General features: G+C 41.0%; 1 protein-coding gene across 8 annotated transcripts; it reads left to right on the top strand.

Annotated features, from left to right (window-relative positions):
• The first annotated feature begins 109665 nt into the window (after positions 1-109665).
• TLE4 (TLE family member 4, transcriptional corepressor) lies at positions 109666-258609 on the top strand. Of its 8 annotated transcripts, none has more exons than XM_055137781.1 (20): positions 109666-110542; positions 111130-111227; positions 112308-112371; positions 113518-113562; positions 146425-146487; positions 161012-161086; positions 186154-186355; positions 187578-187594; positions 235422-235541; positions 236559-236612; positions 237291-237443; positions 238698-238830; positions 239215-239408; positions 239808-239884; positions 250928-251177; positions 252640-252887; positions 254268-254415; positions 254787-254937; positions 255295-255371; positions 256926-258609. In XM_055137781.1, the coding sequence occupies exons 1-20, from the start codon at positions 110498-110500 to the stop codon at positions 257031-257033; spliced, it is 2322 nt and encodes a 773-aa protein (XP_054993756.1). In that variant the 5' UTR covers positions 109666-110497; the 3' UTR covers positions 257034-258609. The 8 variants fall into 8 exon arrangements, with proteins under 8 accessions (XP_054993756.1, XP_054993747.1, XP_054993789.1 ...); XM_055137772.1 differs by having other exon boundaries at positions 186151-186355; XM_055137798.1 differs by lacking the exon at positions 109666-110542 and adding an exon at positions 110859-110971.
• The last annotated feature ends 29749 nt before the right edge of the window (positions 258610-288358 follow it).

The following is a 288358-nucleotide window of genomic DNA, read 5'->3' as shown; positions in this document are numbered from 1 at the left end:
ATTTTATTGTTTCTATGTAGTTGTTTAGAGTCTCTTATAAGGGTTATTTATAATATCACCAGACCTGAATCTCCTCTGCCTGCAACTTAGGGTTCTGTGACTTAGAAATACTCCAGTTCTTTTGTGACTCTTTAAGGAAATAGGTAATTGGAGCTAGGATTAAGTTATTCTTAGAACAATGTACTTGGAGGAAGCCAATCCACCACAAAGTCATGGATTCATAACATGGGTCCCTCTGTGAGGTATATATAAAAGGAAAGCATTGTGAAAGCATGTAAGTTTTTATAACAACTCTGGGGGAGATGATGCTGGGGTAAGGAGCAGAGGGCATCTCCTCTTTTGGTGCACACACACTGGCCTATATTTCCTATTTCAACCAGTAGTATCATCAGAAACAATAGAAAGAAAGGGAGTGAGTATTCCCAAAATTATACACATCACTGTATGCTCATAGCACAATACCACATAGTTTTGATTAAAATAGCTTGTTGATATGGGAGAAACAGATGGACTTTCACTAGCCAAACCAGAAGAAGACAATTATTTTACACACACACACATATATATATACATATATATACATATATATGTACATATATACTGTATCACTATATCATTGTCATCCCATTACTCATCTATTTGCTCGAGCGGGCACCAGTAACATCTCCATTGTGAGACTTGTTGTTACTGTTTTTAGCACATCAAATATGCCCCAGGTAGCTTGCCAGGCTCTGCTGTGTGGGCGAGATACTCTCGGTAGCTTGCTAGGCTCTTTGAGAGGGGCAGAGGAATCAAACCCGGGTCGGCCACGTGCAAGGCAAATGGAGTACCCGCTGTGCTATTGTTCCAGCCCACGTATATATACTACCTACTAAACACATACAGCTAGGAATTTTTGTATTGCTTTGTTGGAAGGAAAGGCCAGAATAACTTGAGAATTCTGTATCTTTGGAACATTGGTTGGATACATAAGTTGGCAATGGAATTGCCTCTGTATCCCTGTGATAGTAAAATACTATAAAAATTTCTCAATCCAAGAGGGATCAAACAATTAGTGCAAAAGACATCTGGCACAAAGGAACATCACTCAAAGGAGCATGAGAGTATTTACAACCTTTTTTTTTTTTTTTTTTTTTTTTTGCTTTTTGGGTCACACCTGGCGATGCACAGGGGTTACTCCTGGCTCTGCACTCAGGAACCACCCCTGGCCGTGCTCAGGGGACCATATGGGATGCTGGGATTTGAACCCGGGTCGGCCACGTGCAAGGCAAACGCCGTACCCGCTGTGCTATTGCTCCAGCCCCAAGTATTTACAACCTTTAATGTGAGGTTATAAGTGGAATAAGCAAAGTTCTACTTTCTAAATAGATAAACTGCAGTGTTAGTCTGAGGAATGCTTTTTTTGGTTAGATTAATAAGGAAGACAGAGGTTTTTTTTTTTAATTTTACTGATTCACCATGAGATATAGTTATAAGCTTTCATGTCTGAGTTATAATCACACAATGATCAAACACCCATCCCTCCACCAGTGCACATTCCCCATTCCCCACCACCAATATCCCCAGTATACCCCCACCTTTCCCACCTGCCACTGCCTTCATGGCAGACGATATTCCCCATACTCTCTCTCTACTTTGCGGCATCATGGTTTTCAATGCAGACACTGAAAGGTTATCATGTTTGGTCCTTTATCTACTTTCGGCACACATCTCCCATCTCGACCTATTCCTCCAACCATCATTTTCTTAGTGATCCCTTCTCTATTTCAGCTGTCCTCTCCCTGGCTGTTCATGAGGCAGGCTTCCAACTATGGAGCAATCTTCCTGACCCGTCTATCTACTGTGATCTTGTGTTACGTTATTTTATACTCCACAAATGAGTGCAGTCCTTCTAATGGCACACATCTGTCCCTTTCTTTTTGACTCAATTCACATAGCATTATACTCTTCATATCTATCCACTTATATGCAAATTTCATGACTTCATCTCTCCTAACAGCTGCATAGTATTCCATTGTGTAGGTGTACCAAAGTTTCTTTAACCAATCGGAAGACAGAGTTTTGTTTGGGAAGAAAAACTCTCTATTCTGAAAACTTATTTGAGAATACACTCAATGTAACTTCACTTTCCCCTTCATCCCTGAGTTAAAATAGAAAATAAATAGACTTTATTAAAAGAACGAATATTTTAATAGCATTTATCTATCATTGAATGACTGAGGCCACTTACAATAAAACATGGAGTGGTTCATACAAGTGCTGGCCAGCTCCTAAAGGAGGAGGCCTCCATGTTATATTATTGTGGCAGTAATTCATGTTGGTAGACATTATCATAACAAAATGGGGTTTGGCTTTGCTTATGTCTTGGCCCTAAGGGATCCACTATTGGATTTCAAAATGTATTCAAAACTATAAAAATATACATTCAAAAATGAATTGATATCATTTTCATAGATTTGTGTGCTTATCGTAGGAGAGGGGTTGGTCAGTCATGGGGCCAGCAGAGACTGGGAGCAGGACTCAGCCAGTAGATGTCTCTGTTCAGCTCACAACAGTGAAGCATTCATGCCCTCCTGGGAGGCTGCCAGCCCTTTCTGGATAAGTGTAGCCTGCTTGCTAAAATGTGGATCTCTGTCCAAAATTTTTCAAAAACCTAAAAAAAAAAATCTGGCACCAGTTGTTCTTGTTCCAGTTTAGACTGTCAACTTCACAACATAGCACTTGTTTAAGTAAGGCAGTGAGGTCAAAGATGAACCAGTTTTCCTGATGGAGAGGATTGTTCCCGACACACATCCCCCCTGTGTAAAATACAACTGAGGTACAGTCATTCTTCTTCAGCAACGTCGAAACAAACACTCCCCCACTGTCTGCTCAAAGGCCATCTGCTTCTCTAGGAGGGTTTTCCCCAGAACAAATGCATGGCCCTAGAGAATAATAAATATTTTGGTTTTTTGTGAGGAAGGGTCTCTTATGCAATAGATTCAAGTATGGGATGAAATCTGTGAAACCGCTGGAAATGAAAACTGTCACTAAACAAGAAGGAAAATATATAGGTGTGGTCTCCAAAGCAGAGTGCTTGCTACTAATTCATTTTTGTTTGTTTTAATTCAGTGCTTTACAGCTCAGATAAGCAATTTTTCAGGTACCGTACCAAAACATTTGGTGGAAGATATGAGAATTTTATATTTAAAGTTGCATAATTGAGTCTAAATTACTGTGATTCTTCTAACTCAGAAGACACTGCCCAGTGGAAAAAAAATTGAACTGGGCATTTGGACTCCTGTATTCCACTTTCTATTTTTCTTTTCATTCTCATATGATTTCAAATTACTAAGGTTTGGGACACTGTCTAGTTATCTACAGCATGGAGATAACAGCAAAAACAAAGGAAGAGCAACTTTTTGGAATAAGTTGAAAATCTCTTGCTTCTGAAAATTGTTCCAAAGTACAAATAAGATAACGTTATTAATCCTCCTAATCATATTTAATTACTATTTATTCCTTTTCTCCTCCTCCTTTTCTTATTTAACTGATTAATAGGGAAGCTAAAAATATTTTAGGTGTTGAAATTATGTGCATGAGAAACCATTATTAATGTATTGTAATTCACAGAATCTCAATCAGTAAGAAAGATTTTTATAATAAAGAAAGATTTTTTCATTTGATGAGGTTTAGCTACAATAAAGTTTCAGAATTATTAATGAAGGTAAGTTTTTATTTACCATGCTCTTTAATACCTTTCTGTTTCTGTGAACATAGAATGAATGTTCAAAATCATAAGAACAACACAGATCAGGTACATATGAGCAGACCACTATTGGTATGAAAACTATTAAATTATATATTTCTAGTTATCAAACTATGAAATGCTCCTGTTCTGGACTGGAGCGATAGCACAGTGGCCTTGAATGCGGCCGACCGGGTTCAGAAGAGTCCCTCTCGGAGAGCCCGGCAAGCTACCGAGAGTATCCCACCCGCATGGCAGAGCCTGGCAAGCTGCCCGTGGCATATTTGATATGCCAAAAACAGTAACAACAAGTCTCACAATGAAAACGTTACTGGTGTCTGCTTGAGCAAATCGATGAGCAACAGGATGACAGTACAGTGCTACAGTGCAGTTATCAAACTATGATAGAAAAACTACATTCATCAAAAATAGAAGACCAGAAAGAATGTATGAATAACTTCTGTAATATCTGTGCATTCACCACTCATTAATTCCTGTTTTTACTGAAATTTCCTTGTATGCCTCATCCTTTGTTGATGGAATCATGACTTTCACATGTAGTTCCTGCCAGCCCATCACTCTAAGTTATGGGAGTGGGGTGAAGAGATAGGTCAAAGGGCTGGAATTCTCATATATATATATATATATATGACATGAGGCCCCTGTCACCTATCTCTGGCACCATATGACCCTCTGGTGCCCTGAACACAGCTGGGGTCACCCTAGATCTCCCTAGCAATGCAGCACTAGACCAAGAACTCAGCCATCTTAGTTAAGAGAGAGGAGTCCAATATAAAAATAATAGTTGGAAATGATTACTCTGGATAAGAATTGAGTGCTGAAAGTAAAGAGATGTATGATGTATCTCTTTATATATATGATAACCTTTTAGTATCTATATTGAAAACCATAATGCCCAAAAGGAGAGAGAGAGAGGGAGAGAGAGAGAGAGAGAGAGAGGGGGGGGGGGAGGGAGAGAGGGAGGGAGGGAGGAGAGGTGCCTGCCACACTGCTCTAGAGGCAGTTGGGTGGGGGGAGTTGGAAGGGAAACTGGGGACATGGTCATGGTGACATTGGTGTCGGGAAATGTACGCTGTTAAAAGAACAGGTGTTGGCACACTGTATGATTGAAACCAAATCACGCATGAACAGCATTATAATGCTCTGGTGAGTCAATAAACTAATAATAATAATGATAAAAATTTTTTTAAAAATAACAACCAGTGTGCCTACATAGCCCTTCTGAAAATCACAGGACCTTTAAGAGATTCAAAAATGAAAGGAAGTAAATTAAATCTGGGAGGAATATCTCTGAGAATCACAGGACCTTTAAGAGATTCAAAAATGAAAGGAAGTAAATTAAATCTGGGAGGAATATCTCCAGATGAACAACACCAACTCTAACTGATAATGTAGACATAAGGCAGAATTGAAAGCTCTGAGGGAACCCAATAAGAAATTTTGCATGTTCAAAGTAGGAAAGAAAATGTAGGTGAAAGAAAGCTTTAAGAATTAATTATTAAAGTAGGTAGAACTGGGTTTGTTTGGTTTTTTGGTTTTTTTTTTGCTTTTTGGGTCACACCCGGCATTGCACAGGAGTTACTTCTGGCTCTGCACTCAGGAATTACCCCTGTTGGTGCTCAGAAGACCATATGGGATGCTGGGAATTGAACCTGGGTGGGCTACATGCAAGGCAAATGCCGTACGCGCTGTACTATTGCTCCAGCCCCCAAATAGGTAGAACTCTTAATCAATTGATCAAAAGAAAACTAGCTGGACAATAAATGAAGAAAAGAATTGTCTTAGGACAATAAGGACAGAAGAAAACTAATTTATCAGGATAAAAAAAATGATCTCATTCTTCACTCTAAGTGTCCTGAATTTGTAAGATTATTCCTACCAACAAGGGATGGGGAAAGAAATGTAGTCTGTTCTTTCAAGCAGCTGTTATCTTCATGAGTAGTAGAGAAGTAGAGATTAACGCCCTAAAATCTAGTTTAACCTAATATTTTAGAAGTTTCTTTAGAATTCTTTTGTTCAATCAAAGCTTTTGAGCCATAGTTTCCCTATTCCCGGAGAGCAAAGCAGACTTCTCAATCCATCCTATAAAGCTATGAAGGAAGCTAAGAGGGCCAAGGACCATTCCAATCTTGTCTCAGCCTCATCTTTCCTTCTAAAATCAAGAGACTATATAGTACTTCCAGCCTCACTGTTTTCTGAATGTTCATGAGATTGGAGTCAAAGATGGTGGGACAGTGTGGAAGTAAAACTGACTTGCCCACCAAGGAATATAAATTGAGTGGAAAAATGGAATATTTTATCAGTTTACAGTCATAGAAATTAGAGTTTTCTGTCTGTCATTTCAGAGACTTTTAAAATTATTCATTCAACAACAATAGCAAAAAAAATCAGAGAGATACATGCATCTTCATGTTGAACATTAGTTACGGTAACCGAGATTTGAAAATAAGCCAAACTCCCATGCATAGATGATTGGATAAAGAACATGTGGTTCCTATACCTGATGGTATTTGTAAAAAGATGAAATACTGCCATTGGTAGCAATATGGATGGGTCTAGAGAGTCAAATAAAAAAATAAGACATCATAAGCTTTCACTCACATATAGTTTATCAAATAAATTGGTGAACTAAAAAAGAAAGGGAAAGCTTTTTGTGTAAAAAACCCAATAAGTGATTACCTAATGAATGATGAATGTGGAGAGAAGAATGGGTAACATAGGTTTAAAGGGGTGAATTTCAGTGAATGATAAAATTAGACTTTTAGTGATAAACTTAAGATAGAGTACATGGATGCCTATTTCAGATGTATGACTGAAACTTAATATTGTAATGCAATGTTACATCAGTAAGTTGGATTTGGCACAATCAACAGCAACAAAATCCTCATTTAGTCTACAAGTGATCAAACTCGTCTCTTGTACACACCCCCAGCTTCTCTGGGAATAACCCTGGCTATCCCTGGCACTGAGGCACAGGCCCCAGGAGGGCCACATGCTGCAGTCCAAGCATTGACTCACCCGGCCTGGTTCACCAGGTGTTGCTGGGAATTACTTCCAGACCCAATAAGTACGGCAAGGCAGCCCCCTTGCCTAAAAAAGAAGAAAAGAAAAACTGGGTGTACTCCCTGTTTGGTGATTGGTTTCTTAGCCTCTGTCCTATCAACCTGTCTATGTACAATTAGAACTGACTGCTTAGGCCAAGATCAACACTTCCCCCCCTCCATTTCCTAATCCAGAAAATCAGAAGAGGTTCTGATTTTCTATATGGTTTGGGCTGGGGCATGGTAAAGAATTTAAGGAAATATGCTACGTTTAAATGATTTCAGTCATTGGATTTTTGCTATTTATATTCCCATGTTGTGCTCAGAGAGCTTAAAATGAATAAATTTGCAGAATGTGTCAATTGGCTGTTTAGAGAACAATTTAGGATATTTATCAATTTGTTCCTTTTCTAGCAAGTATGAATATTTTCTTTTCCTTTTTTAAAAATTAATTTGTTTTTTTGCTTTTAGGTCACACCTGGTGATGCACAAAGGTTACTCCTGACTTTGCACTCAGGAATTACTCCTGGCAGTGCTCAGGAAACCATATGGGATTCTGGGAATCGAACCCAGCTCGGCCGAATGCAAGGCAAATGTCCTACCCACTGTGCTATCACTCCAGTTCATATGAATATTTTCTATACTTAGATTATGTAAACACTTAGGAAAGTAATATATTAAGGAAAAACAAGAGTGAGAAGCACCAGAAAGTAAAAATACCTGCCTCCTAGACATTTATACTGATTTCATGTGATCATTTTCTCCTAGAGATCAAGATCCTAGGCAAAGGTTAAAATCATTGCCTATTGGAGAAAATGTAATAGTCATATCAGAATTGGAACTTGCAATGGTGCCAGGAAAATATCTTATACAAGGATATATTATAAAAAGATAGAAGCATGGGGAAATAAATAAATCCCTGTAATGCCATAAATGAAGTATGGAACATTTAAGAACAATAAAATGATATGAATTATATTAATATATATTCACTAATCTTTCCAGAAACTGACACTTGAAATATTAGTAGCTACACAACTTGTGTGCCAGCAATGTGCCACTGGGTGTTCCTGAGTACCACCAGCTGTGAGCCAGACCTCTGCCCATCCCTCTCACCACCAAATTAATTGATTCAAAAACCAAAGCAGTTCTCATATGTCAGAAGAAAACTACTGTCAAATTTGACGTGACTTTATCTCAGTGTTTTAAACCTGTGCACATTTATAAACACATTAAAAAATTGATTTGAAATGAGGCTGTATAGGGTATCAATAAAGTATGAAAACATGTGAAAAATATATCTGTTAATAGTATTACTAATGCTATTGTATTTCTTGATTACACAAAGGTATGTTAATTACCTTTTATTTCAAGTGTCAGTTTCTGGAAAGATTAGTGAATATATATTAATATATTAATGCTCAGTGTTCGGTCCCAGCATTGCTCAGGGAACCATGTAGATACCAGGGATCTAAGCTGGGCTTCAAATGTGCATAGAACTGTTCCTTTAATCTGCCTCTCAAAGAAAAAAAAAAAAAAAAAAAACATGTTGTTTCTCTGCCTTCCTTTTGCCAGAACTTCTAATTACAAATGTGCATTTTTTCACAAATCACGATCACAAAATCTCATTGATCATCAATTTCTTGAGCAGTCACAGTAATCTCTCCATTCATCCTATCCCTAAGGTTTTAGAAGCCTCTCTCTACTCGGCCTTCCCAATGATGCCGCATTGGAGGCTCTTTCAGGGTCAGGGGAAAACGAGATCCAGCTTGTTACTGGCTTTGGCATATGAATACACCATGGGAAGCTTTCGAGGCAGTCCCATGTGGGCAGGAAGCTCTCAGTAGCTTGCTCGTTTCTCTCAGAGAGAGAAGTAGGTTATAAAATATCTCGAGGCCACTTTGCTTCCGGGAGCTTGCTTTTAAGTCTCTGGATGTTGGCCGTTGATGGTATTACACACACCTGGGTTCCTCTGCTGGTGCCTTCATGTGTGAGGCATGTCCGAACGTGTGGAGAGGGGCCTTGAGCATGGCTGTGGCTAGGTTCCGGTGGTCTTCAGCCGCCAGGAGCTCTGTTCGGGGCGGGGAGGGAAGCTGGAGCCCATCCCCTCAGAGGAACCCCGGGGAAGACAGCCAGTTGTGCGGGCAAGAGACTCTGTTAGGGAAAAAAAAATTAAAATATAAACAACAGAGTAAACTGTGTGTCCACAGACTTATGGTGTAAGGCAAGTACTGGTAGATAAGTTCTGCCAAGGAGACTAATGTTAAATGAGATTATGTAAACACTTAGGACAGTAATATATTAAGGAAAAACAAGAGTAAGAAGCACTAGAAAGTGAAAATACCTGCCTCCTAGACATTTATACTGATTTCATGTGATCATTTTCTCCTAGAGATCAAGATCCTAGGCAAAGGATAGAATGATTTTTAATTACTTCCTTCATCTTTAATTTCTTTTTCGAGCAAACCACCAATAACAGTGTAAGGACACAGCTGAAACCCCATGATTATCTGTTAACTAGAAAATGTTGTAAAATATGTTCTGGAAAAGAAACTAGAAAGGTTGACAAATATGCCTGCGCTAGTTATCTTTAAATATGAAAGTAGTTTAATTTGTGTGGTAACAGAAATAAATTATTCGTTAGACTTATGAGAATTAAGTGGTAAGAATATCCTGGTGCAATCTACAGCCAATTCTGACTTTTTGTGTGACCCAAGTATGTGCATGTCCAATTTACTGCTATAATATGCAACAATGATTGGTTCCAAGTTCCTTAATGAGAACATAGATTGAATTATGCAATCTAATAACTTTGGAAAGAGCTTTATCATGAAACAGAATGTGTCCAGTGGTCTTTATATACTTCAGACCTCTTATATATTATTTCTCCTGACATTTTTTCTCTAAGCTTATAAAATTTCTCCTATGTTTAACCTGTTCATATGACACTCATGAAATGTAAACCTTAGACCACACCAAGATAACAATTGTTTCCCCTATAAGGAAGATCGCCCATTCCCAAAAATCTTAAAGATAGAGCATATTTTATTTTTCTCTCATGAAATATTTCTAAGGATATGGTGTGCAACATGACTGAAGCACATTTGCAATACAACTAAGGCATACTTGAGGTACATTGGAAAGAATTTCAAGGACAAAAATTAAAAATATGCAGGGATTTGAATGATTCTGTTTGTAAAAAGCTAACCTTTCCATCACAGAACACTGACTTTATGTCTCATAGGCATACGTTTCTCTTACCTTTGAGATAATGACTTGTAGGCTGTTGCGAGGATTTTCATTCTGCAACACCGGCACTAGCAGATGAAGATCTACTCCCAGGAGAAAAATAACTACTACTCCAAAGAAGACACTGTATCACCTTCCCAGAGCCAAGTCTAAATTATAAGGACTCCACAGAACAGTTTGGTTGGAATGATAGTGTCACCAGCTATTTCTGTACATTTTTAATAAAAATTTCTCCACCTTGATCAGTCCACGCTCTTCAATTTAGAGCTGAGATTAATTTTCCAAGACACATTACAATGCAGTATGAACTCTTGAAATTATCTCATAACTGCTTGCTTTCATATTTGGCATAACTATTGTACTACCTTAGAAACAGCTTCTATTGACCTTTAGATTAAAAATATGTTGGATTATCATGATTGACACTTTTTAAATGACTCATTCTTGCCAAACACAGCATAACAACTTTCTAACACTCCCTTTCTTTACAACCGCCTCTACTTTCATTATATGAAATATGGCTGTATTCTACACCACCTCTCTTAGTCTAACATGATTTTTTTCAGAGTTCAAGAAGATTTACATTCGGAGCTAAATGTTTCAGTGATTGCTCTGTTGGGTTTCATTATATCACTGTAGTTAATCAAAGCAAGTCTGGCCTTGCTACCATGATTCACTGGATGGTTTTTTAAACTTAATCATTTACTCAGATGAATATACATATTATCACCAGGGCTGGATTTCTTTTAACAGCCTGTGTGACACGGTACTGTAATGCTTTTGTCAACTGCTGGTTCCTAAGAACACCATGGTTGCCAGGGTTTCTGTTAAGATGTCTCATTGATGGGCTTTCGATTAGATAAAAGGTAAATAGAAAGGGTCTCTGAGAGCCCCAGACAGCAAAGGAAATGAGGGGTAACTTTCTTTATCTCCCAGTTGGGCTCATTGGGAATCTTTTCATTTGTACATAATGTTTCTTTTCATTGTGTGTGTGGTCTTTGCAATCATAATTAACAAGTAATTTTTCTTCACTCTCATGCCTAATCCTATCATAAATTATTGGCTGCTGGCATCTGGGTAGGGCTTGGCACTCAATATTTTAAGTACAGCCTGAGGGAATCACTGGGTTGTTGTTTTAAAACTGAAGAAGCTAATTGTATAAGCATTAACATTTGTGAAGGAGGCCTAACAGACCTAGTTTCTGGGCAGCCATTAGGGATGCTCCCAGTTGACACCTGATTCCTCTACCAAAGACCAAATACATCTGCATTCAGAACTAGTACAGCACACCTTCATGGAAGTCAATTGCTGGCATTTTTTTTATTTACATCATTTACAAATTGTCAACAATAGGATTTCATACGTAAACTTTTCCAACACCACATCCTCCACCAGAATACCCACCTACCCCCTGCCCCCACCCCATCTTATCATTGCAGTTTCCTTTCCATTCAAAATGCTATTTCTCAATGGGAAACTTGGGGAATTTTTTAATAAAATACTGCATTATGGATAAAGGATAAGAGAAGTGAGCGGTAGCAGAGAGAACGATGAGTCTGATAAAATTATTCAGCACCTACACTCTTACATTTCCAATGTTTTTAACATTGATGGTGAATTCAGTCAAAAAAGCTTTGCAGATCTTTTACTTACTATGTGGTTACATCCAATAAGCCACCATAAAAGGAAAACGTTGCAGGTCAAACTACTGTCACTAGAAACTGCTTGTACCAAATGACCCAGTATGTGTTCAAACATCTAACCAGCTATGTCTGGTATTCAAATTATGCAGGGGATACATGCAGCATTGATGGAGCTTCTTAAATGGGATAATTTATCCCTTCCTTGACCCCGAAGGTCTTTAAAGGATCTATTACTGGATCTGCTGACACATTCTAGGTTTTTAATTCATTGTTGCCATATGCAATAAGAGTACCACTAGCCCTGGAAGTTCTGGTCTTCCCAACATTTTATCTAGCATGCCATAAGAACAGTTGATTCAATACTCAGTGTCAATGTGAATATTTCCTTGAATTAAGAATTGATAGTGCCAAAGACATAGTATATTGTGTTGGGTTCTATCCCTGGCACCCCATATGGTCCCTCTGCCAGGAGTAAGTCCTGAGCACCAGTAGAACTTATTCCTGGTTTTGGGGTGTGGCTAAAAGAAACAAAAACAAAAACAAAAAGAATTGTTTGGGGAGAGAGATAGTCCAGTGAGTTGGACTCTCAATTTGCACATGGCTGACCAGGTTTAATACCCATGGTCCTAAATGGTTCCCCAGCACTGCCTGGTGATTCCTGAGTGCAGAGCCAGGAGTAAACCCTGAGCTTTGCCGGGTGTGGCCCAAAACCTTTTTTAAAAAAACTTAATTTGAAGCTGGAGTGGTAGTATATCGAGTGGGACGTTTACCTTGCACGTGGCCAACCAGGGTTTGATTCCCAGCATCCCATATGGTCCCCCGATCACTGCCAGAAGTAATTCCTGAGTGCATGAGTCAGGAGTAACCCCTGTTCATCGCCAGGTGTGACCCAAAAAGAAAAAAAATGAATAAAAATTAAAAACTTAATTTCTTTTTTGATAACATCATATGTACCATCTTTAACATACTTTTCCTGTTTTATAGCTTCTGAGAAACTGACAAGTTGACGCCTCAGAAACCTCCCATTGATAGATCCTAATGGAAGTGTTCTCCTATATTAACAGTGAGATACAAACCATACTCTAACTTTCCAACTTGGTTCCCAAGTACAAGAACAAGATAAGCAGTAAAAAATAAATTATTTACAAAAACTATAGGCATAAAAATGAATTGAAGAAAGGAGATAATAGAACCCATTTAACAAGAAAATTCTAAAAATGCCAAGACTGAATTGACAAAATTGCTGTTTATTGATCTTCCTTTGTCAGTCCCTTTTGCTAGAATTAAACTGTAGTCCTTATATTTTTCACTAAACACGAGTATATTTTCCTCCTTTGTTGGACTAAAAATGAAGTATAATGCAAAGAGTGGTTACTCAGAAACACTTTCAACTTGCTGACTTCTACAGCTATGAAATCCTACAAAGACCCATTTAACAGTTGATTCTACCCTAAAGTTAGTTTGACACTGAAACTGTAGGAATAGGCTTCACATAGGCTTGATCATGATTAAGCCTCATTTTTACATGCAATATACCTAAATTCTAATCAGGTTATCTAACAGTAAGAATATAGATGAAAAGAACAATTGTCTTTTCATACTATTTCAAGCTATTTTGTAAGGAAGGCTATTATTAATATATCTAAGATTGGAATGGGGTCTGGAGTGATAGCAGATGGTTTATTTTACCTAGCGGGTAGGGTGTATGCGTTGCACGTGACCGACCTGGATTCGAATTTTCAGTCCCTCTCGGAGACCCCGGCAAGCTTCCAAGAGTATCTCATTTGCAGGGCAGAGCCTGGCAAGCTCAGCTCCCCATGGTGTTTTTGATATTCCAAAAACAGTAACAGCAAGTCTCACAATGGAGATGTTACTGGTGCCTGCTCCAGCAAATAGATGAGCAATGGGATGACAGTGACAGTGACAGGATTGGAATGGTAACTGTGTGTAAACAATAACAATTTAGGAGGAAAAAATTAAATTCTTTAATATAGCTCTGAAGTTTAGTGCATGCACCCAAGGAACAAGCCAAGACTGGGCCCTCCGTACCACCAGATATGGTTCTTCTCCCAAGAAAAGAAGATGTAAACATGGGCCTCAGTGTAACACAATTGTGTTGAATGAGCTGTTTCTATTCTGAAGTTTGATTTCATACTGTTGGTATGTTCTGCAGCTCTGGCTGAGTAATCGAAACTTGTTCACCAGCATACACTTTGTAAAAATGGGGGAAATAGTATTGTCCTCATTTATTTGGGCAACCATGAAAACTGTTTTTATAGAATAGGTTATTTGTTAACAAGAGAGATGGTTTTTATTCGAAAGTCCAATATTCGGGTGCCAGCATGACCCCGCTTCTCAGTTCCTGTAAGACATCTCTGTCACAGTGTTTTCATAAGATGGGATGAGGGAGAGGGACCCTCGTTACAAGAGCTCCATGCTCATGCCGCAGCACAGCATGAAGGCTCTACCTACGAACACAGCCACATCCAAAATTAGGTTTCAACATAGGAGCGTGCAAGAGACATTGTTTATAGCGAATGCATGATTAAAAATTTTCCCCAAACTTCCCAAAGATGAGAATTCTGACTTTGATATGTACACATGTTCAGAATACATGGTCTTGGAGGTCCTGGTGCATCTTCAGTACAAGGACAGGAGGACTAAAGAAATCTGTCTCAATGAGAAAGCACAATTATTGTGAGTAGTTTTGTGAGTGTGTGGCAGAATTCTGTCATTTTAAATCTCAGAAAGACTCAAATTCATTGATTTGAAAGAAGAGGAGAAAGTATATATATATATGTATATATATGTATATGTATGTATATATATTTAATGTGATTCATTATGTACCATTTTCTTTACCCTAATCCATCTGCTAAGACTTTCTTCTGTTCTGTAGAAAGAATTTGAAAATGAAATGTGGCTATAACTGGGAAGAGAGTAGCAGCATGATAGAGTTAGAACCACCTGCAATAAGAAAAATTCAAGATGGTATTTGTCAAATATTGGAAGATGTGTGCCTGCTAGCTGAGGGATAATGGAATGTTTTCAGAGACTGTTTTAAAGTTCTATGGCCAAGACCAAAAAGGGGGAAAAAGGCTGCATTTGCTTCTCATAATAGTGGTTATCATTTCTCTTGTGAAATGTTTATCTACTGGTAATCTCACTATAGCTTCCTTTGGATTGTCTTCTTGTTTTATTTTTCTCTCACTCACTAGGAAATGCAAACATCTTGGTCCTTGTCTTCTTCTATTATAAGTACCAACATATGCAAAGCTAAAACAAAACCGCAGGTATTTTAGGAAATTGGTAAGTAGAGTCAAGTGAATCCCAGTAGGAAGGCCATGATGTGCATATTTAGAAATAAATATTGATTCTTTAAGATGTGGGAGCAGTATGGATATAGAATGGAGGGAAATAGGGAGGAGGGTAATTAAATATTTCTTACATACACAGAATAAATAAAACCTCCTGCTCAACTTAGAGCTGACTGATTATATTTTATGTATGCCTCAAACTAAATTTCATATATAGAAATAAGATGATCTGCAGCCAGGATAAGTGACATTATATGTCTTACCTATATGGGCATTTAAATTTTAGTCTACTGCTTCACTTTCTATCCACATATATTAAATGATATTAATCTTACAAAATTGTATTTTTGATCTGGGTCAACGTATTTATTGTAGCTATGTACTTTCCTTTATTCCTAAGTCTAAGAGATTTTTTTATCATAAAAGTAATGAGCATATTACTAAAAATTTGCCAAGTAGTAAAAATAAATTACAAGTGAATTCTTTTTTTTTTTTTTGCTTTTTGGGTCACACTTGGTGATGCACAGGGGTTATTCCTGGCTCCTGCCAGGAATTACTCCTGGCAGTGCTCAGGGGACCATATGGGATGCTGGGAATCGAATCCGGGTCGGCCTCATGCAAGCAAACGCCCTACCCACTGTGCTATTGCTCCAACCCCAACAAGTGAATTCTTAAAACAATCTATGACAACTATTAGAAAGCTAGTGTGCCATTTGCCTTTGTTGTGTTTATTGCTGTGCATTTTTACATTATATTATAATCATTTATACATACTTATATATCATACATTTACTTAAATTTTGTATTTTTATAAATGGTCGGGTTGGAGTGATAGCTATCATGCTGGAGTGATAGCACAGCGGTAGGGCATTCGCCTTTCACAAAGCCAACCCGTGTTCGATTCCTCCGCCCCTCTCGGAGAGCCTGGCAAGCTACCGAGAGTATTGAGCCCACATGGCAGAGCCTGGCAAGCTACCTGTGGCATATTGGATGTGCCAAAAACAGCAACAAATAAGTCTCACAATAGAGAGACGTTACTGGTGCCCGCTTGAACAAATTGATGAGCAATGGGATGACAGTGACAGTGATAAATAGTCTATTTTATCAATAAAATTATATTTTAATGATTCTCAGGTCATTCTAAGCTTTCAAAAAGTAAAATTCAATGTCTACATATTATTTGTGGGTAAATTATGGTTTATTTTACCTAGCATTAAGTGCATAGAAAAACCTATGTTATTTGAAATAACCTAAGTTATTTGAAAACCAAAGCTCAGAAGTAAATAGATTTGAAACAAATAGTTGGGAAAATTGAAGACATCACTTGATAAAATACCCCAATTACATCATATACGGTAAAGTTCAAGGACAGTAAAAAGTTCCAGCACTCATTGTGCTCGTTTCTCCAGCTTAATTAAGTGTGGTACCATTCTTACCACGGGCACCATCCAACATTAACAACGACGTTTCCCAGAGCCCGCTTTGGAAGACAGCATTTCAATCACTTTCTTATTGTTAGATGGGTTGTAAGAAATATTTCAGTACGTTTAATAAATAAAATAAAAGTAGATTTTTTTTAAATCATGAAACATGTAGAATTTTAAAATTAACATTGCTGAGTGAAAATAAACAGCCTGGAAAGGCTATAATACTGTATTATGCGTCAACTATATTACACGATGGGAGAGGCAAAATTAGAGCAATATTAAAAAGATCAGTGCTTGCTGGTGGTGAATAAGGAAGGGATGAATAACATAGAACACAGAATTTTTAGGGAAGTGACAATTCCATATCATTTTTACCATAGCACTGTAGCACTGTCGTTCCTTTGTTCATCGATTTGCTTGAGCGGGCACCCGTAATGTCTCCATTGTGAGACTTGTTGTTACTGTTTTTGGCATATCGAATATGCCACGGGTAGCTTGCCAGGCTCTGCCATGTGGGTGGAAGACTCTTGGTAGCTTGCCGGGCTCTCTGAGAGGGACTGAGAAATCGAACCTAGGTGGGCCGCGTGCAAGGCAAATGCCTTACCCGCTGTGCTATCGCTCCAGCCCATTTTTACCATATCCAGAAATATTATCTGAGAATAAGTTCAGAAGTAAAATAAATAAATAAGTGAAAACATTTGTTCAGGTTTAGATCTTTGAGACATACTACCAGATTAGTATTTCACTTGCTTCACAAGTGGATGAAATATTCTTTCGGCAAATATGACATCATTTATAGAGTCGATTGTGGGAGTGGATAATTACTGCTGTTCTTGATTGGAGAATGGTCGTGAAAAACCAAACAGCATATAATCATCAATATTTTTCCACTGTAGATAAGGCACACATTGGTCTCCTAATGAGTGTAGCCTGTGAGATGTGAGAGTTACTGGTTTTATGAGCTGTCTACTTCTGACTAAGACACATTCTGACTGTAGACTTATAATATCTATCATTCATGAAGAGTTTGAAGAGTGTAGTTTTATGCGTTTCAGCTATTTAGAAGATTGTGACTTGTGATGAATGTTCCTGAATGAAGGAATGATTAAAATGCATAATTACATACCCCACAATGCCTCCTAACCAGCTAGCCTGAACCTTACCAGAAAGCACTTTGTCAAAGTCCTATGGGTGATCTAGATGTACCAGAGAACTTAAATACGGTTGACAAGGCATGATGAAGGTATTTGAAGTCACTTGTGTAAAGGATGGTGTAACAGTAGGCCTTTTACTGTAAGCTGTCCATTGGCTACCTGACCTCTTCAGCAAAACTTAGACCCCTCAGTTTCAGCTTCTTCATACACAAAATCAAGTTTTTAATGCCCTTTAGTTGTGTATCTAAAAGCTCAAATAGATACAAAAGCGCTTTGAAAAGCTAATATTGTATTGAAAATATGAGATATAATTATTACTTTTAAAAACTATATTATATCTCCCAAACAGTAAGAAAGTCTGGAAAATATATTGCTGGAGTATATAGATTAAAGAGAAAAATTAATGGAAGTTCCAGGCATTAATTTTCCTTCCAATTGCTGGCCTAGAGACAATCTCAGTGTTTTCCCTCAAAAAACAAAAGTCTCCCCCTTATGTAAGGTTTCCAGGGTCCTGAGAAGTTGCTAGAAGTAGCAAAGCTCAGAATAATTTGCTGACTTTAAAAATATGTTGTCGACAACTGGGATTATAGGGTGTCTCTTCTATCCTGTACTTTTTCCTGATACTAGTTTTATAAGGGTTTCACTGTAGGTGATCTTGCGAAATGTTTGAAACCTGATTAAAATGAAACATTAACAAAGGTAAAAAAAGAAATAAGAGCAGTGTTGTAGGCCTACCAATAAAGCAACAAAATGCAGCCATAATTATATAAAATTAGACACTTGACATTCATGAGGAATACAGACTCAGATCTTTGGATTGCCCAGATTTCAGGAATTCAGGAATACTAGAAGCATTCCTGTTCAGAGTAAAACATTTTGGAGCATATATTACTATCTAATCAACCACTACTTCAGAGTTTGATCCTGAGATCTTGCTCAGTTAGTTATTTTAGCAATGTTTGGGACACTTTTGCATGTTTCTCTGAAGAGTTTCATGAATTAAATATTATGATTTCCATATTGAGTTTCTGATGATCTTGTGTATGCTACTTAAGTCACTGCCAAATAGGCATTGTACATATTAATTTTATCAGGCTCGTGGTTATTTTTCAAGTACTCATTATATTTTATTTATTCCTCTTCCTTTTTCCCCCTTCTTCTCTATTTTCTTTTTCCCATCTTTTTTCAAGTTATTACAACCCTAAGGCCTATATGAATACCAAGCATATCAGCAAATGTGGTCAATAAGTATCATCCTATTATTTCTCTAGATCTCGTCACATCTACACCATTATAGTGGATGACCCTTATGGGGAGGACACTTTTTCAACAAAGCAGCTAATTCAGTGCATCTTTTGGTTTTTCTCACTGCACTAAAGTTACTGAACACAGTCTCTGCCCTGCTGATTCCTTCTACTGGAGGCTGCAATGGCACAACACACATTTGACCTCTTCTTTTCACTGTAGGGTGGTGATGTCAGTCAGAGACTTGTCTGAGCAATGCCTTGAAGATATTTATCATTGCAGGGGTAGAAATGAGGCTGCTGGCTTTAGTAAGACAAGATCAGGGGTGCTCTTAATCATTTGACATGCACTCTTGTCTGTGTCTGGATGTGACTGGCGATTCCAGACCACCCCTTGCTGGTTACCTAACCTTAACAGTGATGCATCCAGAGGTATCCTAGAGTTTTCCTTCATCCCCCACCCCTGGGTTTAACCTGTGAAGGAGCCAAGTACCTTATTTTCGGATGTTTGATGATTGATGATGTTTTGATTTGGGCGATAACGCCATTCTCTCTGCTTCTAGTTGCCAGAACTTAGTCTTAGTCCGTTTTTAAGTAATTACTTAACATTGTAACTTTTAGACCTGCCTTATATCTACAAAACATTTCATACAAAAAGAACAAAAACACAATGGACTGCATAAGGCTGCTGCTTACAACAAGGAATTACTTACAAGGTCAATTGTGTCCATTTATGAAAAGCCCTAGTTGAGGATTACTTAGAGTAATGTAAAACGTAGGCATAGTTGAGAATTCCTTAACTCCTTTACCTTTTTTATTTTTTTAATTATTTGTCTTCAAAAAGAAAATGCACATCTCCATGTATTTGTGCTATTTCATGAGAATGCAAGGCCTGACTCCCAGAGGGTGGACCTTTCATAGGGAAGACCTACAATTTAGGGGTGTTGAGAATCATATCAGACTCCAGACCCTCTGGCCCTCACCACTGTTTTCTCCTCTTTCTGAAGAGCATCGACCTATGTACTGACCTTCTATCATGGTTTGGCAACAGTGAAAGATAGGAATCGAGGACAGCTCCTCTTAGTCATCTGTCCCAGGAAATATATTCAAAAGTGGCTCGTTTCTGGCATGTATGGAAAATTTTTAAGTACGTGTGTGTGTGTGTGTGTGTTTGTGTGTGTGTATGTGTGTGTGTAGGAGACATGAAGCCCACATGAAAGACCCAGGTTCCAGTAGTTTTTGTTATTATCAGTCTGTGACCTTGGTCAGCCACTTACCTCTGTGTATGTCCATTTCTTCCACTGCAAACTGGAAAGGCTTTTATGCAGCATAATGCTAGTGGTGACCATTGATTGAGGGCCTACTATGTGCTTTGCAGGTTTTAAGCCATCTGTCCTCACTCTCTAGAGCATGTATAAATCTCGCCTGCTTCTAAGTTGTTTGTCAATTAAATCTTTTTGAAAGGGACATGAGAGAATACAAAAAATAATATGGCTGCTTGGAAGAGTTGCATTAAAAATTCCAAATAATACAGTCTCCAAAAAGTTAATTTTTACTTTTTTTCTTCACAGGGCAGCATTGTTTGTACTTGGCAAGCACACACACAGCCATTATCCTTGTCCTAGGGCAGCAACCAATGGATTTGGTGTGACTAAGTCATAAAATGCTTGGAGCTGAGCTCTTGGTGGCCTGCCTAACCTCTTGGCTGATTCCGATTGCCCTGCTGACACCCAAATGGATATGTGAAAAGCCTGAGCATTTTATTAATATGCAAAAGTTTCCTCCCAGGGCCACGAAAGGCCTCCATGACTCAAAGAAAATAGGTTCCTCAGCAGTAAACTGCCCTTTGGGGAAAAGGAAGAGAAATTCCAGGGTAAGAAAGGAAAAAACAAAGAAGAAATTTCAACTAGTGCTCTCGATTATAATTGAAACAAGGAGGGCAGTAAATGATAATTGCACATTTCATCTGTTCCCTGCCACAGAGTGATCTTCAAACTGGTTTCCTCAGTATGTATTTATTTTTCTTTAACTATCCTGAGATGTGCATATTATTATCTTCTGTGGACATCTTTAGTAAACAGGGAGTGTAGGCATGTTTGCATTGTTCTGGCTTGTTGCCGATGTTGACCTGATTGGATCATGCACTGCTTTGATCACTTAAAAATGAAAGCAGTTTTTACTGCAAATTGCGCTGGAATGGTTTGAAAACTAAACAAACCGAAAGGACATGTTCTATTTATTCTTTATTACTTACACATTTAAAAGAACACACAGACCTCCCTTCTCTCGCTCCCCCAAACATGAATGTGCTTCACTCTTAACCACTGACTCTTTTAATATTCTAGGCAAAATCCCAGTGTAGGTTTGAAAAGCACACTTTAATAAATAATTTCACCACACTCTCTCTGCACTCTTCTAGTAGAGGGTAGGACGTTGGGTCTCGACTTCAGAAGTTATTGGCTATGTTCACTTGGACTTAATAGCTGTATAACTAAACCCATGCAGCCTCATTTTCCTGACCTGTAAAATAGGAACACAGCTCAAAGTAAAAGCATAGACTTACTTGAAGTACATGTTATGCAAAAACAAACTTAGACTCGAAGAATTAATAATTACCAGAAGGAAAGGAGAAGGATGAGGAGTAAGTGGAGTCAAAGAGGTCAGTTGTGTGATGAGTAATAGAACTAAGCTTTTGGTAGTGAAAGAATTTATTATATACAGATGGTGATTCATAAAAATTTACAACTGATACATATGTATATACATGTACATATATTATAGAACATTGTTAACTTCAATTTTTAATTCAGTATAAAAATAAAGAAAAGAGTATTAAACATAAAAGTCAAGTGGGTATTAGGTATTCAAGGAGTTGGATACTATTTTTCTTTATAGTACTCACAGTATACAGTGGTAGTATTCATAATCAATCGTTAGTTTTGGCTAAAAATTTAGATCTTTCTGTTTTTTTATATTCTAGAAGTCATCTAAGTAAAAACTGTACTTACTATACTCACCTTTTTAAGATGAGTCCCCATTAAATTACAAATCAATGTCTCTAGTAAGAAGACATTCTAAGCTGTCATTTCTCTCATATTTGTAATTAAAATACCCTTAATAATTAAAATATACTATAATAAAAATGAATTGAGATGCAATAATGGTTTTTAAACTATTATTTGCTAATGATGTATCTGCAGCTGCACTTGCTTTTTCTCAAGTCTTTTTCAACAATCATGATAGCCTTATCTTTTCAATGCTATAGTCATGAGGTTATTAAAAGGGACCAAATACCCTAACAGCCTTATATCTTTGATTTTCTGCCATATTCTCCAAGTTAATGAGTAAGAGGGTCAAGGGAATTTATTCCTGTGCTTTAGGAAATCTACAAACAATATTAAAAGAGAAGTTGGTGGCAGATTAAGAAACTTTTAATAACCTTGTGCAAACCTTGCAGACACTCATTACTCAGCTTCAGTTAGCATGTATAGGTGATTGAAATATGCAATTTCAAAATATGCCGTGGGAGTTAGGAGAGAGCCAGGGGCTGATAGAGCAGTACTTTGGCTAAGGAGGAAAGAGGAGTTTTCAAGGCCAAAGAGCTCAACAAAGACTCAGTTCCCTCATTTTGTTATATTTTTAATTAGAATTTTAGAAACTTGAGAGAGACCTGCAGACACTCTTTTCTGAACCCCACCACGAACAACTGATTGGGTTCTATGAAGTTCACATACTTTACTTGGAAGAAAACACCATATTCTCTCTCCTTCATTTCTTCTTTTCTTTATTTGCTTTTCTGATAGGCCAACTGGTAGATTTCTAACACCTATACTGGTTCCAATCTAAGAAACAAAAACCAGATATTGTCAATTCATCTTTGAACACATATTTTTGTACCTAATGCTGCTTCTTAGAGTCAAAGGTAATTTCATGAGTACTTGAGATTATCAGCTAGGTACCATCTCTAGCCTTCTGTATACCTGGTTCTACAAACTTATTCAACTATTTAATAGTTTAACATAAGAAAATTAAAGATGTTTTCCACATCCAACAGTTGAAAAGTCTAAGGTTCTGAAAAATTGTGACTTAAGTCACACAACTTCAGAGTAGAATTTTTGAAGATTGTATTTAATTCAATCCAGCCCCAATGTTCAAAGTACAACAGTATCCTGGCATCACTTTTCTCTATATAAATAATGATAATTATAAAGACAAGTTATGCTTTGTCTTTTCAAATAAATTTTTGTTAGAATCAAATTAACATTTTTCTAAATGTCTTACAAAGACAATATAACAATAAACAAATGTGACAGTGTGGGAGAAAATGAAGGTGAGATAATTTCAGTAGAGAAAATGCTGTGACATGGATGAAAGAGAATGTGACGTACCTAAAATACAGTCAAGATCACACTGGTCAAGAGGGACTCATGTGCTAGAGCAGGGGTTAGCTTTGTTTTTTGTGGTAGAGGACCAGAGAGTAAATATTTTAGGCTTTGCAGCATACCTTTTCTGTCTCAACTATTCAGTTCTGCATAAAGGCAGCCTTGGACAATTTGAAAATGAAGGAGTCTGACTAAATTCCTACAAAATTTTACTCATGAACATTAGCATTTAAATTTCATAAGATTTAAGCTAGCATTCAAACTAGTATTCTTGCTTTGATTTTATATCAATCATTTAAAAATGTGAAAGCAACTCTACCATGCAGACTATTCGAGGCAGGGCAGTGTGTTCTGTGCAGGGCACACAGCTTCATAATACAACCCAATAAAAATCTGAAGCAGTGGTGAACTCACGTGGATAGTATTTAATGAATAACATCACTGTATCACTGTCATCCTGTTGTTTGTTGATTTACTCAGAGCGGGCACCAGTAACGTCTTTATTCCTCCTAGCCTTGAGACTTTAGCAGCCTCTCCTACTCCTTACTTTTCCAATGATTAGAGGCTCTTTCAAGGTCAGGGAAATTAGTCCTATCGTTACTGTTTTTGGCATATCAAATACGCCATGTAGCTTGCCAGGCTCTGCCCTTGCAGGCGGGATACTCTTGGTAGCTTGCCGGGCTCTCCGAGAGGTATATGTGTTTACATATATATATGTATATATATATACACACATACACATATATATACTATATATACACACATATATGTATATATATACATTACTTTATAATTTTTTGCCTACTGTCTGAACTCCATCAAATATGGGGTGTGGTTATTATAGAAAATGGGTAGGAAGTGTTTTAGAATGTGTTGCGCCATGCGGTCCGGAAAGTGGCCTGGAGCATGGTGGTTGGGTAGTGGAGGTCGGCTACCAGGGCTTGGTCCCTTGGGGCAGGGAGGGTTCTCACCCGCCACCCTCTGGGGTGCCCCAAGTGAAAACAGCCTGGCGCAGATAACATAATTTCAGAATATTCATTAGCAAAAGACCATATAATAATTTCAGAATATTCATTAGCAAAAGACCATGAACTGCTTTAGGTGGCAGGGAACCAGAAAAGCTAATTAATGTTTCCTTGGACGGTAAGAAATTTTATAATATGTTAACAATAAATATGAATAAAGAGATTCTGCTTGTTAAGAAGTTTAAAAAAGAAGTTTAACTATGTTACCAGTGACCCAAAGCCCTTTTGTTTTACAAGCTCAGAATGTTGGCTTTCCGTATATGTATTTCAATATATTCAGTCCTAAAACTGCTGTTTGGCTCCAAGCATCATGTCCTCACAATAACATCCACAGTTGAAAGGGGGGAAGATTATTTAGCACCAAACCAATAAACTCTCTCCTTCTTCTCCCACTTATTAATATCTTTTTTGCCACCCTTCAGTAGACAACTTCTTCGGCTGAGCTAGGACATATGGTCACATCTTTGAATGACAAAAAAAAAAATCATAACCAATGTGGATTGACCATATGTTGCTAGAACATGATGCCATACGCAGGGTGCCTTAAACATCATAAATTTATTTCTCTCAGTTGAGGGAATTGAGAAGACCATAATCAAAGGGCTGATCAGTTTAGTGTCCTGTACGAACCCTATCTTGATTTGCAGACAGCCATCTCTTAACTATGTCCTCACATGGTAGAAACCGAGACACAAACATACCATTTGCATCTCTTCTTATAAGATAACTAATTCCATTTCTGTGGATCCCACTTTCATAACTTAATAAACTCTCAAAGGTTTCATGTGTACATACCATCACACTGGGTATTTAAGCTTTGACACATGAACTTCGGTAGGACAAACATCCAGTCCATAGCGCTGTAGCACTGTTGTCCCATTGTTCACCGATTTGCTCGAGCGGGACAAGTAACATCTCCATTGTGAGACTTGTTGTTACTGTTTTTGGCATATTGAATACGCCATGGGTAGCTTGCCAGGCTCTGCCATGTGGGCGGAAGACTCTTGGTAGCTTGCCGGGCTCTCTGAGAGGGACTGAGGAATCGAACCCAGGTGGGCACATGCAAGGCAAACGCCCTACCTGCTGTGCCCTATCCAGTCCATAGTAATCAATTTCATAGTAATCAATTATTATACTGGTTCAAACAAAATTAAGAGTCTACTAGTCAAAAGAAAATAAAGTATGAAAATTTGGTATGCTTACATTTAAAAGTGTTTTGTGTAAAACTGAGCTAAAAAAATTGTTGAGATTGTATTTAATTTCTGTTTTCTCGTGAGAACCTCTCTCTTACCTCTTGGCATATAATATAGAAAGTATGAATAAGTGCTTATATATTTTAAATTGATCACAAAAATACTAAGTGCCAGGGAAACCAGACCTTATTCATTATGGTGCTCTCCAAGTGCAATTCACTAGGACTTAAGAATATTTGTCCAGGCCAGAGATGTATCTCAGCAGAAGAACACTTGCTGTGCATGTGTGAGGCCCTGTGTTCTATCCCAGTCATATATGTCAAACTGAAATGCTAGAAGAACTTATAGTAGAGTTAGAGAAGTATTGAAAATTAAAAATTAAAATCCAAATTATGTAGTAAGAATAAATGGAAATATCACTGTCACTGTATCACTGTCATCCCATTGTTCATCAATTTGCTTGAGCGGGCAACAATAACGTCTCCACTGTGAGACTTGTTATTGTCTTTGGCATTTCGAATACATCACGGGTAGCTTGACAGGCTCTGCTGTGCGGGTGGGATACTCTCGGTTGCTTGCCGGGCTCTCTGAGAGGGACAGAGGAATCGAACCCGGGATTGGCCATGTCCATGGCAAATGCCCTACCCACTGTCCAGGAAGTAAAGCTGGTATTATTTTCATTCTGTATTTTCCTCACGGCCAATACTGAAGCTCTCCTGGTTGTGAAGCCTGTTCCTCTTCATCTGCTCCTGGTTCTGTTGGTTTCCGTCCTGGTGGAATAAAAAAGTCTAAACCTGTTCTCTGTAGTGTAATATGTGAGTCTACAATTTTGCTGGTGTCCTCTCAGATAGGACAAAGAAAAATCTAAGTAAGTTCAAAATGAATGTTGGTGATAATAAGAAGAGAAATTGATCACATGGTCACTTCACCAGTAACCAATAGAAGCTAGAGTCTATGTATAGAATATAAGGTTTTGAATATCTGTTCTCTTGTTTATGAGAAATTGTTATGATGTGTTATAACAATGTTATAACAAAAGGAGACTTACCTAACTTGTAAATTAATGGTGCGTCTCTAAGCAAATAACTCTCCAATATGACAGATCAGCAAAGCTCTGTTACCAGCAATATAAAGATAACCATAAATGCCTTTTCTTATTTTTGAAATAATATGTGGGGTGATTCAAAGTGGTCATTAAAATGAACAAGAAAATGAATAATATATTCTTTAGTTGTCATGCTACTTAATAAAAAGGCAAATATAACAATTTGCTACAAAAGGCTGGAAGTAGAGAGTGTCACGTTAAGAAGTTAGAAGGGTGGGAGGGACACTGGGTTTACGGGTGGTGGAGAATGGGCACTGGTGAAGGGATGGGTTCCCAAACTTTGTATGAGGGAAGTATAAGCACAAAAGTGTATAAATCTGTAACTGTACCCTCACGGTGATTCTCTAATTAAAAATAAATAAATTTAAAAAATAAAAAAAAAAGAAGTTAGAAGGAGTGGCATAGATCCAGAATGATTCTCTATGTGGGATTAAAGGTTCATAGTAAGGGAGCAACAAAGGGACAAAAAGAACTGGAGAGTTGGTTCACAGAACTATGGTGGGGGAGAGGGAGTTCAGACAAAAAGGAAGAGATCTTGGGACCTTGGGAGAGGGCAGTGAGTGGTTGTTGGAATGATGCATGCATGGATCCATCATTAATAGTATTGCAAGCCTTTAATCCATTTTGATCTGACTTTTATGCATGGTATCAGGTCAATGTCTAAGCCCATTTTTTTGCATGTGGTTGTCCAGTTGTGCCAGCACCATTTGTTAAAGAGGCTTTCCTTGCTCCACTTCACATCTCTTGCTCCCTTATCAAAGATTAGATGTTCATACATTTGAGGTTGTGTGTGGGGATATTCCACCCTGTTCCATTGGTCTGTGGCTCTGCCTTTGTTCCAGTACCATGCTGTTTTAATTGTTACCGCTTTGTAGTAGAGTTTAAGGTTGGGAAGGGTGATGCCTCCCATCATCTTTTTCCCAAGAATTGTTTTAGCTATCCGTGGGCGTTTATTGTTCCATACAAATTTCAGGATTGCTTGATCCGTTTCTTTGAAGAATGACATGGGTGTCCTTATAGGGATCGCGTTGAATCTGTATAATGCTTCGGGGAGTATTGCCATTTTGACAATGTTTATTCTCCCTATCCATGAGCAGGGGATATGTTTCCATTTCCTCATGTCCTCTTTTATTTCATGGAGTAGGGTTTTATACAGCTGTTAGAAAAAATGAGGTCATGACGTTTGCATATAAGTGGATCAGCATGGAAAGTATCATGCTAAGTGAAATGAGTCAGAAAGAGAGAGACAGACATAGAAAGATTGCACTCATCTGTGGAGCATAGAATAATAGACTATAAGACTAACACCCAAGATCAGTAGAAATAAGTACCAGGAGGTTGTCCCCATGGCTTGGAGGCTGGTCTATCATTCTGGGCAACTCAGAGAAGGGAACACCAAGTAAAATGTGGTCGGAGGTCATGCGGGGGAAGGGTGATGCGTGCCGAATATAGACTAGAGACTGAAAACAATGGCCATTCAACACCTTTATTGCAAACCACAACACCTAATCAGAGAGAGAGAGAGATCAAAAGGGAATACCCTGCCATAGTGGCAGTGTGGGGTGGGGGGAGACGGGACTGGGGAGGGCGGGAGAGATGCTGGGTTTACTGGTGGTAGGGAATGGGCACTGGTGAAGGGATGGGTTCTTGAACTTTGTGTGGGGAAAACACGAGCACAAAAATGTATAAAACTGTAACTGTACCCTCACGTTGATTCACTAATTAAAAATAAATAATTTTTTAAAAAGAATCAAAAAATAAATAAATAAAATAAAATTTTCCATTTGTAAAAAAAAAATAGTATTGCAAGCCACAGCATCTCAATGAAGCAAGAAATTTTTTTGGTGTGTTTTTTATTTTTCTTTATTTTAGGTCCATATCTGGCCATGCTCAGGGGTTACTTCTGGCTCAGCATTCAGGAATTACTCCAGGCAGTACTCAGGGGACCATATGAGATGATGAGGATCAAACTCCACTTGTCCATGTGCAAGGCAAATGCCCTAGCCACCATAGTATTGCTTCATCCCTGAAAATTTAAAAGCAAAGATAGCAAGTAGTTCATATGCATGATAAGAATTATTAGTAATCTTAAGGAGCAAAGATAAGTAGCTCAATTTGCAGTTCCTTTATTGGCTTGCCATTATCTGCAACTATGTCAGTGTTGTTTATTACTATTCCTAATTCCACTGTACATAAGGACACATGCACTCAAACAGCACAGGTAGGGGCCAAGAATCACACATATTCATTTCACAAACAAATCTCTAAGGCCTGTTCCCTGCAGAACCAGAGCTTCTTTTTTGTTGTTTTTGTTTGGGGAACACACCTGGCGGTGCTCAGTGCTTGTTTCTAGCTCTGTCCTCAGAGATCACTCCTGGCAGATTGTGGGTGGAGGGACCATACAGAGCGGCAATGATCCAACCCAGGTCAGCCTTGTGCAAGGCAAGCAATCTACCCACTGAACTATCAGTCCAGCCCGAAAGAGCTAAAGTTTTCTATGCTTTACCCTGTTCGTCTCAAGGCTAAGGCCTCTTGTCCCTCCCACCTCTCACATTCTTCGTTACGTCTACCCTTCCCACTCCTTCCCACTTCCCATTACCTCAGCCAGGGATGACAAAGGGTTTTTATCTGGAGTGCCAATTCCAGCTGAACTGTACTAGTTGCTAGGGAGACTATTCAGAAAACCTGTAAGCAGTGTCTACTCTGGGCTGGAGACGTACAGACAGCTAGGTATATTGTCTTTCCTCGCCCTCATCTCGGGGCCTCTGAATAGGCGCGGCTGATCCTCTCCTATTCCTAGGGCTTGGTGCTAGAGCTGTGGAAGAACTTAAGACAAGAAGCCGAGAATGTGAGAGACCCAGGGCCCAAATAAACCAGAACATTTCTTATGTCTGCAAGAAGAAAGCAAGATCATGGCCAAAAAGTAGATACAAAGCAAGCACAGCTAGAAGGAACTGACACAGAAAAAAATGGACTTGAGAAAGCTGCAGAAAAGGGGGAGACGTGAGAGGCCACTTGAGCAGAGAAATTGCTTTCAGGCTCAACAATTCTCCCTACAAAAATCCATTCTCTAGTCCTGTGCTTTTCATGGGAACTCAAAGAAGCTAGATCTAAGGAAATATATACAAAGACATATTGATATATATTATCCGCATGTTCTCTCAGTGTGAGAACAGTCTTAACACACACAGATCAACACATACACAGACACATGGTCATATTTTTTCACCATGTTGCTGCTACTTGGATTTTCACACTTCTCAGAAACTTCATCTCGCTCTTGGATTCTTCCGTCAACGGGGGAAATGGCTGCATAGCTCTTAGCCAGAAGCTTTGACTGTTTTCTTGTCTCTGCTCTACTGGACTACAGGCTTCGTGTGAGGGATATGTGTCACAGGGAGCAGAGTAGGTGACAGATTAAAAACAGGAGCTTTAGGCAGCAGTATTGAAGGACTGGTGTAATCACTGTGGTCCACAGTTTAACAGGACTATTGCTCCAGACCAAGAGGGGAGGGGCTAGACATTTTCTTGTGTAAACCCAGAGTGCAGATAATAGTTAATTACTCCAAAGAGTAAGTGTTAAAGTCTATTTGCAAAGTTGAGTTCAACTCCTGCTGCTGAAATTATCCTACATGTTGATAATCCTGATGTATATTGCCCTCACCTAGCAATTTATCTGAGGTCATTCTAAAGGCCATGCTCCTGGAATCTCTCTTTTATTGATTCCTGAAACTCCCCAAACAGAAGTTTCAACTTTTATTCTACAATCTGGTCCCTACCAGTGAACTTTCTATTTTATATTAAATAGCAGGAGCTTGGGAAGCTGAATTGTCCATTTATACTCTGGAAATTAGAAGAAAGAAAAGTAACAGATTATAAAAGTGACAACCTGACAAAAATTGACATTTCGGTGCTTCTCATTCTCACCAGCCTAAAATTCCTTCTTTGAGTGTCTCTCAAAATGGTTCACAAATGAATCTCAGTGGTGAAGACAATAAAGACGTGTGAATGGCACTCAGGGTACCAGATCCCACATGATCTATCTCAATGACAAAATTGTTCTGTGAGCACTATGTCATATATGTGTGATTTTCAACAAAATGTGGTATAGTCCTCCATCACCTGAGGACTTCTGTTTGGAGTCTGTAAATATTTTCACTTAGTGCAACTGGGAAGGATGTGCATCGCACAAGGAGATGGGGTAGGATATCCCAGTTGTATTTGCTAGGAGCATTATGTTTGCTCAATTAAAAAGGTAGATTATAGGGGAATTGAGGCACTGAGTGACATTTTTTCTACAAAGGAGAAGTAGGCTAGTGCAACATTTCTCATGGGTCCATATGATCCCTGTGGGCCCTCTGGATATCTGAAAAGGGATTACAAGTGAAAAATCACATAAACGGGAAGCCATGGCACAAGAAAAGGGAGTCAATCAGAAGGATGGAGGAAGAGGGGCACAGAAAGGAAACACAGTTGGAAGGGAGCCACTGTCGGAAAAACGGTTAAACCCTGGATTAGGTACTAGGGTGCTACTATCCACTCTGCAATGTATGGGTCAGTCCCTACAAGAAAAGATTACCTGGCCCAAATGTCAATGGTATGGACATTGAAGAATTCTGCTTCATGACAAATTCTGCAACTTTCGCATTTCACTCAATTATAAATGTGAATTTCACATTTTTTTCTTTTCTAGTTAATTTGCTACTCAAAGAGATCTGGGGACAGTTTATTGACTTTACTGCTCTGGCCTTGCAAGCTTAGACTCTGAGTTCAGCTCACAGTGATGCTACATGCGTCAAACTCAATCCTAGCAGCTCTGCCAATAGTCTAAAACTCTGCAAATATGGCCCCCATGCAATCCATTCATTCTCTTCCTCCCTGAAGATGGCAGAGACTGGTAGCTAAGCTTTGCTAGGTTAGGCAAATGAAATACCAGGATGTTGGGTTAAACCTGAATTACAAGAAAATGCATAAATATTTTTGGTGCAAGCATATCTAGTATAAATTTTGGACAATGGGAATTTAGAAGTATGAATTTGAGATTTAATTTATTTTTCTTTTTGGGTCATACCCAGTGATTCTCAGGGGTTGCTCCTGGCTCTGCACTCAGAAATCACTCCAAGCGGTCAGGGAACTATGTGGGGTGCTGGGAATCGAACCAGGGTCGTGCAAGGCAAACGCCCTACCCGCTGTGCTATCGCTCCAGCCCCAGAGATTTAAATTTAAAATAAATAAATAAACATAAAAGTCATTTATGCAAATGACATTTATGTAAAAGACATTTACAGCAACATGGGTGGACAACATGAATTGTTTATCCTAAGCAAAAAAATAAATTAATTAATTAACCTAAGATGGGAATAAAACAAATATTATGTGGCCTTATTCTAATTAACAAAAAATGGGCTGAAATATAGCTCAGTATCAGGCACATGTTTTGCATGTATGGACCCAAATTTAATCCCTGGGCCATATAGCATCCTGTATTCCACCAAGTTTGGCCATAGCTCTACAGCGTAGCTAGGCTAAAAATGAATCACAAGAGCCTAGCATTGATCAGCCAGGCCCAGTCTGGCCGAATATTACCAGAAATGCCTCATCCCCATCCCGCAAGTCCCTCTGTACTGCTTGGAAAGACCCTTTCCAGAAAAAAGAAAGAATCATAACAAATGAACAAACAAAAGTGAAGAGACACCTAAAACTCCACAAGAGTAAGATAGTGTTTTGTGAAGGGAAGAGGATATGTATATTTGTTGTTTTTGCCTAGAAATGTGCACCGACATTGTGGAAACTCCTCGTTTATTATAATATATGATATATTATATCATATATATTATATATAACATATATAATACATTATATATATTATATCATGCTAATGTGTTTTTTTTTCTGGGAAACTTGAAGTGGGAAATCTTCCTCCTAACAAAAACCCCAAGGTCAGGATTACCACTGGGAAAAACAACTTAGGTCTTAGACTATAGATGGCAAGCAAACATACGCCTACATCCCCCCCCGCCTTTTTTTTTTTTTAGTAAATTTAGGCAGATTTATTATCATATGCATAGGACTTTGGGCTAGAGGTTTTTTGGGGATGAGTGGGGTAAGAAAGTCTCTAGGTTTTTCCTGGGATTCTTAATACTAAGGCCTGATACCTATTTGTTAATATCTAGTTACTAACCCCTAATAAAAATGTGCATCACTTTATAGTAATTCTATCAACTTTTACCAAGCCACCTGCTATACCTTTAGACTACTAAGGTAGCGTTAGAAATAACCCATTAGTTAGACTGCTAGAGTTAGTTAAGTTTCCTAAATAATTATTCCTAAAATCCGACCTGCATAAGGCCAGACAGTACATCAGGTAAGGATGTACTTTCCCTGCTCCTGGCTTGCTTGAGGTTCTGTTCCTCAGAGACGTAGTCCCCTGTGTCCTGCTGAGAGTGACCCCTGAGCACAGAGCCCAGAGTAAGCCCTAAGCACAGATGACTGTGGTCCTAAAACCAAAATAAATTTACTGTCATCCTGTTGCTCATCTCTGTTGTGAGACTTCTTGCTACTGTTTTTGGCATATAGAATATGCCATAAATAGTTTGCCAGGCTCCGCCGGGCGGGTAGGCTACTCTCAGTAGCTTGCCGGAGTTTCCGAGAGGGATGGAGGAATCGAACCCGGATTGGCAACATGCAAGGAAAACGCCCTACCCACTGTGCTATCTCTCCAGTCCAAAACCAAAATAAATTAATTAAATTAATTAATCAGACTTGCATAAAAGCAGGGTGTTGCTCCATGGTTAGAAGGCGAGGGTCCTTCCAGACTCTCACCCTCTCTCTAGCGATCTGGTCTCTGTCAGCAGGTACCAATGGTGAAGGCAATCCCACATTCAAATCCATAGTAACCAAATGGAAGAAAGAGAAAAACGATTGGTTCTCTCTTTGAAAGATAATTTCCTCTGCTTTGCCTCACCCTGGAGCAGAATTCAAGCATGAGGTCACATGCAGTTGCAAATGACCTAAAAACTGTGATTTGTATTCCAGGGAAAGTGTGCTCAGCTGAATGGGAGATTAATTTGAGGACAAACAAGATGGATAGTTAATGGGCAAGAAGCAGTCTTTGATACAAATCTCCTCTAAAATTGGTCACTAACTCCATTACCTCTTGACTTACATTCTTTATTTTAAAAAGTAACTGGGAAGGTACCACATGGTCTCCTGAGCCTTGCAAAATGTGGCCATTGGGGGCTGCCTGGCAGAATGAGACAACTCCAGCAGTAATCCATGGTGCCTTAATGAAAAAATGATTCAAATAAATAAATAAATAAATACCATCTCCTTCGCCCACCCCTCTGTGGTTTTTCCTCTTGTTTTTCTGTCCCTTAGAAACTACCAAAGTATTTTATGGATCTTTCCCAAGAAACATATGCATGAACTTTTTTTTAATCTTTCATCATAGCTATGTCTTTGAGTTCACTTTTTTCCCAAGTAGATTGCAGACGTCTTGAGGACAGACCATTTAAAATCATGTCTGAGGCCTCCCAAAGCCCTCTCAGTTGGCGCTCAACAATTATTTCACATGGGAAGAGAGCAACTCCTACCTGTGTGGAGGGAGCAACAGCCCAGCAGGACACACGAGGGAAATAGCCATGTTATCTTTAACAGTTGCGGAGATAAAGTATTGTGGAGATTATTTCATTTTCTTAAGCGGATTTGATAAAAGAAAAAAAATGAGTTTGTTTCAGGACTACCGGGAGCTTTTTAATATAACTGATGTGAGTCTCAAGATTTGGGATGAAATCCTACCCCGACCTGCTCGTGAAAGCAGCACATCTGCAAAACTCACCGTTATTGAATGACACAGTACAGAAGGCTGTTAGGAAAGGCTAATGCCTATACAGATGGTGTAATGAAGAAATGGGAGGTTTAGGCACGGGAAACTGCAGCTCCAACAGAAGGAGCTGAAAAGATATAGATAAGATTAGTGACATATGTACAGGCCCAGATACTGTGTGACAAAGTCTACCCAGCTGAATAGGCTGAAGCCAGAAGTAATAGGAAGGCCATGTTCTCCCTAATCCTCCAAGATAAGCTGTTCCATCCAGAATTATCAGCCAACAATCTTCAGGGTATCAGGCTGAAAATGAAGTTTCAGACTGCTTTGATTCCTCATCCATAAATGAGAAAGTGCCTGAAGGATCTTTATTTATTCTCGCTCCCACCGAAACACTCTTCAAAAAGTGCCAATATACTTGCAACAGATGCATAAAGCCTCCCTTCCTTTGATTGACAGAACATGATATAAAGCAACCCTCACTTGACATTTCCGTTTTATAAGTCTCCAAGCAGGGGGAGGAAAAAAAAATCTTGAAAAAAAATCCACTAGAAAATAAAGAGGATTTATGCAAACTCACATGAATGTTTTTAGAATCAAATTTAACAGTTTTATTCCTCTCCAACTCTTATTTGATATTTTGGGTTGTAGATGAATAATTTTGGCAGGAGTAATTTCAGCCATGCTTATTAATGTTTATGGCTAATTAAAACAAAGTATTTACATGTTAATGTTTGTTGATTACTGGATGTTTAAGTTGCTTAGTTATAAGTGATTGGGATATTCACTCTGGGGAGGAGATATTTAATTTGGAGCTGTGTGTACTTTAATTTAGGTTTCAAAATAAGTAACTGAATGAGAAAATGTCACCCACAACTATGCATTTCAGTTTTGAAAGGTCATTCCACAGTTCGTTTGTACATTAAAAAATTCTTGTCACATTGTTCAATAAGATATTAAAGTCAGCTATACCCCTCGACATATTTCTTACAACCGATATTGAAATGTTCTGTTGAAATAATAGCTACATTTAATGCATGCATATTTCTCAAGCAATAAGGGTCCAGATGAGACTTTAGGTAAAATACTAATTCTTTTTTGTTTCTCAAAGGTGTTTCCTTTTACATTTCATTTCTCCAAGAGTTTCTCTGAAGGTTGCCTAGAGTTGGAGTTGAGCCCACTGAGTGCAAAGCTGAGAATGCTGGAATCCCAGCCCATCAGCATTTTTCCTCACTAACATCCAACCTGCTTCCATCCAGGGCGTGAGCCCCAGTGAGATTTCAAACGGTAACCCTAGGATGCAGAGAAAACTCTTTAGTAATTAGGATATATAAGTGGAGCTTCATGGTCAACTTAGCACCCTTACAGGAAGGAGCAGACTCTCCTTCCTCACCCCACTCCCCGCGTTGACTCCCTCTGCCTTCCCATTCTTCCCTTCCCTTTTCCTCCTGAGGATGAAGCAGGAATGGGGCTGCCCAGGAGCCAGGAAATGGCTCTCATCAACTCTGTTGCCACTTTGACCTTCGAATCCCCAGTCTCAGAACTGAGAGTTATAAATGTTTGTTATTAGAGTCACATATTCTGTTATTTTTGTTATAGCAGCATGAACACTGACAGTTCCTAATAACTGTACTTTGACTGACATGGAGACACTTCCAGAGAAGCCAGAAATAAGTTATTGATTTGCCACTCCTTCCTCCTTTGCCAGGGGAAGAGGGGCGGGGGGTTGGGGAGGGGGGCAGCACAGGAAGATTGGAGAAGAGAATGCTGCAAGAGTGCTGCCATATTTCCAGATTTCAACCACTGATCCAGAAATTTAAGCACTCATTAATGACTATCAACCTTTATATAGGGAAAGAAAGTTTTGTCTGAATTTTTACAGCAAGAGGCAGGAAGATATTAGATTGAAAAAAACTCATATAGCCAAAAATATACAGTGGAAGAATTTAAACAAATTAGGTGAAAAACTTTTAAAGGAAAATACATTTTTAAATCAAACATTTACTCCACTATTCATTTATAATTCAAATGCACATCCTGGGTACAATCATTGAAATGATGAAAAATGGATGAAAAACAGAAGGATTTGGGGGATCTAGTCTATCTTGTTATAATCTGTCTGAACAATTAACTCTAACTCAAACAAAAAACAAGTTTAATTTAATTTTACATTTATGTTCAACTGTTATCAACTGTGACTCAGAAATCAATTGTTCAAATTTTAAATATTTATAAGATTGACTCCTAGAACATTCAAAACTTGACTTTCCAAAGCATCAGTAAATGTGTTCTTTGATATTATTCCTTATGCCTGTACAATGATGTCTGTATTTTATCAATTCACTTGACAATTTAAATAAATAGCATCATGACACTCAATCCCTTAGCTTTTCATTCAAATCTTACAATGTTTTAAAAGTTTATAAAGCATAGACCTTAAAGAAGGAATTCATATCGACAAGGAGTATTAAAGTCTGGTGGGTACACAGTTTTTGCTAAAAATAAATAATCCTTTCCAGTGAATATTGTGAAACAAATGTGATGTATGCTTTTATTTGATTTCATAATAATCATAAAAGATGAATATTATCACAATCCCCTCCCCCACTTTTACACAAAAGGAAACAGGCTTCTTTCTGAGCCTCGCTGAGCAAAAGTAGATAAATTGCCCAAGACTTACAACTAATGAGAAATTAAGTACAGTTCCACACTCAGTTCACGGTCAGCTCTCTTGAGATCATGCTATATTACTACTTCTGATTGACCTGATTGGTGGTGGTTCCTATACATTTCTTGAATCAGCTTGTATTGAAAATTTTAAATACATTTGAATCATATATTTTACTTGTAAAATGCCTGGATCTTTAATATAATGAAGTGAGCAGTGGGCACAGGACTGACAAGATATGCTCCTATGGTTATATTGATATGCACATGAATATCACATTGTCATTCAGTCATTTCAAAATGTATTTTTCATAGATGAGAACACATATTTTGCTAAAGTCAGATAACATATTGAAACATAATTTCAGGATAAGTACAAATATTCTTTATTATTTTGATCATCATGATTCATAGTTTTACAATTCTGTAGCTAGGTTTTCATGAACATTCCAACACCACACCTCCCAACTAGTGCGTCCATTTCCCTTCCCCACTCTTTCAGCATTCCCCCTTTATCACCCCCACCTCTTTGAAAACACACACCAAAAAAACCAAATAAATTGTCTACATTACAGAAATTACCTTTTAACTTGTAATTCTTAAATCATTTATTCTGTTGCTATCAAAGCAAAACCTGTATTTGGTTAGCATTGATAAAAGTCATGTATAAGTTCATACATACTTCATGGTCACTATTCATTTTCCAAATTTCTTACAAATGCATATCGTTCTTATTAGGGACTAGTTTAAAACAAGGAAAACCAAATCTCTTACTCTCTTACCATGTCTTGTACAAGTCAGCAATATTTAATGTCTACTAATAAAGACTACACTTTGTAAGTCAAATATAAATATATCTTTACTAGTACAGGAAATACATTCTTGGAAATGAGTAAGCTTAATACATCAACATCATCAACATTCATTTGGCAAAATACTTGGGGGAATGTAATACCTATGTGGCATTAGTTCAATTATTAATAGTGCCTAGAATAACATTTGTTCAAGAAAAGACACTCAAGAAAAATTTGTTAATTTTGTTGAATGGATTATCCTGTCTCTCCAGCAACCTTAAAATCACCATGTGCCTTTTGCATTGCTTCTTCCCTATAGAAGCCCCACCTTTATAATGTTTCTCACAAGTTTTTCAGTCTTAGGGTTTCTGCCCATTCTTTGCAAGCTAATCTTAACTTTGTTTCCCCATTTCAATTTGTTCCTTGAAAGATTCTTAGTCACCCTTACCCTCCCATCTAAAAGCCGTGCTTGGTAGCCTGACTGCTCTGCTAAGCACCCCTGTCTGACATGTTTACAAGTGTGCTTACTACTGATTATTCTTCAGCCATACATGGAGAAACAGCAGAATTAGATGCTTATAAGACTCAACAAACTGATAAATACCATTCAAACTAAGCCAAGAAATTCATGGTCTGTTACTAAACATTGACAAAGCAAGAGATTCCAGTGCTCTTTCTTACCAGCTGCAATGTCATCAGAAATGTGGATATTAATGACATTATTCAGTAATGTAATCTACATACTTAATGAAAACATTTCTGAGATGAAGATTTATTAATCTTCAGCAATTCAGTAGTATAGGGAGTCCTAAAAATATATCTTCATTCAAATTAAAAATGAACAGATTTGTGTCTTGTTTTGCTCTTTTGCTATAATGCAGCATATATACCATGAGATATAAATACGAAATACTCACTTTAATAAATTTTAAATTAAAAATGACTGAATAACACAGATATAGACAATTGTTAACAAATAAATACTCCCTCAAAATCCCTTCAGCTATTATTTCCCACATTGTCACCCACAACAAAATTCAAAAATCTTTTATCATAGGGCTAGAGCAATAGTACAGCAAGTAGGGTACTTTCCTTGCACGTGGCCAAACCTAAGTTTGATCTCCAGTACCCTATATGATCTCCTGAGAACCTGCAAAAGTAATCCCTGAGTATAGGATCATGAATAAGCCCTAATTAATGCCAGTTGTAGCCAATAAATAAAATGAAAAAAATTTATTATCTCTTATTAACAGAGACATGACAGTAAAATGATTCTCACACCTATATTCCAAAATTCCAGAAGCAATAGTATTGATCAGCTGTGAATAAATGAAGTCCTCATAATGTGGGAATATAAATTGGTTCATCTTCTTTAGAAAACAGTATGGAGAACTTTCAACCTACTACAAGTGGTCTACTATATGTTCCAGCAATTCAACTCCTAAGTGCGTACCCAAAGAACACAAAAACACTCATTTTGAAAGATCTGTTCACATCTACAGACATCAAAATTATTTACTATTGTCAAGATATGGAAAGACTACAAGTACCCCTGATAGGTGATAAAGGACCAGTATGGGGAATGTTGTCTGCCATGTTTTGTGTTTTGAAACAACTTTTCATTTCATTACGCCAAAGTGACATATTAATTGTAAATCTCTATTTGTGTGAATTTTTTTCCAGGATCCTACTCTTTTTATTTATCTATTTGCTGATCTTTACATCGGTACTAACATCAATCAAACTCCCATATTTGACTTGTGAAAATTGACAAGGCTATTCAATATTTATATGGAAATGCAAAAAGCCAAAATTACTAAGAATAATCTTGAAGAAGAGTGAGGTTGATGTTTTATATAGGTGCTTACTAAGACTAAATTAATTTTAAAGAAGTGATATAAAAATGGGCAAAGAGATAAATAAAAGAACAGAATCCAGAAAAAAATTTACATATACAGAGACATGCAATTAGCATCACACTTAAGTGTAATATAAACAAAAATTCCTAGATATCCCTATTTTTAAATAAATATTGACCCACATTTTCACCATGAAAGAGATGTGTAAAAATATGCAGAGCAAGGACACTTTTCTCATTAGAAAACTTTGGTTTAAACAATATAGGCCTGTTTGAAATTTCTGCTTTATAACAATTAGAAAATACTTAATAAAACTAACCAGTTTTTATTTCTCACATGGCAACTAGTGGAAAAAAACTCACATAAATGTGAGCCCTTTCAAGTTCTCAAGCATTTGGAGAAGTATAAAGAGTTCCTGAGACCAAATTGTTTGGAAACCACCAGTTTAGCTGGTAGAATTAATGTCAGTTAAAGAAATGTAATCAATAGATTAAGTGAAGTTTATACTGATCCTATCTAAGATGATACACATAATATGATTCCTGCTAAACCTCCAATTTTATACACAAAATTGCTTCATCTGACTGGCAACAAAAGCACTCCGTGAAACTCCAATGTTCCAAAAAGCCTAATGTTTCGCGTGTTCAAAAACAACTCTGTTAGGTATTTGGGTGAACAGAGGCAGACTTCTGTGAGGAGGACTCCACCCTAATATGGTGCCCCACACAAACAGCCTGAGTACTTTTCCATTTTAATTAGAAAATTATGCAACCTCTTGCTTACACACAAAGGGCAGGAGAAGAGGTACCATTAAAGTAAAATTAGAACAAACTCCGCAATTTAAACTTCTACAACTTCTAGAATCTTTTCTTTGAAATTTTTCCTATGGGTGTTTGCCACTAATTATTCAGCACAAGAGTTTATCACCTAGCGTATAAGATTATTAAGCCTGACTCCATAAAAATTTTAGTCACCTCCCCCCTGGACACCATGGCACACAAAATATACATGATGTGTTTAAGTCTGATTTTAACTTCCGTCGGCAAGAACAGAAAGTTACAAAACTGTCAGCCATAAGATGTGATTAGGAAAGAGGCAAAGATTTATCTCTCTTTGGAAAAGTTCTATATGCTTTACACTGTAACTGAAACCAAAAGAGAACAAGAGAAGAAAATGCCTGGCATCCACCCTATCTTCCTCAAAAGAAATAAAAATAAGAAAACAGAATAAATTAAATTAAAATTTTTCTTCTAGCTATTCTTATAATCTTATATAGTTTAATAAGCCTGAAAATATTTACGTAGAAATTGTCTAATTTTAGGATACAATGATTTGAGAATCCTAGACTGGAAATCTTTCTATCTTAATTAAATCATTCGAAAGACTTTTCCTTTTATAGTACACTCAGATTTATACAAGGTAGATCAAGGTATTTATACTGCAAAAATCTATACTCTTTACTGAAAAAAAAAATAGTTACACTGCAGGAATGTCTGCTTTTTACTGTAATGAAAGAAGACAAAGTAGGATCAATGATGTAATTCAGTAATAACACACTTGCCTTGCATATGTAAGAACTGGACATGGTTAAAAGAAAGAATAAAATAAATATGATCTTTTTAAGTAACAGCTAATTAAAATATTCTTATCTGATATTGTCTACTGATCCCTAAGACTCTTTTTCTAAAACTAAAGCCTTGGGTGTTTTTTCTAACTCCTCTACTAACTCTTTCATATGCATATACCAAAACTTAATCTGTAATTTGGGCCTTAGTAATTTAAGTATTTTCAAGTCTTTCTTGGATACCTACTACAGAAATATTCCTATTGGCAAATATTTAAAGTAATATTTGGTATTTAAATATTTTATCCTTAGGTATTTAAATATTTTAATAATTTACAAATGTTACAATATACAGTGAAAAAAAACACTATATGTTTATAACTACTTCAATAAAATTTTAAATATATTGACTATATTTGCCAGAGCTACTTTTCCAAACCAGAGAAGCAAAGATCCTAAATTTTAGGGACAGTGAAAAATGCCTGAAAGTTTAAGCATTATAACCGTTCAGTATCTGTAGTGCGAACTATAATGCAAAAAGAGAAGAGAGAGAGAGAGAGAGAGAGAGAGAGAGAGAGAGAGAGAAGAAAAGTGCCTGCCAAAGAGGCAGACTGGGGGCGGGGGGGAAGGGAAGGAAACTGGGGACATTAATGGTGAGAAATGTACACTGGTGAGGGGACAGGTGTTGGAGCATTGTATGGATGAAACCCAATCATGGGCAACTGTGTGACTGCATATCTCACAGTGATTCAATAAAAATTAAATGTAATTTTTTAAAAGTTTATCGTTAGAATAACAAAGTCCTATAAATTGTTATTACTGTTCTGATAATTCAATTTATTTGACCAAATTTGACCAGAAAAATTATATTCAGTGAATATAAGGATATGGAATTAAATTGTATTTCTTTGAAATGCATCGTTAATAGTAGTTAAAAAGATATTTTTAAATTAAAATAAAACTACTACATTAATGACTGAAATCCAGTAATGTATAGCTTTGTAAGAGTCTATCTCACAGCGATTCAATAGAAAAATTAAAAAAAAAAAACTGCTACAGCAAAACTATTCTATTTGTAAGGACTATAAAAATTTTGTACATTGAATTTTTTCAAATCTCCCGTAAAGTGATCATTTACTTAGGACTATTTCTTCATATAAAATTTTAATATTCTTAAATACTTGACGATATCACAACTGGTTTTGAAAGGTGACTGCAGAAAATATTTCCTACATGTTCTTTTTTCATATAAATTTCTATATCTCATCTTCATATCTCTGACTGTATTACTCCAAACTGAAGAAAAATAAAGGAACAGATGTGACATTCTTTTTCTTTTCAATCATATACTACTGAGTAATTATCAATTGTTAGCTGTATTTCCCAATTGTTAATAGTTGAGAACCTCAACCCCAGTTACAGGGTGATGCAAACTTACAAAGTATATTTGGAACTAAAATGTGCTAAATGTTTGCCTCCTTTTTAAAAATGTATACTGTGTTCGGGGTGGGGGGAGGGGAACCTATCATGAGGAATCATCATCATCATCATCATAATCATCATCATCATCCCGTTGATTATCTAATTTCTCCAGCGGTCTCAGTAACGTCTCCATTTGTCCTAGCCCTGAGATTTTAGAAGCCTCTCTTTACTCATCCTTCCCAAGGATGCCGCATTGGAGGCTTTTTCAGGGTCAGGGGAATGAGACACAACATTGTTCCTAGTTTTGGCATATGAATACACCTCAGAGGGAGAACTAGGGTATAAGATGTCCTGTGGCCTCGAAGCAGCCTAGCGCTTCCAGGATGTTTTTAAGTCTCTGGAAGTTGGCTGTTGGTGGGATTACACGGTGCCGGGGGCAGTCCCTGGGTGTGACCACCTAGCTACTGGAAAATGGGAAATCTGCGCGGGAGAGGTCCAGTCCCGATCCAAGCAGGCTTGGAGGTCTCAGTCCCCGGTCCCACACAACCAAGTTCCTCTGCTGGTACCTTCATGTGTGAGGCTCGTCCGAACATGTGGAGAGGGGCCTTGAGCATGGCTGTGGCTAGGCTCCGGAGGTCTTCAGCCGCGGGAGCTCTGCTCAAGGCGGAAGGGAAAATAAAAGTCATGAGGAAAATAAAAATAATTAAAGGTAAAATTTCAAGTTCTAATTTTTACTTCAGAGAAAAAAGGGAGTCGGGAAAATTTCACATTTCTAGAAGTCATGGAAAATCCCCAATTACATAGATTTCACAATCACTTACTACAATGAAATTATATATTTTGCAGCACTGTTCACAAGAGCCAAAATCTGGAAACAACCCAAGTGCCCTAGAACAGATGACTGGTTAAAGAAACTTTGGTACACCTACACAATAGAATACTATGCAGCTGTTAGGAGGGATGAAGTCATGAAATTTACTTATAAATGGATAGACATGGAGAGTATCATGCTAAGTGAAATGAGTCAGAAAGAGAGGGACAGACACAGAGGGACTGCACTCATTTGTGGAGTATAGAATAACAACACATAAGGCTCACACCCAAGGACAGTCAATACAAGGGCCAGGAGGATTGCCCCATAGCTGGAAGCTCTATGAACAGAGGGGAGAAGGCAGATGGAATAAATAGAGAAGGGATCACTAAGAAACTAATGGCTGGAGGAATCAGTTGGGATGGGAGATGTGTGCCGAAAGTAGATAATGGAGCAAACATGTTGGCCTCTCAGTGTCTGTGTTGCAAGCCATGATGCCCTGAAGTAGAGCTAGAGTATGGGGAATATTGTCTGCCATGGAGGCAGGGGGAGGGTGGGAAAGGGGGGGTGTACTGGGGATATTGATGATAGGGAATGTGCACTGGTGGAGGGATGGGTGTTTGATCATTATGTGATTGTAACCCAAACATGAAACCTTGTAGCTATATCACAGTGATTCAATAAAATTAAACAATAATAATAATAATAACAATAATAATAATATATTTTGCCTCAAATAAGTCTGTCAATCACACATGATAAATTGGATTGCAAGTTATCAGAATGAATGTAAGTGTATTTAATTGCCAGTTTTCCTGTTAATGGAAATTTACATAAATATAGATTAACTTTGAGGCCTATAGAAGCAGAAAATATTTTTCTTAGCATAAATTAGGTAAAATTTTTGACATATGATGCATTTGAAGATTTTCATTAGTATGTCAGATACTTCTTATTTTATAGTCTAGCTAATATCATTAATGAATAATACACAGAGAAAAAGCATCTAACTTCCTACTCCCCTTATTGGAGCTGAGCAAACAGTTGATACTTTTAGTTGGGATAAGGGGTGCTTGGTAAGGTTAGACTCTGAATAAAAGGCTGTCAAAAGACATTTCTTGAAAAATAGAGTTACAGTAACAACAACAACATAAAAGATAAATTTGTCCAGAAAATCTGAAGAAATGAGCACATTAGCAACAGATCCCTTCGAAATAAAACCAGAAATTAACCATTTGTCTCATACATCATTCATCAGTTCATCACCAAACTGTCTGATCAATCCAAACACCTGCAGTTTTGATGCTGTGTACCCAAAAGTTAATGGTCTTGGCAGAACTGGGAAAATACTTTAGGAGCTTTACAAACTGCTGAGACAAATCAAATACCTTTGGAGTAGAGACAGCAATGAATGATAGACAAACCAGGGAGAGGGGCAGTTATCTAGAGCACTCAAGTTCTCCAGGGATTCAGTAAGGTCCCCAGTTTAGAAGGGAAAGACTCGGTCAGTCACTAGAAATTTGGTGCAGCAACTAAATTTCTAAACCAGCAACTTATGCAGAGTTGCTTTCAGTATGAAAATTCTGCCACCAGAACCTCAGGTTACAAAACAAACTCAGAGCTCATGAGGGAGGCACAGGGAAGATTACTGCCACCCTAGCAAGGAAATTGTCTGAACTTAGAGATCAGAGTCTTCAGGGAACCACAAAACTCATTCATCTGCCCAAGTTAAAGAGCTAAAATTATTTAAAATCCCCACTGCTTCCAGCAGAGATAACTTGGCAGCTAGAGTTCGCCACCCCATCCCGTTATCCCTGTACCATCAAAACTAAGTCTCCTCTTCTGCCAGAGCCTCATAAAAATCTGGTCTGGCAAAGAAAGCAAAGTTAAGACCCACTGTTCATTTCCCCAACCACCCATCACTGGAAATCCAGGCAAGACTATCCACATGGTAAACCATCAAAAGTAGCAGATACTCAATGGGGGGTCTAGAGGAAAGACCATCAACCACAGACACTGGGTGAGCTCAGACAGAGAATGAGTCAACTTACAAGAGGAAATAAACAGTATGGAATTTTATAGTCTGGATTCTTCTTCAGTCCGTATAACAATTGAAAGAGAATACCCCAATAAACTGAACTTTCTCCACTTTCCCAGCCTGAAGTTTAGAAAAGCAAAACAGCTCTCCAAATGAAGACCCGGGGAACTTATTAGAAACAGAAAACACATACAAAAATTTTAAATCTGTTGAAAGAATGAAGGGGGGAATAAATTACACAAATAATCATAATTACATGAATACAGAGCGTCTAGCAGAAAACAAATTTAAAATAACTATAGTGAAAAAAATATGAGGGTCTGGAAAGATAGTAGAGTTAGTGGGTAAACTGTCAATTCCACAGAAGAAAGGATAGCAAAAAATTAGAAATAAACTTCCAATAATGACTCATACAGGAGAGGAAAGTGAAATGGGACTAAAGGCAAATTATGACACTCTTTGAGAATGATCAAATAACAGGGAAATAGAAAATAAATAAGGATAATAGATGTACTGGTATATAAGAAGAGAAAAGAGAAGAAAGTACCTATTAAACCAATAATAACTGAGAACTTCCAATCTAACCAGAAAAAAAAGAAGCAAATAAAGAAAATTTCTAAATGCAAAAAGACATATAACAGGGGCATTAGTCAATTATCAAAAGTTAAATGCTCACCTACTACAGTTACCTGCAACAAAAATGAACTCTGTCTAATGCCAGGCACAAAAGTCAGACAAAAGTAGATTAAAGATCTCAATATCAATTAAAGATCTGACTCCATAAAGTACATTTAATAAAATGTAGGGAAAACCCTCCATGACATTGGAGCTAAAGGTATCATTAAGGATGAAACACCACTGACCATGCAAGTGGAAACAAACATAAACAAATGGGACTACATTAAGTTAAACTTCTGCACCTCGGAAGAAAGTGACCAAAATACAGAGAGAGCCCACAGAATGGGACAAATTATTTACCTAATACCCATCATATAAGGATATATCCAGGATATATAAGACATTAGTAGAACCTTACAAGGGAAAAACCTCCAATCCCATCAAAAAATGGGGAGAAGAAATGAGCAGAAGATTCCTTAAAAAAGAAATACAAGTGGCCAAAACACACATAAAAAGATGCTGTAGATCACCACTCATCAGGGAGATGCAAATCAAAACAACAATGAGATATCATTTCACACAACAGGGACTGGCACACATCAAAAACAAGAACAACCAGTGCAGGCACAGATGTGGGAAGAAACTCTCATTGTTGGTGATAATGCAAACTGGTCAATATTGTTTTGGAAAACAATATGGGCATTCCTCAAAAAACTAGAAACTGAGCTTCTATATGACCCAGCAACACCACTTCTGGGAATATATCCCAAGGGTGCCAACAAGCACAGTACAAATTACATCCGCACCTGTATGTCCATTTCAGCACTGTTCACAATATCCAGAATCTGAAAACAACCCAAGTACCCAAGAACAGACTACTGGTTAAAAAAACTTTGGTACATCTGCACAATGGAATACTATGTGTAGGATAACATAGCCTCAGGTAGTTTAGGTTTATTGGGTTACTCCCATCACAGTGCTCCCATTCTTCTGTGTTTATTTGTAACTTCTTTCTTTGTGTTCTTTTGACTTGTAAATATTGTTTTTTCTCTTCTCCTTGGGTCCTTTGCATAGTTTATTCAGTCAAGTCCTTTTGTATGGGTACAAGAAGACTGGTAGCAAATGCTATGCTCTACATGATATTTTCCTCCTGGAAATCTGTTCTCTCCACCTAAACCTCCTTACTTCCTAGACCCCCAAAAGCAGGGTCCCGACAAGGGACAGGAAGGACCCAGGGTAAGCAGTGAGTTATGTGCTACCATGGCATCGAGGTGGGTCTGGCCAAAGTGCCTAATGCTTAACTATAAGTTAAGAGCTTGGTCATGGACAAATGCTGTCATGATCCAGGAAGTAATAACTAGATTCGGACCCTGCTAGGGTTAGGAATGATTAATCTGGCCCGAGTGCTGCAGTCTGAGTCTGTGGCAAGATGCTGCCAGGAGAGCTGCCTTGCAAACCTCAATGTATCTCTTACTGTGTCCATACAAAAATAACTAGTATTAAGATATTGATGGAGTTCTTGAATTGAGGAAGAGAAAAACACCTTAAGAGGTATTTTGCCTGCAGGCGGTCAAGAAGGACTTTGGAATACCTCCAGGTGGGTTTCCTGTGAGCCTAGTGAGCCCTCAGGAAGGGCTTTCTTATGTTGATTTTGCTATCAGACTGGGTGTGTGGCCCAGAGGGCAAGGTGGAGAGAGACAAACAGGGGAAGAGACTAGAGAAGAGCAGAATCCAGTGAGGAGCTGAATCCAGAGAGAGTGCAGAATCCAGAGAGAGAGAGCACAAGAGAGGAGAATCCAGAGAGCAGGAATGGAGGAATGAGGAGCTAGGAAGGAAGAGTGCAAGAGATGAGAGAGACGAAAGATTGAATAAATGGTAACTAATCAGCAACCAGCTTGGTCCTCATTCCTTCACCTGCCCAACGCCATCGACCTTCCCGGGGTGGGGGAAGCAGTGTGAGATTACTGAAGCAGGCGGCAGGAGACATGGAGCACCGCTGCAGCCTGCCCCCTTTTTTGTGTTTACACACTAAGCAGCTCTTAGGAAAGATGAGGTCATGAAAATTGCTTATAAGTGTATGGTCATGGAGAGTATCACGCTAAGTGAAATGAGTCAGAAAGAGAGGGACAGAGAATGACAGCACTCATTTGTGGAATATAAAATAACATGAGACTGACATCCAAGGACAGTAGAGACAAGTGCCAGGAATATCGCTCCAGGGTTGGAAGTCTGCCTCGGTGAACTGGGGGAGAACACAACTGAGACAGAGAAGGGATCACTAAGTCAATGATGGGGAATTGCTTGGGATGGGAGGTGTGTGCTGAAAGTAGATAAAGGACCAAACATGATAGCCTCTCAGTATCTATATTGCAAACCATGATGCCCCAAATAAGAGAGAGAATAAATAAGAAATTGTCTGCCATAGAGTCAGGGGGAGGAGATGGATGGGTGTTGGAGTGTGGCACTGGCCCCCAGTCTACTTTTGTATTCACACAGATGAGTGAGGGGAATTGGTGATACTGGAGATATTGATGGTGGAAAATGTGCACTGGTGAAAGGATGGGTGTTCATTAATTGTATGACTAAATCTTAAACATGAAAGCTTTTTAACTATCTCACGGTGATTCAAATTTAAAAAAAAAAAAGATCACCTCACTTAACTGTGAACTACTGTATGAGAAAAATTGTTGTAGTAGACTACAGGATAATTAGATTATACTCAACACCAGTGTTTAGCGAGAAGACAGACAGAGAAGGGGGAAGAAGAGAATGAGAAGTAATGGGTCAACGTTACTACAGGCATCAGGGCTTCAGTAAAACTAATGATATGAGTGAGGGATATAGCTGTATACCCAAGACACAGATTCAACAGAACTTAAAATTGTTAGCAATTTGGGGGTGAAAGAATAAACAAGAAACAAGAAACGGAAAATGAGATTTAGTGGCAACCACTGAAACTTCTCAATGTGCCTGTCAAACTGACAGGCCGATTTGGAGTAGCAGCTGGAAGGGGGAGGGAATCCGGGAACACTGGTGGAGGGAAGTTGACATTAGTAGAAGGATTCGTGTTTGAATTATTGTATGTCTAAAATGCAACTATTAGTAACTTTGTAAATCATGGTTCTTTAATAAAAATTTTAAAAATAAATTTTAAAAGTCAAATAATCAAACCATATCAAAAGTTAATAATAACAAGTTAATAACACAGTTACCAAAGATATAGTACAAAGGTAAAGGAGCATGCCTTGAAATACACAAAATACCTAGAAATACATAAAAAATAAGCACCCAAAATAAGAAACAAACAAAAAATATAAGACAAAATGGCATTAAGGCCCCTATATCATTAAGTACTTAAATGTGAATGGCTTAAACTTACCAACAAAAGGCATAGAGTACATATATGATGGAAAAAGTTCAGGATCTATCTATATTATTCATTCAAGAAATGGATCAGATAATAAGACAAGCATAGATTTATAGAAAAGCAGTTAAATTCAATAACAGAGAGACAAAAATTTTTCTACTGAAGAAAGAAACTATGGTATATAAATTCAATGGAATACTGTTCAGCAATTAGAAAAGATGAAGTTGTATCTTTTGAGGCAACTTAAATGAAACTTAAAGTGATTATGCCATGTTAAATAAGAGAGCAAATGAAAACAGTTATCAAATGGTTTCACTTGGGTGGGATATAAATATTCAGAGCAAAAATAATGGTAAAACATGACAGAAATAACTCAGATTCCATAATAATGTGGTGATTACCAGAGGAAAAGATGATTGGGTCTGGAGGGAATGAACAGAGAAAACATTTTTGTATCATCATGGAACTAGGACTTTGAGGTGTGTGTGTGTGTGTGTGTGTGTGTGTGTGTGTGTAGTGAGACAGAGAAAGGAGAAATTTAAGACTTATAGTATTGTAAATAAGTGACAAATCAATTTAATTGAGGGGAGAAGGGGGTTGAAGCCATACCCAGCAGTGCGCTGACTCCTGACTGCATCAAGGGTCAGTCCTGGTAAGGCTTGGGAAGCCATAAGTGCAGGGGATTCATTACAGGTTAGCCATGTGAAATGCCAGAGCCCTCCCTACTGTACTAGATCTCTGGCTTCCAATTTTATTAATTTTTTAAAGAAAATAAGGAATAGAGGATATGGTGCCGTTAGCAGGTCAACCTGTACCTGTGGGGTTAGTGTGTCAGCAGCTTATGGTGTCTTCAGACTTCCAGACACCCTAAAATTGCTTTTGTGCCTTTGGCCAGACCCCATCAACTTGCAGCCAAGTTTACCAACAAATTAAACAGCCAAAAGTTAGGTATGTGGGAGACACACCCACAAACCACCTCTGGCTCAGCTATATAAGCTCATTTATTGGCCTTATTTCAGAGACCCATAAATCTCAAAAGAGACCAAAAGACGCAGTTAGGACCTGTAGCTCAGAGGTAGGTGAGAACCATGACTGAGAGCTCCAGGCTCATTTGGATCAGAAATGGGCTTCCTCCCCGCAGGTCGCCAGTTTTCCAGTAGTTCGGCAGTCACACCCACAAACTGCCTCCCATGCCACGTGATCTCATCAACAACCAAGACCTAGGGACTATAAACTAAAACTCCTGAAAGAGAGTGCCGAAGAATGTCCTAACCCTGAGCCAGGCTGTCTTCACCAGGGTGTCCCAGAGGAGGGCAGGTGAGAGCCCTCTCTGCCACAAGGGACTAGCTCTGGCAGACAAAAACCTCCACAACCCAACTGCTGCTATGTTCAAGGCCAGTCCCCATGTGCTCAGGCCAAGCCTCACACATGAGTAAACATATTCCTGGACCGTGTAGCCACAAAAGCCATATCATGACCAAAATCTAGAAAGAACCCACAGAATGGGAAAGAATATTTACCCAATACCCTCTGATAAGGGATTAATATCCAGGATATACAAGAAACTAGTCGAATTGTACAAGAAGAAAACCTCCAACACCATCAAAAATGGGGAGAAGAAATGAACAAAAGTCTCCTCAAAAAAGAAATACAAATGGCCAAAAGGCACATGAAAAAATGCTCCACATCGCTAGTCATCAGGGAGATGCAAATCAAAATAATAATGAAATATTTCACACCGCAGAGACTGGCACACATTCAAAAGAACAATTGCAACTAGTGCTTGTATGGATGTAGGGGAAAAGAGACACTCTTTCACTGTTGGTGAGAATGCCAGCAGAAAGGTCCAGCCTTTCTGGAAAACAATATGGACAGTCCTTCAAGAACTAGAAATTGAGCTTCCATATGACCTCACAGTATCACTTGTGGGAATATATCCCGAGGATGCCAAAAAGAACAGTAGAAATGACATCTGTACCTATGTACTCATTGCAGCACTGTTCACAATAGCCAAAATCTGGAAACAACCCAAGTGCCCTAAAACAGATGACTGGTTAAAGAAACTTTGGTACATCTACACAATGGAATACTATGCAGATGTTAGGAGAGATGAAATCACGAAATTTGCTTATAAATGGATAGACATGGAGAGTATCATGCTAAGTGAAATGAGTCAGAAAGAGAAGGACAAACACAGAGGGACTGCACTCATTTGTGGAGTATAGAATAACAACACATGAGGCTCACACTCAAAAACAGTCGATACAAGGGCCAGGGGGATTGCCCCATAGCTGGAAGACTGCTTCATGAATGGAGGAAGTGAAGGCAGATGGAATAGAGAAAGGATCACTAAGAAACTAATGGCTGGAGGAATCAGTTGGGATGGGAGATGTGTGCCGAAAGTAGATAATGACCAAACATGTTGGCCTCTCAGTGTCTGTGTTGCAAGCCATGATGCCCCCGAAGTAGAGAGAGAGTATGGGGAATATTGTCTGCTATGGAGGCAGGGGGAGGGTGGAAGGGGTGGGGGTGTACCGGGGATATTGGTGGTAGGGAATGTGCACTGGTGGAGGGATGGGTGTTTGATCATTGTGTGATTGTAACCCAAAGTGATTGTAACCGAAACATGAAAGCTTGTAACTATCTCACAGTGATTCAATAAAATTTTTTTAAAAAGGAGAGCCATATCATAAAACACTCCCTACCCATTCTCCATAATTACCACACCACATTTGATGGGTTCAGATAGTAGGCAACAAATCATAGAGGGAAATATATATATGCATATATGCATATTTTCAGATATATACACCAAAGTTCACATCACCCAAACTTTAACAACATGTTAGTGATTTCCTATAGAATGTCTTAATGGCTCCTGACAAAATAGTGCAATCTTTAGACTGTTTCCTATATGAAAACTTTTTTGTAAGCATGTTCGGCGGTTCCTCATAGCAGACAATGTGAAATATATCATTTTAGTTTTGTTTTGTGACAGGTTTTGGGATAGAAACATCCTGAATTTGGTGGTGGGAAGGTGTAATGGTGGCAGGATTGGTGTTTGAATATTGAATGTAATCAAACATTGTGAACTAACATAAAATTTAAAAATTTTTTCAAAATGTAATGTGGAGTTCATGCCCAATTCAATCAGCTTAATCAATGGCTGAATAAATAGCAGTACTCCTACATTATTAAAAAAAATAGGAAAGATAGAAAATAAGGAATGAGAAGATGATAAAATTGACCCTGTATTAGAGTGGGAGACTAACACCCAAGAGCAGTAGAGATAAAGACCAGGAGGTCTGCCCCACAGCTTGGAAACTGGCCTCACATGCTGGGGGGAAAGGCAGCTCAGATAGAGAAGAACACCAAGTAGAGGATGTTGGGACGACCCATTCGGGTTGGAAGATGCAAACTAAAAGTAGACTATAGACCAAATATGAAGGCCACTCAATACCTCTATTGCAAACTACAACACCCAAAAGGAGAGAGAACAAAAGGGAATGCCCTGCAGGGTGGGGTGGTAGGGGATGGGGTGGGGGTGGTGAAAGGGATACTGGGATCATTAGTGGAGGTGAATGGGCACTGGTGGAGAGATGGGTAAACAATCACTGTGTGAGTGAAATGCAAACACAAAAGTTCATAAGTTTGTAACTATACATCATAATGATTCTCTAATAGAAATTTTTTAAAAAATTGACACTGTATTACTGAACTGGAATTCAAAATATCAGTGTAGAACTATAATTTTTAATGGACACAATGGGAATAGATAAAATTATGTACATAAATGAGCATGGATAGAAGTTTTAATATGAATTGATCCCTACTTCTGTGTGTGAAAGAGCCTAGAAATAATCACATGATCACAGCAACAAACATCCAGGTTACTTAACCTTGATTTCTATGTAATATTGCCAACAAAATGAAACCAGATTTTATATAAATGACAGAATCAAGGGCAGGGAGATAACAAAATGAGTATCTTGTGCAAGGTTAAAAAAAAAAAAAGAACATGGTTGAAAAGTACTGGGATGATAGCTCAAACAGAAGAATACACACATGTGTGGGGCCCACAGTTCTGTCCTGGTATCACATGGCTCCCAGACACAGCTTGGTGCAGGCCTGGAGGTCTGAGCACAACTGGTATAGCCTGTATTTTAAAAGTTTAAAAGTATAGAGAAGTTAAACGAACATAGGAAACAGTCTGAAGAGGATTAATTTAGCAAAGCCTTAATCTGACCAAAATATACATAACAGCAACACTTATAATAATAATAATAGATCATGATTCATCAAATAAAGTTTGATCAGTGCTAGATGACACTTAACAGTGAATGGAAGTGCTGATTATGGTAGAGAGATGAAAATCTATAAAAAAGGAAAAATTCTACTTTGTAGTAGAAGATCATGAATGTGAAATAAATAATATAATTTACAAAAATCACCGCTTTCCAACTATTATGAAAATGATGGATTCAGGACCGGAGAGATGGTACAGCACGTAAAGTGCTTGCCTTGTATAAAGCCGACCTGGGTTCTAGCTTTTCCCTGGCATTTTATGTGGTCCCCAGATTCCTGAGAGGAGAGGCAGGAGTAAATCCTGAGCATTTCCAGGTGTGGCCAAAAAAAAAAAGAAGGAAAGAAAAAGAATGGATTCAAACAAGATTATCAAAAGATGCTAAAACTAGTGGATAAATGTTTGATGAGGAACAGTCTTCACAGAGCCTCCAGCTTTTTCCACAAATTGTTTAACTGCTCATAACAACTACTACTTAATTAACAGATACAAGACATATCAAGTAACCTTACAAAGAAGAAATCTGAAAAACATTATCTAAAGAAAGTGATAAGAGTTAGCAACACCAAAAATGAGTCATACATACATTATGTAGCCCTGGAAATGATATACTGAGAATACATGACTCTTTTAAGATATGTTCACTGAAATTGCTTAAATCAAAAGAAAACATCAGAGAAGCCAAAAGAGAGGGTCCATTTACAAATAATTGACTTCAGTCTTCAAACATAAGGTAACGAAAAACAAGGAGACTGAATCAGTTCCAAACCGCAGAAGACTGAGGGCATACAACAACAAAAGACAGTATGTGATGTAGGGTTGGATTATGTAATTAATCAAGAATATGTTAGGGCAACTGGTGAATCCAAATGCATCTGTGAGTGATAATTTGCCAGTGTTAATTTCTTATTTTATATTTTTGTAGCATGCTTAGAGGGGCCTCAGGAGCATTCCTGAGACATACTGGCAAACTGGCCTGACTTTTCAGCACTCAGACAGGCCACTGTTCATGGACCTGCAACCAGCCCTGTTCACTGTCTTGCAACCAGCCCTATTTACAGAACCATGAGGTGCAGGAGCAAACTTAGGACTTGCCTACCCAATCATGCGATATCCACTTCAATACCTGATTTGGCTATAAAGGCTTGGCTATAATTATGCAAGCATGTATCCTCATTTTTTAGGAATATAAAAATAAATGCATGTTATGCCTGAAACTTATTTAGTTTTGATTTGTGTCTGTTTAGGGGCCACAACACGTGTGCTCAGGAGTTACTCCTGGTTCTCTGCTCAGGACTTACCCCTGGCGGTGCTCAGTGGGACCATATGTGGTGTCAGGGTCATCTGCATGCAAGTCTCCATATTATCTCTTTGGCCCCTGAAACTTACTGTTAAGTGTTTCAGAAAAAATATATCACAATGTGCACATATATATTAGTCATGTGTATCTATGTGGAGCTGGAGCAATAGCACAGTGGATAGGGCATTTGCCTTGCACGCGGCTGACCTGGGTTTGATTCCTCCGCCCTTCTCAGAGAGCCCGGCAAGCTACCGAGAGTATCTCACCTGCATGGCAGAGCCTGGCAAGCTACCCATTGCATATTCGATATGCCAAAACCAGTACCAATAAATCTCACATGGAGATTTTACTGGTGCCCACTTGAGCAAATCGATGAGCAATGGAATGACAGTGATACAGTGTATCTACGTGTATGGCTATAACAAAAAGAGAAAGCAGACAGAATGGTAAAACGCATGTATTGAAATGTCATTTCTTGGAGCTTGAATGAAAGGTATATTGGAAGAACTTATACTGCTTTGTATAAGTTGCATATTTTCTGCTTTAAATAACTTCAAAACAGAAAGTTGTGGGGCTAAAGACATAGTTCAGGAGTATGGTGCTTGCTTTGCATTCAGCCAATCCCAGTTTGATCCCTGGAACCACAGATGATACCCTGAGAACCCAGAGGGATTCTTGAACACAGAGCCAGGAGTAACCCTAAGCATAGCTGGGATATCCTCCGAAAAAAAAAAAAAAGAGTAAGAAAAACAAGGAAAAAACTTAGTTTCTAACTCCTCAATAAACATGTTTGAAACTATAATTTAAAAAAGGCAATACAAACAACAAACTCAAATGAACAATAATATGTAAAGCCTACAAAAATATTTCAGTAATATTAAGCTACCAGGATATAATAAGTATAAATAACTGCTTTACCCAATTGCAGGAGATGGATTTAAAATTTTGAGTTCCAAATTTATGTCTATTTTTTCCATTTAAATTTATTGATTTCTAGTTTTTCAGAGAGTCATTTTAGCAGATTACATCCTTTGCCAATATTTCTCAGTGAACTAACCTTCCAAACATTTCTATACTTTATTAATGTTTTCAATGTGACTGTATATCATCTCTCTCCCCTCTAGGAAAACAGAGGTTAAAAAAATGTGTAGATAATTTTTTCCTAGATGATGCCTAACATCTTCCTTTAGGAACTGTGCCTAATAATTCTCTTTTCCCCCTTAGTTTTGAGTTAAAGAACGAAGACTTAGCGGGCAGAAAAGAGGAATATCATCAGTGGTTTTTCTTTTCTGAATAGCAGTTTTTAATACAGCTGATTTTAGGTTTTCTCTGTTTTTTTCTAACTCTAGTCATTTAGTTTCGTTGTGAAAGTTTAAGACTATCTCCTAGGGGCTAGGAAAATAGTAATACAGCAGGGTAAGCACTTGCCTTGAAGTACCTGACTCGGGTTAGACCCGTGAACTTGTGCCTGCAGGGAGAGACCCTGTCAGGGTATCCTGGAGTAAGCTCTGAGCACTGCCAGGTGTGACTCAAAAACAAAAACAAAAGCCAAATAAAAACTACTTCTAGGTATGCTTTTTCTTTAAAAGGGAAATATTATGTCTCAATTTATGAGTTATAAACTAAATAAGCAACACTTTTTTCTATTTTCAATTGTCCGTGTTAGAAATAAAGAAACTCATTTCCAGAGAGACCAGGAATGTAGCTGGAGCTCACACAATCAATGACAGGTATAGTCAGGAGTTATTACCAGTTGATATTGTCATTGCCTTGGATTTGTTTCTCTATATCCCATAAATGAGCGAGAGCATCCCGTATTTGTCCTTCTGCCTCTGTCCTTCACTCAGCAAACTACCCTCCAGTTCCATCCATAGCACTGTAGCACTGTCATCCTGTTGTTCATCGATTTGCTTGAGCGGGCACCAGTAACGCCTCCATTGTGAAACTAGTTGTTACTGTGTTTGGCATATCGAATAAGTCACGGGTAGCTTGCCAGGCTCTGCCGTGCAGGCAGGATACTCTTGGTAGCTTGCCAGGCTCTCCAAGAGGGACGGAGGAATCAAACCCAGGTTGGCCGTACACATGGCGAACGCTCTACCCGCTGCACTATCGCTCCAGTCCCTTCACACACTACCTGCCAGAATGCAAGGCTCCATCAATGGAAAACCAGCAGGACCGTTCTCTTATACAAAAAAAGAGACATCCACAACATCGGCAACTATCGCCCGATCTGTCTACCTGCTGTGCTATCGCTCCATGTTGTTGCAAATTGAATAACTTTATTTTCTTCTGGCTGCACCACACTCTATTGTAGCATATATCACAATGTCTTTATCCATTCATTAATTGCTGGACTTTATTAATGAACAAATGGTAGGGAGGGAGGAGGAACGGTGAACCAGAGGGACATAGGGATGAGTGAAAGGTCATGGATACTTAAGTGGCGGTGGTGGGCAATAACTTTGTACATCAATACTATAAACTCAAACATTATTGCAACCCTATTACCTGAACCATAAGTTTAAATAAATAAATTTTAGAAATATACAGCCAGTCTCCAAATATAAGTTTGTATGTCTCTTTAATTCTAACCTGTTGAATTAGAAGTTACTCTCTGTCTTTTATGGTTCTCTCTTCCAACACACACCTACTATAGTTCCTCAATTTTCAAAGACCCTAAGAGCAAAAGGGAGAATGTTAGTCCTCCCATTGCTGTGAGTTCAGATATGTGTGTGTGTTTGTGTACACGTATGTATATGTATGTGAGAGAAAGACATAGATGGAAAAATTTGTTAGTTTAGATAGTATGAGCAACAAATTCGTGAACAGGGTCTACGCTAACAGACTCAGGACACATGTCTCCCTCTCCACAGGAAGATAGTGACTGAATTGCAAAACTGGAAGAAATGCATACAAATGAAGGTTCAAATAACTGTGCTGAATGACCCTCTCCAATCCGCACTACAACTAAAGAGAGGGAAACCGGAGAGGACAGATTCTTCCTGGTAGAAAGTGGGGAAGTCGTATCCCCCCTCATGTTCCAGGCATCAGTGTGTGGTATCAGCAGTTGGCATCAGCACTCAAGTAGCATCAAAGTTGCCTTCACTCAGACAATAAGCAGAAAAGGCTAAGCAACCAAGGAGTGCAAATGAAGACAGATGATCTGCTTCTAAATTTTAGAAACGTATAGCCAGTCTCCAAATCCAAGTTAGATATGTCTCTTTCACGCTAACCTGTTGAATTAGAAGTTATTCCCCCTTTTGCCTGGTTCCCTCTGCCAATGCTCAACTACTATAGTTCCTCAATTTGTATAGACTTTAAGAGCAAAATAGAGAATTTTACCTTCCACTGTTGTAAGTTCAGTACGTTTCATGCAAGGAAACCTTTGTTGGAGATATCAGTTGAGACAAAGAAAAGTTTTTTTTTTTAATTTTTTTTTAATTTTTTTTTTATTTTATTTTTTTTAATTTATTTATTTTTAATTAGAGAATCACCGTGAGGGTACAGTTACAGATTTATACACTTTTGTGCTTATACTTCCCTCATACAAAGTTTGGGAACCCATCCCTTCACCAGTGCCCATTCTCCACCACCCGTAAACCCAGTGTCCCTCCCACCCTCCCCAATCCCATCTCCCCCCCACCCCACCCTGCCACTGTGGCAAGGCATTCCCTTCTGTTTTCTCTCTCTAATTAGCTGTTGTGGTTTGCAATAAAGGTGTTGAGTGGCCGCTGTGCTCAGTCTCTAGCCCTCATTCAGCCCGCAACTCCCTTCCCCCACATGGCCTTCGACTACAATGTAGTTGGTGATCGCTTCTCTGAGTTGACCTTTCCCCGGAACGTGAGGCCAGCCTCGAAGCCATGGAGTCAACCTCCTGGTACTTATTTCTACAGTTCTTGGGTGTTAGTCTCCCACTCTGTTATTCTATATACCATAGATGAGTGCAATCTTTCTATGAGACAAAGAAAAGTTAAAGTGCTCAAAGACATTTGGATTAATACAGATATTGAATATATTGCTTGATTATTTTGTTTTCTATTTTTGAATGCATAAGGCCGCTACTTTTATTCCATGCATTTCTTTAGTAAAATATGATCCTGTAACAAATTATGATTCTGTGGATATTCCTTCTAAGCATCAAAAGATATAAGCTAATGATTTGTTTTGTTTCATTCTGCAATCCCCAAATATAGGTAAGAGCTTGTTTAGGTACTTAAATTAATCTGATTTACAACTATTATTTTATTCATTCACTCACTCAGCAAATATTTTTGCAACATTTACTCTGCACCCAAACTGTTGATATACACTGTGAGTAAAGTTTATAGTATCAGAAGAAGAAGGTTATTGGTACAACATATAGGACAGTTATTTGAGATATGAGAAAATGTGCTGTGAGGAAAAGATAAAATAGCTCAGAGAAAGAGATGAAGAGTAGCAGTCAAAGGGAAGGAAAGATGGATGCAGTATTAAGTAGCATGAGCAGCTTAAAGTGTAGTAACGGGAACAAAGCAAAACTGTATAGTTTTATCAACTCTTCTGCTGCATCCAATTGTGTTATCAATAACCCATTCTAAAGTTATCCAGATGAGAATTTCCAATTGAAACAATTTAATCAGAGTGGTTAAACTATGAAATTTAATAATTTGACTGCATACAATAATGCAATTGAATTTGTAGAATTATACAGTTTTGGAAATGAAAAGATTCTAACACTATCATGCTACAGGTAAGAAAATCAGACCCAGCAATGTAAAGATTTACCCAAAATTACTCATGCAAAAATGGGATAAAGAGCACCAAAATATAGCTATATTGAAAAAGTCAATTTGGGAGACAAAATTTTTATATTTTCCATAAGTTTGTCCCTTTATTTTCTGTTGATTTTTGTTCTTCATTTTTACACCGTTCCTAATGCACATTACTCTACCTGACCCTATCCCACATCTATGTAGTGTGTATGTGTGTGTGTGTGTGTGTGTGTGTGTGCAATGTGCATACAAATCTTTTAGGTATTTCTTTGTGGAAATAGAGTAAATGTTAATATATTTCACTTATTTTGAACACAAAAAACAATATTCGACATAACTGTATTTTCATTTATTTTTGTTGTCTTTTTTTTTAAGGGATGCCTTGCCTATTCCCTTAAATTCTCCAGTTCCTATCTTGCAGCAATTGATAAAATACGAGCAGTGATCTTTTCCTAGCAGAGATTGGGACTATGGAACATAGTTCTTTAATCAAAGTTTCAGATAGAAAGATTGCAGCTTGACTAAAGATAGCAGAAACCTAAGTTACAGAGACCAGAACAAATAGGTATTTTACTCTTTTATATCAAGAGCCCCTAAGGTAGGTTGTTGCTGGCATTGAGTCAGAAGCTCAATGATGAACAAGTTTCTGGATCTTGTTTTTTCATGCTGCCATCCTTGAAAATCAGCTTTTATCCTCCTGCTGTCGCCCTGAAATTGTAAAAGACAATTGTCCCTTTAGGCATTATCTAAAATGTGGGAGTAAAAGGGATCAAAGGCTCTTTTGCAAGCAGCTTTATATCATGACTCAGGAAGAAAAGGCCCCCTTGCTAGTCCTCTCATTATATCCCATTGTCTAGAACTAAGATACGTGCCCACTGTTAAACCAATCAAGGCCAAGGGAAATAAAATTACCAACCAGGTCTAGAAGTCTAGGGAAGGAGTCAATTCTCCCAAAGATTCCAGGATCTTTGCCCTTTCCCTAAACAAAACAAGAGGGGAAGTATGGGGGTGGTATCAGAAATTATTATTAGGTGGGCTATTGCCATAATTTGATAGACATTAGAAAGAGTAATGGACTGTATAAATAATGAAAGTGTATGCTGTGATACTTGAATGAGTTCTACTAGCAGTTGAGAGTATACTACTCTATATTACTCCTTCTCAAAATCCACCTGTTGTATTTTTTGTGTGTCTTTGCTTTAAACTACTCTTTCAATGGAGAGGGAGGAGGGTACACTGTTGATGAGTGTGATGTTGGAATTCTGTGCATGAGAAACCATTGTTAATAGCATTGTGAACCACAGGATTTCAATCAATAAAAAGATTCAAATAAAATACAAAATAAAATATTGTTTCAAAGATGTAGACTTTTATAGCTAATTATATAAGAACAAGAAAAGGAAATAAAGCCTTTAAAGATCTGAAATATCACATGTGAAGAGAGGGAGGAAAAACAGGTTTCTATAACCAGCTAGACTGAAGTTATGTCAAATTACAAAATCGATGCTCCATTAAGGTTATTCCAAACTACACAATAAATATAGATGTAATTAAATATAAATATATTCTAGCTCTGTCTTCATTAAGATTTGCTAATTACATTGAGATAGACAATAATTTTAAACAAAATAAATCTGGCAGATAACATCTTACTCAAGGGATCAAAATCAACAAGCCACATAAAGAGATAGATTGAAAACACATGTGCCCCATGCAAACATGTAATGTGAAGACCATCATGCCAAGTACATATAACCTATATCTAATTATGAAGAAACACCAGGCAAGCCCAAACAAGGACTACTGCACAAGGTAGCCTGACATCAAAGTGTCAAAGTCATAAAAGTTCAGAAAAGACAGAGGAACTATCCTGGTGTCATCATGGAGACTAAAGCTCAGTTAAGGAGAATTAATGCACAGCTTTAGTCTGGTTCTTTTCACTCTGGAGCACGTTTTAGGATTAATTAACAATACAGAAGAATAATCTGAAAATTGGATAGCAGAAACATACCATCTGTTGATAGTTTTCATATTTTTATGTTTGTATTGCCCAATGTCCTTCTGTTACTTCCAGTCCTCCTCATCATTCCTTCACCCTTTCTTGGAATTCTTGTTTCTGTAATCCAGGAACAAGGGTCTGTTGTCATTTGATACTCCCATTCTCTTGTCTTGTTATTCCATATACCACAGACACATGAGAACATCCGATTTGTCCTTCTGACTCTGACTTAAGGAAGTGTAATTTATTTTAAATGGAATGGCAGAATACTTCTAAGAGGAAATCATGTCCTGAGATATATAACCGCCTTTGATACTCATCAGTGTTGGCCTTGCCCATAAATCTAACTTTCCCAATGCTTGCATTATTTTTCCTCAACACATTCAGAGCAGGGGATTTCAAATGGAATTACCATGTTCTACTAGAGACAACCTAACAAACAAGCTGTACTCTGAGCATTTCTTTTTCTCGAAAAGCACATACATGTTGTTGCTGTTGTTGTTTCTCCTTTTCCCTCCACAGCTGCTTTAAGAAGTTATGCAGATGTGTCGTTGGCCAGACCCCAAGAACTTGGGATCAAGTTTACCAAGAAATTAAACAGCCAAAAGTTAGGTATGTGGGAGTCACACCCACAAACCACCTCCGGCTCAGCTATACAAGCTCATTTACTGGCCTTATTTCAGAGACATATAGATAAATTCTGAAAGAGGTAAAAAGCCACAGTTGATCTCGGACCTGCACATGGCTAAACAGACTGGGGTGAATCAGAGGGAGTGGGTTGGCCTGGTGCCCGCCCAAGCAGAGCCTTCAGTAGCCGCTTGTTTCCACAATCCAAAATCGCCTCCATATTCCTGGCCAGACTCTACCATCTCAGAACGGACCTCACCAAGATATAATCTGCTCAAAATTCTGGTATGCAGGTTTTGTGACTGAAATCTTTAGGCTTTCTCAGAGTTGGGGTGAACTACCTCCCCCCCACTTCCCAATACACATGGAAGCACTGGTAGTCACCCCCATGAACCAACTCCAGCGCCACCTTGTAAGCTTTACTGCCTGCCTTGCTTCAGAGACCCCTAAATAAATCTCGAAAGAGATGAAAAGCTACAGAAAAGCTTGGACCCATGAATGGCTAGACAGACTGGGATAAATTGGAGGAGTGCGGGTTGGCCTGTGCCTGCCCAAGCAGAGCCCCTGGCAGCCACTTGCTTCCACAATCAAAATCGCTGCCATACCAACAGTCTGACTCCGCTGTCTCAGGATGGACCTCACCAAGATATAATCTACTGAAAATTTTGTAATGTAGATCTTAGAGCACCAACAGACTTGGCCCAGGGACACAGCAGGGAGTCCTGGAAGATACCACAGCACTGGAGGTCTCTCTGTGTCCCATACCAAGCGAATTTCTCAGGGGCACCCCAGGTGGAACAGGTGCAGTCTCCTTGCCTGTTCCAGATGGAATCCCGGTGACCAAGTGCTTCCACAGCAAAGCCCAGGTATTCGGGTTCCAGGACCCAAATCTCCAGGCCACATCGTGGCAGAGGACCTGGGCTGTCCCTCCCCAGGTCCCTGCCCACCCAGAAGACTGTCTATCATGCCCACAATTTACCTCCAGGTGCCATCTTAGCACACCAGCAGCCTGTCCCAGAGAGTCCAATTGAATCCCAAAATGAATTAGTGCCATACGAGATGTCTCTGGAACCCAACCACTAACAATCTAGAAATTTATATATATATATATATATAATCATGGCCATGTAAACTCTCATGATATTCAAAATGAGCAATGGAAAATAAATTATCTAGTGTCTGCCCTTGTCATGTAGGCTTGAATGGTGGTGGGATTTTTTGAGCAAAACATAACGCCCCAAATTAGAGAGTGAGTATTGGGAAAATTGTCTGCCATAGAGGCAGGGCGAGGACTGGGATGTGGGTGGTGGAAAATCTGCACTGGTCAAGGGATGGGTGTTCCATCATTTTATGGCTGAATTTCAAACATAAAAGCTTTGTAACTCTATCTCACGTTGATACAATTAAAAAAATAGAATGTGGAGTTCATGCCCAATTTAATCAGCTTAATCAATGGCTGAACAAATAGCAGTACTCCTACATTATTAAAAAAAAGAAGAAGAAGAAAAAATTATACAGAACAGAATAGTTCACAGCTATTTACCATTCATCAGATCCTAAGGCCCACAGTTCTAAGTGGAAGGAAGATGTACAAAGGAACAAGTTGTGGGCCGGAGCGATAGCACGGCGGGTTGGGCATTTGCCTTGCATGCGGCTGACCCGGGTTCAATCCCCGGCATCCCATATGGTCCCCCAAGCACCGCCAGGAGTAATTCCTGAGTGCAGAGCCTGAGCATCGCTGGGTGTGACTCAAAATAGAAAAAAAAAAAGGAATAAGTTGTTCTGCTAAGCATTTTTCTTCTTCAAAATTCATTTCAATCCCTTGAGTTATACTTCCTCTCTCTTTTACCCTCACCCCCAAATAATATCCAGATGTATGGACTCTTGCTCATAGACCATTTCCTCTATTAGAGGTACAAAATCACATATGTGATATCCAGAAGTCTGAAATTTACCTGTATACATCTTGTTTTTGGTATTTTGCCCAGTTGCTTCACCCCCCTTATGCTTGCATTGTTTCTCCTCAGCACATTTACAGCTAGGGGCTTCAAAGGAAATTACCACAGTCCACTATGGACTTCCTGTCCAAACTCTATTTCTGACTTTGGATTCATTTTAAGTAATGTCACTTGCTTGTCATCTAGTATAGAGTAGAAAACAAAACAAAACAAAAAAGACAAGGGAGCAAGGGAGATTGTTCAATAGGTCTCACATGCACCTAACAGGTGCAGAGTCTGTAGTTCACTCCCCAGCCCATCATGTCCCCACCCTATGCACCTCCTGGCATAGCCTTGGCAGTCCCCAACACTGCTGCACCAGAGTATCACTGCATCTCCAGGTCAAGGGCTGAAAAACTCATCAGGCAATTCCTGCTGAACTGAGCATTGCCAGAAATTTTCCAGGCCCCTCTGGGAGATGGTCCCCAAACCATAGAACATCGGAAAAAGCTTTTATTTCACATACTCCTGCACTTTGGAATTAATCATACTTTATACAGATTGTAAAGTATGTTAAAAGCCAATATTCTTTTAAACTGACTGGGACAGGAGTGATAGTGCAGTAGGTAGGGCGCTTGCCTTGCACCAGCCAACATGGATTCCGTCCATAGCATCCCATAGGATCCTTCAAGCACACCTGGGTATGACCACAAAACCAAAAGAAAATAAATAAATGAATGAACTTCCTAACCTAATTTTTCATTGTTTGTTTTTCCAGTAAGCTACTGATACCAAGAATATCCTGCCCGCACAGCAGAGTCTGGCAAGCTCCCCATGGGGTATTCAACATGCAAAAAATAGTAACAAGTCTCACAATGGAGACATTTCTGGTGCCCGCTCCAGCAAATTGATGAACATCGGGACAACAGTGCTACAGTGCTTTTCTTTTTAATAAAATGCACAATTACTTTATGTTCCACTAGGAAATTTTGAAAATGCTACAATTAATTTTAAAATGGGAAACACAGGATACATGCTGATTTTAGAGAAGTTTAATGTGTGTCTGTGGTCAGCTTAGAATGAGTATCATATGACAGCACTTACCAACAGAAAAAATATATGTTATAGGAGGCAGTCTAACAGTAAAGGAGAAATTAACCCCAAAAATGTGGAGAAGGGGGAGTGCAGTTAGGACAGAGAAAAGACCATTCTGACAGTGATAGCTGGAGATCACTGGACAGGAACTGGGTGCTGAAAGGAGGTAAAGTGATATACATGATACCCTTTCAGTATTGCAGTCTCAGTGCTGGAAACTGGGGATACAAGGTGGGAAATGCACACTGGTGAAGCTACGGGCGTTGAAACATTGTATGATTGAACCACAGTCGTGAAAAACTGTGTAGCTGTGTATGTCACAGTGATTTAACTTAAAAAAATGTTTTTAAGTGGAGAAGATCAGAGCAGCATTTAAAACATTAAAAAACCTGGGACTAAGGGAGCAGGAGAAACAAAATGCGAAATGCAATCCTCAATCTTTGCACAACTTGGATCAAAAAAGCATAGACAATTTGCATGCATTTGAAAGTAAACAAAACACATAAGATTATTTCCAGGGAAATACGTATCAATGTCAAATAATTTGTCCAAGAACTGAAACCTGTTGCCTGGACTATAATAATTATGTGATAGCAGATACAAAAGTCTAAGTTGGGTCATTGGCAGTAGGCAACATGGGGTACACCTGTGCTCAGCACGAGGGCACTCTGCCTCTATATTGGCAGTGAATTAACTCAAAAAGAACAAGGTCGGGTGGTTTACTGAGACCTGAAAATATGTAAATCTAATGATGAATGCCTGTTGGGAACTTTAAACCCATTTAATTTTCCCAATAATCCTGGTGATATGCAGAAAGGAAGGAAAAATGCAGTTGTGTAAGCAGGCTGCCCCCCCCACCCCCCACATCTTACCAACTGACCAGCACTGTAAACTGAATCCAAGTCCCAGAAGGAAGGAACCAGGTAGCCAAGGATGAAGAGATTTCCTAGTTACCAGATGAAACTCTGAGATGAGAAGCATTCCTGTATTCCAGACGCAATAAGCTGATCCCATCAAACTTTACTGATGATTACACAGGAGGGTGAGTAAGGCAATGAAGAGAAATTAAGCACTTAAATCAGAGAGAATTTTGAAGAATCTTGAATTTTAAGAATTAAGTGCCATCACTTTGACTTACATGTGGTAAGTTCTCAGCAAATATTAGCAATTGTCAAATTTTGAGAAAATAGTTTTCGAACTATAAAATGCAATATAAATATTTTTGTAAACACCGTCATATTGAGATACTGATTCTGAGACTTCCAATCTAGACTTCTTTGCAACATGCCACATTATGTATATTTCATGCACTATTGCTTAAAATAGAACCTCTGTTCAATAAATCTTATTATGCATGAGTATATATTCATAAACAATAGCTTATATTGTAATAGTATATATTAATAGTATATATGTATATATACAATTACAATATGTTATTGTAATAGTATATTCATAAACATAAGCTTGGGGTGCTGTGTGTCTTTCAGATATTTCCATAGTACATACCACAATGTAACAGAAAAACTTGAAATTTTTCTTTTAAAGAGGAAAGCTTCAGCAATTTCTCTTGTACTTTATGCTGTCATCTGACTACATTATATTTCTAATGCTTAATTTGCACTGAGTACATTATGGACCTCTCTAGGGAACACAAATAATTTTTTTAAGTAAACATAAAGCGCTTTGATAAATCAAAACATGTGAATGAGATTTCTGTTTAAAATGCTCCAGTTTGTTTTGAGATGAAAATAAAGCTTTGTCTTTAATATAATAAAAATTAACTCAATGGAACATGAAATAATAATTTATTTGTTATAGAAGTAATTTATGTCTTATTTTTAAATATTAGTTGTTACTAATATAGCACAGCGGTTAGGGCATTTGCCTAGCACACGGCCCACCCGGGTTTGATTCCTCTGTCCCTCTCAGAGAGCCTGGCAAGCTACCGAGACTATCCCACCTGCAAGGCAGAGCCTGGCAAGCTATCTGTGGCATATTCAATATGCGAAAAACAGTAACAACAAGTCTCACAATGGAGACGTTACTGGTGCCCGCTTGAGCAAATCAATGAACAGTGGGAAGACAGTGCTACAATATGACAGCGCTATGTAAGATTAAAAAAAATCTTGCTAAAACCTAATTATAAAGAAATTTAAAAGCTACAAAATCAGTGCTGAGTTAAACTGAAAATAGGAAATGTAAATTGTTTTTAATCAATATATAAACACAAAGCAAAAATAAAGGACTGAAGAGAAGCTGATAGGACACTTGCACTGCACGCAGCCAACCTGGGTTCATTTCCCAGCATCCCATATGGTTTCAGTAGTCTGACAATACTAATTTCTGTGTAGAGCCAGGAATAATCCCTAGCACTGCTGGGTGTGCCTCCCCTCAATAAACACAAACATCATCCCAAAACCATCAAAAACAACCAAAATGTCTCTTATGTTGTATTCTAAGTATCATGGAATATCACCATATTGGGCTGGAGCAATATCACAGCCGTAGGGCGTTGGCCTTTCATGTGGCCAACCCGTGTTTTATACCCTCTCAGAGAGCCCGGCAAGCTACCGAGAGTATCTAGCCCGCACGGCAGAGCCTGGCAAGCTACCCGTGGTGTATTGGATATGCCTAAGACAGTAAAAATAAGTCTCACAATGAGAGACATTACTAGTGCCCGCTCAAGCAAATCGATGAGCAACGGGATGACATTGCTACAGTGCTAATAGCACTGTGAAAGTAAGACCTTGCCTGGATCATTAACAGCTTTGTTCTCAGTAGCTTAGAAAGTGCCTCAGTGTTTGTTAAAAGAATGAGTAATTCACAAAGATGTTGTTGATTTTAGAAATTCTAATAATCAAATGTTTTAATATAAAAACAGATTATTGGGAACTGATAATTTAAAAATACAAAAGGAATTAGGAAGTTACAAGTTTGGCACAGGGCCAGGTATGCTCAATACAGATCTGAACGTATCAATTTAGCAAGCTAGCCAGCTGTATTGAACAATTCAAATAGCAAAGTCATTTAACTTCACTGAGCTTCTGTTTCTTCACCTCTAAGACTAGGGAGATGGTAAAATACATAATTCTAAGAGCTTCCAAGTCTGAAATCCTATGATTGTAAACACACACACACACACACACACACACACACACGCGGCATTTACGTAGATGTTTATTTATTTTGAGCTGAAGACAGAACATAGACAACTGTGAAAAAATGGCAATGTAGAGTCATCCAAGATTCTTTCCTCCCTGCTTCCTTGGTAGGGAAATGCATAACCTCGCTCTTCTTTGGTGAAGTGGTCATGAAACCAAATCCTAGTCTTGGGATGTTTGGGAATCATGTGTACCACATTCAGACTTGGTTTAGAAACTTTCTTCTCTCAACTCCTCCCAACATCTCTTTCCTGCTCTCCAAAATGGCGACACTCCCTGTCCCTAGAATAAACCTAGAAGACATGTAGTGAACATGGGCAGGTAGAATATCTCTTTCCTCTTCACAAATCATGAATCACGAAATCCCATTGATCATCGATTTCTTGAGCGGGCTCAGTAACCTCTCCATTCGTCCTATCCCTGAGATTTTAGAAGCATCTCTCCACTCGGCCTTCCCAACAATGCCGAATTGGAGGCTCTTTCAGGGTCAGGGAAATGAGATCCAGCTTGTTACTGGTTTTAGCATATGAATACGTCATGGGAAATTTGCAAGGCTGTCCCATGTGGGCAGGAAACTTTCAGGAGCTTGCTAGTTTCTCCCAGAGGGAGAAGTAGGTTATAGAAGTAGGTTATAGAAGCAGCCTCGCGCTTCTGGGAGCTTGCTTTTAAGTCTCTGGATGTTGGCCATTGATGGGATTACACACACCTAGGTTCCTCTGCCAGTACCTTCATGCGTGAGGCTTGTTCGAACGTGTGGAGAGGGGCCTCAAGCATGGCTATGGCTAGGTTCCGGTGGTCTTCTGCCACTGGGAGCTCTGCTCAGGGGGAGAGGGAAGCTGAAGCCCAATCCCTTCGAGGGGCCCCAGGGAAGACAGCCAGGCGTGCGGGCAAGAGACTCTCTGCCCTCTTTCCTCTTCACCCCAGGAAAATGTTGGGAAGTAATTTTCCATGGGTTTATCATATGTTCACATGTCCTGGAAGCCAAGACCTTGGCTAATATTTCAGCCTGTTTTCAAGGATGGTGGCATAAGGCACTGGAGAGAGAGTACAGTGGCTATGGCATTTGTGTTGCATGTGGCTGACCCAGACTCGGTCACCAGCACCCTATATGATGCCCTCATCCTCTCCAAGAGTCAATCCTGAGTGCAGAGCCAGGAGTAAGCTCTGAGCACTGGTGGGTGTGGCCCCCAAACCAAAACCAAAGCAAACAAAAATGAATGGTGGTATAATAGCTTTGAAAAAGCAGGTTTCTGTAGTGTACTCTAGTGCATATATAATCTTTGTATGGAACAAAAAGCAACTTTGTTCATAAAAAAAAAAAAATTAAGGCTCCCTAACTTCATGGATCCTTGGATTTGATTCAAACCCATTTTTTTTCCCCCAGTGTTCTACCCCCATGAGACAAGAAGGAAATGGAAGAATGATACAAACAAAATTCTTACTGCTTGCTGTGGCATGAGTAATGAAGGCTTTCTAGTCTCTCTAGATATTTCTAGTCTTCTGCCAATTCTCATGAACTGAATTAATGATTAGGGTAAGTCATGGGCTAGTAAGTAGGTTAAGATCTCAGGGATTGACAGTTTTTTATATCTACCCACCCCAGAAAATTTCTGGATTCTAGTGGAACAGGGTTCTTACATTTGGGGTCAATTTTTTATAAATGCAATCAACTACAGTAGTTGTTACATTCCTATTGGAAAAATTCATATTAATTTTTTAAAAATTACCTTATCTTTGCTAAATATTATGATGGAAATAAGTATATAAGTCTGCTAGATGAGGGGACTGAAGATAAATTATTTCAAAATGTTTCAGAGTACATGGTAATCCTGTACGAAATCTAGTATAAACTATGCCCTGTATTTAAATGTTTACAATATGCTCACAGTTTAAATCTTACTCCCTCTTATTCCTTAACTTATTCCCTCTCGAGAGAATCACAGTGTGCAGAAGTTTTTAAAAACCCAAGAAATCGTGTCATAAAGAAAATTATTTAAGTTGTTTAACCAGCAGTCTTTTCTAAATTGTTTCAGCATAACCTATATTGACATTCTATTAAATGAATGTCCATAGAGTACACAGGAGGGAATGCAGGCCAAGATAATTTCTAAAATCTCTTTATGCATCTATGATTCAAATGTCTGAAAATAAAAACACTTGTTGGACAAGTGTGGGTATACCTAGTACTTCGTAAATTTTAATGTACACCTCCTGAGATTCATGTTAAAATATAGATTAGAATTCAGAAATAGGACCTGATGTTCTACATTTCTAATAACTTTCTAGGTGCTGGCAGTACAACTGGAAGTGCAACAGCATTGAAAAATCTTGGAGCAACAAACAGACCATAGAAAAATTAGCGGGTAGGGTGTTTGCCTAGTGCACGAGGCTAATCCAGGTTCCATTCCTCTGCCCCTCTTAGAGAGCCTCGCAAGCTCAGAGTATCCCACCCACACAGCAGAGCCTGGTAAGCTACCCATGGTGTATTCAATATGCCAAAACAGTAACAACAAGACACAATGGAGACGTTAGTGGTGCCTGCTTGAGTAAATTGATGAGCAAAGGGATGAAAGTGAAACAGTGCTACAGTGATACTTAAGATGATTATTTTAAGATTATTTTTGGTTTTGTTTTCTTTCTTTTTTTTTATTTTTGGATCACTTCTGGCAGGCTCAGAGGACCGTATGGGTGCCGGCGATTGACCCAAGTCAGTCATGAGCAAGATAAGCACCTAACCAGTTGTACTATCACTCTGGCCCCTTGTTGTTTTCTTAGTGAATTGTTAGATAGAATATATTACTGCTTTGCTGCTGTTGTTGTTTTTTAAAGAAAAATGGTCTGAAATGTGAATCCTCATATTAGACAATTTGGAGGTGATTTCATAATTTCTCAGTATTGCTTAAGCAAATTTATAGACCTGTTTCTTTTAAAAATATCAGTGTGAGAGCAGGAGAGGTAGTACAGAAAGTAGGGTGTTTGCCTTGCACCAGGCCAACCCAGGCTCAATCCCTGGTACTTAATATAGTCCCCAGAGCATTGCCAGGAGTGATCTCTGAGTTCAGAGTCAGGAATAAGCCCTGAACACCACCAAAAGGCATAGCCACAAAACCAAATATATGTATATACAGATATGTGTGTAGATATATGTGTATAGAGAGATATATGAACATACATATATGTACATGTATGTGTATCTATATCTATATCATTGATTTATATCATTGGGGATTTTACATTATTGTGCAGTTTATTCTTAGTTTAAAAATTGAACACAGGGTCATAATTTCAATAGATATTGATAACTAGTTTGTGATTTAACATTGAATCCAGCCGAAGGAATTAATGTGACCAGATTGTTACCTATAAGTATTTTACTAAAGATGACCAAATGCATTTTTCTCCAGAAAAGAAAATTTCATTCATTTCTTTTTTCTCTTAACTCAAATTTGAACTTCCTCAGTCTGTTTCAAAAATCACTTTTCCCATTCTGTAGTAGAATCTTTTCAACAAAATATAAATGCGTGTGAGATCAGGTAGAAAGGTTATAAGAAGATGAGCTTACAGGAGCATGAAAACACTATCAGTGAAGTTACTCCCAACAATGAAATGAGAGAAAGTCTGGCATGTGCTAATTAAGGAATTTGATATGTGTGAATTTGTTTCCAATTATGCAATCTGAGTCTAATAATGAATTCTTTGAACCTATTTCCAAAGTAACATATTTGGTTCTATAACAAATTTTCATACCAGTCTCTAAATAAAAATAATTTGCCACCTTCATGATAGAGAGAAGGAAAATGTCAAAAAAAGTTCAGTGCATGTTCTCAATGGAAAAATAATTTGCAAAAAGCATTTAAAATTGTAAGAATCTGTGGGAAATTTTTGATGCTACATGATGTGAAATTAGAACAAAAGAATATATGTTTTTTTTAAAAAAATGTATATCTTTCCTCTAAGTAGACAATAGAAAAATGAAAGTAGCTTAGTAGGTAGAATGATAAAATCATGAGTGAATTTTTTTTCTTAGGGATTTGTTGTTATTATGTGTCTATATACTATTATTTAAATAAATATATTAAGATAGATTTAGCTGGTGGATCTGTGGAAACATTAGAGGTTATATTAGTATAACTTAGAAAAGTATATTCTCTTAATATTTTAATATGTAGAGTGTAAGAAGTATTGATTTTTTTCTGTCAACATGGTATATAATGTTAAGCACTGTAGGATAGAAAATAAACCCAGCAGAAGTCAGATGACAGAACCAAAGTGACGAGTTGAGAATGTAATAGACCAGTTACCAAAATGTTGTCCAGATTTAGGGAAACCAACAAAGCTTAGTCAGTTCCTAGGGCATAGCTAGCAATATCCATTTATGACCATTAGGCCTGAAGAAATAAAAGTGGAGCTGTCACTGGATCCAGGTGGAGTAGCTGAGTAAGAGAGAAGAGAACGACAGTGAATCAGAGAGCCCAAGAAAAAGAAAGCTACCTCAGTCTTGTGTTCTTCCTGCCCTCTTATCTCCTGCAGATAAAACCTAATCATTGATCCCTAGTAAGGACAAAGGGCAAAGGAGCTGGTTGATATAGGGACTTTTTCCCAGATCCAGAGCAGGGTGGAAAGCTCTTCTAAAAGAGTTAGTGGATGAGCAGTAGAACAAACGGCTCAACAGCAAAACAGGAACAGAATCTGTACATTTACACACAGGTTCACGTGAGGGGTCATGCTAAGCACTTCATGCTAATGCTAATGAAGAAAAAATGTGGCTAAAGATGCTTTCGAAAACTTGGAGTATTGCATAAACATATTTACTTCTTATATGCAAGAGTACCCATGCTGTGTTTACTTGGCTGAAATAAAATGTTCCAAGGTATACTGCACTCTTCTTTGCATTAAGAGCAAAAGCTAATGGATCTTCAGATAAGAACAATCTCATTCAAACCTTTGTTCAAAAATCTCTCCTAATAACTTTGTTGTGGTTGATTACATATGTATTATTTAAAATTAATAAAGCACCCTCATTCACTCATTGAGATTCTCTTGACTTCTAAATTTCTCCAAAAAGATTTCTTTTTTTGCTCTAAGTATAGATAAATGGTGAAATGAAAACTCATTTATCAAAATTGTCATATTAAATGGCAAAGAAATTATGGATTGGGCATCATTATTGCCTCTATTTTAACAATGTACAGATGAAGAACTGAGGCCAATGGGAGTTTTCAAGTCATATACCAAAAACAAATGATTGAGTTTTGGAAACAAACTCCAAATTGTAAACAATCTATTGCTTCTATCTCTTAAAACAATGCAGTATGTACCTATATAAATATTAGAAAGATGACTGCTATTCTTTAAAACTTTTGCTTGAAATGTACCAAATAAAATTCTAAGATTAAAATCAATTAATTAAAATTAAAAACTGTCAAAGACGGAAATAAAACAAGTGGAAGGTGGCAGGGGAAAGATTAAATGAGGGTCAAATATCAGATGAGAAAGGCTTAAAATGATCATAATCTTCTTGCTGGCTCCTGTCTTTGTTCTGTCTCTCTCTCTCTCTCTCCAGGCTGAATGTTTGTCCTACCCTTTCCTTTGCAAATAATTTCTAAGAATACTTGGGAGCTAAGTTTCATCATTTTGTTCAAGTTGCATTTATATCATACATACAAAGCTTTAACAGAATTGTCTTATCAGAGGCCTTAAACTTATTCCATGTCAGGCTTGCTCAATGAAATCTGAGAAATGTGATAGAATCATGTAATGTAGATATAACATTAAAAATTGGGGGTTAATTTGCTTTGTTTTGGTTTTGAGTTATGCCTGAATGTGCTCAGGGCTTACCCCTGGCTATGCATTCAGGGATCACTCCTGGCAGGGCTGAGGGACCATATGGAATTCTGGGTTAAACTTCAGTTGACTGTGTGAAAAGCAAGTACCCTACTTACTATACTATCTTTCCAGTGTTCAAGACATTAAAATATACATCAGTAAATAAGTCTTATTTTACTTTTGAATATCTAGGAGTAAATAGATAATTAAAAGTTATTGAGACTTAATAGTTCTCCATCTCTGGACTGCTTATCCCATTTTTCTATTAATCAGATTATAGTCCAGAAAATACATAAAAATATAATCCTTCAGTAACTTAATCTAATGCTAGCAGTTTTGGCAAGGTTGGTAATTAAATTATTTAAGTAAAATGACATACAGAGATTAACAGTATGTTGATTTAACTATAAGGGATTCAACTATACATGATATAACTAATATCAGAAGACAGAAAAGTTACCATAGATTTTCTAAAGCGTAGGCCTGTCCCATAACTTAAACAACATTTAACAGAAAAGATAGGAAATAATTTATCAGCTCCAAACTAATCTGATAGTCCTTGTGGTTACAAGTCAGTTGGCAATAATGTAGATGCCTGGATTAATGTCTCTTGGGGATAATAACCCTTTGGTTTTGTCATGTGCTAGAAGAGATTTTATACTGGCCAAACCTGGACTTTTGTAATAGCTTGTTAGTGATCATTCGTTAATTTGTTTTTTTAGCCTCTCTTGCCTCTCTTCCCTCTTCTCTCCCCTCTGTCTCTCTCTCTGTCTCTCTCTCTGTTTCTCTCTCTGTCTCTGTCTGTCTCTGTCGTCTGCTGTCTGTCTATCTGTCTGTCTTTCTCTCTTTCTCTCCTGCTCTTCATACAGATTTAAATTTTTTAACTTTCTTTTAAGAAAGTACCCAATCCTAAAACTCAGTTGATGAATCATGTGGTTCGATGTGACTTGTGTTCCCTTACCCATTTTAAGAGGTTGAGAGTCCTCATGAATCAATCTTCCTTGTCATCAAAATTCTAGTCCTTTTGAGCACCCTGATTGGTCTAGAGATGAGTATAAACCCAAATTAAACCAATCTTATAATGCTGAAAGTACACACACACACATCTCTCCCATCCACACCCACCTCCGGGCAGGGGGGAGATTTTCTGCTAAGACAGCTACCATAAACAAATATATAGCTTTAGCTCTATAAGAACCAATATGAAGTTCAAGAATGAGGCATGTGAATGTAGAGCCTAGAAAACTGAGCAACTGGTACCTGAAATCAGTTTTGGAATCCCAGATTAAAATATTTGAAGATATGAATGCATCTTTTAACTGTACTGATATTTATCCTTTCGTTTGCTTAAAAGTGTTTCAGTTAGGTTTTATGCAAACGAGTGCTCTCAATAATGTCTTCAAACTTCATTTTGTATAACTACCATTTCTCAAAAAAAAAAAATCTAGTTATTGACCTTTTTTTGATATAGCACTCACCTGCCAAAGAACATTTAATGACATACTTAGCCTGACCCGAGCAATCTTGCCACTGCCTTAAGTTTACTGGGTTGGACGTATGGCTTAACAACTTGAAGCCAATTGAGAGAGATAACAAACAGGATTTGGTAAGAAGAGGTCAGGGGTCTGCGGCCTGCTTGGGAGATGACAGTCATGGTGTCTGGTAATAGTGTCCTGTAGTCACTTCTGAAATCAGAAGTAAAATAAATATAGAATATTGGCACATGAAACATTTCAGTGACATCATTCTGGGAAATCTGGGTCCTCAAAGAGAATAGCAATGACATCAAAGAATCTAGCTCAAGGGCTAGGTGAGGCTTTTCTCCATCCCTTCATTCTGTCCAGTTGCAAGGAGGCAACTAGTGTGTAGATAAGCTGCCAGAACTCAGGATAACAACTGTACTAAGTAAGCTTCAGTCAGCAGACATCACTAACATGTGCAAGAAACCTGTTGACATTCACTTAAGGTGCCAGATAGGCCTGAGTACACTGTATAAGCCTTGTAGTAGCTTTAGAAGGAGGAAAGAAAGGCAGAGAAACAGTGAGGCCATTCCTGGCCCAGCCCCCTTTCCAGCCCTGCACTCGGGATATACATATTGACTCACAGCCCAACCTGGACTTGGACTTAAGCCCTCGATTCACTGTCAGGTAGTGTTAGGACCTCAGACAAGTGTTTAATTTGTCTTTGCTTCAGTCATCTCATCCTAAGTTCTGCTCTCAGCAAGTAATCGTGGAGATTAAATATGTGTAAGATACTTAGCACAGAGTAAATACTCAGCTAATGCTCTCTCTCATTATATCTCTACAGCGCAGGAAAACTGTACACACGACTGCACGGTACACACTACAAAACGGCACTTCTTCTTTTACATAATCCATTTTCTCCCCCTTTTCCCACTGACATTCTACCCTAGCCATTAAAATTTAATTCAAAAGTCAATGCTTTCATCAAGGTTTCCTTCCAACTAGATGGAATTTTCCCTTCAGCTTTAGTTTTTTATAACCGATAGAAACCACATATAGGGCAGTAGCTCTTAATCCTGGCTGCATATTAGAACCACTTGGAAATCTATTAGAAATATTGATGCCTGGGCCCCTATGCCAGAAATTCTGATTTAATTGGTTTGGGGTGAGGCTCAAGCATCAATATGTTAAAAAGCTCCCTAGGTGATTCCTAATGTGCAGCCAAGATTTAGAACTCCTGATGGTTGAATAAGTCTGTTCTTAAATAATGTTTTTCAGTGAACTCGAGCTAAGATATTAATGGCTTAAAATTTTAATAGGCTAACCTTTAGAATACTTGTACTTTTATTAAAAACCAATATAAGACTATGCCCAAGAATGCAAAGGTAAATAAGATATTTTTTGTCAAATGTCTACTCTAAAGGAAGAAATAAAAATTTAACTAGGGAAATACATGGATCTATAAGCACAAATATGCTTTATGAATATCATCCTAGAAATAAATCTAATGTACGTTGGGGTGCAATGGAGAAAAATCACACTAACAAGAAGAAAGAAGGAAGGAAAGAAGGAAGGAAGGAAGGAAGGAAGGAAGGAAGGAAGGAAGGAAGGAAGGAAGGAAGGAAGGAAGGAAGGAAGGAAGGAAGGAAGGAAGGAAGGAAGGAAGGAAGGAAGGGAGGAAGGGAGGGAGGGAGGGAGGGAGGAAGGAAGGAAGGAAGGAAGGAAGGATGAAGGAAGGAAGGAAGGAAGGAAGGAAGGAAGGAAGGAAGGAAGGAAGGAAGGAAGGAAGGAAGGAAGGAAGGAAGGAAGGAAGGAAGGAAGGAAGGAGGGAGGGAGGGAGGGAGGGAGGGAGGGAGGGAGGGAGGAAGGAAGGAAGGAAGGAAGGAAGGAAGGAAGGAAGGAAGGAAGGAAGGAAGGAAGGAAGGAAGGAAGGAAGGAAGGAAGGAAGGAAGGAAGGAGGGAGGGAGGGAGGGAGGGAGGGAAGGGAGGGAGGAAGGAAGGAAGGAAGGAAGGAAGGAAGGAAGGAAGGAAGGAAGGAAGGAAGGAAGGAAGGAAGGAAGGAAGGAAGGAAGGAAGGAAGGGAGGGAGGGAGGAAGGAAGGAAGGAAGGAAGGAAGGAAGGAAGGAAGGAAGGAAGGAAGGAAGGAAGGAAGGAAGGAAGGAAGGAAGGAAGGAAGGAAGGAAGGAAGGAGAAAAAGGGAGAGAGAAAAGTGCAAGTGAAGGAGGGAGGGTAAAAGGGAGACAGACAGAAAAATACAGAAAAAATTAAAAAGTAGCTTTTAAATTGGGTGACCTTGCAAACAGTTCTGTAGGATTAGGCAAGAAAGGAAAGACCCACTCTTCCCCACTCTTCCAGGCTGCTTCTGGAGGTGTCAGAGTTTACAGCTTCTTCGAATTCATATTATTCATTCATCTTCCTAATCCGTAGAATTAATTGCTAATGGAGAAAATCTAACTCTATCTGCCTACATATTGTCTTGAGAGAATGAGGGCCCATTTGGAGGCAAAAGCTCTCTCCAAAATAATATATTTACTAGAGTACTTTGGATACAATAGAGCAATCTCTAACTTTAGTCATCGCTTTTCACTTGTAGAGGACCCAGAGGTTGGAGCCATCAGGATTGCCTTGGTACATTTGTTGCACAGGGAGTTAAACTCAGAACCTCATGTTATTCTGGCACTGTCTAAATCATGGAGCTGGCTTCCTACCCCTGTCTTGCTGGAGACCTCTAATAGCATGGTTGTCAGTATCACCTCAGCATGTGCAGGAGGCACCAGGATTTGAATAGACAACCTTACATGGAGGGAAAGCTATATATGCCACCAAGTTCTAGTCCAGACTTCTTGGGTCATCTTGGGGCTCCTTGGGGTCTCTGCTCTACCACCAAGGAACACATTTTGAGCAGAATGAATTATAACCTTGTCCTTTCCAGACAGCACAGCGGTTGGGTGTCCGCCTTTCACACGGCACACCCGAGTTCGATTCCTCTGCCCCTCTCGGAGAGCCCGGCAAGCTACCGAGAGTATCGAGCCCAAGCGGCAGAGCCTGGCAAGCTACCCGTGCGTATTGGATATGCCAAAAACAGTAACAATAAGTCTCTCAATGAGAGATGTTACTGGTGCCCGCTCGAATAAATCGATGAGCAACGGGATGGCAGTGACAGTCCTTTCCAGAACTAGCATAAAGGTACTATTAGAGCGTTCCACTCTTTAGTCTAGGTTTGGTGAGGTGCCCATCTCTGTCCAAACTGACTGTGGGAAAACAGAAGATGTCAGTTTCTTCTTAGTTTGTGGTTAAAATAAATCTTTTTTGTGTCCTTCCTTCCTTCCTTCCTTCCTTCCTTCCTTCCTTCCTTCCTTCCTTCCTTCCTGTATTTCTTTCTTTCCTTTTTTTTCCCCTAAACTTTTAGGCTGTATCTGGTGGTGCTCAGAACTTACTCCTGGCTCTGTACTCAGGGATTACTCCTGGAAGTGCTCATGGGATCACATATGCAGAAAAGAATCAAACTTGGGTCAGCACAAGGCAAAGACCCTGCTCTATTTCTCCCTGGGCCAAAATAAACATTTCTTAAAAACGAAAAGTAAGCACTGCCTATAAAAGAATATAAGATATATGGGCCAATCTTAGAGCTAAACCTCAGCTACTACCTCTTGACTAGCTAGCTTTTTCATGCCTTTATCCTCCAATACAAATTATTTTGCAAAAGCCTCTCAGGTCGATTTAGTGCAAAAACAGCTTCAGTTCCCACTTTGCCATTAATTTACATCCTTTGCAATAGGACATTGCATTGACTTCAATCAAGAGGCAGGTCTATTGTCTTACTTTTGACTCTGTCCTGGCCTATGACTTGGCTCTAGTGATGAGTATTGGAGTGATGGCCCTGAGCCTGAGCTTGAAAAGGCCTGTGTGCATTTGCTCTTTCTCTTAGACCCCTGCCACCAATGGTGGAACATGCCCAGGCGAGTCTGATTGAGGGTGAAAGACACTGGAGACAGAGCCATATTATTTGAGGTGAAACCATTTCAGGCCAGGCAGCCCCCAGCCAACCCACCAGCTGAGCTGTAGCAGATGAGCAAGGCTAGCCAAGATCACTCAAGCCTACCCAAGACTGAAAAACTGCCCAACCAAACCTCCAAATCATGAGCTAAATAAATCATTGTTGTTTTAGATCACTGGATGTTGTGGTTGCATGTTAGCAGAATTTTTGTGGAAACAGATAACCAACAGTCACTAGCTTACAAGTGTGATAACTGCACATATAAAAACAGACATATTACATTCAAATAGCTAAATATCCAGCATCACGGTAACCTGTTCCTGCCCATTAGGCACAAATGTGTCTTTTTTGGCACTAATATTTAGGGCAACGAAAATTAGGATAATGCCCAAATTGCCTGGGCAAATGCCATTTAGCAGTGAGCCTTGTTATTTATCTTTGCCCAGCATGATTTGACTTTAAGAATTGACTCAGGTAGGGCAGGAGCAACAATACAATGGGCAGGGTGCTTGCCTTACACACAACGAACTCAGGTTTAATCCCTGACACCCCATATGATCCCCTGAGCCCACCAGCAATGATTCTGAGTGTAGAGCCAGGAGTAACTCCTAAAACCAGTGGGAGTCCCCCAAACCCCCAGTGCCCAAGGGAATTGATAAAGGAATTGACTCCGTGTGTGTGTGTGTGTGTGTGTGTGTGTGTGTGTGGTGTGTGTGTGTTCTTGAAAATAAAGTGATTTTAGCACCTTCCACCTACATCCTCATCCACAATAATAGAAGGTCCTGGACCAGAAAGATAGTAGAGGGGTTCAAGTGCCTTGTAAGCAGTGGGGCCTGTTTCTATCCTTGACACCCCATATGATCCTTGAACAATACCAGGAGTGATCCCTGAACACAGGGAGTTAGGAATAAGCCCTGTGCATTGCCAGGCATGATCCAGAAATAAATGAACAAAACATATATACAACCACAAAGCCCTCCTGATCAGAGATAAAAAGATAAATTATTTTAGTAGAACTCACTGACATTTTTATGCTCAATCATTTTTCTGGCAGTACATTGAGTTCTTTAATTCAATCTGGTAATTTAGGTTCTGCCAACTGGGTGATTTTCCACCTCCATTTTCTTCAATAGCAAATCTGAAAAAGGGACAGAGGATTAGGGAAACCTGAACACCTCTACCATCCAGATGACGTACTGTTAGTGCAGACGCCTAACCTAGAAGTCTAGGGGTTTCCTTGGAGCTAAAGCAATCACTGGCTCCCAGAAATCTGTGATTTTTCTGGCAACCACATAAGTGCCCAGTCATCCAATGCCGGAATTATGGTCCAGTTTGATATCAAACTAAACTGCACTGTCATTCTTTTCTCCTATTCTTTATCTAATGGGTATTACAGAATTATATTTCAATCTCTGTTCTATGGTTAGCTAGAGTGGGTGAAGAAAGGAGATAAAACGAAGTCTTCTGAACCCCTGCTAATGTTGGGAAAGTGGCCTGGGAAATCAGACTTCCTAATTCCTTCTTGTTTTCCCAGTGCGAACAATAAAGATAAGAACTTTCGCAATTTTTTCCAGTGCACTATAAGTACTGCTGACTCTAACGATGAAAGGACTTCAATTAACAAGGCTATCTCTCTCCTACTAGTCTGTCTTTATCATAAGATATGCAAAGCATATCTTTTTTTCCCCTGTAGCAGCATACTGAATTTCCTGAAAGTCTATGCTTCATTCTTGACTATCATGCTATATTTTTTTTTACCATATCCTCCATAAGATGAGCCTTGGTTTAAATACATTTTGAGTTTCTAGAAAATGTAGGCTCCAATTTAATCAATAGCTTCAGATCTGCTCAACAATCCAGGACTTGAACCGCATGCTCTTCCCAGAATGTTAACAACCTGGGTGAACAAAAGAAACTAATAACTACTACAACCCCTTCTCAAGTTCTGTTACTCCAGCACAGCCAAGTCTGGAGGATTCACAGAGACAGCCTTCAGTGTTATTTTAGGAAGACTGGATTCTATGAGAAAGAATTCCTGGTTAGTCAAGTCTCTTAAGGTAAAGAGCTACAAGACATATGCCGAGAATGCATTCTTGTTCTACCCCAATCAAATATAAAGGCAGGGTCTATCATATGGCTTTGCCTTTCCTAGAATCCGAGAATTAGATAAATCATTTGCGATAATTTTTTAGAAGCATCTAGTGTGGAAAAAAATACCCACCCCTACTTAGTTATGGTTTTGCACTTTTTTAGTATTTTTTATTATTGAGGTAGCATAGTTACCATAGTGTCAATGGTTGTGTTTTTAGAATGGAAAGATATTGCACCCCCAACACTTTCAAAGAAATGCCCAAGACCTTCCACCTCTGTCCTCATGTCACTTCTAGTCTGCATCTCCCACTCCACTCCACTCCCCAAGCATACATCTGACAAAGATATATGTAAAGCAACTTACTCTCCATATGGTAATTTCAAGTCCAATGCCACAGTCCAAGTGTTGTTTTTTTTTTTTCTCCATCATGTACCATTCAATCTCTTGAATTGTTTCTTTATGTCCCACCTGTGGGTGAGATCATCAATCATTTTTCCTTCTCCTGATTTATTTTGCCTAACAAGGTACCCTCTGGTTCTATCCAAGTTAGAACAAAAAGTGATATTTTATCTTTTATCACTGCTAAGTAATATTCTATAGCATCTAAATACCATAATTTTTAATCCACTCATCTGTCAGAAATTTGGATTGCTTCCAGAATTTAATCATAGTAAGTAGTAACTAGCACTTTAATGAACATAGGTTTGCATATTTTTTTAATTAATGTTTATTATTCTTGGGATCAATGCCAAAGAGTGGAAATGTTGATTCACATGGGAGTTATTTTTAATTTTTTGAGAAGTTTAGTGTTTTCTGTAGTGCCTGAACCAAATGGTACTTGCACCAAAAATAACCGTTGTTTTTTTTTTTTCCACCATATCCCCACCGGCACTGGTTGTTTGCAGTCTCTTGTATGTAAACCATTCTCACTTGTGTGAGGTCCTATCTCATTATTATCTTGATGTGTGTTTCCTTGACAATAAGCTGTGTTGAACATTTTTACAGATGCCTGTTACCCATGTATGCATTCTTTGAGGAAGTGTCTGTTCAGCTTCTCCTCTCCCCCGACCACCACTACTTTTTTTATACTCTGTTTTATTCTTCTTGAGTTTTATCAGTGCTTTACGTATCTCTTTGTCAGATGTCTGCTATGCAAATATTCTCTCCCACTCAGTAGAATATCTTTTTATTTCACCACGGTTTATTTCACAGTGCATAAAGTTCTTAGTGTAGTTCCATTTGTTTATGTTTGCTTTTTTTTTTTTTTTTGCCAATGGACTTGGCTCATTGAAGGCATCTTAGAAGTTTGGGATCCTGGATAGTTCTGCCTGTTTTCTTCAAAATAGTTTATGGATTCTTATTGAGCCCCTAAATCCACTTTGAATTAATTTTGGTGTATGGTGTGAGATGAGGATCCAATTTGTTTCATTTTGAACAAAACCAGCAGTGCTTAGGTCTATACCTGGCACATCTCAGGGTACCATATGGTATTAGGAATAAACCTTGACCTTGTGCATAGAAAGTATCCACGTCAATCCACTGAACTATTTCTCTGGTCCCAAAATTAATTTTTCTATGTTTTACTCAACACCATTTGTTTAAATAAGACTTCCTTTTTTCACTGAATGCACCCAGTGGTTTTTATCATAAATTAACTGTCCATATAGCTGAGGGTTTTCTTCTGGGCTCCAATTCTGTATCATAGACGTGAGAGTCTGATTTAATTCCAATGCAACTTTATTTCTATTACTATGGCTTTATAATATAATTTGAAGTCAGGAAATGCAGTAGCTCCAATTTTCTTTTTTCTCAGAAGAGTTTTGGCTATTTGGGGACCTTTATAGATTCATAAAAATCTTAGTAGTATTTGTTGCACATCCCAGAAGAATGTCATTGGAATTTTTACAAGAATTCCATTTGATCTCTTTAATGTTTTGGGGCAGGATAATCATTTTAAGAATATTGATTCTCCCAGTCTATTAACATGGAATATTTTTTCCATTTCTTGTGTCTTTTATTTGTTTTCATAATGATTTTGGTTTTTAGTAACTGAGTCTTTCACTACCTTTGTTAAGTTGATTTCCAGTCCTTGACGTTTTTGGACATAATTGTAAATATTTTATTTTCTTTTTTCTCTTTAATTTAGCTCATTGATGGCACATAAAAATGTTACCTTTTTTTATTGGTGTTCATTTTATAGCTTGCTAATATAATGTATTTGGTCTATAATTTCTAACAGTGTTTTGGTAAAGTCTTTAGGGTAATATATATTATATGTTATATATAATCACATCATCTGCAAACAGTGAATTTGAATGGCTTTTCCAATTTGAATTCATTTAGTGTTTTTAACTTGCCTAATTACTGTGGGTAGGAATTCCGATACTATATTGAATAATAGTGACGAAGAGTGTACAAACTTGCCTCGTGTCTGACCTTAAAGGAATGTCCTACTTTTGGTTTTGTTTTGCTATTGAATATGTCTGCTGTGAGTTCGTTGCATGTGGACTTTACTATATTGAAGTTGGTTCCTTCTATCCTTCTTTTTTTGGGAGCTTTTTTTTTATCATGAACAAATGTTGAATCTTGTGAAAAGCTTTCTTTATATCTTTTGATTTGATTTCTGAGTTTTATCTTCCTTTTGTTGATATGTTGTATCACATTAACTTATTTGTGTAAATTAAGCCATCCTTCTGAGTACTTCCGTTGTATCTATCTTAATTTTTATCCTTTAGTTTCTGATCCAATTTATTAGAGTTTTTTCTTTTCTTTCCCTGGGAATTTAGCTCAGGGTTCGTCAATCTTGTTTATTCACTTGAGAAAAAAGTACTTGGTTTCATTGACCCTTTGTATTTCTTTCTTAATCTCTATGTCACTGATTTCTGCTCTAATTCATACAGTTCTTTCCTCTACTTATTTTAGATTTCATTTGTTTTCATAGCTGTCTTTTTAAACAAAATGTCAGATAATAGCTACATACCTTATATTCTATAAAAATAATCTCAGTGAAGGCCAGAGAAATAGAACAGGGGTTAAGGTATTTGCATTACACACAGCCACATTAGATTTGATCTTCAGAATCACATATGGTCACTAAGCATTACTAGTAGCGATGATCCCTGAACACAGAGCCAGGAGTAAAACATGAGCACAGCTGGGTATGCCACCAAAAGGAAAAATTAAAATAAATTCAGCCTTCAGTAATATGATGCCTTCTTGGCCAATATTTCAGGCCTATGAAAATTATATGTACTTCAAAACCTGTATATACTGTACTAGTTATTTTTACTGCTTTAGACTTTGAATACAGCAATAAATTACATACGTTCTTTTTGTTTCACATGCCTTTTTTCCTTTCTTTTTTTCTATTTAGTGATTCTTCTTCCCAGATTACTGAAAATTTCTTTAGGAATTTCCTCCAGCACTTTGATTATACTCTTTGCAAGAGGCTAATTCTAGTACTCCTATCCACATATTTAGAAACATTGCACAAGGTGTGGACTTCAGATACAGTTAGCTTAATTCTAAAAGTGCTAGTATACAAGCATGTGAGAAAATGTCATACAATTTCCTTGTTGCCTTACGATACTGGTTCTCAAATATTGGTAGAAGTAGGTAGTAGTAAAAGAGACGTGGTCACAGTTATACTGAGGTGTGGCCACGACTGTGGGTAACCTTGGTTAAGCCTACTCTCTGCCTTTGTCTTCCAGTCCATTTTCCAAGTTATACATTCCAGTATTCCAATAATACTCTAAACATCCAGTAGCCCCTATGAATCCCTTCCTAGACTTTTTATCATATATTTTATTCCAGTAATTTCTTTATTTTTAAATGTTATTTTATTTTAATTAAATAGTTCACAACCGTTCATTAATTTTATGTTCAAACAGCAATCCTTCCACCATTACACCTTCCCACCACTATATTCCGAATGTTTCCACCCCGAATCCCAAACCCTACCCACAAAGCAGAAACAAAATAATTTATTTTGTATTGCTTATTATGAATAATCTGCTAAAAATGATCCAAAAATCTTCCTTAGAGGAAAGTGGAGCCATTAAGCCCTTCTATAAGAGATTATTAATGTTCTTAAAGATTGAGCCTTGTGCATACATACATATGTGTGTGTGTTTTCCTCTTGAGATTGGTTACCTTCTACTTTAACCCCCATCAAATGTGGTATGCCTCTTATTTATGGTATATCACTGGTGTAAAGAGTGTGCAGCCGAGCATGCTCCAGGAATTCTAAAATTTAAAATACTGTTATACAGCAGATTCACTCATGGGTGAGGCTCATTCAAGCCTGCGGAGAATGGCTGTAAGCACGGTGGCAAATGAGCTCTGGACATTTGTCTGCTGCCGGGGCTCTGTTGGGGTGGGAAGGGGTTGTCCCGGATGGGACAGCCTAGCATGGGGTCTGGAGACATCTCTTTGGCGTATCTTTCTATGTTGTTCTCTTCTGAGAACTTTACTTCTGGATCATGGCCGTTAATGAGATTATATGGTGCCAAAGACAGTACGTGAGCATGCAGTCATGTTACTGGAGCCACAGGGAGATGGAAGGAGACTACATGTTCCACATACATAGATTTTGCTGTAGATTCACTCATGGGTGAGGCTTATCTTAGCCTGTGGAGAGCGGCCATGAGTCTGGTGGCAATAAAGTTCTGGAGGTTTTGGGCCACCACGGCACTGTTGGGTCAGGGTGTGGAACTCACCAGCACTCACTCTGGGTTGCCCCGGATTCGATAGCCTTATTCCAGTAATCTGTATTACAAACAAGAGACCTGGGGATGCAAACCCTGAGACTCTGTTTTGTACATTGAATGTGCAAGGGAGCAGGTGCTCAATAAACAAATGTTGAATAAATGCAAGTATAGAATTCAACTGGCCTCTGGCTCTGGCCTCTGTACCCTAATTAGCTGCATGATAATCCCAAGGCAGTTCCAGACAGCATGTCTGAATTCAGTACAGGAAAAGTCATGCTTACTAATTTTGTTCTCTTTAATGAAAGCAAGAAACAAATCTTTCCCAGAAACTGCTGCCTTTTTCACCACCCTCATGGAAATTTGAAAATTATGTATCTGATCTGGGCTGGGTCCATTTTGCCCTAGATAGAAACTTTGTCAGAAAGAAATGGATAAAACTAAGGAAAAAAACTGAGTAGCCAACTAAGAAAAAATCTGACATAAAAAAAAAGCGAGAATGTGATAAAAGAGATGATAATAGGCCTGAGCCACAGTGCAACCCATAGGGAATTTGCTTTGCACACTTCCAACCCAGGTTGCATACCCAAGACCATACATGGACCCCCAAGCCTGTCAGGAGTGATCCCTGAGTGCAGGACAGGAGTGAGCACCACCCCTCTCCCCTGCCCCACCAGGAAAAAAAAAAAAACCAACAAACAGAGCAAAAACCAAATAGGAATCTTGGTTACTAAATAAATCACTGTCGCTGTCACTGTCATCCCGTTGCTCATCGATTTGCTCAAGCGGGCACCAGTAACGTCTCAAGTCTCACTGAAGAAATAGAAACCTTTTTTTTCCGGCCCTGAAACCAAAACCTTCTTTTATTTTATTTATTTGACTTAGGGGCTACACTAACTATGCCTAGGGATCACTTAGGCTCAGTGGACCATACATGGTGCCAGGGGTTGAAACTGGGTTGACCTCAAACAAGACAAGCCCCCTGCCACCCGTACTATCTCTCAGTCCAAAGCAGAAATTATAATTTCTTAATAAACATGTCTCTGAGTGCCAACGGTCTTCTCCTTTACCCCAGGCTAAGCAAAATTGTCCCTGCCAAGGACCTATTAAGTCTGAAGGTCACTACTCTGACTGGACAACGTAACTTCACTTTTCAGTGAAACCAGAAAGACAAGAACTTCTGAATGCCTGTAAGTTTCTATCTGTAGGAAAAGGTGACCCTAAACTACCCAAAGTATAAAACTCAAGGCCATGCATGTTGTCTGGATGCAGCTATTCTGAGGTAGTGTGTTTAATCCTTTGTGATGGCCTTGCCAGGAATCCGGCAGACTCCGAACCCCATCCTGGCCGGACCCTTCATGATGCATAGTCCCAGGCAATCTGAACAAGCCCAGTGAAGAAAGCTCTGTGCCACTCTGACCTCCACCCAATCTCCCTACTCTGAAGAAAAGAACTAAACAATCCTGTACTGTGCCCTGGGGACCCCCAACACTAGCTAATTGGTTTTTTACAAGCCTAAGATAATTCAGACATTTTAATATTGATGTTCATTTCTGGGCAGCTATAAACAGTAAAGAAGGAAAGAGCAAGTTTAACTGCTTCCTCTCATTTAGCTGCACTGTGATAATGGTTTCTAGTCAATAAGTCCAGCTTTCTAAAGCGGCTGCTCCCTTGAATTAAAGAGGGTACTCAATGTTCTCTCTTTCCATGCAATGTTCTAATCCACTCATCTGATATCCCAGTATCTAGCACTTCTCCTTTTATTTTAGGATAGGGGGATGTTTGGAGGTATCAAATCCTGGGTGGGGAGAATGATAAAACAGACTATATTCAGCACCAATGAAGCATTTTCCAATACCCAAAGTGTCACTGCTAAGGATGGAAAGAGTTTGATATCTAAACCGAGATTCAAATTGGGAAGCCGTGGTGCTCTTACTTGTCTTTCTGGAAGGAAGGGAACACATCTGAGGACTTACGAATCCAGAGGTAGGCAAGGGAGATAGGAGCCGACATTTGATTCCTGGCATCACATGTGCACTGCCATGTGGGACCCAATAAAGTAAAACATACCAAGAATCTAGGCAGACAATTCCCCCCACACACACTCTCTCTCTTTCTCTACTTTGGGGCATTATGGTTTGCAACATATGTATCAGCAATGAAGATACTGAGAGGCTACCATATTTGGTCCTTTATCTACTTTCAGCACACATCTCCCATCCTGAACCACCCCTCCAAACACCATTGACTTAGCGATCCCGTCTCTATCCCAGCTGCCTTCTCCCCCAGCTCATGAGCAGGCTTCCAACTATGGAGCAATGTACCTGTCTGTCATAGAGGGAGAGGGATGGTTGGGATGGGGGAGCGGGGATACTGGGGACATTGGTAGTGGAAAATGTGCACTGGTGGAGGGATGGGTGTTCAATCATTTTATGACTGAAACTCAAACATGAAAGCTTTGTAACTGTATCTCATGGGTGACCCAATAAAAACAAACAAAAAAAGAATCTAGGGGAAAATAACTCAACTTACACATGGAAGAAGAAACCATGACACTATTTTTGTCCCTTGTCCAATCCTCATATCTCCTCCAATGAAACTGTTCTGTTATTGTTTTGTCAAACTCCCCCCAAACCACTACTCCCTTGTCTCTGACATCTGGTCCTTCTTTGCTTGTGCTATTTTGTGCTATTATATATTTTTTCTTGCAAATCATCCAGATGACAGTAGTGTTTCATTGCTGATACTTTTGTTTTCACCTGGATTTGATTATCATAATTAAAGGTTCATAATCTGGGGCTGGAGCAATAACACAACAGGTAGGGCATTTGCCTTGCACATGGCCGATTCCTAGCATACCATATGGTCCCCTGAGCACCACCAGGGGTAATTCCTGAATGCAGAGCCAGGAGTAACCCCTGTGCAGAGCCAGGTGTGACCCAAAAAGCAAAAAAAAAAAAAAAAAAAAGGTTCATAATCTACCCAGACTGGAGCGATAGCACAGCAGGTAGCAGGTAGGGCATTTGCCTTGCACGCAGCCGGCCCGGGTTCCATTCCTCCGCCCGTCTTGGAGAGCCCGGCAAGCTACCAAGAGTATCCTGCCCGCATAGCAGAGCCTGACAAGCTACTTGTGACATATTCGATATGCGAAAAATAGTAACAACAAGTCTCACTATGGAGAAGTTACTGGTGCCCACTCGAGCAAATCAATGAACAATGGGACAACAGTGCTACAGTGCGGTGGTACATAATCTACTCATGAAATGAGACTTCTTTCTTAACCAGTATCAAGACATATTAAGGTATAGAAAGTTAATAACTTGAATATCATTTCCTTCATCATCAATAAAATTATAATATAGATCATAGAATCATAATTTTTTGTCTATACATAATTAAAAGATATTTTTCTCTCACAGTACATATAATGGTTGCCATATGATACATTTATGTATGTTCCTTAGATTGAGAATTCTGGAGAGCAGTGACTTCATTATCTTGAGGCCTGGAATCTCAAATTCATTTATATTACAAAGCAGATGTTGACAGAAAATTATTTATTTCATTTTTCTGTTAATGGATCTTCTGTATACTTTACTAAGCAACTGTAGCACTGTAGCACTGTCAGCCTGTTGTTCATCGATTTGCTCCAGCAGGCACCAGTAACGTCTCCACTGTGAGACTTGTTACTGTTTTTGGCAAATCGAATACACCATGGATAGCTTACCAGGCTCTGCGTGCAGGCAGGATACTCTTGGTAGCTTGCCCGGCTCTCTGAGAGGGACGAAGAAATTGAGCCCGGTTGGCCCCATGCAAGGCAAATGCCCTATTCACTGTGCTATCATTCCAGTCCCTAACTAAGCAATAATAAAAAAATTAAAACCTAAATTTACTTTATCAACACAGTTAACTTTAGCCTTTTCATTTATTTTTATGCATTCTCGACCTAAATGCTGTCTACTTTGGAAGAAAGGAGTCTGTCTTTTAGCTTTCAATTTTCTCTTATTGTTTTCCCTAAGGTGGTTTCTGGTGCATGAGAGGAATTGAGGTTTCTGCATCTTGTGGGAGAGCAGCATGATTGATCAGCAAACTCTACACTGAGTCCTGGGGAACCACAGAAGATTAGTGATGTTCCGTCCAGAATGTTCTTCTAGGAACTGATCACAGGTACTTGGGTTACTGTGACTGATGATTCATTTTCTTTGTCTTTGCTGGCCCTGAAGAGCCCCTCTCTGGATTTTGGCTGAACCATATGCCTGGAAATCCTCAATTGCCATCCCTGGCATAGTAACCATTTTCCTTCCAGAGAACCTTTCAGACACTGTCTTAACCTAGTGACCCTCCTTAGATATTTTGAGTTTTATTCATGCCACGGAGAAACAGCAATTGAAGGGCTCCTTTTCATTTTTCCCATTTGGTCTATTTTTACAACAAGCCTATACTTCAGGGAGCATAGGTTTTGAATGCCTCTGGCAGAATGGAGAGAAGTTCATTTAAGAAAACATAATCAGGGCCACAGTCAGAGATGAGTGGTAGAACAAATCCCTCCCATGTTGAAGGTCCTACCCCACTACCACGTGGCCTCTCCATGCACAGCACGAAGTTATGACCTCTCATGCCCGCAACACTGGGGAAGGTTCTCGCAACAATAGGGACAAATACATGCACACATATACATACATGCACACACACAACATACAGCAAGAAAAATAGAGCACATTAAAGTGCCTTGTTTCATTCGATCGCCTTCCCCCAGCCTCCACCCTGCTTTGGATCATCCATGGTAGTTCTCAGGGGCTGCTCTTGGCTCTGTGTTCAGGGATCACTTTGGGTGGTGGTACTTGGGGGACCATCTTCAGTGCCAGGGATAGAATCGGGGTGGCAAGAACAGAAGACTGGTTAAAGAAACTTTGGTACATCTACACAATGGAATACTATGCAGCTATTAGGAAAGATGAAGCCATGAAATTTGCATATAAGTGGATCAACACAGAAAGTATCATGTTAAGTGAAATGAGTCAGAAAGAGAGGGACAAACATAAAAAGATTGCACTCACTTGTGGAATATAAAGTTACAGAATAGGAGACTTCCCAAGAACACCAAGATGTGTACCAGGAGGATTGCTCCACAGCTTGGAAGCCAGCCTCACATGCTGGGGGAAAAGGCAGCTCAGATAAAGAAGCGACCACCAATTAAAGGGCATTTGGAGGGCCCACTCAGGATAGGAAAATTGAGCTGAAAGTAGACTATAGACTGAACATGATGGCCACTCAATACCTATAATGCAAACCACAACACCCAAAAGGAGAGAGAGCAAAAAGAGAATGCCCTGCCACAGAGGCAGGGTGGAGTGGGGGGATGAGGTGAGGGTGGTGGAGGGATAGATACTGGGATCATTAGTGGTGGAGAATGGGTACTGGTAGAGGGATGAGTACTCAATCATTGTATGACTGAGACATAAGCACAAAAGTTTGTAAATCTGTCACTATACCTCATGGTGATTCATTTAAAATTTTTTTTTAATTTTTAAAAAAGAATCAGGGTTGGCCACAAGCAAGGTAAGCACCTTAACCTCTGCACTATGTCTTAAATCCTCTTTTTAAGCTTTGTTTCCCCCCAAATACAACATTAAACTACAAGCAAAACTGACATACAATAAATTATATCAAAGAAATAAAAAGTGAAAAATATACTCATTTTCATGGCCTCTTTTTTTGTGAGAATCTGTGAAAGTAGAATTTATACCACTGACTGTGCTGGCAATTCCCATCCTCTCAACACACAATTAGAGTTTTCTGTGGACCCCTTGTGGATGTTGACTGAGTAGTTGATCTCTTTGCCATTTTCTTATTAATAATATCTCTCCCACCAAAAAGTAACCCTGGATCTGTATACATATTTGTGTTTCTTTATATTGCAATATTTGGATAAGAAGAGAATATCAGCTTCTTTTTGCTACTTGATATTGGTATCTCACTGGCAGAAGAGAGATTACACACGAAAATTGTTACTATTATCTTGTATGAATGTGGCTTTTCATTTTACTATCATTTTGAAGAGGGCCAAAAATTCCAATGGCAGGATTTACAATGTCTGGGCTTTGTGTAGCTACTGAAGCTCTTTCTTCCTGGGACACTTTTATTTATTGAATTATTTTTGGTTGTTCAAAATAATTTTTTATTTAATTAGAGGACTATGACTTACAAAGTTATTGGTGTTTTAGTTTTAGCATGTAATATTTCAACACCAATCCCCCCACCAGTGTCAACCTCTTTCCACTAGACATCCCCTCAGTTCCCTACCCCACTCCTGCCTACCACCTTGACATACACAGTACAGAGTTCAGTGGTTGCAGCTTATATCTCACTTTTCTGTGTTGTTGAGTCTATGCTTGATTTTCTTGGGGGTGTGGGGGGGTTGCTATCCCAGTGATGCTCAGGGCTTCCTCCTTGCTCTATGCTCACAATCCTGGCAAGGCTCATAGTGAGTGCCAGAAATTAAACATGGTCAGCTGCATGCAAGGCAAGCACCCTACTTGCTGTACTATTGTGGTCCCTTTCTGAGATTCTTTTCACAGAAGCTTTGAAGGCTGGAAGATAGTGCAGTCAGTAAGGCACCTGCATTGCACATGGCAGACAAGAGTTTGATCCCCAGAACCAGATGTGAACCCTAGACACCACCAGTAGTGAACTCTAAAAACAGACAGGGGTAAGCCCTGTACACAGATTTGTGTGGTTCTAAAACTGAAAATAAAAGGGGAAAGAGGGGCAGAAGCTTTAATGAAAAGCCTGGTGAGGTCATAGGAATGGCCTTTCTGGCCAAACTTATCTGGCTAAATGGAGAATAGTATAAGGATCTTTAAGGGTATTTACCTGGCTGGATTGTCCCAAGATGTTGCTGCCAAAATCAAAAGAATGTGACAGGTCAAAAGCTAGAAGATTTGGCAGGTCAACCATTGAAAATACGACAAGCATACAAAAATCATCATAATGTCACTACATTAACTTGTTTGTTTGTTTGTTTGGGGGCCACATTTGGCAGTGCTCAGGGTTTGTTCCTAACTCTGCAGTCAGGAATCACTCCTGGCAGGCTTAGGGAATCATATGGGATCAGGGGTAGAACCCAGGTTGGCCACATGCAAGGAACACAGCCTAGCCACTGCAGGATCACTCTGGCCCTAGGACTGCATTAACTTTTAACTTGTAAAACTAAAAAGAACAAAAAAACATATGAATGGCACAGACTTTTCCCTTCATATCTTTCTTCACAAAGCCTCATAGATTATTTCTCATTTTTTGATTGCAATATTTTAATCACGTAACTTTCATTTAAAAACATTACCTTGGGGAAAATATAAAGAAAATCACATATTTTTAAAGATATCTTTAAGATATGGTCATTGTCATATTTGGGGCAAAATTGTGTGTGTGACTAAATTTCTGTAGTACACTTGGCTTTAAAATGAAAGACATCAAGAGTGTGAATTTCTGGGTCAGAGCGATAGCACAGCGGGTAGGGCGTTTGCCTTGCATGCGGCCGACCCGGGTTTGATCCCCGGCATCCCATATGGTCCCCCAAGCACCGCCAGGAGTAATTCCTGAGTGCAAAGCCAGGAGTAACCCCTGAGCATCGCTGGGTGTGACCCAAAAAGAAAAAAAAAGAGTGTGAATTGCTGAAATTCATGTTAGAAATGTTTTTGGGGAAGACTGATGGTTCGTTAAACTGATCAGTTTAACAAGTTGAGCTTTAGGATCTTATAATTAGTGAAATTTTTAGTTATAAGATGTTCACATATATTGGAGAGATTGCTGGAGATGGAACTCTGGGTCTTTTAATTTTTTTAATTTTTATTTCTCTTTTTGTTTTTGGACCACACCTGGTGATGTTCGGGGCTTACTCCTGGCTCTGAGCTCAGGGATCACTCCTGGCAGGGATCAGGGGATCATATGTTGTGCTGGGATGTGATAACTCAGGCAGGCCACATATAAGGCAAGAGACTTAACTGCTGTACTACCTATCTGGACCAGGGACTTAAACAAAAAAATAGTACTTAACTGCTAATGATTTCCCCTAGCTGGATATGGTCCAGTATTTCCCCATCAGCTTTCCCTCTGTTTTGCAACAGCCCTATGTCTTGCTCTGACTGGTGTTTCCCACTAGCGGGTTAATGGGATGCAGCACACGAAAACGGCCAGTGAATCTGTTTGTTACAGTCTACTTACTAAAGCTATGGCTACAATACTCCAGTGCTGAAGTCAGTGAAAAGGCACCATCCAAACACAATCCAAGGAAAATGCAAGCTGATACAGCACAAAGATGCTTTGTTTAAGAATGGCAGAAATTTCCAGCAACTATCTGGAAAAGAAAAAAATAAGCAGGATGGGAGGGAATGTAATCAAATAACAAAACAAACCCCGACTAAAAGAGAATCTTTATAAACCAGCACAAGGACACTTTGTTTTTAAGTACACACAATGAATTTTAAAGATCTTTGTTCAGAAGGAAATAAAGTATTATGAAGGACTGACATATTTGATGGATGGATGGTTTCTGAAAAACCACATTATCAATGACTTTTTTCCTTGTTTGGCTCCATTCCAGTAATTTTTATTTGCACAAGCCACATGCTCACATACTCTTGATTGCAGGAAGTGACTGGTTGCTGTTAAAAGCTACTATTTCACTGATGGACTTATCTTGTCCTCTCCCCTCCCCTTTCAGATGGGAGTCTGATATGAAAGGCACAGCTTCAGTTGTTATAAACAGAGTCAGGGATTGTTTGATAGACCCACCCGTGTTTTGCTTTCAGCCTCCTGTGGAACAATCCAGACCATGTATTCCACAGTGATACAGAAAAACAAACACTTGAATTCAACTCATTCCTGTCTTTGATATGAAACTTTGATTTTCTAACATTTATAGCTCTCCCAATTCTAAATTTGATAGTAAAAACAACTAGGAATAGAATATTCCTTCTTATTTTTAAAAATGAGACCATCTTAACTGAAGATTGCTAATAAGAATGAATCTTTATGAAGCAGTCAATTTGAAAAGTATCAAGGACCCTTCAACAACACAGTGTTTTGTTTTTGCTTTACATATTTTTCATCTAGTTAAATCAAGTACATTAGAAGATTACTCATTGGTTTAAACATAAGAAAGTAGCTAATGTAACAATGTTAATTAAAAAGAAAAGTTTTTCTCTGACTCAAAATATTTAGAAGTAGTTATCAGTAAATAGGAAATAATGCATTCAGCTGTTAATGCCAACTGTATGTGTGCATGGTGTGTGTGTGTGTGTGTGTGTGTGTGTGTGTGTGTGTGTGTGTGTACATCCCTAGGGCATAACAACTTCCTTGTAATTGGATGTTTTGTTTGCTAGCATGCCAGAAATTTTAAACATTTCTAAATTCCTAGGGTAGTGTATAATGATGAAGTTTTGATGTTGACTTAAGTATGTTTCCTAGATCTAGAATTGAAATACTAACTTCAGCAATTATTTTTTAAGAATTAAAAACTAAAAAGGCGGGCTTAAAAATAGTCATTTAATTATTAAAATAAATTTATGAAAAACAATATCTAAATGAGTAGAGGCTGAGTTTTGTCAATGGATGAAATATAAACTTAACAATAATAATTAGTTGACATGCTTTTCATGGCAAAATTCTTCCAAAGAAGATTCCACAGCATACAGATACAGAAAAATGTATCAGTAGTTATTACTCCCTGAAAACACAAAGAACAAGATACATATTTCATATCAAAAGTATATCTTTCTGTGCCTTTTTCCTTTCTAACTTAGAAAAGGATAGTTTGAAAATAGCAACATAACAAAACCAAAGTCCCACAGAAACAGTCCTGTGTTTGAATCTTCACTGTTACTCCTGAGAGTGAATAGTTAAGTTTGCTTAACAGTGAATAGTTAAGTTTGCTAAATCAGAAAATTTCAGATAGCACAGCGGGTAGGGCTTTTTCCTTGCACTCGGCTGACCTGGGTTTGATTCCCAGAATCCCATATGGTCCTCTGAGCACTGTCAGGGGGACTCCTGAGTGCAGAGCCAGGAGTAACCCCTGTGCATTGCCAGGTGTGACCCAAAAAGAAAAAAAATATCAGGCTTTGCTGCACCATAAATCTTGATTCTCAGACTGTTAAAAAATGTACACATCCAGTTTTATCACTATTTAAATTTCCAGTTGAATTAACTAGTTTGCCTTTATTTGGCAATTCTTCCTCCCTAAGCTATGACTTTGTATCTATTTGGTTTTAATAATTAGTAAAGTTCTAGTTGTGCATGCAGTAGCTTTACAGATAATAAAAATTTAATTAAACTTACTTTGATGCAACTTTGGTTATAAATTTTCCTAAGCATTGCATAAATAATTCAAAGATGTATGTGACTAACATACCTCATTCAACAAAAAACAAGTTTCAATAGCTAAATGTTAAATATGGCTATTTGTATTAGGCTATTTGTAGCCATTCTGTTTTAGAACTGAGAGAAAATGCACAGGTGGCATGCCTTTCACCAAGGCAGTTTTATTATGCAATGCTTTTATAGTTTAGGGTATATTTCTGAATCTGACTAATTTTTACAACATAATTTATGTATATGATTCCTGGAGCAAGTTGTTAGAGAATATCGATCACTGCCTGGCAAACTAAATGTTATAAGAATATTTGTCAATATAATTTGCTAAAAATATTTGACAATTCTTTATTTTTAATGTCTCACTTAAAACATACATGACAATTTGCCACAATTAATCATTTTTGTTGATTATGTCTCTTACAATTTTTTCAAAGAATATAAAATCTTTCAATGCTTTAAAAACAAGCTGTTCTCTTTCCAGAAAACAAAAATAAGAAATTTAGTGAACCTGTAGAAGAAAAATAATCCAAACCACTTTTTAAATCCTTGATGAACATCATTCTTGGAGATTATAAGATTATTTCCAGAAAGGCTATTCTTTCAAAAGCCTGGATTTCTTTTTGAATTCTCTCTGGATACATTATTAGAGGTGCCTCAGTTTGGATTACAAACAGAGAGTAGCAAATGAATAAATTATTTCTGCATTTCTCTCATTCAATATAAACAGTGTTGAATCAGAGTTATAAACATGCTACCTAAGAACAATTCTGCTGGGGAAAAGTATCTGTCATGCTTGGATAATTTTCCTTTACCTATGAAATAAGAGGTGAGGGGGACTAATTGCCAGACTCAATAATTGGGCAGCATCAACCGCTGAGAAGTGCAGGAGATGAGCAAGGGCCAAGGATGTTAATATTCTACTTGCATTTGTTTGCTCTTCTGAGCTACTAACTCCCTCTGTCACCCAAACCTTCAGTAAAAGTGTTCATCATACACAGCTTATGTCAAGGGTACTTCAGAAGAGTAAAAGATGACCTAAAGGTAGTCTGGTGTAGAAAAGGGACAAATAAAGTAGAGAACAAGCTTTCCTCAGAAACAAGAGATCACAAACAGAGATGATTCGGAGAAACAGAGACACTCTTCAGATTCCCTAAAGCCAGTGAGAAGAATGTTGAGTTTCTCACTATAAATGTGGGTGGTGAATCAACCCTGTTGATAAAAACTATATTATTGGGGAATCCTGCAGGCTGGAGAAGACATCCACTTAGTTGGCATGGATTATAGTGATAGTAACTTCCTCTTTATATTTTAACTATCCAAGATTTAGCACAGCGGGTAGGGCATTTGCCTTGCACGCAGCCGAACCTGGCTCGATTCCTTGGTTCCTCTCGGAGAGCCTAGCAAGCTACTGAGAGTTATTTTGCTCACACAGCAGAGCCTGGCAAGTTATCTATGGCATATTCAATATGCCAAAAACAGTAACAACAAGTCTCACAATGGAGACATTACTGGTGCCTGCTCGAGCAAATCAATGAGCAATGGGATGATAGTGATACAGTGACAGTGATCCAAGATAAAAGATATTCAGAGTATCATTACTACTATTGTTGCTGCTATATAAGCTTTGATCATAGAGCCAATGTTTTCCTCTATTTATAAACACACATGAATTTGGTCAGTCACTTTTCCCTGAGTTAGTTTTCACATTTCTAAGTGGGTCACAATATCTGCGCTCCCTGCTAACTGGGTTTTGCAAGGATGGAAGAAGCACGTGGAAGAACTTTGTAAAGCATGAAGTATTATAATTAACTTAATAATAAAAGGCAGCTCTAGTGGAATGGGAAAAAGTGGAGTCTGAAAGCTCATCTTGGTTTCCCAATTTGTTTGCCCACTAATTATACAAATTTCAAGGCAGCACTGATTTCTCCGAATATCAGCTTCCTACTCTGTAAAATGAGGATTGTAAGTCCCATTCTTCAATTTCTTGGTGGATTTACATATTACCAGGCATAATAATATGTTATAGTACTATGCAAACATTTGTGGTCCACACAGAAATAAGATTTCAGCTTGTCTCTCTCATGGACTTATTTAATAAATATCTACAACAAAAGTATTCCAATCTTGTACTATATAAAAGCAAGCGGTGGAGGGAGGTGTTTCAATGAATGAAAATTTCCCAGTAAACCATATGTTTTCTAAAAGTAGTAATGCACAGGATTGGACTGGATCGATAACACAGTGGGTAAGGTGTTTGCCTTGCACCCTAGGAATTTCCGGGTTTAATTCCTCCATCCCTCTCAGAGAGCCCGGCAAGCTACCGAGAGCATCCCGCCCACATGGCAGAAACTGGCATGTTATTTGTGGCATATTCGATATGCCAAACAACATACGACTTGTTAAGACAGTAACAACATGTCTCACAATGGAGACGTTACTGGTGCCCGCTCGAGCAAATCGATGAACAATGGGACGGTAGTGCTACAGTAATGCACTGGACCAGATATTACACTGTGAATGATGGCTCATTCACATTATTTTATCAAGATTTCTATTAGAGGAAGTCACATGATTCACAGGAATCATTCCAGGCTGTGTAACATTGAGCACAAAGCCTGAATTGAATGATAAACGTGGAAGCCTACATATTAGCACAATGCTTATAGACCCTGCAATTCTGATCATTTTAGAATATAGTTAATCAGTTTTCAGGAAAGGGCTGAAAACTGCATTCATTTCCTTTCAGAAGTCTACATCTTCAGAAGTATTAAAAAAAGATAAACAAAAAGTGACCAAGCTCGGAGCTGGAGCGTTAGCATAGCAGGTAGTGCATTTGTCTTGCAAGCGGCCGACCTGGGATTGATTCCCAGCATCCCATATGGTTTCCTGAGCACTGCCAGGAGTAATTCCTGAGTACAGAGCCAGGAGTAACCCCTGTGCATTGCCGGGTGTGATCCAAAAAGCAAAAAAAGAAAAAAAAAGTGACCAAGCTCAACAGATGACCCTGAGTAAAAGCCATTTTATATGACAAGTAATTAATGCCCCAAGTTATAAAACAAAGCTTTTTTTTTTTGGCCGGGGGCGTCATACCCAGTGCACAGATGCTCAGAGTTTACTCCGGCTCTGTGCTCTGGGGTCACTCCTAGAGGTGCCGGGTGTACCACATGTGATGGAGACTGAACCAGGTCAACGTCATGCAGCCAAGCACTGTACCTACTGTGCTATCGCTCAGGCCCCTAAAATAAGACCTTTTGTTGGTCTTGTTTTTTCTGCTACATCTGGTGATGCTCAGGGGCTATGTCCAGTTCAGTGCTCAGGAGTCATTCTTCATGGAACTTGGTGGACTATGCAGTGCTGTTGGTCAAAGCTGGATCTCCGTCCTGCAGAGCATGTGCTTCAGACCTTTGAGCTAATTCTCTGGCTTTCCAACTCCAAGCATGTCTTTAATGGGAAATATCTGCATTTCATGGAGAGGGCATTTAGAGAGCTTCCCCCTGGGTTCACATCAAAATGGGTAAAGGCATTAATGCTGATCCTCTAGATCAATTTCAAGTTTTCTTCCTATTTGTAATTGAAGTAACATTGGTTTACAACACTGTGTCTATCATAGGGGTCCAGATTCACACCCTTTCAAATGTCTGTTCCGAGGCTGGAGGGATAGCCCAGCGGGTAGGGCATTTGCCTTGCACGTGGCCAACCCAGGTTCGATCCCCAGCATCCCATGCAGTCCCCTGAGCAGTGCCAGGAGTAATTCCTGAGTGCAGAGGCAGGAGTAACCCCTGTGCATCACCAGGTGTGACCCAAAAAGCAAAAAAAAAGAAAAATCAAATGTCTGTTCCCACACTACACCCACTGCCAAGTTCCAGGAATCTCCCAACAAAATCCATTGGTTGACCCCCACCCCACCCCCACATTGCTTCTACCCTCCTATTCTGATACCCTCCATCCACGAATTACTTCCTCCTTACAAAACAGTGTGGTTCAAGTTTTACTTTCCTACACCTACCCTGTTTCTACACCACCAATTCCAGAAGTTTTTCTTCTTGAATATCTTCTCCCCTAGGATGTTGTGAAAGTTAGCAAGAGAGAGCAGTGGGAAGCATGACGGGAGCAGCAGATAACTGGGAACCCCGCAGTGAACGGAAAGTGAAAGGACTAGGATGTAAGCTCTGATCCTCTCCTCTCACCAGAGGTGTTTCAGATGCTGGCTTGAAGGCTGAGGGGTGGATGAAGAACCAGGTGCACTCCCTGTAGCACTGGGGATCCTTGGCGACAGGAAGCTCGTGCTCAGCTACAAGAAGCTTTTGGCCAGCTGCAGCACGTTCATTGCCCTGATTCACCCTTCACCCCCATCTTAGCAATGAAATGTCTGCTTGAAAAGGAGTGAAAACCATGCAGGTAATTTGGATAATGCTTCATCCACACACATTAATTAAGTCCTGACTTGTAGAACTCAAGTTTTATATAGGTATGAAATAAAGAGGTAGGAGACAGGAGTTCTGGGCTATGCTTCAGAACTTAAAAGCCCTATGTCCTTGGGCAAGTTACTTTTTTCCTGAGCCTTAGTCATTTAACCCTTAAAGTGGGTTTATAATATCTTGTCAACTTAAAGGCAGGAGAAGGGAACACCAAAATCTCTTCCCTTTTTTTTTTTTTAAAAAAGAATTAAATCACTGTCAGATATAAGTAAGGTTGTTCAAGATTTGGTTTCGTTCATACAATGTTCCAGCACCCATCTCTTTACCTGTGTACATTTCCCACCACCAATGTCCTGGGTTTCTATCTCCCTAGCCCTAGTCTGCCTCTATAGCAGGCACTTTTCTCCTCTCTCTTTCTCTCTCTTTCTCTCTCTCTCTCTCACTCTCTCTCTCTCATGCTCGCTCCCTTTGGGGGTATTATGGTTTGCAATACAAGTACTAGAAGGTTATCATGCATATCACGCGTATCCCTTTACCTCCTTTCAGCACTCAGTTCTCGTCCAGCCTGATCATTTTCAACTACCATTGTTATAGTGGACCCTTCTCTGTCCTAACTGCTCTTCCCCCACCACTATACAAAAATCTCTTAAAGGTGCCCCTTCTAGACTCAAGGATGATACATTTTCTCAAGAGTATTCTTTTTATTTGTTTATTTTTCTTTTGGTTTTTTGGGCCACACCTGACTGTGCTCAGGGCTTACTCTTGGCTCTATATTTTAAGATCATTTGTGGTGGTGTTCTGGTTATCACATGTGGTATCAGGAATTGAAACCTTGTCAGCCTCGTGCAAGGCAAGCACCTTACTCACTGAACTCTCTCTCTGACCCCAAGAGGGTAATTTTTAATAGTATTTCTTAAAGATGGTTTGGTTTTCTAGTTTGGAGAGAAATTCACAGCTTCTGTCAAATATTCAGGCAATTAATTTTTCATACTGCCTAGGAGTATTACTTCTCAGGACTATTATGAGTAGTATGACTTCTGAAGGTAGGAGAACCTATACCCATCTTTATCATCCTCACACTCTCCTTCATTCACACTCAGCCTAAAGGGGCTGGAGAGATAGCACAGCAGTCGGGCATTTGCCTTGCATGTGGTTGACCCGGGTTCGATTCCCAGCATCCCATATGGTCCCCTGAGCACCGTCAGGAGTAATTCCTGAGAGCAGAGCCAGGAGTAACCCCTGTGCATTGCCAGGTGTGACCCAAAAAGCAAAAAACAAAAATTAACATACTCAGACTAAAGTAGTATTGTCAGGATAAGCCAAAAAGGATCCCTGACCTCAACCACAGATTTCTTTCAGATAAGACACAAGCTCCCTGCCCCTGTTGTTACTGGAGCTGAATGAGGTGACCTGCTCATCTAGTCCAGAGGGTCATAAATTGTGGGTGGTCATCTTGCACAGTAACTGACTGTGGTGGGTTATGCCAAAAATCTTTAAAATTTGCTTTCAAATAAATTTCTTGATGATTTATTTTAAGTAACTGTTTGACTTTCCTTCTTGCTCTCTCTCTTTTTCCTGTTGTGCATTATGGCTTGCAATACAGGTGCTAAGAGGTCATGGTGTTTGTTCAGGGCATTCAGTATTTTTATCAGGATGTAAGGCTAGAGTATCTTTTCAATTGGTTTGCAGCTTTGGGGTATGGATGTGAATGCCGTGGCTTCCAGAAATACAGGGAGGTGGGGGGAGGTAGTCCATACAGACCCCAAGAAAGCCTGGAGATTTTAGTCACAAAACCCACATACCCAAATTTTCGGCAGATATATCTTCCTTCCAGACAGAGCCTGGCAAGATACCCGTGGTGTATTCAATATGCCAAAAACAGTAATGATAGGTCTCATTACCCTGACCCTGAAAGAGCCTCCAATTGTTGGGAAAGACGAGTAAGAAGAGGCTGCTAAAATCTCAGGGCTGGGAGGAACAGAGACATTACTGGTGCCTACTCAAGTAAATCGACGAACGGGATGACAGTGATACAGTGAACTGTTTGATTTATATACCTACTATATATGCCTATATTACTAGGCTTCTGTAAACATTTCTCAGGTGAAAGAGGAGAGATGAGTGGAAAAGGTTAAAAAGCTCCTTAGACAATCTGCCACTTTCCATGGTGTCTGAGTTCTAATCCTTGAGGGAAAGAAGCTTCTCTGTGTACCTTTTTGAAAGCTGACTTACTCAAGGGGTCAAACGATGTAGCATTTCACTAAGAAAGCTCTCTTTTCTCAGAAACCTCCTTAGTTCCTGTGCAACTTTGTCCACCCCTATTTCCAAGAAAATCACCAACCTTCTGGGGTGGCAGGGAAAGGAAACTGACACCCACTCACCTTTTATTAACCAGTGATCAAGGAATATCTCAGGAACCAAAAGGAAGGTACAGAGGGTAAGATTCTTGTCTTGTACACCACTGACCTGGATTTGATCTTTGGCATCATTTCAGTTCGTCTGAGCCTCACTGGGAGTGATCTCTGAGCACAAAGCCAGGAGTAAGTCCTGAGCACAGCCAGGTTTGACTCAAACGCTCCTCCCCCACTTGCCCAGAGGGGATATCTCAAAACAAAGATGACACGGGGATTTCCACCACTAGCTGGCAAAGACTGCCTAACCAGTCAAGCTCAGAAATGTGGCATTAATATGGATCGTCTGTAGCACTGTAGCACTGTCGTCCCGTTGTTCATCGATTTGCTCGAGTGCAGGCAGCAATAACATCTCCATTGTGAGACTTGTTGTTACTGTTTTTGGCATATTGAATACCCCACAAGGAGCTTGCCAGGCTCTGCCGTGGGGGTGGGATACTCTCGGTAGCTTGCTGGGCTTTCTGAGAGGGACGGAGGAATGGAACCTGGATCAGCCGCATGCAGGGCAAACGCCCTACCCGCTGTGCTATGGCTCCAGACCTGACTATTATCAACATAAAAATAGTCTGAGGACTGGGGCTGGAGTGATAGCACAGCAGGTAGGGCATTTACCTTGCACACGGCCGGCCGACCCAGGTTCGATTGCCAGCATCCCAAATGGTCCCAAAGCACTGCCAGGAGTAATTCCTGAGTGCAGAGCCAGGAGTAGCCCCTGAGCATCACTGGGTGTGATCCAAAAAGCAAAATTCTAAAAAAAAAAATTTAAATAAAATGAAAAAGAGAAAATTAAAAAAATTAGTCTGAGGACTAAATATTGATGGGAGGGTAGTGGCAAGTCAATAACTGAACAGTATAGTTGTTGTTCTGGACATGGGTCTTATGGGGGCTGGAGAGAAAGCATCAGGGGATGAGGTGCTTGTCTTGCTTGCAGCAGACCCCAGTTTAATTACTGACAACACATAGGGTTCCCTGAACACAGCGAGGGGTCACTCCTGGGAACAGAACCAGGATTAGCCCCTGATCATAACTTGTGCGAAACAAATAAGACCTCCCTCCCCACCAACACACCCCAGCACACAAAGAGAAATAAATTAATTCTATGTCCTTGAATTTCTAGGACTATTGCTGCTCTAATTGTACATTCAAAGTAGAACTTGGCATTTCTGAATTACCTTAGGTGGCCTTTATTCAACTTAAAATTTACTCATTGCTCATGAGTGGGGTGAGGCAGTGGCTATTTCAAGGACGAGTGTGGTGTTAAGGGCAGAGTATGCACCTCTATAATCTCTATCAGCTTCCCTAAATAAAAGAAATAGTTTTTCACATGGGAAAGGAGGCTTCTTTACCGTAGATAAAATGTGACAAAGAGTACCTTCAGACCACTTCATTTAAAAACATTTTTTTTTTGGGGGGGTGCTAAACTCAGCTGTGCACCAGGCTCTGCCGTGCGGGCGAGATACTCTCGGTAGCTTGCCAGGCTCTCCAAGAGGGCAGAGCTATTGTGCTATTTATTAAAGTGTTTTTTTTTTATCTCCCTGGATCAGATGTAGGGAAGGGACTTTGCTTATTTGGTATGTTCTATCAGTTTGAGGCAAATTTGGAGAAAAAAATTGCACAAAGTAATTTGCCCTTTATTGGGACAAAGAACACTTAAAGGATTGAAATAAATTAATCATGACAGGAAAAGGGAATAACAAGATTGATGAGTAAGAGATAAAGACAACCCAAAAAGAACACAGAAATAGCAAGTATAAGAGTCTCCTAACCCTAGAAACAAAATAAAGAGATTAAGAAAAATTCCCACCAAGATTCTCCAGTATATCTAAGGGCTGAGATCTAGACCTTGGTTGAGAGAAAATAGGTGGAATGAGTGGCCTCTGCTAGAAGTGTTTTCTAGAATTTGCCAGAAAATCACATTCTAGAATTTATTGGAAATCTGTCCTGGGGTATGAGGAAAAGTTTCAGGGAAGCTTCTCATCGGAGGTCCTTGGCTCCAAAATCCTAACTGGTTGTTCATGGAAGAAGTTGCTGGCTATAGAGTGTTACTGTCACCTGCGCTGTAGAAGCCTGACCTGAACAATTTCACTTTATACACAACTGTTTCCTACAACAAAGTCCCTCCAGTGCATGCTAGTGACAAAGCTTTAGTACCAGCCAGAAAAGGGAAGTTACTAAAGGGCCCAGACCCATTTCCGCGGGGCAGGTAAAGATGACTAGAATGCTACCACTGAGCTTCTGTGTGACAGGGAGAAGTTGACCCCCTTCTCCCCACAGCTGACTTCAAATTTGGCACACCAGCTTGTGAGATATGAGTTATGAGTGGCACACGCAGAGAACAGTGAAGACAAATGCAGTGATGAGACTCACTTTTCTATTGGGGTCCAGCTGCTTCCCCTGATAGCTTTCTGAGCTATCCCTGCATGTTATGTGATTTTCCATGTGGTCAACATGGGAGACATTCAAGTGTTTTCTTTCATTTGGGGGGGCACACCTCGCAGTGTTCAGGGGTTACTCTTGGCTCTGCACTCAGGAATCACTCCTGGTGGACTCGGGGCACCCTTTGGGAGGCCGGAGATTAAACCCAGTCAGCTACATTCTAGGCAAGTGCCTTACCCACTGTCCTATCTCTCTGGCCCCAAGTGCTTGATTTTTCAAAACTGGACTTTATAAAATAATAAAAAAAAAATCTTGATTTCTTTCATCACTTTGACACAAACCGTTGAAAGGTATTAGGAGAGAGGTGCCTGCTAGAGTAGTCTGATATTTTTTTTTTTTTTTTTTTTTTTTTTTTTGCTTTTTGGGTCACACCCAGCGATGCTCAGGGGCTACTCCTGGCTTTGCACTCAGGAATTACTCCTGGCAGTGCTGGGGGGACCATATGGGATGCCGGGGATCGAACCCGGGTCGGCCGCGTGCAAGGCAAACGCCCTACCCGCTGTGCTATCACTCCGGCCCCCTAGTCTGATATTTTTTAAGGGTGCAGAGTATCCCTTTTGTTCACTGACCCTTTCAATACATTTGAGGCTCTATTAATAGTAATCTCTTTTCTTGCCCTGCCAAATAACTGCACATAATTTCAGTAAATATGGCTCAAATGACTCAGACACTGTCTACACAACACTGCATTCACTTATTAATGCTATCAACAAATATTTACTGAGCACCAACTATGTGCCAGACAGCACTCGAGGCACCTGGAGCACAGCAGCGAATATAACCAGGTCCCTGTTCTCACTCAACTTGCTAACATTCTGGCTAGAACAGATAACATGGAACTTCCTATAGAGGCACTGTAGGTGATCTAACAAATGATTGAAAAGCTCCAGTGAGAGCAAAGGACCAACCTGAGAATAAACCGTGGTTGTTACCGGTGATCTTAGAATATTCACTGGTTTAGAAATAGCATCACTCAAATCCTCTCAATTTTGGTTTTTGGAAATGGTTCAAACTGGTGCAATCTGATGAACACGTGAGTCAGGTAAAGTAATTGAAATCTTTCTAGTATCCATGTTAGCAAAAACAATGGTGTGGGGGAGAAATAGGCCACATTGTAGTTAGATATGAAGTAACTATACTTAAAATATTAGAACTTCAACATGTGCTCATTACAAATCAATGAGCTCGTTCAGTGCCCTCTTTACGCACAAACTTCAAAAACCACTTTGCATAAGCATTTGAAGTCCCTTTAGTATCGAGTGGACCTTGACGGAAGTGCCCGTGTGTAGACCTGGAAAGAGGAGAATCAGAGATTGTCCAAGGACTCCTCCATCCCTCAGCTTTAGAGCTAAAGAAGGGTATTTGCAGAGTTGGAAACGGGTTTTGAATTCGAGCTCCAGGACTTTGTTAAAAGCAAAAACTCAAAGAACAAGAGGCTCAAGCATCCCGTAGCCTTTCTTGGCTGCAGTGCTCTGAGGGGGCCCAAGAAAAGGTGCGAGATTGAACGTTACTTTGGCTTTATTCCCCCACCAAGAAGCACGGGTTCCCACTAATACTGAGCCATCAGGGCCAGCGTCCACTTAGACGGCGCAAAGGACGCTCAGCAAGGAACGTTCAGGAGCCCCGAGTATTATTAGTTGGCAGCACTTGGCTTTTCCCGAATTCCTGCCCGCCTGGAAGGCCAGCGTCGTGCAGAAGACTGAGCCGCCTGCAGCAGGAGGACTAAAGGGCAGGCACTGCTCGCCCTGGCAGCTCGGACGCTGCCGTCACTCTCGCTCCTTCCCGAAGATGCACCCGCAGCCGCCCACTGTCTGTGGCTCAGCCCCTGGCCCCTGCACCGCCAGAGCCTGCCCGGTCCCCTCCCAGGCCCTGCAGCGCCCCCTCCCCCCAGACGCCGCCTTCTCGAGCGGTCCTCGCGGTGCCTCCACTTTGGACCACGACCTAGGAGAATTGCAGCGGTGGTCCGAGGGCGCGTGCTCTCCTTCGGAAGCAGGGATGGGAAAGTCACGAGGCTCTAAAGGGCATTTGGTTGTCAGTGTTTGGGGACGGCAACCCAGCGGGCACAGGCGCAAAGCCTGCCCCCACCGCGCCCCCACCCAAAGCGAAAAGTCAAAGTTTCTTGGGGAATCCGGGGACCCGAGTTGCCTGCCCGCCTTCGGCCTCATCCGGACACTTCAGGTTTGTCCCCCGGCTCCGAGGACAGAGCCTCAGGGCAGTTCCTTCCTCCGGGAGGCGTCGGGGGGGGGGGGGGGCGGTGGCTCCGCTAGGGACTCGGAGAGCAATCGCAAGCCCCTCGGCACAGGGCGGTCGCGAGGTCGTCCGAGCCCAAGCAAGAACAGTGGCCCAAGCCTGCGTTCACACGGAAAATTATGCCAGCTCCAGTGGCGCGTAAAATTGATGTGAAGCGAACGAAGTGGGACGGTGTGATCCGCTCCCGCGTCTCGACGGGGGTTTCGGCGCGTCACACAAGGCCGGACTTGTCTCTTTCAGGAGACGTCGGACCCTAATTAGTGCGCGTTCCTGCCGCGGCCGCGGAGCCAGGGGCCCAGGGTGTTTGGGATGGGGGGGGGGTAGGAAGGGGAGAGAACAAGGCGCGGAAGATAGGGCCCGACGCCCGTCTCGCCGTCCCCTCCACCATCTCCTTCCTCCGCCTCCACCACCGCCACCATAACCCAGTTCGGAAGATGCACCAGGGCAAGCAGTAGCGGCAGCACCCGCAGCCGCCGCCGCCGCCGCCAGCACCGCCGCCGCTGCTCCCAGGCCCACGTTACTTTGATTGACAGCTGAACAAATGTTTCCCGGGTTCGAACACTCGCGCTAAGGAACGTCAGCCAAGGCTAAGCTCCGCCTTGGGCGGGCCGTCTTCGCCCAGCCTCCCTCCACCCCATCCCGTCCGGCTCATTGGTCCGAACCGCGGACGACGCCCGGCCCCCACGTGGGTTTCTGCGCGACCGACTCCGCCCCGCTGCCTCGCCATTTGTCAGCTGGGAAATGATGGGCAGTAACTTAGAACGGCGATTAATGCTCACTCATCTCTGATTGGCTGCCGGAGACACCTACCCCGCCGAGGTAGGCGGGGCGCTGGGAGAGCGCCCCCGAGCGGTCGCGGGGCCGGCCGGTAGTTGTAGTCAATCTGGCCGATTCCTCCGCGCTGCTCGCTGGGGAGAGGACTACATCTCCCGGGATGCTTCACGGCCCCCTCGCGGCCGCTTGTGAATATGTATCAGAATGTTAATGATTAGCTGCTGCTAAATTTGGTCAAAGAAGTCACCTACACAGAGCGTGTTGTTAGAGCTGTTCTGAGCGGGTGTTTGGGCTGTTGGCTGCTTTCTTCCCCCTCTCTCACACACTTGTATATTATTTTGAGGTGGTGTTCGCAAGAGTTTGAAAGGAGAGAATTTTTTTTTAAAGCCGCAAGTGTTTCACTCTCTTTTATTTTCATAATCCCCTTCAATTTGGGGTTTCAAAAAAAAAGCCAAGAAAACAGGAAGGAAGAAAAATAAGGAAATGAGATGTGGTAAAAGAAGCTAAAAGGTGCCTTTTAAAAGATCGTTGCCGTGAAGTGAAAAAAAAAATCTCCAGAGCAAACGCACAGCCGCGCCGAGACCTTTTCCGCAGCAGAGGAGTTTGTGTTCGCTCTCGGGCGAGAAGAGAGAGATCATTCATTCGGAGGAATAACAACCAATTAAAAGAAATAAAAAAAAGTTTGCCGCGGGACGTGGAGCGAGCGAGCGGGCGGGCGGGCGGCGCCGTCGGCGGGCGCCGGGGCCCGGAGCTCGCACTTCCCCGGCCGCGGCGCCGGGCTCGGCGGGGCGGACGCCGGAGCCTTCCCGGGGCAGCCGCGCGCCGGACGATGCCCGCCGCGGAGCAGTGACGCCCGCGGGGAATGCGGAGCGGCCCGGCCGCCGGCACCCCGCCGCCACCGCCACCGCCGCCGCCGCGCGTCCCACCCGCCCGCGTCACGCGAGACCCGGCGGGGGCCGGGACCGCCCGAGCCGCCCCTCGGACCCCGCGGCCGCGCGCGCCGCCGCCGCCGCCGCCGCCTCCGGCCCGTTGCATCCGATGAGCCGCGCGCTCCTGCCCAGCGCCGCCAACTAAACCGGCTTGGATGATCCGCGACCTGAGCAAGATGTACCCGCAGACGCGACACCCGGTGAGTGCGGCGGGCGCCTGGGGGTCCCCGCGCCCGCGCCCGGCGCGCCGAGTTGGGTCCGGGCCGGAGGGGCGTGGAGCGCGGCCGCCGACGCCCCCGGGCCCCGGCCCCGGCGCGCGGGCTCCCCCGCCGGCCGGGGCGCCGGGAGGCGGCGGGCTTGGAGCCATTTTCTCATTGTTGTCGCGGAAGCCCCCGCGCGCCGCGCCGCGCCGCGGGTCGTCCCCGGCGGGCGGCTCCCGAGGCGGGGCGCGCGGGGCGGGGGCGGCGCCGGGCCGGGGCGGGCGGCGGCGGCGGCGGCGGCGCGGGCTGGGCGGGCGGGCGCGGGGCGCGGCGGGGCCGGGCCGGGGCGCGGGGCCGGGGGGCGGCCGCGCTTCCCCCGCACCCGACGCCATGGCGCGCGTGCCCCCGACGGGCCCCTTCCCATTCCGGGTGCGCAGGGCGTGGGCGCGGCCGGCGGCGCGGGGGCTGTCCCCGCGGGGGTCCCCGGGCCGCGGCCGGGGGCCGGGGGCCGGGGGCGGCGGGCGCGGGGCCGGGCCGGGCGCGGACCCCGGGCGCGGGGCTCAGCGCTGTTTTATTGTTGTTCGTAGGCGCCGCACCAGCCGGCTCAGCCCTTCAAATTCACCATCTCCGAGTCCTGCGACCGCATCAAGGAAGAGTTTCAGTTCTTGCAGGCGCAGTACCACAGGTAACCGTGCGGACCCGCGCCACGTCCCCGCAGTTTCCGCCCCCCGCAGCCTCCCGCCGCTGTCCCGGGGGTCGCGGGGCCACCCCCAAAGCCCGCCAGGCGGGCGGGCGGCCGGGCGGGACGCGCAGGGGCCGGGGCAGGTGCGGGGAAACGCGGCGTTTCCCCGATCTCGGGCTTCGTTCTGGGGCGGGGGTGGCGGCGGCACAGTCGGAACTGGGGGAGACTTGGAAAATGCTGAGGCCAAACTTTCGGTCCGGATCGATCGGGTCCCGGGAATGAGTGCTGGCGGTTCTGGGCCTCTGGACTCCTCGGACCTTCTCCAGACCTCCGGGCGGTCCCACGTCTCGCCCCGGCGGCCAGAGGCACCCGGGCTTCCCGGGCAGCGATTGCGTTACTGCCCTGCAGAAACACGCGTTCTGGCCCCGACACGGTCCTTCGGTTTTAGAATGTCTTTGAAATGTGGTTCTTTTATCAGCGCTCCTGCTGCTGCTTCTTTTCTTTCTTTTTTTTTTTAAGTGACGCGGAGCGCTTATTTCTTAAGCAAAATCCAAAACAAGTCACTGACCCGGATCCACACTTTGCCCCCTGGGTGGTGGGATTCAGCTTGCCTCTGTTTTTGGAGGGGGGGTGGGAAATAGACGTCATTGGGAGCACATGCTTGATACGTATCTCCATTTTTCTCTTATTTTTCTCTTCTTGCAACATGGAAAAAAAAGTTCCCTTGTTACATATGGGGGGACTTATTTGTGTTTTTCACAATTTGCTTATTTACTTGTTCTTATTACCTGAATATAATGAATATTTCTCGATCACCCCCCCCATTAAACTGGCCAGATAATTTTTTCCGTTTAATAAACAACTTTCCCATCTTCTTCCCCCCCCCCCCCCCACACATCTGTATTGAAAGGGCATTCCCTCCCCCCCACCCTGGTTTTAACTAATCATCCTTTTCTCTCCTGCCTCTCCTTCTGTAATGAGAGTGGTATTTAAGACAGTTGACTTGGCATTTTGTAGGTGATGATTTAGAGAAGGATGTAAATCCAGGTTTGCATACTTAGGTTTTTCTTATGTCTTGAACAGCCTGAAGCTGGAATGTGAGAAACTGGCCAGCGAGAAGACAGAGATGCAGCGGCATTATGTCATGGTAAGAAAACGGTTCTGATTGAAAGTGCTTTCTAGTTTGGGGTGCCCGAACCCAGTCATCCAGTGTGCTGGAACCTGCAGACAGATCAGTCATAGAGCCAGAGCTTTGGAGGGTGAGGGAATATGGCATTAGCAACCTGTAATTCCAGGCTCTTTGACCTTGCATTCTGGCAACTGACTGTGATTTGAAATTTCAAAAAGTTCATTTTCCTAAGCATACGAATTTTTTGTGCGTTTGCTTTTACAGATTGAAAGGAAAAAAAAAGCCTTGTCTTATTTAGTATCTTAAGTTACGTGTTTTTGTTAGTATTCTTTGTTTTATTGCTCTTCAAATAGTTTTAGTCAGTTTTTACGTATTCTGTTAAAATTGTTTTGTTTCTTTCAAATTATGACATAAGACGTCCTGTACCTTTGGAGGCCCCCCTACCCCTTTATTTTTATTTTATTAGCACATGTGTATTTTTTTGTTTTGCGCATGTGTTCAATTTCTCTTGTGTTCTATTGGCTTAAGGAGTGTTGTAGTCGCCTGTGTAACTGATTTGTTCTGTCAGAAGTTCTTTAATGTCAGTTATATTACGCAGTCAAAAAATCAGATTTGCTTTTCTCAAAAGTATTGACAGGAACATTTTTTATGTTTGTTCATAAAGACCATCCTACAGTAGCGCGTTATTTCCTGTTAAGTATTTCCTATGACTGTATGAACAGGAGCGTTACACGGAAAATGAGCAGTCAACATTGCAAGGTGCCATCACCTTTTTGAATAGTTTTTTCAGTGCATCGGCGTTTGTACAAGAAACATTTTTCCATTCACTGGTCCTTTGTGCTTAGGAATTTTTCTACGTGGACAAATATCCATTAGACTGTTTTAATATATCTCTTGTGACTTATACAACCAATTGAAGATAGTTATTACATTTGAAGTCAGTGTCCTCATTTTTTTGTGAGTTCTTTTCTCAAAGTCTGTGTCTTAAGGTGGCTTTAGTTTATTAGACTAAAGTGGAATGTTTCTTTGTACGTTAAGCATGAACTTAATGGATAGTTTGCTGTAGTTGAGGCTTTTATGTTTAAAATATTCTTGGGGGCATTTTGAACAAACCAGGAAGGTTGATTAAAGACATATAATTAATTACTCTTTCTTCCTTCACAGTATTATGAGATGTCCTATGGGTTGAATATAGAAATGCACAAGCAGGTAAGTTGGTATTTCTTTGTAACTATTTTAAATGAACAGTAACACTGTGTAACTGAGAGAGAATTTTGTGTATCATCATTTCTGCACATTATTTTGCAGAAACCTGGATTTTACAAAAATCTGTAATGGAGAGAGTGCTGTTTTATTTTCACATGTAATTCCCCATCTTTTTTGCAGGTTGTCCTAATTCTAATCATTTAAAATTGTGGTTTAATACTAAACTTTGCACACTTTGAAAAACAGGTTGTTAGGTTAGAAGATAGATCTAGTCTTTTCTTTTTAAGAGTTTATGTGTTTTGAGCATTGCAGCTGTATGAAAGAGGCTTTCTTGGAAAAGACTAAAAGTAAATTCTGAATTGTATGGAGCCTTCCTTGACTTGGTGTGAGAGCATGGAGGAAAGGTGAATTGGGAGGATCAAAATGAAATCTGTTGCGCTACAAAAGAAATTGATGTAAAATCCTCCTATGGTCTCTGTAGGCTACTTAGTTGGATATTCCCAGGAATTATAACTGTTACTACTTCCAAAAATCATATAGAGCAAATGAACTGAATAGAGGGTTTGATAAGGTAGGTTTTGCAATTAGTTCAGCCAAAAAAACAAAAAGGGAAAATGAATGAAAAGAAAATAATTATTAGTTAAAAAGTGTGTTGAGAGGTATCATACAAATAGCTTACCTCCCAATCCTGCTCTCCTAGGAGACTGAATAAAATAGGTTTGGTGTAAGCTTCCTAGTTAGAAAAATAGCATGTATATGTAAAGCATTGCCTTACAATAATTCCTCTAGGAGGCATTTATTTTTAGTGATCTCCCAGTGCCAGTGCTTCAGGTCTCAACAGCCATTTCAGAAGAGGTATGTAGATGTTTACCTGCAAGGAAGAGACAAGAGAAAACCTAATACTTTTTATTTCTTGCTGGCCTTTACACTTGATTTTATTACTTTGCAAGTTTAAAAATATGAACTAGTCACATTATGATTTGACTTTACCAATTTGAATTTCTCTTTGTGTATCAGTCACCACATACTAAGAACATACTTAGATATTAGGCCTTTAAATCATGACACAATTAAAGTAATTGGATAGATATTATTTGAAAATGGAAAGGTGTGGAAAAGTGAGTCATTGCATTGAGAACTTTTTATTTTGAATTTCATTTTATTATATCAATATTAACATTATAATAGACTTTACTGCAGGTTTAATAGCCAGATTCCTTTTTTTTGGCATTTTTGCCATTTCTGTTAGATTAGTAATGTGGACAACTCCTTCTTGAGCAAAACTCATCAGGCTAGGGTTGGACTCCTTAGTGCTACCTTACTGGAAGAAATTACAGGGGAGATAATTGTTTCTTAACTAACCTCATTTCATATTATCTTAAGTCTGAATCATGTACATTTTTTTTTGTTTGGTTTGGTTTTCACCTTACCACCCTAGGTTAATTAGTGTTCTTTCTAAAGATTGGGCCGATGATTAAGGGCCGTTTATTTTTTCTATATCTTGTTTACCCTAGCCATTCAGTTTATAGATCTTTCTATTTTCCTCTTTGAGATGCACATAACATTTGTTTGACTGTATGTATCTTGTTTTTTGAGGATGGTATGAAAGATCCTTCAGTTTTAACATTTTATACCTCTGTAATTCTGTCATCTTCTTGTCCAGCTGGCCTCAAATGCTGTCCACTTAAAATTGAGAATGGAGTACATTTTCCCTTTTTTTCTCTTGCTTTTAAATTCAATCATATCAAGAATCCTGAGGGCAGTTTATCACATTATGAAATACAGACAGCCCTGCAAACCACCTACTTATTATATTTTCTTTCTATCTCCCCTTAAGCACAGAGGCATATCTGTCTTTATTTGTTTTCCTAGGCAGACAGCCTTGGTTCCTCTTGGCCTCCCTTGCAGATGCACTCGCTGGGCACCCTTGTAATGGAAAGCAGCAATAATGCAGGGAAGTTGGCCTGCGGCATAATTGGGCCTAGTTCTCAAGATCGGGTTAGGCTTATTCACTTATTAGATTTGTGTCTCGAAGGGTTCAAGAGTAGGAGTCCCCGGAGTCCTTGGAAGTACCCTAGTAATTGGTGGCCCTGATATTTGAAACCTTTGTGTATTTTTTGGTTAATGCCCCTGTTCCTCTTGGCTGCTGCCAGCCACAGACTATTTATTTTTAGAGAAATTTTTCATTGGAACAGAAAATGATGGCTGTGATGGAGTCATGACTCTGTGACTTAGCAAATTGATAAAAGGATAAAAGCCCAGAGCAGTGACAAACAGGCGAGGGGGGAGGTGGGCTTCATGGCCCTGCCCCATTCTGTAGGATGCACATCTTCAGTTACTGTGTGTTGATTCGGGTAGAGGACGCTCAAGTGAAACCTATGGGGAATTTGTCATTCTGAAATGAAAGCTAATGTAATTAGTACCAATTAAAGTACATTTAGTAAATTGGATTTAATCTTAATTAAGCCTGCATAATGTTGCCAATTTTTAACAATTATGTTTGAGAACATAATTAATTTAAATTTTGGTAACTGAGTAAATAGCATTAGTCTGGTAGAATTAGCTGATTTTTTTTTTTAAAAGGGGAACTCAGTGACATGACATGGAATTAGAGTATAAAATATGAATCTAATTTCTGGTAACCTTAATAGGATTGATAGAGTTGAGCAGATGAAGCTCGGGTGTGAGTGGGGGGAGGGAGAACCTAGAAAAGTTAAAATGGATTGTTCTAGGCTGTAATGTGAATTAACGCTTCATCATGCTTGAAGTTCTAGCTTGGAAGTGAAGATGACAAATGCGACTTAGTTAGAAACAGCACGTTTCATTATGAGTCTTCATAATCAAATTTTTAAAAGTAGAGTATTGCCTTTTATTCCTTAAGGATTTCTCCAAGTGTGTGAGGTGTTTGTTTATTGTTCTGGAGAGGAGTTGGACCCATGGTTTAGTTGTTACGTTTCTGTTGATTGTTTCTCTCTGTTTCTCTTTACAAATGCTGTGTGGCTTTTAAATGGGTCAGTGACCCTGGGTAGAGCAAAGTGATGTGTGCAGTTGATGGCGCTGCTGAATGCTGCCTGTTCCCATCCTTCACCTGTAAATCTGAAATTAAGGAGGACCTCCTTGACTTAATCTGACAGCAGCAGTTACCAGTTTAAAAACTGAATATTGAATGCATGTTAGGAACAATGGGCATGTGAATTCACTATAGGAACTGTAAATGGACATGAACTCACCACATTTTGACATTTTGAGAATATTTGGTGACACAGTTACCGTTCATTCTGTGATCTGAAGGTCTCTTTTGCCTCTAAGAAATTACCTTGAATTTTAGAAAATGCTGGACATTAACAACTTACAACAAAAGAATGAATGCTGTGTGGTATATGTATATGTATATGCACACATAAACATGTTTATAAATGTGAATATACATATATGCACATGTGAAATAAATTTTTTGAAACAGCATGAAAATTGTTTCACTCCGAGCCATGTAAATTTTATTTTGAGACTTGGGCCACAACCGTTTGAGTGCTGCTAAAATATTAATTGAATAGAAATGAAAGGGCCTTGCCAACTGATAGGATATCATAATCATAGCCCCTCTGGTCGATGGTAAATGATGATAAATGACATTAGGAACCTTTTAGCAAACTGTAATAACTACAAGAGGGAAGCGGTATGGATTTGCATTATATCTGATACCCTCTAGTACCAAGTGGATTGCCAATACTGCTTGTTTAGCATTTTCTGAGGGCAATAGGATATTGATTTCTGACTTACAAGGAACAGCTCTATTTTCACCATTGAAAAGTATTGCAGGTTGTTAAGAAGAAATTGACTTGAAGAGGCCGACTGCTGCCCATCATGGAGCAAATAAAGCAAAACTGCCGAAGCATGGTGGAGCAGTGAGACGGGCCCTCAGCAATTTGTTGCTATTAATTTACCATGCTCGACAGCAAATCAATCGGCATCTACTTCATCTGCTGGAGAAAATGCTGTCCAGGGCAGATAAAAGGCTCGGCATGGTATAGAGAATAGACTCGATTGGCCAAAAGGAGGCTGCAGTTAATGTGTAAATAAGTGAAATCAAGGCCACTGTTGCTGAGGAAGCTGCTGTTAATTAGGTTGGTGCTTTTACTGAACTGTTTTAGAAAGCAAGTGAGGATTTGTAAAAAGTCAAAAGTCAGAAGAGATTTATTGAGGGACCATGAAGATGGCTGCAAGGGTTGGGCAGCGTGCAGGATCCCCCTTTTGACTCCTGGCACTGCAGGGTCCCTGAGTGCCACCGGGTGGGTCCCCCAAACCTCCAATTAAAATATGTCATGGAGACTGAAAGTGTTCTATCACTGGTATGACATTCTAGTCTTTAATATACTCGATATAGGTACTGTAAATTTATTTGGGGATGATACTTAACAGTGGAAGTTTATTCAGTTTAACTCATTTCTCATAAGCTTTTTTTTTTTTTTTGAACAATGTTAATTTCTTGCACATCTTCTGAGCTAGCTTGTATATGCTTAGTTGTGGGAGGGGAAGCAGGTGATGACTGAGACTAGAGAATGTCTGTCTGTCCTTAAAGAGTGACTGTTGTTTCAGAATCGAGCTGAGGTCTTGTACAATAATGAAAGTGAACGATTATCAAAGGTGGGGTGATCTAACTGAACGTACCAGATAAAGTAATAAACTTTTTGCCCACAGAACTTTGTTTTGCTTTGTAAACATCAGAAGTAATAATCTAGATGTACTGAACTGTAGGTCTTGACTGCAGTGGCATTGAACACTACTGGACTAGATAGTCCCAAAGAGAGAGTATAAGTGGAATTTTGATAACTGCAAAAATGCGCCAGGTACAGTTAGAAAGCTTGTATATGTTGGGGTTTGTGCATGTAATTCTTTTTTGGTGGGTGGAGGTGATGGGAAGACAGTGATTCTGTGCTTGGGTAATTGCACAGTGCTGGTGTTTGGGGTACCAGAGCTAGCCCGGGCTGTGGTGGAGCCAGGGATCAGTTGTGAGGCCTCCGCAGGCCATGTGTGTCAACCCTTTGAGCTATTTCTCCAGCCCCCACCCCACCCCCATATGCATTTGTGGTGTGTGTGTGTGTGTGAGAGAGAGAGAGAGAGAGAGAGAGAGAGAGAGAGAGAGAGAGAGAATTTTGTGTCATCAGTTTTTCATTAAACTTTTTAAGACCACTTTTTAAAATTTAAGGTGACTTATTCTGTAGTATTCAACAATTTGAGCTTATTGATCTCCCCCTCTTATCATCCCCCCATCCCTTCCCCTTTTAAATGTGAACATTTTGGAGTAGAGTATCGCTTTCAGTTCTTCAACAGTCTTCTTCAATTCTCATGACAATCTTAGGAATCTACTGTTTTAGGTTATTTTATCACCATGTCTAGATCTGATCCTGTTTTTTTGTTCCTTGGGTTCAAGATTTTTGATGAATGTTTTACGTGGAAGGATCATTTTCGTGTGATGGATATACCCTGGATAGAAGTTCAGGTTCCCTAGGGCCTGGACAGTAATTCATTGGGTAGGGTGCTTGCCTTGCACACAGCAGACCCGGGTTCGGTTTCTGGCATCCCATATGGTCTTGTGAGCACTGCCAGGACTAATTCTGGAGTGCTGAGTCAGAACCCTGAGCATTGCCTCGTGTGGCCCTAAAACACACACACACACACACACACACACACACACACACACACACACTCACACACACACACACACACACACGCACACTCGCACACACACACCAAAAAAAAAAAAACAAAAAACAGAAAGGTGCCGTCTCAAGCCTGTTTAGCCCCTAGGAAATGGAGGCAGTTCTTGGATTTGTCCTGACTAACTGAACTCTGGGCTCAGATTCAGAACTTGTGGGGTGTCAGGGGTTCTCTAGCTCTGCCCGGGTCAGGGCTGGGGAAGCTTTGCCTGATTTCCTCCAGGTGCTTTGGGCGGGAGTGCAAGGGTTGCTTTCCCTTGGAGTTTAGCAGAGGGGCCAGGACAGCTGCTTGCTGGTCAGGAGAGTTTGTTTCTTCTCAGCAACCTATTGCTATTTGTTTACAAACCAGCTCTTCCATTTAAGTTTTATCTTCTTGTGGCATGTGAAACTATCTGAAGACAAGAGGCTGTTTTTGTTAATCACCATCTTGTGGGTTTTTGAAGGGAGGGAAAATGTGATGTTTTGTGGCCTCTTTGTAGTTCAGAAAGAGGTTCTTAGATGCAGGAAATCACACACAACTCAGACTTCTAAATGAAAGCAAATGTTTGCTTTTACTGTTAAAAGATTTTCTTGGCTGCATTCGAATAAAGGAATATTTCCTTCTCACTCCCCCTTTATCCTTGTTTGGATATTTTAAATTTTTATTTATGTTTTGTTAGTTGGGCTCAGTTCTTTGTACCCCAGTAAGCTGCCTGGAGCTGGCTTGCTCTGGTAGTTAACACTGCATTGTGTTTTTGTAGATGCTCTTGCAGCCTAGGGGAAGACCTTTCATTTTCCTTCCTCACCATTCATGGTTCTCACCTTTATTTCTTCTTTCCTAAAATTTTACTTTTTCTTTCATTTTCTTTTTGTGCTATAGAATAAAGTAATTTGGGAATTTGGTGCTTAAAATGTAGCTTAGAAGTTATTTGTATTCATTTTTCCTTCTGTTTTGATTCTTGGGCCGCAGCCAGTGGTTTTCAGGGCTTGTTCCTGGTTCTGTTCTTCCAGGTCCCTCCAGCAGTGCCTGGGGGACCGAATGGGGTGCCTAGTTTGCTGCCTACAAGGCCCTGCCGCCTTAACCTCTGTGCTATCTCCTCAGCCCCCAAACTGGAATTTTTATTTTGGGGGACTTCGGCCATACCTGTAAGGAGTAAGGCCCTCTTACTCCTCATTCTGTGCTCAGGGCTCACTCCTGGTGGTGTTGGGGAGACCTTTTATGGTGCCTTAACATGCTCAGACTGGGGTTGGCCACATGCAAGGAAAGCAATTTGCCTGCTGCTGCGTTTTACCTTAGTCCTTATGTCCATTTTAAATAAGAACATTACCTTATAACTAGTCTGGTTTATGGCTTGGTTTCTGAGAGTGTGAGACGGATATAATTTTTCGAAGGTTTTGTCTCTTGCTCTCTCCCCACACACATGCTTGAGAAACTGGCGCTACATGATTTTTTCATGCTGGATGGCTGGAGAGAAGCAAAAGTTAGCATATTTACATGGGGACAACTGATTATTTTCAGTGGTAATGATAGTCTGTAAGGCTTAGACAATTTTGAAGTAAGTGTTGTACAGAGTTCATGTACTTATCATTATACTTCCTACTTTGAAAGGGAAATGGCTTAGAGTTCTAATCAGAAGTAAAAATTAGAGTTTTGACTTAGCCTTAGCATCAGTTATCACAGGTAGTTGCATTATATTCGTGAAGAAAGATTTAGTTGACATCAACAGAAATCTGTGTGCTCCCCATACCCCGTTATTATTGCAGCTGACCCAGAGTTTTTGCTATACTCTTGCTAGCTCTTTCTGTACCACAGAACTGCAGTTTATAACCTGTATGCCAACCAGCAGTGCGATGAAAGGGCAAGGCATGCATTTTCTTAGTGGATTGTTGAATAAGCAGAATGAAATATTGCTGGGCGCCTTTTTAGGGTTTGGATCAGCTGTGTGTGTCCTTGATCAGTTTTAAAGGTTTAGTCTTAAATACTACACAACTTAACGTGTGAGAGGAACTTGAGCCTTTGTGGAAAGAAGGGTTTGCTTTTTGCCTGATACAGGATTCATGCTCCTTCTGTCTGACTGTAGGGCACCTGGGACCTTAAAGGGGATTTGGTAAGGAACATTGTTACTGACTTTTGATTTCTTAACATGATTAATTTATATCAGCTATTATTTTAAATAGGATTATATTCTGTATATTCTGCTTCTATAGATCCATGGATTATTTTGGTTAGAGATTTTTGGAAATGTGAGGAAATACAACTGGAAAATATGGTAATTGTCAAAATTATGAGGGCCAGTACCTTGTAACAACCTTTCTTTATGGAGAGCTTAAGGCAGTTTATATGTTCTCCTTAATCTCCTTGATGGTCCTGTCGAGCAAGCAGCAAGCTTGGATCCATGTATTTATTTAAATAGCTTCTGTCCGTGGAGTACCCTGCCGTTTGCCAAGCAGTGGCATTCCGCTGGCCTCCTTGAGCAGATGACACTGGGGCTTAAGGGCTTAAGAGACAAGCCTGGAGTCACAGTAACGGAGGATCAGTGCAGACGGGGGACCTGGATTCTAGCTTGTCTGCATTTAGGACTGAGACTGCACAGGAAAGTCGCTGTGAGAGGGAAATAGTAGGTTTCTTGACTTCCCTCTCGGGACTTGCCATGATGGTTCCAAGTAGCAAATTGTGGGCTAGTTTCCCTGAAGTTCTTGGCTGCAGGAGCAAGATGTTACTGACATTCCAAGAGCTTTTACACTGTCTTCACCAGCTAGAGATGTGATCTGTACATTTGTGTGTTCTGCCTCCTCCTCCTCCCTCTCTCTTCCTCCCCCTCCTTCCTCCCTCCCCCTCCTCTCTCCCCCACCTCTCTGTCTTTCTAGTGTTTGGGCCTGTGCTAAGGAAGATAGGATCCCCAAATTTAAATGTGTTGCCCGACATCTACTTTTAAAAGAGCACTTACTAAAAGCATCTCACACTGCATTCCAGAAGTCCACACCACAAGACCCCACCGGATAGGAATTTATTTCTGCCACTCTCCTGTCTCTCATCAGACTGTAAGCTCTGTGGGCACAATATTTTTAACTGTTCTTTGCCATGTCCCTGATTCTGAAAATTGTGCCTGTCAAAGAGCAGGTAGGTGGTTCGTGAGCTATTTGATGGCTGAGGGGATACCAGCGTTAGGGCACGCTAGCCAAGATGTGTGATGTCTGTGTTTTTAATGGTGTTTAGGTGGCAAGCTAGTGAGGGCTGAGTTTCCAAGCATAGCCATATCCGTGTTACCCGCTTCTTTGTGAAAATTGAGGAAGCAAAAAAAGGAGAAGTGAAAGCAACTGAACTTTAGTATGCCTGTCAGGGGTGAGTGAGGGTGGTTGAAGCAAGGGCCCGAGAGACAGTGTGCAGGATTAAGGACTGGACTTGCTCTGATCCTGGCTCTGCATGTGCCCAGCACTGCCAGGAGTGCCCCTGAGCACTTCTGGGTGTTCCTCCCCAAGAAAAAAAGAATAAAATAAGATACATTCATTTTAGCTTGTTGAAGCAGCTGCTTCCCCCCCACCCCCCTTAATTTTTTGTGGGAGTGCCTCCAAGCGCCTCTGGCCTCAGAACACCCTTTCCCATTCTCGGCCAACAGGGCCATATGCTTCCATACTGGGATTTGGTAGTGTGGTGCCGGTTGACTCAGCTGTGCTTCGGCCACCAGGCCACCCTGGCAGTGTTTTATGGGGGGACTTTTATTGTTTTGGGGATCAAACTCAGGCCTTTTTGGGGGGGCGCACACCTGGTGGTGCTCAGCACTTAATCCTGGCCCTGGCTCAGCGAGTCACTCCTGGTGATGCTGTGGGCTGAATCTGCTGGGCCACATGCAAAGCAAACGTCCTACCTGCCGTACCAACCCTGCAGCCTTGATTCGCAGGTTCTCGTACATGCAGAACATGCATGTTGACCTTGAGCTGTCTCCCCGTTCCCTGAACCTGCCATTTAGAGATGAAAACATGAAATCTTCATGGCTGAATTTAAAATTCAGCTCGAAAGCAAGCATCCTTCTAGCACTAGTCCTCTGCATTTGAAGGACTTTCTTACTGTTAATAGGTCACTTGTATGCGGTTTGAGTCAGTGTGGGGAGATAGTGATCTTAACCATATGTGGTGTATTGACTTAACTTCCCTCCAAATCAAAAGCAAACTTCTAGTTCTCTTTAAGGGACAAGAACTTTGAAGATTCCATTTTTTAAAAAAATATTAATGGGGAAGGTATGGTGTTCAGAGTAGTAATTACAATAGTGAAATGTAAAATTTTAGAGGCTTTACTGTGGTGGGTGATATTTCATTTATTCTCTCAACCTTATTGTAGTATACTTTTAAATATGAGGAGACTGAGGCACAAAGAAATGGAATACTTTAGATCAGTGAGCAAATCAAATAGGTTTGAAGTTTGAGTCTGTTTCAGACCACTGATGAGATAGATATTTTTGCTGTATTCCAAATGCTATTTTGATGCTGGGATTCTTCATTTTCCCTGCATCTGTCCTTTTCCTTAGTCAAGTATTTTACTGAGTATGGAGATTCATATTCTAGTTCTGGTCTTGTGTGATATTGATTAGTACTTTTTAACTTTTCAGGATCACGTTTTCTCAGCTTAAACGAAGGATGCAAGTGAATGCTGAGATCTTTTACCTTTCCTGGTATAAAATGACTAAATAGTTTTGATTTGTTATTTTAGGGAATCAGTGAGCAGACATTGTGTTAATTGCTTCTTCCTCCTCTTAGATAGTTTCTCCTCCCCCTTTTTAAAGGTCCTTTTAAAACCTGTTTTTAGAAAGTCCAAATTGTCGATGAAATTAGTAGAAATGTGTATTTTATAGTACTTAATATTTTATAAGGTATATTCTTATTCATTATCTTATCTAAGCCATAATGTTAATCATTTCCTCCATTCTAAAGATGAGTAAAATGAAACTCAGATGTTACATAATAAAATCCCATAGTTATTGCATGGTTCAGATAGAATTCACTGATTTATCTTAAGGCTGCAATCAAGTATGCATATTTAGGGTTACTGTGGGGGAAAAAAAAGTTAACTGTGAAAGAAATGTTGGGGCCAGAGCGATAGTACAGTGGGTTGGAGGGTGCTTGTTTTGTACATGATTGGCTGGGTCGATCCCTGGCATCCGTGAGCCCACCAGGAGTGATCCCTGAGTGCAGAGCCAGGGGTAAACCCTGAGCACCATTGGCTGTGGCCCCCAGGTGTACAAATAAAATTAGTGCTTCATTTTAATTTTTGTTTTATTTGTTTATGGGCCACCCCCAGGTCGGTGCTGGAAAGTTGCCCGTGGCGGTGCTTATGGGACCATGTAATGCAGGAATTAAACCTGGACTTTCTGCATACAAAACTTGTGCTCCAGCCTGTTGAACTCTTGCCCCAGTACTGCTAATGCTTATTTAAAGTGATCAATTTTTATAACTTTTTCTGGAATCTATTGAATACAAATAGTCCTATTTCTGAAATTAAATTATTTCTGAATTGAACACAGATTATGTTGTGACCTAATAATTTTATGCTCAAGTATTAAGGGATATATAGTAGTTTATTACCTGTGGTGAATTAACTCCTGAGATTATTTGCCTTTCTAAAATTGCTGTGGTTGGCAGTTTCTGTGACTCAGGACACACAGGGTAGAAGCCTGTCTGTAAATGGGCTTAAGGGAGAGTTTATGCTCTTAAGCCCCTTTTAGGTCTCCAGCATCGGCGCATCAGGGATCCTTTGTTTGGACATTTCAATTTAGTTTATTGAGGAAGGGAAAATATTTAATCTTGGCCTTTCCTTTTTAAGATGATGAATCAGCACATGGTAGGGATCAGCTTTGCTAAGGTATAAACTCCGAAGGGGAAGAGTATGTTTTGTTTAATGCTGTATCCCTAGCACCCAGCATGATGCTTGGGAGACAGTAGAGAAAATGAATGCTTAGAATAAGGGCAAGGCTTCATTTCATTGCATTTCCTCTAGCACTTTTTTGGGGGAGTGTTGAGGGTAGGGGTCTGGGACACCCTTGGAGGTGCTCAGAGGGATCATATCTAGTGCCAGGGGTGGCCAAGAGACTTACCTCCTGTACTATCTGTCTTGCCCTCCTCTAGTCTTTTGAATTGAGTACCAACTCATCTGTGTAGAAGCTATATTTCCAAGCTCTTAGGAGCTGGATTTATGAAGTGCAAAAAGGCCAAGATAGGCAATTGAGCTTTCTGACAAGAGTCCCCGAGTTGGCAAGTGGGCATCTTTTAAAAGTTTAGGACAGAATTAATTTTTCAGATCATTTATTTCTGCACTATCTTTTACCTTTTAGATGGTTAAAAAATGATCAGTATTAGCAACTGGAATTCAGAATTTCACTGCTTCACACTAGAAACATAGCATTACGGGTGTATACTCACTTTTATAGAAGAAGATGTTATTAAAGAATCATTTAAATATTTTTTATTTTAGTTTCTGTAATTGACAGTATTGTCAGTAATACATTTTCATGTAAACATCTTTCTGCCACATCCTTGCCACTGGGTGGTTTTCTTCCACCAGTCTCAGAGAGCCCCTGGGCCCCTAATTTGTAAACTCAGTTCTGTAGACCAGTTCACAAATGCTTTAGGCCGTTTGTTATTCCTTACCTATGGTTCTTGATGCCCCATTTGTGAGAGATCATTCTGGGTCTGCTCCTTTCCTGAGTGATTTCACTCAGCATGGTAAGTGGAATAGGTGCTGGAAAGGCAGTGGATAAGTGTTGGAAAAGGTTATGTCAAAAACAACTATGAATAACCTTGTAAATCAGAGACTTTAATAAAATTCAAAAAAGATTTTGGTCAGTGTTTAAAAAAGCCCTGTAAACTTTTTTTTTTTAATTTGAATTTGTTTATTTTTAATTAGTGAATCACCGTGAGGGTACAGTTACAGATGTATACACTTTTGTGCTTATGCTTCCTTCATACAAAGTTCGGGACCCCATCCCTTCACCAGTGCCCATTCTCCACCACCAGTAAACCCAGCATCCCTCCCACCCTCCCCAATCCCATCTCCCCCCACCCCGCCCTGCCACTGTGGCAGGGCATTCCCTTCTGTTCTCTCTCTCTAGTTCGCTGTTGTGTTTTGTAATAAAGGTGTTGAGGGGCCACTGTGCTCCGTCTCTAACCCTCGTTCAGCCCGCAATTCCCTTCCCCCACATAAGCCCTGTAAACTTTATAACCTGGACCATGCTGAATTATTCCTTTCCTAGTTATAGCCAGGTCTGTAGAGTAAGAGCTTGTAACTACAAATAGGTAACAGCTTTCCCCTTTGTGTATCTCTGTGAGATAACAGTGATACTGATAATCAACATATAGGAGTGCCTGCTGCATACTAGATGATGCACTGAGTGCTTCAGATACTGAAAAAGTTGATTTGTTTAGTTCATAACCCTATGAGGAAGGAATCTGGCTGTTTCTACTGGGAGGAAAGGAAGGTTGGGAGAAGACATTTGACCTTGCTTTTATAACTAGTAAGTTGCAGGTTAGGTTTCTAGCCCAGGCAGTTACACTAGAGAAAGTCCAGTTCCCTCCGAGCCATTGGCAGTATCTACTTTCTCTGAGACCTGCCTGGAAAGCTTGTTTTTGAGTTTCAAAGGTAACCATTTGTGTTCTGTACACAGTGAACTTAAATGTTACAAATAGTGGTGTGTTCTTTGGGGCACATACTTGTATCAGAATTGAGCTTTTTGCCTCCGAGGCTGTGGAAGATAGGGGAATGGCAGACTGTCTTACTAAGTGGAGGCCCTTTTCTGTTCAGCTCCCCATCCTGTTATAGGAGTCTGGCGCTGAGGGTCTGCTTACTCAGCCATAGAAGTGGTGATAACTTTGGTCTTCAGATTTAATCTTTAATATACAGAATAATTTCAGTTTTGCTTTGCGAAATATTCATTTGGAGTTGATTTTCAGCTGGAGCTGCGGGGCCGTGTTTGGGATCCCTGGCTGTGGAGAATTGTGTGACTTTTCTTGTGAGCAGTGCACTGACTTAGTGAAACAGTCAATTCCTTGTATTTTTTTCTTTTTTAATTTTGGAGCCACATCACTCCTGGTGGTGCTCAGGGAACCATATGGGTTATTGGGGGTTTGAACCATGGGCCACATGCAAGGAAGGTACCTTAATCTCTGTACTATTCCTCTATTCTTTTTTGTTTTGGCCACACTTGGTGGTGCTCAGGGCTTACTCCTGGCTCAGTGCTCATTGGGCACTCTTAGCAGGGCTTGGGGGACTGTATGGGGTGCTAGGGAGCAAATCTCGGTTGCCTGTGTACAAGGCAAATGCCCTACCTGCTGTTCACTGTACCACTGCTTTGGCTCCCCTCTCGATTCATTTTTCACTGGGTCTTCTACTGATGCCAGATGATGACAGGCCTGTAGATATTTTTTCCCTGTGACTGATATTTTTACAACAGGCACAGTACCTTTTATAACCGTAGAGCATGTCCAGAGAATTAAAATCCATTGAGTGACTGACTGGGGTCAGAGTTGAATAGAAGGGCTGTGAGATAATACAGTGGATACAGTATATACCTTGCATGCAGCCGGCACCCAGCTTTCCGTTATGGCCCCCAGAACCGCACCAAGGGAAGAGTCTTGTGCACAGAGCCAGGAGTAAGCTCTGAGCACTGCTGGATGTGGCTCCGAAACAAAACAAAAAGGCTGTAATTGAAATTCTCGAGTTGATATTAGAGGACGCACAGAACCTTAAATATAAACACAATGAGTGCCTTCTCTGTGCAAGCGGAGTCTGGATATTGATCAGTCAACGGGACACCAGAGTCCCAGTGAAAGAGTCAGAAAACTTCTCTAGCCAGGGTCGTTTCTTTCCTCAAAGACATTGGACAGAGCCTGGAGATAATTCTACTTGTCACTGGTCGAGGCATTGCTGGTATCTCATGGGCAGAGGCACGCATAAGACTTGTCTGGCTTCTCAGACCGTCATTTGAGAGACCTTCTCAAACCACGCTCTTCAGGTTCTTCTCTATCTGGTGGTGGTGGTGGGTTCTTATTTTTTTTTTCTTTTTTGGGTCACAACCCAACGATGCTCAGGGGTTACTCCTGGCTTTGCAGTCAGGAATTACTCCTGGCGGTGCCTGGGGGACCATATGGGATGCCAGGGATCGAACCCGGGTCGGCCGCGTGCAAGATAAACGCCCTACCTGCCGTGCTATCGCTCCGGCCCTGGTGGGTTCTGAGTCCCAGAAGTAGACTTGAGAAAGTATTCTTTCAATAGATAACCTTTTTTGGGGGAGCTTTTTGAGCCTTCCTTTGTTGCTCAACATTCTCAGACATTTTAGGCATTGTGTGTTTGGTAACCAGTTATAGATGATAGATTGGGCCCCTAGGAGTTCCCCCGTGACTCCTCAGAGTGATCTGTCATAGTTAAGGGTACAGGTCTTCTCTCTCTCATGTAGCTGTTGGTCGAAGCACAGTGCATTTTGCGTGTCTTGTCTTACCTCAATCAAAATGGAGCCTTGTCTTTTCTAAGTAGCCTTTGAACCTAATTTTAATTTGTGCCTTCGTTTGTCTTCTTGCTTTGTGTGTGTGCGCGCGCGTGTGTGCGCACGTCCACTATGAGTGTGAGTGCTTGTTTTAAAGACTTGATTTCTTCAGGGCATAGAACAGTTTTGGAATGTGGTTTACTTCTAAGTGTGTCTACCTTGGTTAACCTAAAAAAAATTATGTAGTTTACCTGAAGTGGTCAGTAAAAGACATGGTTGCAACTCCATAGTTCCTTCAACACTTTTGGCTACGTTGGGGAAGGCAAAATGCTTGCTTTGGCTTCTTGATAGAGACATGTTATCCTACCAAGCCCAGAGTGTCCCTCTGAGGCTTTCACCTTTATGTTAGTTCGAGGGATGTGGAGATGACAGCTTTGCAGCTCTACTTTCTTGTAGGACATTTTTCCCCCTTAAGTTTATGAAGTATCAGATTTAGGAGATAAGGGTGGGGCATGTCCATTTAAGTACACAAACTTTGCCAGTGTGGCAACAGTGTTTCCAGTGGCTGCCCTAGGGAGAAGGCCTGCAGTTGAGACCTACTTTAACCTGGTCTAAGCAGGACTGATAGCATTTTCTTAGAATCTAAGCAAGATCAGGATATTTTGATCAATTTAGGGTGCCTGTAGAATATAGAGAGAGGGCTAGATATTTGTTAAATTTGATTGTGGTGTGTGATATTCATGACATTGTTCCAGGTTAGTTATAAGTCCCCAATATTTCTTTTTTGTTTTTGCTTTTGTTAATTTTTTTTGGGGGGGGTCACGTGGCATTGTTAAGGGCTTACTCCTGACTGTGCACTCAGGGATCACCCCTGGCAGTGCTCAGGGACTATATGGGATGCTGGGGATCAAACCTGGGTCAGGCATGTGCAAGGCAGGCACCTTACCCACTGTACTATCACTCTGGTCCACAAGTCCCAATTTTTCTTTGAGACTTGTTTTTTACTGCTTGGTGGCATGCTTTCATCACGTTTATTTGTTTGAGGTTCAATCTCTCCTCAACCCCCTCCATTAACTTTCTAAGTAGCCATTAACTTGGCTACTTAAAATGTATGCAGCTAGACCTATAAAGATAGAGAAGATTATAACCTAGAAAATTAATCCTAAAAAAGAATTTGTTTTTAAATTTTTATTAGTGAATCACCATGAAGTACAGTTACAGACTTACAAACTTTCGTGCTTGCGTTTCAGTCATACAATGGTTGAGTACCCATCCCTCCACCAGTGCCCATTTTCCACCACCCCTACCCCATCCCTAAAAAAAGAATTTAATTCACCGGAGGTTTATTTACCCTTCATTGAGGTAGCTGTTAGTTAAGATAGTATTTCTTCAGTCTTCTTTCACCTGTGTGTGGACTGGTGCATATTCTGCATACCATAGGTCCACGGACTGGCAGTTGTAAATAAGTGGTTTTCAGCCTTTCTGCACCTGTGGAGTGGCACATGTTCCATGTATTGGTGACCGAGGTACGCTGGAAAGAATTGGTAGTGCTGGACACTACCAATTGTTGAGAAGGCTGTGGGGGTCTTGAGTTATTCATTCAACAAAATGGATTCTTTTGTGTGAGTTCCGTGTGAATTTGACCCATGGACAGGATGCCTTAAGGGCAAGACGTGAAATCATGGTAGAACCTTGCCACTTTGGAGATAATGATGACATGAGAGAGTGATGATATTAGATTGGGGATGTAAACACGAGACATAGAACTGTGTTATGTTAGAGATACTGATACTTTTATAGCACTTGGGCCAGTGAGAATAGTATACAAAAAGCATGTGTTGATGGCACTGTTGTGACATCAGAAGAAGAAAAAGACATCTCCCTGGCTCTGGAGTGGTTGTAAATGCTGTGACAAGGAAAATAGGGACATTTTAGTGGGGCTTTTGAGGGATAGGAACAAAGGACAAAGGAGGTGGCCAAGTGCATGTCCATCATTTTCAGCTTGGTTGGTGGTAGAGGGAGGAGGTGGGTTTACATCCATTACAGAGATCTTGAGTACTACTTACAGACAGGGGTGCTTCTTAGCTACATATATTGTACAGATATTCAAGAAATGTTGGTTGAAATTCTTTGAATGGAGAGGGACATGGCTGGACATGGAATGACAAAGGGGACTTAAAATGAGCCTGCAGCAGTTTCTTTTATGAGTCTGGTAGAAAAATTCTGTGCAGATAGAATCATTGGCAGAGGAGTCTCTGGTGTGGACAGACCTTGCTCTTGATTCTGCTGCTGGAGTCGGGGCCTGAGAAGGGAAGGCGAGTGATAGAGCAGGGGGAGGAAAGGAGAGGGTGCTTGTTGGTTCTCTCTTCTGTGTGTCTGTATCGGCACCTTCCCTTTATCTCCTGCCAAATTTCTATGCTGCCAAGAACCTCAAGGATCTCTTTATAGTGTTTTGCTGTATCAGTGCCTTTCTTCTAGTGGGCATTGATTTTAGGAACTTATTGTAGGGAAGGTGTTAAACCTTCCTATCAGTGTATGGGATTGTTTCTTTTCATCATTTTGCTTGATTACTGCTATGACCTTTATTATAAAGTACCTAAAAGTGGGAGTTTGAAAACTTTGACTTTTTTCCTTTCAAAGTTTTTTAAACCTCAAAATGGGTAGAGAATCCTCTAAATTATTCATCAGCTATCAAAATTCTATACTCCAGCCATTCTTACCATTTCAGTTTTTCTGTCATTGGGATAACAACTGTGGTTAGGTTACTGATTCTGTATATGCATTTCATGTTGAGAAATTTTCTATAAAAATGCTTATCTATAATTGTCTTAAGTAATGACTATATTTTGAAAGAAGTAGTTCTATTTTTTTGGTTGTAGCTGATAAAGTGAAACACCTAAACGACAATGGATGCTATATTCAGTGTGAACTTTACGCATATGATTAGTTTTATTCTTTTCCCCCTATGATATGAGAGATCTTTTGCATTGTAAAATTTTCTCCCCTTCCTGATCCTAGTCTGAAGTTTCCATCATTGAGTGAGAACAGCAGTGATGGGAAGGAGAGCTGAGTAAACATAGAATTAAAAAGGCCATAGAGTACATTTTGGTAAACCAAAATATTGCTTGGTGGCATAAAGCCACAGATCCATTCCAAAACAAGAAATGCGGAAATGTGGTTTTGCTGTCTGTTGTGCAGTCTGTTTCAACAGTCAGAAGCATGCGTTGCTTTATGGGGTTTTTTTTTGGTCAATTCTGACCACAGATTTTAATTTCTCATTCTGCACACACCTCCTACCACACCCCCATAGATCTAGTGCTAATTTATGGGAGAATTTAATGCAGTGACATAATCGTCAACCACTATAAGAGTTAGCAGTTAGCAGTTACGGTGAACTTTCTTGTCTTGGGTACACTAAATTCAGTCTGTGCTCTGGAAACTTTCAGAATCCAAATAAAGTGATTGTCCTTACTTTTGGACTTTTCACATGAAGTTAAATTGAGATTTTGAAAAGCTGTTTGTTATTTTGTTATTGCTGCTTTTAAATTTAAAAGTATTATTTTTAAGGAAAATTGGAAAGCGAAGAAAAAAAGGCAACCTTGGCCTCCTGTTCTTACCTTCCTGCCGACCTGCAGCCCAGACCAGAGCTCTTTATTCTCTCCTCAGCAGCTGAGCTGTGGTAGAGAAGTGTTTCCCGACCTCTGCTCAAAAACTGCGGCCAGGAGCCAAAGATAGTACAGAAAATAAACAGCAGTGTTTTTAATTTCTTTGAGAAGTAAAAAAAGTATAGTAGAATGAAGACTTAACTCTTTAATTTTTTTGTTTAATTGGTAAGATTCAGCTTCTTTGTAGTTAGCATATCAAGTCAATTCTAAATGTTTGTAGGGTCTGCATTTTCTGGGGGGCCCTCCAAGCCATTGTTGACCAGTGGTGTCGATGTGACAGTGTGAAGAGCCCAGAGACCTGGGCCGCCCCGGGGGTGCTCAGGTTCTCGAACCCAGGTCAGTTGCGTGCAGGGCATGGCCGCTTGCCTCTGTGCATGTCTCAGCAACTTGGAATTCTTAATTAAAGAACTTAGTGTAGAATTTTTGTTTTTCATCTCCCACCATCTAGCAAATGGAAAAGATGTATTTCTCAAAGACTTAGATAACTAGTCTTAAATTGCAAAAGCACAGTTGTATCAGAGCAGCTCTTTACAAGAAGCCCAACTTCCTTTTTTTCCCTTTCCCTCCCCCTGCCCCCACCTTGATTGTCTTTACTTCTTATTGCCATATATAAAATTTACTGCAGCCAGGGCAAGTATCTATTTACCAAGAGGAGAGGAGCCTTTGCCAGTAGTGGAACATAAATATTGAGGATGTCTTTTCTGGGTCATAGTGCAAGAAAGTGGAGAAACAGCAAATTTCCTGGGCCTGGGCCTGTGACCTCATGCTTCTCTCCAGTCATGAGGCACTGCCCTGTGTTACGACTCTGTCAGGAAATCTGCCCTCTTCCCCCTTAGCTCTGTGCCGTTCCCCAGGGCAGTGTAAATTAATGAGGGATGCCTTTTTAATTGAGAGGCAGGAAGGGCTTGAAGCTTAAATCAATACATCACATTACAGCTGCTCAATTTGTAGCAATATCTAATCTCAGTTCTATTACAGAAGTGAACTACTTATCTTAAAGGATTTTAATCGTAAGTCTCACAAATATTTCTACTAACCAGATATGGGGCAGCTATTATTCTTGTCATTTCATGGTGCTGGAAACGGGGTTTGAAATCTTTCACAGGTTTGCTTAAAGTAATGGTTCAGCTGGTTAAGTAGTTAAGAGAGTCCAGGATTTAGAGGTTCACAGAGGTGCATCTGGTGCTGGAGAATATTCTGTCGTGTGAGTCTGGGTTCTTACCTTGCCTTTCCTAAGCTGTTCACAAAGGCCTTGAAATAGGCTGCTAACTTCCATATTTAAATGAATAATGAGATGCTGCAGTCTTACTCTGGTTTAGACTTCAGTTTGTATTTATGTTGCGTTCTTTGTGCTCCTCTCATTGTCCACATCTGGCAAAGCCACAAGTGCTCCTGGTTTCCCTTGGGCATTGTGTCTGGGTCCTTGTAGCCACCGTTACTCTCCCTCAGATCCTGTCGCGTCCGTGTGAGCTGCATGCGGGACTCCCGGCTGCTGTTGCCTCAGAAACTTGGCCTTTTCCATTCCTTTATGGAGCTTGCAGAAGCTCAGGGTACATTTCTTTTTTTTCACCCACCTTCAGAAAATCCTGCTAGTACTCCCAGTCTGGCTTTATCCCCATTCTCTTTTCTCTTTTTACCTTTTTGTGTAGGCTGTCTTGCCCATTTGATCCCCACTTTTTCATGATTCGGGGAAGCTTACAGGCTCTTAGAGTCAACATGTCCGTCCCTGAGTGACATCCTCCCCCACAAGTTTGCATGTCAGATGCTCTGTTTCTAGAGTGCCAGCACCATCCGCCCAGTTGCTCAAGCCAGAAGCCCAGAGGCAGGTAGGCAGAAGATTGTCCTTCCCTCTCAGCCAAGTCTGATTATCTGATCTCTTGGAATCTACCTCAGTTACTCTTGGGCCTATCTATGTACTTCTCTTCAGTTATCTGATCCTGCTGGATTATTTGGAGCTGCTTTATTCTTCTCTGGTGTTATCTGTAAAATGGGTAAAAAGTAATCCTCTGCGAATTGTGCTCCCACGTGAACTCTGGCACTGAGGAGGTGCTGCATGAGTGTTGGGGGCAGAGGGCTGGCCGCGATTAGAATCTGCTGCAGTGAAGATGCCTCTCCCGTGAGTAATGCAGCGATGTCCCAACTGGTTGGACCTGGTCGGAATAATCCCCAGGCCCTGGCTTTTCTGGATCTGCTGCCTCAACCCTATCTCTCACACGGGTGCAACAGGCCACTCCTTCCGGGGACTTGGGGACTTGTCTCCTCTGGCCCCTCCCTTCTGCTTTGCAGGCCAGTTCCCATTCTCCTCACCCAAGGAGATAGACTCCTCTCAGACATTTGACAGTACCCCATGTTTTGCACTTTTCTCACTGTTTCTCTCCTGTGCTAGGTTATGGGCTCTGTGAATGCTATCTCTTCCCCTACTCTCCTCAGACGCAGTGCCAGGCAGGAACTGAAAGTTATGGAATTAATATGGCATATGTATTGCTCTCCTACCAGGGGGTTTCTCTCCCCACAGGGTTTCTTTCACCCCTCCCTGGCCTTTTCAGGGCTTCTCCATTACCTTGTAGGTATCACATGGAGTTTGTGATTGTTAATTTCTATTTGGTCTTTATCCATACTGAATTATAAACACTTGAAGGGTCCAGATCAATTCAGTATTCACTGCTGTTTATACTGTAGTTTTTAGCTTACAGTTGGAGTGAATGAATGAGCTAATGTCTAAAATGTCTATTATCCTACACTTGCTGCTGTAGGAATTCGTTTGGTTCCTATTCTGAAATGATCTTTTATCCTCCATATTTCTTCCTAGGGTGATTTTTTTTTGTGTGTGTGGTTATAAAACTTCTATCCTTCTGCAGCCATTCAAATAGAATCAGTGGCAAGACGAGGGTGGTGGAGGGCAGAATGCATTGATGTGTCTTTTGACCTCCAGGAGTCTTGTTTTTATCAGAGTTTTTCTAGGAATTGTCCTTGATAGGTCTCCGCTGCCATCCAAATAAAGTTCAAGCATTTAAGATCTTTCTGAGTCTAACCCTGGTGAAACTTTTCTGACCTTATTTTCCACTCTTTTATTGCATGCATCCTGTGCTCTAGCTTAATGGTTTTCCATTCTTCTTGTACGTTAGAATCACCTGGGGAGCTTTAAAATAAAATCCTAAAGCCTGGCTTCTACCCTCCTGGAGGGTGAGTTAATTGGTCTGGGGTGAGAGTGAGACTTTTGGGCACTGGCGTTGGTGAAGGGGCCCCTCGTAATGCTAGTGAAAAATCTACCAGCTGCAAATCAGGGCTGCAGATCAATGCTCAACACGTCCCCTCGAAACATGGCTTCTTCTTAGAGCTTTGGGAAGGTTGGGTTTCCTAATCAAAAACATTTGGCTAGTACTGCATTTTATCTTTTCTTTTTTGAAGTTATTAGATAACATTGCCAAACTGGAGATTGAGACATCCCACAGGAGAGAAACGTATTAACACTTTCATCTCTCTCCAGTTCGTCTGTCTAATCAGGGAGCCCTTTAACAAACACCTGTTAATAACACGTGCAAAGCTTGGTATAGGGCCTGTCCTGTCCGGGGCAGTGCTGCTTCCCGACCTGCCAGCTTTCAAGTTGTTTCTTTGTTTTCCCCTGGTCATTTCATCTAGGCCCACCCTCTGCACCTACCTTCACCTTGCCCGTTTGTCTTCAGCACTTCAGTGTCTGAGAATCCTCTTCACATTTTTGGATGTTTGCTCTGCGTTTTGTCTCTGTGGTGTTGTGAACTCCACGGCAGCCGGGACTTTGTCTCCTTCACCAGGGTGCTCCCTTCAGCACCTAAAATAGATCTGACAAATAGTAGGTGTGCAGGTATTTGTTGAACAGACAGAAGAACTGCAACACATTCATGGTCTGAACCATTTTGTGTCATTAACATGTTCAGATATTTTTATGTGTCAGCATAGTTTAAAAGTAGCTTACAATTCATTTTAATCATAATTGGGATTAGAAATGTGTAATAATAATTTCTTATAGCTTTTCTTTTCTCAGCCAACTAAAGAATTTAAAAAGAAAGCAAACAAAAGTATATCTGGCATTTGAAATGTATTACAGGGAAATGCTACTATTTTTATGATTATGAAAACTATAGAAATCTTTGGCAGGAGACTTTATTCTTTTTAAATCTTTTAGCAAGCTTATGCACCCCCAAATCAGGGGAAACAAGAAGGACCACACCTGTTGTGTATGTCAGAGGCTTAGATGAGGGATCAGCAAGCGAGAGTGGATTTTTGTGCCAGAGATACTGTGCTTCTGACTAGTAAATAGGCAAGGAATTTGCTTCCTAACTACTTGAACCCAACTCCATGGGGAGTGCTCACTCGAGTGAAAGTACCGTGGAGGTTTGGCATAGGTGGAATTTGTGTTCCTGCCTCCAGACCTGAGAGTGAGCCTGTTACAGTAGTTCCCAAACCAGCCAGAAAGGGCTTTGATGGTGACTTTTCTTTCAGGGTTTCATCACCCCAAGCTGGATTCCAATGGTGTCAGGTTTGAACAGGATTGATAGGCTGACCTGCACATGTGATGGGTGGGAGCGTAAATAGTCCTTGACTATATCTTGAACTTTTAGGAATTATTCTTTTGGTTCCTATGAGATGAGACCTGCTACTACGTGGCTTGGACCTGCCTTGGCCTGTCGGAAAAACTGCTGGTTCTCTGGAGCTAACCGTTACAGCTTGATCATGATGTAGACACATGTATGTCTTTCATACATGGCTAATATGCAAGGTGCTGTCTGACAGGTGCCTGCAGCCTGGTGTGAGAAGTCTCAAGAAAGAATTTCAGGGATATTTTTATTATTTCTAAAAGAATCTGTAACACATTTCCTGCTGACTTTTCAGTAGAAAACTGTAAATTTTTTTAAATCAGTTATGAGTAGTTCAGAGTGAATTTATCTTTTCTTTTCTTATACACTGTAATTTACCTTTTTTTTCCTAAAGTAGAATGATACCCAAAGTGCCAGAAAAGATATGTCGCTGGAGTGAAAGTCAGATTAGCATGTAAGCAAGTCTTACTATATTTCCAAACAATTCTGGCATATTTGCACAAGATTTCAAAAGATAGTAATCACAGAAACTGAAATGCGTTTTTTTTTCTGTTTATTTAGCAAATAGTTCTGAGTGTTTTCTATGTACAGGTCATGGGACTCTAGACAGAGCTATCTCTGCCCTCAATGAGCATACGTTCTTATGTTTGTGCACGTTATTACTTGGTGGGCCTCATGCCAATGTCACTTTTGCATTTGTTCAAAAGGAAAACTTTGAGGTCTTCCTCCAGACTGAATTTGAAGATTCTTAGCACGTTAGTGTGCATGTTAAATTTTGAGAATAACCATTCTGATTCACGTCAGGAAAAAGTATGTTATAGTTTCAAACGGTTACAGTTATTTGAAGGAAAGAATGCTGTGGGCCAGATTGTGACTGAGACTGAGTCTCAAAGGCTGGTGAGTGAAAGTGTCTGAAGATGTCTCATGCCTGAAATGATGAGGAAGGCAGGAGCCGAGAGATGATCTGGGGAAGGCTGTTCCAGGCAGCGAAACACTTTCAGTCTGTGTCGTGTTCTGTTCTTCCCATTTTTCTCCTGTTTTTCCCCTTTGTGCTCTGGCTAGCAGGGGGCCCATGGATTCACTTGTCTGCTTTGTCAGGATGTAGCTGGTGATGGAAGCATTTGACAGAATGGCATAAGTGCAAACAGTTCAAGACCAAAACTTAATTTTGATAAGATTCGGCTATTTATCAAAGTGAAGAGACAATCAGGGGATTGGATGGTTGTCTTGGCAGTGAAGCCTTCCAAAGGTTGACATTTGATATGATTAGGAAGAGGAAGAGGATACCAGGAGAGGAGGTTGCACGCCAGTGGAGAGGATTAGAGAAGATAGCATGCTAGGAGACATGGCCAGAGACATTGGAAAGGGGGCCACAAAGGAAATGGATCAGCACGTTTTTATTTGGCCTGAGCTAATGAGGAAAAGAAGGACAGAATCTCTCTGTGTGTGAAAGGGACTTAGTACTTTCTTGTGAATAGGTATTCTTGATGAGAGTGTGATAAGGACCATTGATGGTTTATTATTTTTTTTGGTTTTATTTTGATTTTGAAAGTTCCTTCATCCAGCTGGTAGGGCTTTTGCCTTGTATGTGGCTGACCCGGGTTCGATTCCTCCATCCCTCTCAGAGAGCCCAGCCAGCTACCGGGAGTATCCTGCCCACACAGCAGAGCCTGGCAAGCTCCCCATGGCATATTTGATATGCCAAAAATAGTAACAAGTCTCACAGTGGAGACATTACTGGTGCCCGCTCGAGCAAAATGATGGACAACAGGACAACAGTGCTACAGTGCTACACTTAAACACATGGATCATTTTGGTAAAAAAAAAGCTTGGTTGATGCTCTTTACTTGCTGTAGGCACAAGGAATGTTTACCCCTTCTCAACAGTTTAGTATAAAAATGCTTTACTGTAAATCAGCATTCAAAGGCAACTGTACAGTCATGGAAATAGGAATAAGTAAGAAAAATAAAACCCTTGGTGGAAGGACAGTGTCTGAGGCAGAGAGACAAAGGGGAGTGATCTGAAGGGGCCAAGGGCTGTAGCTTGGCAGTAAGAGTGCATGCCTCCATTGGTAGTGCCTGGGCTTAATCTCCGGCTCCGCACTGGACAGAAGGAAAGAACAGGAGATGGTTGGCAGGACTGTGGTGACATAACCAGCAGGAGTGAAGCAGTGAACATCTCCAGAGCCTCACACTCTGGCAGCTTTATGCTCAGGGGGTTGAGGTTTTTAGATGAGCTCTACCTTGTGTGAAGTCTGAAACCATGCTCGTCAGTGAAAGTTTCTTTTTCCTCCTGTTACTGACACTGTTTCCTGCCATCTTTCCCTGCCTACTCCTCTGGTTCAAGTGGTTTGACTTTGGAGATCTGAAGTGGTTTGACTTTGGAGTAATTGGGCGTGTGCACATTCTCAGCCTTAATAATGCCTCACTTTTACCATTTGCAGTAATGTTTAAGCACAGTAATCAGTATCGAGATGTGGGCAGGATAATTTGCAAATATCTGGGATTTCCTGTAGAGAACTAAAAAATCTCATGAGGTGAGAGCTATGTGTGTGTGTGTGTTTGTTCCTTATTTATTTAAACCTCTGTAAAAATGCTTCAGCAAAATACAGTGTCACCTTTGAAGACAAATAAGATATTTAATGACATGTAGGTATACTCTAATACTCTCTGGGAACAGTGCCCTATGTATTTCTGTACTGGACCACAAATAGTAGCCCATGCTAATGAGGATGAACAAATGAGGTACTTTAGTGTATTTAGTGAGCTGAATTTATAGCCCAGTAAAATGGCATAGATACGCGTTCAAAACCCAGCCTAGAGAGGGTGGGTAGGGCTCTTGCCTTGCACAGCGCCCACCGGGCTTCAGTACCAGGCACCCTATATAGTTCCTTGAGTCTCTCCAGAAGTGAACCTTGAGCACAGAGCCAAGAGTAAGTCCTGGACACTGCTGGGTGTGGCCTAAAAAAACAGAAAAAAAAAAGTTGGAAACCCAAAGCAGAGTGACATTGCTTGAGGTATTAACATTAGTAATGGTTTACCATGATTACAAATGGATTGCTTTAGTTAGACTTCTGGAGGTGGGGATTTGTAAATGAGAACGTTGAGTATTGTACTTTCACATCATCTTTCAAGGTAATGCTAATGGGATACTTTGTAGGCAGCTTCTCAGTTTTGTTGGGGGGAGCGATGATAAGATCTTTCAAGAAATGTTAATACTTAGGTAGACACTCTTGGGTAGTTTAAATTAGTTCTTTAGGGAATAGATAGATGTCCTGTTAGATTGATTTTTACAATATTAACACTTCGATTTATTCTGTATTAGTCACCAGAAACGTTGGGTTCAGAATAAATAACTGACTTACTATGAAACTCAGGTATCTGGTTTGCCAATTTGCTAGTGATGCTGACATTATCTTTGGTCTAATTCTCAAAGTTTTATTCCTGTCTGGCTTTTATTTATTCATTTTTAATGTGCAAAACAGCTTTATTAGAGGTCCTTACCTATTTTATGAAGTTGAGTTTTGGTGACATAATCAGTTTGGAAAACACTTGACTGTTTCCCCTTATATTTCATCTGGACTTTTTTTACTAAGTTGAGAATAATTTCTCATTGGTCCTCCAATGAGAAATTATTTTATTTTAATTAATAAAATAATTTTAATCCAGTAGCAGGCAGGATCAGTTCCACAAGTCCTAGCATTTCTCAGAAAATTTGGAACAGATCAATGAGCAAATGAAGATTATTTCCTGCTTAATGAAAAATTAGAGTCTTTGGGTTCTTTAGTGGAAAAAGGAGAGTGAAGAAGGTGGTTGCAAGATTCATTGCATTTATTTCAAAACAAACTTTTTAAAAAGTGTAGTAGGGAGTGTTAATGATGAATGCTTGTTTTTTGGTAAGTATTTTTAAAAATTATTTTGTATTTTTGGCTCACACTTGGTGGTGCCCTAGCCCCTGTACTGTCTCCCCATTCTCTTGATAAACATTTTTAAAGTGTGATCTTACTTAATTTTTAAATCCCTTCCCCCACCTTGTCCTTCCCTGTGTTGTGTTTCCTTGGTGGTGGTTGTGATGATTGAGAGTTGCTTCCCTACCTGCCTGCGGTGCGTGCTGGGGCCACAGAGCAGGCCGGTGCTTTAGTGCTTCCATATGTGTACTCAGATCATACACTCTTGGTTGAGACATATAATTTAGTGGATGTGGTGCTCACACTTGGTGCTCATCAGTGGTGGCACTTTTACCTGTGCTCACACACCTGTGGTTGTCCTGTGGTTAGAAATTGCCTGCAGTGTTAGGGGACGGCAGTCAGCAGAAATCCCTGGCTCATACAACAGAGCTGCCGGAATTATGTTCAGCATGCCTGACACCCAGGCCAGATGACTGACCAGATGACTGCCAGATCGGTGCTTACCTGTGACCCTTTGCTGTTCTTCTTGAACTCATTGAGATAGGCATCTTTAAGGTTTGGACAACTAACTTGCTATAGAAAACAAATTAATTTTTAAATGTTACTATCAAGAATATTTTCCTGAAACTATAATTGTTTGAATTATATTTTTTGCCCAACTGCCAAAATACTAATAATCTTATCTTTTTTTTTTCCTGTTCTATTAATACTGTGTAGTATTGTTCTTTGCTTACTCCTGGCTCTGCACTCAGGTATTACTCCTGGCGGTGCTCAGGGGACCATATGGGATCTTGGGAATTGAACCCGGGTCGGCCAAGTGCAAGACAAATGCCTTACCCCATTCGGAGGGCCTGGGAAGCTAATGAGAGTATCCCGCCTGCATGGCAGAGCCTGGCATGCTACTCGTGGCATATTCCATATGCCAAAAACAGTATCAAGAAGTCTCACAATGGAGACGTTACTGGTGCCTGATCAAGCAAATCAGTGAACAACGGGACGACAGTGCAGTGCTACAGAATTGTTCTTATTTTTTAAATTAAATTTATTTTTTTTTCATTTTTTGTTTTTTGGGCCACCCCCAGTGATGCTAGGGGTTACTCCTGGCTCTCCATGCAGGAATTACTCCTGGCCCTCAGGGACTATATGGGGTGTTGGAAATTAAACCCCAGTTGGCCATGTGCAACACAAGCACTGCACTGTCACTCCAGCTGTGTATTGTTCTTATTTTGGTGAGACTAAAAACCCCCATGAGTATTTTTAAACAGTTCCATTTTCCTTTGTTTCTGGGCCATACCCAGTGATGCTCAGGGACCAGTCCTCGTGGGCATCAGGACCCAGTGCCAGGGCTCAGTCCAGGGTAGTTAGTTGCATGCAAGGCAAGTGCCATAACCAGTGTACTCTCTCTCTCTCTCTCTCTCTCTCTCTCTCTCTCTCCCTCTCTCCCTTTCTCCCTCTTCCTCTCCCTCTCCCTCTCCCTCTCCCTCCCTCTCTCTCCCCCTCTCCCTGCCCCCTTTGGCTTTATACAGTTGCTTTGATTACTGAAATAAAGCTATTTGCTTTTTGTTTCTGTTTCTGTTAATTTTTTTTTTTTAAGGAATTCAAAGTGGAAGTATTTTTAAGAGATAACATTGACTATTTGAGGGGGGATGTTTATTTATTTTTTTATTTATTCATTCATTCATTTACTTTAAATGGCTGGCTAGTGAAATTTGTTGCAAATGATAAAATATGTATTTGGCAATTTGCTTTAGAAGTTGATGCTTTTCAGTCTGACTCGATTGAAGCATTCTTTTTAATGCATGACATTGCTTTTCTTTTGATACAAGATAAGTTTTAAATCTTCTACTGTTTCTTGAGTTGAAAAGTGAAGAGACAGGCCTGAAAGGTTCATGTGGGTGTTTGTTTCAGTATAGACCAGTCATGACAGTCGGCACCCTCCACACAGGACCTTAGGTTGCTGGTGCTCTTATTCCAGGTGTCAGACTATGCAGCCCAAGCACTGTTGTGGAATGCTTTTTATTGAGTCATTGTTGCTAAATTACCGCTTAAAAATATTTTACACAAAGGTGCTTTTAATTTTTTTCTGAGCAAGACTGCTCGTCCTTTTTTTTATTGGTGCTCTTCCCCCCCTTCCTTTGGAGGACAGCATAAAAATGTGAAATCATGGAATTAAGAAATAGAATGGTAGTGATTTGCAGGTAAGATCATTTCATATGTGGAACTCTTTTTATGTGACTCTTGATGGGTGGAGAAAATGTATTAAGATGTGAAAAATCTGTGGGTGTATTTGACAAACACTATAAGAAATTTTGGGAGCTTACGTTTGACCTGTACAATTTTCATTTTATTGAAGCCGTAAGTGCTATTTTGGAATATTAGGGGGATCTGACAACAGTAGTTAGCAATGTTCATAACGCATCAAATATCATGATTCTATCCAGTAACCCTATTGCAGTGTTTGAGAATCCCTTCCTGTTTAAATAGGCGATCTGTGAATGTACTTGCTCAGAGATGCATGAGCCACATCACCTATAAATTTGATTGGAAGCTACAGCACTAGCATGGACTGATGGATAGCAGATTAGAGCTCTGATTAACCATGTGATTCGAAGACTGGGAATATATTGTCTAAGCAAGATTCATCACACGCAATCAGAATTTCAAGTGGTCAGATGGAATTCAAATGTGTTTTGTGGCTTTCCTCCCTTAGTGCTTTTCTTCCTAGGTTGCCTTTTTTCTCAAACCTCTTTCCCCAAAGCTGAAAAATACTTCTTTGATGAATCTGCTCCTTACCCTAAAGCTGTCTGTCTGTTATTCATCAGAAAGCAGGTCGCAGTTCAGTGAGCAGAAGAAAAGATTTTAATAGAAGCTGTGCCAAGGGCTGTAATGCATCATTTTAGGGCCCTAATTACATTACAATGACAAATATCAATGGTGACAACAGCAATAACCTACATCCTTTAATGGCTATGCTGGAAAAGGAGTTTGGGCCTCACGCCATTAGATTAGACTCAGTTTCAAAACATAGGCCATTAGAAGTGTGTGTCCACAGTATTATTGGCTGATCACTGAAGCCCAGTGGAAAGGCCTGTAAATAAATGATGCCTCCTAAAGCTGAATCCTCCGGGACAAAAGAGGCAAAATTAGATGACCTTGGAAGCAGCAGCGTTTCCGAGGCAACTTTAGCTTTCAAAGTGAGGAATGACCTGCTTAATTTTATGAAATCACACTCACATCCCACCCCTCCTGCTGCCAATTAGCATGACCATGAAAATCCATTGGCATGACAACTTAAAGAAATTAAGAAGTCTTTTAAACAAAAGACTATTAAGGAAGAACTTTGGAAGTTGTCTGCCCCAGTGCCCTCCACCTTTCCCTTACTGCATTCTGTTGGGTATATGTATGTTAACATACATGAATCAATAAAACAACTTCTGTTTTTTCTGCATTTAATTTTTAGGGGAAAAAAAAAAGTTCCCCTACCTCCCCCTCCCACAGTTACTCAGACTTAAATTAGCCTAGGTCCAGAGTTAAAGAGCCAAGTAAATACCTCTTGGTCTTTATTTTGCCAGATGAATAAATTTCTTTATAGTAAATTTTATTGCCTAGAATTTTTGTAGACAAACTAAAGAACTCAGTTTTCTTATGTTCCCACACATTTTTCAACCCTCCTAGCAAGGGACTATTTTATTTGTGTAAACAACATAATGAGGAAAATATGCTTGGCAGATGGTTCTAAGCATTAGAATCATCAGTTTGGTCTGCCCCAAAGTGTCTCATTATCTTTTATTCTCTCCCCCTCCACCTCTCCCTACAAAAAGCTTAACAGCCAAATGCCTTTGAGACATGGTGCTTTCAGTCTGGTGAATGCTACTCTATTTCTCAACTCACACTGGAATTTCACCCCATAACCACTGTGGTATGTTCCTCCAGGTGGAGAGTGGTTTGGTGATTCCCATCGCAGCTTTTCATGGTGGTTTAAGCATTCTTAAAAGATAGCTAAATGCTCCATGGGGCCAGTGTAGTAAATTAAATCAGATCAGCACAGTTGGGTCCTTATTCACTGCTGCTTATTGGTGCTGGGTTTTTGTCTGTCCTGTTAAGAGTGCAGACCGGAATGGAAAGCTTAGGTTTGAAACTTCATGGTGAATTTGTATTTTCTCTTGGCTGGCAAGGTTTTTAAGGTGCTGGCATTTAAAAGATTGCATAGCTACAAAGGCAAAAGGGTGACTGATGAGAAGGAAACCTAGATTGCACAAGTGAGTATCTCGGTCATTCTGGTAATGACTTAGCAAGAAAAAGAGTGTTTTTGTCCTCTTTTTAAAATGAGGAACTGACCCCAGATGGAATTTATTTTGAGATTTTTGTAGGAATAGTAATAGCTTTGTTTTCTGTCTCTCAACACTTGTCGCCTATCTTTCCCCTATGCCGTCATTAATATATGTTATTTTGTATGCGTGTATAAAAACATGTGTTTACATGGCATATATCAAGCCTTCTGGTAATGCAAATTAAGAGGAACATTGGTAAAGCTTTGGGTAGGTAGCTTTATGACCAAAAGATGTTCAATTAAAAAAAATCTTGTAGCATTCTATTGGTGTAAAATTTCTGTGTGTACAAATAGTAGAGAATAAAAACTATTAATCTGAGGGACTTTTGCACATGTGTTGTGATAAATTTATTCCCAAGGTTAGACTTCATATATATGCAAATTGCTTTCTGCTAAGATTCTATGTTCCTAAACTTAAGCACACAGAAAATCAAAATCAGATGTAGTGAGGCACATTTGGATATTTTTGTTTTGCTTTGCTTTTTTTTTTTTTTTTTGGTCACACCTGTCTGTGCTCAGGACTAACTTCTGGCTTTCTGCTCAGGGATCATTCCTGGCAGGGCTGGGGGACCATGAAGTCCCAGGGATTGAACCCGGGTTGGCCATATGCAAGGCAGGTGCCTTAACCATGATATATCTCACCAACCCAACATTTAGACATTTTTCGATTGAAGAAAGCACGATATTTTCTTAACTGTTTATAATGAAGGATCTGAATTAATCAGCTTGTTTGGGTGGTGCAATATTCCTCTCCTTAGAAGCTGGGAACTTGATTGTCAAATCCTCATGTCTGTTGAAGGAAACTCAAAATTATAAAAATTCAATGAGTTTTACTAATCAAGAGAAGTAGAGATATGAGAAAAAACTGTATTTTTACTATCAAAACTCCAAAAAGTCAAGGTCTTATTAAAAAAAAAAATGAACAAGGGTGCTGTTGAAGGCTTTTGAAAACGGATTCTCAGTCATGAAAATTAAATTCCTTTTTATGTTGTCTGGATGCTTGAAGGTTGACTCTAAGATGAATGCTGCTTAATAAATTGTGCTATTAATGTGGCACTGTTGTCACTGCCTCCTTTTAATGGGCTTGCTGATGAGAGTTTTCCTCATCCTTAGGAAATATGCCAGCCAGAATATAAAGTGTGTTTTAATATCCTGTTAATATTTTGGGGATTTGTAACCAGCTGACTGCTATCTTTATTGCTTTTTTTCCTTCCCCCCTTTTGCAGGCAGAGATAGTCAAGAGGCTGAATGCGATTTGTGCTCAAGTCATTCCTTTCCTGTCTCAAGAGGTAAGACACTTGGACGCAGGCGCTGGTCACAAGGTGCCATCTCAGTGATTTGTGGCAAAGGAATGGTGGAGCTGACTGTTTGCCTTTGTCAGTCTTGATGTTTTGTGTTGCTCATTTCTAAGATGTAGTGTTAGTAGTCCGACTTCTATAACTTACTTAGGGGATTATAGTTGTGTCTACACGATGGGTTCTTTTCTAGTAAGCTAAATTTGCTTTCATAAGACTATATGGTGTTGCATGGAATAATGACTGTGTCATAATGGCATGTTAATAGGATTGAAAATTCACCACAAAGAAGCAGCTCTTTTTCACATGGGGGTTATTGGGCACTAAAGGTCTGCCAAAGAGCCTATCAGATACACAGGTTTTACAATAGTAAGCCAATCAATGTAACTTTTTGAAAATTTCTTATTATTACAAGATGGGGTCTTTCTGTGTATTTGGGAAAACACATGCAGAGCAAGCTTAGTAACTGCAATTTTCTGAAGAACGGATTTCTAACTCATCACCAGTGGGGTCTGAACAGTGTTCACAGATGTGCACCTGGAGTAATGAGGAGATACATTCCCAGTCCCTGGTGGCTCTCTTAATTGCCTGTGTAGTTACAAAGTTGAGGTGAAAGTGCAAGAAAGAGAATTTTTGCTACCAGGTTACTGCTTTTTCATCCAGTCTGGTAGGATCAGCTGTGCAGAAACTCTCGGTAAGTGTATGTTTTTCAGCCCCAGTGCTTTGTGATGCTGGTTAGGTGTAAGAGGGTGAGGAGAGGTGTGGTGGAAGAAACTCCTTGGTGTATAGGATTTGTCTATAAGCTTATTAACATAAGGAGACTATTTAGCTTTGAGCCTAGGTGGAACTACCTTCTTTGTCAGAGGGGATAAAAGGTTTCATTGAAAAGGATGCCTTTTAAAACAGGCCACCATTAGGATTACATCTGTATGTTTCTTTGAAAACCAGGGTTTTCAGAACAGAAAGTACTCTGGTCTGTAGGGAAAAATAACAGCACCTCAGAGTTGCTTATTTATTTCTCTTAACCAAATAATTTTGTAGCAGCAGTCCTTTCAGTCCCCATTATCAGATTGAGTATAAAAATGCAGAATTCCACATTACATTCTTCAATTAATTGATTTGACCAAACTAAATAAAAATACTGTGTGTGTGTGTGTGTGTGTGTGTGTGTGTGTGTGTTTCTTCCTCCTCATTGGTTCTTTATGTGCCTTGTGTCACCTTTCTCAAACGTTTTCTTCCTTCGGCCTACCCATAAGCCTGTGCTGACATTAGCATGCAGTGGTGGGTGTTTGGGTATTTGAGCATGCACAAGTATTAAAAATCTGCGGAGGCTTTTGTGACTTCTTTTTTGGTCTGAACAGGTTTAGATCTCAATACTTTGGGTACCTTTTATGGGGTATATAATCCCGTGTGAGTGCTAGTATTCAAAAACCATGGACCTTAGTTAATTCAAATCCTCTTCTGGATCTCTGAACAACAAAGCGTTCATTGTCTCTCACCTTCAGCTGTGACCACACAGCTACCACCCACTGTATTCCCATTTACCTATTTCTACTTGGGATTTGCTTGGGACTAGAGTTGATGGAGTGCTAAGGCAAGTCCAAAAGACCTATTTGCATTTCTATTTCTTTCTCGAAGCTTGGCTCTCTTTGGCTGGATCCTGTTTAGACCCTTGTGGTGTGTGTTTCTCCCTAAGCAGCTCTGCCTCACAGAGACCTGGAAGAACCTGGACCTTACAAAGCTATAGCAAGACTGGGGGGGTCCTACCTCTCACGGTCAAGGGAAAAGTCGATTTTACCCCAGGGGCCTTTATGGGCACAGACCCCTCATAGAGTCCTGGGTACAGCTTGTTCCCATGGCATTTTTGTAGGCCTTGGGGGTCTGTGTTCAGAAGCGGAAGGGTGTTACGGAACCGATTTGCTTTCAGTGGTTTCCCCTGTGGGTTTTGTTGTTTGGATGAACGGACCCAGGAGGACCAGGCAGGGGAGTGCTGGCGGTGCCGGCAAGACAGGACTGGAATAAATGGGTGCAGACAGTTATGTCCCTAGAGGAAAGTGGCCGGACTGGAGAGAGATATTGGCACCTTCTTTTCTTCTGCTTCAGACTGGGGGACTGAAGGTGGTAAGCATTTTAGTGTCACCACTGTTTATTTTCCCAAAACTTTTGACATTTTTTGGTTGAAATTCTTGAATCATGTGTAATGAATGACCCCTGTCATGATTTTCTAAACCCTGGTTCTGAGTATATCTTTGCTTCTATTTACTTTGGCTTTTCCTTTGCTCTTTTTGTCAGCTTCCTAAGGTGTGTGTGTATCTTTCAGTGTGTGGGCTACAGACATGTTTGTTCCTGTCAAATCCAGGCCTTGCTGCTGTTTTGTGTCTGAACATTGCCCACCTTGTTTTCTCTCCTGGGCACTCAGGGCCTCAGACTCCTCACACGCACCCCGAGGCCAGATGGGCTGTAATCTGGAGGGAGGGAGAGAGGCAGGTTATTAGAAGAAGATGAATTCTATTTCCTGTCTCTTCAGAGGCATGGAAAATCACTCTTGCATGGCTGCAAGCATCACTCGGTGCCAGAGCCTCTGAAGGACTTCATCTGATCTTTTAACACCGATGCTGTGTGGCAATCTACTGCCAAACTGGCAGCTATGAACTCTGAATTCATTTTAAAATGTTTTTACTTAAAAATTAAACGATTCCACTCAGAGGAAAAAGCCTCTGAAGGAAGACTGCCTAAGCTGTGGGCACTAAGTAGGAATTTGACAGATACTAGAGGTAAATTTACATATGTTTGGGTGAGGTCTGTTTTGGTCTTGTTTTTTTGGGGGGTGGAGTTGGTGCATTTTTTTCTTTTCTTTTTTTTTTTTTTCTGTTTGGCTACTCAAAGGTTCTCAGGGCTCCTGTGCTCAGGAATCACTCTGGCAGGTGGCACAGGGAACCCTATGTGGGATGGAGCCTGGCTCAGCTGTGTGCAAGTTGTATTATTTCTGCATGGCTGGTGGTAGTGACAGTGTAGTGGGGCAAAGGTGGGTTTTGAGTCACACCCAGTGTTGCCCAGCGGCTACTCTAGGTCCTGGCTATATTCTTAAGGATCACTCCTTTCAGTGTGGTGCTGGGATCAAACTCTGTTGACTGCATGCGAGACCAGTATCTTAACCTTTTCTCTCTCTGGCCCTGAAGAAACCTTTATTTCATTTTCACTCCCTGTGCTGATTAATATAGCTGTTTCATGTGGCATGTATCTAGTCTACATATTTATTAAAATAAAAAGGCACATAGAAATGGATGACAGCTATTATATATAGCTTTTTAATTGCAAGGCTTTTTTTTCCAGAATAATTTGTATAACGGTAACCCAAAAGAATTTGAAGTGTGTCTGTACCGAGCACTCACTAAAAATGAATTTCTTTATTAGATTTTATTAAAGCGTTTTATAAAATATTACAGGCAGTATATATAAACGATATGCTTTTTGTACTCACACCTGACTTTTTCCAAAGTCCCTGGAACAAGAGAAAGACTTGAGTCAATTCCTGTAATTTAAGTGAGTAATCATCATTTTAATGATTGTTAAAATTTCAGTATTCTATTACCAGGATGTGTTCTGCTATTGTCAAATTTCTTAATTAAAAATCAAGTGGGAAATTTCTCTGTCCTGTTCTTCATACCATTTGCAGGGGAGAACTATATTTATAGTTCAGTCCCCGTTGGCATAGCAAGAGCTGCCCGGATAATGATAGTCGGGTCTGGGTTGACTTCTGTTCTCCCTGTAACAAATTATTTGCCTTAATATAAGTGATTCAAACTGAATGGCCAGTAGCAAAGGATTTGCCTGCTTCAGCCTCTGTTTCCTTGTCAGTACAAATAGTATAATAATACTTGAGTGTGTGTCATTGTTGTACATATTGTTTAGGGTTAGACACTTACTGGTTAGCACATAGTGAGCATCTTCTAATATTGATTAGTAGTCATACTGGCTTTTGGATTAAACAATAGAGCTTTTGAGTTTGTTTTTGAGACCTGGAGCCAGCCCTCTTTCCCCTTTTTTAATCTGTGCCTTTTGGAAGTTTATGAGTTGATGATCTTAGTCTAAAATACATTTTTGAGGAAAAGTGTAAATTAAAACTGAATAAGAGAATAGCACTGTAGCACTGTCCTCCAGTTGTTCATTGATTTGCTCAAGCGGGCACCAGTAATGTCTCCATTGTGAGATTTGTTGTTACTGCTTTTGCCATATCGAATATGCCACAGGTAGCTTGCCAGGCTCCGCTGTGTGGTCAGAATACTCTCAGTAGCTTGCTGGGCTCTCTCAGAGGGACAGAGGAATCGAACCCGGGTCGGCTGCATGCAAGGCAAACTCCTTACCTGCTGTGCTATCGCTCCAGGTGAACTAAAACCTCAGTGAGGAATTAACCCCATGACTGATTCTCTTTTAGCTCAAAATATTAATTTCACAATTCCACAATTTAGCAAGCCCCTGTTATTCCCCAGCCAGAAGCAGAGATCTGAGAAGGTATATGTTTAGGGCTTTTGACTGTGTCCCTCCAAAGGAAGAGTCATTTTAGAGGGGTTTGTCACACCCACAATGCGGTCTAGAAAAATACCCGTCTCAATTCAGGTCATGAACCATTTTTCAAAATTCAGCTCCCTTACTGAAGTTGATAAAGTTTTTATAATGAACTTTCTCATCAACAATTTCAGGATGTCACTCTCAGAAGTTGTTAGGAAAGCCAGTAGGTAATGACTTGCCTCCAGGCCTCTTCCCATTTCTGTCCCCTCCCTGCAGTTTTAGAAACACACCTTTTAAGCAATTGTAGTGTGGATTAAAAACTGTTCTACTTACTACACCCTGGCAGCTAAGTTTGATATTATTTCTGTTAATTTGGAATCAAAATAGTCCTGGGGATGCTGATCTTTCTGAGCCATATTATTTGTTTAGATTTTTTTTTTATGTTTTCCTAATGTCTTAAAATTCAGAGTACTTGGATAGTTAGTGCCATGTGCCATTCACCCCCTTCCGCCCTGTCCTCCCTTCTCCCCTCTCTAGCAGAATGGGTTCTGTTCCAGTGTGTTTGGGTCTTGAGACATTCCTAACGGAAGACAGGCTTTAGTGAAGATGGGAAACGGTGATAGGTGTGCAGCCTTTCCGTGAACTTAGCCAGGTCTTGCACTGCCATTGGGCAGTTAGCGTCATGCAGATGATCTTTTAGAGAGGTGCTTTCATGAGATAAAAGTTTGTTTCTCACATAACAATTTGTATTTTAAGTTGTTCTCTGAACTCCAGTTCTTTCTGTATTGATACTTATCCTACCTAGCACCACTCTGTTCAGTCCAGCCAGCGAAGAGAGGAGAGAGCATCTGCATGTAAACAGTGCTACATGGGAGTTACGTTTCTGCATATTTGATGATGACCTAGGCCATAGCTAGCTTCAAGGAAAACTTGGAAATGGAATGAACCTTAGCCAAGAGCACACTCTAGATCCACTTAAAATGTATCCTAATGTAAGATCAGGAATATTAGGGGACAGGTCACAGTTGCTGCTAGACATGGTGCTGTGCATAAAATAAAAACTGACCATTTTGATTATTACACTTGGTTTGACGGAAGCCTGTTGGTCCATTGGTGTGTCTTTACAGGACACACTTTGCTTCCAACGTTGTAACAGCATGCGCTATAATTTTTAATTTGTCACATAAAATAATGTATAGTTTTTGTTATGGATATCTTTTCCCTTAAAATTCAGACCTAGTAGAAGAACCATCTATTCTGCATTTTTTTATTCTTCATATATTTACATACAGTAGGAGGAAACCACATGGACGCTAATGGGGCCTATGGACTATATCTAGATGCACAGCTTAATGTTTATTCCCCAGTTTCTAACAAGTAAAAGGATTCCTGAAGACACTTCTGAATTGAAATATGAGAGAGAAGAAATCACACATTGTGTGATCCAGGAGATCTCAAAATACTGCCATACTTCCAAGGAAATTTACTTTTCAAGAGTATGGTAGTTAGTCCTTCATCTTTTTCCTTCCCCTATCTCATGTACACATTTTGTGAATTGCTGTTGTTCTTGAATTGGGAAAATCAGGTCAACGCTTTTGATAGTCTCATTACCTGAGAAGGTACATTGGGGGATAAGTTAGTGGTTTTGTGGAGCCTTTTGTTTATTTCTGGGTTTTGGGCCACACCCCGTGGAGCTCAAGACTTAATCTTGGCAGTGCTGGGAGATATCCTCTGTGCTGGTATTGTGTCAGGGTCAACTGCAAGCTTTAGCCCCTTCACTGTCTCTGTGGCCCCAGAGTTTTGTGGCTTTTTACAACATAAACTCTGAGAGGTTGTTTTACAATATCAGACTTAGAGTTCCATTTTAATGACTTTGGTGTCAGTCATTTCCAAACTGCAACTTAATGTAACCTGAAATCTGCATATTTTATTGGAGACATTGAAAGAATAGAAAGTAGTTTCGCAGGACTAGTGACTACCTGATTCCTGACTCACTAGACCTTTGACCATGTTCCCTTTGGAAAAAGGTTGTTTTTTTCATCCATAACCTGTTTGGAGCAGATTGCTAGAATTTATTTTTTGTCATTCAGTGCAAGGAAAATGTATTTTCCCCTTCTCTTCTTCCTGCTTCTTTGTAATTCTGTAGTTAAAATTCTTTCTTGCTCCTTGGGCAAGGTAAGAGGAATAGAGCCACTGAGAGACTGGCAGTGCCCTGTGGTTCATTGCTCCCAGAGTCATGGCACAGCAGGTTTATGGGCTTAGATTTACAAATCTCGGTTTGATAAACGAAGTGAAGAATTCCAGAAATTCTTGGATCACATTTAAAATAGTGCTCTGGTTGGGAAAGGGGTTCGACCACACCTCTGATGCTGGGGAACCTTTGGATGCCAGGGATCCATGGAGGTTGGCCACATACAAATCCCTACCTCCTGTGTGACTTCTCTGACCTGGATTTTAGATTTCTTAAAAGGGGAGATTAAGAATGAATGTTTTAAGCTCTTACTCCTTTGCTTTTCTGGGGGGGAAGCTAAACATCCTTATTTGAATACTTTTATGGTGCAGATTTAAACTTGAATGTACCTAATTGCTGTTAGCATTTCCAACAAGTAGTTTGAGTAGACTTGTTTTTCTCTGTCCCCCTCAAAAAGAAAAAAAAAACAAACCTGTAGGTTTATTTGGAAACTCTCTTTGTAGTGATGGGAAATAATAAAAAAATTATAGTGATAAGCACCTATTTAAATTTTATTTAATTGCAGTCGGTTTCAGTAGTTAGATGACAAATAAGTTTAGGTTTCAAGTAAGACATGTTTTGTTACTTTCAGTATTTTTGATGTTGGAAAAGGGGTGATCTCTCAAGAAATAACTGGACCATTTGACTCTGCTCAAATGTGAGGATTAGGTGCTGCTTGGGTCCTGTGGTGCTGGGTACCCCCAGGGCCACACTGGAGGTGCTCAGGGGCCTTCAGGGCCCTTTCCACGCTGTGCAGAGTGGGCCTTGTGGTGTGGAGTGAAAACACAGGTTCACTGCTCTTTGCTGTCTTTCTGGCCCTGTTCCTTTTAACTTTATGGAAAACAAAGCCTTCCTACTGTGTTAGGAGATATGGGTACATTTCAAATGCTTTTTTGCACCTGGGTTAACAAGGTACTGAATTACTCTGAATCATATTTTGTATGTATAGAATAATTTGTAAAATGGAAGTTGAAAAAGATGATCAGTCACTTTTGTATTGTGCCTTAGGGAGGAAATGAACAAAATACAGTGGTTCCATGCGCTGGTGGCAGTATTCTCGCTTCATAATGGCACCAGGTTAACTCATCTTATTGCTTGTTAACTTTGTGAGGAATCAATGGCTTGTGATAACATGATTTAATGTAGGAGAACTTGGCGGAAATCACAGGAGATCCTCTAATATGTATGCAGTGACATCAGTAAGATCATCTGCAGAGATTGTTCATTAAGTGCCAGCAGCCTCCACAGGACACGTCTGCTTCCCTGTCAAGGCTGTTTCCTCAGCCTTGGTAATGTGTTAATGGCAGCATTGTCTACCAAATGACTAATGTCCTCAACTGGCTAATAGATTTTTCTGGGCTTCAAAGAATTTTGTCCACTTTCTCATTTTTGCAGTGGACTTTTCTGTGTTTTAATAAATTAAAATACATTTTTGGGGGTCTCATTTAATGCTAAATGAAGCACCAGCAAGTTTAACCCTGTCCTGTGTATGGTTGACTGATTGGCTTGTTCTGCATAACTGCACTTTGTTTACACTTGGATGTTTGGTAAGGCTTAAGGTAGCATTCTCACCTACTTGCCCTCAGGAAGTGAACTTGTGCTTTGAATGTTTAAGTGAAGGCCTCTTTCCAAAAGCAGCAGTGCCAACCTCTATCTGCATGTGTCTGAACAATGAGTGTACACTTGAGAAACTGACTCACTTCTTTCAACTAAATGCTGATTAGATTATTATTACTGGAGCTAAGCTTTAGCTTTAAAATGCTTTGAAGCTGAGTTGTTCAATACCGTAGCCACTACTGTATATGTTACTGTTAGTTATAAGGGCAAAGATTCAGTTTCCCATTCACATCAGTCACATTTGGAGAGCTCAGTATTCACCCAAATGTGTCTCATGGGTACAGTGTGACTAGCACAGGAGAATGTTTCCAAATTTGTAGAAAGTTCTGTTGGAAAGGATTGCACTTGTGCAACTTTCTTTGTTTTTTTGCGCCACACCTGAAGATGTTCAGGGATTACTCTGGCTCTGCACTGGGGAATTAACTCCTGGCCATGCTAGGGGGACCATATGGATCTAAGGGATCCAACTTAATTCCTCTCTCTGCAATTAGTTATTACTCTGGCCTTAACTTTTTGGGTTTCAGTGAAGAGTTCTATCTACATTGAGTGAAAATGAAGAAGGTAGGTCCAGGCAGTCAGTAGGCAGAAGACTTGGTCAGTGTTTTGCAAGGTGTGTGCCTAAAATCTTCAATTCCAAGTTCTGCATTCAAAAATAGTTTCGAGGCTGTAAGGGAATAGTCCTGCATACATATTTATCTTTGTGAATAACAAACTCTGAGAAGACCTATAATTTAGCAGATTTTAGCTAAATTAAACCAAGTGGGTTAGTTGTTGTCTTTCATATTTTTTGTTATGCTTTTTTTTTTTTTTTTTGCTGTGTGTGTGTGTAATAGGATACAGCATTTCTTGGTATACTGTTTAGAAAACATTGAGTTTCAGATAAATGTAAAGTTTGTATCACTAAACTTAAGAGTTGCTGAAAAGAGCTCATCAGAATTTAGCCTGACTTACTGTGCATATGGGGTAACACTAACTTACTTGAAATATTGTGTCTAGTCACAGTGACCATGCCAGAGGAGTTACTGGAAAGACGAGTGGCCTGTGTCAGATACTTGGGGTTATTTAATCTGAAATAAAGATAATTGAAAACATGTTTATGTAATTTTTAAATACTTAAACTGACATTCTAGTGGAGGAGAGTGAAGGCAAAACTGGGTCAAAAGCATTTGGAAGAAGCTACCAGAAGACAGATTTCTCCTTAATGTTAGGACCCTTTTCCTTAAAATAGAATATAGTATGCAGAAGTGAGTTCCCTTTCATAGGAGTTGGTAAGAGGCTGAGGATGCTGAGGGTGTTGACAGAGGAGATTGACCAATTTTAGCTATAGTAGTAATAGTCTCTAGTTTGTGGCTGGTACTGCAGTGCCCTCATCCTAATGCCAGTGTTTCCATTTAACCCTAGCAGCATTTAGAAATCTATAGGCATTTGAAAGGAAGTCTTTTTGTTGTTGTTGATTGGTTGTTCAGTACTTGTAACATAACTCTGCTGGGTCTTATGGTCTTTAGCCACTTCCAGTTCTAAGTGACTCACTTTGAGGGACACTTGTCTACTGACTCTTCTTGGTTGGAAGGGCATATGCTTCATGTTCAGGTGTAAATATCTTAACCTTGGAGTATTTCCCTTTTTTTTTTTTCTTTTTGGGTCACACCTGACGATGGTCAGAGGTTATTCCTAGCTCTGCACACAGGAATTTCTCCCTATGTTGCTCGGGGAACCATATGGGATGCTGGGGATCAAACCATGGTTTGCTGTGTGCAAGGCAAATGCCTTCCTTTCTGTACTATACTGCTGATCCCTGGAGTACTTCCTTAGCCCCTACACTGTTCTCCCTTCAGTCTGTTTCATCCACCTGCCTACCTGCTTCTTTTCTTTTTCCAGTCTCATTTTAACCAAAATGAAGAACTGATGGTCCACTTAAATGTTTTTAATAAAAGAAGCCCTTCCAGGCTAAAGTCCAGCTTTTTTGCATGTCATGCAAAGCCCTTTGCTTTTTGGCCTCCTCCTGATTTACAGATTTTACTTCTCATTAGTATGTGGTTCTGTACAATGTATTTAGACTATTTCCAAGTGACTTTATGTCCCTGTTTTTGTTTCTTTCCTCTTTGAAAACCTTCAAAATCAAATATGCTTTTTTTTTCCAGTTTTGTCCCTTTCCCTGCTTGCCTCCTTTCGCCACACATCTCTTTGAGAGACAAGGTCCTTTTTTCTTCAGAGACTGTACCCAGGATGCTCTCTCTGCATTCACTAAGACATTTTTTAAATTAGACATTTCCCTGATAAGTTATTAAATAGTGTTCTCTAATTTTCTTCATGGAAATTAACTTCTAGTTGTACTGTGGAGTCTCTTAAGTGTCATTAATTCATAGACTCGTTTGTTTTCTACCATAGTACCTGCTGTATAACAGAAACTTAATGCATAAGTTAATGGGTGAGAGTAAAGCCTTTTCTTGGTGCCGTGGCCATTGTTTTCTAGAACTTCAGCTTGTATGGTATTTTCTACCTTCCTGTGTTTTAAAGTGCTCTGAGTTTTGTGAAGAGTTGGGTATTATTCCATGCTCATTTTGCAGTTCCACATTCCTGGAATATTAAGGTTAACTGTTAAGAGAGACCTAGTTCATTTTTCGTATCTTTATTATGCCTATCAAAAAGCATAGAATTAAAAGAAATCTAGAGGCCAGAGAGAAGCATGTGCTTTGCATGGAGGAGGCCTGGGTGTGTTTGGTCTCTGGCATCAAGGCCCCTGCAGTGCTTAATGGACCAAGAGTGGTCCCTGAGCACCACTGGGTAACACCTAAACCCGTCTCTCCCCAAGCTGAACCAGTTGGTTTCCCATGCCCCCACAAACACAAACCAATCTAAGTTGTGTACAGAGTTTTAAAAATTGTTTTTACCAGAAGTACCACATCTAATGCCACCCCTCAAAGGTTGTGAACATGGCAGCTATTGTCACTATGAGCTCTTATGAAATACATACAGGACATACAGCATGCTAGTTTGATGCTGGAGTTACCATCATCTTAAATTGCTTTAATTTTTTTGTGGTGGAAAATATATTTTAACGTTTCCTGAATAAATGCAAGAATGTAATTTTATCAGGACTGACTGGAGAGAGCGCTCAGGGATCCAAGCATGCGCTTGGTATTTGAAAGGCCAGATTTGATCCTGGCATTGCTGAGTGTGGACTCAAAACAAAAAATAATTTATGAGATGAAATAAGTAGGTAGATAGTTTGATTTATAGGATTTATTTTATTGACCTCCTTATTCCTCCATGTTTGTGTTTTTCGAATAAGTGTTTTTATCAGATACGATTTTTCATGTAAAATGTACCCATTTAAGTAGACATTTCTGTGATTATTAGTAAATGCAGGTATATGGCCCTAACTGGTCTTTCCTATGGAAAAAAAAATTCTAAACCACTGCATTTATTTTATTTTTTGGGCCTTACTTTCTTGTAAAACCAGGTGGGGCTGAAAGAAAATTGAATCACATGCTTATTTTCTAGGTATGCTGTAACATACTTGATGGCTTAAAACACTAGAAATTAACTTTCCTATAATTTGGAAATTAGAGGTCCGAAATCAAGGTGTAACCAGGACAGTTTCCTTCTGAGAACCTAGAGGGAATCTTGACTTGCTTATTTCTAGTTTCTGGTGTCTTCCAATAAATGAAACTTGTTTCTTGGATGTGTGTATATCACACCAACTGAACTGCATTTAAAAGAATAAATAATGGGTTATTATTTTTTTCTTGTTCTTTCACATTCCAGTTAGAGACCCAAGCACCTTCTTTCACCTGTGACATATTAATATATTCCTAATAGCAATTTAGTTGGGTAGTACTCGTGGAAAGTTTAAGCCGGAAGCTCATATCTGAGTGAATGATAGCTTGAGCTGTAAAAGAAGCCAGAGGACTTGTAGCATTCTACAGATTTACTGGGGTGTAAGCAGGAAGTGGGAGAGGAGCGGATGGGGAAGGGGAAGAAAGAAATGGGAAGAGACAGAGACAGTTCGAAAACCTTCATGGTTCTAAGAAGGATCTGAAAAACTTGTTACATTTTCTAAGTTAGAGATTTTTTTATTTGTTAAGATTTGAATGTGGTTGTGTGTGTCTGAGGAACACTTCCTTTGAGTCTGCTTCCAGCTTACAGAGTGCTCTTGACTATGTATGGCCTTAGGTGTTTGCCTCTTTTTTTTTTTTTCTTTTTTGTTCACTCTTCCTCCCGAGTTTTAATTTTCACCTCGTGCATGCATAAATCTGTGGTTTGTTAAGTTTGTGGCTAAGTCTGATTATTTCTGGCATTTTCAGAGCAAAGAGGAGACATTATTTGCCTTAGCAAACTTCTGTATACAAAGGTCTTTAAACAACAGTTGATTCATGGTGGGAAGCAAAACGGGGAAGTAGAAACCTGAATTGCAGGTCGAGTCCAGATGTGGTAGAGGCTGGCCACGGCCTGGAGAGAAGAGGAAGGAACAGAATCATAACTCCTTTTGCATTTCAGCTCTTTGCTCAGTTTCTGTAGGTTCATGTGGTATGTTTCTGATTTCCCTAGTAAACATGCTTGATTTTAATGTCAGGGTGGGAAGATAGCCCAATTTCCGAAGGCATTTTTATTCGGTTTGGGGGTTGAAGGCTGTTTATGAAGTCAGAATTGAACAATATTTATGGGAGAGAAGTCCTGACTTGGCATACTTTCTATCACTGTCTCATGGGACTGTTTTTTTGAGCATTTAATATAGTTATTTCTGTAATACAGAGATAATTCAGTCACACACCAAAAATGGCATAAAGCTAAAGCTTAAAAACTGATTAAATGATTGAATGTGTAAGAGGAATGAATGAAATGTGTGTCAGATGTTTGTACATGGCTCTTTGCTGTTAGGTTTCTGAAAGTTTTGAGCAGCTGTTGTTGAATTTGTAAGAAAGTAAAAGGTGGACCATTTCATGAAAATTTCTGTCCATAAACTTACTTAAGTCCCAGTGTTGTTGTTCTGCCTTTTCTCTGCCGCAGAAGCACTGACAGCTCCCACTGCTTCTTGATAACCAATTTGTTCTAAATCTAAACAGGAGCCTTGTGCTTGGTGGTAGTAAGTACTCAGTGCATAGTTAAGTTGACTTCAAAAAAAAGAAATCAGTTACTGACTAGCCTATAATAAGCTTAAAATGCATTTACATATAATTTTGATATTTTTATTCCCATTAGTTATGGGCATAAAATACACATTTATATTAAGAAGCCAAGACAAATGCCTGGTGAATTTGACTAGTTTCCTTTCCTGTGTTCCCTCCCCTCTACTGAGTAGCTGGGGGTGCGAATAGTGACCATCTGGTTACCAACTCAGAATGTTTCTCGTGGCGGGTTTGCAATGTGGCTCTTAGTGTAGTTCAAGGGGATTGTCCTATTTAACTGCTGGCTTCCATGACTCTTGGATGTATCGAGCAGTATGACAGCTGAGCTTCACAGCTAAATTTCTCAACTAGAATCAACCACAAGACTCTTCTCAGCCACATAGAGGAAGGGATGGGAGTACCTGTTTCACAGCCTGGTTCCTTCAGCTTCGGTTCACCAAGCCGACTTGATAGAGGTGCAGAAGGGTTCACTTTGGGACTGAATTTGAGTTTGTGTACACCACCAGAAAGTTTAAGTATGTTTAGAGTAATACTAGGGGGGGCACTTGTAGTGGACACTTGTTTAGGTCAGATATGAGATCCTTCATGCTTCGGGCAGAGACTTAAGTGGTTATTTTGTTCTTGCTCATTGTCCTTAGAACTAAGTCCTGAGACGAGGATTTGCTATCCAACCTAGTAAAAAACTTAAAATGGCAGAAATTAAATTTAAAATAAAAAAAATTGAAAATTGGAGATACTGGTTTTTCTGTACATTTAAAGGAAAAACCTGAAATCCTTAAACTTTACTGCTAGTGAGTGTTGTACATTTTTAAATCTTTTACATGAGTAGCCATTTTAATAACAGGGATTAAAATGTTCAACGAACACTATCCTAGACATTTAGTCATCTCCCGCCCAGGGCTTGTATTTAAAACATGAGAACCCCCAAATCCTGTTTTGCATGTAATGGAAGTTAGAGGACATATTAGGAAAAGCTGTTCTTAACTGACTAGAAAACAAATAATTGTATTCTGTTTCTGATCTTCATTTATAGCACCAGCAACAAGTGGTGCAGGCTGTGGAACGGGCCAAGCAGGTGACCATGGCAGAACTGAACGCCATCATTGGGGTACGTGGCCTTTCCGTTTTAGCTCTGGTCTTAGTGTTTGTCATCAGTTCTCTCGCTCTGGCTTTTTAATCTTTATTTTGTTGAAGGGACAAAAGCAGTAGAGAACCACAGAGTGAAATGAAGCACTTTTCTTGTCTCAGGTGCAATTTGGTGGCTACCTCAGAGCCTTGGAATCAGGTTTCCACCAATTCAGATTGACACGTTCCTGAAAATTCCCTCAGCGATTCTGGATAGACCCTTTCATAATGTTTCTTTCATTTGCAATCAGCCTGTTACTACTCTGTGCTAGAAAAAAAGATAGATTGTCCTATGTTAAAATGACCTCATTTCTTTTATCTTTCTTCAAATGATCACATAGTATCTTAATGTCTTTTTTAGTGAAATAAAATGTACGATTTTGCATCTCCCTGGTGTTCTTCTTCCCTGGTTATGAGTGATTCTTAAGGGCTAGTGTCCAATTGCAGTAGAAATAGCTGATGAACTGTATCTTTTTGAAAAATCAGTGGCCCAGTAAGAAAATCCTTCCTCGTGATAGTAGTAAATTAATGTTGCATTAGCAATCTTGTTGGAATTTAGAAATTTGGGAGTCACTCCCAACTCCATTTAAAGTTTGTTCTCTCAGGTTAAGGTAGCAAATAATAAAATGAGGTGCTAAAACTTGGAAATAGTAAAGGCAGGAAATCTGCTCAAAAGAGCACAATTCTCACATCTCTAGTTATGCAGCTGTTAGAGGCAGTTCTCTCCGCCATTCTAATGAAGACACTACAACTACACTTTTTCTTCTTTCTGCTTCCCCCTCCCAAATACTTTCTTTTGTGCACACAAAAATCTTTTCTCTTTTCCCCCCTTTTGGTATATCAAACACACTTTGATATGCTAATTATTCCATTTACTTTCATTAAAATTCAAATTTCTGAGTGAAGATGTGGATAAGGGTCGCAGGATAATCAATGTGAAGTGAAGCTCTTTCTTCAGTCCTGCCTGTCTTTCTAGGGAATCTGACTCCTCCAGGGGGACACCTACAGAGGTGGAGCAGTGGTCTGATGGAACATTACTTTTCACTGGGCTCTTTAGAGCTCGAGTTGGGGACCCTTGACCACAAGGAAAAAAAGAAAAAGTATAGTCGATTAGATGACAGGATACATGGAAAAGACTCACCTTTGTTTCCTCAGAAGGGAAGAGGCTGACCCTGAAGGAGTCTTTTATATAGACTATCTTGTCATTCATTTTCCACACTCTGAGAGGGGGAGATAAAAGATGTGAATGCATTTATTTCATAATTATTTTTTCCTGAAGCTCCAGAAACAGCAGTGCATTAATTAATAATTTATTAAAAGTTGAGAAAGCCTTAAGTTTTTCCTCCAAATTTTATTTTAGGCATTATGATCTTAGAGTATTGAGAATGGTTGGGTTTTGTTCCAGAATCGTTCCAAATTAGGCTTACCTGTATACCCGATGCACGGGGGTTTGTGTTGCATTCCCACCGGGTCAGGCTTTGGTCCCTGAATCCTCCTTTCTCCTCCACTACACCTCTGCTGTGTTCAGGCGGAGAGATGGGGTGGGATGAGGACTGCGGGAACTGGAAAACTTGGAGGCTTACTTCTGGCTTGGTGCTTACTTATTGTGTCTGCATGAGCTTCTAGGATACAGCTGGCCCTCCGTTCTGCCTCATGCCTGATTGTCCGGAGCCTTTTTTGGGAGAACATAATGTTTTTCTGTATCTTTTCCAAGTCTTATTTGTTACTGCCTGTACAATGAAAAGATTAAGTAAAAAACACATCCGTTTTATGTTGGGTGTTGTGTTAATATGCCAGGAAAGATACAAATCAGAACAAGTTCCCTTTATGTTATCAAGAATATTTTTAACCCAGTTTTGTATCTATTTCATTTTCTACACACTTTGTTTTGAATGGACTAGCAGATTGTCTTTTCCCAGGGGAAGGATGATTTATTGCACCATAGTTAAGTCACTGACAGGCAGTGTGTGTGTATATATGTATGTATGTATACATATATACATACATATACATGGATCCAATTATTAAAGCTAAATTAATTTTGTGACCTATAAAACTTGAAGAATTCAGAAAATTCAGAGAAGCCTGTGCTGAAGTTGGATCTGGTGAGAACTAGCAATTATTGGGACTGGAGTGATAGCACAGCAGGTAGGGCGTTTGCCTTGCATGCGGCCAACCCGGGTTTGAGTCACAGCATCCCATATGGTCCCCTGAGCACCGCCATGAGTAATTCCTGAGTGCAGAGCCAGGAGTAACCCCTGAGCATCGCCAGGTGTGACCCAGAAAGCAAAGAAGAAAGAAAGAATTAGCAGTTATATGTATCTGAGCAGAGCATGGTGTCACAAATCACATAATCTATTTTGAAAAATAGATTGCAGAAATTGGTAAACAAACCCATTGAGAAAGAAAGAGGCCAGTTGCAAATTCACTTGCTGTTTTTCACTTACTCTCTTTTGTTCTGGCTCTTTGTTTCAGTCCTGGTGGTGCCTGAAGGCCAATAGTTTTCCCAGTTGTGACATGGTGGATTTGAATACACCTGCTCTTATGTGTCCCTTTGTATACGGATGTGGTGGTGAGATAGTTGTATTTTGACCTGCTTCCAGAAGTGATCAGGGGTCTATTTTAGATTTTTGTTATTTGATCTTTAGAATGTAGCCATGACGGTATTCTGCAGGAGAGACTCAGTCTGCCTCAACCCTTCATTTATTTATCACTCCCTCTGTATCTGTTTTGTATGTATGCATACCGTCCAGATTGGCAGAAATGTTCCCAAATTTAATGAAATCTGATGAAGCACCTTTTTAACTCTGCAATATTATTCTACTTTCATTGGTAAATGAGCCAAGCCAGTGATCCATGCAGTTTAAATGCAATGTGCTGAAGTGAGCCTGAAACCTGGAGCGGTGGCGTGTTCTCTTGACAATAAGCTAGTTGTGTTTAATGGAATGAAACATAGTTATAATGATTTCTTTCACAGGTCATGTTCAGTTTAAAACTTTGATAGATTGAAATAAGTTAAATATCATTTATCTTTTATTTATAAGGGAAAAGCCAGGAAAATTTCCATGTTTTCTATAGTTAATATTTTGTGTTTGTTTTGAATCGTTTGTATTTTCACATTTCCTTGAAGCTTATTTGAAGCTCCCCAAATGGGCTGAGGGAATGTTATGTTTCTAGTTTGGTCTTGTCATGTGTTCTTCTAGCCACTGTGTTTTTAAATTAGAATCTCTGTGAGATCACACTGTTGGAACAACACAGATTGTAGTATTAAATCAGTAATATGATCTAATTAGAAATGATGTTTTCATTTCCTGTATTATTAAATTGAGTCATCTGACTATCTTATAAAATGCTTTTTGAATCCATTACACTATATAATCAGCACATGCTGTGTGAATGTGGTTCTGCTTAATAAAGGAGACTGGATTGGAACCTTATAAGAAATTTACCAAAGACACTACTACCATTAGTAGATAAAGTTTTGTTAATACAAACATCGAAAAAGAAAATGTTTTACCTGTCAAAACCAAACATTTCTTACTTTTTCTGTTCCTTCAGTTCCCCCCCCCCTTTTAAATATAACTCTTGAAGGGACAAATGATAGAAACATGCATATTTCTATAAAAGCACACCCCCTTAAAAATTCTTAAGAACAGGTATGCCATGGTGTTACAGGAAAATGCAGTTTAGCACAAGAAATGCTGAACTTCAATTTTTAGCAGTGACATTTTAATGATAGGAAGTCTGCAAAATTATTTGCCATCAATTGTGAAGGCAATAACAAGCCTTGGTGGTTTTTCACACTCTCTGTGTTAAGTGCTTTCAGAATGACAGCGTAAACTGTGTTAGAGAACTCCAAGGAAGTAAAACTGATTAAAATGTTCATGCTTGAATGGTGCTGATGGAATAGTTCATTTGGACTTTCTCTACCTCCTGCAGCTCAAGCTGAAATATTAAAATTCAGTGGATTTAAATCTCTCTCCTCTCAGCTCAGGAAAAAAACATTACATTTTAATAGGTTTTAAACCCATAATTCATTGGTTTGGAGCAGCACTATTAAATCTATTTAAATATTACTTGTATTACTAAGGAAATGATTTAAATGACTTTGCCTTTACCATCCTATGTGTTTGACTTAGTTTAAAAAAAGAAAGACAATACCCTCAGGGTCTCTCCCTTCCTCTTAGCATTTTGTTTTATTGTCCCTTAAATTTTATGTGTTCTCTTTCTTTATTTGTCTCCCCCTCGCCCTCTCTCCCTATTTACTCCTTCACCACCTTTTCTTTCTCGTCCTTTCTCTGCCTCACCTCCCTACCCCTTTCTCCCTTTCTCCTTGTCTCTTGTCTATTAACTTACCCACCTTGGCCTTCCAGCTGAGGTTGTCGTAGTAAGCGTGGTAGTTTAAAAATAGATGTCCTTCTTCATGCATTGCAGGGTTCAAAACTGCCTTCCAGTTTCAGAGGCACTTAGATGTGCCATTTTGCTCATTTTTTCTTGTCTTTAAATAATGTGTGTATTTATATATGCATTTTAATATGTAATTTTTTTTAAACCGCAGTTTTTAAAGATTGACTTCTCCTTGCTTTTTCCTTTGTTGTGATGACCAGATGACACTCGGCTGGTACTCGGTGGTACTTGGGTGCTTGGTATGGTACTCCCCATGGGCTGCACTCCTGAGTGCCTTGCTTTTTGACAGTTTGGGTCAAGGCCCTCCTGGCTGTGGTGCTCATGTGTCTTTCACCCCAGTGCTCTTCCATGATGTGTTCCACAGATCGCATGCTTTGTGGAGGTGCTGGGGACCATCCTTGACTCATGTGGGTGGCACTGGGATTCTTACTCCTGACCATACACTACTGAGGCAACCTTGGACATGCTGCCTGTCTTTAGTAACTAATCAGCCATTTAACAGACCTAAGATACAAATATAAAACAAGGATGTTTTTGTGTGCATTTAAATCGGGTCTCTTTCCCCCCTCTACATCACAGCATCCAGTACTATAAAACTGCAAATAAAATTGGATACACACATCACTTTTTGTTGTTACTGTTGTTTGATTTTGGTGCCACACCTGGTGGTACTCAGGGCTTATTCCTGGTTCTGTGCTCAGGGATCACTTCTGGTGGGACTTGGGGATCATATAGGGTATCAGGGATCAAATCCAGGGTTGGTTGCATACAGGGCAAGTGCCTTATCCACTGCGCTATCTCACTGACCCACAACTTCACGTTTTTAACAAAGTTATATGTGGTATTCAGGGGCCATACTTTGATCTCGTCCTTGGTTGCTAATAAAGTGCTTTCCAAAGACATTGCTAGTTTTGCCTTCATACTGTGCCTTTATACTTTGGTGTGTGAGTGGGGCTGCAGATGATCTTGCTGTGAAAGCAGCTGAGTTGTTCTTGCTCCACCTTACTTTCATTTATTGCCATTGCCATCGCTTTGTGTTTTCAGTCTTGACAGCATCTCCCCTCAGACACACTGAAGCTGCCCATCTCCTTGCTTCATTTCTTGTGAAGAACTCACCCATCTCGGTGCATCCATCTGTAGCTGGGAAAGGCGAAGTAGTTAGTTTAGTCTCCCATGGGGCATCTTCGACTTGAAGGAAAACTCCCAAGAATACACCCCTCTGCCTTTTGGGAAGACAATATGAAGACATGTTCTTCATTACTGCACAAAGGGCATCAGTGTTGGGGCCTCAGGTGGCTGGGCTAGTGACCAGCCTAGAAATCCTCTCCTCCTTCCTTTCCTGAGCACACTCTCCTGTTCAGGGACCAGTTTTGACAATATTGTGGAAACCGGTCCTGTATCTCCCACTCCGGGGCTGGAGTGATAGCACAGTGGGTAGGGCATTTGGCTTGCATGCAGCCGACCCAAGTTCGATTCCTGGCATCCCATATGGTCCCCCAAGCACAGCCAGGAGTAATTCCTGAGTGCAGAGCCAGGAGTAACCCCTGTGCATCGCTGGGTATGACCCAAAAAGAAAAAAAAAAAAAAGCTGGTCCTGTATCTCCCATTTCTGGAAGGAGGAAGGCACTCGGGGTTTGACATGGAGAACTTAAGCTCTTGAACGTGTGGACTCCAGACATGTACCATTGGTGGCTTTTTCTAAAGTGTGTTAACAGAACTTGCAGTTCCATCATGAATGTGTTTCAAAGGGGTTGTCTGATGTAGATTTTGTGGTGGGGTTTTCATTTTGTTTGTTTTGTTTTGCTTTTTGGGCCACTCCTGGTGGGGCTCAGGAACATTATTGGGTACTGGGGATCAAACCCAGGTGACCATGTGCAAGGCAAGCATCTTACCAGCTGTGCGATCCATCTGGCTCCACGATGGGCTGTTTTTCTACTATGCCAGTATAGAATCCTGGTTTGCTTTTTGATAAGAGTTTTCTGTATAAAGTATTTTAACAACTGAGTTGTGTTTTTAGTTTCATTGTAAAAAATACTTCAGCAAACCTACAAGTGAGCTTCACTTTATTCCTCTCATGCTTGATTCACTACTAGTATTTTCTAAATGTACATAATATGGAATATACTTAGAAATAAGAAGTAAAATGCATTTTTACTTCATAAGAGATTATATTGTAGCTTTACTACTGTCTTTCCAAAATAGTTTGCCTGGAGCTTAAAGGCCTTGTAAAATATGCTTGCCCCTGGCTGCTGATTTACACGGCTCCCTGGAATAGCGGTAGGAAGGAAGAGACTGTCTTTCTGCAGTTACAGAGCTTTGCTCACCTCCTCTCACAAATATGATAGAGCAATGATTGCACATTAACTCAAAGCAGTTTCATATCCTCAGCACACATACCTCTGTATCTTAGCTTGGTATTTCTGCCCCTCGCTTTTTCTTTTTTTAAACTGGTTCATTTGCTGTTCATTATTGAGTGATGTATTCATTTTAATCTTTGTGCCACAATTTGATGAGGTTTTCAGAGGCAGTACTTTCCCTTCTTTCATAACAATGACTCATATATTTAAGTAATTTTTTTTAACTATCTCTACTTCAGAACTCCCTGAAAAAACTAGCTGAAGAACAGCTTCTGATTTGTGCTTGAGGGGTTTACTCTCTTAATTTCTATTACCGAGCTTCCCTGAAAGAAATTTCTAGAAGCTCATTTCTTTTCATTGTTGCTACCTGAAGTGCTACTGTTTTTCTTTCTGCTGAGGGCAGAGCGCTTTCTCCTTCCTGCCCTCCCTGATCCATGCGTATTTATACCTCAAGGTGGTGTTGAGCACAGTGTACACTGTCAAAGCACCTGCGGGATGTGTCTGTGTGGGTACCTCCAGCATCACTTAAAGCATGTGGGGATTGAGTTTCCATTGGGAAGAAGCAGCGGAAAGTAGAGGTTCCCAGTCAGAGAATATGCATTTCTTTCACACCAGGGCAGCTCCGCCTGTGTAGGGATCCAAGTGAAACTGAGGAGAGCATATACATTGTACATGCCCCCACACCCCCAGTTTTCTCTATTTGCGCATCAATCTCTGAAGACTTCCACTCAGCAGTATTCCTGCAAGCTGTATCACCAGCATCTAGTTAGCTGATGGTGGAAGGACCATGCTTACCCTAAATGGGTACCTAAAGTGGAAAGACATAGACTAAATTTTTGTCCGTCTGTCCATCCGACCTGCCTACCTGCCTTCCTCCCTTCCCTGGGGCTCTATTCTTGACTCTGCTCTAGGAGTGACACCTGGTAGTGCTTGGGACCAGGGCATTACCCCTAGTTGGGCAGCTTCATGCAAGGCAAGCAACACTGCATGCATACTTAACCGTTGTTCTTTTTCCCCTGGCCTTTCCATTTTAAAGATTGTTATGTTTGTCATCCTCAAACCTTCCCAGGAAATCAGCTTGGGAATCATATCTTAGAATGCATCTGTGATCCTATGTGTCCAGACGTAAGGACCTTTGTAGAAGGCTTAGAACATTTTAAGCAGTGATATGAATTATTGATTCAGTTCACTCTTTCATGTAGTCTCTCAAGTAAATTTGAGTTTCTTTTACAAGATCTTATTAGAAGGGGCATATTTTTACTGTGTTATCTAAAATGTACTCTAAATGATCTTTAAATTACATTTAAGTCATCTTATTAAGAACTTGGCAGTTCAGACTTTCTGGTTTTATAATTTACTGTACATAATCAACTTTTAATTAACATGTTTTAATTTCTATGCAACTCTGATTTCTAAGAATAACTGTAAAGAATACATTAAATAAGAGGCCATACATGCATTTAGAATTTTGTTATTTGCTTATATTTGGAGTTAGGTATCAAACAATAAACATTCTTTGTCAGTGTTCTGTATCCTTTAGAAATTATCATCAGTGTGGTATAATTTGCAATTAGCAGTTTTTTTTTTCTCTAGTGTGTAGTTTGAGTTCTTTGAGTTTTGAATAACTCCTATTCTGTAACTGCTGTTACCAGGGCACAGAATATTTTTCTTTTTCCTGCTTTGTCCCCACAAATTTCTTTGTTTCTTGTACTCATTTCTTTTTCCCTGCCTCAGTCCTTGGGAACTGCCAATAATGTTTTTTTCTCTCATGAAATGAGCTTTTCTTTAAGAAGGTGTTGAACAGAGATCTGCATACTCTGGAGCTGTTTGTTGTCGTGGCGGAGCTTTGGAGACGTATAGGTCAGAATTCTTGTCTCCATCAGAGATATTCTATGATATTCCTTTGTATGGAATTAGGTTTGTTTGGGTAGTGAAGTTGGCTTAATGTCTTCTTTTGGTGACCCAGCACCTCTACAAAGCTAGTGGCAATAACTTTCACTTCCAAATTTTTTGTACGTAAATAATAAGTTGTCATTTCTTTTGGGTCAGTACCTAGAAATAACATTGCTGACATAAATGGCTGTTTGTATTTTAATTTTCTGAGAAACTAATGGACTACTTCCAAAGCAAATGCATTATTGGGTGTCTCATGATATGCAGGAGAAAGTTTTTGCTCCAGATCTTCTCCAGAACTTGTTGGTATTAGGACTGCCCGAGGCAGTTCTCAAGGCTTACTCTTGGGTCTGTGGTCAGGGTTCATTTGGCAGTGCCAAAGGACCGTCTGCGGAACCGGGGATCAAACCTGTATCTTGGCTGTGTGCATGACAAGCATCTCAAGCCCTACGATATCTCTCTGGCCCCTCACCAGCGCTTGGAATTCTGTAGCTTTGACATTTTTCAGTGATTTCTGTATGTATATTCAGTACTCATTGAGTTTCTTGCAGTTCCAGAACAGCAAATGATGTTATTGTTTCAATGTTTTTACTTGCTAGCCTTACGCCTTTTTTGATGAGTGTCTGCTTAAATATTGCCTCAATTTTTTTGGGGGGGGAGGAGACAGTTAATTTTTTTATGATTGCATTTTGTGATATTCTAGATCACGAATCACGAAATCCCGTTAATCACCAATTTCTCGGGCGGGCTCAGTAACATCTCATTTTGTCCTTTCCCTGAGATCCTAGAAGTCCATCTCAACTCAGTCCTCCTAATGATGTTGCACTGGGGGCTCTTCAGGGTCAGGGGAATGAGATCCATCTTGTTACTGGATTTTGCATATGAATACACCATGGGAAGCTTGCAAGGCTGTCCCATGTGGGCAGGAAACTCTCAGAAGATTGCCAGTTTCTCCCAAAGGGAGAAGCAGGCTAAAGCAGGCTGAGAGCTTGCTTTTAAGTCTCTGGATGTTGGCCGTTGATGGGATTACACACACCTGGGTTCCTCTGCCTGTACCTTCATGCTTGAGGCCTGTCCGAACATGTGGAGAGGGGTCTCCAGCATGGCTGTAGCTAGGTTCCGGTGGTCTTCGGCTGCCAGGAGCTCTGCTCAGCATGGGGAGGGAAGCTGGAGCCCATCCCCTCCGAGGGGCCCTGGGGAAGACAGCCAGGCATTCAGGCAAGAGACACACTCTCTCTCTCTCTCTCTCTCTCTCTCTCTCTATGTATATATATATATATGTATATGTATATGTATACATATATACACATATATATACTAGATATGAATCTTGCAAATATTTTAATTAATAAAAATTAATTAAATTTAATTAATAAAAATCTTTAATTTTTAATGTATTTTTAAAAGCAGAAGTTCTTAACATGAAAAACTATAAGTTATCCCCTCTCCCCCCCTTATGCAGTTTATTTTTGGTATTACTTTTCAGTATACTTTGTATTCCACGACCATGAAGATTTCTCCTTGGTGACATCCTAAAAATTTTATGCTTAGCCCATAAAGCAGTTTGAATTGATATTTGTTTATGGTGTGATATGTAGACCGACTTTCATTATTTCAGATGGACATCTGACTAAATTATTCCTTTAAAAGACTTTTATCCTCTATTGAATGACTTCTGTACCCGTGTCAAAAATAGACTATGTATCTATGGGCCCATTTCTGGTCTGTTTTATTTCAGTAAAAGGGAATCTAGTTCTTAATTAAATGAGATTGTTTTATTTCTGTAGCTTTTCCTTATCAATATTTCTCATGTCCAGCCCTTTCGCGTTGTGCTTTTTTTTTTTTTTAAATTCTTTTATTGAATCACCAGTGGATACAGTTACAAAGCTTTGATGATTGACTTTCAGTCATACCATGATCAAACACCCATCCCTCCACCAGTGCCCATTTTCCACCACCAGTATTCCCAGTATTCCTCCCGCCACCCCCACCCCCTGCCTCTGTGGCAGGCACCTTACTTTTTACTCTAACTCTACTTTTGGGCATTGTGGTTTGCAATACAGATAATGAGAGGCCATCTTGTTTGGTCCTTTATCTACTTTCAGCACACATCTCCCATCCCCAGCGATCCCTTCAACCATCATTGAATTATTGGTCTCTTCACCATCCCAACTCCCATTTTCTCCAGCACATGAGGCAGGCTTCCAAACCTGTTTCTACTGTCCTTGGGTGTTAGTCTCATTTTATATTCCACACATGAGTGTAGTCATTCTCTGTCTGTCCTCTCTTTCTGACTCTTTTCACTTAGCATGCTGCTCTCCTTCATTGTTGATAGGAATGCCGACTGGTCCAGGCTTTTTGGAAAACAATATGAGCATTCCTCAAAGAGCTAGAAATTGACCTTCCATATGATCCAGCAATATCACTTCTGAGAATATATCTCAGGGATGAAAAAAGCACAGTAGAAATGACATCTGCTCTTATGTGTTTACTACAGCACTGTTCACAGTAGCCAGAATCCAGAAACAACCCGAGTGCCCAGTAACAGATGACTGGTTAAAGAAACTAGTTACATCTACACAATGGAATACTATGCAGTTGTTAGAAAAGATGAAGTCATAAAATGTGCTTTTTTTTTTTACTTGCCCTCTCCTCAGAGCTTTCTGGGACTCAGTTTCTCATTGTTGATGTTCTTGAGGCAGTGTGAGAGAAGAGAGATTCCACACCCAGTAGAAAAACTTAGACCCCCAGGCAGTTCTTTCAAGGGAAACCCCTTTTCAGTCTCCACCTGCTTCCACTCTAGTTTTTGGTTGGGGGAGCACAGCATGAGACTAGGGGGCTAGCTGGTGGGACGGGGAATGGGGTGGTGCAGCACACAAGAAGGAGACAAGGTGGAAGGGGTCACAGCTGGGAAACTCTTCTAGAAGATCCGGCCGCAGTGCCTTTGCTTGGTCTTTCTCGTATTCACTGTAAAGCCTCAGGTCATGTGATATTTCCCTGAGAAAGGACTTTGTCCAGTAGACTTAAGTGCATCCTTCACTCACTTTAATGCCTCTGATCCATCAGCCTGCAAATAGTCATTCATTGACTTTATTTCCTCTTGACTAGGAGGTGAGATCTTACTCAGTTTTGTAGCCATAGTGTATATCTCATCATTTTCACTAAATACCTAACAAGTACTTAGTCCTGTGTTTAATCACATGCAGTCATTTACAGTGTTTAATATGTACATTTTCAGTAAATATTTCAGATATATAGATATGGCACATCTCAACACCGTCAGTGTATCTGAGAACTGAACCACAGAACCAACAAATCCAAAGCACAAGATTCCAACTACAACAACCACAGTTGGAAATGTGCCTGTCAAGGAGCCAGGTGGGTGAGGTGGAGGGAAGCTGGGACACTAGTGGATGGAAGTTGACACCCGTGTTGGGATTGATGTTGGAAAATTGTACACCAGAAATCAGCAATAAACTTTTGTAAATTTGGGTGCCTCGATTAAAAAAAAAAATAGTTAAATAAAATACCACATTAGAACTATTTTCTCATCGGGAGTTCTCTCCCAGTTCTCAGTTTTGAGCCAAAATCGAAAAGAAGCATTTTCTAGTAGAAATACTTAATCCTGGATGTCACTTATGATCCTTTCTTAGAAATTTTATGTATTATTTTTCTTACCTGTAGAATGCAGCTTTGTAGCTTATAACCACCAACATAATATCTAGTTTAATAATCTCTGGTTTGGGAAGTTGCCTCATTTTGGTTGCTATGAGATCTTAATTTTCAAACATAAGAGCCATTTATGTTTTAGTCTTTTCTTAGCTTTATCAGTCAACAAAAAGTGGCAAATTATTTAGCATTTGCTTTTTTGTTGGACTGGAGCAATAGCACAGCGGGTAGGCCCTTTGCCTTGCATGCAGCCGACCCGGGTTTGATTCCTCCGCCCCCTCAGAAACCCCATCAAGCTATCGAGAGGATCCCGCCTGCACGGCAGAGCCTGGCAAGCTACCCGTGACGTATTTGATATGCCAAAAACAGTTAACAACAAGTCTCACAATGAAGACGTTACTGATGCCGCTCAACCAAATCCATGAGCAACCGGAGGACAGTGTGGACAGTGCGACAGTGCTACTTGCTTTTTGTTGTTGTTGTTAAGTCCCTGTTAAGCATTTGCATGCATTATTTTGTTTGATTTTTTCACTTGAGTCTTAAGTGAGGGTAGTATTTTGTTCCAATTTTGCAAATACTGAAACCAAGGCTTTGAAAGGATAAGTAGTTTTTTGAGAGCCACACAGGATAGGAGGAAATGGCAGAACTGGGGTCCAAACTTAGCAACTTCAGAGCACACACATTTAACCATTTTATTGTACTGTCCCTTACTTGTTCTCCACTTCATTTTATTCTCTCTTATGCTTGGATCAATAGTCTCTTTATCCTAAAGGTTCACTAATAGGATTGCCCTCTGTTTAATGTTCAGAGCTTAAGGAGAGAAATGGAAATTGGGTGTGCCTGATGCACATGCTAATTGGTTAGTCTCAATTGTTGAATGATACGGTTTGTATGTCAGTTTTGTACTCTTGATTGTAACCTTTTTTTCCTGTGAGGTTCTACTCTTCCCTGAGTGTCGGAAGTTACAAATACATTTCCATGTGGGTGTTTCAAACCATCATCCTTCAAGTGTTTGCGAGATGGGGGTGGCTGCTGCGGTGGTCTAAGGGAGAACTAGGTACATTTTCTGTGGAAGAAAATTTAGTCTTAGATTCATTCCGACAAGGTCTCACAGCACACACGGTCTTTAAGCCTGTCTTCCAAGCTAAACAGTTCAAAATCATGCTACTAAGTGGTAAACTATTAGGCTGAATGTATGTCAGTGGGAAGCAGTTGTCTGTCTAGTTTTAAGGAACTCTGTCTAATTGTTCAAAAACCTGGGAATTGGGTTTCTCACTGATAACTTTATTTCTGATGTGTCCAGGAGATAGGGAGGTAACCCAGATACTGCTAGGTGTAAACAATCTAGTTTGTTGGTTGCCCCATGGGCATTAGGGAAAATCAGTTAGCTACCTTAAACTTTTTTTTAAAATTTGGGTGGGGGGAGTAGGTATTGAGCCACAAACCCGTGGTGCTCAGAGCTTACTCCTGGCTCTGTGTTCACAGATCACTCCTGGTGATGCTCTGGGGACCATCTAGGTTCCATGTATCAAACAGGTCAGAGGCATGCAAGGGAAGCACCTTGCCCGCTGTACTCTCTCCAGTCTCATTAAACATTTAAGATTTAACTAACAATGACAGTGATCCTTTGGGATATTTTTTTTATATTAAGAGGAACTGATTACAGCCAGCAGCTGCCTTCATAGGGTTGTATTAGAAGAACATGAGGGCAAGTAAATACTCCTCAAGAATTTTTCTTCTTTTGCTTTATCTTCAGTCTTGCATTCTTTGAAGTTCTGGGTCACAGTGACCCAAGCTAAACCTGGCTTGACCTCTTCACTGCCTTTTGGTTGGTGGGGTTGTGGAATGTGGTCTATTGTAGGTTGACAGATCACATTTGTATAACGTTAGGAGCCAAGGGACCAGAGAGATAGTAACATGGGCAGGGCACTTGCCTTGCACACAGCCAGCCCAGGTTCAGGCCTCAGCAGCTCATAGAGTTCCCTGAGCTTCCCCAGAAGTGACCCCTGGGTGCAGAGCCAGGAAGTAAGCTCTGAGCACTACTGGGTGTGGACCCCAAGCCAAAACCAAATAAAGAGAACCGAGCCTCAGGAAAAACTGCAGTGTAGTAATTTCCCAGTGAAAGCAGATGCATGCCGTGGAAACTGACTGTTGGCAGCCTTGGGTGAGAAGGGAGGAGGACTGGGAGGGTCCGGGGAGATGGCCACATCAGCCTCTTGCCAGGCCACGGAGACAGATAGAACCCATGGGGTTTGCCGGTTCCTTCCTGCTTTTGAATCTGCTTTATTTCCCTGTGATAAGTTGGTCCTTACCTGCTTAGGCTTCCCCATTTTGAGAGAGTCTTCTTCATCCTGCTTGTGGGTGACACCTGCTTCGTGGGGTTTAGATACATTGTAAACTTGACTAATGAGGCTGGTCTGAAACCAAGAGTTGAAACTCCTTCCCACCCCTTTGATATGGACCGAGCAAGAAAAACTAAAGGTAGCACATTAATGACTTGTTTTAAAAGGCATTGCCGTGGCAGGCCAGCCCTTTGTTTCCCATAAGGTTTTGTCCTTGTCAGATTCACAGAACTGTTGGCCCATTTCTTTTGGCCCGGGTTGTCTTCTGTGAGCAGCAGCGGCAGCACAGCTGTGGCCCCGAAGCTCGGTGCCAGTCGTGTTGGGCTCTCTATTTCCCTTGAGTGTTTCTGTGTCGACCCAAAGCAATTGTAGGCAGAGCTTTGTAAAACTTAATATCCGAGAGAAGAAACTGTTGAGGGGAGGAAAACAGTTGAAGCTGCTGTCTGCTTGGATTGAAAGCTCAGGCTGCTTCTGGCTACCTCGGCGGAAGGCCTGGGAGGGCTGCGTGAGCAAAGGTAGACGTCACGAGCAGCTCATTGCTGTGTCTGGAAGGTAGGGTTTGCCCTTTGCTGTGGCGCGTACTCCGTACAGCGGTCTCTAAGCTGCCGGCACTGACGCCGCACAGATCAGTAAGATTTTGAGAAGATTCTTTTCCTCCTAACAGAAAAACTCCTCAGATAGAATTATCTTCCTTCTGACCCAACAGCATAGGAGTAAGTCAATGCTTGGACTGCCATCTTGCAAGGAGGGCGGGCGCGGGGGCCGCAGTAGAGCCCCTGAGAAAAGCAAAGATGTTGACCCTGGCATTAGTATTGCCAGGTAATCCAACCAACTCTGGAGTTATGCAAGAAATCAAATCCTTAACTGATTAGGCTACTTTATAGCTCTCAGAGGAACTTAACATATACAGTAAAACTATAGTGATTCTCTTTTGGTTATGTATGCATAGAAAAATACTGAAACCATCTACCAGAATCTGGGAGGGTGATTCCCAGCTTTTGATTTCTTTCCATTATGAAATCAGCTTATCTTATATGTAGAAGTCAACCCAGATTGTATAACATGTATTTAAAAACTCACCATAAATGAGTCTTTGGGATTTTCATTTTAAATTTTGAGGTAGAAAAGTATTCATGGGTCTCAGCTATGTTGAGAAAACTCAATATGAAAAGAGCCTGATAATATTCCTCAAATAAGACTCAGAACATCTGTTTTTCCAAAGGTAACTTTTAAAAGAAGAATAACTAAAAACAGAGAGAAGCTATTTGTACTATATCAAAGCCAAAAAATGATTGTGAGCTAGTATATGCCATTTAAAAAGAAAGTAGAAGTGCAACTTTGAAAAAAAAAAGCCAAAATGAACCAACCACAAATTAAATCTCTCATTTGTAAGTAAAAGTTTCAGGTCTTTGTTCCATGATCTGATTTCTATAACATTTGAATCCTTCTACATTTTACCTTTGCTTCCCATTTTCCTCCTCAACTCTTGGTCACCATAGGTGTTTTTCCTGTTCCGTGTCTCCTGCTCAGGAGATGGCGTCTCCTTTCTTGCTGCTTTCTGGCCTCCTTGCTCTCTGGAAGGTGCTCTCAGTTTCTGGTTCTGAGGTCTCCTAGGGACTGTCTGTAGACAGTCAGTTCTCATGAATGAATGGTTGCTTTTCTTGCCCACTGGAAGAATGCCATATCTTGGGTGGATCAGCAAGCCCACCACTGGATTGGAAGGTGGGAGCTCACCCTCAGTTTTTCATGCAAATAGTTCAACATTGGACAGCATGGGTTCAGGCGTTGGCCTGTAAGTGTTTGGGAATAGGAGGGCATTCTTACACCACCAAGCAATACTCAGACACCAGCTTGGTGTTTAACACTCAACTTCTTGCTCAGTCTCCCAGGAAGTAACTTCAGATCCCATCTGGTAAGCATGTGGATCTGTAATTTTGCATTCTTATTCTGGTGTCAAGCCCAGATTGTAGCCTTTTCTTCTAACCTACTTGTTATAGGTAGGCATTCCAACTTCTAACCCTTGCTGGGTTTGGTTAATATTTTAATGTGGCTTGCAGAACTCAGCAATATTTTCCCTACTGCTACATTTATTATTCATTCACCAGGATCTTGAAACCAAGGAACTTTGCGTAGGACAGGTCGAGAGGAGGGGTTGGATTGAAGGCAATCAGAACATCCCTCTTCCCCTAAATTGGGAAATTGTGTCTGTCTCAGTTTTCTGGAGGCTTCATCACATAAGGATGATGATTAAAGTCATCATTCCCTTGGATTGGATGGCTCTGTCTCCTCTGCTTTCTGCTTCTCTCTCCAGTTGTCTAAGGGTAAAGGCCCAGCCCACTAGTCCCAAGGTAACTTTTTCCAAGTCTAGCTGAGACCTTAGGTGTTTTCTAAAAGTTGTCTCACTAATGAAACAAAAATTCCTTTCTTATTTGTTCTCTCAAAATCTGAGTTTTACCCACATCGATTCCAAAATCAGGGGAAGAAGACCAAGTATCTCTTTCTTATTTAAATTTGTATTTCTTAGGATATCAGTGTAGCAGACCTCAAGGCCTGTCTCACACCTGCATGAATGCCTTCCAGGATGGCTGTACTTGGCCTCCCCCCGTGGTGGCCTTCAGGAGTGCGTCTTCACCGTCAGCCTGTGACGTTCACTGTGCCGCTGTCCCATTTCCCATCCTCGCAGCCTTTCTCATACCCTTTGAAAGTCTTGGGCCTTTGCTCATTTGTTTCCTGGTTGCCAAAGACCCAGATGTTCATTGAGCAGCCTGGGACCCTGTAGTGAGGAGAGGTGGTCCATCTGGGGGCCATCAGGACCTCGGAGCCCCTCTGCTCTCTACCTCACCTCATTGGTCCCCCAGCCCTACCTGGGTAGTTCCATTTCTGAAAACTTAACTATTAGGGGTGGCCTCCAAAACAGTGCTCAGGCGGTCTGGGGGCTACTCCCAGTGACACTTGGCCAATAGGCTGGTCGACTTAGTGCTGGGGCTCCCGCAAGTGGTGCTGAAGAGGGGTCCAGCCAGGTTCAGGAGCCTCTCCCCAGCTCCAGGGAACTTCATTAATGTGCTGTGGTCTGCTGTGTTGTTGCTCTCCACGGTACTTACATTGTCACGAGTATTATCCTGTTACCACTCTTCCTTACTACCCACTCTTGCCTGGGTAGTTTTTCTGCTTTCTGTCTGGGACATCTCACCTTGCAGACTCACTTTGCACTTTTTGGTTGATTTTTAAAAAGTAAATCAAGATGAACCAGAGAGAGAGGTAGGGCTCTTGCCTTGCACACGGCTGACTCAGGTTTGCTCCCTGGCAGCCCACATGGTCAGTCCAAGCCCTCCAAGGAGTGAGTCCTGAGCATCAGTCGTGGGCATCACCCAGAAACCAAAAGATAAATAGGTAAGCCAAGACATGACGTTAGTGTACTCATTGCTACTGAGGTTAGTGCTCTTCTTTTGGTTGGCTTTAGGATTCTTTCACCATTAATAGCAGAATGGATATGAGGGGTGGTAGTCAAGAAACCTTCTCCATGGTTTCTAGTGGCCATAGAAATCAGGAGACTTGTGTGGACTTGGGACTTTTCCCTCTCCCAGCTCCAACCTGGGCATTGGCTGTGCTGACCGGGCTCTGGTGTTCAGACAGTTGGGCTCTTTGATTATTAATAGTTTCTCTTTTTGCTAACAGGCAGCCTATCAAAAGATATTTTCTGTGCATTTGATTCTTTATGGGTACTTTTCTCCCCTTCATTGAAAACTGGAAACCAAGGAAATAATTGTTACAGAAATTCCAATAAAAAGTTAATAATAGAATTGATGCTTTGCCTACCATTGATTGTTGTATATTTCAGTAATAATTACTGGCTATTTTTCAAAATTAAATTAATGATCTTAATGGAGTACTTGCCTAAGATTTAAAGTTCACTCCATTTCAATGTTTATTCTTTTAATAGCCCATCAAGGAAACATTGTATTGTAGTTGAGACAAGAGTATTTGTTTTGTTCTAATGAAATAAAGCCCTTGAATATAGTAATGGACTAGGAATCTCAGTGAATAATTATTATCTAAGATCTGTAGCTTTCTTGGGTATTTTCAGGAATGCTTTCATTTTTTTTAATGTGAATGAGCACCACAGTGTATGCTTTTGTCTTTAATTAGGTAGTCTTATTTTTTTCTTTTAAAGTGACATTTAAAAAAATTTAGGTCATTTATAATTAGAGTGGTTATTCATCTTAAATACTAATAACTAATCGTCAATAAAGTTATTTGGTATTATATTTTCCTCTTTTCTCTTTAAAAGAGCTTTGGAGACTGGGAGATAAATAGCAGTAAGGTGCATGCTTAGTATGTATCTTGGCCTGTGTTCAGTTTCCAGAATAACGTGGTCACATTAGCATCGCCACAGACAGCCCTGGAGACCCCAGCACCTGCAGGGTGGCCCTGATAGGGCCCATCTTTGGCCTGGAAACACCCAGGCTGTGTCTCCTCCCCCGGCCTTTATGAAACAGTAGCATTGCCTGCCAGGACTCACTAGGTGGGGCCTAGGCCTTCTGAACACTGTTTGGTAGCAGCCTTCCCCTCCCCGAAAAAAGAGTGGGGGCCAGTGATGTATGAGACCATGTGATACATGGCCACGTGATGTAAGGTTTCCTATATCAGTGTTACTGTAGAATAAGTAACAGTGCTCTGCAGTATATTGCTCTGTAGTACAATGGAGTGGAGATCACAGCCTTAAGGCCACCAGAAAATACGTTGTATTAAGACCATCAGGAAACATTTAGGTTATGTTGTCTTCAGAAAGTTTCTTGAATGATAAGCTCAAGAAATGAGGGGACCTTAGTTGTTCTCTGTTAAAGAGAGACTTGTTAGAGATTTATTTTTATAGGGAATTCTTGAATATTTGAAATTTGATGAATACTTTTTTAGTGGAGGAAGAGTTGAAGTTCATTTTACCTGTGACTGTTTTTAAAGGATCTCTAATAGTTTGTATCATGGACTAATCGAACGTTATTATCAATTATAATTTCATGTGCACATTACTTTTAGGATAGTGTCTCAGAAACATAAAAGAAGCTTTATTTATTTTTAATTTATTTATTGAATCACCATGAGAACAGTTACAAAGCTTTCATGTTTGAGTCTCGATCATACAATGATCAAACACCCATCCCTTCACCAGTGCACGTTTTCCACCACCAAAAACCCCAGTGTACCCACCCTCCCACCTGTGCCCCTGCCTGTGTGGCAGAACATTTCCACATTACTCTCGCTCTACTTTGATCTCATTCCGTATTTTGACACCAGTCCCACCATTGTTATTTGGAATTTTCCCCAACACTGCGGGAAAAGCAACATTAGACAAATTGTTTTCTGTTGCTGGTTGTGAATAGCATATCATCTTGGAATTCTAAAATGTTAATAATTAGGTCTGGAGAGATTTGTACCAAGAGCCGCTTGGTTGTGTCTCTGGGATCATGGCTGTTAGGGAGCTTAAACAGTTGCTGGGGGCTGTTCATGGGCGGCATCTCAGGATCCTGTCGGGGCAGGGGACGAGAAGGACCGGCTCCTCCCCTATCCCATGAGGCCTGGCGTGTGTCCTCACTGCTGACCCATACCTGCATTTTCCAATGAATTCTGGCAGATGGCGGCTGCCGGAAACAGGCAGAGGGACAGCACCCGCTCCTATCTGAGGTGGTCGAAGGCAGAGTCTGGAGGCATTTCTGCCAAGAGCCACTCGCTTCTGAGATTCATTTGTATGTCTCTGGGATCATGGCCGTTAAGGAGCCTAATAAGTAGCCTAGGGCCGCTCCTAGGCAGCATCTTGCGGTCCCATCGGGTGGGGGAATAAGAGAAGCTTTAAAATGACCAAAAATAAAGTGGTTTGTTTTATTAATAAAAACCCAGTATAGCATTTTTGTGGGGCAAAGGGAAACCCACACTTTATGGTCCTGAGGACTTCCCCTTGGCTTAGTCCGTGTGCGTCATTCCTGGTGGTGCTTGGGTGCTGTGTGCAGTGCTGGGATCAGACTGGAATCAGCCACATGCAAGGGGAGGGGGAGGTATACTGTAATGTTTTAGTTTTGATAGACTCTGTGGTTTATAAGTTGGCAGCTTGGAAGTCTGGGAAAGATAGATAGGACTTCTTCATTTAGTATTTTTTTTTTAATTAAAGTCTTATGTAAATGGTCATGTAACCAGTAGTGAATTAGTTGCTCAGGGTATAGAGGGGTCTGAGACTGATCTTTTCTCTCCAGTCATCCAGTCACTTGGGAAGGTCAGGGTCATCGTATCCATTCGAAGATGAGTATAGGGACTGGAGCTTGAGTTCAGCAGGGAAACCCTTTCCTTGAGTGCTGCTGACCTAGTGCGTCCTCAGGTGTGGCTCAAACTTTCCCCCCAGGGGGTGGAAATAACAAAAAGATGAATAGAGAGATTAGAGAGAGATAGTATAGCGGTTGATTTGATTCCTAGCACCCTATTAGCTCCCCAGACTCCACCTTGAGTGATCTCTGAGCAAAGAATCAGAGGTAAGTCCTAAGCACAGCCTAATCCACACCCCCTTCCCCCTAATGAAGGTCAAAGAGATGCTCAAAGGACTGGAGTTCATGCTTTGTAGGAGCCTTGAATTCCATTCCTGTCATCACATGTCACCCTGTCACCTTTAGTACCTCAGAAAATGATCTCCAAGAACTCCCCAGGTCATAGACCCTGAGCATCCTGAGAGTGGCACACCAACTATACCCCAGCCCCTCAAAAAAACCCAACTTCTTAAAAACAGGTGAATAGTGGTATCTTTATGAGGGATCCTTGCTAATGAAAGGAAAGTGCGGTCAGGTCAGACAGAGCAAATGAGAGATACTTGGGTAGCCATTGCAGAATAGGTGAAAGGAGACTTGGGGGCAAGCGAATGCAACTTTAATAGCTAATGGGGCTCCAGAAGGCGAGAAGAGATAGAGTTACAAAATCAAATTACCAGTGGTGTTGCAGGATCTGTTCATTGGAGCAGAAAGGAGCTGATGGAGACTTGGTGTTATCAGGGTATGGGGTGATAAGTCATGCTAATATGGTGGCAGGAGAAATAGAAATCATCACAATACAAATAGAGAATTGACAAGCTGAATGCTTATGAATCTAGAAGCACAAATCTATAAGGACTTGAACCGGTGGAAGTTACGTAGAGATTTGTGTTTAACATTTTCATTTTAAGGTAGCTTTTTGTAGAAATGCCGGCAAGAAGATGTAGGGGTATTGCGCGTGGGAGACCGAACTGTGGGAGTATTTTTTTCTAAAGATGGGTGGTGCCAGAGCAGGAAAAGGTTTAGGCTCTTCCCTTGATGTAGCAAGAGAAGAACAAGTCAAGAAGACGTTCAGTGCCTGTAAAGGCAAGACACGACAGTGATTGTGATGTTTCTGAGCCACAGGAAAGTGAGTTTCTGCAAGGACTTTTTTCTCTGTGGCTGCAGATATGTCTGAAATCTTGAAATAATTGCTGTCTGACTGGTCAGTTTTATGATGCTGCTTATCGGGCTTGGACCTCAAATTATGGGGGTTAATGAATAAAAGCTGTGGTGTGAGGGTAGGAGTGTATAGGAGGGGACAACTAAGAAATAGATGGCAAATTATCATAGTTTTTTCAAAATAAGTCTATATTATAGGGCAGTAGATGAAGAGGGCAAAAGAAGGTCATTTCAATTAAATTTAACAAGTGTTTATTAAGTACCAATTATGTGCAAGATGTTATTTTAGGGGCAATGAAAGATGTAATACTGTTTTTCTCCCTACGTGCCCTTGAAGAAAGGGGCTCTGTCAGGTTCTTCAGACTTTAGGTAGCAATACATCCTAAGCAGAATGTTGGCAGAATGGCAAGTTCAGTGAGAAAAATGGAAGGTGAAGAGTTGGAGAATTCAGGGAGCAGTAAAAAGAAGGGAAGAAAAGCTGGAAAGACTTGTCAGGTGCAGCGAAGAATGTCTGGGAAGGGCAAAGGGAGTCATCCTCTAAGATGAGCAAGGTTGTGGAGGCTTGAAGGTGGTTGTGAAGTTATTTGGGGGTAGTAAGGCTGAGTGAGGAACTTGGAGTTTTTACCATCATCTTATGACATATATTTAACCTCTGAAAAGTTTGTGGTCAAATGGAAAAATCTGAGGTAGGTAGTTTTTTTTTGTCCTGTGAGAGGAAAAAAATGACATTCTTTAATCATTGGATGAAATGCTGCTAGCTGCATTTTACACATTTATTTGATAGTGCCTAGTAAATTAGACATTTTAAAACTTGCTACCGTTTCTTTCTTAGTGCCTCAGTTAGGGCTTCGGTGAGATTTAGTCTCTGGAAGCTTGAAGTTCCAGAAGGGAGTAGGAGGGGCCTCTGTGTAGGCTCTTAAGAAACACTGCACCTCAGACGAATCATAAAATATTTGTGATTTACTGGGAAAGAGAAATCGGGGTGATTTCGTGGCTATTTCAGATGAACAAGGTTTTGAATTACGTTTGTGACATAATTCCCTGTATCATCTCTTCTTTGTTTTCCTTCAGAGATATTATTTTCTTTCTTTTTTTAGGGTTGTACATCCACTGGTGCTCAGGAATCACTTCTGACAGGGTTCAGGGTACCATATAGGGTGCTGGGAATCGACTTGGATTGGCTGCACGCAATGCAACCACCCTACCTGCTATACTGTCACTCTCACCCCATTGTTATTTTTTACATATTCAGAACATTGAATAGTGTTCTCGTACTTTTTAAAGGTCATCATCAAAACAAAGAATTGTGAACAGAATTTTTGACTCCCTAAATGAAGAAATGCATTATTTTTGGATAACTAGGATGCTGTGGCAGTACCATAGGGATGACGTTTGGTTGGAGTAACTTCCTGGGTCACTTTACAGATTGTCTTCCTGTATGTAAAGTTTTATGCCTTAAAAGTGGCAGTTATTTTATTATTTTTAAACACAGCCACAAAATTGTAGGACTATCTCAAAAAGGAACTGTTTATTAGTGTTTTACTTGGACTTTCATGTTCAGGCACAGGAAAACATGGGAAAAGAAGAGAAGTGCCATGAAAGCAGTGTGTAGACAAATTTGATAAATCGGCTTTTTTTTTTTTTTTTTTTTTTTACTATTTTTTGTGGAATCCTACTTGGAAAGAAAACTGTTGGCCAATATAATTTGGCTATCAGAGGATATTGCTGAATGTGATTCACTTGAAGGCAACAACTAAAATGTAACCACTTACAAAGTTAGTCTGAGAATTACTCAGTGCTTGTTCAAATAGAATATTGTGACGCAGGGGCAGGAATTAAAGGGATTCTTACAGAGGGATATGGTTAACTTAATATCCTTCGTGACTTCTGTAGCCAAGCTTGATGTGGCCTCGGCTGAGGTCAAGCATTCCAATTCCAGCCTCTCGAGGGCTTTCTCCATGTGCTGCCAGTGTGCTGGTAAAAATGACTTTAAACTCTTGTCAGCACGGTTACTGGTGCATGCATCCCAGCCCCACTCAGATAAACCTGTCACAACACAGAGGCGGTTGCTGGAGAAGAGTACAAGGGCAGGCCTCGAGCTTTTCATTCGAGCATCACTAAACGTGCACAGAGTGCCCAATTATTTCAGCATTATTGAGCAAGCCTACAGGAGGACCCAAGCCTTGCTACATTAGATTTTCTTTAGTAATTTGCTCAAGTACCGCTGAGGACACTTAAAGGGCTTAAAACGGTGGCTGCAACCCGTTTCCTTTTCTGGGTTGTTAATTCAGGTTTTCTCTTTCAAATTAACTCTCACTGCATGCTGTGTGGCAGTTCTGGGAGAACTGCTTAACACTAATTTTCTCAATTTTCAGCCTTTTTTTTTTTTTGGTTCAACATAACTGCTTTAATAGTCACATATATGTTTTGATTAGAAATGTATGCTAGCAAGGCCTTCTGTGGGGTAGAACAAAAACAGATGCTTTAAAGAAAGATGGAAAGCTTTTTGAATTTCAGCTATTAAAAGTTACTTAGATCATTTCACCACATAAAGTTCCATTTCTTTCCACGACATTGCAGAATCCCCAAACCAAGTTAGAAACATGTCGCTTGTTCTGTTACTGAGCTCTCGCCCATTCCTTTAGCCCTGTATGTGTAACTGGGCTGGAGAGACAGTGCAGGGGTTCAGGTGTTGGCCTGTCGTGCGGATGACCCTCTCCCCGACGTTCACCCTCATTGGCACACTATGCAGCCCTTTCTCAGAGCGGGGACTATCATAGTCTCTCTGGCTAAAATGGTCCATTTACGGACAAGTGGTGAGCAGTGGATGTTGAGTTATCTGTTGTCCCTTCAGCCCTCCCACTCACTTGCTTCTTTTTGGCTGGGGAGAGGATAGAAGGGACAAGTTCAATATCTTGGTTTCATTTCTCGCAGCAGCAGCAACTCCAGGCCCAGCATTTATCACACGGACATGGTTTGCCAGTGCCTCTGACACCTCACCCGTCGGGGTTGCAGCCCCCGGCCATCCCGCCCATCGGGAGCAGCGCGGGGCTCCTGGCCCTCTCCAGTGCGCTGGGGGCCCAGTCCCACCTGCCCGTCAAGGATGAGAAGAAGCACCACGACAGCGACCACCAAAGAGGTGAGTGGTTCTTGCGGGCCGGCAGGTGGGGCTACCTGTGGCTGAGTGTAGGTTCTCAGGTGTTTTTCTGTCTCTGGATTTAATTTTACCAGTAATTACATGGGATTTCTGTTGGGGGGTAAATCAGTCACCAGAAGCAGGTTTGTGGTCCAGTGATCCCCAGCCATTATACTCTCCAAAGGCAGGAGAGGCTGTTTCCTGGATCTTGGAATTTGTTTCCCGAGTAGTGAAACCCCAGAATGTGCCGTTTATTAATAGTGATAGTAATAACTAATTTTAACTGAATCCACTTGGGTGCAAGTCTTTCTGATAAAAAGGCTTAAGTTGATGATTCGACAGAACTATTTTATAAGTTAAAAGCAGTTTAGTTATGGGTAGGATCATCTATATAGAATAATTTTAAAAAATCTTACAAGTATATAAACAATTTCAGAAGTTTAAGCAATTGAGCTAGTACAATCAATCCAAGTCAGTGAAGTCTCTTAGTTTACTTATGTTTTAAATCCCAGCTTGTTTAGAACCATGAAATAATTCATCCTTTAAGAACAATGAACTATAGTTATTTATGTAAGGTTAGTTAATGCTCCTTTAAGTTGATTTCTTCATTAGAACACTTGAACAAAATAAGGGAAAACTTTGATGTGTCTGTATGTTTGCATGGTGCCTACTAGAAGTATTTATTTGCTAATGGTAGGAAAACAGACGAAAAACTCTCTCCCATCATTCTTTTGTGGGAATTTACTTAACACATGGGTGGTTCATTGGTAGGAAGGGTGTGGTTTGTTAATTAAAAGCTCATGTCTACTCTTGTTTCAGTGTTATTACCATGAATTATAATCTTGGGTAAATGATTTTTATCACATATACATGAATTTCCCATCTCTGATGTTAAAAACACTGTAATATTTGTCACCCAGTTATTGTAATATTATGGTGTAGAGCTGGGTTAACACTATAAGCACTTTATAAGTGGAAAAGTTGATAGAGAATATAACATTAATATACAGCTTTTCTGAAACTGCATGAATAATAGATTGGTATTTTGTGAATCCCATTAATAAATAATATTAATAATTAACATTGAAAATTGAGATCTATGCTATTACTATTTAATAGGTTACATCTCTGAAAAATATGTGTATTTTGTATAAACCAACTTGTGCTTTTCTCTTTACCCTTCCTCTCTGCACTGGACTGTGTGCTGCTGCTGTTCCGCTCACAGACAGAGACTCCATCAAGGTAGGACTCAGAGGCACAGGGGAAGGAATGTCTTTGAACAGCCCCTAATGATCTGAATAATTTGGAAAACAGTTCTGTGAACTTTACTGTACAGTGGCTAGTTCCTTTCTTTTTTTAGCCTATTTCTTAAAAATCATTTTCCATTTAAAGAACCATGATTTACAATTATTGATATTTGAATTTTAGGCATATAATATTTGAACACCAATCTCACCACTAGTGTCAGTTTCCCTGTACCAGTATTCTCCAAACTCCATGCGCCGCATCCTGCTGCCTTGGCAGGCACATTACAGAGTTTGGTGGTCGCAGCTTAGATCTCTTTTTTGTTGTTGAATCTGTGCTTTGGATATATACACACCTTCACATCAGCAGTATCACTGAAACCCCAACCTCTGACCTGATGCTTTAAAAGGATTACTTCCAGATGTGTGGTTGAGATTATGTGTGTGTGGGGGGGGCACCCAGCTATGCTGAGGGGGTCACTCTGCTCTGTGCTTAGGCAGCACTTCTGGCAGTGCTCAAGGGACCATAATGTGCCGAGGACCAAACTGCATCAGCCATGTGCAATGCTAGTACTTTAACCTTAGTCCTCTTTTTTCTTAGATATGTTTTTAAACTATTGGCCCCATTTCTTTATCAGGATCATATTTTTAAATCTAGATGGAATTATTAGATCTGACTTGCATTCATCATTTATTGTGTCTTGCACTATGAAAAGATTAACTGCTTTTCCTCAGGTATGCCATGGCCATAAGGTAAATAATACTGAGAGGAAACAAAATAAAAATACATGTTTGTCTCATTTTATGGGGGAAATAATTTTATCTTATAATTTTTTAAAATCAGTGTTTGCTTAAGAGCACTTTTCTACACCAGAAAGAATTTTTTAATTTAGTAAATAGTTTTACAAAGTAGCATAGCCTTTTTTGTGTGGTTTTTTGGGTTTTGGACCAAGCCTGGCAATGGTTGGTGGGCATGGGGAGGTGTTTCCCTCAGCTGTGATCCGGGGTCACTCTTAGTGGTCCCAGAGATGGACCCTGAGCTTCCATAGGGTAGGCACCCGCTCAGCCCTTTGTGCTCTGTGCTCTGTCATGTCCCTTTTCTTAGGTTTCCTCCTGGTGTCTCCTGCCTTCCCTAGCTTTTGCATAGATAATTTGTAGGGGAAAAGGAGAGTATGTGGCATTTAATGATCGGGATATCTGTGTCACATCAGAGTGGGATGTGGTAAGGTTTCCTGAATTGATGTATAGTCAGCAAACAAGAGTAACAGGTTACCAAGCAGGAAATGAACAGAATATGAAAATTGCTTGATGACCTTGAGCTAGGCATACAGCTGTATTACATATTGCATTTTGTATAGATTAGAAAAGTCTCAGGCATAGGTCATAACATAGGGCTGTTGGTTCCTTTTCTGGGATTTTACAGCAGTTGAATGTGTAGTGTATGGACAGTCTCATTTCTTTCTGCTTAAATGAAGTGACATGTGAAAATTAAACTCTTACCTGAAACCACCTGTGATGGTGTTGACCACCTCATTTTTTTTCTTTCACAATAAAAGGGAAGTGTTTTGTTTTTTTCCAAAGCTCTTAGACACAAATACTATGTTTATATATATATTTTTTTCTTTTTGGGTCACACCTGGCAATGCACAGGGGTTACTCCTGGCTTTGCACTCAGGAATTACTCCTGGCGGTGCTCAGGGGACCACATGAGATGCTGGGGTTTGAACCTGGGTTGGTCGAGTGCAAGGCAAACGCTCTACCCGATGTGCTATCGCTCCAGCCCCATGTTTATCTATTTTATCCCCCAGAAATTTTTGAATTTGAGGGAACATCTGCACACCTATAGAAATGCCAACATTTACAATTTGAACTGCACACATTGATCTAATTATGCATTTTCAGTTTTATATTTTGTTAATACGTAAATTGAAATGAACTCTTGATTGCACTAAGTGTTCTATACACGTGTAGTTAGGAAGTAATAACTAAATGCATTTACTGAAATTAACTGATAGTAGCTCTTGAAAAGTCTAATTCTTTTGAAGCCATAGTATAAACATTCCTTGTCTTCCTATGATTAATACATACCCTTTGGTGGGCCAGTGAACTAAACAAAAACCTCATCTCTTGTCCCACTCACAGAAGACTATGAAAAATATTTATACCACATTGCACTTTTATGTCAGCAACATTTTATATTTCCTTGTCCAAGAGTAGGGTGTATTTTAATGTGATTTGGGATGAATTTGAGAGGGAGGATCTATGTAGCTAGAAGCCAGCGGAAAAACAAGAAAGGAAACGGAGCTGGATGGTTTTGTCTTGACTTATTATGGGCTGGGAGCTTTGAATAGATGTTTTTGTTGGATATGGCGCTCAGATTGGAAGTTGTATCATTCACATTTAGGGCCGTCCTGTTGCTTTGCAAAGTGAAATAGTTTGCTAATTTTCATAAACGTGTTTGTTCTGCAATGCTCAGGGAAGCAGTGACTTGCTTGTCCCATTGATCATGCTTTTCCTGCTGTAAGGACCTCCTGGTTAAGAGAGGCTTTTTATGACTGTTTGCTGTGTGGCTTGAGTTGGTTTTTATCAGCCAGAGTCTGCCAGTTCCCTGCAGCTGGAGTCAGACTTATATGAAATAATTTATTCATGCAGGATAATGCTCCTTAACATTTAACAGGTAATGAACGTGACATAAATTTCCTTCTTGCTTTTAATTTTTCCCTTTCCTCTTCTAATGTGCAAACAGGCAGCTCTGGTGCTCTAAATAATAAGTAATTTTTGGCCATCTGTCAAAGGGAAATTTCAATACAAATTTAAATTAATGGTGCCTGAAATTTTTTATAGCTCCTCTAAAAGCCTCTAATGTGCAGAAAATTCTGAATCTGCTGGTAGTAATTAGTGTTGCATGTAATGAGGATGTGGGCAATGTTATACAGCCCCAGTGTAACATTTTGATATGGTAGCAAAATTTTGATTTATATAGATTGTAGATAGATTTAATTGTGAGAGATACTTTAAAATGTTTTCTTGATGTTACAGATTATTAAACAGGGCAGATTCCAAATAACTCATAAAGTATAAATTTAAACTTACAATAAAGATTCAGGTAATTAAGGTGCTTTACCTTCAGGTGTGAAGTAAAAGGAAAGAAATTATTAAAGTTAGTGGATTTTTTTTTCCTGTTTTCTCTTGGAAGTTCTTTGGTTACCACATCACACACTGTTGAGTTTTATTGACCTTGTTTCTCTTGCTCCAATAGGCACTTCCATTCCTAATCCTATTATTTGCAGGTGTGTATGTAAAGTCCTAAACAAGAGTAGAGGCTGTAACTATGGGCCTAAACAAAATAGCATTGTAGGAGCCCAAGTATCCATTTATTTGCCCATGAAATGCTATAATGGGAGTGTTTGGTTGTCTTTAATCACTCCATATCCCCCAAGGAAGGCCCTCATTTGGGAATTGAAAATAGCCAGGAACAGATCACGGTCCATTCTCTTCTTTGATGATAGGCTCAGAAACCCAAATTTAGCTCTCTGAAAGGTTTCTGCTAACCTCTCCTGGATGGCAGTGCTTCCAATCCTCTGGAGTGTTTAAAACCAGTTATGTCATCCCATGCAAAGTCACAAGTGAAGCCCAGGAAATGTTTTCTGTGATGATGTGATCTTCCAGTGCTGGTCCCTCCCTCCTTAATGAGAGCTGAGGAAAAAGTTGTTTAGTTCTAAAGTGGTAACTAGGGCATTCCCACATTGGCTGGGAGCTTCTTAGTTGCTGGAGATACCAATTCATGAATAGTCATTAGGTTCCTCGCATTACTCTCGGCTTTCATCTGGTGGCTGAAATGAGGGTAATGATTCAGAACAGTGAAGTCCAAATTGCCTGAAACTTGGTTAGAAACGGAGTCTGGGAAATTAGTATATTAGCCATCTCTACCTATAGTATCTAAGAAGTTCTACTACCTCCTAAAATAACATATATATGTATATAAATAGCAGAATTTACTGTCAGCAGCTATTGGTAAGGTCTATGACTTTTCCCAAGTCAGTTATTTCCAGGCATACTTTATTACTTCATAATTTATTTTAATGTATTTAATTGGCCTTCCTTTTTTTTTTTTTTCTTAAGTCTTAATGGGGTGACCTCAAGTCAGGTATTGTCTTAGACACACTAATAGATCACTATGATAATCCTGAAACTAATGATTTACATAGGAGGGAAAGGAAAATATGGCATATACATTGCAGTTTGAAGGCCTTGTGAGTGGGCTAGCGTTTCTGTCTGTAAAGTATGATATTATGTACTTGTATTTTCTTCCTAGTGCGATGGTGTTTTGAGTTCTGTTGTTTCATTCCGAATGTCTTTCCCAAAGTTTGAACTCATGACTAAAGTAGGTAATGATTTATTTTCAGAGAAAGGCTTCTGGCAAGAGTTGGGGGTTCCGGTAGCCCTCTTGGCAGGCTGTGTGGGTCTGCGTGTTCCAGTGCTCCTGCCCATCAGTGTCCCCACTAGCAGTGCGCATGGAGAGTCACAGCCGGGGCCAGGGTGGCGTGTCAGGCGTGCACTCTCTAGCCCTTTGATCTCTTGCCCTCTTTCCCTCAGTCTGCCAGTATTGGATTTTATAGTTTTCTATTTTTTGATAGTATAAACATGGATAGTACTACACTTAATTTTTTCTAAAATTGACAGACATTTAAAAAACTTTCTGGGGCTGGTGCAATAGCACAGCAGGGAGGGCATTTGCCTTGCACACGGCTGGACGGGTTCAATTCCCAGCATCCTATATGGTCCCCTGAGCACCGCCAGGAGTAATTCCTGACTGCAAAGCCAGGAGTAACCCCTGAGCACCGCCAGGAGTAATTCCTGACTGCAAAGCCAGGAGTAACCTTTTTGGGTGTGACCCGAAAAGAAAAAAAAAAAAAACCTTTGTGCTTTTCTATGAATGTTTAGTTATGTTTTGTTTTGTGTCCCTCCTTCCTATTTAAATTTTTTGTTCATGGATTTTCATAATCTATTCATTAGTTGGAGCTAAGGCAGTGCCTTTTTATTCTGTCATCTAAGTTTTATTTGTTTGTTTTTGCTTTATAAAACCTGTGTAGAAAGATTGAAACACCAAATCTGTGGTGATATTATGTTGGCCATAAAACTTTATCAGTGGAGTTTCTGTGTTCAGGTTGAAATGTGTACTTCAAGCCAAGAAAACGCTTCCACTGTGTTGTAGGTCAAAGTGGGGTTTGAGTCTGAATAAACTAAATAAGCAGAATCATTATTTCTGTTTGTTATTCCACCTTGTGTATTAATATTTGTCAGAGTGTCTCGTGTGACCGGGTCCCCAGCACCCCCACACCTGTTTCTCTCTTTGAAGGGGGTTATTAGAGAACAGTCAGGCCTGATCTTTAAAGATTTCATTGACTCCCATGGCATGTTCTGTGAAGGAAACAGCAAAGAAATCTGAGCCAGACACAAGGAGAGAGGAAAGTGATATGGTCCAGAAATTCTTTTAGCACTCCTTCTCCCCATATACCTGTTTAAGATGGGAATGTTCATGATTTTACCCTTTGAGGGAAAAAAAACAAAATTTGTTTAACTATATAACTTAGAAGGACACGTCATAAAAGAACAAAGGCCTAAAGTAATGGAAAGCTGCCTGGAGCATGGTGGCAGCTGGGTAGCAGAGGTCAGCTGCTGGGGCTGGGTCCCTTGGGGTGGGGAGGGTCCTCACCCACCCCCCTCTGGGGCACCCCTGATGCGGAGTCTGGTAGCATAGTTATGGGGGCCTCATTTTGTACTCCCTTCTGAGAGAAGCAGCTGTGAGTTCTGGAGGGTGGCCCAGGAGGAGCTTATCTGGCGCCAGCAGGAGGTGGCTTATGGGTGTGACCCCTGGGTCTCCAGAGAGTGGGGGAAGCAGGCAGAGGATCTCTGCTCCCTGGTCCCATTGAGCCCAGAGTCCAAGATCACAAAGTTCCGCATTACCTGGCTTCCGTGGGACTTTGCTCATGCCTGAGGCTCACTCAGCTCAAGCGTGTGGGAAGCTTTATTAAGCTTTAGTTGCTTAATAAAGATAATTTACTATTGTCTCCAAATTCTCCCTATAAGCAAACTGTAATTATTTGAAATAGTTGGATTGTTTGAATGGAGTCCAGCTATTCCATTTTGTTGTGGTATCTTGTGTGTCTTTTTTGATTGAAGAGTTACCCTCACTTTAGAGTTTCTCCTATTACTGATGTGTTGGAGAGCCTAGGCCAGCTCCTGTAAAAGGACCTAGATTCTGGAGATGCTTCTTTGTGGTATCAGGAGTACTCTCCACTGAACCATGCCCAGCAGTGTCTTAGGACTGGAGGAAGAGGTGGGAGGGTTGAGTCTATTTGCATGACCATTCTGGTGACAGACAATTTGGTGAAGTATACCAACAATAACCAAGAGATTAAAATATTTTGCTAACCATCAGTATAAAGAATCTTATTTGTATGTTTTAACTGTTAACCACCAGATGATCAATTTGAAATCCACCTCCAACTTTTTAAACCTATATATTACTTAAGATAGACTTTTATTTTTTATCTTTTAAAAAACCTTGTTTTGGTGGGTTACCACATACATGCAAGGCACTTGCTTTTCCCCTGATTTTCATCCTCAACCCAATACAGACTTTAAAAAAATACATTTTTTAAGTGTAAGCTTCAATGTGTGTGTGTGTGTGTGTGTGTGTGTGTGTGTGTGTGTGTGTGTGTGTAATGTAGATATGGATTATAGCTAACCAAGTCATCATGTGACCAGAAAAGTTTTATTCCCGTAAATTTTTAACACATATAGGCAAGAATCTTCATCTTTGTGCTATTCTGTAATAGAACTAGTCATGGACTAATAAGAGGGTGACTATAATAAAATCAGAAATATCTTCACCGTGCTAAGAATCCTCACGCTCCTAGGTAAGCTGGTGTTTCAATGGGCAAGTCAGTTAACTTAATTCAAAACTAGGCATTTGGAATGTGTAAATTTTCTTTCTTTTTTTGCTTTTTGGGTCACACCCGGCAATGCACAGGGGTTATTCCTGGCTCATGCACTCAGGAATTACTCCTGGCAGTGCTCAGGGGACCATATGGGATGCTGGGATTCGAACCCGGGTCGGCCGCGTGCAAGGCAAACGCCCTACCCGCTGTGCTATCACTCCAGCCCCAGGAATGTGTAAATTTTCTTACATTGTTAGTCTCATTCCAAAATGAATTTAACAAAAGTCTTACAGGGTATATTTCAGCAATAAAATTGACCATAGTGTTAGCCAATTAATATAGCATAGCAGTAACTGTATTTTGCTTTTTTTTTTTGGATCACACCCGGCGATGCACAGGGGTTACTCCTGGCTCTGCACTCAGGAATTACCCCTGGCAGTGCTCAGGGGACTATATGGGATGCTGGGAATCGAACCCGGGTCGGCCGCGTGCAAGGCAAACGCCCTACCGGCTGTGCTATTGCTCCAGCCCTAGTAACTGTATTTTGCTTGAGATTGAATAGTAGGAAGATTATTTTAATATTTGCCCACCAAGCATTTAATGTTGAAGTCTTAAAATTGCTTTCCAAAATAACTAATTTGGGAATGAAATGGTAATCTGAAACCAAATTTTTGGCATTGCTATTGCTTATTCTTTGCATATTTTTGGAGGGGTCGGGTGGGGCTCCCATTTCTATTATGTATTTTACTTTAGCAAAGAAAATTCAGAACTTTATCTTTGGGTTTATGATGCAGCAGTCTGCTGTTCTATATTAATTGGCACCTGCCTTTGGGCACGTAAGCTGTGTGAAATGACAAGTGCCCTAATACCCGGAAAGTGTGTTGTAATTGTCAAACTGATGAGCATCTTTAGGGTAGACTGATCCTTGGGTAGCGAGTGTGAGTGGATTATAGATGTGGCTGCAGTGAGGGAGGGGTGTATCCCTGTGCTCTGCCTCTTCATCTCCTGCTGAGACAAGTGCCACCTCCCAAGGGCGACTGCCTGGTCTGCCATGGTCAGCCAAGTGGCCAGCCAAGGTTGCGTGTGGGAGGTCGAATTCTTTACCTGCATCCTCTTCACCCAGCCAGCAGCTTCACCCTTATGTCTGATGTCTCTGATGATTTGATTAGCCTATATTTCTATCTTTTACAAGGGTTTCACACACAAACTTTGAATCATTTGGAATTTAGAGGCCCCCAAGAGGGATTTAAGTGTTGTAAATGACCCTTGAATTTCAAAAGCATTTGTCTTGCAGAATGTAGATCATTCTTCCGAAAGAATTATTGTACAGAAATACTTACATCTTTTTTTAATAGTAAAATCTGGGAAAATTCCAAAATTGCTCTTTTAAATAATTTCTAAAATGCTTACCTCTATATGACACATATATGACACATAATTTTATTCTTTGATAGTTTGAAATAGTTTGAAGTGTTTTCTGGGTTAAAGACTATACACCAGCCCTAATGAGGCCTGTAATCTAGGACCTGAATAGAAATTATATCTAATTATTACCATGGCAGTAGAGTTGCACAGAATTTTGGTTTCATGAGTGAGAACTAGAAAAGTAATTTGCTGAAAGCTGAATGCTTTCTGAAAGTGATACTGATGTGATGGACTGGAGAGATAGTACAGTAAGCAAAGCGATTGCCTTGATGGACTCTGCTTCCATTCTGTGGTCTCTGGGACTTACCAAGAGTAATTCCTGGGAACAGTGGGGTGTCCTCTGCCACCAAAAAATAGTGAGAGGTAGTCTTTTTTTAAATGAACTTGCTGCTACATGAAAGTTACTTCAAGATTAAGTGTTGCTTAGATTTAGCAGCTCTAACTTTAAATCTTGAAGTTTAATGCTTAGGTTTTTACTCTCGATGTAATAATGAACAAAGTACTAAACATTTAACTTTAACAAATTAATTCACAACCAGTTCTGTTGCTTTTGTTTGTATTAAGTTATACTGGCTTTAAACACTAGTTTAAGTACAGTTTGTGTCTGCTTTTTGTGACTGGTGATTTAAGCGCCCCACCCCCCAGGGCCAGTGATGCACTAGGAACAGGAAGACAGCAGCATGCACATGTGTGTCATCCAGCCTCCGCCTTTCTTCCTTCATGCTGCTTAACATGCCATCCCTTCTTCAGCCACTAATGTTCATGAAATGCTTAAGCTTCCCTCTCCTCTGAGATCCGCCTTCCTCCGCCTCGGCCTTTCCCCCCCCCCCCCCATACTGAATTGCAGGCAGTGAGTTGGAAGTACTTAAAATTTAAGTCTAAAGTATTCTTGTTTTAAGTGAACTTTCTAAATCTGCTTATTGGGTGAGCATGAGGAATTATTTTTCATGGAAATGTACTCATTATTTAATTGTATCGAACCCTAAGGATTCTCGGGTCTTTTATTTTCACCCCAGAATTACTTTGAGTACTTTTCAAGTCATGGAGCATTCAGATTTAAGGGGGGGCAAGGGGGAGAAGGGGGCAGGGTTAGCACACAGGTTAGTGGTGCCACCCAGTGAGAGCAGGCTGGAGCAGAAAATGACACCTCCGTTTTATTTATTTTTCCTTCCTTCCTCTTCCTTCATCATTTCAGCTCTAGAAATTTGTGAATATTTCGTTCATTTTCTTTAAACTTCTGTTTTCTTGAGCGACATTTGGCCTTTTGAACAACAACATAAAATTGGAAATGCTAATGTTTCGAGCCAACTAAAGGAGGAAAATAAAAATGTCACCATGGTAACAAAGCTGCTTTCTAGATGGTTTCCTAAGATATGCCTGAACTAGAAGCAGATGTCTGATTTGAGAATCTTGCCTCCTTCAATGTAAACAAATAACTTCTGGGCAGGTGTTGGAAATAATATGGAAATCCTATTAAGGGGCCCTGAGTTTCTGTCAGTCAGGAAGCCCATGCCACAAAAGGGCTGGTTGTCACATAAAGGAACAGAGTAAATTCTCATTAGGCTTGAGCTTTTCCCAGGAAATGATTGTCTCTGTGGTGTGTTCTTTCTCCTGTGAATCTCAATGTAAGCTGTTGCTTCTATTGATCTATTCACTGGCTTTATTTTTCTCCTCTTCATTCCAGATTCTCCCTCGCCCTAGCCGGCCCACACTCTCCCCCTCTCCCCCACCCTCGCTTCCCTTCAGATTAACACTTGATCTGTACTATGGCTCTAAGAGCTGTGACATTTGTGATTTTAACCTCCCACCCTGAGTGGGGTGGGCTGGGGAAGGAGAAGTCAGTTTTCATCCATTGGTCTGTTGGACAAAGAGACCGGCTGATTAGGCCCCATGCAATCATGAGTACTGTTCTCTACCTTTGCTTAGAGTTAGATTTTCATGAATTACAGTGCAAAGAACTGAAAGAAGAGACAGCTTTTTTGTGAGCCTTTAAAAACCTGCATTGTTCCTGCATTGTTCTATGCTAAGGCTTTGAAATTGTGTTGTCCAATATGAAGTTAATTGAAATGATGTAAAAAAAAATTTTGGGGGGGCGGGGTTGTCCACACCCAGCTGTGCTCAGGGCTTACTCCTGGCTTTGCACTCAGGGATAATTCTTGGCAGTGTCCAGGAAACCATATGCGGGGGGTGGGGGGCTGGGGATTGAACCTGGTAGGCCACAATGTGGAAGGCAATTGCCCTATCTGCTATACTCTGCCCCCAGAATTATCTAAAAAATGTTAATGTTAATTCAGTTTCCTAAGCTGCATTAGCTACATCTCAAGTTGCCACACGTAGCTCGCATAACTACCCTATCAGTGTAGATACAGAACACCTGTATCATCTCAAAGTATTTTCTTGCATAAGGAGAGAGAGATGACCTAACAGGACTTTACTGGTTCCTCTGTGCCATCTGGTTACAGCCATTTTCCTACCTTCAAAAGCAAGGTCACGGGGCTGGAGCGATAGCAAAGCGGGTAGGGCGTTTGCCTTGCACACGGCCGACCCGGGTTCTAATCCCAGCATCCCATATGGTCCCCTGAGCATCGCCAGGGGTGATTCCTGAGTGCAGAGCCAGGAGTGACCCCTGTGCATTGCCAGGTGTGACCCAAAAAGCAAAAAAAAAAAAAAAAAAAAAAAAAAAAAAAAAACCAAAAGCAAGGTCACGCACGCCTGGTGCATGAAACCCTGTGTGTGCAATATAGTTCTCTGGTGTTGCTGCTGCTCTCCTTCCTGCCCAGCATTGTTGGAGGGCTGGGATGGCCGACCTCGTGCCCAGAGTGGATTTTAGCTGGTTAAGCACCTTTTCTGTTCCCCCTGTGGAACTGTTTGAGCAGTTCAACATGGGTCTTCTCAAAGTGTACCACAGGAGGTGCATTTTGATGTTTCCATATAAAAAGTCGAAGCATTTTGGTGATGGTGGTAGTAGGGGTTGAAGACATAAGCGTATTCTTTCTGATGCTCCGAAGGTTAAATGTGGATAAACACAGAATGAGCTTCAGAAAAGCAACACTATTATTATGCAGTGTTTCTCGGACTATAGGCCTGGAGACTCACTTCATAAAGCCAATAAAGCACTCACTGGTGGTCTCCTGTTGCCCTAGCAACGGACCACGGGGCACAGTGTATGTGAAATGCATGAACATCTGTGAATTAATCTTTTTGAGTTTGTTCTTTTCTTGGCACTGATTGGGCCACTCGGGCTTGTACCTGTGACGCTCTGGACAGAGGGGTGATCTGGAGAACTCCCCAGGGCCTCGCCCCAAAGCGCACGGTGGAAAGGAAAGTGAAGGGAGATTTGTCCTGCTAGTGAATTCAGCAGTGGGAGGATTTGGTCTGACAGCAGTCGCAGTGGGACATTATTAGCTTACTTTCTGATGCATGGGGAAATGAATACAGATCTTTGTAGTGAATCTGTACTTCATTGGTTTTTTTGGGCTGCCCTGAAGAAATAATTGTTGGAGAGAGTTGAAATAATCGCTTGTGTTTATTATACCTGTGTTATCAGGACTAGAAAGATCTCAGAGGTATTCCATACGCTTGCCCCAGCCCTGCCTGTGCCCTGGGGTAATTACCAAACCATACTGGAGTAGTCTGAAGAAAACTGCCGGATTGGATGTTGAGCTTGGAATCTTGTTTTGATAATAAAATCTGGTTGTAGCCCTCTTGATTTTATTTAGGGGAACTTTTAAATTAAGCTGATGACTGTTTGCCCTTGGGAGAATTAAGCTTGGGAGAATTAAGCGTATTAAGCAAATAGAGAAACATCATTGAATGATCTACCTTCTGGTTAGGTAGGGGTCCAGACCCTTCACCCACACAACACGTACTCCTCAGAAGGTTCTCTTTAGTTCTCCTTTTCCACTCCTCCATTTTTATTCTGCCCTCCCTCTTCCAGATTGGAGCCCCAATACTTTGTGTTCAGTGGCTTATGCCAGAGCCATGTCATCCCTCATACCCTGTTATTATCACCCATGTTATTTTCTCTTTGCTTTCTCTTTTCCCCTCCTACACCTTCCTTCTCTCCCTTAAGGGTTGACCCCCTGCTTTCCTAGGGAGACATGGCTTATGTGGCATGCTGAATAACGCCTGTATAGTTGATATTTAGGGGAAAAGATGTGCTTATTAAATATCACTAAGTTAAAAGTTCTTGCTGGGTATTAGTCCTCTTGATTTACTGGGTAGTCATTAATTAGTCATTAATTAATATTGAAGGACACTTAAAGAAGAACTGCTTGTCAATTTGTGTGTTACCCTTTGGATATTAAGAAGGCACAGCTGTACTCTAGTCAAGAGATTTTCCTGATTTTTAAATTTAATTAGACAACTAAAAATGATCATTTTAATGACTTTTGAGATTTGCTGGTATTGACAGATAAACTTGAAAATTGAGCAGTGCAATCAAAATAAAATATTTAAAATTAGTTGCCAGGTATTGATTTGGCAGCTGGAGGGCAAATCTGCCTGCACTGTGACATTGGGGTTGCATTGCAAAGATTAGATACAATCCTCTCCCTCAAATTATTTTCCTATTAAAATATGGAACTGAAATCTGCTGCCTTCTGAGGAGAATAAAGTATATTAATGGGTCGTTCCTCTTCATTTCTCTGAGTTTCCGGTTAGTCCTGAGTTCTTTTTAAATGTGCATATTTAACTAGTTTGTGATGAGTGGAGGGCTGGCAATGAAAGGCTGGCATCCCAGGAAGCTGCCAGGGCTGGTGTGCAAATACATGCAAACGTGGGTCTTCAGCAGCACTGGCAGCAGTGCAGTGGCCGTGTTTAGGTGACTCTGAGTCTTACTGGTGCTGTGACTGCCCTTCGGGTCATGCTCTGTAGGAATCCCTGGACCAGGTGCTCTGTCGAGCTAAAATACTCTGTGTGTGGTGTTGGAGGAACTTTCGCTGTCCTGAGGCCTGCGCGATAGCGACCCCACCCCCCACCCCCCACCAGAGTGCCTGCCCGCCTCCCCCCACCACCACCACCCATGCCCTGCCAGTATGTCCCAGCCAGGTCAGCTCAGTTCTGTTGCCTGTGACTACGCGCTGCTCCCTTACTATGCATCTTATTTATTTATGTGTTAGAATCTGTTTTGTGATTCAGAAAATCCTTCTTAATTTGTTTTTTGACATCCAAGTGCTTCATGTTCTGTCTCCTCCCACCCTCCACCTCCCCATTTCTCTTGTGTTTAATTAACTTCATTTTCAAAGCATCGTTATCTGGTAAGATAGTTGGTCAGTCTTGATTTTATAAAGATAAAGTTATTTTTGACCCAACAAGTGCACTCTCTTGGAGAATGTTCTATGTCTACTGGAGAAGAATATGTACTAGGCTTTTTTGGAAGGGATGAAGGGACCTGTGCATCTGTTAGGCCCCCTCAAACAAAAGATTCCTGAGGAAGGAAGACACTCCCCTGGTTTTCTCCCACAGTATTACAGTTGGATATTTGCTTAGGGGCTTGGGCGCAAAAGAGGGTTACCGTAAGTTAAATGATGAGACTTCCTGATGGAACTGCTGCGACTTTTTTCAAATTTTTAAAATTTAATTCTAGTGCAAATCACATGATTGCAGTAGTGTAGTATATAGTATTGATATACAGTTGCTGTACCCTTACTGCCATCAGTGGTGACAATTTTGGGGAGTAGAAAAAGCACAACAGAAAGGCCTTAATGTTCCCATTTTTGAAAATTGCAAATTAAATTAATAATGATCACCTTTAATGATGATCTAAAAGGCCAGACTGAAATTTTTAATTCCCAGGCTGCTTGAGATTAATTGCTGGAATTGAATTTACATGAGCCTTCTGACTTTTTTCCCGTAAATACTATAGATGTCACTATAAAGTGAAAGTTTCAGTGCATCCCATGGCTGTCTTTAGGTGTATGTGTGCACAAGCCAGTAATTTGGTCCAGTGGTTTTCACATGCTGGTTTGGGAACTGGTGCAGGTCCACAGGAATTTTTTATTGGGCTGTGAAAAAGTTATCGATGCTTAACAAATGATCTGCCTGGATTGTGCAGCTGAGCGGAGTTGACGCTGTCTTCCTGGAGGCTTGCACGACTGCGGTGCATCATTGGGTATGTGCATTATGTGAACCAAGACGGCTTCCTCAAAACTTCAAAGTGCAGTAGCATTCTTGTTTACTGCTGTTCCTGGTATTTTTAATTCGAATACAGAATTTTTTTCATTTTATAGTAGCTGGGTTTTAAAACTAAGACATAGAGTGTTATTATAGGTAATCCTTTCTATTTCTGCTGTGGTGGGGCTATTTCTTCTATTTTCACTGGACCACGGGTATAAAAAGCTGGAAAGACCTAACCTGGTTTACTCCTGAGAATCCCCAGTTTAGGGGCGGATGCCACTGATATTGGCGTTGGGGCCTTTGGGGCAGGTGGTATCAGGATACTTGGGGCAGTGGGTATTAGGACAGCTTCTGGCCTGTGTGGCCTGGCCCACGTGTGCGGTGGCAGCCCCAGCTGGGAACGCACTTGAGTCTCAGACTTTGCGATCCTCTGATTAGGCTCCCTGGTTTGTCTGTAAAATAAAACATGATATTTAAGAGAAAGAAAAGCGGAGAAAGAAAAGTTACGTGGCAAAGTGATTTGTTTGTTAAATAAGCACCATTTTAATAAAAATGAGTCCAGGCAATTAACATTCTAAAGTACAGTGAAGTTTTAAAATTTAATAAAAAATGTTTTGGGGTTACCCCCAGTAGTCCTGAGGAACTGCTCCTGGTTTCCTTCTGGGAGCAGTGAGAAGAGAGCAGGAGGTGGTGCCAGGGACCGAGCCTGGGCCCCCACATGCAGAGCACGCTTTGCGAGCATTTACGGCCCTGAGCTGTTCTTCACGGAAAATGTTATTCTCCATTAAAAATCCCAAGTGTATATTGCACCTGTTGTCAGTGGTGGGGGGGAAACTTTGAAACACTGAGCCTGGTGGGGAAAGAGCGCCAAGCCCCTCACTGCTGTGGACTCCACCCTCGGAAAGCTTGGGCCTCTGTGCTCACCTGGCCAGGCTTGGACCGACAGGATTAGCGTCCAGACTCCTGTTCTCAGGCCGGAGATTACCACCCGGAGCTCACCCTGGGGCAGGATTCTGTTTTCAGCTGCTTTTGTTCCTTTCATGTGCTTCTGCAGTCGGACAGCTAGGAGTGCCCCAGAAATATTTGAAGAGCCCTGTTTAGCAGTTTATGTGGCAAGTTGTTGAATAATTCACATAACAAATTAGACAAGCACTTGTCCATCTGACCGAATTATTCTACATGTTTGCCGAGGCAGCGAGGGAGGAGCTCCACGTTTCCTCCTCAGAGCGTAGACAGTGGCTATTGACCCATCTCCTTCTTGGGTTTCAGCCTTTTGTTGACATTGTTGTAAATGAAAGCAGCCCTGAAGAGCTCCAAGCAGCTGGGCTGGATAATTGTGAAGGATTCATGCTTGTTGCTGTTACCCCGTGTTTGCAGTGGGTTGTTTGCTTTGACTTTTGTTGAACTGTTGACAAAAGCATTAGATACAAATGGGAACAAATAAAGTGGTGAGATGCCAGAAGGGCTTGGCAGGAGTACTGGTTTTCATTCAGTCTTAAATGGGTGATGTCAGAACTTATCTAGATGGGAAATGGAAGGTATATTGTGCATGTGTGTGCATGAGACAGAGAGACACAGAGAGGGAAGAGAGAGAGGGAGAGAGAAAGGAAGAGAGAGGGAGGGAAGGAGAGGGGAGGGGAGGGGAGCAAGCAGAGGGAGGAAATAGCTATTTTCTTTTCAAATACCAAACACAGAATTGCTTTGTTTTTTCTCTGTCTTGGCTCCCAGTGGTGAGAGATTTGAGGCCACCATGTCTTTTAGAACTTAAAAGCCACACTGAAGCACTTCGGGTGTTGTGTCCCTCTGTGGCGAGCAGTGACTATTTAGAAAGTCACTGTTGTGACTTTCTAAATACCCCCACCGTGGCTTAAAAAAATACTTTTAATAATGGCAGCAGTTTTTATTGGAGCGATGAGAGGCATGACATTGAGGACAGGGAAGATTCAGAAAAACAGTATATGCTAAAATAGTATAGCTAGCAAAATGGAAGTCATTTACTGGAACGCTTTTAATTTGGTTTAAACAAAATACTCTTTTGTATATTCAAATGGAGAGTAGCTCAGCTGTTGTGAAGCCAGAAAATTAATGGTATTTTTAGTGAAATAGCAAAAGCATGTCAACAACATAGCTGCGGATGATAATGCTGGCATTTTATTCATGAGGAATTATCAATGCAAGTTACTGGACAACATAGTGTGACTGAAAATGATTGAGTGTCGGAGAAGCTGCTGTCCTTCTGCTCGATGATTTCATTTTGCATTTAGTCTTCCTCAGGCTTCATTTGTGCATGTATTTGCCTATCCCAAACCAAAATATAAAGTCCTCTTGGTGGAGGATTGTACGCATATTTCTCCATTTAAAATATCTCCAGTGAAACTTCCTTTGAGTATTGACTCAAGAGCTGCAGTGTTTCCAGGGGACAGATGGTCACTGGGGGCTGGTAGATTGGGGAGAAAGATCTCTTTGAAGAATTCCTCTCTCTCAGGCTACAGGAGGCTGTCGAGGCACTAACTAGCAAACCTCCCCGTATGTGTCTTCCCTGAAAGAATATACAGCGAGGCTGGTAAGGGGCTGATAAAACAGGGGAAGGTAAACACACTGAGACTGTGTTTCAGCAATAGGGATAATTAAGTTTCGTAAAAGTATATTGGAAGGGTCAGAGAAATTGGGGCCTGCCTGTTTGTTCTCCAGTTTGGGTCTCTGAGCTCTGGACTGAGGTATAAGTGGGACGTTATTTTGTTGGTGCTGCCAGACCAAGCCCAAAGGAAGGCGGAAGCTAGTACCTTCCTTCATCTCTCCTGCTTCATTCCTTGGGTTCCCCTCTCCTCTGTAAGTGTAATTTCGAAAATTATTCTTTGGTTCCTGTACCTAAAATGACTGAACTTTAAGAATTGTGAGTCTTACGGGTTATGGAGGGAAAGAGTAGAAATTTTCTGGGGTTTATGGTAGAGGTATGATATTATTTTTGCAGCTTTGAGGTCCTAGAAAAGAGTAATGAATTGAGAGGTGGGTGTGGCAGCTTTAGGTTTAAATGGAAATGAGGTGTGCTTTACAGGTCCATGAGGTATACTTTACATGTGCTGAAAAGAAACTCAAAGGCATCTAAATGTGCCCGGCTTTCAATCAGGTAACATTTTCCTAGCACCAGCACTGCCCCGAATGCTCAAAGAGAGGGACTGGGATCCGAAGTGCATAAGCAGGAAACTCCAGGAGACGTGAGTTCTAGACGGCGATAAATGTGTTTGTGTTACTGAGCAACTGATGTTTCTTCCAGGGTGTAATCTTCAAAGGAGGAGGTGGGGAGTTCGTGCAAGTTAGAAGTGTTGAAAAGCAAGCCGTTGTCTCCACTGCTTTTCAGTTTGGAAAGAGAAAGAACTCACAGATGAGACTCCACAGACTTGACTCATCACGACCCCAAAAGTATAAGGAACCCCTGGGCCAGCGACAGCCACACAGAAAGAGCATACAGCAGAAAGACACCCAAGTGAAAGGGTTGAGTTGCGGTGAATTTGACTTTAGGCCAAGACAAATAGATGGGTGCCCTGTGGCCCCGGGCAGGGGCAGGGCCATTCGGGTAAATACTCCGTGGAGGAGACCTGTTTCCCAGACTGCTGCCAGGGCCGGCCTCCTCCTCCTTTCCCACTACTCCGGCAGGCATTCATGTTTGCCGTGCTCTTAAAGCTAAAATAACACCCTTATCCTTATAAACGGTGACTCAAGCTCGCTCTTTGTTCACTCTTTGAACCGTATTTCTTAATGTTGGCAGCCTGGTGTGTGTTGGGACCTGTCTGTTGCTGGACATGTGACATGTTGTGAATAATAGACAACTCTCCAGAGGCAGGCAGTGTAGTGTGGGGAGACTGGGTTAGTGCCTCGAGCTGAGTCAGTGGGGTTCAGGCCCTGCCTGAGCTGTTGACCAGCCTTTCAGTAAACTCCTCCTCTCCATTTCTGCTGGGCCCTATAGCAGGCTGGGCCCTGATATTTAGTGCTCGGGGAACACTACTGTTAGCTAGTTTTCAGTGTACAAAATAGATATTTTGAAAATAACTTTTCATTGATTATTTGGAGGTTTAATATTTAATTTACATTCCATAAGCAAGCACCAGATTGACAGCAACAGAGAAGCGATGAGAAACATGACAGGCTGTGGGGGGAAATTATTCCGGGATTAAAATTTTGCTACAGAAATTCTACAAAATGGATCGTGCATGTGCAGATGGTTGGGAATTAACTTGAGCTGATCTGAGCACATATTCATTCCAAAGGGAATTTCGTGTTTCAAGATAGTTGGGCCTCCACTGAGAACGTGACTTTTACGCATTTTGCAGCAAAAAACCACTTGCCACTCATAGCAGATGAAATTGGAGACCAAACAGAACCTTGTGGGTTTCTGCCCGTCTGAATTCAGTTCTCAAAGACACCCGCCTGCCGTGCTGGTGCCATGTGCTCCTGCGGAGGCCGCCTTCAGGACTGTGGTCCTGGGGGCTACCTGGTGCTGTGTGCAGCCTCGTCTCCGCGCATGTCAGATTGTCTGTGGAATGGACTTCTCCCCCCAGTGTTGTAAACCATAGCTGGCCTGCCATTACGCTAATTGTGTGGGGAGCGGGAGTATCCCCAGTAGATGCTGTCGAGCAGGAGACTCTGGCTGCCTTGCATTGTTCCACTGCTCGCACAGCGAATCCCTGTCAGCACGGCTGGCCGTGTGGGTGGGAACACGCGTGCCTGCGCGCGTCTGTTTCCCAATCCCTAGCGGAAGTTTAGAGAGAGTCCGTCTCGGCATGGGCTTTGGTAGCGATGCCTTGGCAAGGCCGAGGAATGCTGGTCACCTCAGGTGCTGGGGGAAGCAGGGAAGGCCAAGGACTGTGGCCAAGGACTCATGCTGTCAGGAAGGGGATGCTGAGGAGATGCTCAAAGTGGGCTGCCTCGTCTCTGCGCTTTCCCTCACGCAGCAAGTTTCGGGTTGTCTGTCCACGTGTCAGGAAAAGCCTAGGAGATACTTGGGCGTGCTAGGGCATTGACATCAGTTTCCTTTCTTAGCTTTTTGGGGTGTGTGCCTTGTCAGGGGGAGTGCTCTTCCACTCCGCCAGCTCCCAGAGGGTGCCCCCTTGTCCTATGAAGAGGATGACCAGATGAAGTCAGAGCTTTCAGAAAGCCCAGCCATTGGGGATTCTAGCAAACTGCATCGTCGTCTTCATAGGAATGGCCAGAGGGCCAGAGTTCGGGAAAGGGGTGTGTGTGCTGGGCCTGGGGTGGTCCTTGCTCTCACTGGGAGTGTGCAGCCAGAACAGGGCTTCCACAGGTGGGCAGTGAGGTGCAAGGGACACCTCTCAAGTACTTCACCCCCCCAGCCCACCCACAGGGGCCAGGGCCTGTGTGGCAGAGCCTTAGGAAAGGAGAAGCGGCGGCTCTAGAGAATTAACCATATCTGGGTACTTAGGGGCAGATTCATAAGGATGTTTTCTGTGAGGCAAAGAAGGATGCCAGGGAATCCTCCAGTCAGGCCAGAAAAATAGAACAGCCAGTAGGGTGCCTGCTTGTGGCTGACCCAGGTTCCATCCTCGGCACCCCGTATGGTCCCCTGAGCTTTGCCCTGAGTACCATCAGGTGTGACCCAAACACATTTTAAGAAGTTCTCCAGTCTCAGTTGTCCTTTCCCTCACCTGAGATGCCCCGAGGTTATTTCTTAGTTCAGTTTTGGAATTTGATTAGGGAGATTAGATTTCTTTGGTTATGACCTGGGTTCAATTCCCAGCATGCCATATGGTCCCCTGAGCACCGCCAGCAGTAATTCCTGAGTGCAGAGCCAGCAGGAACCCCTGAGCATATCCGGGTGTCACCCCAAAAGCAAAAAAAAAAAAAAGCACAACTAAACACTGTGTGTTTTGTATAGATTCATTTAAAAAATAAGGAAAAGCAATATGTTTGATAGCTGCGAAACACCTAACTTAGAATGAGCCCTTGCTCCAGTCACAATTAGGAGTTCTGTTTAAAAAAAAAAAAAAACAAGCAGAAGAAGGGCGGTGGGACTCAGAACACTCCCAGCCTAGGGGCTCAATTAAAAATGTTTCTAAAGTGTAATACCAATCAATTTGGGATAGTCTTAGAACATTGCAAGATGTGTGAAAACATGCTTTAAATGCCAGCAACCAGAGAAAAGGGCACAGTTTCAGAAGCCCTGCTATGAATTTTGTGCCTTTGGCTTTCAAAAACGTAGGGAATATATCACCGAAACATTCAGAATAAATCCCAGATAATTTATTTGCATCCTATAAGGATCAAATTTTTTTGGAACCGGTTTTGCTTAGCCTACGATCCTGAAATTATTATTTTAAATGATCGTCACATTTGTTTTGGGAGATGTACAAATCAAATCTGGTTGTAACAATATCATTACAGCAGTCATATCCCCAGAACCAATTTTTAGACCTCAACCTATAAATAGTCCACTTACTTAAAACATTATTGCATGTAATCCAATCCCATTAAAGCAAAATAATGTGGGTTAGTCTTGGAGGTTCTCCCTTCATGATTTACTTACCTTCTGGAATTCATAACCATGGATTGACACTGTCACTTCAAAAAATGTTTTGTTTACTTCCAGACTATGTTATATGATTTCTAATGTGAAGTTTTCCTTTCAAATCATTTTCTGAAAAGGTCCTGTTTGTTTGAACATTTGTTTTTGAGACAAACAGAACACTGCTGTTCATCCCCAACTTGGCGTACTGTAGTTTCTCATACTCTCATATACCATTTTCTCCTAAAATATAGAGTGCCATTTCAGTTTTGCTCATGTAAATAATCACGAATCCCATTGATCGTCGATTTCTCGAGTGGGCTCAGTAACCTCTCCATTCGTCCTATCCCTGAGATTTTAGAAGCATCTCTCCACTCGGCCTTCCCAACTCTGCCACACTGGAGGCTCTTTCGGGGTCAGGGGAATGAGATCCAACTTGTTACTGGCTTTGGCATATGAATACACCATGGGAATCTTGCAAGGCTGTCCCATGTGGGTAGGAAACTCTCAGTAGCTTGCTAGTTTCTCCCAGAGGGAGAAGTAGGTTATAGAAGTAGGTTATAGAAGCGGCCATGCGCTTCTGGGAGCTTGCTTTTAAGTCTCTGAATGTTGGCCATTGATGGGATTACACACACTTGGGTTCCTCTGCCGGTACCTTCATGTGTGAGGCCTGTCCGAACGTTTGGAGAGGGGCCTCGAGCATGGCTGTAGCTAGGTTCCAGTGGTCTTCAGCTGCGGGGAGCTCTGCTTAGGGTGGGGAGGGAAGCTGGAGCCCATCCCCTCCGAGGGGCCCCGGGGAAGACAGCCCGGCATTTGGGCAAGAACTCCAAACATGCAAATAATAGGATTATAAAATCGGCCTCAATTTACTCAGTTGTATCAAGAGAGAAACACAGCCTGGAATCAGAATTTGGCTTTAGTGGTTGATCATTGTCACTATTGGGATTCGTTTCTGCCTCTGAGCATTGGTAGTAATTGCTTCCAGTCATTGTCCTAGGGGCTCTGGCTGGTGGCGCCTATGCTCATTGCCCTTGGGACTGTCACTCTGGAATACTGGAATATTCTTAATTGCCCCCGCCTTCCCTAGTTCCCTCACCTGACACTTGGCCTCAGGCTTTCCCTTCCCCAGGTAAGAATTGAGAAGTGGTGGGCTGCTTTTCTCCTGCTTATGAGAATCATCAGAAGGCTATTGGTTACATACAGGGTGAAAAGCAAGTGTGTACTTTGTAGCTTTGTACACACTGCAGAGGGTTTACCCAGGACAGTTCCGACACCTGCTAGCATATACCCCTGGATGGTAATAATGAAAATAGCACGTGAGTGCATTCAGCCTGTCAGCCAGGTCCTTACTAATCTTTATTTCTAAACTATCTTCTAAGGTGGAACTTGCATTTTTTCTTGTTGCAGATGAGGAAAATAAGTGAGTGAAATTCAGTGACTTGCCCATGGTCCCTGCGGCAGCCTCCCAGGAAATGATAAGGTTTTCAGAAGCAAGTTAGATCCAACAGCCCTTCGTTTGAAGTACTTTCTGGGTGCAGGCTAAGTGTGAGGATTTAAAGATATGGATGAGGAGTTCCAGCCAAGTGCCTGCCACATAGAAAGGCAATTAATAAATGGAAGACAAGCAACATCCCTTTCCTGTCAGATGCACAAAAATCCAAAATAATTAGCTGCTCGTTTTTGTAGTAATAAGACTGTTGTGATGTGTTCTTTTTCAGTCACCTGTCATGTTCTTATTATGTAAGCAATTCTTCCTAGGGTTGGAGACCTGTGATTCTAGAACTTCATTTTGTGAACCTTCAAAATGGAGACGAGTCCATTTTTATTTTATAACGTTTTGGAATGTTATGCAGTCTTGGGTGTTTTTAGTTACAGTTTTCAAACCAGTAGATATATTCTCTTAGAACTCAGGGTCCGTTATCAGTTTAATTAGAATTTATGCAGATGAAAAATATAACAAAGCATTTTAGGCTGTAGCCTCGTCCATTAAAAAATGGTTAGTAGCACTACTCTTACAGTAATGGAATCCCTCATTATGGATTTTATAGTTTGCTGTATTTTCATATTTCATTTCTGGGAAAAAGAAGGGAGTGCGTGCGTGTGTATACATGTGTCCCTTCCACGTTTTACAGTGTGTGTGTGTGTGTGTGTGTGTGTACACGTACCTACCATGATCTGTATTTACTAAATATTTTTTGTCTATGCTAATTTACACTTTATTTTTAACTTTTATTAGCTAATTTATATTTTAATCATCTTTGCTGCTTTCAAATTCTTCCACTCCCTTTTGCCATTACCTCATCCCAAAAGAGTGAGTTAGAGCCTCTAGAATGCAGCAGCTGGGAGAGCTGGGTGCTCTTGGGGAAGAATGAATGCTTGACTTCATTGCTGTGCAGGTTTCTTGAAGGACATCTTGAGGAGTTGAGTGAAGAACTATAAATAATGGTGATTTATACTTTGACTCTGCCTGATTGGCCCCATCGCGTCACAGAAGCATTTTGGTGCCTATTTAGGAATTCACTTATAATACATAAAATTTTTTATTCTCTGTTTTTAGCAGACTAATTATATAGCATGAAAATGAGGCCTGCTATTAGACCATGTATGTTTAATAGGTATTAGGCCTGATATTAGACTTGGTCTGCTTCGCTGAAGTGACCGTATCCTCCGCCTTGACTGCTGCTGGAGTGATGTGCTCTGGAGTACTGCTTGCTCACTTAGAAGATGAGGTGGGGGGTGGGGATCGGGCAGTGGTAGCTGTTGAATGACTTCTGGGGAGGGAGTGAAGGCCAAACAAGTTTGGGAACCTTTGTGTTAGAGGATCTTGCAAGTCTAGATTGTTTAGTCATTATCAGCTATTTGTGACAGGAGGGATTTAATCATTTTCAGGATCTTTGTTTCAGTCACTAGGCACTACTGGTACCACCCTAGTAGTCCTTTGGCTGCTTTTCAAAACAAAATTCACAGCTCTGTATTGGGAAACTAAAGCAAGGTGAGTGCATGGTGTCTCTGCTAACTTTGCTCTGAGTGGATCACAGGCACCGTCTGCAAAGATGCTTTGAGCAAGATCCCCCTGGAGAGTGGCAGTCAGAGACAGCACTTTGATACTTATTTTATATCGCTGCCATATTGGATGGTCTGTTAATTACTGCTGTTTGTTTAGATTTTCCAATTAATGGGATTATGAGCTGGTTTTGCTCCTTAAGGCCTGCCTAGCAGAGGGTACACCAGATAAATTGCTGCTTTTGTTACCACTGCAGCTGTTTGGGCTCAGTAGTGTATGTTCCTTGAGTATATGTTACTGGTTTTAAAAATAAAATACGGGAAAGGGGTGGAGGTGGGGAGGGTCAATTTAAAAATTCATGATTAAGGAATGCTGAATGCCGCTGTGGGAGTCAGGGACTTAGCTGCCATCACCTGACCTTGGATGTGCCCTCTGCAGCCACCCGGCTTCTCAAACTTTCTTATTTGATTCACCTGGGAGCTTTTAAAATTCTTAATGTCTTCCTAATATTCCTAATAACATGGTTGGAAGCCAGACCACAGCCCTGACAGTGCCAGCAGAATCATCTGAGGGCGGGAGCCTCAGTAGTTGCTGGTCCCTTCAGGTGATCCCAGTGAGCCATCCATGCTGAGAACCACTGCGCCAGACTCGCCGCCTGAGGCCTCTCGGCACGTTGCACAAGCGCTTGGCTTCTTCTGCACCTAGAATTAATGGTGTATTACACGATACACTCTATAAAAGATCTCATTTCATATTTAATAGCAGTGCATGGTTATGCAAGAGCCCAGAGTGTTCGCAGGCCATTGTTATTATGCAAGAGGCCCAGTGCATTGTTAGTTCTTGCTAGGTGTTATTCTCTACTTCAGCTGTTCCAAAACGGAGTTATCTCTCATATGTAAACTATCAAAGATTTGACATTTTAATTTACTTTCCATGTCTCAAGGTTCCTTCTATCCCTCCCCCAAACACTAACCTATGTGAGAAAATCGTGGTTTTAGCCATGACTCCAACAATATGTGATAGAAGGGTGACAGATTAGAATAAATCTAGTTTTAAATCAGTCTTTCATAGGCCAGTGATACGATCTCTTAGTTTCTTTGTAATAATGACAGCGTTATCTATTTTATTGGGTTGTTATGGATTCAGTGTGTAAAGTTCCCTGCAAAAAGTGCCTTGCATGTGGTAAGTTCTGAGAAAAGGCTATCATCCTACTGTCATAATGTTATTCTAGCAAATTCGCTGTCATTTGCACCTTAAAAGTTTGTAGTGCCTACAATTAATTGTGGTTTCTTCAGAGTTATTTTTTTATTCTTTGAAAATGTACCCAGGTACAAATGATAGTGATAACTAGAGTACCAGCAGCTTGTGTTATGGGTCAGACACTGGATACACATATGCTTTCAATGTCTTGTCTTAGTTGTGGATTTTCTTACCTTTTAACACTTTTGTGTTTTGAATTCATGTATAACCAGTGGTGGTGGTATTTTGTTGTTGTTGTTCTGGAAACAAACTCTAAACTTATACTATCAGATTTTTTAAGAGATGGCATCCTTAAATTGCTTCTGAACTGTGTAGGTTTGCCATTAATTTTACATCCATTAAAATGTGGTTCGGTTTTAGCACTTTTTACTTTAGAATCAGAATTGAACAGTGTTAAGGTTCTTCATAGTTTGCAAAGAAGTTTCAGAGTATTGGAAGGTTAAGTTCATCAGGTTTTCTTAGAGAAAAGCTCTTTTGAGTGCCTATTTGTGTATAAAGGTGAATATCAAACCAACATCTTAGTAAAACTAGTGCTATACAAGTTCATGGAACTATTTTCTACTGTAAACATTGTCCTTGAGTCTGTTATAGAAGCTAGCAGGAAATGATTCTGTTATGAAATAGATGAGTTTAGGAGAAAAGAAACTGTGTATAACCATACCACAGAGAGCAAGGGCACTCAGCCTGGGCTGAGGAGCTGATTCATCAGATTATGGGTGGGAACTTGTCTCTTTGATCATTAGAACCTCAAGCCTGTTTCCTTACACACCTAACCCTGAACTTAATGTGTATGAAACAAAAAATAATATGTAGCCTTCCATACTTGTTTCTCAGGAGAATTTCATTTCTGACTTGAATTGGGAACCACATGCAGTTCCTGGCTTTGATTTTACTAGCTATTGGACCTTGGTCGAGTCCTTAAAACCCCTTTTACTTACTACTGACAGTGAACTAACTGGACTAGATGCTCTCTGGGCTTGTCTCCGAGTATTCTGTTCAGCCTGGGGGAAATGATGTATTGTCCGTAGGCTTCATTGTGGTGAAAGGAATTAACAGTCTGCTAATTCAGTGAACAATACATGTTTGTTTTTAATATTTAGGCATATAAATAAATGCTTATGGCAATTAGAAATGTAAAGTCCACATTAAGGTCATCGTTCTAAAGGCATATGTTTTTTTCTGGCTACTTAGTCGTAGGTATTTAGTGATTGATGGACAGTTTGATAAGGAAGCCTTGCTGAGCCAGAGAAGTGACTCAGTGATAGAACAAACGCAGTGACTCTAGGTTGAATCTTAGCTCCACAAGGGTGAGGCAGAGGAGAAAGCAAATACCATACTTGCCTTTCCAAGGCTTCTCCAACTGTCCCACCTTTGAACCATGATATGATGGGTTTTATTTTGTTTCATAGTGATTCTATGTGGCATAAGGAATGTTACTGAATTCAATCTTTATCTTGTACTCTCCTCACTGTTGTCTAAGGGTAATTCCAATTGCAAAGATCACTGTCACTGTCATGACAGTGCCATAAAGTTGGCCACTGTAGAGCAGCAGAAGTTGGTGGTAATTGTTTAGTTTGGATCTCACATCACCACATTCTTAGATTTTCTAAAGTGAAAGCTATTTTAAAAGAAAAGAAACCTGAAATAAATTTTGCTCTCTAAGACAAGTCAAGCCCTTATCCACTATATTTTTTTTTCCATCTCACTTGGTAACAAAATTAGATGGGTTAAGTAGAAATATCTGACTAGGCAGCCTTATCCCTGACTCTGCTACAGTTAAGTGTATCCTTTATTTTTTCCTCAAATTCCAAAAATACTAAATTCCAAAACACGTTTGGCCCCAAAGAATTAAATGCATATAGCCTTGCAACTTGCTTGCTTATCTTATCTGACTTCTCACAAAGGTCTGAGGACAAAGACCTGTCCTTTAGACTTAGTTCATTCTTGTCTTCTCAGAGTGCCTCACTTTCAGTAGTCATTTGCTCATCAGTGAAGAGAGAAGAGTTTTCGGACAGCATTGACCCATTCTTCTCCAAAGCACTTAGACCACAATTTCCCATGCAGTCCTCAAGGCCTAATAGGCTAAACCATGAAACTGAGTTGACAGATAACTGAAATTATTAGATAACAACTTTTGACCTTTCCTCTACATTTGAAATCTTGAAAACTGAAATGCTCGTGTATCTCAGAGTGGTGAACAGTTTCTTAGATGGGATCATCATCTCTCTTCTCTTGGAGCCTACTGATTGCGTGCTGAGAAACCATGCTGGAAATTTGATGCAATGTCATTATGATAATCTTAAGATTGTAAAAAGTGTAGATATACACTCTAACTTCCTTATACTTAGCCCCCACTGGGTTATGTAGCTAAGTGGCAGGGGTAGAAAGGGGTGAAGAAAATTTGTTTTAGGGGTCAAGAGCGATAGCATAGTGGGTAAGGCATTTGCCTTGCACATGGCTGACCCGGGTTTGATTATCAGCATCCTGTTACTCCTGGCGGTGCTCCCTGGCGAGCACTGCCAGGAGTAATTCCTGAGTACGTGAGCCAGGAATAACCTCTGTGTATCACTGGGTGTGACCAAAAAGCAAAAAAAAAAAAAAAAAAAAAAGAAGAAGAAGAAGAAAATTTGTTTTAAAATAATTTTTGATTTATTATTTCAAATGTTTGATTTGTGTACCTATTTTATTTACACAGGGTCATGTAAAACTTTCTGTCAAAAAGAGATCTCTAATGGAGAATGTTTAAGAAACCCCAAAATAGACCACGTTCTCTTGTAGCTGAGGGGTTGTTAAGCTGCCCATTTCCTATTGACTTTGTTTTGTTACTGTTTTTATTTCGTGTTTGTGTTATCTTGTAAGGAAGAATATATTTTTTAATTTTTAAGGTTTACAAACAATGTGTCTAAGACCTTATCTGGCCCTCAAAGTCTAAAAAACATCACTGTCAAGACCTTAATAGAGAAAATTGGCCAATTTTCTATAAGTTAGTAAGATGATCTCCAGAGTGCTCCAGAAGCAAGGAGTTGGTAGATTCTAGTGCAGTTGTGGGATACTTCTATTTAACCCCCAAGTATTGCTCCAGTAGTTTGAGGAATTCTTTCCCTCTGACTGGTTCTCTGTAGTCTTCAAGATTCTGCAGAGAGAGGGTCACTACACTACTCTAGAGGGGCTCTACTTCTTTATCTTCTAGAGGGTGTCTTGACTCTAGAACTTAGGTGTAATTTTCTTTTCCCTGATGTTGTTATAGTGCACTTACAGTTCTTGTCCTTGGGTGGTCAAAATTGGATGCTGAGAACTGTATTCAGTAGAAACTCTTTGAGGAAAGAAAGCTGGGGCATGGAGGTTTCTTTAGGAAGCCCTGGAAAGGTGCAGAACTTCAATTTATTGTCTCATAATTAGGAGGATGGGTGAGCACTCTGCATTGGGTGTTCCTAATCCCATTAGAAAGAAATTTAAATGAAAATGAGATGTGGAATTAAGTTGAACATAAACATGAAGTTGAGGATTATTTCATGTTCAGATGTGGGGAAAAGAATTATAACATATTTTACAGTACCTTTTTAGGGTTAATTTTGTGAAGGAATCATTACAAAATTCCTTCGATTCACAAAATACTAAGTTATTTTGAAAATTATGACTTAGGGAAGCATTTCATTGTTTCATATCTTAAAAATAATGATACTTACCTGAATGTTTTAGTTCTTGAATATCATGTAGTATTTAGAATTTAAACCATGAGTTATTCTGGCTTTTAAAATAGATTATTTGTTACCTGAATATAGTTTGTATATTTGCCTTCATGAATTGGACATATGAACTCCATAAATCTTGTGAATTGTTTACTATGAGTACTCTTATAGACCATGCTATATTTGTGTTCAAGAATTTCAAGAATTTTTTGAGTAATTGAAGCTGAGGTGTAGTGTCAGAAACCCTGTATGCTAATACCAGCTTTATATCTCCCTAGCTGAGTGATCCTAAGCAGTTTTAACTAGAGTCGTGTTTGTATGTTACTAACACAGTAATGACAATACAATCCTGATGTAATTGGGGGCGGGCAAATATGATCTATGTTGAAATGATTTGAAAATAAGAGTGCCTTATAAATGTGAGTGGGAATTTCGTGAAGCAATAATTAATTTATGATACTTTATCATTTATACATACGTTGGTTTGTTTGTTATCAGAGGTTGAAAGGTTGAGAACTGAATGGAATGGGTTTGTTTTTAATTTTTTTTTTAAATAAAGGCCAGGACCCACAGGGGTACTTGGGTGGAGGCCAAGGGTCACCCCTACTGAAGCTCAACCCAGTGGCGCAGGTCTGAAAATCCAGTCAGTGCTTTGGCTCCAGTGAAGCCCACGCCAGCGTGCGCGGTGGCCGTGCAGGGCTGGGAATGGAGCTTGGGGTCTCATACGTTCCAGGCACGTGCTCTGCAGCTTGAGCGCTCTCCTTGACCAAAACTTGCTTCTTACCTCACTTTTCTGTGTTCATTTTGTTTTAGGTTTTTCGTTTCTGGGTTACACTCAGTGGTGCTTAGGGCTCACTCCTGGGATGTTTGAGAGACTGTGTAAGGTATTAGGGAATGAGCCTGGGCTGGCCACATGCCCTACCCACTGTACTATCTCTCCAGTCCCTTAACTTCATTTTTTTATCTATTCTAATACAGGTGATTTTAAAAGGGGATGGAGAGGTATTCCTATGCTGCATAGTTTCTGTTAGAGTTATATCAATTGGCAATTAGGTTTATAAATATAATTTATACTATAATTAGGTTTATAAACCCTTTTCAAAACTTAGTGATATAAAATGAAAACTATGTGCCACTGCTCATTTGTTTTGGTTGATTGCATTGGGCTTCCATGCTTCTGATTGAAATTGCTTTTGCTTGATTTTGCTCTTGTCCGCAGCCATGTGGGTATTGTAGAATGTCTTCAGCTTGATTAATCTAATTCTCTCCCACATCTCTTGGTATTCCTTTAGCAGTTAGCCAAGACAGGGTTCTTTGAGCATTAGCATAGTCCCAGAAAACCTCTTTCCTTGTAGTAAGTTCACTGCTGTACTGTGAGTCAGGTGACCACATCTAGCATCAGTCTGACAGGACATTACATATATGTGAACAAGGAGTGCTGAAGAAAAGTGTTGACCCCCACTGTACTCTACTCAACAGTCTTAGACGGGAGGAAAAGTTGGTGCAAGTGGAAAACAGGTTCTGGCCTGGCAGAAATCACAGTGGGCCTGTGTTCTGTGATGCCCTTGTGCAATACACATGCTTATGAACCCCCATTCTTCCACCACTGACCGAGTTTCTTGGCAGCTTAGTCAGACTACATCACAAGAAATATCCCACGCCCAAATATGCACCTCTCCTGCTTTCAATAATGCAAAGGATATTGTTTCCAAGACAACTTGATGAAATGTCAGCTTTCTCTCCAGGTCCTAAACCCACACAAGAAGCATTGTTGTCCTCATCCCCGCTGGGTAATCTGTCTACTGCAGTAGATTGTTTGGAAACATGCCTGTTGTTCTTTAAAATATGCTTAATGCTAGATTAGAGAATGGATGTTTTTTTTCTGTTTAGGCAAGCTCATTTCTAAAGCATTTAAAATAAAGAACTTGTGCATGTATGGTATTTAAAAAACCCTTCACATGATGTTTTTAAAACAGATCAATTTCAGCATTAAAATGTTAGGAATTCAGCCAAGGAAAATTCAGCTTGGATTGTATAGCTGTAATGATAATGTATTATAACCATCTTCTTTAAAGTAATTGTACCAGCAGAGCTGAACCTGGCGAATTACATAGTTTTAAGAGTGTTTTCCAGAACACAGTTGTTAGGGGTATTATCCGGGCTTTCCTAAACAAAAGTGAAATGCAAGATGAATTTGATTGATGATCTCTAGTCACAAGAGTGGGCATCACAACATCTAAAGGCAATTCGTCTGAATTGACAAGAAGGTATCATATGTATCAATGCCAGCTATTAGACTTAACTACTTGCCATCAAGATATACGAGAACATGTTATCTATTTTTTGTCTGCCTTGTTTTGAATTTAAAAAGTCTTTATTTATTATATCCAGGGTGAGGCCCAAGATTCCTCAAGCTCTCAGGAGATCAAGAGGTTGCCTGGCAAGTGGACCCCACTTTGTGTAGTTGTGCGCTAGATCATTACTCTGATCTTTCTAGCAGCTAAAGAGAACTCTCCGTGTTTGGTAAAGCCCATTCCTGGCTGACAAGGGCCACCGCTGGTCTTTTCATTTTTACCATCTCTGCACATTGTGTTCCAAAGGAAAGGGCAGTTGTCTCAGTCGCTTCGGTAGTACTTGAAAGGACCTGTTTTTTGTCCACAGTTCTTGCTTTATGATCTGGCCCTCCCCCCCCTCAGAAGTTAAACCCACTATCTAGTGCATAATTAGAATTAGCCTCCAGGTTACATAATTATTCTTATGGCTATTTGCCTTGGGTTTCCCCTATTCCTTCATCTGACAGTAATGGTAGATTTATAAGCATCTTCATAACTATGATTAAATGTCTCAATTCTTTAGCTTTATGTAGCATTCTTGGCCACCTAATTATACTACATTAAGTGGTATGTTGTTGCTTTTGGTGCAGTTGTATTGCACTGTGGATAGCTTCTTAGGATATTTTGAAAAATGTTCCTGTCGTACAATTTGAGCTTGTAAATAGAAGTGCTGAGCATGCATAAATGCGCTTTAAGAAATTATTTCTTTATTGCTGTTTAGTTGAACTGATGGTGACACTAAACATTAAGACTTTGATGTTTTATACGGTATTCTTCCCCAGTAATTAACTGCACTAATGAAGTTAATTAGTGGGGAAGAATGCCGTATAAAACATCAAAGTCTTGATGTTTAATCACAGCTTAAAAAGAAGTTTTATACTCCTCAATTGCCAAGCACATTCCAATTAGCTCAAGGAAGGTCAGAAATTCGGTTTTCCCCCTTTCAGTCTTTGAAGCTTTCCCTGACTCTTTTCTGGTTGACCAGTAGAAGTTATTTGAGCCTGAGTCCGTGTTAATATATACAAGTTGACAGTGTGATTTGTAGAACATGGGTTATCTTCCCACCGGCTGTAAGACCAGCCTGACAGAGACCCACTTCCTGCAGAGGCAGTGGAGACTTCTGCTGTGATGTACTGATGGGGTGGGGGAGGGATGATAGCCACCGAGCATTCGGTACTTTAGCTTTCTGTAACTTGATTATTAACTTAGAGCCGCTCCATTTTCCTGTGTTAACCTTCATTGCCCTTTTAAGCCACTTCTTCTCCCTGATAAGCATATTTCCTCAATGAACTCAAAAGCTGCAAAGCTGAGGAACATTTACAGGACTAGAGTCTGAGGTGGGGCAAGGGCGCTAAAAAGTGAATTATAGGGACTCTTAAGTCACCAGTAGTCAAGCCACCGGTGTGGTGTCAGAACTCCTCAGGTAATTTCCTGTGATGTGTGTTAGATCAGTTTTTATTGTTTTAGTGTTTTGTGTGTGTATGTGTGTGTTTAAGTCAAGCCTGTTTATAATACCAATAATGTAATTCAGATAAGCAATTATTGTAATTGACCTTGGTGATGAGTATCCATGGCTTTTACCACAGTTTGCTTAATACCTGAGGATGGCTAATTATTTCATAATGCCCACTTTATTGAGATTATTGTTTTAATTATGGTATTCAAAATCCATCACTTGGCCAGCATTGTTGTGTCAAGTGGGAAGATCACATACAGGAGTACAGATACAAGTAAGGAACATTTAGCCTCTTCTTTGTGACATGGTAGTAATTTTTTTCCCCCTCCTAACTCTTAACAGTGCTTTTGAAAAACTTTCTTTCTTACCAGTAGAAGTGGTTTGTCTGACAAGAAGAGTCAGAGGGAGATAAAGTCTGAAGGAATTTTCACTGCCCTTGAATAATTTGTGCTCTCTGGAAGGGCTGTAGGTAACTCAGGGCTCACACTACTCCTTGATAAGGGAATCTAGTAGACAGCGGGCACAGAGGGAGCTGATTATCTGAATGTGCCTCAGGTCAGAGATTTTTTTGGCGGGGTCACATTCAGTGATGTTCAGGGGTTACTCCTGGCTCTGCACTCTGGAATTACTCCTGGCCGTGCTCGGAGGACCATTTGGGATGCCTGAGATCTTAACTGCTGTACTATCACTCTGGTCCTAGGTCAGAGATCTTGACTTTCGAATCCCCCAGGCCCTTTCTACCCAGAACACCCCACCCTCCCCCAGGGAGTGAGGCTGCCTTCGTTTTTCCTGTGAGGCCAGCGTAGGGCCTGCCCAGTCAGTCGTTTGCTCCCTGCCAGTTTGTTTCACCTGAGACTGCTCTGTGGCCTCTTTGCTCTCCTTCATTTCTTCCCAGACTTAGCCCAGCCTCCTCACATGCCTGGAAATGCTTCGGTCCAGATTGGCGTCTCGGCAGTGCCTGTTCCTCTGTCCACAGCACTGCCTGTCTCTCACTGGATGAAACCCACCCCGTTCTGAAACATTCATTGTGTTCTTTCATTTTCTTTTTTTCTTGATCACAGAAATACCTTTCACTGTCCTTCTTTCAAGACCTCTTTGAGTAAAGCATTTAGGCTCTAGCACTGCTCTGAACTCTGGCATACCCCATGTGGACATTTAATTCAGATTGGTACGTAACTCAGTAGTTATTTGCCCCAGGCAGGTGATAAACTGCCACTCCATATGCTGTGAAATTGCAGGAGCCCCTAGCATTAGGAACATTCTTTTGGCTTACTTAACATGTCTTTCTTTTCTTTTTTCTTTTTTTTGGGGGGGACCCATTTGGTGCTCAGGGCCTACTCCTGTCTGTGTGCTTGGGGTTGTTCCTGGTGATACTTGAGGGCCCATGGAGTGCCAGGAATCAAACCTGGGTCTCCCCCATGCAAAGTACGTGCTCCCCACTTCCTAAACTCTCTGGCTTAGTCCTCCTTTCTTTCCACAGTAAGAACTATGTGAGAATTCAGGTACTTGAAGTATGCATCGTTATATTGAAAAAGTTGATTCCATCCCAAGTATCTGCTTACCTTAGTAGCTGCACACATACATGCATACTTGCCATGTACACACATGTACATAGGGCTGAAGAGGTGAGATAAATACATGCATGTCTAACATTTCTCCTACCTTCTTCTTGCCTTCTTTAGCCCCCTTCTCAGTCTGAGCAATAAACAGAGCTCTCCACCAGACCCTCTCCAAAGCTCATGGCTCCTTACCTGGCAGGTTCATTTACGTTCACAATGATGACACTAGCAAAGCAAGGGGGCAGTGATGAAAGCTCAGCTTTTATGTTTGCCGTTTTAATTTTAGTATACTTGTGGGCTTATACCGATAGGTGGTTTTGTTTGCATTTCTAATAACCAAGGGTAGTGTCTGACAGCAATCCTTTCCGTTCTTTCAAGTCTGTGTTTCCCAAAATTGTGATCCTGCCCCTTCTCTGCAGAGGGCAGAGGAGGAAGTGGGGGCTGGTACAGTCAGGGCACTGGTGACCTCATGTGCAAGTAGGGAATACTTGTGTTTGTTCACTTTAAAAAGGTCGATTTCCAGAAAGGCACATGGTGCTATTTGTTTCTTGAAAAGTGGGTAGGAGGCTCGATAAATTTTGGAATCTTTGTTTTAAGTCTGACACTGGCCCCCTCTGACACAGAACCTTTGAAAGGTCTATGCAGATTTTGGGCATGTGACATCTCGTCATTATTCCTTTTCGTGGCACTTGGACTGAGACAGACTTTAAAGATGGGTCCTGCTCAGTCTGCCTGTCCTGTCCCTCTGCTGTCATCTCTAGCTTTCCTGCTCCTTGGAACCTGTTCATCCACAGCATTCTTCTACCCATTTGCATGATTGGCTCTAGCTTTTGCTCCCCAGGTCAAAACTGAGCATTGTCTTAGCACACCATCTCTGCGTGGTTTCTATTTTACCATCCTGTAGTGTCACTCTCACACAGTGTCATCTGAATGTCATTATTCATTGTAAGTACTTTTACTACTAGTCATTACATACACTTTCTTTTCAGGCCCCCAATAAGAATGAGTATTGGATGAGGCCAGGGTCCTCATCAGCCCATCTTGTTATTTTTTTAAGCTTGTCTTTAGTTATTAAGAGGCTATACTTTCTGTGTTTCTCCAGTTCACTTACAGTCTCAACATGTCACTCAGCTCAGTCGCAAATCAAATCCCAGCCCATCCAAGGACTTGGTGCAAGAGGTGGGTTTGACAGGCAGTCCCGTGTAGAACAGAGCTTTGGAAGAAGGCCTCAGGCTGCGGAGGGCAGGTAGATGCAGAGACTGGTGAAGATACTGTTTGAAATGATTGTATGTAGACAGAGAAGGGTCGTGCCCCCAGATTCCAGAGCCCGGAGAAGAGCTCCGTCTGCCTGCTTTCAGGGAGATGAAGAGGAAACATCGTCGGTAACCCTTAGGCTCTCCTGCAGCCCACATGGCAGTGGTTATGGGCAGTGGCTTGATCATTGCCTTCAAGAGCAGATTCCAGAAATAAGCCTGAAAGGATACTAGGCCTGCCACTTCCTGTACTTACCTTATTTTATCTTTATGACATTCCTGTAAGACAAATATCCTTATCTGCTTTACAGGTATGAAAATTGAGGCCTTAAAGTCTAAAAGTTACACAGTTAAAAAAATGCTGGCCCTGACATTTGAAACCAGAGCATTCATTCTCTAGAGCTTGTTCTATCCCACCCTTCCCTCTGTTCACCACAGGACAATAAAACTAGTATCTTGTGGTGCCACAGAGATTGTTACAGTGGGTTGGGTGCTTGCCTTGCACGGGGGCAATTGGGGTTACCCGCCAGGAGTAATCCCGCAGCACAGAGCCAGGAGTAAGCCCTCAGCATCAAAGGCCCCAAAACAAACAAAAAACCTAAAACCCACAGAACTAGTGCAGTGTTCACTGTGTTTCCCCAGCATCTGACATATTGCCAGCAGAGTAGCCATTGAATTGAAGTTAGGATTTGACTAGCATCTTACTAGAAGACTGCTCACAGAATCTTTGTTTATTCTTCAGACCCCAGTGTAAAGACTCATATTGCCATTTACCCTTAGTATTTTAAAGCCCTCCTGGGGAATTAGCCAGTGGTCTAGCTGGCCCACTCCTCATGGCCCGTGGAAGGAAATCCTTGACTATCTGTGACTCAGAAGTCCGTGACATGCGCTCAAATGCTTTCTCACACACTCAGCATTGTGGGGTTGTCTGCGCACTCTGGAGTCCTGTGTCCTGGAGACTTCCAAGTCCCATTAGACTCTGGACTGTATTTGCAGAAGACTGCTGTGAGGAGGTGTTTTGGTGTGTCTGTGTGTGCAGAGAAGAGGTGGGAGCTACTCATACCAAAACGTCAATTGCTTTGGGCAAATTTTTATGCACTTTGAGATATTTTTAATCTCTTTATTTTATCAATAAGAACTTTTATTAGAAAATTGCAAACTGTCTTTCATACCATAGTATAAGGTAGCAAAATCTTATCTAGTGTTCTTACTTTTCAATAAAATGGTGATGGACCAAATTTCTCAGTATATGAGAGTGTTTCCTTCCAGGCCATTGTCAGCACACTGCTATTATCACACCACTTAGCTCAGTGCCAAATTGCAGTTGGCTCCATTCAGTTCTGTTTACCCGAGTAGTGCTGTAGTGATTAAATGTCACTGGGTACACCAAGTATACAAAAGTAATTAACCTGAAAGGACATGTTAGAATAAGGGTCAATAACCCCTTTAGCCCGCTGTGCCACTGGCAAGACTCGGCATTCACCGAGTTGCTGGTTGGGTGAGGGGCAGAGTCTGGGAAAGGGAAAGGTCAGCACAGGGGCAGCAGCCTCTGACCACTGCCTCCCCCTTTCCCAGTCTGAGCAGAGCAGAGCTCCCTGTTGCTGGTAGTTCTTTATCCGTTAGCTCTCTGCCCTCTGCCTCTGCGGACAGGCTGGGGTGGTGCTTTATTATTTTCAACACCTCAGCCCTGGTTAGTGCAATGCTGTTCACTGGTCAGATCAGAGTTAGCGTGGCACATGCTTGGGGATCAGTCTGATCTCACAGTATTGTATTTTATCAAATTGTCGCAGTTTCAGATGTGGCTATTAGATGATTATAACTGCTGGAAATGATTTTTTAGCATGATTTGAAGTTGTATCTCCACATATTTGCTTGTTTCGAACCTGCGCTAGCTGGTGCTTCGGCCTCACTCCAGGACCTGGTGCCAGGAATTGAACTCAGGTTGCCTGTGTGCAAGCCAGCGCCCTACTTGCAGTACTATCTCTCTGGTTCCTACTTACTGAATATGTTCAAAATGTTCTAGTCATCTGTGGTTTTAGTATTGGTCTGTCTATATTTGATTTTTTACTTTTATCATCTGTATGTATGACATACTGTGGGGGGGTGGGGAAGAAAGGCAAGAAACGGGGGCAAGTACTAAAGAGGTTTTTTTTTTTTTTAAGTGTTTACTATGTATTCCCTGGGGGAATAAACTTTGTAAGGAGATGCCCAGGAATCACATTTCTCTCTGTATGAGAGACCATTGACCACTACAGCTAAGTTGGGTTGCCTGGCAGGATTCATTTTAATCTTGGCTTTTGCATTAGTCAGATTTGAGTAAAATTAATTTCTCCTTGGTCACAGACAGCTAATGAGTCCATAATGAGAAGCAAGAAGGAGAAACCCTTGAAAAGGATCTCCCTGGTACTGAGGTGTTTCTCTTCTAGGTTAATGAGGAAAACTTGGCATCCTTCACAAATGTAAACACCAAATATTCTCCGCATACACACTCAGAGGTTAAGCCTGGTGCTGACCTTGGAGAAGGGGACCTGTGGGAGGGTATGAGACATGAAAAGGCAACCATCTTTGGCCCCTTTTCTTACCTGGCACCATTCTGCCCTTTGTTTGAGTATCATTTTTGGCACTGCTTCCTTTTGACATTGTTCTGAGATGGTCCTGCAAATTGTCTTTGTCACTCTGTCTCTGCCTCCTGGGCTGTGCCTGCATGGACCTGCACACCAACTCACAGCTCTTCTCATCCTGCCTTCTGCTGGATTGAGGGGCCGCCAGCGGTGAACTAAAGCATGGCACCACGCATGCCCTTTAGGAACTCATCTCTCTGGTTTGTGTAATGAAAATAAAAGGGGAACAAGTAGACATGTGAATGAGCCTTGATTCATCATCAAGATCAGGTTTTATACTCATTTATTCAGCAGCAGTTAAGCAAGGCCCCAAACCAAGTGCTGGCCAACTTTTCCTAGGCTATACTAAGTGATTCTATCAACTTGTGTTGCTCTATATGGCTACAAAAACTTGTGGACCTGTGTCATCACATGTGGGTAGGTATATGCCCCATGTGGTCCTTGAGTGTTGAAAATGGGGCCAGTTTACATTGAGATGTACTGTAAGTATAAAATGCTTGCTAAAATTTAAAGACCTTGTATTAAAAAAACAAAAATGTCTTCTTAATTTTGATATTGATTAGATGTTGACATGGTTTTTTGTTTGTTTAAAAAAGATTAGATTAAAAAGATAGGAATAAAATTAGTTTTACCTGAGTTAATACTTTGAAATCTGACTACTATAAAAAACTTAAAATTGTAGCTTACTTTTTGGGCTTTAGTTTTGCTTTGGGTATTGGAGCAAAATACTCAGTGCTCAGGGGGTACTGCTCCATCCTTTTAAGCTATCTCTTGTGCTCCAGATGTAGTTCACTTTATGTTTCTATTCTAGAGGACTTTGCATTCAATATTTTAATGAAGGGCCTTAAAACCAAACTAAGTGATCACTGAAAACTTCTGTCTTCTGTAGTGGTATGAAGACCTGGTATCTCTGGTTATAACGTGAAAACTGTTAGCCCGAATGCCATTAACGTGATGTACTGTCTTTTTCTCTCACTTCCTGCTGAATTACCCTCTGATATGCTGGAGTATATTTGCATATATACTACATCAGACTATAGATGAGATTCTGTGGAGTTAACACTCTTGGAAGAAAAAAAATGTTTAGCCTTTCAAATAAATTAAAACAGTTTACTGGAAAAATAGCTACATGAAAAGACTTTCTTTTCCAATAAATTTCAGTAGTTACTAAAATGAGGATTCTGGTCCATTAACATATGGCTTGCCAAATCTTAGGGCTGAGTCACTTATTTTCTCTTAGCTACTGCCCTACTTCGGTTTCTTTCAAACCAGCTTTTAAAAGCATGTGGATGTTTTGATTGAAGAACAGAGCACAGCACAAGAATAGGTCTTAAGCCAATTCACCTTCCCAGAATATTTGGGATGGGACTTTTTCAAACCAATTCTCCCTTTTCTTTTGAGGTCACAAGTTCATATGTGGCATCACATTTGTTAGTGAGATTTTATACATTGATTAAAAGGCAGCAGTTGAATGAATGGCTTAGCATATGTTTAAGGATGGTATAAATATAAAATAAAGCCCAGGAGGTGGCAGATGTATGTGACCAAAATTTCAGTGGTATCTGCATATGCGATTTGTAGATTATCTTATTAATGAAGGAAGAGAATTCTCAGTGGAGGAGAAGTAACACTGAAGTTAAGTGTCGCTAACTGAGGAAGACCAGTGATGTAAGGGGCCATGAAAAGACTTTGGGGTAACTAGAAAGTTTGTAAGATATAAGTGACTTTTATGTCGTGCTTCCATGCTCTTCACAGTTATTACCACAGTTTCTGGGAGACCATGAACACTCTGGCATCTCTAATAATACGGAATGGGGCTTAATGAATTCAGCATGTGCTTTGGAACTCCTGCATTTGTGATCAGAATATAATGCGCCCACCTATCTTCCAGTTGTTTCCTCATGTTACCCACAGTTTGGACCACATGCCAATGGTAGCTCTCCAGAGAGGAAAACTACTGTGCCTACGTTAGAACCAAAGCTGTGTCTTCATTGTCAAAAATTCATCTTCAGGGGTTCAGATCACTAGCTAAAGTAACTGTATTGAATGAAATTCCTGGTGTGGAGCCAACAGCTTTATTCCAGGAAAAGGAAATACAGTCAAGAAAACCCAAGAGGACATTAAGATAATGCTCTAATTTAAAATCAATTTTATCGATACCTTATAAATTATTAGGGCATTTTATCCTGACCATGTAGTACATAATGCTGAGGCTATGGAAACAAAACATGAATGACTAAATATTGAAGTACTGTGTCTTCTGCTACTTGATGGAAAAATATGTGTAGACAAAAGTCTTCCAAGTATTTTAAACTCGTGCCATCCCGGTGGAGGTATGATGCCTGTTCTCTCATCTCTATAGTTCTGTGTTAGGTAGGTATGCAGTAAGTACTTGCTGACTGAGTCCCTTAATTGGACTAAGATTCTGTGATGGTTTCCAGATTAGCTTCAAAAGAATAGCTCTTTATGATGTGAGAGGCTTTTCTTTGCAGTATACATCCTTCTCTAATTCTCGCAGCAACACAGAAGTGTTCCAGTTATCCTTGCTTTACCCACCAGAGAAGTGGAAGCTTAGAGAGAACCATTCATTTTCCCAAAGTCATACTACAAATAGTAACAGCCTGATCCCAGGGCAGCTCTCACTCCAGTGCTCATAGTTTGACCGTTGTGGACCCTGCCTCTCTTCTTAATAATTTCCTTGGTTTGATAGAACTTGGATTATCTGCAAAGGAAATTTATTTTGACTCAAGTGCCATTTGATCACAAGAGAAGCAGAAAGTCAAAGGCAGCAATGGAACATTTCGAAGAGCATGGTGTATTTGAAACGTTGTATATCGAGATTATATGAATCTTGTTTCAACAAAGATAGGCCCTCGGAAGCCCCAGTCATTTTTGAAGGCAAATTTTGGTTTATCTTAATTTGAAAAAAGCAAGTTCTGTGAGGGTTATATGTATTTTGTGTTTTTAATGATTTTCTTAAGCAGATTATTTTAAAAAAAAAGAAGCAGTCATAGCTGAAACAGCAACATACTGCCACCGGTGACTGACTCCCAGGCTTACTACTTTCCTTCTCCCCACCAGCATGCTGTAAATTGTGGGCTACTTTACATAAATTTGCATGTGCTGTGAGTCAGTATGTAAGATGTGCATTTTGACCAAATACTTCCATTTAAAAGTTTTCATATTTAATTTTTCCCAACAGGGGGTTATTTTCTCATCACAGTTATTCTCCTGAAAGTGAGGTAATAGATGTTGAAATGTTCCATCAATTAGAATTATATCTGAAAATAACAACATTTAAAGGTTGAGTAAAATCTCAACAATAAGTGCACCAGGCGGTGGAACTGTGTTAGCTTGGTATACATTGAAAGGTCCACTCATAAAATAATGTTTACTTTTGGAACTTGTTGGGAGTATGTGGTAACTATAAAACCTTTCCAGACTCTAGTACCTGCACTGACTGATGGCTCCTGATTCAGAGCGCCTCCTGAAAGCCCTTCTGCTTAGTAGGAAGAGCGGGCTTTGTCCTGTGGATCTCTAGCAGGGGTCTCAAGGAAATCACCAGTATCCATGTCTGCATTAGGCATTTGCATTGGGTCTTTGCAGAGGAAATGATGATTAAGGACTTCATTTACTGCGTCAATAAATAGTTTGCAGGGACTCGTGTGAGCCTGACTTCTCTGTTCTTCCACCCCCACCTCCACAGACAAGTAAGCTCTGAACTGTTCCTGACCCTAAGGAATTCGTGTCCTGAATGCAGATAGCAGTATAATTCATCTTCGAAACTGGTTTTAGAAGATAAAGAGAGGCTTGAACAACAGGTGTCAAGAGGGGGCAAATCAGGCCTGGTGAGTCTTCTTGCCAGTTCTGTGGTGCCCTCTGCCACAGAAGGCTGGAAAGAAGACTCCCCTTTATCTTTTGCAAAACTGATTTGCATGGAGATGGGGTGACTGAAGTCTGAAGTAACATGTAGATGGGTGAGTGGAGGCCATAGTTGATGGGCAAACAAACTATAACAAATAAGTTTTAGAATTCTTGATCATGGTCGGCCACACACACAGCCTTTCCATGGCTCTTTCTGAGCAGAATCTTGTCAGAGAGCATTGCTGCACCTGTGTCAGGGAAGAGCAGAATTAATTAGCTTGATGTGCTTTTGAAATCATATTAGGAAATCTGATGTGGAGGTGGTGCCTTTAGTTCTGCCTTGGTGCAGTATTGACTCAAACCCTTTTTGTGTGTAGTGAAAGGAGATGTTTTGGTTAAAAACAGCTTAGTGAAACCCTGTCATTATGGACCTTTCGAATATCTCTGCTGAGGGATAATACTGCACAAATGCCTAGAATAGCACTTCCATATGACTGTTAAAATAAGCCCACATTACGAGCTCAACACCCCAGTCCCTTCAGGGGAGGGAGTACGGTTGGCTGGGTGAAGCACGCCAGTAGAATGCCAGCTTGTGAACGCAGAGGACACAGTTGTCCGCCTGAGATTGTGTGGCTCCTTTCATTAACTCTCAGAGCAGCCCTGCAAGGGAGGGGGGGCAGGAGAGAGGAAGGGCTGGTCCCACACCACAGAGAGCATGAGACCCCGCCATTTCCCCAAGGCCACCCCACTATTAAGGGGAAGACTCTACACTCAGACCCAGCAGTCTGACTCCTGCTAGTAAAGTCCATGCTACCTGTGATTAAAATTAACTAATTGCAGTGCTCCCAGCTCTTCTCATGCATGGCCACCTTTGATCTTCAGGGGAGCAGTGAAAATGAAGGGGTAGGCATAGCCCCTGAGCTCGCTGGAGGTGTCAGATTTCCAGCCAACTTCAGCAGCAGCCTCCGGACAGTCTGGGTCTGAATTTTGAAGTAGGGCCTGTGGTGCTTCTCACTTTGAGAGGATGACCTGCTTTGTCCTGGAGGAATCCAGTCTTTAAAACTTTGCTATGACACTATTTGTAATTTCCGTATAAAGACCTAAACATTTTATTGGGGGGGGGGGTTACGCGCACACCGCACACAAACACACCACCACCATTTCCCCCTTGTCTTCTCTTCCTTTTTTCCTCAGCACATTTACCTTGTTTTGTTCTGTTTGTGACATTCGTTTATGTCATAGTTGAAGGTCTATTTACATGATCAAACTGGAATAAAAAGATTTCTATTTTAACATTTCAAAATAGTATAGATGCCTGCAATCATAATGCAGCTCCAGTAGGTGTCTTGTGTAATAACCTAGAGAAATAGCTAACCGGGCTGAGCTTTTAACATAAAAATAGAGGTGTACAGGACCAGAGTGTAGCAGGTAGTGCAGCAGGGGGGAGGGGTGCATCCAGCCCAGGTTCCATCCCTGGCACCCATATGGTCCTCAGAGCCTGCCAGGAGTCAGCCTGGGAACTGTTGGTGTGGCAGAGACAGAGAGAGAGAGAGAGAGAGAGACACACACACACACACACACACACACACACAGAATGAACTTTTGTAGTAAAAATGTTTGATTTTAAAAAATGAAACAGTATTCCTCCTGTTCATTTGCCCATCAGTGATCCAAGTGGCCTTTCTATGACAAAGTTTTGGTGGACTTATACAATTTATGATGAGAGTCCATGCCAAGTCCAATTTGATTCTAGAGCAATTATGTTATTAGAACATTGCTGATTGCCTCAGTGCCCATTGTGTAGCTTAACCTTTAAATGTTAGTGATAATTAACTACTTTATCATTCTTCCAGGAAACTCCAACATGTAACTGTCCTCCAATAAAATTCAAAAACTAAAGACTGTCCATAGGACCAGAACAGCCATTGTAAGAAAAGATAAAGCTGTTTACATATATGCACCAATATAAGCATAAAGATATAAATACACATTAACATTTAGCATTAATTTTTAACAGAGTAGTAATTAATCATTCTTCAGAAACTTAGTTTTTCCTTTTGGACAGAGAGGAAATTACTTTCTAATGTGTTGGAATGCTCATCATACATACGCCTTCTCTGGTTGTTCCTTATTTTTGTATAGTATCAAATTGGTTAAATAAAGCCATCTTGGTAATTGGTTTTCAAAGATGATGCACATTGACATCTCAACAAATTTAAGAGTACTGAAGCTAGCCCTTACCCTCAGAGTATCCTGGTATTATGGTGATCCGGCCTGCAACCATGTTGGAGTGTTAGAAAGACGGGGATTTTAAAACCTCTCTAGGTGAGCCAGGTAAGAAGGAAAGTTTTAAGAACTTCAGATTTAGGTTGTTAAGGAAGGACTGGAGCGATAGCACAGCAGGTAGGGTGTTCGCCTTGTATGCAGACAACCCGGGTTTGATTCCTCCGTCCCTCTCGGAGAGCCCGGCAAGCTGAGAGTATCCTGCCCACACGGCAGAGCCTGGCAAGCTACCCTTGGCATATTCAGTATGCCAAAAACGGTAACAAGTCTCACAATAGAGATGTTACTGGTGCCCACTTGAGTAAATTGATGAACAACAGGATGACAGTGCTACAGTGCTAAGGTGTAGAAGCTGCCAAAATTGTCAGTTCCAAGGGGTGTACTACTGCTTAGAACTTACTTTGCTGATTGGTTTTACTGGTTCAACTTAGTGTCCCTCTGAAGGGGATCATATTTTTGTCACATGAATTTTGGATTACGATTGAGGAATTAAGATTGAGGTGAGAGAGTTAGTACAGTGGGTAAAGTGCTTGCTTTGCAGGACAACTGACCTGGGTTCAGTCTCTGTTCCCCTGGTCACTGCCCGGTGCGCCCCCACCCCTCCCCAAAGCAAAACCAAATTAACAAGACGAAAGAGGACAGAGAGGATAGGACAGAGAGGATATTTGCTTGTTTCTGTTCAAAAACGTTGCCAGCCAGTTCCCTGCTCTCCATGGACCTGGTACCCCGTCTCCCCACAGAGCTGCAGGCTGGAGTGGAAAGCTCACTGGGTTGAGTGAAAGTTAGATTGGAAAAAAAGAGAAATGAATGCTTAATCATTTTGTTCCTGAGAGCAACTGAGAAAACTTTGAAAGCTGACTGTAGAGGCCTAAAATTAAATAATAATAAAAATAAAGAACGAGGAGTATTTGAAAAGAAAGTTAACTCAAAGGGGCATTTTGAAAGCCAGAGGGAAAGACAAAGGCTACAGAGGTAATGAAAAGTCCATCCAGTATTTGGGCATGATGCGGGAAGGGTTTAGAAATACTTAGACTTGCTCCTTCAGAGGGAAGGGGGACAGGCAGGGGTGAGTACAGGCGGGGTCCTGGTGGGCAGGAGGAGGGGTGTGGGAGAGGGGTGGGGCTTGTAACTGTTGTGCACATAGGCTTGAGGTGTGAAGCTGAACTCTTGAAATTCCGTCATGGTCTATACGCAAGATAAGTCAGTAAAAACTTTTTTTTAATAACACAAAAAAGAAATGCTTAGAAATTAGGACCTTTTTCTTCTGTGGACGATAGAAAACATTTTGTCATTTGTTGTTCGTATCTTAAGGGCAAGTGAGAAGCAGTTCAGCTTCTCTTTAGAAAAGATGAATTGCACAAATGTGGAGCATAGACTGGAGAGGGAAGAAGCTGTATGTGGGAGTCTGGCATGTAATATGTGTGGTAGTCAGTGGCATGATTCTGATAATGTTCTTAAAACCCTCCGTGTTGGGTCACTGTATGGAAGCAAAGCATAGACTCTGAACGGGTCTTACCGGAATTTGACGGAGTATGTGAAAGACGAGAAACAGCTCACTTCTTAAATGCTTATGCAGGGCTTTCTTCAGCCTTTGGCCTTACTAATGTCTGTCATCCTTTTTGTCACTAAACATAAGTTTGAAAAAGGACAGTCAGGATTGAAGACAGACAGTTTAGGAACTTCATAGCAAACTGTGGTGAAGAGTGGCCCAGGAAGAAAGAATTTAGAACTCTCTGGCTCCTGGTACTGCTCACCCTCCCCTGCGTCCTCTGCCCTGGGAGCTGGTGGTAGAGTGGCTGTCACCACTGCTGGCCACCAGGGGGTGATCTCCCGGGTGCAGTACTCATCCAGTTGTGGAAAAGTTTATAGGGTTATTTATTTACTTATTTTTAGCAACTTACTTTAAAACCTTAGCGCCACACACACACACACACACACACGAAGCATTATGTTCAGTGGAAGTAAAATGGTACATAGAGCCACCATTTCTGGACTTTCATACTGCTTCCTGCAGTTAAAAGTCCTTCCAAGTTTTCTGTATCATTACAGATGTTAATTATTATCAGCAAACCAAGATAAGAAAGGCATAAGAAGTTAATTTTACATAAGATGAAGTTGTGTGAGGAAGAGCTTTACTGAAGAATTTCCAGAATTGACCTGCTGGTTGTGATTTCGGGATTTGCCTAGGACCTTTTTGTCTTACCCCTGATAAGATAGTCTTTCCTTTGCTCTCCAGGATCTGTCTTACCACAAACTGAGTTAGTGTAAGACTGGGAGATGGCCCTTTTGAACTATACAGGGACTTGGTTTCTAGGCCTTTACCGCCTGTTTTTACCAGCCTGATCAGCCCTGCACTCAGACGCCTTTAGAGCTTCTGCTTGGTCTCTCTTACCAGGTTGAGCACCACCTCTGAAAGTCGCTTTTAGGTTTCTTCCGTGCTTTACTTCTTTATCCATGCTTTAGACTCTCGTGCCAAATAAATGTGCCCAGTAACCATGACACGGATTTGATGGCAGACAAATTGATTCTCTGTCCTTGAGATCTTGTTCCTGATGTCTGTGTCCTGTGTGTCTTTTTCTCCAGTTGAGAATTTGGGGGATGCAGAGGTGAAGAATGTGACTTTAGCCTATGCACATCATTCCAGACTATGACACCCAAGGGAGGCGTCATCTGTCCCCATTCCCTGTCCCATGGGGGTTCCTGGATTTCCAGGGTAGAAAGCAGGTCCGTAAAAACTCAAAGTGTAAAAAAGGAATAAACTGCACTTTCGCTGATATGACTTGGTTGGGGGGTTTGTTTTATTACTGTTTTTAAAACGCTAGGGGCCAGAGCTCTGTAGTATAATGCAGAGGGCATTTGCCATGCATACTACTGACCTGGGTTCGATCGTGGCATCCCATGTGGTCCCCAAGCCTGTCAGGAGTGATCCCTGAGTGCAGGCCCCTGATCATCGCCTAGTGTGGCCTCCAAACAAACAAAAATTTGACCTGTGCTTGCAGGAGTTTAAGATGCAAAACTATGCAGAATTCTGTAAATAGTCATTTATGTACATACTACCTTTGGGTGCTTAAGTAAATCCACAAAGAGGTGCCACTTGTCTTGTTTCATTGAGGAGTTACTAATTGCTCCTCAAGATGGACTCTTGATTTATTCCTAAGTTGTTCTGTGTGTTGTGGAGTGGGGGAGTGGTGGTTGGAAGTGTCTCCCTATCACATTAGGCTTGATTCCCTTTGCACTTCTCTCCCCCAGTGCAGTCTCTCTGCGTACTTGGCCTTTCTCCCACCCAGAGCCCGCCAATTCATTTTTCTCTTTTTTACGGTTTCTCTGTCCCCTCTGTCCTCTTTTCCCTTCCCCCTCCTCCCCCTTGAGTGCTGCGCTTAACAGTTTAACAAGTGTGTTCTATTCTAAATAAACAAAATGAAAATAAAATTTCAAGGAATTTAAAAAAATTTTCTACTTGGGGTGATCATTTCTCAGCCTGTTTCCCTTCCTCATTCTAGAGCTCTTCCGTATCCCCGTCAGCCAGCTTCCGAGGAGCTGAGAAGCACAGAAATTCAACAGACTACTCTTCAGATAACAAAAAGCAGAAAACTGAAGAAAAGGAAATTGCAGCTCGTTATGTAAGTTCATTCACCTTTGCTTTGAAAGGGCCTAGTTTACCTTGCTTTCAGTGAAAAACGTTCATATGTTGCATTATCAGCAAAATTGAACACAAAACCATGCTCTGTGAGAGAAAAATGGGCTGCCTGCCCTAGGCTTGCTGAAGGCCCCTGTGTGCAGAGCCAGCCATTGTGCGCGTGTATGTGCTTTATTGGCAGCTAATTGAATATTTGAGGGTTTCATACTATTTCTGTGTGTTTCAATATAGATGACTCTTCTGTCAGATCTAGTTTGATAATCAAAAATGTCTAGAACTCGTGCTGAGGAATAAAAAAGTGTTTCTTGCATATGGGTTGCCACTGTGTTTTCCCCATTAACTGGTTTGGCCTGCAGAGCACAATTTAATGGGAACAAACTGGATAGGGCCTTTGTAGACAAGCAGACCCTGACCCACTCCTCAGGTTGTACCTGCAAGGGCCCAGGCCTCTGGGGCCAGAGAGATAGTACAGGGGTAGGACACTTGCCTCGCCTGGAGTCAGCCCGGGGTCTATCCCGGCTCTGTAAGGTCCCCCAGAGAACTTGTGGGAGTGACCCCTGAGTGCCAAACCAGACTGCCAGGTATGGTCCCAGAGCAAACATACCTAAAAAGAGAGTGCAGGCACAAGGGAAATGATAAATTTGGATTTTTGTGTGAAAACTCCCAGCTCTAAAGTTGTGGCTACTTTGTTTAGTCAGAATGATGTGTAACACATGAAAGCACGCTCATTTGTAAGTAAGGTTTAGTGTGAATGTGCCAGCTTACAGTTGATTCTCTAACAAGCAATTCTCTAACAAGATTTTTTTTTTAACTACAAAATGAAATCATGATATCTACTTTATCACATCATTGTGAGGATCAAAGGATACAAAATTTTCAGTTGATAGTTCCCCTTTGCTCTGGTTCCTGAGATGTGAGAAGTTAGTCTGCATTTAAGAAGGGGAGGTCAGGGGGCCTGTTTTCTGGCAGAGGAGGTGATGTCTGTCTGTTGTCAATGTAGGACAGTGATGGGGAGAAGAGCGATGACAATTTGGTGGTTGACGTTTCCAATGAGGTACGTTTATGGCTCATTTGACTTCTTGCTCTTACCCAGCTATAATGACTTAATTTCTTAAGGGACCAGCTTTTTTATTAGCTGAAAATGTGATGCAGTATTGATTTTATATGTTACTGATGCTTTTTTAATTGCTATTCTCTGTAAAGTGCATGTGTGTGTTACTGCTGCCTTGGATGCACACCAGGCCTTCCCCGCCCGCCTGCCGATCTCATGTACAAGTGATGTAGCAGATTTTTGTCGGATTTAATTTTTGTTTGTTTTGAATACATTCTGTAAATCGCCGTGCCAGATATTTTCTTCAGAATTTCAGTGAGCCTTGTGTGTGCATCTAAGCCAAGTTTCCCTAAAGCGGGTAGGACCAACTCCTAGAGGGAGCTGGAAGTATAGGGGTGAGGGTTGCTGGAATGATCCAAGGGGCAGGGGACAATAATAGTAATACTGAGGCTATTAATGAGCAAGTATTACTTCCTACTTGTTCCTTCAAGGTAGATTTTTCAAGAGGCGCATTCAGTGATTCCCGCCCCCACCCCCCTGCTATAAACAGGCAGTAGGCCAAATTAGCTTGGGAGCATCTGATTGAAACTACTAAATGTCTTTGGCTAGAAATACCCACACCCAAGTACTTGGGCTTTATGTGTTGCACGATGCTGTATTAAAGCCGGTGTTCCTTTGTAGGATCCATCTTCCCCTCGAGGGAGCCCGGCACATTCCCCCAGAGAGAATGGCCTGGACAAGACACGCCTGCTCAAGAAAGACGCCCCTATCAGTCCGGCTTCCATCGCATCCTCCAGCAGTACTCCCTCCTCCAAATCCAAAGAACTTAGCCTTGTAAGTGTCCTTCACCATCTTCCATAGTGTCCCCTCTTTCAAGAGGGTTATGTTTAGTTTTTGCATTTTAGACATTCCAATATTTCTGCAGAATTTTTCCTTCCATATGTGTGTAAGTATATATGTGTGTGTGCTCCAACTCAAACTGACAGAGGTAGTTTTTGGAACAGAATGGTTTTGCTGATCTGTTTTGTGAGTTATTGCAAGGATGGAAAAGGATATGGGAAAATTGAGTAAAAAGTGTCTTAGTGAAGATGAAGAAATAATACATGGGGGTTGCAGTGATGCTTTTATCACCTGTGGCTCGCAGTAAATTTAGTTTGGGGCCTGGATGTGATTTTTATTGTGAGTTTTGTTGGAATTCTCTCACTATATGTGACTGCAAAAATTTTCCCTTCCTATCTAAAAAGTAATTTGTCATTTACGAAAGTCGACCTGATTCACACCACAAATCACATGCACAGATGAAACTGCGTGTAAGTCAGAATAATCTCGCCCACACCCCTTCTCCTGTGTCTGTGGAGTTAATTGCATTTTTCTGTGATGTCTTCTTTTTTCATTGTAATATAGCAGGATTTTTTTTTTTAAACAAATTTAGTTTCCAGGAGTATTTTGAATTCACAGCTAATGGAAATGAAATTCTTCAGTTTGTCAGAAAATAAGGAACCTGTGTCTGTAAGAGACTAGGTTAAGTTTATTTTCTGTGGGTTTTTTTCCCCTTGGTCTTGTAACAGCAACTGCTGATTTTTGTGAATATTCAGACTTGAATTATTTTTAATGGGACCTATTAAGTAGAGAACCTCTTTTGACGTGAACATCCCATCTGGACTCCAGTTTAGACCCCCAGAGTCTCAAATTAGAGTCACCAGCAGGTAGCCTGTCACAGGCAGAATGTCATGGTTTGGCAGCCTCTGTGTGCCTTCCCTGAAATGGACTGTTTTACCCTAGATTCAGTTTCAGTTTTGCCCTACTGAACATTGTTTTGTGGTATTGGGGAAATTATTCCTTTGTTAGCTCGTGTGTGTGTGTGTGTGTGTGTGTGTGTGTGTGTGTGTGTGTGTGTGTGTGTGTGTGTGTGTGTGTGTGTGTGTGTGTGTGTGAGAGAGAGAGAGAGAGCGCTCTTCTTAATTGGTAACAGTGAAGTCCAAAGCTAAAGAACTGTTTTTATTTCTTTTTCCTTTACCTTTTAAAATATTTCAGCATCATCTTGAAACGGCTTTAATTGCCATTATATTTCATTCTGTTTCCTGTTAGAATGAGAAGTCTACTACTCCGGTTTCCAAGTCCAGCACCCCTACTCCGAGGACCGATGCCCCCACTCCGGGCAGTAACTCCACTCCCGGACTCAGGCCTGTACCCGGAAAACCACCAGGCGTTGACCCTTTGGGTTAGTAAGAAGAAAGTTTTTCTCCATACTTAACATTCTTTTCTATAGTAGAGAAAGGATATTTCTTGTGATTACGCTTCTTGTTTTCAAAGACATTAAGTAAATATAAAAGAATGTGATACATTAGACTAAGAACCAGCCTTGAATGGCTGTTAGGGAAAGTGATTAATTCAGAATAAGCACCTGCCACTACCTTGCCTGGCACACATAATAGGTATCTAATAAAATAAGGCAGACAAGTAAAACTCCATGAAGGACTGACCTTGGGGAATGTTAGAATAAGCGCCTTTGAACCCTCTTTGTAATGTATTTAACAGTGTCTAACCTTATTTTCACTTGCTTTGTTCTTTATTTCTCTTCCCTTCTCCCCAACTGGCCCTGTAGCCTCCAGCCTGAGGACCCCAATGGCAGTCCCTTGTCCGTATCCAGCCCCGTTTGGGATTGTGCCCCACGCGGGCATGAATGGGGAGCTGACCAGCCCCGGAGCTGCCTATGCTGGCCTGCACAACATCTCCCCGCAGATGAGTGCCGCGGCCGCCGCCGCAGCCGCCGCCGCCGCCTACGGACGCTCTCCAGTGGTACGTGTGTGGCCAGAGCACAGACAAGACGTGCTCTCAAGGGTGTCAGCGGAGGCATCTGTGTGCATTTGTAAATTGAACAGCATGCAGCCTTACGATAGCTATATTTTTGTAAGACGGGGGAATATTTCTTTAAAGAAATGTAAACCCATGAGACTGGAGCCAGTAAGATGGTGTATAGGAGACTTTTTGTGAGCTTCAGTGATTTCAGCATAATTTATCATGTTTTTTCTCTCTCCCTGTATGAAAGCGTTCAGTCATAAATATCCCTTAGTAAAAACTTCTCCGTCTACTCTAAATCTTATCTTAAAGTACTCCCTTTACTTTGATTTTAGAGTGAAACAAGTTTTTCTAACTATGTCTGTTCTGTTCCTGTTGTTTTGCTTGGGGAAATGACAGGTTGGATTCGATCCCCATCATCACATGCGTGTGCCAGCTATACCTCCAAACCTGACAGGCATTCCAGGAGGAAAACCGTGAGTACTCCTATGTTACTGTGGGCCCCTGAGGTGATCCCAAGGGAGCAAGTGGTCCTTGCCAGCATCTCCCCTGCATGGTGTTTTCATTTTCTTCTCGGAAGAACGGGGTTAATGAGGTGGGGTTTCGTATTCACGTAAAAATCTTGAGTGTCTAATAAGGAAGTGGAAATTGCTGAGGCCTCTTCAGCAGTCAGATCTTCTCTGTGTTACTGATTCCAAGGCACTTCTTTTGTTGTCTTGAATGAGAAGAGTCTGATGAGCAAACATGACTGCTGCAGTTGGGGTGTGTTGGAATAAAGCATGTCAGACTTCCATGGGAGGAAATAAAGAAGTGTGGCCCCCTGTTCAGTTTGGCGCTCTAGAACATAGGGACTTGCTCGCCTAGCTGCTTGTCCTGTGGACTGGCTGTCTGGACTCTTTCTGCTCACAGCCCCCGTGACTTTGGAAGGTAAAACACAAAACAGCTGTTCTACATCCTTCTTACAGGTTCTCATCTCTTAGCACATCTCAGTCCACATCTTTCATTTCAACCCGGTCTGTTTCTGGCACTACCTCTACACAGTTCTCTGTCTTTTGGTGTTCCCTTCCCTGATACAGAGGCTTTTCTGTAAAAGAACACTGACATTTTCAAGTCCTTGACTACTTTTGTTTCCTTTAGGAAAGCATCCGCCATGGCCCTCCCCACTGTTGGTCTGGCAGGGATTTATTCTCTTCACCGTTTCTGTTGGTTTCCTCTCTGTCATGCTCCCTACGTGTCCTGTACCTTCTTCTTGCCCGGTCTAGTGCTTCCTTCCGTACCCTCTGCTATTCAGTCGCAGTACTGTCCCCTTATCCCAGAGACTTCCCTAGTGGTTCGCCTGCTTTCGCGCATCTGCTTCGACTAGTCCTTTCTGCAACACTTGTTCTTTGGCTTACCGTCTCACTTCAGATCTCTGCTAAGATGTCACTTACCACCGCTTTCTGCCCGGACAACCCTATCTAAAATAGCATCCTTCTCTTCCTTTCTCTGCAGAATTGTACTTTTCTATTCCACTGCCTTTTTTTTTGTACTTGTCGATAGCCATTATCTACCTCTTTCCACTTGAAAATGTTCCATGAGAGCAGAGCCATCCTTCCTGCTGCTCGACTGCAGAAGCCGCCCCAGTCCTGCAAAGCTGCCTGCTTTGTACGTGGTTCTTACAGTTTGTACTGGATGAAGGGGGAGAGAGGAAGAGAGAGCTCGTCCTGTCCGCGTGCTAATTTATTCACTAATGTGCACTCAGTTGTCACCTCGATATTTCGGATGTGTCCCTTTTTCTCTCTGTGCTCCTGACCCCCAGTGCTAATCATGATCAACTCTTACTTCTCTGCTTTTCACCTGGTGCCCACTTGAGCAAATCGGTGAACAACGGGACGACAGTGCTACCTTCAGATTCCTGCTCCTCTGTAATTATTTCTCTACAGGCTTTGCTCTAAACATGCATCAAACATAGTGCCAGTGCCATAGCCAAGTTGTTCGGTAAATATTTGATTGATTAATAAGGAAGGCAAGCCAAATTAGACTCTGAGTTCCTTGAGAGTTGAAGGTATAAATACCAATTACCATGAAAGACGTTGTGCTTGTGTGTATTCAGCAAATAATTGTTGACTGACAAGTCTTGTTGACAAAGAACTCTTAGGAATTTGAAGGTAAAAGTTGGGTCTGTTTTAAGCAGTGACTAAAGATAAGGTCTTAGGTTTAATCAAATACTCCAGTATTTACAGCTCTCACAAGAACCTGTTTTAAAAGGAGGGACCACTTCCGAGTCCTCTTCCCTCCCCTCCCCGTTTCCTCCCCCTTCCCTCCCTTCCCCCTCCCCTCTTCCCCTTCCCTCCTCCCTCCTCCCCTTTCCTCCCTCCCCTTCCCCTCCCCTCCCCCCTTCCCTCCCCCCTTTCCTTCCCTTTCCTTCCCTTTCCTTCCCTTTCCTTCCCTTTCCTTCCCTCTCCTTCCCTCTCCTTCCCTCTCCTTCCCTCTCCTTCCCTTTCCTTCCCTTTCCTTCCCTCTCCTCCCCTCCCCTCCCCTCCCCTTCCCTCCCCTCCCCTTCCCTTCCCTTCCCTTCCCTTCCCTTCCCTTCCCTTCCCTTCCCTTCCCTTCCCTTCCCTCCCCTCCCCTCCCCTCCCCTCCCCTCCCCTCTCCTCCCCTCCCCTTCCCTTCCCTTCCCCTTTTTATTTCCTCCATATTTCCTCCCCCCTCCCTTTCTTACTCCCCCTCTCTCCCTTTTGTCTTTGGACCCCACCCAGCCATGTGCAGCTTATTCCTGACTGCCCTCGGGGCTCACTCCTGGCATGGCTCTGGAGACTGTGTGGTGCCAGAATCAAACTCGGGTTGGCCACACGCAGGCAAGCACCTGCCCTCTGCACCATTGCTCTGGCCCAGAAGAAGGTATTCTTTAAATCAGGGTATTAACTTGTTTTCACTCACTGCATTGTTACCACTTAGTTCTCTAACTTTTGCACTTAGAACTGTGTACTGTGACAGGCACCTCAGGATTTGGGGTTCCTCACCTCTTCTGAAGGGCTGCCTGGAGGACAGAGGTGGAAGTTTGTGAGGTGCACTGCAAAAGGCAGTGCTGTGCTTGGCTCTGTGGTTTGGGCCCAGTTATACTGTTAGAGAGTTACAGGTGGTCTGGTGTCAGGTGGCAGGTCAGAGATCTGAGCAGGATTCCTACCTCCCCCCACGATTTTAACTCTTTCACCTTCTTACAGTTTGGGGTTACTCTCTGGGGGAGGGTTAATGAGTTGGAGGGTGATTGAGAATCTGTGTTCGGGAGTGAGGGGGTGGGGAATCACGTCTAGTGCTGCCTAGACAGTAGACAGTTAGGAAGAGTGTGAGTGTGCACAGTTCCATTGTGAGCTTCTGTTGTGAACCAAGCCTGGTATTTTCCAGAAAGGAAGGGAGGAGGGAAGAAGTGAAGCGGTACACGTAGCACCGTAGGTGGTGCATGGCGCCTCTTCAGTCAGCTACAGCCGTGTTTCGGCTTTGCTCGGGGATCCCATCAGTTTTCACCAGCTTAGGCACTTAAACATCATAGGTGCAGAAGCAAAGTTAGGTTGAGTAAATTGGACTTCAGAGCCCTGTCTTTAATCTGTTTAAATAAAAGGACATTAAGATGTATAAATTCATACTCATTTTTGTGTATGGAGAAAATATAATTTGCAATGTTTTTATTGGAGAAGTTATTACTTTTGTAGATCTCCAGGCACAGAATCGTGGGATTTGGTCAACTGCATATTTTCAACAGATAAGCAATGCAACAGATAAGCAATTCAATATTTTGTGCTAAAACAAAACATATACAGGTCTTCTTCACCACATATGCACAAAATAACTACTTTTCACTTTTCTCCAGAAGTACTTAAGAGTAGTTGGTGTTCTACGTCTGACCTAATTTTTATAAAAAGAATTGCTAATATTATTTACATTGATAATCAAGGTCATGTTTCATATTAGCAAACAAACTAGCATTTATTTGATAATTTATATTGGGTTGTCTTGTCTCTCTACATGAGTAAATTAAATTACTAAGGGTCCCACTTTTAAAATGTTTTCCTTTGTATTGGACCTCTGCAATATTTTTTGATAGTCTCTTCTTGATACTCTTTTTTTTCTTTCAAAGCTCTATCTTTTAAACATATTTTTCCGAAGGCCAAAAGTGATTATACTGTTTTCTGCATAAAAATCTTTATTGGTTCTCTACCAACCTCAAAATAAAATATGAATTATAATATGGGTAAAAAAATCCAGCCCTGCATAACCTGTAGCTTTGGTACTACCTTAGCCTCTTTGTTCTTCTACTTGAGTAGTATCATTACATAGTTGCATCAATAGTAATAATAAATATTAGCATGGGAATAGGGGCTGGAGCAATAGCACAGTGGGTAGGGCATTTGCCTTGCACACAGCTGACCCAGGTTCAAGTCCTCTGTCCCTCACGGCAGAGCCTGGCAAGCTCCCCGGGGTGTATTCAATATGCCAAAAACAGTAACAAGTCTCACAGTGGAGACATTACTGGTGCCTGCCCGAGCAAATTGATGAGCAACAGGATGGCAGTAGTACAGTGAAGGGTTCCACTCAATATGGCATAGGAAGGACTACATAATTTCATCTTAACTAAAAAACAAGATTTGTCTCTCTCCCCTGTTACTTTAAAAGAGTGTGTTCCATTAAAAATATGATAGTAAACATGTTTTGGGATATGGTTTATGAATGTTGCCATAACAAAAAGGCTTATAGGTTTTCAGAACTCATGCTCTGCTTGTTTTTATTTCTATAAAGCAAAATATGTTTTTTTCCAAATAAGAACAGTACCAATCACATAGCAGAGCTTGAGCATATATGTGTTGTATGACTTATCCGAGAGAGTCTCTTGCCCTGGCTGCCTTCCTGCCAGGCTGCCTTCCCCAGGGTCCCTCAGAGGGGATGGGCTCCAGCTTCCCTCCCCTCCCTGAGCAGAGCTCCCGGCAGCCGAAGACCACCGGGACCTAGCTACAGCCATGCTCGAGGCCCCTCTCCACACGTCCGGACAGGCCTCACACATGAAGGTATAAGCAGAGGAACCCAGGTGTGTGTAATCCCATCAACGGCCAACATCCAGAGATTTAAAAGCAAGCTCCCAGAAGAGAGCGATGCAGAGAGTAGCCTATATATCTTGTAGCCTACTTCTTTCTCTGGGAGAAACTGGCAGGCATCTGAGAGTTTCCTGCCCACATGGGACAGCCTTTCAAGCTTCCCATGGTGTATTCATATGCTAAATCCAGTAACAAGCTGGATCTCATTCCCCTGACCCTGGCTGGACATGTCCTTGGGAAGGCTGAGTCGAGAGAGACTTCTAAGATCTTGGGGAAAGACAAATGGAGAGGTTACTGAGCCCGCTCGAGAAATCAATGATTAACGGGATTTCGTGATCGTGATGACTTATCCACTAGTGCATTCATATAGTACATAGAACTAGTTTTCTATTATACTTTATAAGCTACAATAGCCAGGCCTTTACCTATGACTTCAAGGCCCAATTCCTTCTATGAGTTGCCGGAAATGTGGAGAAAGTATTGAGTATATGAACAAGATGTGTGTGTTACAGAACTGTGTCCTTCTTGGTGAATATAGTGGAGGTGGGGGAGTGGGTGCAGGATCTCTCTCTCACTCTCTCTCTCTCTCTCTTTTTAATTGAATCACCATGAGATACAGTTGCAAGCTTTCGTGTTTGAGTTTCAATCCTACAATGATCGGACACCCATCCCTCCACCACTGCACATTCTCTACCACCAGTGTCCCCAGTATACCCCCCCTTTCCAACCCTCGTCCTACCTCTGTGGCAGACAGTTTCCCCATACTCTTTCTCTACTTCTGGGCATTATGGTTTGCAATACAGATTCTGAGAGGCTATCGTGTTTAGTCCATTATCTACTTTCAGCACACATTTCCCATCCTGAACAATTCCTCCAACCATCATTGACATTCCAGCTGTCTTCTCCCCCAGCTCATGAGACAGGCTTGCAACTATGGGGCAGTATTCCTGCCCTTGTGCCTGCTCTCCTTGGGTGTCAGTCTCATATTATATTATTTTATATTCCACAAATGAGTGCAGTCCTTCTGTGTCTGTCCCTCTCTTTTTGACTCATTTCACTAAGCGTGATACTCTCCATGTCCATCCACTTACAAGCAAATTTCATGACTTCATCTCTCTTAACAACTGCGTAGTTTTCTATAGTGTAGATGTACCAAGGTTTTTTTAACCAGTCGTCTGATCTCTTGCTGTTTCCAGATTATGGCTATTGTGAACAGTGCTGCAAGGGACATACAGGTGCAGATGTCATTTCTACTGTATTTTTTGTACCCTCAGGATATATTCCCAGAAGTGGTATTTCAGGGTCATATGGAAGCTCAATTTCTAGTTTTTGAAGGACTGTCCATATTGTTTTCCAGAGAGGCTTGACCAGTTGGCATTCCCACCAACAGTGAAGGAGCGCCCCTTTTTCCCCACATCCACACCAGCACTGGTTGCTTTTGTTCTTTTGAATGTGTGCCAGTCTCTGTGGTGTGAGATGATATCTCGTTGTTTTGATTTGCATCTCCCTGATGATTAGTGATGTGGAGCATTTTTTCATGTGCCTTCTGGCCATTTGTATTTCTTTTTTGAGGAAGCTTCTGTTCATTTCTTCTCCCCATTTTTGATGGGATTGGAAGTTTTTTTTCTTCTACAGTTCTACTTGTGTCTTGTATATCCTGGATATTAATCCCTTATCAGAGGAGTATTGGGTAAATATTCTTTCCCATTCTGTGGGAGCTCTCTGTATTTTGGTCACTTGCCTGGCAAGCTCCCTGTGGCATATTCATATGCCAAATACAGTAACAATGATGGGTCTCATTCCCCTGACCCTGAAAGAGTCTCTAATGCAGCACCGTTGGGAAGGATGAGTAAAGAGAGGCTGCTAAAATCTCAGGGCCAGGACGAATGGAGACATTACTGGGCCCACTAGAGCAAATTGACGATCAATGGGATGATAGTGATAGCGATTTCTTTTAAGTGCAGAAGCTTCTTAGTTTGATGTGGTCCCATTTGTTTTTGTTTGTTTCCACTGGTGCAGGATCTTCTTTAAATAAACAATGACAAAAATAAAATGATTCTTACATTCAAAAAAAATATTTTAAAGTGCTTTAACTATTTGAAGTTCAGTTCTGCGTTGTTGCTTGAACCATTTCCCTAAATGAGCCAGTTCTAGATCTGTGGAGCTTTGCGTGCCATGTGTGTATGCTCATGCACACACTCGTGTTTCGGGAAGTGCAAGTCACTGGGCTTCGCTGCTTCCCTGTGTGTGTCCCACGCCCAGTCACTCTCTGGGCTCCTCAGCAAAGGATCTTCTGCATATATTGTTTTTTTTGTATTAATAGATTTTTCAAATTCATAAAATACTTACCCAGACTAAAGTTTTCCTCCAGTTTGTCCAATGTTAAGGAAATTTTAATGCTGTCTTCTGTTCTGAATTCAGAAAGTTCAGTTTTACTGACTTCCTCACCAACTCTCATAAGTTTAATCCTACAGAATTTTATGTCCACTTGTAGTGTACCATTCTTCTGTCAAGAATTAGAATTACTGAAATAATTGTTTCATATTCCTTGTTACCAGACTTCTATGAGTAAGTGACTCCGTTTTGTCCTGTTCCGTTTTCTTTCCCCAAAGAAGATTCATTAAAGTTGTAGAAGATCCATTAAAATTGTTAGTCTAGCCTTCTGCGTACTGCTTTTTACCGCCTTGTATTATGTGTGTCTCTGATACATTTCAGCAAACTTCTCTAGCCATCTCCTCTCATCACTTAATTCGGAGTCCTTGCTGAATAAATTGAAACCCAGGGTAAAACAAACCGAGAACTTTCCCCCATTTTATCACCTTTATTTTCTGCTGTCTCCTGGAATTTTGTTTTCCAGTTTCTTTCCTCCTTGGTGAAGATCTTGTGTTGAAACTCGTCCATACTGCAGAGTGTGGCTTGGTAGTATGTATCAGTGCATCTAATTGTGTGATTTGGGGAAGGTTTTCAAGCCTGATTTCAAGTGCTCTGACTTCTAGAAGAGTTGACTTTCATTGCCTGCTGTAAGTGCTCTTTACTAGCTGCACATCACAGAATCTGTTGAAATTGGCTGTACATGTTCTAGAGCCCCTCAGCCCCCCCACGCCCAAATCTTGAGTATTTTCTCTATACTGTTTGCAAACAGAGGCCATATTACCTTCTTAAATAGGGGGTGGGCTATGAAGGTCTCGAGGTGGAGTTCAGGATGCCTGGGCCCCTCCCAGTGAGTCTTGGCCACCCTGGCCAGTGGTTCAGTGCAGGGATGCAAGGGTCCTGTGTTGCTTGGGATCTGCAGTGCTGGGGATACTTGGGACATCCCAGGATGCTTGGGGCCCTCTAGGTCTGTACCTGGCAGTACTCAGGAAACCATAGGGCACAAGGGTTGGCCACATCAGGTCCTGTGCTGTTTCCCTGCCCCTGAAACCTTGATAAGGAAGTTTCAAAAGCACAGTCGGTCAGCATGGTAACCATGGTTGAATTGAGGAATATCATATTGGTATCTTGAAAGAAATTGTGTGCTGACTTTTTAACTGTGTTCTGGAGGGGAACAGAGACTGTCTTTTCCTGGAAAATTACCATTAAGAATGTGTAGCACCAACTAAACTTGATATAACCTTGTTTTCCCCTTCTTTGAAGAGTCAGTCTTCATGACCTCGTAATTGTCAGGTCAGTTAGCCTCTTTCTCTATTATCATCCCTCAGAGTCTCAGCTTGTCTCTGAGAACATCACTGCTTTCCCCTCCCGTCTGAACTGAAACCTGGTTGATGGGGGAGACCCGATCCCTTTCGTCCTGCAGGATGGAGGAGCCCTTTGTTCTCTTTTACTTCATTTACCTTCTCGGGCAGTGACCACTCTCCTCACCCCTTCCCTCAGCCCTTTCAGAAGAGCACTCCGTCTTATTATAAAACCCTGCCGCTTCCAGACTTGTCTGATTGTGTGCTACCTGTCCCTCACCTCATTGGAGGATTTCCCAGTTTACTGAACTTACCACTTGGCTCAAGTCTCTCCCTTGCACAGACAAGTCCAGTGATTTCTGATCCATTCTGGACAGCATCCACATGGGCTCGCATCACATCATACAGCCCCTGCCTGCCATGGCCCCTGTAGCTCTTCACTTAGCTCATCGTGACCTTCTCATTTGGGTCTCTCTCAAGAATCTGGCCTTTGTCATTCTTATACCTGCCAGGTACTCATCCCCTTCTGTGAAGACCTGTACTCTTCTTCAAGTGTCAACTCGGTGGGACTTGGACCTCTCCATCCCTTGTATCTGAAACCATGTGTGTTTGTGTGTGCACCCATGCCCACGAAAGCTACTTGTCACCCGTTTGCCCTTCTCGGGCGTAGGCTCTAAAGAGTAGGATTTTGTTTCTATCACCACTTGATTCTTTAGCATCGGTCTGTACTTGCCACATGGCCAGCATTTCTTAAGTATTGTATTGACCAGATAATAAGAACTCTGTGTCACTCTGACCTTCATTGCCATCCGCCCTCACACCTGTGTCTACAGAATCCATACCTGTCACATCACAACCCCATGGCCATTGTCTCTGCCCATCACACTCAGTTCCCAGAGTGTCGTAGCACATCCATTGTTTATACACTGACCCTATGATGTTTTATTTTTATAGCCGTGAATAGCTTACTAATGTACCTGTACTGCTAATAGCCGGCTTTGCTCCCTGCAGCCCCTGCGGGTTGTGACTTCACACATAGGGCTATTTGGCCTTTCTCTTTAAGTTGTATTCCTACTCCTGTTCCCATGACACACTGGTGTAGCAGGAGTTAAGTGCTAGGTGGAAAAATCTCGTAATAAGTTGCCTTGTGACAGCCCTCCTTTTCCACCTGACCCCATCTCCTGTTTATCTGTTGCCTGCTCTCGCTAGAGTTCCTGTATGGAAGCTTTCGTTAGGCAGTCCATCCACTTGGCTCTTCATTTGCCATACGTTGTCCATTCTGTTCCTGAGACTTGACTGACCACATTAGTCTTTCTGACCTGACTTTTTTCCTCAGTCACAGAGTTCTGCTTTATTCCGAGTTATTTGGGTTCCCACCTGCCTTCTGGTGAAGAAAATCAGTGTTTCCTTCATTTATAGGCATGCTCTCTGGTTGTTTCCTGTCACCTTTCCTAATGCAAAATGGCCAGTCACGTTGTTCAAACTTAGACTCTTTCTCAGCACTCCTCTTATAGATCCACACACATCCAGTGTCTCTAAGACCTGTTCATTTTACCTAGGGCATATATGTCCATATCTGTCCGCACTCCCGCCTCCCTGTCAGCAATCTAATAGACACCAGTTCTGAGCCTTTCTTGTAGTCTACACACGGAGCTGCCCCTAGCCATAATGCACGTTGCATTCTTCCTGGGAGCATTCCATTGGTTGGTGAAATTACTTTAGTATGTTGGATTTCAATAAATGTGACTAGACCATAGATTTTTACAGTAAGGAATCATAGCTTTCAATTTGATTTTGAAACTTTGCAACAGTTTAGTCTAAATTCCTATCCTTTGTGTACCACAATGCTTTCCCTTGGTATGTCTTTTATAAACTTCCTCTCATAAACAGGATATTCCAAAGTTTCACGCTAAGGCAAAACGGCTATTGCCTTGTGATAGCCTCCAAGATAGGCCCATGTCACCGGTACCCACCATTATCATCTTCTGCCTTCAAGGACCAAACATTCATAACAGCCCCACCCTGACTTTGACTAATGTGCTCTTAACTACTTAAGAGGTATCTGGAGGGAGGTTCTCTATTCCTATTGTATTTTAAAACCAAGTGCTTTCACTATAGAGAGTTTTTCCCAGAAAATGAACTGGAGATGGAACTCCTCATAGATATTTCCAGTTGGCCTTCAGGAAGTCACCTGGGGCTTGACTTTGAGGTTCTGATTCTCTTCAGGATGACATAGAACTAGGGATCATCAGCTCTGGGAACCTTTATCCAGTTTTCTCTGTGTCATCTCTGCTTCTTCACCATCTAAGCTCAGTGCTGTCACTCTGTAAATTTTATAATTTTAGCTTATTGCTCTCCATTATGAACTAACTGTAGGCAAAAATGGTAAATTGATTTGTACACAAAAATCCCATCAGAGCCTCCTGAGTCACTGAAGAAGACAGAAGCAGATCGATACTGTCCCTGAGCTGCCTTACTTGCTAACTGGGGGGTGCTGTTTTGGTGTAACTGAGTCCCATCATCCCCAGCGAAGAGTTAGTCTGAGATTATGGGTAGCATTTAGTGGGTTTGTAGAACGTCTTTCTCTTTGTTTGCTTGTTGCTTGTTGCGCCATGCTCAGGAGCCCACATGGTATTGAAGATTGAACCCAGGGCCTTGACTGTGTAGAGTGTGTGTTGTGCCAACTCCCAACGTGTTTTCTTTGTGTCTCATTTATCTCTCTGATCAGTTAAGTGAACATTAATATTCCGTTGTACCTGTCTATTCTCTTCCATTGCCTTAGAGCCTACTCCTTCCATGTCACAGCCGACGGTCAGATGCAGCCTGTCCCCTTTCCCCCCGACGCTCTCATTGGACCCGGCATCCCCCGGCATGCTCGGCAGATCAACACCCTGAACCACGGGGAGGTGGTGTGCGCAGTGACCATCAGCAACCCCACCAGACACGTGTACACGGGGGGCAAGGGCTGCGTCAAGGTCTGGGACATCAGCCACCCAGGCAACAAGAGCCCCGTGTCCCAGCTCGACTGCCTGGTGAGTAAGCATGGGTACACTGACCTTCACTTCAGTGGGATGGTGGGTCTAGCAGTAGCTAAGATCAAGCGATACACAGCGTAATCCCAACTGGGTTGTCGACTTTAGTCATGTGTGGGCTTTCACTTTGAGGGTTAGCACTGACAGTGAAGAGGCAAATAGTCCTTTCGGTTCCTTACGGCCAAATTGCCCAACTCTTCACGGGACATAGGTACCAGGGCTGTTTCTTTAACCCTGCCCTGTTCTTGGAACAGGCACGTCATTTGTCTTCCGCCCCAATAAAGGAATTGAAGAAAAACTCTTGTTTTTTTGTAAGAATGTACCTAAATATTACTTTGTGTATTACAAGACAAGAATAACATAATATTTCATCTGTCAGGGCCAGGGAAGTAACTCAGGTTGTGGAGCACACATCTAGTACTTGTGAGGGCTTGAGTTGATCCCTTGGTGGCATGCTGCACTGCCAGGGTAGCCTGGTATCATTGGCAGCAGGGCCCTAATGGCCCCCAGCACTACTGTGTCCAAGCACCAGATAATCCTCAGACCTGGACCACCTTGTTGAGAGCCACCAGCTCCTGCCTCATAGCGCAGCTGAGAAGCCTCTTAGAAACTCAGGGCCAGGAATGCCGGGATAGGGCTCAGCGATGAGCACTTGCCTTGTTTGTGGGAGGCCCTCCTGGGTTCAACTTCTGGGACTGCCCATCCCCCCAAAATACTTTTTGGGGGACCATATGGGATGCTGGAAATCGAACCTGGGTCGGCCATGTGCAAAGCCAAACGTCCTCCCCGTTGTACTATTGCTCTGGCCACATACTTAAGCTAAAAACAGTACCGCATTAGCTGCTGCAGAGTTTTTTGTCCTTTACATTTTTAAAGAAATTTCAGTTGATTTTCCCTTCTTTAAAAAAATTTTTGTTGATGTTTCTATCGTTCCTTCCTCAAGTCCTGCACCCAGTTTATGCCGCTTAATTAGGCCACGTTTTAGCAGCGGAATATAGGGCCAGAGGGAGACAGTGCCTGCCAGGTCTCCTCCATCCTGAGACGTGTGCTTGGTGGCAGGCACAGTTCCTGTCACCAGCACGTCACGTGTTCTGAAATGGCAGGTGTGGCTGCTCTGGGTTGCCATGGCGTTTTCTTCAGTCCGCATCTGTGCCTGCAGGTGACTCAGCGCTGTCCTGTGGGTGCAGGCGCAGTGACTCGGCAAGGGCAATGAGCTCTGGATCTTCGCATTTTCATGAGAATTCAGATAAAACATCTCAGCACTGAAATTGGTAGATCAAGTTTAAGTACTTCGCTAATTTCACATAATTTTCTAGCATTAATCTCCTTTATCATTGTCTCATAAGTAAAAATGGCTCATTAAAACCAGGAGGGAACACAGTACTTGTATGGATTTCTGCTTTCCTGTTAATGCCGTTTTCCTTTCCTCGTGAGTAATCTCTTGATGGGTTTGTCTCCGCAGAACAGGGATAACTACATCCGCTCCTGCCGATTGCTCCCCGATGGCCGCACCCTGATCGTGGGCGGGGAGGCCAGCACCCTGTCCATCTGGGACCTGGCCGCCCCCACCCCGCGCATCAAGGCGGAGCTGACATCCTCCGCGCCCGCCTGCTACGCCCTGGCCATCAGCCCGGACTCCAAGGTGTGCTTCTCGTGCTGCAGTGACGGCAACATCGCTGTGTGGGACCTGCACAACCAGACACTCGTGAGGTGGGTGCGGGATCCCCCTGGGCCTGAGGAAGAGCCAGTTTCATTCAGTGCACCAGCCAGGAGAGAGGGAGGGAGGGAGGGGAGAGAGAGAGAGAGAGAGAGAGAGAGAGAGAGAGAGAGAGAGAGAGAGAGCGCCTAAAAGAGGAAATGTAGTTGCCTTATTTAAAACAGTTCAGAATAAGCCCATATTAGGATGGTACAAACATTTAAAATCAATTCTGTGGTATTTGGATGATTGTCTTTTCTCTCTCCCTTCCTCCCTCCCTCCCTCTCTCTCCCCCCTCACTTTCCCTCTGTCCTTCCCTCCCTGTCCTTCCCTCCCTCCCTCTCTCCTCTCTCCCTCCATCCCTCTCTCTCCCCGTCCCTTTTCCCCCCTCCCTCTCTCCCTCTCTCCCTCTCTCCTTTCTCTCCTTTTCTCCCTTCTCTCTCTCTCCTCCAATCCAGGTTTTTAAAACCTGAGGTCAGTTTGAGGTAATTAATGTGCAGGGTTCCCCTCACCTCAAGAACTCTTTAGACATCTGTAATGTACCATCTGTGCTTGTTCTCTGTTGTTGTCATTAGCTCTTCCTTGAGAAGATTCAGCGTGAGGTGCTGTTCCTGTTACCATATGCATCTCACACATTGTGCCTTCCAGAAATAACTGAGCCTGGCCTGTGGGTTTGTGTGCCCTGAAGCTATCTAGATTACCCACAGTCACGCCCTTGAAGGAGCTCTCAGTGGAACCGACAGCGGTCCTCTAGAAAAGATTGTTTTGAAAGGGTGCGGACAGTTCCTGCCCTGAAATGAGTCTCTGGAGTGGGCACCTGAGGAGCAGGGAGTGAGGGGTGTCACCCGCCCACTGAACCAGGAGGAATTGTTTCCGGCAGGAGGCCTGGGCTCTATTGTCTGGAGGGTATTTTCTAGAACTGAGCTCTGACTGGGACTCCAAAACCAAAGTTGAAATCCCTTTCAGTCCTTTGCACGGACTCTCTGGCCTGCTCTCTGCACAGACGCTGACACTGGCGGCACTGTCCCCAACACTCTCTGACATCCCCTTCTTCCTCAGAGGACAGTGATTACTCCAGAGCTTTGATTATTCACATGTTGCTCGTATTGATTTTCATTTCAGAGGATTTGATATCAGTCGTGTTTCAGTGTAACTTGAAGTATACTTCCTAAACAGTCAGAAATTAAAAGTGAAGGAAGTTCAGCATCTCAGTTACACCTTGATTTAATCTCTGTATATTCTTTGTTATTACTTTGAATAATTAGGAAGCATAATAAAATAAAATGAAATCTACAAGAGAGCCAGCAATGAAATTGATTGCCGAGGCATTCTGAATTGAGTCCAATGAAAAATTAACTTTTCAAGGGCTTTCCCCCCCCCTTGTGATATTGCAGGCAGTTCCAGGGCCACACCGACGGGGCCAGCTGCATCGACATCTCCAACGATGGCACCAAGCTCTGGACGGGAGGCCTGGACAACACCGTCCGCTCCTGGGACCTGCGGGAAGGGCGGCAGCTGCAGCAGCACGACTTCACCTCCCAGGTGCGGTACTCCACCTGACGCATCTTCCAGAGGGTTTGGGCAGACCTGGGACATGCACAAGATGCAATTCTTTGGGCTCTGTGTTTTTTGGGCAGAAAACAATGAATTAAAAAATTCGTTGTTTTCTGCCCAAAATAGATCGATATTATTTGAAGATTGGAAAATCTCTTCATAAGCCATTGACAGGTTTTGAAAACTATTAATTTATTGGTACTTGAATTTGACATAGTTCAGGTTACGGATATCTGGCACTGTTTGGCATTAGATCTTCCAGCATAAGTCAGATTATCTTGACCCCCCCCTTTCTAATTGAAGTAGTGCCCTGGGAGAAATGGCGCTTCCCGGTTACAGAGAATGTCCTGTCCTTGCAGATTTTCTCCCTGGGCTACTGCCCGACTGGAGAGTGGCTGGCCGTGGGCATGGAGAACAGCAACGTGGAGGTGCTGCACGTCACTAAGCCGGACAAGTACCAGCTGCATCTTCACGAGAGCTGTGTGCTGTCGCTGAAGTTTGCCCACTGTGGTAAGCGGTTCCCGTCGGTCAGACCCATTCTCTTCTCCTGCTGATGCATTTCCGTCAGCTCCTTCGGAATTCTTCAGAATTCTGTTGCTTCTTCAGCCATGAGTGCTTCCCTCTTGCCATGTACTTTCATTGACATGAATCCACTTTATCTTTGTCATAAATAGAAGTGACTCATTAAACCTAGGAGAAAGGGCCTCCCCACCCCCCACCCCCCCAGTCACCCCGTGGAAAGGAATTCTTCGTTGCAAATGTACTGGGTTGTCTGCAAGTCGTGTGATGACTCGATGCTGGGGAAGCACTTCCAGGGGTCTGACCAAGTTAACAGACCTTCGTCTTTCTCACAATTTCCTCCCACAGGCAAATGGTTCGTAAGCACTGGGAAGGACAACCTCCTGAATGCCTGGAGAACGCCTTATGGGGCCAGTATATTCCAGGTAACACTTGGCTTCCAAGGCGCCGGTGACTTGGTGCTTGTTGCATGACGGTGGTTAAGAAGCCCTCTGTCCATTTCGTCCCTCTCTGTGCATTTCTTCTAAGTACTGCACATAGTCTCCTGGCACTAGTAATGATCATCACTGACAAGAAAACTGCCCAAAGGCGGGCTGGTGTCATGAGAGCAGCAGAGGCATTGGCACTCCACTACAGTCCTGTCTCAGATCGGTGCAGGCTGCCTGTTGGGCTGTCAGCCCACTCTTAGTGCCTCAGTCACTTTCTACATATCTTGAATATATGGGCTTGTGTGTGTCCGTTTGTTAAAAGGAAAGTGTGGTAATTGCTTTTCTACGTTTTCTTAAAAATATGAGCATTGTGATAGTATAGTGGTTAGGACACATGCCTGGTGTGTCTTCATTTGATCCTCAGGCAGGCCCATGAACTAAACAGCATAGCCAGCCAAGAATTATGGGTGGGGTCCCAGACCTCCTGAACACCACTTTAGACTCCCCCCTCAAAAATAAATAAATAGGGGCCAGAGCGATAATACAGCAGGTAGGGCATTTGTCTTACACGTGGCTGAGCCAGGTTCAATCCCCAGCAACACATGTTGATCCCCCAAGCAACACCAGGAGTATTTCCTGAGTGCAGAGCCAGGAGTAACCCCTGAGCATCACCAGGTGTGACCCAGAAAGCAAAAAATAATAAAGTGTAAGCATTTTGTTTACATACTTAATAGTAATATTTCTTTAAAATGTTTAAAGTTGAATGTATCAGTATTAAGTGTATTAACTCTTAGCGATGGAACTTTGTGCTATCTTGGAAATTTATAGGAAGACCAAATTGTAGAATGAAAATGTGCGCATGCACATACTTTCTAACTTTTGCTTAACTTTTATTCTAAGTTTTGTTCAACTTTCAGCATTTTTTATTTGAACTGCCACTCCCCACCACTCCCTAGTATTCATTTTGTTTCCATTCAGGAAAAAAATAATCTTTTATATTAGAAATGTTTTTACATTTGCTCTCTCAAAAAATCTGCTTGCATTCCCTGCACCATCTCTCTCACGCTCCGCAGCCGCCTTGAGGGTGGTGGAGAGGTGGGCTGTGTGGACCTGTGTAGAGAAGCCAGCTCCTGTGAGGTAGGGTGCCTCAGGGGAACAGCTGGACCCGAATCAAAGCCCTCTGGATCCGCGGGCTTCGGGGCTGTAGTGACATTCTGGAGAGAGGGTGTGCTTTGGGGTCTGCTCCACTCAGCGTCTAAGAAGTGCTGTCCTAGCCCAGGAGCATGGCTCAGCGGCAGAGTAGAGCACTGCCTTCCAGGAGCGAAGCCCTGGGGTCCAGCCCCTGCCCTGCACACCTCCTCCCCTCCCTCCCCCCCCCTCCCCCCCCACACACACATGAAGCTCTGTGACTGCCTCTCTGCTCTCCGGGCTCCCCTAGAGTCACCTGAACATGTTAGATTGTTTTTGAGCCACGTCTTCTAGTCCTGCCTCTTAGTATTCATGGTTTTTCTATCAGTATGTAACATTTCTATTTCTGTGTCTCTTTCCTAGTCCAAAGAATCCTCATCGGTGCTTAGCTGTGACATCTCTGTGGATGACAAATACATTGTCACTGGCTCTGGGGATAAGAAGGCCACTGTTTATGAAGTCATTTATTAAGGACAAGTCTTCATGCAAACTGGACTCCTTCTCCTTGTAGCACTTTGTTCTGTCATCCTTTCTCTTACGCCCTTCCCCCATCTAAAACCAAGGATTTCAGATACTCATTACAGTTGTGGAGTTGAATCCCCTTCCTCACCCCTACCTCCTCCTTGCTATCGAATTGTGAATACTCATTAAGAACCTGTGATACCAAATCTTCAGCTAATACTTGGAAGAACATGGAATAACCATACTTAACAGTGAACAGAATCTTTAATTATGTATTATATCTGTAATATATTTATTTTGTTTAAAGAAGGCTTTCTAACAATGATTGACTAAATAAAGCTGTCTGCTCCTGCATTGAAAATGAAGATGCGTTGTATTTGATACCCTCCCCCCTTTTTTTTGGCAAAGGAGGGGAAAGGAAGGCTTAAAAGAATTGTCACTAAATGTAGACTAATGACTGTATAGAGATGTGAAATGTATAATTACATATGGAAGCAATATGTTGCCGTGTTGTTAGATTTTTTTGTTCTGTTTCTTGTTTTTCTACTTATTTTAAAGAAGATATTTGGCAATTGAAGCGATTAGAAGATTACAGGCCAAGTCTTATTCATTGAGTCTATTTGGGCACGTTTAACCAATATATCTATAGTTTTAGATTATATTTGATAAAAGTAATGGGACTTTTTCATTTTTCACTTGTTGACAAGTGTCTTTGTAATACGTTTTTAATTCATTTTTTATTGTATTATAGACAGATGAACAAACTAAATTTGGCCTCAAAAAGAGAGCATAATCTCTTCTGGATAATTTGACATGTTTCTTTGCAAAGGGAGATGTATATCTTTTGCCAGTTTCGTCATGAGAAGTTACAGTCTCTTTTTTGGCATGTTCTTTGGGAACTGCACAGATTCAGGGGAGTAGTACTCCTGTCGTGTAAGGCAAGTCTTTCACAAAACAAGGACAGCAGAGGAGGACTGGCAGGGCCTCCCTCTGCGGACCAGACAGAATGGACTCTCACCTGGGATGAGGACTTGCTCTTTTTTACCTCCATTTTTTCCCATGTCTTAGTTGGATGTCCCTGAAACGGACACAGGCTGTGCCATTGTGCCAGAAACATTGTGTTATCTTTTATGTTGTTGTTGTTGCTGTTAAACTATGATATGTGACTCCTTTTTTTATTTTTTATTTTTTGAATGCTTTAAAAAAAATCTTTTAAGTCTGTGGATCTGCTGATGTACAGTGCCTTTGCTGCTATGGATCAAAATCAAGAGAAACCATGTAGATAAATTTTATTGTATAAGTAGAAAATTATTAATTTCATACTAGAAATGGATGGATGCTGCAAGTTGAAATGGACTGTCCATTGACGTTCCTAATGTGGTAGCAGAAAAAAAAATGGTGTCTTAAGTGCTTAGTGTTTGATGTCATTAACAGTTTCGTAAAACTCTACAGTGTAGAAAGATTTTGATACTAAACTGTGCATTGTACATAGTTCTAATGCATTGTATTGACCACCAGTACTTCTATAATGGTAGATTGTTTGTGCATTCAGACTTTTAAGCATTAAACATAATAACTTCTAGTATGCTTATTTCTAATTCTTTGTTTTGTTGAATTTATTTATTTATTTATTTATTTAATCTTTCATAATGCCATTCCTACATCTTAAAACCAATTCATTTACTCTAGGGAGATTGTTAACGTGTTCTGTGGGATATTAGTTGCTGCTTTAGTTATGTTTCCATTTTCATTTACCTAGAAGGGATGGTGGGTAAGGGTTATCAATGACAAATTGCAACCAAATACTTACTGAGTGCCTTTTTGGTTTGCAAGTAGATTGTTTATTGATCAAAAAGTTGTCAAGTCACTCAGAGCCTCCGTGTTTTAGAGCTGCTTTGTTTACTATGGTTACTGCTAGCTGTTTAGCTTTGTTAAAATTAAATTTTCATTGTATCAGTGACACTACATTTCAAGATTCCAAAGCCCTGTGTTGTGATTTGCTGTTACTATTAGACTCTATGAGTTTAGAAAACATCTCTTTATAGAAAAAGGCTGACCAGAACTGCATAGAGACAAGTAGAGCTCACACAGCCCATTGCCAGCCGCTTGATACAGTGAACATTCCTAACATAACACACTGACAGATGGGAGCATGAGGACCCAGGGTTCTTTTCAGGTGGGAGACCTTTCCAGTAGGTAGGAGCTCAAAGAACTCTAAACTGAAAAATGTAGCATTTTCAGTTTCTTCTGGTGTCAGGCTGGGGGCTGGGTTTCCACTGTGATCTGGAGTGCTCAGTGATCAGCTGTGAGAAGGGGTACTCTTAAGGTGCTGAGAGTTCACAGTGTTTTATCAAGGATGCTAGAAGCAGCACTTCAACTCAGAGGCTCTGAGTACTGCTACGTCAGAGGGTACAACTGTAGAATATTCTTAGCTCAATTATTTCTGGCTATCCTCACATAAACTTCCTCAAAGGGGATAGAGATTTGGAGTAAAGCAATCTGGTAGAGTGTCTGAGACTCGTGCATACCATGTTCACGAATTTTCAAAAGAGAAGGTGTCCTGCAGGAATCAGATTAGGATCCTCTATGGGGCCTGATGGGTTCATTCTGTGATGTTTTGTCTTCAGAGAAATTCGAAACACTGTTGTACTGAATTAAAAATTTAGAAGAATATATAAATAACCAGATTAAAAAATAATATAAATGGGTCTTTCAGAGTTTTATTAGATTGTACTTATTTATTTTTCCATTTCTGGACACACTGCTGTGCTCAGGGCTGACTCCTGGCTCTGCACTCGGGGATAACTTTGTGGCCCTTTGCAGCTGGAGATTGAACCAGGGTTGGTTGTACCTACTGTACTGTTTTTCTAGATTGGATTCATAGTAGGTCTTGATTGATCCACATGGAAGTCTTAATTGGTCTGCATGGAGGTCTTGATGTTACTTGATTTGAAACTGAAAAGACTTTGCTTGAGTGTGATGCTTAGGCATACGATAATTTTTACCCACAGTATGATCGTGCAGAGTCTGAAAGATCTCAGACAAAGCTGAACCAAGGTATATTTAATTCAGTGGGTAAAATAAACAACACAGAAGTTTTTGCGAAATATTTGGGTTTTGCGGGTCGAGCCAGTCCATGTTGGGACTCTGTTTAGGTGGAATCGAAACAGTGGTGGCAGTGTGCGGGCATCACTTAAGTACAACTCAGAAAAGCCAAGGTTGGAGAGCCACTGAAGACCTTGGACTGGCAGATCAAGGGTAGCGGTGACTAACTCTTTACAGAGCCTCACTCTGGGCTACTGTTCAGCAGTGTGGCTCCATGGCCAGGGAGCTCCTAAGGGAAAACTGTCCTACAATGGCGTTGGCTGACACTTCGCAGCCTTGTAACACCTGTAGGTGGCTGGAATCACAACCAGTAGCTTTCTGGAAGTGCAGTTTGAAACGATCTCATAACTAAAACACCCTGGGACTTAAGAGCCAAGAGCAATGAAAATGGGTCTCCCGTGGTTGGGAGGCAGTGTTCTGCATTGAGCTACAGTGTGCATGTGAGTCTCTGGGCAACCTGGCTGATACTCCTGGCTGTCAATTCAGTCTACTTTTTGCACCTTCAGTTCAGACATTGTTGCACTGGTCCTGATTAACAGAAGCAAAGCATCTACCTCAGGGTATTAGCCAGTTGATGTTTTTGGCAGATTTTAGGAAATCTGTACAGAATTTCTTGCCTGGCATTAAGTGAGCAATTACAAAATGATAATGACAGTACAAAACATTATTTTACAGTCTTAGGTGCTCAATTCAAATATCCAAACTCCTTGGGTAGGTTGTAAGCTTCCAACAATGAGTTCTGAGCCCTTGCCTGTTTATTTCTAGTCCCCTACCGTCGCTGTCTAACTTGGATCATTTTGCATTGATTTGCCTTTCACTTCAAGACTTCCGTTCAGAATTGAGAGTTGAAATGGCTTGTTTTCATAAGCTAGACACATCAAAAAGTTCCTGTGTCAGAACCCTTGAACAGCAATCCTCATGGTAGGAACCTGTAGCAACTGTTTAATTTTATTTTGATCTTGGGGTTTTGATATTCAGTGACAAAATTTTGGGGGTCTTAGTAGTAATTAGTAGGGGGTTTGGGGCCTGGTTTACCTCTCCCCGGAATGAAATGCTTACCTGGGATCTTAGGTCTCTGTTTTATGCCTTTGTCCAGAGGAAACCCATGAGTAATTTTTACAAAAGTTGTCTTGTTTGATCTCACAGCAGGTCTAGACAGGTTGATTGGTGGAATACTCAGTTTACATAAAAGTGTAATCTCAAAGGATTAATGTTTTACCAAACTCACTGGCTCCTGAACAGTTCTACCAACTTGAATGCCAGTGTTCTTGACTTGCCATTGGAGTATTGTGGTGTTGCCCACGCAGTGTGGCAGCTGATTGGAAGAAAAACAGAAAGGGAGATTGTTTCTACTTACTGCTCTTTGCTTCTTGCTTTCATGTATGTGAACTGAGATTTCTGCATCACCCGGTCACTTTCAATCTTAAATCCATGAGAAACTGTCTTTTTGAGTTCCTATCTGTGTGCCCCTACTGTGAATTGATTACAGTATTTGTCATTTGTAAAGCAAATACACCCCACCCCTCACCCCAGGCAGGGAGCTACCATTTTGTTGGCATCATGGATTAATGGAAACATCCAAAACTAACAGGTTTTATGAAATTTTGTGAAAGAAGAATTAAGCTCACATACATGTCGTTTCCTTTGACTCAAGTCCAGCAAAATCAACACAGAAGTTTTTGTGATATTTGGGTCTTGCAAGTTCAGCCAATACATATTGGGACTCTGTTTAGGTGGAATACAAACTCATGCCCACGTGGTTTTCAGTGGCACAGTAGACAAAGGCGGCTGGGGGCGGGTTCCCATCTCTGTTAGTCAATCTCCAGTCTCCTCCAAAATCAGCTACCAAAGAGAGGTACCCTGCCAGATCCTGTGACAGGAAACCTGAGGAGCTCATTCCTTATTAAGATCTCCATTCCCCTCTGAGGCTGGGCGGCATCAGGGCAATGAGTGAACAAACAGGGAAATAATGCAGGCCTTTTAGTGAGGAGGACTCCAGCGAAGATTGTCAGGTGACCTCCTTTCTCCTGGGGAGAGGGGTAGGGGGGTGAGGGACAGAGAGAGACAGGAAGCACCTTTGGGCTGGGGAAGGTATCCAGCTATGCATGCAACACAGCTGTTCCCTTAACACAACTTCCCATCCTATGAAGAACTCCAGTATCTCTTTGGCCCCAAAGAGCTTATACTACTGATTTTAGGACCTTGCATCGAATTCTGAGAAACCTGTGCTACTGAGAACCAATCCCCCTCTGCCCACATCTCCCCAGGTCTGTTGCCTTTCCCAGGTGAATGAAACTTATTTCAGGATGAAATGGAATCATCGGAATCCTATTCTTAACGCTTCTGATTTTCATAGCCCCATTTATTTGTGCCTCCGAGTAACCTGTGTTAATGAAATGTGATCCCAGGTTTTATGGCTGAATCAGGAAATTCAGACGCTGGGTTTCTACACTCAATTCAAATGCCGACATACCTTCAGGCTGCAACATTTCAATGGGAACAAAAACAGCCCCTAGTACAACAAAGTTGGATGGTGACTTTAAGGACAGAGGTCTGGGTTCATAGCGTCTAAGAGATTAGTGAACGTCTTGCAAACAAACGTGTTGCTAGTGGGAATTTTAGATTTGACTAAAGCCGACTAAAGATAAAGGATTGAGCTCCATCCCTGGTAGCAAAGCCGCTGGCTCTGCTCTCAAAATGGGTCATAGCTGGGACACAGCAACCTGGGTGGTTGGTCTGGGCTCAGCCTACAAATATCCTCCAGATTTCAGCCGGGAGCTGCAGATGAACTGGAGTGCAACTTCGGCACTTTCAGCAGATAGCATTTTCACTTCAGTGTGTTGTGTTGAATATGTCTTGCCAAAGATGTGTTCTCATTGAGTTACAGAGACCTACGGTGTTATAGTGGAAAGGTTTCCACAAACCTTTCCATTGGATTTTAAGACTTGTGTAAATAATAACCTAACATCGGCAAGGGTACAGAAATCTCGATATATAACAGTAAAAGAAAAAGTGAAGAAAAAGAAACAGAAGAAAAAGGTTTAGAAAGTTATATGATACCTGCCTATGTTGCACAATACCCCAACAAGTTTAGGTAGTGTGTGTGTGTGTGTGTGTGTATATGTGTGTGTGTGTGTGTGTGTGTGTTAAGAACATCTAAGAGGAGCTGGATATGGAATGCCATTCCATAGCACACATGGAATGGAAGAACACCCCCCCCAAGACATCTTGAAAATAATTGCCAAGTGTATATACAATATTATGTACTGGTGACCTATGATAACCTGAATATTATTAGGTCCCCAGAATTTACATCTTATAGCATTGTTTTTTACCCTTTATCCATTATCTCCCCACTTCTCCCCAGGCAACCAAAGTTCTACAGTTTCTGTGATTCTTATTTTTAGAATTTATGTGAAGTATTCATTGATTGTCCTCAGTATGACTTGTCTTTTAGCATAATGCACTTGAGGTTATCCATCTATGTTGTTATAAATGCAAGATTTCTTTCTTTCTCAAGCATGAATAATAGTCTACTGCTTCTGTTTATAAGCACATTGTCTTCATGCATTCCACTGCCAATATCAATATTTAGGTTCTATCATATCTTAGTTACTGGGCTAATGCTATAATGAACATGTGGGTACGAATGGATATCTCTTTTTTAACAACTTGAGTTTCATTCCCTGCACCCTCCCCCGCCCCCATATGGTCCCCTGAGCCCCACTAGCCCCACTAAAAGTGATACCGAAGCACAGAGACATGAGTAAACCCTGAGATAGCCACAGGAGTGGATGTCCCCACTCCTAAAAAGAGGCACCTCCATCCACCCTTCCCTGCAGCGCCCCACCAACGAAAGATGTTGCCCTCACCATGTACCTGAAAGAATTGATGCCTGGTCACCCCATAGTTTCCCAGAATAGCAAGACTTTGGACTGTGGCTGAGAGAACAGAAGCCCAGGGCTACTCCAGATTCACTCAGCTGAGTGTGTCTGTCACCTGACTTTAGGGTGGTTGTGACAGGTCTTTTAGCACTGGGTACTGGTGACAACCAGAGCTCAAAAGGATCATAACTGAGTTCTCCGGAGTGCAAATAGATTTCTCTTTCTGCTGTCAGAACTACAGTCAGCCCTTCTGAGGGCAAACCTGCCATTCTCAAAATAGATTCACTGTTATTATTTTTTGTTTGGGGGCCACACCTGGTGGGCCTCAGGCTTACTCCTGGCTCTGTGCTCAGGGATTCACTCTTGGTGATGCTCAGGGGACCACGTGGGGTTCCAGGGGTTGAACTCGGGTTGGCTGCGTGCCAGGCAAGCACCTTATCTACTGTACTATCTCTGGCCCATTAGAACTCGTCTCTGTGATCTGGGGACAGATGGTTTCACACTCTCCTAGATCCCTGCGCTTCCTCAAAGGCAGGGATTTGGTCCTTGGTCCAGGGATGGGAGTCAAGTGCTTGCAGTTGATGGTGGTGACAGCTGGAGTGTCTCTCATTTGCTCATCCAGATGACTTCATTCTACAAAAGATGGTTTTATCTTTTTGAAAGATTTTAAAGGGACAGGAGGAAGAGAGAGCACAAAGGTCGGCTGCTTGCCTGCCTGAGCCCAATCCCAGCTCGAACCCCAGCACAGCAGGACCCAAGCAACCTCTTGTCCCAAGGCCCTGCCTCTGAGTCACCACTGGAATCCAGGCATTTTCAAAGAATGCAAAGTTCTAGCTTATATAGTTTTCAAAATAATAGTGATTCATTCTTTAAGACCAAAATTTAAACTCTTTGATGGAAAACTCTCTAAGTGTTTTGGCACTCCTCTCCACCATTATTTACTTATTTGGTTTGGGGGCCCCGACATTGCTCCTAGCTCTGTGCTCACTCAGGGAAACGTGGGGTGTTGGGATCATGGCCAAAGCAGCTGCAGACAATGCAAGATAGCACCTCACTATCTCTCTGGCCCATATTTACTAGCTTTAATTCCTTTTCAATGAGGCTAGAAGTTTTTCTGATGGCAAAAAGTTGAAGCAATGATCACGTTGCGGTGCTCTTGTGAGTATTTCCATACTCATAATGAGTAAGTCTGATCACACACCAATCACAATGCTCGATATTTCATTTACATCCCTCCCCCCTTTTTTTTATCCTCATAACACTATGAGCAAGACATATGTGTCCTCAAGCTCATTTGAAGTTCTTGGGTGCACTGATGCTAGGAATACAGACATCGCAGTGAGCAGTGCACCAGAACTGAGCATGTTTCTATGTCTGGGGCAAAGCGTGATCCCTCATACTAAGCAGAGTAATGATGCGACACATCTGCTCAGTGGGGCTCCACTATGTAATAAAACTTCAGGGGGCCTGGAAAGATGGGACAGGAGTTACAGTGCATGCCTTGACTGTGGCTTACCCCTGTTCTATGCATGGTGCCACATGGCCTCTGCTGCATCACTGCAAACCTGGAAGTCTCAGAGCACTGCTGAATGACCTGGGTAATCTCTAAGGCCCAGCAATGTTGCATTGGATGTTGCGGTGATTTATTGATTTGTTGGTCCAGCTAGTCAAGAATCCCCAGAAGGGACATCTGGGGAGCTCATGAGCACTTTTTGGGAGAACCAAAAGAAAGAACACAGAAAACTTCTGGTATTCTTTGAATTGAATTTTCCATCTTGGAATTAGATAGAAAGGATGTGTGATTTTGTACCCTTTGTTGTCCCTTTTTTTTTTTTTTGACAGTGCTACAGTGCTGTAGCTCTGTCAATAACATATTCATTTATGTTATTGAATTACCATGCAATACAGATACAAAGTTGTTCTGGGATGTGTTTAAGTCATACACTGTTCCCATCCCTCCACCAGTGTACACTTACCTCTCGAATGTTCCCAGTTTCCCTCCCGCCACACTCTGCCTCCCAGACCTGCCTCTATGGCAGGCACCTTACTTCTCTCTCTCTCTCTCTCTCTCTCTCTCTCTCTCTCTCTCTCTCTCTCTCTCTCTCTCTCTCTCTCCTTTTGGGCATTAGAAACTATTATTTTAGACAAATATTTCTGCAGCTCTCCGCTGTGTTGGTCCTCTTTTGCCCAATGGAAATGCAGATCTGCTAGAACGAGTGAAAGGCGCTTGTTCACTCTGGCTGCTGACTCAGCATACCTTCAGCCAGCAGGCAGGAATCCTTGGATTCTACCTTCTACATTGCGTCTCACTCTCATGTTCTGCTTGTTTCTTTTACTCTGAATCCATTCTTCCAGCCAGTGACTATAAAATTTTCCACTATGCTCAAGCGCAATTCCATACTTTTACTCAAACAAAAGGGAAAAGAAAAGAAAAGGAAAAGAAGAGACATGACAGAGAATAGATAGGGCCTGGACTCGACCCTGTGACTTTAGGTCTGAGAAGCTTCTTGAACTGATACTGTTTTACTGTTTTCCATATGATGAGAAGTCTGATCTTGAGACAAATGGCATGGTCAAAAGCAATGTACTTGAACGATGGTTTTTAAAAGTGGGCTGGAGAGATAGACAGCAGGTAGGGCACTTATCTTGCACACAAGTGACTCCGATTTGATCCCCAGCATCCCGTATGGTCCCTCAAGTACTTGCCAGGAGTGATTCCTGAGTGCAGATCCAGGATTAAGCCCTGAGCATTCTGCTCCATTTCTCCCCCCAATAAAATCAGCAAAAACCTGTAAATATCAAAAATATATCTCAGCATTTCTAACTAGAAATCTTATTGATCTGTGCTTCTTTTTTTCTCATCCAAAACTTGAAATGTTTTTAGCTTTCTCCCCCTTAAACTTTTCATTACTCCTGATAACACTAGCTTCTTTCCCTATGTATAGTTTTTGTATTGAAAAACTACTGTATGACATGTACTGTAGCATGCAAATAACATTGTCTGAAAGAGGGTCTGGTGTGAAGGTTTTCTTTGTTTATTAGTGTGTGTTTGGATTCTGAGCTCATCAAGGGTCAAGCACTATGGTTCAGAAGAATGGTTTATGGCCATGCTGAAGTCTCTCTGAGACAGCTTAGACGGAGCTCTGAGGCAAAGGACAGAGGTTGCTTGAAATCTTGAGTGTCTTTCTTCTGAATCTGCAAAGGCATTTTGATCTACTGTCTTAGTTCAGAGATAGTTTGCTCATGCACTCAGAGTGCTTAATATCACACACTTGTCTTTAAAAAGTTGATTCTCTTCTCCACTACAAAAGAGGCTCATAGGGAAGTTGGAGAGATGACTTGGTAGAGTTTTAATTAAGATTTCACCACAGAACTTGGACCATTAACTTACAATCTGAGTTGCTTTTCTGTGAAAAACAAGGGCTGCCAAACCAGTGCAGGAAAGCATCACTATTTAGACAAGCGCATAATTGGTTCCCCGGAGGAAAATTGGGCAGCTTTGAGTGTTTTAAGTGTTTTAGGGTCATCTTTCAGGGATGTTGCAAAATTATAGTTGTGTTCATCTGTGGTCCCTGACATTTTTTTCTTGAACTCTCTAGTATTCCAGCCAAATGAATGTTATGTCTAGAAATGAACCTTGATGCCTGACTCATTTCACTATTTCTACAGAGATTATGGTTATATATGATGCAAAGTGGGCGACACAGTGGGCACTAATAAATGTTAACTCTTTCCCTTGATTTACCCAATTCCTCTCACACTATTAGGTAAGAAAATTGTCATGGAGATTTTCTCTTGGGACTATTGCCAGGCAAAATGTAGCAATAATCAAGAAGTTTGGCAACTGCATTAAAAATAATATGCAAATTTTCATTTGTTTTTGAGCCACACCCAGCAATGCTTAGGGCTTACTTTTAGCTCTTCACTAAGCTATCATACCTGGAAGTGCTCAGGGGACCATATGGCGGGCCAGGAGCGAATCCAACCCAGGATGGCCATGTGTGAGGCAAACCCTCAGGAATATCTTGCCAGCCCCTATGAACACATTTTTCACAATGAAGATGGAAGAATTTTTTCAAAGATAATTCCATTTTTATACCAATGTTTTGTAAGAAGGTTATATCTTATTGTCTAAGTACATAAAAACCTCATCAGATGTGTGTGGTTATCAACAACAAGGGAATGTGATGAAAAATTCATCTTTTAGCCAGAAGTTACCTCTTTGTCATACACCTTCATGAGAGAAAATTTTCTGGTTTTCAGTATTATGTGTGCCCCCTTCAAGTGTTTTTGACACATAAAGTTTACAGAAACTAACTGCCTGTCTTAACTTTATTAATCTATTTTACACTAACTGAAAACTTTATTACATTATTTAGCACAAAAATCTTGCAGAATCTTATTGTACAGATGTCTACCATTATGGGAGCTATGGAAGATTATTCAATTTTTTAAATGTTGGTAAGTGATAACAAATATGTTTTAAAAATCTATACCCAGCAATACCACTGCTGGGAATATATCCCAGAGGAGCAAAAAAGTATAGTCGAAATGACATCTGCACTTATATGTTCATCGCAGCACTGTTTACAATAGCCAGTATCTGGAAAAAACCTGAGTGCCCTAGAACAGATGACTGGCTGAAGAAACTTTGGTACATCTATACAATGGAATACTATGCAGCTGTTAGAAAAATGAGGTCATGAAGTTTGCATATAAGTGGATCAGCATGGAAAGTATCATGCTAAGTGAAATGAGTCAGAAAGAGAGAGACAGACATAGAAAGATTGCACTCATCTGTGGAATATAGAATAATATAATAGGAGTCTAACACCCAAGAATAGTAGAAATAAGTACCAGGAGGCTGTCTCCATGGCTTGGAGGCTGGTCTCTCATTCTGGGCAACTCAGAGAAGGGAACACCAAGTAAAATGTGGTCGGAGGTCATGCGGGGGAAGGGTGACGAGTGCCGAATGTAGACTAGAGACTGAACACAATGGCCACTCAACACCTTTATTGCAAACCACAACACCTAATCAGAGAGAGAGAACAAAAGGGAATACCCTGCCATAGTGGCAGTGTGGGGTGGGGGGAGACAGGACTGGGGAGGGTGGGAGGGATGCTGGGTTTACTGGTGGTGGAGAATGGGCACTGGTGAAGGGATGGGTTCTCGAACTTTGTATGGGGGAAACATGAGCACAAAAATGTATAAATCTGTAACTGTACCCTCACAGTGATTCACTAATAAAAAATAAAATAAAATAAAAATCTATTTATTCCATATTAAGTTGATTGGGTTTATTACCTAGCTACTCTCTGGAATAGCCACCCTTTGTAGCAATTACAGAAGGAACTTAGGGTGATGCATTAACATAGAAATTCACAGGACAGAAATTCTTGTTCCTGTGCATATCGAATAGGACTTTATGTGAGTCAATTTCATGTTTACTACATAGTTGGATGGAAGTTGGCTAAGGAATTCAAACCACTGTAGCAGTATAGAAAGGAACATAATCCAAGGCCAGGGAAAGATTTTGGAAGATACAATGAGGACAGTCTGGATGAAGTAATATCGATGCTGAATCCTGAAGACTAATGCACAGATTGGTCTGATTAACTTGTATATTGAGGAAAAAACTCATTGCAAAGAGAACAAGTGCAAAGTACCAACTGTAACAAAGTATGTAAAGGTAAAGGAAAGAACTTGGAAGCTCTTTGGTATGGTCAGAGTCTGGGCTGAAAGACTTGGGCTGAGAAATGGCCCAAGGCAATTGGAACATGACAACCCTCAGAAGTCAGGTGAGAATGAAGGATCTGGCACTATGGACACACTGCCTTATCAACGGAAGCCAGCAAAACTTTCCTTAATGCTAGTGTTAGAAGGGGTAGATGACAGATATCCTCCGTGTTACAGACAAAAATCGAAATTGATAGGAACTTTTGGAAAAGTGTTTCAGTCATCTTATGTTCATAAACCATGTACATAAACCATGTCTCAGATAGTTTATGACCATTTACTGAAGAATGGGAGGATGCAGCTGGGGCTTAGGAAGAACCAGAGCCAGGTATTTTTTTCTGTTTCTCTTCGGGCCACATCCATCCATGTTCAGGGATTACTCCTGGCTCTGTGCTCAGGGCCTGGTGGGGGTTGGGAGAACCATATATGATGCAAGGCAAGGGTTTCCCCCATTCTCTCTCTCTCTCTCTCTCTCTCTCTCTCTCTCTCTCTCTCTATCCATGAGCTAGAGCTAGTATTTGAAATTTTCCAGCACTTGTCCCATCACTTGTGCCTGATGTTCCCTGAGTAGTATATTATTTTCAGGACAAAATGGTTTTTCCTCATGATATAAGATGTCTCCATTGGTCCAATGCACTTAATTAACAAGAGGAATGCTGAGTAATCTCAAATTATGAATTATTATACATATTATATAAAATTCTTTAAAATATTATTAAAAAATTTGGGGATCAGAAATTTGCCCATGGAATATTGTGCTGGTGGTAACTGGGCTCTACTGACTCTAATTGCCAATTTAAATGAATCAGTTGTGGTCAAGATGGAGAGGATGCAACATTGGTGGAGGAAATTGGACAGTGGTGAGGGGTGGGTGCTTGAGCATTGTACAACTAGAAATTGTGACAACGTTGTAACTTTGTGTCTCACAGTGATTCAATTAATTTTTTTAATTTTAAAAAGATGGACAGATTTTTTAATTTTTTAAAACATGTGAGAAGCACAGAAATTTTTGTTATGACCGTGTAGCCTCAGAGAAGAGATAGACGTAAAGTCACTGGCCAGGCAACCCCATAAATAGCTGCAGGAAAATTTTCTCTAATTTTTCTCATGTGATAACAAAGAAAAGATAGATCCCCATATCTACTATATAAAAACTAGGGCTGGGGTATAAAAAACCAGTGGTGAAAATCAGATAGCCACAATAAACTTCAAATTGGCAAAAAAAGACAGGAAGATAAGGGAGTATTTCTGAATCCACTATAAGTTACTTTCTTGTGGTGGATTTCCCTTCCTGTGATGGGAAGTGGCAAAGTAGTACTTGTTATATACCTACAGTCTGCCTAATTCTGAGCATGGCATTCCTATATCTAATTACTTAAATACACAGCACACACAAACATAGACATGCATGCCTGCGCACAGGAAATTTAATTTCATTCTGTAAGATTTTAAGGTCTAATTTTGCATACAAGAATACTGAAGTTTTATAAATTGACCCTAAGTTGTATAATTATTAAGTGACCAAACTAATTTTCAAACCTGAATTATTTGTGCTGGTCCAAGACTTCTCAAAATGTCTGCACAAGATGTCTTCAGGACACTTGGCAAATCTTGCACTTGGGCAGAGTTTCACAACCTACTCTCCCCTCTTTCTTCATTTTCAGTGTGAGTTTGGGTAATTTGATCTTTTTAAAAGAAAATTTACACCATGATTTCTGCATACTTATAAAATATATAGAAATATGTATATGCATTTAGAACTCATTCTTACCAAACTGCTAATATTCTAAGATTGACTAATTCAGTCCTTCATGTCTCTAAGTAGCTGACTCTTCAATAGAGGAAAATCAAGTACTTGTCTGATATGCTGGTATCTACCACCCATCCATTTTAGAATCATAATTCAGTAAGCAGCAGCTATCCTAGTGATTATTATTTTATAGAATAAGTGTGGATTGAGCAAATGTTTGGACTGTGTTTGGGGCTGTTGGGAGTAATTAAGGACTCAGAAGCCACCCATTTTCATACCAGCTATCATTCCAAATAGTTTCCACTGAAACTTCCATCCAGCAATCTGATGCAAAAACACCGAGTATTGTGCTTTTATATAAAATCTTGATAGACAAAAATTTCCTGGTCTGAAGTCATCTGTTGATGAGTATATCATGGAAGACAGAATCCAGAGCTTTGTAAAATTCAAGCTCTATTACATCTATTTCATCACTCCTTATCTACCAGGCCTGTCACTCTGTTTTAGAAGGAAATTAGATGGTTCTGACAAGACTGTTCTTCACAAAGCAACACTGATTATTACCCAGTATTCTGTGATCGTCTGAGTGTTTGCAAATTGATTTTCTGATGATTAGTTCTCGTATTTTTCAGGTATAAAAACTAAACTGACTACTGTATGATTTTCAGGGATGTCCCTTTCAGTTTTAAGTATACATTTTCTCTGTACTTTTCCACTGTTTTGTGCCCTGGTGATCCTCATTGAATTTTTCAAATTGCTTTTGGAAAGAAGTTATTGGAGGGGAAACACTTTCAGGAAATTATGACTGGAATAATTAATTTTTTAAAAAATAGGAAACACAATAACCAAGAGCTGTAATCAGAGTTTCTTACAATTTGGAAAACCTCAATGAAATTTACTTGATCACTGTGGCTCTTGGGTACAAAATAAAACATAAATTTTATAAGGTTACCATGACCATAGCCAATGCTTGTGCAGTAATGGTATTTGAGAAAAGTAAATTTAAGTATTTCTCTACCTTAGCAAATTTATAGGATACTATGCACTGTAAAATATAAAGAGATTTGTTTAACCTTACAAAGAGGAGAATAACTAGTGGATATCACTGCTTTTTCCTGCCCTTAAGGTAAGTTTCGTATCTCTTAGAAGCACGGGTAAGTCTCCTAAGTTCCTATGAAAATGAGGCCAGCAACCAGTTTAGAGATGCCATGTGGGAATAAGGTAAAGATAATAACTTCTGAAGTTGTACTAGATTCCCTTGGAGGAACCCCAGATGACAGCCATGAAAATTTTCTTCCTCAATATCTGAAGGTCCGAACTCAGTGACCCAACCTAGGTGTTTTGTGTTTGCAGAAGCGACATCTCCTTCCTCCTCTAGTTCCTTTCTTGGCACCATCAATGGCTCATTGGTCCACTTAGCCTTGGCGTCTAACAGCAATAGTTCAGTAAAGAGAGCTTTGTGACTCCAAGGCAGACAGAACCATTTTTCAATTGCAGAAGCACTTAATTCTTTCTCACTTTAAGTGTGAAAGCCATTTGGGTGAGAGCCCAGGCGGGGTATTGCAGCCTGAGAGTGAAAAACTCTTGGCCTTTGAGAGGAAACAGGAGGGGTAAATCAGTTACTGTGTGCTAAGAGATCAAGGGCAAGGGGAAATATATATACATGTACATGTATATATATGTGCGTACATATATATATATATATATATAAGAATATTTCTTAAATCCTCTTGGCAACAAAGCTCAAGACGCTCAAATTTGGAAGTTAAACTGGGGAAATGTTAGAAACGGGCTGCACACACTGTATTTGTCTATCACTCTCATTTTGAAGTGGCAATCTGGGTGACTGGAAAGTATGAACACATCGCTATTCTGGTGCAGGGTGCTGAGAACTGCACGTTGCGGAGTGGAGCCTGCCTGTTGGGATGTGCTTATAAATAGAAGGAATCTGGTTCATGCTATGGAGGGGGGCTTTCATTGAATTTTTTGGCATGTGTCTGAAGGCAAGTAGTGTCTGTTTGACAGGACATCCCAGCTGCCATGAGCCAGCAAGTAGCAAGAGAAGGAAGACTAGGACCAGCCGGCGCCATTCCCTTAGTGTGTTCCTTGCAGAGTTGGAATTTTTATGTTGCAGCAGCTCTACAACATGGGTAGGATTCTGGGGCTAGTTGGAGTGAAACACAGAAGGTCACAGAAGTTTTTCTTCTTGAAATTGTTTTTATTAAGTAACATTGGTTTACAAGACTATGGAAATTCTCAGGGTTTTGCCTCTTCACATGCATGTGACCACAAGGAGCCCATCGCTAAAATATCATATTCCTCTGCCACAGCCAAGGAGGATAGATGCCAAGAAGGAACTTTGGCCTTGACACTATCTCTTTGGCAATGACTCATACTCCGAGATGACAGGTATTTTTTTCTCTCTCTCCTCCTCCTTTTTGGGATGGCGGTAGTTATTTTATGAAATAATAGGCCTATAGAATTTGGGGGAGGATTGTGGGATGCTCTTATTCAGATGGGAAAGTAATATCATTAGAGAATGGATAATATTATCAGTGAGTAGGTTACTGCACTCGACAACACTTTTTGAATTCCCCATAGCAACATAATGATGTAGGTGGCACAGACCTACAGAAATGCATGGAAATAGAGATCCCGGGAGAGGAAATGATTGCTCAGAGTCTATAACCATGACTGAATGGTGAGATAAACCTACCCAACTTGAGCCTGACAGCTCATGACCAAGTTGTTATTCTTTTCCTCCCAGGACGTGTACCCATGAGTTGCCAGAGAATCTGGTTATCTCAGGGGACCAACCACAGGACCTTTGTCCTGGAGCCAAGGCACAACTCAGTCTTTGTACTTCTAGAACCATAAGTAGGGCTCTGTGGCCACCTACTCTTTGGTATTTGTGTTGAAAGGACACACATAATGGAGTGTGTCCTTTCAGCACATATAATTTGTTTTATAAAGGGGATTATAATCCATTTATCAGTGCTTTGTAAGCATTTTCATTTTCAGAATGATCAATGGATTTTATTCATTTCTCTGGGGATTGTCATCCAGCTGTCAATTGAGTCCGTCCAGGTCTGAGTTTATTCCATTCACTTGCTCCTATGTCTCACAGCAACTATTGTGTTTCTTTCTCTCCTTCCTTAGTCCCTTGTTCAATCATATGGAAATGCTAGTGTTTCTGCAGGCTTAAAGTTGAAGGTAGCCCAATACATCTTGATGGTTTGATAATTCACAACTATTGTTGTAGGCAATGTTTTGAAACTAATGCACTAAACAATACAGTGTGATTTCTATAGACTTCTGTTTGGTAGTAAACTCTTGACCAACCTATAATTATAAAAATGGACCCTAAATCACAACTGCAGCATCTTTGCGCAGAGGCATCTCATGTGAGCACCATTGGCTCAGACATATATTGGCACTGCAGTCGAATAAATCAACCCAAGTACAAGATTATGTTCCCAATGAAGTTTTCAACAGATCTTGAGAAAAGACAACAAACAAGCAAATGAACAAATAAGTATGAACATGAACCAATCTATTCAAAGGAATAGTCTTTTTTTTTTTTTTTTTTTTTTTGCTTTTTGGGTCACACCTGGCGATGCACAGGGGTTATTCCTGGCTCTACACTCAGGAATCACCACTGGCGGTGCTCAGGGGACCATATGGGATGCTGGGAATCGAACCCGGGTCGGCCGCGTGCAAGGCAAACGCCCTACCCACTGTGCTATCTCTCCAGCCCCAAAGGAATAGTCTTTTAATGGAGTTTTCTTGTTTGTGTTTGTGTCACATCCAGTGTTGCTCAGGGGCAACTCCTGGCTAGGTGATTGGAGTCACTCCTAGCTTGGTGATTAGGGGTCACTCCTGGTGGTGCTTAGAGGATCATGAGGTGCTGGAGATTGAACCTTGGACCTCTGGCATGTGAGGCTTGACAACTAGCCTTTTGAGGTACCTCCATTACCCTGATGCTTTCTCCTTAAAAAAAGAAAAGTGATTCAGATAACATTAACTTATACAAGTAGATTTTTTAGGACTCAAATTTCATGCCCTTTTCAAAATATGTTACCACTCCACAATTTGACCCAAGAACTGACATCTCCGTCCACTGGATCCCACCCCACTATGCCCTTCCCCCTTCCCTCTCTATTAACTTGGATATGTGGTCTGAGTCCTTGGGGTGGTTTATGTTTGGATTTATCTCTTCCTTTGCTTTTCATCTGGATTTTGTTCTTCATGATTGTGTGTGTATATATGCTAGTTTCCTTGTGAATTGATGAAAACTACAGATGAGTGATGGTGATTTTTCATTATCTTTCCCCCCAGGAGACAGACAATTCTATACAGATTCCTAAACACTACTATGACTACTACAAATTCTACTACTAATAATAATATTCCCTGAGTCCTAAATCTAGACAATAGTAATCCCAGATATAGTGGGAGTTATATCCAGGACCCTTCACCTCTACCTTCCAAACTCTGTAAGTGGAAAGATTATAAAAAGTCAAAACAGAAGGAATTTATAAAAATAAAATAATTGCATTAACTCAGGAAAATAAGGTGAGGTAATATAACTATATATTTACACATTTACACTTGCACGTAAGATATATTTACATATTTGTATATATTTGTTTGTAGAAACTCTGAGTACAGGTGAATGTAGGTGAGCTGAAGACTTTCCATTGGCTGCTTAGCTGACGGGTTTGATAGAGGTGATGGTTAGAAGTTTTCATGTTGTAAGCGCATGGGAGATTGCTCGTCTTATTTTCTTTCCTTTTTTTCCTTTTTTTGTCCTATCATTTCCTTTTTTCTCCTTCTCAGCAGTGAGCTTACACTGACCAAAAGAATTCCTTCCCTGCTTCACACTTTCGAGATCTTTATTTTTCATGAGACAACATGACAAATTAATTAAAGAACACATGGGTACCTCTCTGACCTGAGATCCAGCGTCCAGTGCTGGGACAGTTTCATCTAGACATGTGTCTTCAGAAGTAGCAGCATGCAGATTCCAGAGAAATACTTCTCCATTTTGGCCTTTTTTACTTGAAAACCAAAGGTCCCCAAGTGTCTCCCAAACAACATGTGCCTTATTCAAATGCCATAAAGTTTTATAGGCTACTATGACTTACATCAGAGAAGGGCATTAATTTGGAGGGCATTAAAGACTTTTGTGGCAGATATGCTTAAGGTGAGAGAAAAGAAATATTAACTAATTTGAAAATGTTCTCAATAGTATAAATATTATGTAGTACAAGTATCATTTTCCAGCAGTACTAAACATCCTGAGGATGGATGGAGTGATAGTACATCGGGTAGGGCGTTTTCCCTGCCCATGGCCAACTGGGGTTTGATGCCTCCGTCCCTCTCAGAGAGCCAGGCAAGCTACTGAGAGTATCCCGTCCACACAGCAGAGCCTGGCAAGCTCCCTGTGGCGTATTTAATATGCCAAAAAGAGTAAAAACAAGTCTCACAATGGAGACATTACTGGTGCCCGCTCGAGCAAATTGATGAACAACAGGACGACAGTGCTACAGTGCTACTAAACATCCACCTTCTTATTTTCCCTTGTAATCCCAGAGGTACTTACAAATTATATACTATTTAGAACACCAGTATGTAGGATATGAGTAAACATTTTCAAAATGTAACATTTTAAATACCCCTAAACCTATATATACATCTTGATATAATGTAAGAAATATTTTCTTTATATGATTATGTGGAATGGATATTGCTTTACAAAAGGGTAAGAATTATATGACAAATTTATATTGAAATTAAAATATTCTATAGTATCGTCTGGTAACAGTAATATGTGTTGTTGGATAACATTGGGTTGTTCTTGCTCTTCCTGCAGGGAGCTTGAGGTTTATTGAGTTACTCCAACAACAGTGCTCCTGAGGCATATTCAATTCCATCAGGCACTAATAATCTTATATTGTTTTTCTCTTTCCTTTGTGTCACTTGCATGGTTTAGCAATGCCTTTTTGTATAGACACAGGAAAACTGTTGATACTATGCTTTTGTAACATGGGAGATAATTGACTCCAAATAATATTTATTTCTGGGAATCCATCATATTTACTTAAGTCTCAGTTGCCTATACTTCCTAACACCCTTAAAAGGAGGGTCCTGTCGAAGGAACTGGATGGACCCAGGACAATCTGTAAGCTACCCTGGCATCAAAAGGGAACAAGCTAAGTGCCATAAGTATAATAAGCTAAGAGCACAGTCATGGAACAAACTCTGTCAAGACCCCAAAAGAAGTAACTGAATAAGGACCCTGCTGGTTTTGGGAAAGACTAACATGGTCTGAGCACTGTGGTCTGGGATATATAGCGAGATGTCCCCAGGAAGGGTCAACCTTTAAGCTCAATATGTCTTACAGTGTTCATACAAAATGACTAGAAATATTATAAGAAGTAAATTTACTATGATTGTTTAAGTGTATTACTAGCTGAGGAAAGGAGAAACCCTAGATGGAATCCCACCCTTTATTGGATCTCCAGTAATCTGGAGTGCTGAACCCTCAGATGAGATTTTGTCCTTGAGTTAATCTCCTAGAGCTTCCCATGAAGGAGTGGCTTTACTACTGTTGCTATGATAGTGTTCGACCCCACCTATGTGTACCCCACCCTTCATAATTGCTGTATAACTATGCTGTAATGGGTAAGACGGGGCAATATGAGGATTAGAAAGATAGGGACTAGACAAAGAATATAAAAACTAGTTGAAGATGATGGTGACTAGGATGATAGAACTATGATGACCGGAACTACAACCAAAACTACGACTAAAATCATGCTGTAAGGGGAGAGATTGGACTACGTTGGGGAGGAGAGAGAAATAAATCGACTATCGACCAGCCTATGGCCTGTTTCTCCATTACCCAGTCTTTCGTCCATCCGTCACATTGAGCTGGCCAGGGGAATGGCTCTTGACCACTGAGCCCTATGCTTTCTTTGAGACTCACATATGTAATACAAATATAATGCTCTAGAATAATATAAAATATACAGTATAACATAAGATGGATTTATATCAATAAGCCTGGTTACTTCTGATGAATCATAGTGAATGTTCTCCAAGTAGAAGTTACTGAAGAAAATACCTTCAAATTATAGTTTAAGAAAATTATTTTAGGATTACTTTTAATAGAATGTAAGATATATGGACTACTAAATAGAATCTAATTGGAGTTTTGCTTAAAGAAATATAACAAAATTCAAATTTTATGAAATAAATTTGTGAATTAAAACTGATCATTAGTCCATTAAGAAATACCCATTAATGCACAATAAAATGGAATTCAGGACATCTTTGAAAATTTGTTAGCTTTTAATTATACAATACCTCTATCCTTAAACAAAAGTTTTCATTTATTCTAGTATTGTGAATATTTACTTAATCAAAAAACGGGGTAGAATGTTTTTTGTGTGTTTACTTTGAGGCCACACCAGGTAGTGCTCAGGGCTTACTGCTGGTTCTGTGTTTAGAGAGTACTCTGGAGATGCTCAGGGGACCATATGGAGAGATTAAGACCAAATTGGGATTGGTCCCATGCAAAGCAAGTGCCTTTTCCTTTGACTATCTCACTAGCACCTAGTATCTTATAATTAGATCTGAATGATGGGGTTCCCCTTGAACTGTTGCTACATTTTGACTTCTTTCTCCCTTTTCTTTCTGATATGATGTTCTTCTTATTCTCTTCATCCTTACAAACCTGATCATGTAATACTGAGTACTTAAAAATGTAACATTTCTTTGTATATGTTAAATCAAATAAAATCCATCTCAGAGTTTCTCTTTCCAAGATAGAAAAAAAACAAACGATCCTGCCTTAGTCATCACGGTGGAGATCATGAGAGTCAAGTTGTCTTTCTCTTCTTCCTCTTGGTTCACCAAACAGGTCAGGTGCTCACGTGTGTCAGCAGGAGGAGGGCCTTCCATGTTCTGATGTCACATTGACAAGTGGAACCCTGTGGCCCTAATTTGGTGCCTGACTGAAGGTATGCAGTTCTGCAGTGTTCAAGTGAAGTTGGGATTCTATCTCTGATCTATAATCTGAGACAATGGGACCATCAGGATTTGAGGCCAGCCTTTCTGGGATCCAGTGCTTACGATTACTCTGAGTTCCTGCCACCCTCCGTGGAACAGGAATGACCGCTGTGGATCATAAGTAGATGGTTTGCGAATCTCAACCCTCTTCCTGATTGGAGAAGTAGCTGTTTACCTTTCAGCTATCTTTGAATCCCCCACTCTGTGGGATTCTTTCCAAATTTATTCAGAAAACATAAACCCTAGAGATCAAAGCTAAAACAGCACTATCTGCTTTTAAGAATCACAAGCTCCTCTAAAGCAAGCAACAAAAAAGCTTTCTTGAGAAAGGAGAAAGGAAGATACAAATTGACAAAGCAAGTCACACTGTCTGTCTTTATGCAGTTTTTAGTTAACTTTTAATTTCGATTCCACAATTTACTGTTAATAATAGAATTTCAGATATATAATTTTCCAACTCCGTGCCACCACTACCAAAGTCAGCACCCCTCCAGCTATGTCTTGAGGTCTCTCTTACCCCCCCTATTAAATTATTTTTTAAATTTAACTATCATAGTTTTGATCGCTTGCTTAGAATATTGTTGAAGCTTAAGGTTCTGATGTCCAGAGTTGCCTTACCTCTCCACCACCAATCTAAGATTCTTGACTAATGTCGTTACCTCCAGTCCACCTCATTATTCCCCTGCCTTAACTTGGCATTCCCAGTTCTGTAATCCAGGCTGAGCTGTCAACATTTTATATCTCCCATTACCTTGTCTTGTCCCTGCAAATGAATGAAATAGTTTGATATTTTTCCTTCTCCCTTGAACTTATTTTGCTTAATCTGATACCTCTCAGTTCTAACCAAGTTGCAGCAAACAGCACGATTTCATTTTTTCTTGGTATTCCATAACATGAGTTCTTTATTCATTCGTCTATCATTGGACATTGGTCGATGTCCAATGTATGTATATATATATATATATATTCAAATTAATGTTTTTCTTTAGGGGGATAGATACAAGGACTAGGATTACTGTGTCATAAGCAAGCTCTAGTTTTACTTTCTTGAGAAATTTTCATAGTTTGCCACAGAAGCTTCTTCTTCTTCTTTTCTTCTTCTTCTTCTTCTTCTTCTTCTTCTTCTTCTTCTTCTTCTTCTTCTTCTTCTTCTTCTTCTTCTTCTTCTTCTTCTTCTTCTTCTTCTTCTTCTTCTTCTTCTTCTTCTTCTTCTTCTTCTTCTTCTTCCTCCTCCTCCTCTTCTTCCTCTTCTTCCTCTTCTTCCTTATTCCTACATCTTCTTCTCTTTCTCCTCCTCCTCCTCTTCTTTCTCCTCCTCCCCCTTCCCCCTCCATTTCCCTTTCTTCCCTCTCTCTCTTCCTCTCCCCTTTCTATCCTTCTCCTTCTCCTCCCTTTCCTTTTGGCTGAGATTTGTGAATGCTTAGTATACCTTCACAATCTTATGTGACATGTACAAATATGTCTCCTCATTTGACAGTTTGTTTTTAATTGTTATCTGAGTTTCTTTTTCCATGCACAAACATTTGAATGTTATGTAGTTCCATTTGATTCTCATATTTACCAATGGAATAAACATCATTGAAAATACTACACAGTTTCCATATCCTTAAAATCTCTGCCTATATTTTCCTCGGTGTTTTATGAAATATCATCTAATTTCAAGCTTTCTAGTCACTTATAATTAACTTTTGTGCATGATATGAGCATGGACACGATTGCTTATTATTTATTTATTTATTTGTGTGAGCCAATCCAGTTTTCCCAACACTATTCGTTGAAGGGGTTTTCCTTGTTCCACTTCATGCATCAATATGTTTGTCATAGATTAACTACAAATCTGAGAGCTTGTCTCTGAGCTGTTTATTATATTCATTTGGTCTGAGACTCTATCTTTATTACATCACTATACAGTTTTGATAACTATAGCTTTATAGTATAAAATAAAGCCGGAAAATGCGGTATCTCCCAACTTCTTTTTTCCTTTCAGAATGGCTTTGATATTTATGGATATCTATGGGTCCATTCAAATTTTATGTAATTTGTTCTAAGTTCTTGAAATATGTCATCAGAATATTGTTGGAGATTGATTGAACCTTTGTGATGCTTTTGGTAGGATGTTAATTATGGCAATATTAATTCTTCCAATCCATGAACATGGAATACTTTTCCATTTCTGGGCATTCTCTTCAATCTCTTTGAGCAGTCACTTATAGTTTTCAATGTATAAGCTTTCTACTTTGTTCATTCCTAGGTACTTGATGTTTTTTAGACTTTTTAAATGGAGTCATCTTTTTTGAGTGCTTTCCTTTTATAGGTCACTATTTGCATATAGAAATGTGACTGAGTTTTTCAAGGGAGCCAGGTGGGGAAGAGAGGCGGGTGGGAGGGACCTTGAGACAGTGGTAGAATTCACTGACACTGGGGGTGGGCGGAATGTGGGAACATTGTATGTTCAGACTTTGCTGTTAATGGTATTGCATGTCATGGTGCTTAGATAATGATTGAAAAAAATTAATATCAATAACAATGAATCTGTATGTAATGATAAAGAGTAAATTTCCAACCACACAGGAGAATCTCAAAAACATTAAGCTACCGAAAAAGGACTTTTGTAAAAGATTATTGCATAATTATTTTGACTAGCATTCACATTTTAGGCAAAATTAATCTGTAGTGAGTAACTAGAACAACGATTGCTTGGGAATAGAGCAGGATGGTAAGACTGGTGTTAACGAGAAAAGGGTATGAAGGTGCACTCTGAGACAAATGGATATGGTTATATGTTAATAGATGTTTGGTTTGCAGTGGTGTGTGCTTTGTCAATATTCACCCAATGATTCATTTAATATTTGCACATTTTACTATATGTACACTGTAACTAAAAATAAAAAGGAATAAAAATCAAATGATGGAAAGAAAAAGAAAGATAAAACAAATATTCAACTATCTTTCAAATATACATGCTGGAGGTACAGGGTGAAATACGCTCTTTGCAATTTACCAGGAAATACATGGAAAAGTAAAATCAACTGAAGAGTAGATATATAAATAACTATTTAATAAGGCAAATATAACCAAATGATATCTATCTATATAATTATGGAGTTCATAATTATAAAATATAATTATAGAATTATAGATTCTACATAGTGGTTATGTGAACTTGTTTGTACATTTTTTAGCTTTTTTAGGTCTTAATTTTTTTATTAATTTTAGAAAAATGATCATTCATTGTTTTTTACCCTGTGCATTTTATATTAGCACTGTCTTAGCACTATCTTCCCATTGCTCATTGGTTTGCGAGCGGGCACCAGTAACGTCCCCATTGTGAGACTTGTTGTTACTGTTTTTTGCATATTGAATATGCCACGGGTAGCTTGCCAGGCTCTGCCATGCAGGTAAGATACTCTCGGTAGCTTGCTGAGCTCTCCTAGAGGGGAGGAGGAATCGAACCTGGGTCGGCCGTGTGCAAGGTAAACACACTGCCGCTGTGCTATCGCTCCAGCCCCTACTTAGTGTGAGAAAATATAAAATAGTTTAATAATAACTTCTACTTCGTGGGTGGTGGAGGCATTGGGACAGAAGTGGCATTGCTCAGATCTTACTCCTGGCTTTGTGCTCAGGGATCACACTATTAAGTGCTTAGGAGGCCACCTATGGTGGCAAAGAAATGAACTGGAATTGGCATGGCAAATGCCGTATAATTTTTACTTTTAAAAAAATTTATTTTGAATTGAGGTCATTGGTTAACAGTTTTCAATATTTTTAATAACATATTTACCAGCAAAGGGCAGTATCTGGATCTCTATCACTACCTGTTGGACCCTTCCAACCCACTTTTACCCACTTTCGATTTCTTGTTTGGATCTACAAGCTTATTTTTCATTGGATGTGCTCTGTTTCCTTGCTTTATTTATATGGCTCACATGAGTGGTTTTTGTCTTTTTCCTTCTAACTTAGTTTATTTTGCATGGCCCGCTCCACCATTCATTTACAGGGAAAGGCGAGATATCATCACTTTTTTAGAGCATGAAGTAAATTACTAAGAATGTGAATGGAACTGGAAGGATAGGGTACATTAAGTCACCTTTGTAACTGATATTTTGGTGTATGTACATAGTTATATATTATCTCAGTCAGCATATTGATTGAGCTTGGGGGCAGTTGAGATAGAGTTACTTAGTTTATCAATCAAAAGTGATTACTTGTCGTGATAAACAGATACATGAGACAAGGACAGATGAAAAATCTAGCTGTGTGAGGAGACCAAGTCCAAATAAAAACTAATGGGAAGGCCAGGGAGGTAGTTCCAAAGGGGCAAGCAGGTCACACACTATACCCTGAGTTTGATCCCTAACAACACACAGCATGGCCCTGAGCACTGTAGGTCCAAGCAGCATTTCTTCTCCAGGCCCCAATATTGAACTCAACCAACTCAACTTCAGCTGAGTTGGTCGAGTATTGGTTGGAGGTCCCCTTGCACCCTCTTCACTTGCACAAAATATCTGACAGCTGTTCCTGGTGGTGTGTGTCTGGAAACAGGATAACTAGCGGAGCTATACACAAAGCCAATCAGAGACACTATTAACTCCTTGCCCGTGGGGTCTCCATCACTTTCTCTAGAGGTTAGTATCTGCACATCGAAGTTCTGTTCAGAGACATTACCCTCCCAGCTCTAGGGACGGACATCGCAAGGGAAATTCTTCCCTCAACAACTCAACAGTTTTGCTTTCTGGTCTTCAGAACCTCACCTCACTGGTCCATAACCTCCCCCTTTCTGTAATCAATTGAATTATAGGTTTATATACTGGTAATGTGAATTTCCCTTGATCAGGTAATATACAGTGGTCATATGCAATTGGCCTGAAGCCTACCTGAAACCTCCAACTGCAATGGAGTTAGCACTTTTGAGATGTGAGGCCCCTGTCAGAGAGATCCTGGATTTTTTACACAGTGCTTATTATCCACCAGGGACTATTTCCAACAGCTTGACATTAATGAGCTCATTTAGTTTTTACCACAACCTGATAAGATAGGTACTACTATTATCCTCATTTTACCGGTAGGGAAACTGAGGCACAAAGGTTCATATAAAATATTCAGTAGCAACTAAATCAAGCTAAATTTACCACTGTGACAATTTTAGGATTTAAAATTTAGTCTAGTGTCCTGGGAGATAGCACAGGAATTAAGCCTCATACTTTGCATGAGGCCAACCCTGGTTCTATCTCTGGCTCCACGGAGTCTTTGAAATACCTTGGGGCATCTCTGGAGACTACAGAACACTGTCTGGGTGGTCCTGTTTCCCTGGCACTGCTGGGACTGAGCAGTCCTACATCCTTGGGTCCTCACGCTGAACTAGTGACCAATTGATAGATAATTAATAAGAAGGGTCTATGGGGTTACTTAGAAAGTCTTCCCATGCCAATGAAAATGAAAACACGGAGAAATTAAAAAATAAAAGTTCTTTGATAAGTTTCTTCAAATGACTTGGATATAGAAGTTTGGTTTTAGTCTTCTCAAACTCCAAAAATGATGTTTTTGACTCTGCTCCCTTGTGTTTGAGTGAACACCTCTCAGAAATGTGTTTCCATTTTCAGAGTCCCAAGGCACTGATTCAAGCCATGTAGACCAGCTAACTGGTCAACAGTAGGACACTGTATTGCATTGTTAGAGGAGGTACAATTTGAGAACTCATCATTTCTCTCTGCAGAAAGGGTAGTTTAATCACTCTAAAAGTCTGCCGCTCGCCTTTCTGCCGCCGCGCGAGATCGACCCTGGAGGCAACTGAACCACTTTGGACACGAGCAGCGCCCCCAAAATGCCTCCAAACTGTGTGCTCGGAGTGATGCAATTACCAAAAGAATTTTCCCTGGACTTCATATAGAAATCCAAAACCACGCGGCTGCGATAGCAGCCGCGCGACCTAATATCTCTTTATTGTCAGCAACGTGTAAATGTTCCTTTTAAGCAGGGCTTACCGTAGGGGGAAACTCCAAACAATAGTACTGAGTTTTTTGTTGAAGGGTAAAAGATTGTAGCGATAGAATTTTAGGCAGAATTTTCCCTGGACTTTATATAGAAACCCAAAACCGCATGGCTGCGGCAGCCTAATGTCATCTAATCATCAGCAATATGAAATGGTTCCTTTGTACCGGGTTGGACTTTGGGGGGACCATAATAGGGTTAAAGTTTGTAGTGACGTGTAATTTCTGGCTGTACTTTCCCTGGACTTTATACAGAAATTCAAAGCCGCGAGGCCGCTGCCATGGCCGCGTGACCTAATGTCATTTAACCATCACCAATAGGAAATGGTTCCCTTTTAACGGGTCGGACTTTGGTGGGAAATCCTAACAAGAATAGTAAGTCTTTTGCTGAAATATTGAAGGCAATCAAAGTGGTAGCCATCTCTATAGACTGAACTAAGCCATATCCCCACGCCGGCTGAGAAGAAATATCCTTCTTTCTCAGGAAGAAACGCGGCGTGGCGTTAACCATAGTATGATGTCCATTAAGCTGACACGGACCTGGTGGCGTGGGAATGGAATGCAAGGGAATAAATTATTATGTACTTGGAACATCGGGACGCTGGTGGAATCTTGAGCCGGGGCCGATACCAGCATATTACTTTTGGTTCCAGAAACTGCTTGCAGACATTCTACCAGACTATCAACTAAACCAGACCCCCACGCCGGCTGATGACGGGAAATACCCATCTTTTTTGTTTTTTTTTCCCTTTGTCAGGCAGCATGGTGATTACTAAACAGGCGTGAACTCAGTGGTGCGGGACGAGGCGGGAAAAAAATAGAAAAGGTATGTAACAAACAGAAGGACTTAATATCTCTACATTCTCAGCAATGGAGAGCTATCAAATGCTTCCTTGACAGTGGGACTGTCTTTTCTTTTTTTGGGGGAAACCCTAGCAACAATAGTGAGTTATGTGTTGAAACATGGAATGTAACCAAGATAAAGCGTAAACGAAGTGAAACTTATCACTTACAAGGGGGGGGACTGGGGGGGCGGGAGGGGGCGGGAGGTATAATGGGGTGGTTGGTGATGGAATATGGGCACTGGTGAAGGGAAGGGTGTTTGAGTATTGTATAACTGACATAATCCTGAGAGAACTATGTAACCCTCCACATGGTGATTCAATAAAATTTAAATTAAAAAAATAATAAAAGTCTGCTGCTCCCTGTATTAATTGATTTGCAGAAAGTTCACACACCTAGGATACAGCTGATGGAAGTTTTGATGAAGTCTCTAATCCACTGGGAGGCTCATTCCAAACTTGGGTGACTACTATATTCTCTAAAGACTTCAAGGGCCTGTGAAGAGATTGGGATTGATTGATTCCCATTCCAAAAATCTCAGGTAAGCCACCCAAAGTTACGTGAGCAGCTTGGGTAGTTAGACACCCTTGGGTTTCTTATCAGAGATCCAGCTGGTCCCACACCTTTTCTTAGGGTATCAGATCTTATAAGTTTAGGGTACTAATGCTGGTTATAATTCAAGTCTAATTCAAGATATCCTTACAAGCTATGAGACTCAGACTGCTGTCTCTGGTGAACACACTCATAAAAGCTTCAAGCTGCAAAGTCAGAGCTGGAAAAATTCCATGCCAGTGCTAAGAGGCAAAAGACGAAAGTAAGTGGGAGTGTTGTGTCGGTGCCTGATGCTGAGAAATGGTAACACCCACATTCCCATACAAGAACAGAAGGTGCTAAATGTAAATATCTAAGAGGTGTTACATACTGGGACCACACCATTAAAGTGTCTAGCTTTGAGATTGAGAATCATTAGTGACAAATGGTGGGTGTATGTTGCAATTAATTTGACCCTACCTGATGTTGCTACGGGTGTGGTTCTTTTTTTTTTTTTTTGCCTTTTGGGTCACATCCAGCAATACACAGGCGTTACTTCTGGCTCTGCACTCAGGAATTACTCATGGCAGTGCCTAGGTGACCATACGGGGATGCTGGGAATTGAACCTGGATCGGCCTCATGCAAGGCAAACACCCTACCTGCTGTGCTATTGCTCCAGCCCTTCCGGGTGTGGTTCTGACTTACAACTTCAGCATCACCTGGGATCTTAGAAATGCAGATCCAGGCTGGGGAGATGCTTCCCTGAAGCTGAGCAGGTGTGAGACTGTGTCATCCCGTGTCATCCCTGGCACCAGGTGGGCCTCTCCCCCAGCACTGTTGGGGATGGCCCCTCTGCAAATATAAATTCAAAAAACTCAGCCCACATCTACTAAATAAGAATCTTTGGAATTGCTGATCTTCATTTTCATGAGATGCCCGAGCCAGTGCTTCTCAAAATATTGCTGAGGCAGGGCTAGGCTTTAAAAAAATCAATGTGCCGATATCTCCTCTTCTGTAGAACATTTTATTCAGTGTGACAAATCTAGAAATCACTTCCTGGGCTGTGGCAACAATATCTATTGCTATAAAAGCTTTCAACACTCACTTTCAACTTGCATTTCTTTTTGGAGTTAACAGTTAACAATAAGTTCATGAACTGGCTCTGGTCCACCACCAACCCTGAACAGTACTTACTGAAATCATGTCACTCCAGTACATTGACCTTCCTCTCTCTCTCTAAAAATTACTGTTTCTAACTGGAACTCATGGATATGCTACAGAACACCACTGATCCCAACAGAGAACAAAACCATGGAGATGAGAGTTAATCAAAAACCACATCTTCCATCTAGGCTGGTCAGACAAATGCTAAACACACTTCCAAATAACACTTTTCAGCTGAAATAGATCAGGCAAACTTT

This window comes from Sorex araneus, chromosome 1 (assembly GCF_027595985.1).
Source record: "Sorex araneus isolate mSorAra2 chromosome 1, mSorAra2.pri, whole genome shotgun sequence".
NCBI classification, from domain to species: domain Eukaryota; kingdom Metazoa; phylum Chordata; class Mammalia; order Eulipotyphla; family Soricidae; genus Sorex; species Sorex araneus.
Note: the sequence above shows the minus strand (reverse complement) of the source record. Positions and strands in the feature narration are given on the sequence as shown.

Bases quoted from the DNA above. Each gene is read 5' to 3' on its own strand.
- TLE4 (XM_055137772.1), top strand. From the start codon at position 110,498: ATGATCCGCGACCTGAGCAAGATGTACCCGCAGACGCGACACCCG. The intron at 110,543-111,129 runs GTGAGTGCGGCG...TGTTGTTCGTAG, and splicing joins ACCCGCAGACGCGACACCCG to GCGCCGCACCAGCCGGCTCA. The intron at 161,087-186,150 runs GTACGTGGCCTT...CATTTCTCGCAG, and splicing joins AACTGAACGCCATCATTGGG to CAGCAGCAACTCCAGGCCCA.